Here is a 288358-nt window from a genome sequence, read left to right on the forward strand (position 1 = left end):
GCCAGAGGGAGGTCCACAGTAAACTGTTTAAAAAGACATTAAGATTTGTGCATATCACTGATGAACTGGTGTTAAAAGATAAAGTGAACCCAACGAAGGGAAGCTAACTTTGGAAGGCCACCAGCAACATTGATTGCCAGAAGGGTCCAAGCCCAAACAAGGGTAATCTAAGGGGTAAAGAACCACCATCTGCATATTTGTGAATGCCAGAAGGGTCGGAGCCTGAAAGAGGGAGATCCCAGGGGTGAGCAGCCATCACCTGAAGATTGCGTGCAACAGAAAGGAACTTTTTGAACTTTTGTTTATTATTTTGAACCGGACAGATTCTCGAAAACAGGAGTAGATAACTTTTAGGGATTCTGATATCGTTGAAGAACTTTCCAAGGATCTGTGCCAGAGAGAGTGTCAGATTCAGAGGTCAAAAGGTATCACCTACCCTGTAAGGAGAAAGGAACCTTTTGTTTAGAGATTCAAACTCCATCAGGTCCTCGGAGGCAAGAGGCTTCTTTTGTGGAAAAGAGACTAAACCACTGAGGGCCCTGATTTCTGAGGGCAGAACTGTTGGCTCGTGCTGGAAGGCTTGAGTGTGTGCTGTACTCCACAGTCTCACCTTATTCCGTGCTGAAAACGTGGGGAAGGGAGACCCCAACTACTGCATCCTGACATATTCGTTGTGCACCCTTCTTTCTTTCTTCTGAACATTTTCCCACACTTATTTTGAATTTAGCATAAGGATTGGCAATGGGTTTTTCTTAGTATAGGCCCTTTTATTTTGACAAGACACCAAAAGGACTGCCTTATTATTGGTTGATGGTCAATGCTTGCACCCATCTTAGATTTAGGTTTAGATTAGGCGTTTTTCCAACATAACATTACAGTTTACAAAACACCCTTGAACTGTGATCAATTGTGTCTGTCTTTACTGTTGCCACCATGAGTTCCTTTCATGGGCCAAAGGGGGCCACATAGAGGTTAAAAAGCCAGGGTGAGAGGTTGGAGCCCAGTGGAATACCACATGTGGAGAGAGTGGTGGAGAGAAATGACCCCAGTTGGACCTGAGTGGGACGGTCCAGAAGGAAAGAAGTCAATCAGGCGAGAGCCTGATCCTTGATGTCCAGATTCTCACAGAGACGATTGATCGGGATGGCATGGTTGATCATGTCGAAAGCAGAGGAATGATCAAGGAATATAAGGACAGAAGGAAGGCTAGAATCAAGATTAGTGAGCAGGTCTTCACGGGTGTTCAAGCTAGCAGTTTCTGTGTACTGGCTGCTCTGAGGCCAGACTGATGGTCATGGAGACAACCAACAAATTCATTGTGGAGAGTGAGCAGGGAGATGGTCAGCGTTTCGAAGAGTTTGCGCAAGAAAGGATTGATCGAGATCAGGCAGTAGTTTTCCAGACAGGAAGGATCGGCGGAAAGGTTTCTTCAGGAGGGGATGCACAAGGGAGTGCTTAAGGGAGGAGAGGAAAGTTCCAGTGGCAAAAGAATGATTGCAGAAATCGGCCAAGGCTGGAGCGAGGGTGTCAATATGGCCCTTGATGGTTCTGGAGGAGCAGGGCATCACCTGCTTGGATGACACTTTCATAGATCGGACTTGTCTAGAAAAGTCATCAAGAGTGATCACAGAAAAAGAGGAGAAAGGATGAGGAGCAGGAGAGGTCGATGGAGAGGAAGAGGAAAGAAAGGAAGAGAGAGAGGACAGGATGTACTGGGTTTTAGTAGAGAAGTGAGAGGTCAGAGCCGTGCAGAGGCGTGGGAGGGAACAGGAGAGGTGGAGACTGCAGCAGGATTGGCCAGCGCCTTGCAGATTTTGAAAAGTTCTGCCGTGTTGTTGGAGGCTGCAGAGATGCAGGTTTGGATGTAGTCTCTCTTCTTGGACAGTACAAAGAGTCTGTATTGCCTTTGGAGCAGGTAGCAGGCCAGTTACGCAGAGGATGTGCCAGATGCCCTCCACTTCCTCTCAGCCACCCTACACTTGCGTTTTAGGGTGGCGAGGTTGGAGTCATACCAAGAGTTGCACTTGGAGGTAGGCTTCATGTGGATTCTCATGACAGGGGCAAGGACATTGACAGTGTTAGTGATAGAAAGATGCAGGTTAGAGAGGGCTGTGTCAGAGTGTGAGTCACCCGCAGGAGAAGGAGGAGGAGAGAAAGTAGCAGCAAAGGCCTCCACCGACACATGCTTCATGGACCGGATGACCGAGAAGGTTGGTGACGGTGCTGGGGTATGCTTCACCTGGGGGACAGAGAGTTTCAGGTCGGAGGAGAGCAGAAGGTGGTCAGTCCAAGAGAGAGGACTGGGGAGAGGTTTAGAGAGGGGGATGTCAGAGGAGATGACGACATCCAAGGTGTGCCTGGCGCAGTGTGTCGGACCACAGGGTAGAATAGAGAGGGTGAGAGTGTTGCAGAGATTGTGGAAGAGCCATGAGGAGGGATTGGAAGCATCCAGATGGATGTTGAGGTCTCCAAGAAGGAGACGTTAAGAGGTAAAGGCAAGGAGAGAAGAGGAGAGGTCAGCCCATTCAGAGAAGAAGAGTGCGGCCTTGCCAGGTACCTGAGGGATTCTGGGACATGCAGTCCATTGTAGAAAGTTTCAATTTCTCTACATCCTTTAAAGAATTAAGTAAAGGTGTTTCTCCCTTGATGTTTTTAGAATAGGAGTAAATATGTTGAACCTTTATAGAGACAGATGGGGCAGGAAAGGTCACTGGTTAGCCGCTCCTGTTGGCATACCTTTAACATTGTGGGGGATATGGATTTTTAGACACATAAAATATAGGTTCATTAGGTTCAACACTCGGAAGTACTTCTCTAGATTTTACCTTCGTAGGCAGCTCAGATGTATTAAAATGGTAATACGCCAATTCCTCCTCTAGGTTTGGGATAAACAAATTCTTCCCCCATGTAAAGTACTGTATCTCATCCTGTGGAATCCTCCCACCTCCCTGGGCCTTGTCTGCACACAGGTGATCCTCCTGCAGTACACCACCCCCAGGATTGGGATCAGGAAGCGTCTGCCCTCTCCTGGCCCCCTGGGAGAAAACTTTAGGCAGGGTTGTAGTGGGAGATCTGCAAGATTCTCCACAAAAGGCACAGAGGAACCGCCCCATCTATGGTACTTAAAAGGCATTCCATATAGACCTGTGATGGAGGAATCTGGACACAAAGCGCTCATACTTCTTGTTGTCCCTGTTATCAAACAAATCTACTTGAGGTGCCACCCACCTGTTTAAAATGTAGGATATCTGTTTGTCATAAAGCCCCCACTCGTGTGTAATTGATAGGTGTAGCCCAGGAGTTATTACCCTGGCTTGGAGACACTTGTGCTCCTGTCACCAGGGCAAGTAGGGACCAATACATTCATTGCACCACAGTCCAGCTGCAATGAGAAGTGTGTGCTAGGCAACCTACAAAAGGATATTCGTTAGCATGAAATAACAGTAAACGAGCCACAGTCCTGATTGCCCCAACATGTTATTATTACTTGCTACTATAAATGACACCAGACACCATGCGAGATTTTTAAAGCCCCAATGACAAACTTGTTTTTTAGGAATAATAATTTAACAGTATAAATCTGCAGAACTTGCCGCTGCTGACCCTTATACTATATGCTGCAATGATGCAAGCTTCACGTAGAGTCCTACTCAACCTACCCAACCCTCTAAAAGAGTTCAAAGGAAAACACCTTGGGGAGAGCTGCCATAGAAGTCCCCCTTAACCCTTTCATCTCCCCAACCCAAATTGCATGAGACCTAGGTGGCAGCCCCTTTGAGCGGCTACCCCTCTATCCTTGTAGCCTTTAACAGACCAGCCATCTAAAAGACACCCATGAACACCAAGCTAATCATTCTCCCCATCATTATTGCCCAAGTCTCAGACCCTCACTTAAAGCTTTTAGCCCTAACACTCCCATACCCATAACTATTTACAGGTGCACCTCTGGGAAACGATAACTATACACGTGTGTAAAAATTTAGCATAACTTTCGGGTGAGTTTATCAGAGTGAATTGGAACTGCTCTAAAGAGAATGATTGTACTCAAGCAGCTAAAAACATGAGTAACCAGTTTAAATCTAGGCGTTATTCTAAGAAGGTGATTACTAATGCCTTTAATAAATTCCAATGTTTACAAGAGTGGTGATATGCTCAAGTGTTCCAATAATCATAAAGAAAACTGTTGAGGAACCTATTAGATTTATTACTAAATATAGCACTGAAGCTCCCAACGTTAGAAGGCTTTTACGAAAACATTGGTATGTGCTTAAATCTGATAAAGATATTGCTAATGTCATTGGTTCTCATCCACAGGCTACTTTTTCCAAGGCCCACAGTATGAAAAATATTTTGGCACCAAGCATGATCAGTCCTGTAGCTGGTACTTCGAATTGGCTCACCAGCCCAGGAGGATGAACAGCTTTTTTTAATTGTAGCAAGTGGAAGATATGCAGACTGTCAATTAGTACTTCAATGTTTGAGTAGTCAAATAACATCAAACGGGAGGTGAAAAACAAATCACCTGTTTAAGTAAATTTGTGGTGTATCTAGCTCCAGCCTTGACATACCTCTGCAGTCTTTCTTTCATCGCTGGAGTTTTCCTCAATTCTCTCAAGCATTCTATCTTGTGCACCTTCTGCTCAAAAAATCCTTTGCCGACCCTTCTATTCCAGCAAACAGTCGCCCGATCTCCATTAGTCCTTTGCAAACTCCTGGAGAAGTTGGCTATCTCTCAGTTTACCTTCCACACTGAATATGTTGGTTGTCTCCATGACCATCAGACAATCAATCTGGCTTTAGAGTAACCATAGGCACAGAAACTGCTCTTCTGAACACCCGTGAAGACCTGCTCTCAAATCTTGATTCTAACTCTCCCTCTGTCCTCCTTCTCCTTGTACGTTAAACCACAACATCCTGATCTCCCATCTCCATGATTCCCTGGGCATCACAGATCAGGCCCTGGGTTGGCTAGCATCCTTTCTCTCTGACTGTCCTTCCCAGGTGGAACTTGGGTCCTTTTTCTCTGTATCACTCTCTCTACTTGTGGTGTCCATTTAGGATCTAATCTATCCCCCTATGTTTTTCAATATCTACATGGCCCCTTTGGCTCACAACATCTTTGCCTTCACCTCCAACTTTCAGTGTTATGCAGATGACAAACAGCTCACTTTCAGGCTACCCTAGGCCTCTTCCTCATCCTCGCTCATTCCTGACTGCCTGTCTGAAATTCATTCCTGGTGTGCTGCTAATGATCTCTGGCTTAATGCCAGTAAGTTAGGGATAGTCCTCCTTGGGACCCATGCTCCCGCTTTCCCACTCTTTCTCTTGCTTGCCATCCTTGGTCCTGCGCCCTCAACCACCAGTGAGACAAATAATTTTGGGGGTCATCTTCGATTCTATTCTGTCCTTCTCTGCCCACATCTCGGACATGCCCAAAAAGTCCCACAGAGGTATTGTACCTTTTCTCACCTTCCCTCAGAGGCTCACCGTCTCCAGAGCCCTGGTTCTCTCCAAACTGGACTACTGCAACAGTCTCTTTCTTAATCTTCCCACCTCTACTCTCTGACCTATTCACCTTATCCAGAACAGAAACGCAAGACTTATCCTTGGCTTCAAGCCCAGGGACTGCATCTCTCCAGCACTGAAATCACTCCACTTGCTCCCCGTGGCTGCAAGGATCAAGTTCAAGTCCCTCTGCATAGTCCACAACACTTTCTAGGGTTAGGGCCCTTATTATTTACAACACTCTCTTCCTGAATACTCACCTTCTAGAGCCCTCTGCTTGCCTCTTCCAACTCTCTGAGGGTGAGTTGTTGTTCCAACCAGAGATTCGGGGGTAGATCCTTATCCTCTGCTGGTGCCTTCCTCTGGAACAGCCTCCCTGCCTCTCTCCGTCTTGAGCTGGACCTCCTAAAATTCTGGAAACTCATCAAGACCTTCCTCTTCTCTTCCCCTTTCCCTCTCCCTCTCCCCTGCTAACCTCCTTTCTCTCCTGCTTCCCTCCTTCTTTCTTTTCCCAAACTGCTCAGTTCGCTAACTGGTCACCTGGTGCACCTCCAGAGCCTCTCAGGTCCCAGGCTCCTCCGCCAGTCCTGCACTTGCCTCTGGGCTTCTGCACTCTGCTTGGCACTACTGCAATTGTCATATTTCCCATGAGAGGCGAAACCACTCTGCACTTAACCCAGGCCACTGCTGGACGGGGGACACTTGTTCCCCCTCCCTTGCACTTCCTGTCTGCGCAGTTGCACAACCTAGTACGTTAGTTTATTGTTCTGTATGAACCCCCCTCTCCCCGTCACGCACTTACGCTAGTACATATGCCTCTGAACTACTATGCTAGTTATTGTTGTTAGATCATTCAGAATCTTCAAGGCATAAGAATGACAACTGTATTCCATTGTTCCCTTTCCTACCTTGAAGCGCTTTGAAGCACTTCACTTGTGTATAAGGGCTTTACAAATAAACAATTACAATCACCTCATATTGATTATATATCAATATCAGGTGATTGTATAATATAATTTTGTGTAATTGGTGATTGTAAATATAATTTTCTTTCTTTAATACTGCCATCTCAGCACTTTAACACATCAACTTAACTAATTTCTAAATATTTTTCTGGTGTAACTATAGAAAAAAGTAAACAGTAAGTTCAAGTTTAACATCTCCTAAAATCTCATAAGAGTGTCTGGGATCACAACTCCCATGATCCTCAGGCCTTCAGTAGTCTTGACCTCCGTCTGTCCACCTATTAGCGCCCAGCATGGGGTATAAGCACTCCGACCCCAATGTCCTTTCCTCTTTCTTTGCCATTAGAGTTCTAGTTCTGCACGTGTACAATCATTGAACGCTGAAGCCCATAAGAACTTGGTAACTGCTCCGCTGTTGTAATAAATCTTTGGTCCAACGGGACAACTTGCGACAACTTCTTATTTCTCTCATCTAAATCCTTTCAAGGTGCCTTCTAGTCATCTCTTGCGAGAACAGAAAAGGTACCATGAGGGTGGGGATGAACAAAGACTGTCATACAATACATTACAAGATTTATTTCTTTGTCATTCAGGGCGGGATATAATGCTCGCCTCTTTGTCTTTAATAGAATGAAGACTTCCTGAGCTATCAGCGTGGGCAATCTTTATTCTATGACAAGACAGGAGGCTCGCATTATGCTTGTTCAAAGCTTGCTACCACTCTGTTCCGTATATCTGAGACTGGTTTGAAATAAAATGTCTTAAAGGTCGACTCAGAGGACCAATCTGCTTATTTCATAATGTCTTGAAGTGACACTCCTGCTGCAAAAGCTCTAGAAGCCATCGCCCCTGTAGCAGAATGCGTGCCAAATAAGGATAAGTCTATGCCTGCCCATTGCATCACCTCTCTTACCCATCTTGCTATAGTCGCCATTGCTACTGCATGGTGTGGTTTCCGGCACGCTATAAGCAACTTGGTCACTTCGCGAGGCCTAATCTGTGCTGTCGCTGCCTCGTAATCTTCAATGCATTGTGCTACACATAACTTCTTATTGTCTGTAAAATAAGGGTAAGAAATCACTCTAGAATCGGTCTTTGTTCTTTTGGCGATAGAAAATGCTACTCCTTCCGGATAAAAAAATGTCTGTCTAACTCTAGTGCCTTAACGTCTGACACTCTCCGGCACGCCACTAGGCATAGAAGCACCGCTACTTTTCCTGAGAACTGGGATCGGGATAAGTCTTCATTCGAATGGATTGTGTCCTCCCACGTATTCCTCATTTTAGATATATCCTTACCTTTAGGTTTCGCCTCGGAAAATGTTCTCTCTCCAGCAGAGGGCGCTCCACTCGAGGCAGCGACGTCGATGTCCCTCAGCGACCTCCGTCGAGTGGCAACGTCATCCGTAGTATAACTGGCCCGAGCGCGCCAGTTGGCCTCAGTTCCGTTTTTCCGTTAGCTTCGCTTCGGATCGAAACAAAACGGCGCTTCAGTCACGGCAAATTATGTCGTCTTCTTCGAACCCGTCTACTCCGAAAACGGGATTTAAGAAATGTCTAAGATGCGGAAAAAAAAATTCGCTGATGGACCCTCACCGTAACTGTCTCTGGTGCCTCGGGTCCGAACATCGGATCGACGACTGCGGTTCGTGCCAATCTATGACCCATAAGGCCTTGAAAGAAAGACGAGGTAAACTGGCGGTGGGGGAGGAATCCTCGAAGTTTTCTTCGAGAGGGAAGAAAGACTCGGCTGAGTCTTCGGCAAAACACCATAAAAAAACTAGAAAATCCGACAAGAAATTGTCGAGGGTGTCTTCTAGGGACTCATCCCAGACACCTAAAAAGACAGACCTTAAGAAAAAGACTCTAGACGTTGATACGTCTTTAAAGACCTCGACGAAAACATCTTCGAAGCCTATGTCAAATGCTGTTGAGTATAAAGGGTCGACGACCCAGCAGAAAATAGTCACATCGAGTGCTTTATCGACGACCTCGAAGACTTCTTCGACGGCGTTGAGTGTTTCGAAGGCTCCTTCGACAACGTCGACTGCCTCGAAGATTCCTTCGACAGCATTCGTAGTGCCTTCCAAAACATCGAAGAATACCTCAATAACATCGAAGGTAACGGCCACGACTTCGACGCCATCGACGGTTTCGTCGACACCAATTACAGTGTTGAAAGCTATTCCTGAGAAAGTATTTCACCCAGAAAGCAGACATGATTTTTTCCTAACTATGTTAGCTGTATATGGAGAAATGTCCTCAGAAAATGAGGAGGATGAAGAAGAAGATGAACCTGAAGTTTCATCAGCAGGAATAAAATATGGTACAAGAGAAGTTCCTGGGAAATTAATCAATCCTCAATCAAAAATGCAGGACTTGTATGAATGTTGACAGTCTGCAAGTGGACTAGATACGTCCCCTGAATACGAATTTGAAAGACCAGATCCAGCAGAACATGCTGATTTGGGTTACAGAAAACATATGAATAAAGTAAGAGTTTATGGGATGGGGTAGGAACTCACCTGTATATCAGGATGATGATATGACAGATATTTTGTCAGGAGGTCCTCAACCAGATCCCATACTTCCCTTTCATATTGCCCTGCAAAGGAGAGCAAATGCTGCTTGGGAAAGACCGGAATCTATTCCAGCAGTGAATAAGAAATATGTGGCAAAATACAGACCTTGTAGCTCTGATCCAGAGTATTTGAGTAAGCATCCTTCTCCTGAGAGTCTGGTAGTGCAGGCAGCCACATCAACAAAAAATGCTGAATACCCTAAAATTCCCCCTGATGGGGATGACAAGAAGATAGATACATGGTCGAAAAAGGTCTTTACATCAGGGCCATAGCTCTAAAGTCCACCAATGTATCTTGTACGCTGGCTAGATTCAATTATACTCTGTGGGACTGCATGTCAGCGGCAGCTCAACACATCCCGGAAGGAGAGGAACGTGATGGTTCCCTGTCCATAATTAAGGATCGTAAGGAGGCTTCGGAAGAATGCCTTCAAGCAGGTTTGGACACTGCTGACAGTATCAGCAGGTCCATGGCGTCTAGCGCAGTGCTACGCAGATTTGCATGGCTAAGGAAGTCAGGTTTCGCACCAGATGTTCAATCTAGACTTCTTAATGTGCCATTTGACTGCTCGAGGTTGTTTGGCAGTAAGGCGGATGAAAGTTTGGAGAAGCTGCAGACCTCCAAGGGAGCGGCAAAGTCACTCTGCGCCGCTATAAGACAACCTCAGCAACGCCCCTCCACAGGCTCATCTTCCTGGAGGGGTCGTCCTTTTCGTTATTATTCCTCAATTGGAAAAGGAAGGGGACAGGCCAGTCAAAGAGGGCAAAGGAAATTTCCTCGGGAGCGAGGAAGAGGTGCTAGATCCGCCCCGGCAGCTGCATCTGTCCTTTCAGCCGCTGCTGGAGCTGCCGCAAAACCACTCTGAGGTTTTGACTCACAAGACCCCAGTGGGAGGCAGGATCTCACAGCATCTGAAAGAATGGTGAGGCATTACTTCAGATGCTTGGGCCCTGCAAACAGTATCCCAAGGTTACTGCCTTCCCTTTCTAAAGAAACCTCAGAATCACCCACCAGAATACAACCCTACCAAGAACCCAGACCCGTTCCTGTTGCAGGAAGTTTTGACCCTGCTACAGAAAGGTGCAATAGAACGTGTACCTGTAGTGGAAAGGAACAAGGGTTGGTATTCCCCATACTTCCTCATTCCAAAGAAGGACGGAGGACTGAGACCCATCTTGGACTTGAGAAACTTGAACAAGTTCCTCAGGAAGGACAAGTTCAAGATGGTCACTCTTTCTCAGATCCTTCAGGCTCTCCAACTTCAAGACTGATTGGTATCATTGGACCTTCAGGATGCTTACTTTCATGTGCCAATTCATCTCAAGCACATAAAGTACCTGAGGTTCGCGATTGGCAACTCTCACTATCAGTTTCGAGTTCTGCCATTCGGGTTGACCTCCGCCCCAAGAGTTTTCACCAAGTTGATGGCGGTAGTGGCAGCCAGTCTCAGAAGAGGGGGGATTCACGTCTACCCCTATTTGGACGAGTGGATGATCAGGGCACGTTCTCCAGAACAAGCCCAGAATCATCTATCCACGACTTGCCACTTCCTTCACAAACTAGGGTTTTCTCTGAATATAAAAAAGTCAAACATGATACCATCACAGAAGCTCCAGTTTATAGAAGCAGTCTTGGATACTTGTTCGGGCAAAGCCTCGACTCCCGAAGAGAGAGCTCACCACATTCTGCAAATGGTGACAAAATTCCAGAATGCCCAGTATCTACCGGCCTTCGATTTTCTCAGGTTGCTCGACCTCATGGCATCCTGCATTTTTCTGGTGCCAGAAGCCAGATTGAGGATGAGATCCCTTCAATGGGCCCTCAGGACTCAATGGTCCCAATTTTCAGGGGAAATGACAGATCTTTTACAAGTTCCAACCAGGGTAGCACAGGATCTACAATGGTGGGCTTGCAAGAAACATATCCTCAAGGGAGAATCTTTTTGGCAACCATAGCCGGAGATAACAGTAGTAACGGATGCCTCGCTCACGGGGTGGGGAGCTCACACCAACGAGTTGACAATCAGCGGTCATTGGTCTCCATCGGAGTCCAGACTACACATCAACCTATTAGAGCTGAGGGCGATCAGACTAGCTCCGATGGCCTTCCTGCCCTATGTACGGGGAAAGAATGTCCTGATAATGATGGACAACACAGTGGCCATGTACTACCTCAACAAAAGAGGAGGAGTAGGGTCACTGCCACTGTGCAGAGAGGCAATGCAGCTCTGGTTCTGGGCAATACAAGAAGAGATCTCTCTAGCTGCCATTCACCTAGCAGGAGAGCAAAACACAGCGGCAGATGCTCTGAGCAGGCAGAGCTCAGTCTCCCACGAGTGGGAACTAGCTCAGGAAGTCCTTCAAGAGATCTTCACCCTTTGGGGAACCCCTCAAGTGGATCTGTTCGCGACCATTGTCAACAGGAAGTGCGAACTGTACTGCTCAAAGGAATTTCCCCTGAGAGGAGCTCTAGGAGATGCATTCGTAGTGGAATGGGAGTTTCCTCTTCTATATGGGTTCCCTCCAGTCCCTGTGATCCCTCAGGTAATCAGGAGGTTGAGAAAGTTCAGGAAAACCATGATCCTAATTGCCCTGGATTGGGCCAGGAGAACGTGGTACCCGGACCTTCTCGACATGTCCATATGCCCTCCAATACGTCTTCCAAAAAGAGAGGATCTTCTCTCGCAAGAAGGAGGTCACGTTCTGCATCCAGAGGTCAACACACTCAACCTTCACGCATGGCTTCTGAGAGGTTGAGATACAAGGATTGGGACCTTCCGGATGATGTCATGGAGATGTTGCTTTCGGCCAGAAGGCCAGCAACAAAATCTTTGTACCGGTGTCGTTGGAACAAGTTCAGTAACTGGTGCAGGGATAAGAATGTGGATCCCTTTGAATGTGATATTCCAATGGTATTATCTTTCCTGTTAAATTTAGCTAATCTGGGACTCCAGGTTAAGACAATAAAGGGATACGTAGCAGCGCTATCTATCTTCAAGCGCTCTTCAGAAGAAAAATCTTATTTTAAGATACCTTTAATAATACAATTTCTAAAAGGTTTAAACAATGTTTTTCCACCAATACCTTTTCAAGTTCCCGTGTGGGATTTATATTTGGTACTTAAATTTCTGACATGTGCACCCTTTGAGCCTATACATTCTTGCCCGTCAAGGCTTCTTACATTAAAAACTATACTTCTAATTGCATTGACATCAGCCCGCAGAGTAAGTGAGTTGCAGGCACTTTCGAGTGGTCCTCCTCACACCATCTTTCATAAAGACAAAGTTGTCCTTCGAGTCAAACCCTCTTTTCTACCAAAAATAGTTTCAAACTTTCATCTGTCACAGAAAATAATTATACCGGTGTTATACCCTCCTCCTCACACAAGTAAGGAAGAGGAAAGACTGCATAGGCTAGATCCCAGAAGGGCTCTTAGTTTTTACAAGATTGTCAAAAATATGTCAGTGTGAACAACTATTTGTGGGATACACTGGTCGTAAATTAGGACTAGCTGTAACCAAACAAACATTATCAAGATGGATAATCTTAGCAATAACAGAGTGTTATAGGCTATCTGGAAAAGATCCCCCCTGAGGGTTTAAGAGCTCATTCAGCTAGGGGCATAGCAACTTCAACAGCACTTAAGAGGGGTGTCCCTGTGACAAGACATTTGTGCAGCAGCCACATGGTCATCCATACATACTTTCATCAAACATTATGCTTTGGACTCAACTACCTCTCAGGGAGGTCTATTTGCCAAATCTGTACTACATTCGGTACATGACTAAAACGACACCTGTACTTCCGCCTCCAATAGAAAATTGCTTTGGGAGTCTATCTAAGATGAGGAATACGTGGGAGGACACAATCCATTCGAAGAACAAGTTACTTACCAACTGTAACGTTCTTTGTATTGGATGTTCCTCCCACGTATTCCTCATCGACCCTCCCATCCTACCCCACAGTACCGTTTACGTGGTTTACACTCGAAATTCTTTTAGGGCTTGGGTCAATAAGAGGCACGCCTTAGTTTATAATACATGGGCTCTGATACACGAAAAAACAGAACTGAGGCCAACGGGCGCACTCGAGGCAGTAATACTATGGATGATGTCGTCACTCGACGGAGGCCGCAGAGGGACATCGACGTCGCCGCCTCGAGTGGAGCGCCCTCTGCTGGAGAGAGAAAAAATGTTCTGAGGCGAAACCTAAAGGTAAGGATTTATCTAAGATGAGGAATACGTGGGAGGAACATCCAATCGAAAGAATGTTACAATTGGTAAGTAACTTGTTCTTCTCAGGCCACCTCAAAAACAGATGAAAAACGTCTCTGACGTCCCACAGGACTGCGTATTTAGGGTCTGACGGTCTTCTCAATTTAATCCCTTTGAAAAGCCGCAAGACTGCAGACTCAGAACTATTCTCGGAAAATCCGAAGAAGGTTCCATCGCTACTGGAAATCAGGCCTGCGCTTTCCAACAAGGCAGCACCATCACCAGCTCGGTTTTGTCTCTGCAGACTTTCGCCAGGGCTCTTGTGATCATCACGAACGGCGGGAAGGCATAGTGGACTGCTCCACTCCACGGGTGTAGAAATGCATCTGTACCCACTGTCACTGGATCTATTCTCCAGCTGTAGTACTTTTGCGTCTGTGCATTCAGTCTGGATGCAAACAGATCTATGTCTAGGGGTCCCCATAATACTTGCAAGTGTCTGAATACCTGAGGATGTAGCTTCCAATCGCTGGGGTCTGCAAAATATCGAGAATTACAGTCTGCTATACTGTTCTGACTCCCGGGAAGATATTCCGCCATGACTGCAATCTTGTTCTGTAGGCAATAGTGCCAAAAATCTTTCGCTAGCTACGCTAACATCTTGGACCTCGCCCCCCCTAATTTGTTGATGTAGCGGACCCCTGAGATGTCCATCTTGAGCAACACACAGCATCTTATCTTGTCTTTCGTAAACGCCTGGACTGTGAAGGAGCCTGCTAGATGCTCGAGGAAATTTATGTGCAGGCTTAATTCCTCGTCTGACCACTTCCCTCCTGTCTGAATCTGTTAGCACCTAGCTCCCCAACCTGACCTGCTTGCATCTGATTCTATGACCAGATCTGGAACGTCTCCGAATATAGCTCAGCCGTTCCAGGCCTCCATATTCTCCAGCCACCATTGAAGCTCTGTAATGGCTTTGTGATCCAAGCTCACTATGTGATGGTAAGCTAAACCTCCGCGCAAGTGTCTGATCTTAAGCCTCTGTAACGCTCGGTAATGCAATGGCCCTGGAAATATAGTTTGTATGGAGGCTGCTAGTAGACCCACTACTCTGGCTAGATTCCGAAGTGAAATAGCTCTCTTCATTATCACAGTTCTGAGCTCCTTTTTTATCGCCCTCACTTTGTGACTTGGGAGCTCTAGAATCGCTCTCACTGTATCTACATACAATGATACAATAATATTGATTATATATCAATATAATTATAGAGCGCTTTGGCTTAAAGCGCTCTATAAATTTAACAAATACAAATACAAATATTGTGACCTTGCAAATTGGCTTATATTGGTTCCACTATTTGCAGTTTGAAACTTGGCAACCTACAGCACTATTGTGCTATAAAATATTGTGATGAATCCTATCCTCTTGCCAAACACTTTTCTGAGAAACCTCAAGGGAACCCAGAGTGTTTATCATTTTTAGGCCTAGGCCACGTACCTGAACATGTCAGTAAGTGCAACTCTGAGCTGAAGCTACAACAATTAGAATACAAGCAGAATATTTTGTTTGACACCTTACAACCTTGTGGTCATAATGTTGACAATTAATTACATTTATTTTTCTAAATATGTGTTATATGGTGTGTTTTTATTAAAATAATATTGTTGCACGGTGCACTTTGTTTTCATTCTCCATAATACATTCTTTGGAGATTCAATGCCCACTGAGGCGTTACTTCTTTGATACATATATTATACCTTGGAGGTAGTATTTACTAAGTACCAATTGAAGCGTTATGATTATCTATCTGATAGAGTTGCCATTTTAAAATATGTATTTCATTTATTTTTCTCATGTGTGTGATAGATCTGAACTTTTACTGCTGTGATAATTCAAATGTTTAAGCATTATGCACTTTAAATAATGTTTTGAATATCCTCTTCAATCTCAGGAATACTGTTTTGGAAATTACTTGCACGGTGCACTTTTTCTTGAATGATGATATTTCACTTGACTAACTGATTAGATCACAGCTTTTATGAGAACGGTCTTTGATCATGCACAGTGCACCTTATGGTTAGGATCCTGCCACTACTATGTGCTTGCACTCTTTTTGTTTCAGTACTTTGGTGGTTTTAGTCAGTTTTGTAAAAATGATTGATATTATTAGCACTGTGCACTTTCAAGCGTGATATATTTAATAATGTTTGATGTGGAGAATTGATGACACATTTTTTTTTACTTTCAAAAATGCATTACCTAAGGTCTGTTATGCATTACTAGAACCAAATGTATATATTGTTATTTCAAGATGGCACCTGAATTGTGGAACCTTCAGAGACCATTTTTACTCTTGAATCCGTTTTCTATGTTGTGTGTATTTTACACGATCATGTGATATGATCGAGGTTCCCTCGCTGGTCTTAACTGAAACGCTAGTAATCTTCTTTTCATTATTCCGCCTGACCAAGCTCCGTTGGGGGTGCAACGGGTTGCGTCTTCTCATGCCATTGCCTGAAATACTCTTCCATGTCCGATTTTAAATATTTCATGAAATAAAATCTTTTTTTATTTTGCACCTGACCAGTGGAGTGCCTGAACTTTCTTCATCATTGGTGCTTGTGCGGATTTTCCGTTGCACTGGATGGGATTTGGTGTTCATATATATATACACACACACACTGCAAAAGGTATACTCACCACTAGCCATTGTCGAAAGATATTTCACTCTTGGCGAGTAAGGAATGGTGCGCTGTGAATATGTATGGACTTAAGGTGGCAAGTGATATTTTGTATGGCTGGCAAGCTTGATATTATATATATATATTTTTTTTTTTCACTGAAAAAAACATAGTTACGGTGCAGTTGTATTGTGTAGATTTAATGCAACAAAACTGTTGAAAATCATCGGATGACCCCCATAATTTGCTACCGATGATTTCCCCCATAATGCCATTTTGTATGTCATTGTGGATCCCTTCATATGTGCTTGTGGGCTTTGAAACGGGAACTCGCAGAGTTAAGCTGGTCATGAATTTCAAGGGTTTTGTTGCATTAAATCTGCACAATGTAACTGCACCTTGCCTAAGGTTTTTTCAGTGAATTTCAAGGGTTTTGTTATACCATTATTTTTTTAACATGCTATGCTCCCCACACATGCTTCTCTTGGACCCACTAGGTGGCCAGCCTTTGGCAGTGCCCACTATATCTTTTAAAACACTACCTTTCTTTCCCACTCACTAGCCGTGGCCTTCACTCATGACCACTGGACCCAGACTTCAGCTGTGGCCCCTTTACAAGTTGCCCCAATAGCTATCTTCCAGTACCACTAGCGATGGCCACTGTACATATTGCTCCAATAGGTGGTTTCCTAAACGGGCCCAATAGCCATTGGACTTTGGCTGTGGCCACACCACTAGGTTTCTTTTGGGCACTCTAACAACTGCCTTTCGTTGTGGTCCCTCGAATAGGTTTTGTTGCTGCCCACTAGCCATGGCCTGTGTCCACTTTCCATATTGCACCATTTGGTTTCTTAAAGTAACCCAGTAGCCATAGTCTTGGGCCACATCCATTAACCCCCACCTCACTGTGGCTATAACATTCAACTTTTTTTTGTTATTCATCAAACTTTTGTTAACACTCTTTGGAGAAAAAAAACGTTTTCCCATAACTGCAGTTAGTATAACCCCATCAATAGTAACATACTACAAAAACCCTGCTTATTCATGTGACGCACCTTAATTCCCAATCCTGTTTTCTATTATAACCCTGGTTATGCAAAAATAACCCTGATTATGAGAAAACGTTCAAGCTCTGAACTTGGTCCCCCACTGCCCACAAGCCACCAATTTCACATTGTGTCCTCTTTCCCCCTCTCCGCCTCTAGCCTGATACCATTTAATCCTTTTTCCTCCACCAAATGGCATTATTTAGGGTTATCTCTGGCATCGAAAAAAAAAAAAAAATATGGCAGCTTTTTCATTTCTGAAAAAACCTCTCTGCTGCAAAGCATCATGGGAATTATAGCTATCATTTTGGGAGAAGGGGGCATCTCCTTCTCCGTCAAATATTTTAACAACTACCGTCCAGCGGTTTTTGCTGGGCGCTGTTCACACATTTGGACTTTTTCTCTATGGGAAAATGAATGGGAGCAGGCCAGAAAACAGAGCTTATTTGCTTTCTTTATAACTTCCAGTCCGGTGAGTGGGAGAGAGGGCTCGGGGGTCGTGACAATCCTTCTGTTTGCAAAATGTCAGTCAAATCCGTCATGCAAGTCAAATGTTATTAGCAATTCAATTCGATCTTTGGGTTTCCTATGGATCTTGATACTCAACTATAGTGCGGCGACCACTACACTATATTACCGAGGCCGTGTAGTTATGGTTAAGTTGCTGTTCCATAGGAAGAGCACTTTTTGGGCAGCTTATAACTCCGCTCTCCCTGGACGAATCCTCACCAAACTTTGCAAAATAAGTATACGGGCCACTCTGAATTTATTTGGTGATGTTTGGTCCAGGGGGAGAAAAGTTATAGGGGGGGTCCAAAAAGATCTTTTTTTCCCATAAACTGAATGGGGGAAAAACTTTGCACACGCCTACAGGTCAAACCGTTGGATGGATTTTGACCAAATTTGCGGCAGGGGCTTGGTCCTGAAAGCGTGCTTTTGTAAATTTGGTGCCAATCCATCCAGTAATTTCCTTTAAAACGACCAAAGAATATGTCTCAAAAAATTAGTGATATCTATGTCTGCTCCGCGGTCACACTTCCCTGTTCGCTCCGCGGACAAGATACCGATTGGCCAGGGGGGTGGCGTTGTGCCCGCGGACACGCAACGTCTTCAACAATTGGCTACAGAGAGCCGTGATGTGCGTCAGAATGTGTGGCTGCGCCCGACATGTAGGATCCAAAGACAGCGCAGTCGCCACCAGAGACGAAATGCTGTTGCGGAAATTGGTTTGCTCTCCTACAGTGCTTGGGGAGATTCACAGAGTAAGAGATGGGTTAAATAGTGTTCTTGTTTGGCTGGCAGTTGTTAATGATGTATTTGCCACCTGAAATGCTGGTTCAGAAACTACTTTGATGTCCTACAGTGCTTGGGAAGGTTCAGAGAGTATGAAATGTCTGAAAAAATGTACTTGTTTGGCCGGCAGGTGTCAATGATGTATTGTCTATGCCCGCCTTGTTCGGGATGTTTGTACGTGTAGAAAATTAGTGGACTCATAAGGGTAGTATTTCTGTCTGTGATGTGTAAAGGCCCCTTGAGACTGTACTAAGGACACGCGTGGCAGTAGCGACCATTGCAATTGAGTAAATGTCGTTATTATATTATTTTTGCCTATGGTTGTGCCATTGATGAGGACGCAGCCATGGGTGTGACATGCTGCAGTGGTTGTGGTCAGGGCCTAGAGTCTTGGAAGCATGGCCGTAGAACGTAGGCCGAAGGCCATACTTCCAAGACTGTAGGCCCAGGCCACAACCACCGCAGCATGTCACACCCATGCACACACCTGTTCTATTGATTGTCGATTAGATGATTGTGGGGAGTGTGTACAGTCTTGGGTGCATGGCGGAAGGCCATGCACCCAAGCCCTAAGTTATAAGCACTGGAGGTATCAGCCACTGCACACCCGCATACTGTAATATCTATGACCATACAGCTAGGCGTCTAGCCTCTGGCCAGAACAAGTGTGGCATACCACACCTGTGGATACACCCGTACTTACACATATCACTCAGGTGGTTGTGGGCAGGATGCAGAGTTTTGGATGCATTGCTGCAGGCCGTAGCTCGTACCCCTTACTCGTAAAAGTCTAGGCCCTGCCCAGAATCACCACATCATATTACAGGAATGCATTCACCCATACTATAGTTTAGTATTCTGATGGTTTTGGGGAGGGTGTACAGTCTTGGGTGCATGCCCGAAGGCCATGCACCAAGAAACGACCTTATAAGCAGTGCTGTTATAAACCAATGTACACTGTTACGATGAAATATGTATGGAGAAATATAGAAATCTCTAGGTCCTGCCCACAACCACTGCAGCATATCACACAGGCACGTTAGTGCCTGTGTTGTTATGGTGAAGTTGCTGTTTTCATAGGAGGAGCACTTTTTGGGTGCCTTACAACTGCGCTCCCCTTGGTCGATTCCTCACTAAAGTTTGCAAACAAAAAATTTCAGACCCTTTACATTTCTTTGGAATGTTTGGTGATGTTTAGTTCAGGGGGAGGGGAAATTATAAGGGCGAGGGGTTTCTCAAAACTTCTTTTTTGCCCTTACACTGAATGGGGGAAAAAATGTGTGGCCACGAACATGTGCCACTTTCTGTGATTGGTTGTGCAACAGCGTCAAGTACGTCAGTTTTGTTCGGTCCCCCTGCAATCTTTAAATAATGTTTTGGTGTACGCGGACATCGCCAGAACTACATACAAAACTAGACACCATTGCACTGGTCACACTTATGTAATAATACTTCAGAAGGTCACCTTTGAGGGGGTTGGAATGGGATGTGGGAGCACAAACTGAAATAGTGAAGTTTTCTTGTCTCCAAACTCATACGTTTAATTGCAAGTTTGTGTTCACTGTACTGCTACCAATTAGTGCGCATGGGTTGAAATGTTTTTGGAACAATATTGCTGTCAGACTGGCGTTCTACGTTTTGAAAACTAAGGCCACCATCTGCACTGTTTGCTGCAAACAGCGACTCTGGAGGTGTATGCGAGTAGCGGTTCTCATAATTGAATTCAATATGTTGTTGCAAACTAGGAATTTTTGTGCCTTCTGCATGAAGGTCACATGAGTTGTTTTTTTGATTGGGCGCTCAATACACCCGCGCATCTGAGTGATTGTATAAGGGGCTTTTTTCTTTTTTATCCTTGAGCGAAACTAAAACCTTACAAGAAATTCAAGGAATGAAAGGGTCCAAAATAATAGCACTTGATAAGGTTATGTTTTAAAAAGTTTGTTAGGGACATGCAATATCAGTCCATGAGGATACTCTGATGCAAATACATTGGTGTCTGACTTGCAGTAACAGAATGGAGGCCGTACATATTATGTAAGTTTACTTTTGCTCACTCTGCAGCGGACCACCCTTTATTTTAACATTACCAAAACTATAATTGTGCCAATATAACCGACGTTTTATGTTTCTACGCTGTTACATTTCTCCTCCAATATTGCCAAGTGCACTGGTTTCCCATTTGTAGGGTATGCGTACACTGCTCTTTCTTTAGCATTGCTATTTATTAGTTGCAACGTTATGTTTGTGCACATAGGTTTGTGCATCAGTTTGCACGTTCTTGTGGTTTTGTTTGAAATCACGAGTCGTACTTTTTCTTACACTGTCCACTCATTTTGCTTTCCTAACTACACCATCTTCTTTCTGTGTAGTTGCTATTTTTTTTCTCTTACGGCACATGCAGATTCTCGCCGTTTGCACACTATTTCCATAGTAACATATGGTCATTAGAAACATTTCACTAAAATGCCATGTTGGTACGCTTACATTTCTGTATTACTTTGGCACTTTTTTGTGTCTTTTTGTAACATATTTTTGGTACAGGTTGGTTACTGACATGTAATTTTTGTTACGTTTGCCCCCCAGGTACATATTGCCGTATTGTCTGTGCCATGGCTTTTAGATGTCGAGTGAAGGCTTTTTCGGCCGTCAAATACAACTGCAGGTGAGCGGTTTCCTGTGCATAACAATTATGGGATGATACCCTAAACCAGCTTTGTCCGTACGCTGAACCCGCTACTCGGAGCAACATAACATCATTTATGGTGCTGTAGACTCAAGGTTACGACGCCTTCTTGAAAATCACTGTGGAAACAAAGCGCCTGCTTTATCAAAGAACTCATAATTTTTGTATGCAAAAAAAACAACGTGTTCTTCATCTTTACCTTTTGCAATGCCGCTCTTTCAACCATTGTTATCATTGCATTCACAATGGGATTACTCCAATCATCTCTGACAGTTTGTTGTAAAATAAACCTACTTTACGAACTCTAAAATGTTTATGTTTTCTTTTACAATCCACTCTATTATTTGCAAATGTAAGATATTAGGTTGTACGTCGCTGTATGTTTATTTACAGATTCTGTGTCACGTCACGTATTTGTGTTTTTTGCCGACTACCATGGAAAGGGAAGAGGGACTATGTATAAATAACCGCCTTCACTTTCTATGGTGGCCATCTTGAAAAAGGATTTTGTTTTGTAATCCGACCCCACAAAGCGGCCCCGGATTCTAACAAGTAATCATACTTTTTAGTAGCACTCGTTACTCCATTGCAAATTTACACTATTACTCGCAAAGATTATTGCGTCTATGTATTTTATTGACAAATATGCAGTACTTGGAGTGTATGTCATTTTTTTTAAAATAAATATATTTGCACTGTGAAAGGGCTCTATTAACGCAATGTTTACTTTGTGTACGGGTGGCTTTGCTTTTTGAAACGCCAGATAATAAGGCAATTTGCGAACGGTAATGAACAAAGAGCCAACCAACGGTAATATGGGTCGGTAGATGTTCGGCGACAAATTGTGTGCGTTTCTTATTTGCAAGGCAGCAGCACTGTTTCTTGTGCTTCTTCATTACAGCAGTAACATTCAGTACAACATTTTTTTACTCACAAGATGATATATATAAAATAACGTACTAAAAACCCGTAAAATTCACTCGAAAAAACTTGGTTAAGGGAACGTTATGGTTAAGTTGCCCTACAAAAATCCTGTGCACTTTACTAAAAAAAAATGTCAAACGTGCCATTATGGTTCAAAGTAAAACCGAAAAACCCCTGAAATTCGCCAGTTATGGTAGGCTCAGCAATCATAACTGCCCGCATCATTGTGCACTGCTAACACTAACACCCAGGACATCAAAGATGATATCACAAATGTCATTCATGACATCACTGATGACATCATGTGTGGCCCTTTTGTTTTTGCTCACTGCCACATCTAGGCCAGGCGGTTTTATTTACTGACAGTCGGAAACCTAACTCGCAAAAGGTCCATTTATACGTTTTAAAAGTTTTTTTTAGTAAAGTGCACCGGTTGTTGGTAGGGCAACTTAACCATAACGTTCATATATATATATATATATCACCATTTTCTGCGCCGTGAAACGGCACAGTCTTGAGCCGCACTCCAGGAGTGTCGTGCAGTAAGGTCTCAGAGTTAATTCCAACGTTCTCAGAGAGCCAGCTGTACCATAGTTCGATTAAAAATGTATTCTTTATTGAATACAACATTTTTAAAAATTCCATGTGGAAACCTCCTGCCCTCGCCCAGCAACACAAAGGTAAACTCTGACGATGACGCGTTTCGCTACGACTTGTAGCTTGTTCACATGAATTCGATTTTGCAAGACACAGAATTTAAATCCTTCCCCTTTGGAAAACAGTCATAATAGAGGTAGTACTATACCTTTTCTTTCAATACCAGATGCCTGTTCACACCGTCCACCATTTTGGAGTGGATCACTCACTGCACATAACATTCAGATCAAGGAGTTACACAAATCATTGGTCGGTGATTTCAAAATGTGCACACATTATTATTGTATAAATACAAGTTTTGATATATATCCTCGGAGTGCTAGATTCTTGCACCTATTGGATCGAATTCCGACCATAATTATGTAACCAAAGTTGTGGCTCGTGTGTGTGTTCACATTATGCAATGCAAACCTTTACGCATAACATCGGGTCTGTAACATGGGAAGCATAGTGCCTCATTTCAAAGTATATTCTTGCAAAAGTGATATTAGACAATGCAAGGTATATTAGATATCAGTTTTGACCACGGCATTGTATTACCATAGGTGACCACAAACATAAACCATCAACACATTTTTCCAAAGTGACTACTGCTGGAAGGATAAATGGCGGCCCTTAATCCACCCTGGACTAAATGCAAAAATGTGAAAAACAACTTGTTATGGACAGGCATGAAAAATGACATATAACTGTATATCGGGGTTGGATAATCTGTGTCTATACATGATTAAAAACCCATCTAACCAGTGATCTCCATCTGGTTAGAAATAGAAAATTCTCTGGAATAAGGGAATACTGAGGGAAAGGTTGACAAATCTTCAGTGAATAATCGCTATCCTGATTTAACAATGACATTTGGTAGGCGATACAACAGCCATGTGTTTTATTCACCCAAAAAAGTGTAAAGTTCCTCATCGATATTGTGTCCCAATGGAAACTTGCTCTAGAAATTGATAATGACTCTTGTTTCTTGTTGTCTCAGTAATTTCTCTCTATCTCCTCCCCTGGGTCCGATCTTTACCTGCTGTAACCCAATGAACGAGAGTCACATAGTTTCCCATCATGTTTCTCCCAAAAATGTTTTGCAATGGGGTATGTGTAATCTTGATTTTTGATGGCTCTGATATGTTGCTGTATCCGTATCTTTAATTTGCACTTGGTACTGCCTATGTACCATTTGCTACAGGTGCATTTGAGTGCATACACTATATACTCTGAGTCGCAGGTTATTCTGTCCGTGATGGCAATTGTTCTCTTGAGTATGGGATGTGGGTATGTGCTGCACTCTTCCGCAAATTCACATATCTTGCATTTGCTGCATTTGTAGAAGCCATCCTTCCTACAACTTAACCAAGTAGACTGATGGGAAACAGTGTCCGGTTGCATGAAGCTGCTCAGTAATTTGTCTTTGACTGATGGACAATTCCAAAAGGCAAAATTAGGATATTCACCCAATTATTGCATATGATGCCTTTGATGTGTTTGGCAGATTGCCCATACGTCAAAATCAGACGAGTAGTTGTTTCTTTATCCGTGCTCAGTGTCCTATTAGTGCGGTCCAGTAGTAGTGTAGACCTCTCGCATTGGCGTGCCTTTAAGTAGGCTCTTTGGATCTCTTGTTTTGGGTAACATTGTTTTTCAAAGCCCCAGGCTGTAATTTTGCTCTCTTCGTCATAGGCACTGAGTTCCGAATAAATTTCTTCGGAGACGGATAAACTCGCCATAAGGAATACTCCAAATCAAGTTTTGGCTTTGGGCACTATTAGCATGTAATGGAGCATTTACTCCTGTTGGTTTCCGGAACATTTTGGTCTTTATTTTCCCCTCATCAATTTGGACCGTGACATCCAAAAATACAACTTCCTTGGGACTGTGGGTTTCATTGAATTTAAGATTGAATTCATTGATGTTAAGATGTTCCACAAAATCCATCCAGTCCTTTGGTGTGCCTTTCCAGATGATGAATAAATCATCAATGTAGCGTTGTCACATGACCACCTTATTGGTGAACCTCTCGTTACTTTCCTTCCATACCTCATATTTCTCCCAATACCCCATTGTGAGGTTTGCATATGAAGGGGCAAAGATCGTTCCCATCGTGGTACCTTGCTTCTGTCTATAGTACCTTTGGTTGAATAGGAAAACATTGTTAGTCAAGCACAGATGAATCATGGCCAGAATCATTTCCGAATGTTTGGAAAAGTTCAACGATCTGGTATTCAGATAATGAGTGCAGGCCTTTATACTTTGCTCATGAGTGATGGATGTGTATAAAGAAACCACATCCATCGTGGCTAGTAAAAAATCTGACTCGCAGGGTAATTCATTAATCTTCAACAAGAAATCCTTCGTGTCTCTCAAATATGAGGGTAGTGTGAGTACGAAAGGAAACAAAGATTTGCCAATGTACTTGGACATGTTTTCTAATAATGACCCTGTTAGTGTAACGATGGGTCTCCCCAGAGGCTTGTAAATGTTCTTATGTATTTTAGGAAGGAAGTCAATTGTTGGAGTAGTGGAGTGGGATTTATAGAGAAATCTGATGTAATTATCTTCCACCATTCCTTCTTCAGACCATTTATTAAGGAAAATCTGTACTTTCAGTTCCAGATCCTTCACTGGATTCTCACTTAGTTTTTCATAGCAGGTTTTGTCATTAAGTTGCCTATTGGCCTCTTGTATATATTGGTCTCTGGTCATGAGTACGATGTTGCGGCGCTTGTCTGATGCCTTAATGGTACAATTGGGCAAGAGGTTCAATTCTTTCAGGGCTTTGGTATATTCCTTCCCAATGTTGGGTTTGTGATTTTTCGCCTCCTTATGTCGTATTTTCTTCAGGTCCTCAATTACCAGACTTTAAAATGTTTCTATGGTGCCACCTGTGATCACTGGAGGCATAAACTTGGATTTGATTTTCAATTTGGTGCTTTTGTACCAGTCCATATTGATAACCAATTCGCTCAGGTCAAATTCAGCGGATTCAGAAGCTGAATCTCCACCATCTTGTAGGAACATGAGGGTGGATAGGGTGTCCAAATCTGATTTAGACAGGTCAGTCCGCCCAATTTGGGCAATTCTTTTATTTTCTTTGATGGGATTCGTCATGAGGAATTTCCGTAATTTGATTTTATATATATATTACAAAGCCACACTAGTGGCTGTGTAGTTATGGTTAAGTTGCTAATCCCATAGGAAGCAGACTTTTTGGGTGGCTTATAACTTTGCTCCCAAACTTTGCAAAAAAAGTATATGGCCCACTCTGAATTTTTGCAAAGTTTGGTGAGGTTTGGTCCAGGGGGGAGCAAATTTATAGGGGGGTCCCAAAATTTCTTTTTTTTCCCATAGAGTGAATGGGGAAACATTTTTGTGCACGCCTACAGCCCAAACCTCTGGATGAATTTTCACCAAATTTGCGTCAGGAGCAGCGGCTTGGAAGGAAAGCATGCTTTTGTAAATTTGGTGAAAATCTGTCCAGTAGTTTTTTTTAAAACGATCAAAAAGTAGGTCTAAAAAAATTTGTGATATCTATGTCCGCTCCGCGGACACACTTCCCTGTTCGCTCTGCGGGCGGGACACCGATTGGCTAATTGGCTCGCGTCCTGTCCGCGGACACGCAACGTGTCCGCCGATTGGCTGGAGTGAGGCGTGATGTGCATCAGATTGTTCCAATGTGCCCGCCATCTTGGATCCGCCAACAGCGCATCGGCGAACAGAGGCGAAATGCAGTTTTGGGGAGTGTTTTGGTGTGCAAGAGTGGTTGGGGAGGTTTGGGGAGTAAGAGATGGGTCAAATACTGTATTTGTTAAGGTGGCAGGTGCTACTGATGAATTCGCCTTGCCCGCACTGTCCGGGATGTTCATAATTAGTGAAAATGAGGGGTTTATTCCCATTCGTGCTGTCCGCAGGCAAGTTGAAACTGTTCTTAGGACATGCGCGGTGTCAGCGGATATAAAAATGGACCATATGCCGCGGTTAAAATGTTTGATTCTATGGGTGTGATATGCTGCAGTGGTTGTGGCCAGGGCCTAGAGTCCATGCACCCAAGACCGAAGTTATAAGCACCGAAGTTATAAGTCACCATGGGTTTGATATGCTGCGGTGGTTGTGGGCAGGGCCTACAGTCTTGGGTGCATAGCCAAAGGCCATGCACCCAAGACCGAAGTTTTAAGTACTGAAGTTATAAGCCTCCATGGGTGTGATATGCTGCTGTGGTTGTGGCCGAAGGCCATGCACCCAAAACCGACGTTATAAGCACTGAAGTTATAAGCCACCGTGGGTGTGATATGCTGCGGTGGTTGTGGGTGTGATATGCTGCAGTGGTTGTGATAGAGTCTTCGGCCATGCACCCAAAACTGAAGTTATATGCACTGAAGTTATAAGCCAACATGGGTGGCTTATAACTTCGCTCTCCCTGGATGAATTCTCATGAAACTTTGCAGAAAGTGTGATATGGGTGGGCCCATATATACAGTTAAAATGTTTGATTCTATGGGTGTGATATGCTGCAGTGATTATGGCTAGGGCCTAGTTATAAGCATCAAAGTTATAAGTCACCATGGGTGTGATATGCTGTGGTGGTTGTGGCCAGGACCTAGAGTCTTGGGTGCATGCACCCAAGGCCAAAGTTATAAGTACTGAAGTTATAAGCCACCATGGGTGTGATATGCTGCGGTGGTTGTGGCCAGGACCTAGAGTCTTGGGTGCATGCACCCAAGACTGAAGTTATAAGCACTGAAGTTATAAGCCACCCTGGGTGAGATATGCTGTGGTGGTTGTGGGTGTGATATGTTGCGGTGGTTGTGGCCAGGGCCTAGAGTCTTGGGTGCATGGCCTTTGGCCATGCACCCAAGACTTAAGTTATATGCACTGAAGTTATAAGCCAACATGGGTGGCTTATAACTTCGCTCTCCCTGGATGAACTCTCACCAAGCTTTGCAGAAAGTGTGATATGGGTGGGCCCATATAGACAGTTAAAATGTTTGGTTCTATGGGTGTGATCTATGGGTGTGATATGCTGCAGTGGTTTTAGGCCATACACCCAAGACTCTAGGCCCTGGCCACAACCACCGCAGCATATCACACCGATAGAGCACACCCATAGAATCGAATATCTATCAAATGTTTGCAAATCTACAGTTTGTGTACTGTTTGATTTGTATAGTTTGTATGTGAAGTTTTGGCTACGTCATGTCATTAAGATTGGTAACAAGCACTGTAGTATAACATATCCATGGAAGTGAACATTTTGTATTGTAGTGTATGGTTAGATGTTTGCTTCAATGGTTCTGTTATGCAGCAGTATTTATGCGTTCTATTAGAATATACTTACTATTTGATTTTTTGAGATTGGATATATTTTTTTCATGAGTTGGGTAACTGAAGCACATATTCTTTTTCAATTTCTGTGATAAAAGAAAAGAGCATGTTATTGTATGTATTTTATAAAGACTTATTACATTGCATAATAGACATTTCAGCTTTTTTTCGATCCTCATATTTAGTAGTTTACAAACCAATGTACTGTGCAATTTGCTCAGTTTATGTGTTTGTTTTTCAAATCATTGGGTCTGTGGGAAAAAGAATCCATGTCGGATTAAAAAAACCCTATTTTTGTTATGCTACAGTCTATTTGTTTGTTTTCAGTGTTCACTTGTTGTTTCTGGCTAATGTTCTATCTGTTGGCTTGTTGCAGATTTTTGGAGCAGTTAGACACCTGTTGGCGTATTCTAACTGTCTATTTTTTTAATAATTTAGTCGTATTGATTTATCTGTTTGGTTGTTGCAAAATCTTGGGGCAGTTAAATACCTGTTGGCATATTCTAACTGTTTATTTCTTGTTATAATTTAGTGGTATTCATTTAGCTGTTTGGCTGTTATAGAATCTTGGGCCAGTTAGATACCTGTTGGCGTATTCTAACAGTTTATAGTTTTTAAACTATACTTTAATGACCAATCCCTAGCTCCACTCATTCTCATTTGCATGACCACTAAACTTTACTGACCAATCCCTAGCTCCGCTCATTCTCATTTGCATGCCTCTCCACCCCAGAATCCCTGTATGTAATACACGCTGTCCGCAGACTACTGCCATATCCGCGGATATATCGAAGATCTGAGCGTGTTGAATGTACATTTAAATAGTGTGCCCCATTTCTCCTTTGAGGTGGGCTCCGAAAAGAGCTGTTTTTTTGTTTTTTTTGCAGATGCCTGACAGACACATGTTATTTTGTATTTTTTGGAGGTTTTTTTCTTCTTACTTTACAACTAAAATCTTCCATAACCTTCTCCAAAGCAACCCTTACATTCCAAAACAGCATGGCATTTCCCAAAAAAGATAAAGAAACACCATCTTCTTCAAAATAAATAGCATTACTCGAATCAATATTCTCATTGTTACAGAAAAACATACCATCTCTAAGCATGAAAGCACGCATGCCTCGATTGATTGCACACCTAGCAATGTTTTGCTGAGGACAAAAAACAGAACTTTTGTCCTACATTGTCCTAGGTAGTAATCCTTCGCATTTGGAAGGATGTTCATTACTGCTTGAACCAACTGTTCCAAATCTGCCAACAGAGTAGGGGCACTCACGTAGCCCAAATGGAAAGCACCATGGTGCAAAACTACCAGATGGGGACTGTTCATCCTACGCATATCTTCACAAACTTGGAGAATTGTCTCTACATTGCAATCGGGCACAGTGCTCCACAACACCTCCACTCCTTTAAGATCCAAATTGTTTGCCACATGCATGCATTGAGAATACTGCTGTAAACCATGGACAAACATATCTCCGAGCACCAACACCCTGATTTTCTCCACCTCTGCCATCTTCACTACACACACTCTCTTTCTACACAAATTCACAACGTCAACATCTGATTGGCTGATTCCTACAGTCTCTTTTCCATACTGGATTTGCTGGAAAACCTTGGATGTGGCACGCCCAACCCTTGGACAGCCGCGGTGTATTCGCGAGGCATGTAACTCTTAGCCAGCCCTTCTACCCTTTCCAGATCACTCTTGGTGCCATTCCCTCATTGGATACAGCTAAGCAGTCACACAACCATCCACCAATCACATCCAAGACCTCTACATCTAACTCCATCATCATAGTTCCGCACTTCAAATGTGAGTACAAGTCTCATATCATTGGAAAGCACCTACTACAAAAACTACTGTACAAGTCTCGAAGATTTCTAATTACAGCTCCATGCATATCCACATGCATGATTACAAACTACAGGTATGCATATTTTATTCAGAGTACATGTACAACTCTTATGAATCCACATAAACAGAGTAATGCCACTAAATCTGCATAGCCTATACATACATGCCAACGCTCTCGATTGAATCGCGAAACTCCCGATTTTTCATTGAAAAATCACACTATTTTTTACTGTCTCCCGCATAACCTATACATACATGCCAACCCTCCCGAATTCGGCGCGAGACACCTGATTTTTCATTGAAAAATCACACCATTTTTTACTGTCTCCCACCTAAATTAATGCTAATCCCAATGCAATCCTATGAGAAAAATAAATGTTCCCGATTGCTGTGTTGAAATCTCCCTCTCAGGGGCTCCCGATTGTTGGCATGTCTACCTATAAAATGAACTTATTGAAATGTTTCCCATCTACTATAATCAACTATCCCTTCCAAACCTGTCTGCTATCTACAACACAGCTTTAAAAAAACCAAGTGAATTTCATGCACTTAAAATTCTACTCATTTGCAAAGCATGTTGAACTAACATATTGTAAATAAAATACAAAGGCTGCACATAGTCAAATGAAATGCATGCATACACTATGTTCGAGATATCAAACAAGAAAACTACCAGAAAAACATAAAAATCAACGTCTACATTAATATCAGTGCTATAAACACACAAAATGACTAACTTCTTTCTTGTACAATTCCAGTGAAGACCACTCTCCTGAAAATCAGCAGCATCTAAACTACAAACAACATATCCAAAGAAACCTGCTCATTCCACAAAAAAATAGTAAGTACAATACTACCTTAATATTCTTACTGTTCCTCAAAGACTTTGTGTGGTTCATTCATGTAATTTGCGCACCAAAAAAAAACTGCGATTTCTGAACCATTCTGCCCACAAATCCCCATTTTTGTGGAACACAAATAACATACTCAACCCTTAGAATGTTTGTACTACAAAACAAAGAACTGTTTTAATTGTATACCATTACGTTTACTATTAATGCTTCTCTTCACCACAAGCTCACTTTCTACTCTCATCTGAACCGCAGTTTAGTAACACACAAATAAAAGAATAGCCTTCCCAACTCATTGTAACTGCCCAATGCACAATCACACACCACCACATACATCTTTCCCATCATACTCAGACACTCATGCACACAGCACACATACATTGCAAAACGGCCCAACCCATACCTTCTTTTTTTTCAACAGACCCCAAAGAATGCCTACCAAAAAGCAAGTCCGTAGAAAGCAACGCAGAAATAGAGCAAATGAAAATAAGTGTCCAAAATTAGCATCCATCTCTACCAGAGTTTGTACAAAATGTTCAAACAAAACAGCTAAAACAGTCATTTAGCGAAACAAAACAAGCTTCTAGTACAGAAACTTTGCCTCCTCTATCAAAATGTAAAATGAAACAAAAAATGCTTAACAAGAATTCGGCTACCACTACTGCTAAAACTGTTCCTATAAATATTGATATACTAGCAAGTAACCATACCAAAAAGAAGGTTTTTAGCAAAAATGTACCGCCACAGAGTCCTTCAGAATCTTATAAAAACAGGAGAGAAATCATGCACAACCCTTAAAAGCTACCATAGAATATTAATCCTAGAAGCTCTCGTAGACAGTGCAATCCTTCTCAAAAGGAAGTTATTTATTTTAGTTTTAAACAGGATGAAACCACTAACAAAACTAACTACTAAACTACAAAAAAACTTCTCAATAAACAGAATGTCAACAAAAATAACTTAAATATCTGTGGAGGTGAATGGAGTCACACCACGAGCACAGAACCATATTTTAATGAAGAAGCATATAAACAAAACCAAACAAACACAATTGCCATCCACAGCAGTGGACGAGGTTATGAAAAAATGTATAATACCATAATGAAACAAGAAATACTGTTTACAAAAATATCCCCAGAAAACTCAGAATTACCTCTCCATTCGACTGAACCAGAACGTCCAGTATACAAATGGCCATGCACGTCAGTGTGTAACATTCCCAAAAAATCTTTCAAATCTTTACGCCAGTTCCTCAATCAGTATGTGAAAGGTAAACACAAAATCAAAATGAAAGTGCTGCAAAATTTTGATACCTGTCTAGTGCGCAAATACACAGGACTACAAGGACATTAATTAGCCTGCATTTCCGGACCTATTTGCAAAAGCACCTTCCATGATATCAAAATGATATCAACACATCATTCAACTATAAGAAATCTAGTCTATAAACTGTACTATGCTGAAAGTCCTGCTTTAGAACTAGCCAATTTAAATAACACTCTTCTACATGGTACACCCAAAGACCTACAAGAAGAAACCGACCGTATCCAGAGAAAATATTTTGAAAGTGAAAGCCACTTACAAAATGCAATAGATTTACAACAGACTAGCAACAATTCTACACATGGCAACCTTCTACTACACACATACAAAAAGAAATACTAAAATTTAAAAGTGCATCCGCTGAAGTACCAAACCATGTGTGTGTGTGTTGCCGCAGAACTTTTTACAAAAGTAACACAAAAACTATAGATGTAACATACAAAATAGAAGACAATGAAGATTCCAAATGGTTTGAATTAGCTCTCTAGCTTGTAGCAGAAAACAAATACGAAATAACTGACCCCTTAATACTTTGCAGTTACTGCATTACAAAACTTGACAACAACCAAACTCCTTCACGTGCTATCACAAATAACTTGGAATTATTCCCACTACCAAAACCCCTGCAACAACTCAATTTATATGAGAGCATCATAATTCAAACAGTGCATCCATTTCAAGCTATAATACACCTTCAACCAAAAACAGTAAAATTACCTCCCTCTGAATTGGTGAAAGGCATTCGTGGCAAAGTAGTTTATTTACCATTAGATCTGAAAGTAAATGTGCACACTCTAGGAGTGCAACTTCCAATAGAGCAATCTTTAATTGTCTTAGTAAATGGTGAACCAACAAAAGACAAAATAATTTGGCAACAACTCATGGACTTACATGAAGTTAGACAAGCCTTACAATATCTAAAAGACAATAATGAATACTACAAAGAAATAAATATTGAAGAAAACTTAAGGGAAACAACTGAAATAATTCAAGAGTCACCAGAAACTGGTCAATTTGAACTTCTAGATCCTGCTACAGTATCCAATATTTTAGACCATTATACAATTCATCCATTACAATCTAATGACACCATAGATGATGCACTAGAAACGTACCAAATGCGACAAACCAAAGGATCACCAAAGAGCATATGGGAGAAAAATATAGAAGCGCATGCTTTTCCTCTACTATTTCCTACTGGCAAAGGAGGAAGGTACAATGATAGACCCACTCAGATAACAGCATCAGAATACCGCTCATTACGAATGTATTCTGAAGATCCCAGATTTAGACAAAATGTGGAATACATATTCCACCTACTCTTTGAAAGTGTACTAGCAACTCTATGTTACGGAGTTGCACACATATTGAAATCAGGAACCCACTTTCAAAATATGTCAGCTATGCAATTAATACAAAAAGTGCAAGAAAAAGATGAGGTTTTACAATCAAGCATTACAAATCTGTTTGCAAACATGCGTGGTACGAAAGAGTACTGGTTCCGACGTCACAGAGATGTACGTTGTATGATAAGAAACCTTCACCCACCCACTTGGTTTGTTACATTAAGTTGTGCAGAATATGCATGGGAAGATTTACATGATTTCCTACGCATATCAAACAAAAACAAAACAAACATAGATATACTAACACCTGGAGAACTTTGCTCTCTAGATCCTGTTAATGTTTCAAGATATTTCCACCATCGTTTCATTGCTATGCTACACTTTATTTGTAATAAAACTGTTCCTCCCCTCAGAGAAGTGCAACACTTCTTTAGGAGAAAAGAATACCAAGCCAGAGGAGCACCACATATCCATATGCTTTTATGGATTAAAGATGCTCCTAAATTTGGTCAGGACAGTGATGCCACTGTTTTACAGTTCATCCAAAAATATGTCACTTGTAAAATCCCTTCACAAACGAGACATAGTGACCTTCACGCACAAATTGTACAATTTCAAAGACACAAATGTGGCAAATATTGTCGTCGCAGATACAAAAACGAAGGGAAATACTACACCAAATGCCGCTTTGGTTTCCCTAGACCAGTTACAGAAACAGGTGAAGTGAACAACTTCATGTCTTCAGTTAGACATAGTGTTAAAGGTAAATCACCTAAGAACATGTATTACATAAAAAGAACAGAAAAATCAAAATATATCAATGATTACAATGCAATCATTGCCCTCTTATGGAATGCAAACATAGATGTGCAGTACATTGCAGACAATTCCACTGCAGTTGCACGATATGTTACAGCCTACTTAACAAAAGCAGAAAAAACAGAGCTTCAAGACCTCTGGAATGACCTATCATCAGACAAAACACTATCTCAGAAATTGTACATCGTAGGCATAAAAATGCTCTCTCATAGAGAATGTGGCTCCTATGAAGCTGCAGATCGTTTAACAGGTGCTGCTTTGTATGGAAAATCTCAAAATACAGTATGGCTAAGTCTTGATCCTGCTAAATCTAGAAAAAGAGTTCTCAAATCATATGAGGACATAGAAACAATAGCCAAAAATGATCCCAACAGCCAAGACATTTTACTAGACACATACTACCCGAACAGGATTACCACTTTGGAAACCATGTGTCTATACCACATAGCCCAAAACTTTACATACAATAATATAAAACCTGATGAAAAAAAAAGGTAGACAGAGTGACAGATTGTGAAGGCAGCTTACTGAAACTTACCAAACAAAGCTTAATTAATCATATCAAACTGTCATTAAAAACTCCTCAACAGAAAGAACTATATTACATGTCCCTACTACAACTTTTTAAACCATGAAGAAAAGAAGAAGAGATACTAGATAACTATGACTCCTATGAAGACGCTTTCAAAGCAAATGAAAGCACTATCACTGATGTAAACTTTACGCAGTACAAAACAGTGTTACACAATGAACAGCAACACGAAGAAGAACTCCAGGCCCAACTAGATAAGGACACTCCCGACAGTAGTCAACCTTCTGTAACAGGAAGCCAAGAACCACTGGGACAGCCACTAATAGCAAATGAGGCAGAATTAGCTATGACAGAAGTAGAAAACACCATGTGTCACTATGAAGAAGATACAGAAGACTTAACTGTACTACAATCAAAACTGAACAAAGAGCGGTGCACCATTTGTGAAGAAGTAACAAAAGAAATTGCACATGGTGTACAACATGAAAATAAAGAATGTACCTGCCAAAATTACAAACCTATACTACTATACGTCAGTAGTGAAGCTGGTTCAGGCAAAACATTCTTAATCAAAATCATCAGCAAGTTCCTTCAACAACTGGCAAACAACAAACTGTCAGCTGTTGTAACTGCCCCCACAGGTTTAGCTGCCTACAGCATAGGCGGTGTCACTTTACACCGATTACTACTCCTTCCAGTAGAAACCCAAAACAAATCAGACTATTACAAACTTTCTACAGAAGCTGCAATGGAACTATGCAGAGTGTTAAAACAAGTGAAAATGCTACTAATATAATGTTGGCTTTGATTCACCTCAGATTGCAAGAAGTACTTAAAACAAACTACGAAGAGCTCTTTGGAGGAAAACACATTATTGTTTTCGGAGATCTTCAATACAGAGAATTAACAGAAAATATGCGCCAATCTGCAGACCTTACTTACGGCAACATTTTAAAAAGTATTAGTGTTGGTGTACTATCTCAAGAAGCACAAGCAATATTAAAAACCCAGCACATCCATGCACTTTATACCGATAACTCATGTGCTACTGATGTTATGGAACAATTAGCGCACAAAAATGTCAATTGTATGTCCTTGATGCCAACTCTTGCAAGCTGTTCCAAATTCAATGAAACAAAGTTGAAAAAAGAAATGAAACCAATAATTGAAATTTGCTCCACAGACACACTGGACGTACATGGTATGACACTACTCATGTGTCAACAAGCCACAACAAGACTAAATACCTTAGAAAATTCTATCTCCAACACAGCTGGTTTGGAGAAAATATTAAAATTATCCTTACACTGTAGAGTAATGCTTAAACGTAGCCTTGATGTGGAGCAAGGACTAGTTAATGGAGCACTGGGTACAGTTGTTGGCTTTCAAACATACTGTTACGCTCACCTGGTTCCCACAGGGGCGTCGATCGGACCCGGACAGTTGCGGTCTCCACCAATGTGATGCGTAGTGAAGAGAAGACAGTCTGAACTGGCCCGCCTAATCTTGTCTGCTGGACTCGTAGAAGTATTCTCCTGCAAGTGGAGAAAGGGATTTAGCCACCCATGGACTTTAGTGATGGCCCCCCAACAGTTCTCGTTCTCCCCACGAATCACCTCCGATATTCCCTTTTGGTAACCTCACCTTATGTTTTTAAATGATGAGCTCTCCATCCTGCATGGCATGCTGGGGCGCATAGATACCAGTTACTTCACTGGGTTGAAGGTACTGGAGGAGTTCCGGAGGAATATTGACTCCAGTGTCTATTAAGTTCAAAGAGCTCAATATGTCCGATGTTCACTCTTGTTCCATTCCCTCGTTAGGTTGCAGCTGGATCCAAAAGAATTTTGCCTGGAGGCAGCTGATGGCGTTCAGGTAAGAGTCTTGGGCCTCATCACGACTTGAGCGGTAACGGTAATGCTATTAGCGCGGGCGGTATTAGCCCTACCGCCGAACTTCCCGGCGCTAATAGCGCTGGATCACGAGTTTGGCAGTAATGTAAGTCCCCATTCCCCACTGAGCCCATTCGGCAATGCCCCATTCCCCATTGGGCTCAATGGGGAATCTTCGCGCTAATATTGCCGGCGGATTTCCCGCCGGCGGTAATAGCGCACATTTTTGGTGGATTTCCCCCAGCTCAGAGCTGGGGCGAAATCCGCCGAAGCCCTGATTCGGCGGACCCTTAAATCCGGCGGTAATAGCGCTACCGCCGGATTTAAGGGTTACCGCCAAAGTCGTGATGAGGCCCACTGTCTGGTAAAAGTTGCATGAGTTTAACTTGCTGTTTTCTCTCCTTTTATAGGTGCGGCATAGGAAGATGCAGCGAATTAAAGAATAATACCTCCGGTGGTAAAGCAGGTAAGCCTATGGTGGCAAAGAGATTGTCCTTGTTGGTTTTCTCGGCTCACCTTGTTATTCCTTTTGTTTTCCCCACAGGTGCTGGGTTTCGACGCAGAAAATGATGGAGACAGCGCCGAGTCGAAAGATGCGGTGGACGGGTGAGTATAACGCGGCGCTGCTGCTGGCGAAGCGACGCGTGCTGAAATAATGTCCTTTCCAGGCTCGGAGATGTGCTGGGTCCGGAATCAGGTAAGGAATTAAATAATGTCTGTGATCTAACCTCTTCTCCTTTCTTTGCCTTTTGTCTAGGAGCTCCGGATTCGAGGCGGGCGTGGCAGAAGACTGGAGGCTGACTTGCAGACACGGTGAGCGTCATGCTGCTGGATGCAGAATAACGCAAAGCATGGGCTGCTGTTCGGGCGTGGTTTAAATAGCCTGCAAAGTAGTCCCAGGTAAGAAGTTACCCAGAACCACACCCGAGTGAAAAATAGTCCCTGTAATAAAATAGTCCCATCCAGGCCTCACGTTGGCTTGGACTCATTTGCAGCATGGTCTGCATAAGGTAAGTAAAGTCTATGAGCCTGGCGCCTATGGCACCAGGACTGATTTTTATGATGAGCCTGGCGCCTAAGGCGCCAGGACTGAATCCAAACAGCCCCCAGCCGGGGCTGTTGGGGTTTTAATGAGTATCTGGATGCCTGCTCCCAGGGCGGATGGACTCGATCCGGATGCCCGGGGGTAGGCATCATGACAGATACCCACGTGACAACAATATTCAGTTTGTCAATATTCTCTTTGACAAACTTTCTTAAGTAAAAAGGATAGGGCGCTCAACAGCTCGATTCCTTCTCTTCAAAGACATGTATGTACGCAGAGAACAATTTTCTCTAACTCTAGCATATGCAGTCGCCATTCATAAATCACAAGGTCTTACCCTAGACAAAGCATTGATAGATATTGGTAACACAGTCTTTAAAGAAGGCATGAGCTGCGTTGCACTATCACGCTTACGTACACTTGCCGGTCTATTTCTAATCAACTTTGATGCAGGTAAAGTAAGCACTGATATTCCTTGCATTTTAGAATACAATAGACTACGTTCACTATACACCCCCCATCTAAAAACATATCCTGTTCCACAAAAAGGAAAAAGTTGTAAAAGATAACTAATTCAAACAAAAATGCAACAGGATCTGACTGCAAATCCTCCAAAGAGAGTAAAAGAAGCTAATACTTCATCAATTACCACAACCAAAGAAGAACCTATTACTCAAAGTAACTCAGGTACTTCTTCAAAGAAGCAACACACACTCCGAAAAAATGACTTGGACACAGAAGTATCTGGTCCATTCAAATTTTCAAATATAACTGGTATAAGTTGCTACGCAAATGTAGCAATGAATATTCTATTTCAATTGCCACCAATTGTTGACAACATTTACTTACACATACAGACCAATTGTGTTTGCAAATGTTAGTCCTTCATAGAAACGCAACAAACAATCCTGACAACACATATAGTGTTCATGGAATAAGACAAGGATTGGACTACTGTGCTGGAATGGTGACATTCACTATAAACTCACAAGAAGATCCAAAAGAATTTCTAATGTACTTACTACAAGTACTGGAAAACAAAAACATATCTATAAATGAAATCTTCCAGATTTCATACATGTGGAAACAAACATGCACTCTCTGCAACAATGTGACACAGGAACAAATCCCTAATGAGCGCTTTGTGTATGTATCCATACCTAATTGTGAATCCGTTCCATTTCAGCAACTTATACAAAATGCAAACCATGGTAGATTATGTACTACCTGCAATTCCGATAATCGCTCCACCTTACTAATACAAACACATAGTAACTATGTAATACTAATGCTTCTATGTTACAATGCAGATGGTACCAAAAACAACTGCAAGCTGACTGGATTCACACACGGTCAAGTATCACTTGGTAAGAAAACCTTCACAACAATAGGTATAATCTACCACGCAGGAGCCAGAAACAATGCAGGTCACCACACGGCATATATAAAAAAGAAATGTGGATGGTTTGAATGTAATGATAGTACCATTACTCTAAAGCAGAGATTACCAGCAAATCTTACAAATACTTATTTAATCTTCTTAAAACCAAAATTTAATAACTAATCTGTACTTAAACATTAACAAAAATTCAATTAAAGAACTATAAACTGTTAGAATACGCCAACAGGTATCTAACTGCCTCAAGATTCTATAACAGCCAAACAGATTAATGAATACCACTAAATTATAACAAAAAATAGACACTTAGAATACGCCAACAGCTATCTAACTGCTCCAAAAATCTGCAACAACCCAACAGATAGAACATTAGCCAGATACAACAAGTGAACACTGAAAACAAACAAAGAAATAGACTGTAGAATATCAAAAAATGTTTTTTTTTAATCCGACATGGATTCTTTTTCCCACAGACCCAATCATTTTAAAAACAAACACAGAAACTGAGCAAATTGCAAACTACACTGGTTTGTAAACTAAATATGAGGGTCGAAAAAAATCTGAAATGTCTATTATGCAATGTAATAAGTCTTTATAAAATACATACACTAACATGCTCTTTTCTTTTATCACAGAAATCCAAAAAGAATATGTACTCCAGTTACCAAACTCATGAAAAAATATATCCAATCTCAACAAATCAAACAGTAAGTATATTCTAATAGAACGCATAAATACAGCTGCATATCAGAACCATTGAAGCAAACATCTAACCATACACCACAATACTACAGTGCTTATTACCAAACTCTACAATCTTAATGACATGACGTAGCCAAAACTTCATATACAAACTATACAAATCAAACAGTACAGAAACTGTAGATTTCAAACATTTGATAGATATTCGATTCTATGGGTGTGATATTCTGCGGTGGTTGTGGCCAGGGCCTAGAGTCTTGGGTGCATGGCCTACGGCCTACGGCCTGCGGCCATGCACCCAAGACTCTAGGCTCTGGCCACACACACCGCAGCATATCACACCCACAATCACCGCAGCATATCACACCCATGCTGATTTATAACTTCAGTGCTTATAACTTTGGTCTTGGGTGCATGGCCACAACCACCGCAGCATATCACACCCATGGTTCCTTATAACTTCAGTGCTTATAACTTTGGTCTTGGGTGCATGGCCACAACCACCGCAGCATATCACACCCATGGTTCCTTATAACTTCAGTACTTATAACTTAGGTCTTGGCCACAACCACCGCAGCATATCACACCCACAACCACCGCAGCATATCACACCCATGCTGGCTTATAATTTCAGTGCTTATAACTTAAGCCCTGGCCACAACCACCGCAGCATATCACACCCACAACCACCGCAGCATGCCGAAGGCCATGCACCCAAGACTCTAAACCCTGGCCTTAGGCCATGCACCCAAGACTCTAGGCCCTGCCCACAACCACCTGATAGATATTCGATTCTATGGGTGTGATCTATGGGTGTGATATGCTGCGGTGGTTGTGGCCAGGGCCTAGAGTCTTGGGTGTATGGCCTACGGCCTAAGGCCATGCACCCAAGACTCTAGGTCCTGGCCACAACCACCGCAGCATATCACACCCATGGTGGTTTATAACTCAGTATCACACCCATAGAATCAAACATTTTAACTGCGGCATATGGTCAATTTAAATGTCCGCTGACACCACGCGTGTCCTTAGAACAGTTTCAACTTGCCTGCGCATAGCACGAACGGGAATACTATCCTTAGGACACCCCTCATTTTCACTAATTACGAACATCCCGGACAGCGCGGGCATGGCGAATACATCAGTAGCACCTGCCACCTAAACAAATACAGTATTTCACCCATCTCTTACTCCCCAAACCTCCCTAAGCACTCTTGCACACCAAAACACTCCCCAAAACTGCATTTCGCCTCTGTTCGCCGCCGCGCTGTTGGCGGATCCAAGATGGCGGGTGCATCAGAACAATCCGACGCACATCACGCCTCACTCCAGCCAATCGGCGGACACGTTGCGTGTCCACGGACATGACCCCAGCCAATTAGCCAATCGGTGTCCTGCCCACGGAGCGAACAGGGAAGTGTCTCCACGGAGCAGACATAGATATCACTAATTTTATGAGAGCTACTTTTTTAGCATTTTAAAAAGAACTTTCGGGACCAAGCTGCTGCTCCTGCCGCAAATTTAGTGAAAATCCGTCCAGCGGTTTGGGCTGTAGGCGTGCGCAAAGTTTTTCCCCCATTCAGTCTATGCAAAGTTTGGTGTGCATTTGTCCAGGAAGAGCAAAGTTATAAGCCACCCAAAAAGTGCTCTTCATATGGGAATAACAACTTAACCATAACTGCACAGCCACTACACATAGTAAAAGAACGTTGTTAAAAGGACTTATGGTTACAAGTAAAATCGAAAATCCCCTGGAATTCGCCAGTTATATTTGTGATTTCATCTTTGATTTCCTGGGTGTTCATCTTAGCAGTGCACAGTGGTGGCACGAGTTATGGTTGCTTAGCTTACCATAACTGGCGAATTTCAGGGGGTTTTCGATTTTACTTGAAACCATAACGTGATTTTAAAAACGTTTTTTTACTAAATTTAATCGGTTTTCATTAGTGCAACTTAACCATAACGTCCCTTTAACAAAGATTTTTCATTGAATATATATATATATATATATATATAAGAGGTCAGGGCGCCCCTCTGCAAGAAAGAACATGGCATGATAACCTGTTCTGTGGGAATGTACCCAATTCAGAGTCTGCAGCCACATGTTTTAGCTCACTGTACCTTTCACAAAGGAGGAATATCCATTTGCATATCAGTCTCCCCCCTACTTGAGCAGTCCAGCATCAAAATCCTAGGCTATCCTCCTTAGAACAAGAGTACCAACAGCAACCCCAGACACGTGTTTCGGCCTAGTCAGGCCTCATCAGTCAGGTGGAGCTGTGCCTCTCTGAGCACAGTGAGCAAGGGGTCCATGTCTGGATGACCCTAGGGAAATTAGGGTGACCAACCCCAAGTTCGTTTTAGAATCAAAAAGAGGTCAGGGCGCACCTCTGCAATGGCATGTTAACCTGTTCTGTGGTCATGGAGCCACTCAGAGTCTGCAGCCACATGTTTTAGCTCACTGTACCTTTCACAGTACAGTGGCCGCGGACTCCGCCGTGTTCTTTCTTGCAGAGGGGCGCTGTGACCGCTTTTTGAATATATATCTCTCCAGCATTGGATCTTTCATGGATTCACATGCTTAAAATATTCCCTGTCGTCAGGCTGGGAACCCTCGGTACCTTTATAAAGATGTTTTCCATAGGAAAAATTTCGACACTTCTGTATTCTATTTAGTTTTTGGCCCGCTTACGCATGCCCCAATAGGACATAGCGGTATAAATGCCCCGCCCCCACGGCTCCCAGATTTCAACCGTCTTCCAAAGTAGTGGGAGCACCTCGCGTCATCTACTATTTTTGCTAGGTTGTTTTGTCGTTTTTTTCCTAATGTCTGGAAAAGCTCTTTTTCGTCCGTGTGCTACATGCGGATTAAAGAAAGTGTATGAAGGAGATGGCATATGGACTGTATATATTGTCTCCACCCTCACCATTCGGCAGACAATTGTGACATCTGTAAGGGCTTCTCCCAGAAGACTCTCAAAGACCGGAATCGGCGGTTGGTGGCTTGGTTGAACGACAGAGCGGGCGCGTACCCCCCTTCGGAGGTAGGCTCCACGCATAGCGTGGCCTCGACAACTAAATCTTTAGGGGCCCCCCGCCGTTCAGCATTGGCTGAACCTCCGGTGAAGAAAGCGCGTCTGATGGAGAAAGGCTCATCGGAAAAACATTCCATGAGAGAATCTTCGCTAAAAGCGAAAACCTCGTCGTCGTCCTCCTCGTCTAAGAAGGAGAGGAAAGAACAGTCAAGATCCTCCTCAGGTGATCATCATAGATCATCCCCCAGTCGAGACTCTGCAAAACACAGATCAAGTTCAAAAAAGGTGGGAACGCCTCAAGGATCTGTGCAGCTACCAGCGTCGGTGACGGGAGGGCGATCGTCGACGCCCTCACTGCCAGTGACGCAGATCGTCTCTTCAGGTGTTCCGCCGCAGGTGACGGCGACGACGGCAGCGCAGAATTTAACCTCGTCGACAAAGACTCTACAGGAGGCCTGGCGACCGGAGATATACAACCCGGTTTTACGGAAACCTTGTTGCAGTAGGAGGCGGCCTTGTCCATATCCTCTGTGGACGACGAGGATGACCAGGTGGCTGGACCTGCAGAACTTGGGTTGCAAGGGGTTAGCAAGCTGACTCTTTCGAGCGGGACAAGTATCCCGGTTACAACCCCGTTACTTAACCCTCAAACTGTTTTATCTCTGGAAGTTCTATCTACATTGCAGACCTTGCTGAAGAAATTGGAAGAGAAGTTACAGCTCTGGCGAGACCAGGCGTCGACGAGCCAGGTCCTTCCCATTGACCAACGCCGATGGCGTCAACGGCGGTGCCGGCCCGTGAAGGCCTTCCATGTGCACGCCCGGAGGAAGGAGAGCTGCTGGAATCCGAGTCAGAGAGAGAGTCCATATCGGATATATCGTGCCCAGCCCAGCCGTCACCCCCGGATGACATTGGTCTTTCCATGCGATGAGTAAGGCTTGTACCGAATTTGAACTGGCCCAAGAGGAGGAGAAAAAAGACCGTTTTTTGTTCGATCATATGGGAACGAGAAGGAAGTCAGTGTTTTCGGTCCCCATCTTAGCTCATGTATGGCAAGAAGGACTACAAACGATACGTCATCCCTTCTCGGAGCCGGCAATAAAAGGTAGACTGGAAAAGAAATGTAAGGCTCCCGAGTCCATTCCAAAATGTTTGTCCTCTCAACCGGCCCCAGAGTCGGTGGTATCAGCGGATGCGGCGAAAAAGGCAAGATCTCAGCACAAATGCATGACTCCTGCGGAGAACGAGGCCAGGAGACAAGATGTCTTTGGCAAGAAGGTGTTGTCGGTGGGTGCAACAACAGTGAAGGCGGCTAATTCTCTGGCTATTATGGCCAGGTATGACAGAGAGATGTGGCATCATTTAGCACCCATCCTAGAATATTTCCCAGACGAACACAGAAAGGCGGCGATGTTACTCATCCGAGAGGGGGAAGAGGCCTCTAATAACTCTATAAATATCGCTGTGGACCTGGCAGAATCAGGCTTTAAGCAGGTTAACAACGGCGTGGTTCTGAGGAGACAAGCATGGCTCAAATGCATCAACTTTTGACCTGAAGTGCAATATAAGGTGTTGGATATGCCCTTTGAGGGAGACCTTCTTTTTGGTGAAAAGGTGGACGAGGCCTTGAAAGGCATGAAAGAAGACTCTGACACGGCACGTTCTCTAGGAGCCCTCCAGAGTGGTAGAAGTTTTCGTTTATTTCGCCCCTTTAGAAGAGCGTCAGGAAACTCCTAGTTCTCGTCATCAAGGGACTGTACTTTCAATAGACCGTCGTACTCCTCTCAGGGATACAGGCGGGCTTCTCAGACTGCAAAAAGACATCGGGACTATCAGGCCTCTAGGAAGAGGGGAGGTTACTCCTCGTCGTCGAAAGACAAACAATCAAAAGACCAGCAATGACGGGTTTCAGAACGTCCTGGGAGGCAGGGTGTCTCACTGTGTCGACGAGTGGTAAAAGATAACCTCGGACCGGTGGGTATTGGACACTGTGAAGTTCGGTCATTCATTACAATTCAAAAGCAAGCCGTCGAACATTCCACCAGTGTTTTCGGCTCAACCCCACCTGAATGTTTTAAAACAAGAGGTAGTGCTTATGCTACAAAAAGGGGCTATAGAATTGGTACCTGTGTCGCAGAGGGGTCAAGGAGTGTATTCCTGATACTTCGTGGTGAAGAAGCCCAACGGAAAATGGCGTACCATTCTCGACCTTCGAGACCTTCAACAAAATGTTAAAAAATCTAAAATTCAAAATGCTCACACTTCAGGAAGTGATCCGGTCGATTCAACAGGGGGATTTCCTGGCGTCGTTGGATCTCCAGGATGCGTACTTTCATATACCAATGCGTAGACGACACAGAAAGTTCCTAAGGTTTGTAGTCGGGCGCACCCACTACCAGTTCACAGTGCTCCCCTTTGGACTGAAATCTTCTCCCAGGACATTCACGAAATCCTAGCCCCGGTTGCAGCATGGTTAAGAAAACAGGGGCATCATGTTTACCCGTATCTGGACGACTGGTTAGTGAGGGGATCGTCCCCTATGGCAACTCAAGCAAGTCTAGAGGCCACCATGCAACTTCTGCGACGACTAGATTTGCGGTAAACTTCGAAAAGTCCTCATTGACTCCGTCAAGAAGCTTAGTGTTCTTGGGTGCACAGTTCGAAACTCAGTCAGGATTGGTGAGACCATCCGTGGAGAGGATCCACAGACTCAGTCAGCTGGCAAGGCAATGGAGAGTCAACACCAAAGTGTCGGTAAGGAGATATATGTCGATACTGGGCGCCATGGCTTTGTGCATCCCTTTGATGAACAACTGCCGCCTCTTCATGAGGCCAATTCAAGAATTCCTGGCAGACCGATGGACCCAGAGCCAGGGACTTTGGTCGGACAAACTGACCGTCGAAAACGAGCTCCTGCGAGCACTTCGATGGTGGCAAGTCTTCGAAAACCTATCCAGAGGGGTTCCCCTGCAGGAACCGGAGTTTCACATGACCATAGTGATGGCCGCGTCGCAGACTGGATGGGGGGGCACATCTGGGCGGTCTCCAAACGCAAGGCCGGTGGTCGTCGGAACAGTCGCTCCTTCATATCAATGTGCTGGAGTTGAGGGCAGTGCATTGGGCCCTGAAAGCTTTTCTACCGCACATAAAAGGGTCAGTGGTGAGAATACTGACAGACAATACAACAACAATGTTTTACTTGAGAAAACAAGGAGGTACTCGCTCCAGAACTCTTTCCACCGAGGATCAGGAAGTGTTCTTATCTTGATGGTCGTGCAGATTATCGTACCTCCGTCCCCAAGTACCGCACAGGCAGGACAAATAAACTGCCTGTGCAATCTTTGAGGCCACAGGTGTTGTGAGCCGTCAATCAGGAACCAGGAACACTGGAAGAACCCCAGACCACTGTAAGGCAATGGGTGATTATTTAAACAGGTGCAGTACTAGGGAAATACAATGCAAAAACCAAATGGAATAGGGCTTACCCCAGTGTATGACAGCAGTGCCTTGAATGTAGTGGATATCAGGAGGTCGAGGGCTGGAAGACCAGGCGTTACGCACGGCTTGTAGGAGGATAACACCTGGGTCAGATGTCAAAGACCCGAAAGTACAGTTCCAAGATACAGAATTCAAAGATCCAAAGTTCCAGAGAGATAGATCGGAAGTAATCCAGGGGATGGGCAAAAAATCAGGTCCGTTGAGCAGTCCGAGGTCGTAAAGGACAGAAGTTCCAAATTCCGAGGAGTAGACAAAGATCGAGTCCGTAAGGCAATCCGAGGTCGTACAGGATACAGTTCCAAAATCCAAGGAGAAGGCAAAAATCAGGTCCGTTGAACAATCTGAGGTCGAAGTAAACGTGATTTGAAAGGAAAAACAAGAAACGCCAAATATCCTCACGAGATCAGCTGTGAAGCACTGCTTCCGTGTTTTCGGATGCTTTTGAACTCGTTTGAGGCAGTCACGTGATGTGAATCACGGAAGCGTGCAGCGTGAGGATCAAGATCACGTGATGCAGGATGGTCGAGGTTGCTGTGGGAGTCTCTCTGTGTCGCCAGGATGATCGTGAAGACTGGGGACGTTTCCAGTTGTGGGAAAGTCTCCATGGCAACTGCCAACGAAATGAGGGACGGAAAACACCAGGATTGCATGCTAGTGTACCAACCCTTGTTCCTCTCCGCTACAGGTACTGGTTCCATAGCACCTTTCTCTAGCAGGGTTAATATTTCCTACATAAGGAGCAGAACTGGAACTTTGAAAGAGCTGTTCCCCGATGGATTTTAGAAAGGGAAGGCAGTAACCCTGGGCAACTGTTTCAATGGGGGAATGCCCCCCCACTCTTTCAGTTGCAGTGACAGTCTGCCTCCCACTGGAGTCTTGTGAACTAAGAGGTTTAGAGGCAGCTGGAGCAGTGTCTGATGGTAAAGCAGCCACTGCCTGGATGGCTCTAGTACCTCTTCCCTGTCCACCACGGGGAAATCTTTTCTGACCTCTTTGATTGGACAGTCCTCTCCCCCTTCCAACTGAGGAGTAAAAGCGAAAGGACCTACCCTTCCAAGGTGTGCCGGTGGGGCGGTTCTGTGGCTGTCTAATAGCAACACCAAGCGACTTTGCAGCCGCTTTAGGAGGTCTCTAATTTCTTTAGGCTCTCGTCAGCCTTGCTACCAAATAAATGTGTACCATCAAAGGGCATGTTAAGCAATCTGGACTGCACATCTGGAGCACAACCAGACTTTCTTAACCAGGCAAAACTGCACATAACTGTACTAGCCGCCATGGACCTGCTGATGCTGTCAGCAGTGTTGAAACCTGTCTGGAGGGATTTGCACATTGCATCTTTCCCATCCTTGACTAGATTTAAAAATGTGTCCCTTTTCCTTCCCTTCGGGGATATGATCAGCCACCATTGCTATACATTCCCAAATAGTGTGAGTGAATCTGGCCAACGTGCACGTAGCATTTGCTGACTTTAGAGCCCTACTTCCCGCAGAGAAAACTTTCTTGGCCAAAGCGTCGTAACGCTTCTCATCTCTGTCTGGGGAAATAGTTGGGTATGTGTGCTGTTTAGAGGTTGATGTGACAGCTTGAACCACTATGCGTTCAGGAGTGGGATGCTTTGTCAAGTAACTGGGGTCAGTACTGGATTTAGATGTCCATTTTTTATTCACTGCCAGAATCAATTCTGCCGTGTTCCAATTTGAACTCACTCTCCTTTGCAATGCCACATGAAAGAGAATAATACGGTCCTCCTAGGTTCCCTTATCTAGGATGTCTGTCAGATCATCCTGTTCGTATATTGGTGTTGGTCTTTTCCACCCCATATACTCTACCACCCTGGACATTAACTGTCTATATGACCCTTCAGCATGGTCAGTAGGGTCTGGTCTCCCAAATATAATTCTAGTGGCGTATCTAGTCCACTTGCATTCTGCAGGGACTCCTGTACATTTTTTTGTCTTGATTCCTCAGAGATCAAAGGCTAAGGGACCAAAGTTGTTCCATATTGGAGACCAAAAGGTTGTGAATCATCTGATGAATGTTCTGCTTCCTCATAAATTGAAGAAAGGGTCTCAAAAAAGTCCTTTCTCGGGAAACGTGTATTTATCTTTTCTGTGTTCCTCAATGGCGGCGATGGTGCCGCCGAAATCCTCGACACAGTCGAGGTCTTCGACACAGTCGACGTCGAGGGCTTCGATGTCGAAGACTTTTCTGACGCTTTCGCCAATGAGGACTTGTCTAATGCCTTTGACGTCGAGGACCTGTCACGGTCCGATGAGGAGTCTTTCGGCGCTGATAGCATTGATGACTTCTTTGTCGAGAAAGATTTGTCGCGACTCGAGGGATCCTTCGTCCACTCTTGAGAGATTTTTCTTTGCCTTCCAGGCTCCTATGCGCACAGTGTTTCCCCTTATCTTTTTTTCTTGTTGAGTTTTTTTTTGTCATGGGCATGGCTTTCACGAGTTTTCTAGGGAGTCAAGGCTGCATTCTCAAAAACTTGCATCATCTTTAGCCTGAACTTCTCCCACTCAGCCAGAGAGGGCGATTTAGTCGGGCATATAACCCGTTCAGCGGAAGAACTCAATGTCGAAGACGGCAACCTATAGTGCCTTTTCCTCGATCGTCGTGAAGATGACGAGTGGTGAGAACCACTGCGTGATCTCAACTTCTTTGTCTTTTTACGACGAGGAGAACCTTTTCCCGAATCGTCGGAAGACACTTTTTTTGACGGGGTTGAAAGGGATTTTGACCTACCTGCTGCTAATTTTCCTCTTTGCTCTTTCAGGGCTTTCGCCATCATCGATAGGCAGGCCTTACAGTCCAAGGTAGCGTGAGAGGAACTGAGGCACCACAGCTCACCCAATAGGGATCGTAGGGACATCTTAGCCCCACAATCTTGGCACTTCCTAAACCCTGATCTCAGAGTCAAAGACGCCGATTATGATGCCATTTTGAACAATATATTTGAAGATTCTCGATATGGAACCGAAGCGTACCGTATCCGAAGCGATGCATTTCATGAAAAAACAGAACTGAAGCAAACGGTTGCTGCGCCGGCTTTATAACATCGATGACATCGACATCGAGACGAAGGCCTCCCAGGGACATCGAGTCGACCAACATCAACACCGGCACTCTCTGCTGGGACAATAATTCTGAAGCAGCTGAAGCTGGATATGGAAATACCATAAGGCGAGGAGTACGTGGGAGGACACAATCCATTTGAATAGTTGTTTCATTTGCAGGCTGTTGTTCTAAGTCTGTTTTTAGGTTATTAATGAATCAGTGTGTGGTGGGGATGCGTAATGGGTTGACATAAGAGATGGAGTTTCGAATGTGGGGACAGAAGGTTGAGATGGGAGAATGGTTGGAGAGGATGACAGCTTTGAGGGAGTGTCCCTGTTGCATAGAAAGGTACCAATGTTGATATAGAAATAAAGATGGTTCTACATATGCCAGCTAGTCTCTGATTATTTCTGAAGCAGATTACCACAAAAAGCAGCCTGACATGGTAAATCCTGGTGCCCTTTCTACAAAGCACCATCAGAACCTCCATAGACAAATTCCAATCCTGGCCCTCCATATAAAAAGCTCCATCCAAAACTCTGCAAGCATGGTTCAGTTTCGATGACCCCTATACAGAGCTCCACCCTAATCCCTTCTAATCCCTAATCCCTTCTAACAATGCCCCAAACCTTATGTCCTTTCTGTTGCCCTCTCTGCAAAACACTAAAAAAGTCAAATACTGCCCACCCCCCTCTATAAAGCTCTTCCCTAACCTCCCCCACAAGGTCTCATCTATGCCCCACCCATCCACCCACCTCTACAAAGCACTTTCCAGCTCCCTCTTCACAAATCCACATTATTACAACCTACTCCCTGGCAAAATCCAAAACCACCTCTGCAGTACTTTATTAAAAGTATTCAGACTGCTCTACAAGGATCATCCGATGCTCCTGTACAAACACCATTTGGCCACCTGCCCCCTTTACAAAGCCCTGCATAAACAATCAACATGCACATTTTTAGCCACAAACCTATTCCATGTGGAAGCCGCATGGCACAGGACCCAACCCAAATGAACCTTTATACAAAGGTCTGCGAGCCCATTATATTATTATTATTGTGATGAATCTAGTGAGATCATCACTAGGACCCTGGTATGGGCCTCCTCTCATGTGCTACACAAAAAACAATCAGGGATACTGATTGAGGGTCCAAAGTTCAGCCTTAAGTGTTAGTTAAGGTAACTTATTATCACATACAAAAACACTTTAAGGAACCAACTGTATATACATGGTATTTCAGTTTATTTACACTAAATGTGTTACCTACCAGTCCCTACTAGAAGAATACCCTTTCCCTGTGTGGGGTGTTTGTCCCTTGGTAGGAGGTGACGCACCGCCTATCTAAAAGCAAAAGTCAAAGAGAGCAGTCCCTGAATCTACAATGTTATTCACTAGATATGATTCTTGATAAAAAGCAAAACAGTATCTCAGCTAGTACAGCAACATTTCTAGGAGGAATCTTTTTTCAGGGCGCCTGGGTCCTATATACTTTAATCGACCTTCCAGGAAGTGTGTTGTCAGTACGTTGTAGATCAGTTGCTTGGTTAGTAGAAACCATAAAAACCTTTCCTGATGGTATAGTGGTTAAAAAGAATGAGTATTTAAACAGAAAAGGTGAGGGATTTGATATCCACATGACTTCTATATGCCACTAATGGGTCTTAATTGTTTAGATAGCTTTGTTAGTTGGTGGGAGGCAGAGAAAGGCTGTTCTCCATTACAGTAACATCAGTTCGATCCCGTATCCCACATTCTTTTGGGGTTTTCGTCCGTTCTGGTGGTCGACCGGTTTCGATGATTTTCCAAAGTGTATCATTTTCTTCAGGACCAAGTAATTTTGTTGCGTCTGGATCAGATCAGCATTCCCAACGGATATGGCATTTATTCACCACGTCTACCTAGGGAGAGATATTGAGATCTAGTTTTGGTCTAGGTCCGGTAGGTAACCAACTACTTTAAATATGCATATTAGCATTAGTTGGCATTACTTCGATAGATATGGTAACAACCTATTCTTGATTGATAAGGCCTTTATTATTTTTTTATTTTTTTTTCTCTCTTGAATTTTAATTAAAAAGGTTTTTTTGATTTTTACAAGGGTCTTCGAAGCTTGACGATCCACGAATCCCGTCATGTATAAATGTATCTCATCATGCGGCTTTCCAGGTTCTTAGTGTACAATCGTCTTACACTTCAACTGGAATATGTTGGCCAGAGTTTTGCTCTACCCATACTGGCCCTGTGAGTGGAGATAGGTGGTTTATCATTTTAAAGGCGAGTTCTATTAACTTCACCGTAGTCAGTGTCCATCTCGTTGTTTCGCCCAAAATTAGCCTGTTTCAGACTGCTTCTTCATCCAGCGTTACCGCTCCTTGTAAGCAAGATTGGAGGTATATGTCCCTGTTTTGTTGAGTCTTGTGGCATTGCAGCACTAAATGTTTTAGTGTTTCCACTTGATTTTTGTTTTTACACAGACGACAACTGTTATCCGTCGATGGGGAGCGAATCGCCAGAATTTCAGGAACGTACCTCGCATGCCTTTGTTAGGAAATTTTGTGCAGTAGTTCAGAGGTTTTTTGACTTTGTTGAACATCGGTGGGAGATGAGACAATAGTTTGTTGATGCTGGCTGTGTCAATAGTTGTGATCCAATCCATCAGTTCCATTTTCAGTTTCACTCTGTCTGGGTTGGTTTTCAGATTTTCTTCCGAGCATGCTATTTCCTCAGAATTTCTTGCTGTCTTGACGCCCAGTTATTTGGTGCCTTACGTGTACCGCTCTTGAGCTCATCTGCTATGATGCTATATATATATTAGGCCTTTATCTGCAGCGCCCTGATGCTCGCATGCCACCCAGATGTCCGATTATTCAAGGCAACCCAACCGTAGTTGAGTATTACCTTCAGCCCAGACGGATGGCTTGTGTCTGGATGATCTTCTGTAGAATCCCTGTCTCCAGTTGATGTTGGTGATCCCGGAACTTCCTGTTTCGGGCTTGGGTCCCCTAGGGCAGGAGATGGTGAATGTTAGACATTACCTATCCTTCAGGTCCCTTAGTTCTGATATTACGTTCACTCACAGTCCCTGTATCCTATCATAGTGCTTTTTTAGGTCCACGAGGAAACCAACATGGCAGACCAAGATGGCAAACCTTCTCGCCACGAATCACCCGCAGCTGGGGACAAGGATTCCAGCAGCCAACGTTTCCCTAATCATGAATTTATTGACTCACGTTTTGACAACAGCAGAAATGGGTGTCCTTGGTAAGGGGTCTTTCCTTTGTACCAACAACCTGATACGATCCCTTTCAAACTCGTATCGAGATTACCCAACTACCAAGAGAAATAAGACTAAAAATAGAGCCAGAAAACCCTCAATTTACAGATCTGCGACTTACTTCACAGTTTTTTCCACCCTCTGAAAGTAACACAGCAGAATGTTTTCCTAAAGAGTGGTTTCCTAAAGAGATTTTGACAGACCAGGGATCCACATTTTTGAGTAAACGTATGGCCAAGGCTAAAGGGATCCTCCAGATCAAAACTTTACACACCTCCATTTACCATCCCCAAATTGATGGTTTAGTAAAACGCTTTAATCAAACTTTAAAACACATCTTTAAAAAAGTTAGTAGAAGCAGATGGGAAGAATTGGGATATCATGATACCCTGCTCCCTATTTGCTATTAGGAAAACACTACAGTCTTCTACTGGACTCTCCCCATTGAACTTTTTTATGGAAGAGAACCAAGAGATGTGCTTGATATGTTGCGGGAAACTTGGGAAGAAAGAGAGAAACCTACCCTACCCTTATCTTAAACTGCTCAGCGATTAAAGGAACATATTGTTAGAGCAAGACGTCGCCCGTGGTCTATTTGGGATTGCTGGCGTAAGTAAGCCAACCATTGCTAGTACTCCAGTGCACAATTGCCATCCACAAGATGTCCGCCACGTTTTCAACATTCTGGCATTACGCTCTGGAGGTGGAACCTGCCTAGCCCAGACATCAAAACAGAACCTCTGGTGCACTGCGGTGCGTTGCAACTTTCCTGTTGCTGGTAACGCTCTTCCGGAACTGTTATTCTATTCCATTCTGGCTACTTTCTTGTCCGCTCCTCTTTCCTGGACTTACCTTCCCCTGCTATCATTTTTCTCCATCCTCTTATTGTTTCTGTGCTTCTGCAGTCATCCTTACTTCCTCTCGCTCTGCCCTGGCTTCCCCCACATCAGTGCTGTTTGCTGACTTCCCATCACCCAGTCTCCTGCCTTCATTCTACACTACTCTTTCGGTCCTCCAGATAATCCACTCAAGCAAGTATCTTTTGTATGCTAACATTGGAACTCCCTTTAAGCCTCCAAGCATCCCTACAAACCTTTAAGGTTTTTTCACTCATTTGAAGTTTTTCCTTCGGTCTGGCCTCTCCTTTTGCCCAGTCAATCTGTACCTATCCAGACAACCTTGGCATCAGGAGAGGAAAGGACTTTTCTCTATGAGAGAAGAACCTCTGCCAAGAAACATGTAAAGCTTAAACCTGAAAGCTTACAACGCCCCCCTATTGTGGATACTTTGGCGCAACTCCAGGAATAGGTGGCAGCAGTACAGAACCTCACAATGGAGGTTCAGACTCTAAAGAATGAAAACCTGGTCCTGAAATGGCCACAGGTTTCCCCCCTTCTCACCTGTCTGTGTTGTTTGTTTGTGATTGTCAAACTGGGCTAGCGGACTCACCACTTTATCAGGTAGATCGGTTATGTCTTCCTCATCAGTAGAACTCAACTCGTCCCCCGGTTCCCTTTCCTCCTCACCTGAACTCGAAGAGTAATTTAACTTCTTTCTTCTGACGTGCAAAGCCGGAAGTCTTTTCTTCTTGAAGAGGTAAGGTCGACCTCGAAAAGAAGCCACCGCGGCTCCTCACAGGAGGCACGGTGACCCCCCTCCGCAACGGACTAACAATGGAGTGAGGGGACAAGCCAAAAGGCGTAAAAACCCCTCCGGAGTACTGGAGCAAGTGGAAACCGGAAACAGGACAATTCGGTGAAGCACACTCTGGCGATCCAATGCGAGGTGAGTATGTGAGAGTACAATGAGAGGCAAGCTCCGTAGGCAGAGATGAAGCAAGGCGAAAACAGCAAGGAAAAGGAGAACCGTCCGGTACCCAACAAGGGAAGGAAAAACTGGGACAGCAGGAAGAGAGAGGCGAGCAAGGGATGAAAGAGCCAGGGAAGGGAGAACAAATAAGGACAGAGCGGGCGGAGCACCGCCAAGGAGAAAACTATGGAGGAGCGAGAGCAACAGAGGGAAAATCCGAAGTTGCAACGCGCCGAGCTGCCTAGCGTGGAAACGTAAATACGCATAGGCGGCGACCATGTTGAAAAAGACTAGAACGCTGGTGCAGTCCGGGGAAAAACATGACGGCACAATCTAATGGCAGCCCAGCTTCCACCTCTTCCACAGCCGCCAGTGTCCAGCGGTCGTGACAGTGATCTTCGAAGAAGTCTTCTTCCGCACTGTTTGGGTTTTGTATAACCCTGTGCGTGGATCCTCGGGTTCCAGTGTGCGGTCCGTGACCTGACTCCAGGAAGCGTTCAGATGTCCGGGAAAAAAGTCCAGGAAATGGCGAGGAGTGCACTCGGATAACGAATGCGCTGGCAATCCAGGACATGCAAGGTGAGGAAAAAGGGGAAGGATGAAGGAAGAGGAGATTCAGGGGACCGGGAACCAGGAATCAGAAGTAATCGCTGTACGAACTCCAGCCGCAGACGTCTGACTATTGCAAGCGGTAGCGTTGAGACGCGCAGGGCCGCGGGGGCGTGTCCACTCTGTAGAACCTAGAGCGTACAATGCAGAGACTGGCAAACAGCGTTCCGCGTTCTGTGGCCATGTTGGTAGTACTGCTGAGTTCAGCCCCGTATGGGTCAGGGACCACGAAGTCCAGAAGGGACGCGTACGTTGGTTCATGACAGCATGCCTCCTCCGAAACCCAGTTCCTCCGGGTTTGCCCGGGTGAATAAGGTGGTACCTTCGGAGCAGTCTGGGGGCATTTATGTTTGAGACTGGTTCCCAGGTGCGTTCACTGGTAGGATACCCTTTCCACTCGACCAGATACTGTAGCTGTCCACGTCTGTACCTGGAGTCACATATTCTGGAAACCTTGTATTCTAACTGATCATTGACAATCACTGGGGTAGATCCTGGAGCAGTTCGGGAGGACTGGACGTATGGTTTCAACAGAGAAGTGTGAAAAACTGGGTGGATCCTCTTCCAAGATTCTGGTAATCTGAGTCTGAAGGCCATTAGGTTAATGATTTCCTTTATGGAAAGGGACCATAGTACCGGGGAGCCAATTTATTTGGTCGTAAATGCAGAGGATAGCCAGACCTTATCACCTATTGAATATGAAGGCCCTGGTCTTCTTTTGGAGTCAGCATAGTGCTTGGTGTTTGTTCGGGCCTTTTCGAGGTGCTCTTTTGCTTCTTTGTGTACATTGATGAGGGTTTCAATCCAGGATTCAACTGTAGGAACAGGGGTAGGATGTGGGAGAATGGATGGTAGAACCGAAGGGTGGAATCATTGGCTACAGAAGAAGGGACTGGTTTTGACAGTCGAGTGGTCCGAGTTGTTGTAAGCGAATTCAGCCACAGGTATTAAGAGTGACCAATCGTCCTGGACCTTGGTGGCGAAACAGCGAAGATATTGTTCCAGAGTTTGGTTCACGCTTTCAGTAGCTCCATTGGTTTGCGGATGATAGCCTGAGAATAGGGCACGTTGGATTCCTAGTATGCAACATAATTGTTTCCAGAACTGAGATATGTACTGGGGTCCTCTGTCAGATATGATCTTGGAAGGTAGTCCGTGAAGTCGGAATATGTGTTCCAGAAAGATTCCGGATAGTTCAGAGGAAGATGGTAGTTTATATAAAGGTGTAAAATGAGCCATGTGAGTGAATAAATCAATTGTTACCATGATAGTTGTGTATCCCCTGGAAGGTGGTAGTTCTACAATAAAGTCTGTAGCGATGAATTCCCAAGGGCTTGTTGGCAGCGCTGGTTGGAGCAAGAGACCTGCCGGTTTCTGGTTGTCATGCTTGTTTTGAGTACAGACTGCACAGGATTGGATGTAAAGCAGGACATCATCCTTCATCTTCGGCCACCAAAATTGACTTTGTATTAGACGGAGGGTGTTGGTGATGCCACAGTGTCCTGAATGAAGGGTATCATGACATAGGCTTGTGATCTTTTGTCGTAGTCTCTGAGTGGGGATGACCAGGCAATTGTCCTTGAATAAATATCCGCCCATGTCTTGAGGTTCCATCGATTGTTTTTGTTAAACTCCTTCCAGATTTCAGAGGACTGAGTTTGAATCCGAATGTCTTCTAAGAGACTGATTGCTTGGGCAACAAATATTGTGTAGGGAAACATCTTTGGAAAGGATCGGTCTTCAAGAACTTCGTAGTCAAGACGTCTGAATAAGACGTCGGCTATTATATTATGTGTTCCAGGAACATGATGGATTTGAAACTGGTACTGGGCAAAGAGGAAGGCCCAATGGGCTTGACGACTGTGCCTACATTCCAGGGATTGCAGGACTTGAAGATTCCGATGATCCGTGCGGACCTGAACAGGATGTTTCGCTCCCAGGACTAGATGACGCCAGTCTGTGAAGGCTTGACGGATGGCTGGTAGTTCCTTTTCTAAAACAGAATAGTGGGTTTCGCTAGGGGTCAGGGTGCGAGAAAGGTAGGCTATGGGGTGTTCTAGCTTATCATCAAATTCCTGTTTCAGGACTGCCCCGATGGCTTAGTTAGAGGCATCAGTTTCCACTAGGAAGAGTCGATCAATGTCAGGTTGGGCCAGGATGGGGGCTTGTGTAAACTCTGACTTTAACCATTGAAACGCCTCATCTTGTACTGCTGTCCAGTGAAAGGGTGTATCCTTCTTCAATAATGTAATGATCGGATGTACAATCTCCAAAAAGTAAGGTATGAATTTCCGGTAGAAGTTAGAAAGCCCCAGGAAGGATTACATTTGTTTCACAGCAGTTGGAACAGGCCAGGATAGAATGGAGTCTACTTTCGACTGGTCCATTCCAATTCCCTCTGGGCTGAGGACGAAGCTGAGATAGTGAACAGTAGACATATGGAAAAGGCATTTCTCGGGTTTGGCCAGGAGCTTATGTTCACATAGGCGTTGTAAAACTGCTTTAACATGTTCTTCATGCTTCAGACGGTTGTTGGAGTATATCAGTATGTCGTCCAGGTATACTATGACGAAGAGGGATAGCATATCGGAGAACACCCGGTCCATAAAATGTTGGAAGACCGCTGGGGCATTGGCAAGTCCGAAGGGCATAACCAAGTATTCAAAATGACCAAAGGGTGTTCTAAAGGCTGTTTTCCATTCGTCACCTTCCTTTATACGGATCAGATGGTAGGCACCCCGGAGATCTAATTTCGTGAACACTACAGCTCCTCTTACCGCTTCCAGGATATCTGAGATTAGGGGCAATGGGTGGCGGTCCTTGAGGGTGCATTGATTTAGACCACGATAATCCAGACAAGGCCTAAACTCTTTGGTATCTTTCTTGGGAACAAAAAACAACGAAGTTCCCGCCGGGGATTTGGATGGTCGTATAGTGTCATTTTCCAAGTTGGTATCCAGGTATTCTCGGAGGGCTCTTTTCTCAGGTTCTGATAGAATGAACATCATTTCAAAAGGAATCACTGCTGAGGGTTCAGTATCAATAGCGCAGTCTTCAGGTCTGTGAGGGGGAAGGGCTTGAACTATGGCAGTCGAAAACACATTCGTATAATCCTGGTAGGCCCTGGGAATCTGGATGATATTCGAAACAGTGATTGGACCTTGCTGGTTAGTTTGCGTATCTTCAGAGGATCTTGACGAGGAATCCAGGGACAAACAGTGGGACATACAATGTTCTGAACCAAGAAACAAGGATCCTGCTGCCCAGTTGATGTAGGGGTTGTGTTTCTGTAACCAAGGCATACCCAGAACCACTGGGTAATGGGCAGATCTTATGATGTCGAATTTGATCCTTTCTTGATGGTGGTTTATAGAAAGCAGGATCTCTTTGGTTTGAAGGGTAATGGGTCCTGAAGAGAGAGGGCTTCCATCGATAGCTTCTACAGGTTGCATGATGTCTCTTGTTTCATATGGAATGTTATGGGTAGTGACCCAATCATGATCTATGAATATCCCCATGGCCCCACAATCCACTAATGCCAGAATGGGATATGATTATTTCTTGGAAGGCGATAGAAAGGCCTGCAGAATCACAAGATTGTTTTGTCCAGGAGAGTTCAGGGATGGAATTGATGTGGAGCAAACATCTCTCTCCCGAAGCTGTGCTCCATCTAGGATCGGGAGCTGGCGTTTCTCGAACGCCGTGGAGGGGCAATAGGGCACTCTCTCACAAGATGTTTATCAGAGGCACAATACATGCACAGACCAGTGTGAATTTGTTGCATCCTTTCTTGCGGAGTTATGGGTCCACGGAAGGCTCCTAGTTGCATGGGTTCTGGGTCCGTGGTCGGGGGAGAAGCAGGCTCTGGTCTAGGGGAAGGTTCTGTAGAGGCCTTTTGGTAGGGTATTTTGGTCTTCTTCTTTTCCGCTTTTCTTTCCTGGATACGAAAGTCGATTTGTAAGGAAAGATCCATGAGAGCCTGGAAGGAACCTGGGCGAGCTACCCCGGCTAGCTCGTCTTTTATCACTTCATTCAAACCTCTTCGAAAGAGGGTAAAACAGGCTTCAGAGGACCAGTCTGCTTCCTTGGCAAGCTGTTTAAAACGTATCACATAGGTAAGTATATCCTGGGATCCTTGTTGGAAGTCCAATAAACGTTCCTGGGCACTATAAACCTGTTCTGGGCGATTGAACATGGTCTTTAGCGCCTGCACAAAACCATCATAGTCATCCAGGAGAGCATCACTTGAATTCACTAAAGGGGTTGCCCAAGTTAATGCATTCCCGGAGAGATGTGAAATCATAAAGCCCACCTTTGCCCTGGGGGTGAAGAAGTAGTAGGGTTTAAAGGTGAAGTGCACTGAATCGAGGAAGCCGCAAAGGGTCTTTGAAGAGCCATCATATTTAACCACTCCGCCCAACAAAAAACTTTCCTTGGTTGCGGAGTCACGTGACAGGACCAATTGTTTCAATGCTGCATTTTCAGCTTTAAGATTTTGAACTTCTGTTGTTAACTCCTGCATGCCGCGCATGAGGTCTTGCACTGCAGCCTCCATTTCCGTAACTGTATCGGTTTGTTGGCGTCTCAATCTGTCAAAGATTTCCCCCCTTCTCACCTGTTTGTGTTGTTTGTTTGTGATCTTCGAAGAGGTCTTCTTCCGCACTGTTCGGGTTTTGTATAACCCTGTGCATGGATTCTCGGGTTCCAGCGTGCAGTCTGTGACCCGACTACAGGAAGCGTTCAGATGTCCAGGAAAAAAGTCCAGGAAATGGCAAGGAGCGCACTCGGATAACGAATGCGCTGGGAATCCAGGAAATGCAAGGTGAGGAAAAAGGGGAAGGATGAAGCAAGAGGAGATTCAGGGGACCGGGAACCAGGAATCAGAAGTAATCGTTGTACGAACTCCGGCCGCACACGTCTGACTACTGCAAGCGGTAGCATTGAGATGCGCAGGGCCACAGGACGTGTCCGCTTTGTAGAATGTAGAGCGTACAACGCAGAGACTGGCAAACAGCGTACCGCATTCTGCGGCCATGTTGGTGGTACTGCTGAGTCCAGTCCCCTATGGGTCAGGGACCACGAAGTCCAGAAGGGACGCGTACGGTGGTTCATGACAGAAATAAGCCCTTCAGCTGCGTGACGCAGGGCCTTCAGTATCAGGAGCTGACACTTGTACAGTGCAATTCACCTTTCATCTGTCCACTTTTCAAACAGATAGAGACAAAGTGGGCTTTTTGGTGACTCACTTATCAGGAAGTGCATTGGCCTGGGCTACCAATTTTGTGACAGCTGACAACCCAGTTCTCAACTCACTTGATGCATTTGTACAAGCCTTGACATGTATATTTGATAGACCCGACCTAGTTTATACTGCTCAAGAAGACCTTTTGCATTTCCAACAAGGTTCTATAGACATCCTTACTTATACAAATTCAGACAAATAGCCGCTCAAGCTACTTGGTCCAATGAAGCCAGTCTGACTCTCTATCGCAGAGGACTTTCAGAAAAGCTAAAGGATGTTTCCAGGGTTCCATATATAATTGGTCCTTCAGATTGATTTTCGTTTACAAGAACGCCAAGCAGAAAAGAGAAAGACTAGAGGATTGAGTTCTCGTCCTACTCCTCCTACTCCTCCTCCACCACCTGAACCAAATCTTCTAGGGATCATGCAGAAACGATGCAGATCGGGACTGCTAGAGGTCTTTCGAGTTCTGAAGAAAGAAACCGACGTCGTACACAAGGCTTGTGTATGTATTGTGCTTCAGCTTCTCATCTTTTGTGTAACTGCCCATTAGCCCCACCCCCCTCGGAAGAAGGAAAACTTCACCTCCCAGTCTTAGATGGGACTCGGATCCAGGAGCAATCATCCCATCCCAACTAACCTGACTTCACTTCAATTCATTCGGCTAATCCAGACAAGACCTGGCAGTTAGTCCTGACTGTATCCTTGCAGATGCCTGAGGGGCGTTCACTGGAAGTGCCTGCACTATTGGACTCAGGAGCTGCAGGTTGATTTATGGACGATTCCTGGGCTAGTCAGAATAACATACCTTTGTCGAACAAACCAACCCCTAAACCGGTAGAAGGAGTTAACCGAAGAGAGTTGGTAAGTGGTCTTATAGTGTACAAGACCTGTCCTATTGAAATGTGGATTAACCATCACTCAGAAACAGTCGTCTTTGACATCATACAGGCAGCCCATTTTCCTGAAATACTGGGGATTCTGTGGCTTACCTTGCACAATTGTGCATCGACTGGAGGGCACAAACAGTATTTCTTGGCTCAGAGCAATGCATGTCAAAGTGTATTCAGGAAAAGAGACCTGTGTTGATTATTGCTGATTCTGCAATACATAAGGAAAAGGACTGTAAGCCCATTCTTTCTACCATCCCGCTACATTGCCAAGACTTTGATAGAGTCTTTCGTAAAGACCTGGTGCAATCTTTACCACCCCATTGACCGGAAGATTGCACTATCAACTTTCTTCCAGATTCCTCCGTACCATTCAACAGGATGTTCCATTCGAGGCTCTCAAGGAATATTTACGGCACACCTTCGCAAATGGTTTGACAAGAGAGTTAGTATCCCATGCAGGGGCCTCGCTTTTCTTTATTTCTAAAAAGAAACCACAGAATTACAACCTTGTTTGGATTATTGGCAGTGAAAGACAACTATCTAACTCCCATCGATTACGGGTATACTGTATGCCGTTCAGACTGCCGTTGTATTCGCCAAGTTAGATCTGAGAGGGGCCTATCATTCAATTCAGATTAAAAGCAGTGATGAATGGAAGACTGCCTTTAGAACCCTTTGAATACTTTGACTTTGAATACTCAGTGATGCCTTTTGGACTGGCTAACACCCCTGCTGTGTTTCAGCGTTACATGGAACATCTCTTTGCTGATTTACTTTTTCATACGGCCATTGTATATATCTCAATGACATCTTGGCTTTCTCCAAGACCCTACAGGAACATATTAGTCATGTAAGAACAGTACTTCAGCGACTTCAGGAGAACCAGATCCAAGTAAAACCTCAGAAATGTATCTTCGATTCCTCCAGTCTGCCCTATTTAGGATACATTCTGTCACCGTAGGGCGTTTCCATGGATCCACATAAAGTTGCAGCCATTCTTTGATGGAAAAGTCCAAGGAATATGAAAGAAATACAAAGGTTTCTTTGACTAAAAATGTCTATAGAAAATTCATACCAACTTTTTCTCAGACTGTTCTTCCGATCACCTCTTTACTTAAGAAGAACATCACCTTTGACTGGAGCCACAACGTTGAACTGGCCTTTCAACAGCTCAAACAAGCTTTCACTTCCAAACCCGTACTGATTCAACCAGATCCACAAAAGATGTTCATTGTAGAGACTGATGCTTCAGAGGACACTATTGGTGCAGTGCTCAAACAAACCGCTTCAGATCAAAACGAACATTCTCTGGCTTTTTATTCCAGGACCTTTACTACCTCAAAGAGGATCTATTCATTTCTAGAAAAGGAGCTTCTATCACTCAAGTCGGCATGCAAAGAACGGCGGCATTACCTCGTAGGTGCTGAACAAGGGACGGAATTAAGAACAGATCATCGCAACCTTACACTTTTGCAGTCCTTAAAATGTAGAAACAGTCACCAAGCCGGTTGGGCTTACTTCTTTTCCCAATTTTTGTTTCATCTTACCTTTATCCCAGGAGCCGACAACGTCATTGTGGATGCAGTGTTTCGTATGGATGCACCATTTTGGAAAGATGATACCAACTACGAGAGAATGTTTCCTGACACTTCTTTTATATGCCTGATACAGCCGTTTCTCCAAGTAGGTTTGGGGTGGCTGTGCTGATGTTACAGGACACGCAAGCGCATACAGCAGGAGACTAAACAAGAAGGAAGAATAGACAAGGCAATTCAGAACAACGGAACAGGAAGAAAGGGCAGACCTCAATGGTGAACAAGAAGGGAATGGGAACCGTGTACTGGACAAACAATGAGGAATCCCACTAGGGGTGTATACACAGGTTGGACTAGAGACTACCCACAGATATAAGGGGAGCTCAATGACTCTGTGTAAATTACTTTTACAGGCACCACACCGTCAAAGCCTATGGAAGGGAGCAGCAAGAATGGTGTCTGTGTCAGGACCTTAGGGCACAAACAAAGAGTGCACTTACACGAGACAAGCCAGTATGGGTCCAACCGGAACCTACAGCGGATGCCCTCTGTGGGAACAGAATGCAACACACTGTTATCTTACATTCACTATAGACTACAAGTAAAACGAGACAAAGAAAGAGGCAGAGATTGCCTGCTGGGAAAACCAACAGCCAAACTCTGAACAAAGGAATAACAGAAGCATGAGTGAGGACAAGAACAGTAACAGAAATATGTAGGGAAGAATAGGCAGACCAGAAATGAAAGAGGAACATCAAGTATCTAAGTGCAATGGTACAGGAGACTGGAACTGCAGACTAGAAACTATATACCAGAATTAAGGTACAGCGGTCTGAACTGTAGACCAGGGACAAGGAAAATTCAGGGCTGAAACTCTGGACTAGGAGAACAAGAAATGGGCTGTATCATGTAACAGGAATACAAGGGACTGAAACTCTGGGCTAGAATAACAAGGGTGGGACTGTAGTCAGAGAACAAGGAAACTCAGGACTGGAATCTAGGGAGCTAAAGCCAGTAAACACGGGCTATAGGCACAGAGCAAAGAACAGCAGGCATGGAACAAGAGCAAGGAGCTGGTAGGGATCAAGGGGCTGCAAGCAGGGACGCAGGGCTACAGTGCAGGAATCCCAGAGGTGCAGGGTAGAAGGCAGGGGAGAGTAGGCATAGTAGCTGGGCTGTCAGGCAAGGAGCACTGGGCGCTGGAACTGGAGCATGTTCTGGCAGCTACAGGAAATATCAAAACTCTGAGTATAAAGGCACAAAGGGCTGGGAACAAACTCAATGCTAGAGCCCTGTGTTCCTACAGGCATCCGCTTAAATACTGACCTATCCTGTGTTGAAGCAGGCTCATTAGCAGCACCTGGAGCAGCACACCTGAAGGTAATCTGCCTCCTCCCTCTCTAGGCATGGGAAGTGAAAGTAGTACTGATCTGTAGGGCTTCTGAGGGTTATGCTTCCAAAACGGATGCATAGGAATAACCAGGGAATGAGAACTGCCACAAGGTTCATTATGGGAATTGAAAGTCGATGTTTTTGGATATACAGATTTGTGAAAGGAAATATTAAATAATGATTTAGGGACTACTCTGAAGATGGTTGAAAACACCCTGCAGGTCTGCAGACAGCGCCACCAAGAAGCAGAGATGCAGAAACATGACAGAAGGTCCTACAGACGTTCACAGTTCATAGACAGCATGGCGTTGGTGAAACCAATCCACCCTTCATCTGATCAAGAGACATTTATAGTGTCCTCAGTTGCGTAAACATGTGACTGACTTATGCCAATCTTGTTTAGTATGTGCACAAGTAAAATCACTTTGTCAAAGACCTTCAGGGACGCTCCTTCAACCTACCTTACCTTCTCGTCCCTGTGAAAAGGTAGCCACTGACTTTATCGTGGAGTTACCTCCTTCTATGGACTGTACAGTTATTATGGTAACTGTGTATAACTTTTCTAAAATGGCTTATTTCACAGCTTGCTCTAAGAAATTTGTCACCTCCTCTTTAGAGAGATATTCAAGTTACATGGTCTTCCTAAAGACGTTATTTCTGATTGATGTTATTATAATTATGATAATTGTTATTTTATAACGCGCTTAATACCAGCAAGTGGTTACTAAGCGCGGGATGGGGATTCGGACCTGTCTTGCGCTGCATTGTCTTGCTTCCAAGACAAACGTGTTGCCTCTGAGCTATCCTTCCTCCCCAATATTCATCAGCATTTTAGAAATCTCTGTCAAAAAATCTAGGAAACCAATTCTGTTTGTCTTTGTGGTTTCATCTACAATCTAATGGGATTACAGAACGCACCAACCAGAACCTGGAGCAGTATTTATGCTGTTTCTTCGATGCTACCCAGGATGATTGGGTCAATCTTTTCATACAATAATTGATATGATATGATAAGGCATTTATAACGTGCCTATACACAAGTGTTACAAGGCGCGATGAGGCAAGGGAAGGGGAACAGAAGGAAGACAGAGACAACGATCTTACTAGGCCAGGTGACATTGAGATTGTACAAGTGCAAGGGAGTGGGGAGGGGGAAAAGTGCGGAGGGAAGTGGGCAGTGCAGTGCATAGGATAAGGACAATAAATACAAGTGTGCCAACTGGTGGCATGTGCAAGGGGAAGTGCAGCCATCAGGTGTCAAGTGCTGGTAGGGATACAGAACAGTCCCCGAGTGTAAGGGTTGCCAGGGGGAGCAGTGCAGGTGTGCAACTGGCAGGGAGGGCACCTGGGTCAGAGCTCAGAAGGTAGCCAGGTAACCAGTGCAGTTTCAGCCAGGAGATCAGCAGGGGAGAGTAGGAGAGAAAGCTGAAGCAAAGAGGAAAGTCTTGAGGTGCTTTCGAAACCTGGGATGGTTCTCCTAAAGTTTCAAAGAGGGAGGGAGGATGTTCCAGAGGGAAGCCCCAGCAGAAGAAAGAGATCTACCACCAACTTGTTGCTTGGAGAAGCGACTAACCATGAGGGAGTTGGAGGTGGATGAGCGAAGAGCTTGAGAAGGAAGATATTAAGGAAGAGAGAGTTAAAGGTATTGAGGCCCCAGTCCCCAGAAGGCCTTGTGGACAATGCAGAGGGTTTTGTACTTAATCCTCGCCACCACTGGGAGTCAGTGCAGAGATTTCAGTCCTGGAGAGATACGATCCCTGCGCTTGAGGCCAAGGACAAGTCTTACAGTCCTGTTTTGGATGAGTTGCAGAGGACGGAGAGTAGAGGCAGGCAGATTTCGAAAGAGGCTGTTGCAGTAGTCCAGCATAGAGAGAACCAGAGCACTAGAGACAGTGAGCTTCCTGGGGATGGAGAGGAAAGGAAGAATACCTCTGAGGAGGTGCCGCTGGTAGTGTGACTTCTTAGAGACATCAGAGAAATGAGGAGAGAAGGAGAGTGTGGAGCCGAAGATGACCCCATGGTTTTTAGCCTCACAGGTGGGAGCAGGAAGAGGGCCAAGAGAGGCCAGCCAGAGAGTGACAAGAAAGGAGGGAGCAGGTGTGCCGATGAGGAGAATCTCAGTCTTACTGGCATAATTATCTCTTCGTTCTTCGATTGAAATGGCATTTTTCTTCTGCAACTATGGGTACCACCCAACCTTGATTCCCTCTTTACCTACTCATAGTTCTCTTGTTCCTGCATCAGAAGAAACCCTCTCACAACTACAAGAGATGCAGAAACATGCACTCTTGTCACTGACCAAGGCACGAAAAGATGCGCAGAAGTATGCAGATCGGCACTGCAACCCAGATCCTTCTTATCAAACAGAAGATTGTGTTTTGTTATCAAGTAAATACCTACTCACGCATCGTCATAAAGGAAAATTGGCTCTCAGATTCTATGGACCTTTTAATATCATCAAAAAGATTAATCCAGTCGCCTTCAATTTCCTCCCACCTGGAACAGATGCATCCCGTTTTTCACACTTCATTGTTTAAACCAGTATATCCTGATGACTCGTCTTACCACCAGTCTCATACCCCTCTGCCTGTTCTCCGCAACCAACATCAAGAGTACGAAGTTGCACAGATCTGTGATTCCAGTTTCTATCTTTATAATATTTAATTCACCTTCAGAAAGAACCTGGGAACTGGCTTGCTTTGTCCATGCTCCTGCCTTATTTCATCCATTCCATCGTTTACATCCATGGAAGCCATGTATGTCCAGGCTTGGCAGGGAGCATGATGTTAGAGCATAACGTCGCCCGTGGTCTATCTGGGATCGCTGGCGTAGGTAAGTCAACCATTGCACAATTGCCATCCACAAGATGGCTGTCATGTTTTCAGCGTTAGGCCATTACCCTCAAACCAGAAGCTCTGGTGAACCACAGTGTGTTGCAACTTTCCTGTTCCCAGTAACGCTCTTCCAGAACTGTTATTCTATTGTCAGGAACCCATTGTCTTACACATGGCTCAATCCTTTAAGGTTTACAAAATTGGGTATTTTCCCTAATTTATATTTTAACGGGGGATCCGTTTTTAAACGGGAAAAATTCAAAGCATCAACAAAAACTATTTTTGAAATAACTGGAAGATGAAAAACAAACTGTTAGATTAAACAAATTGTGTAGGACCTATATCCGCAATTTTTTGGGACAGAGAGGGGGTAATCAGTTTTTATTATTATTATTATTATTATTATTATTATTATTATTATTATTATTATTATTATATTTTTGTTGATGCTTTGAATTTTTGTTGTTTGTCAATCCTTTAAGCACATGGAAAGTTATGGTATGTAGGAGACATGTTAAGTTGGCCGCCACAGTGTCAGTAAGAAAACTCTCCAAAATGGCCACAGATGGGGTGGATCCATTGCTTGGCGTTTTATTTGCAAGTCAGGTTACTTGCCGTTTCGCTTACGTGTTTTCAAGAGCCCATGCCTGCAGAATCTTTTGCCAAGAAGCTCACACCTGTGAAAGGAAACCCAGTAAGCCAGATGTGCTAGGAACATTGTTTTTGTAAAGCTCCCTTGGATTTCAAGACTTTTTTTTACAAGTGCACTGGTATAGTCTGCATCAATTACACATTTCAGCTCAGTGCTCTCAGTTTGAGCAATTTCTGCCCAGTCAATTTCATTTTCTCCACTCCAAGGCCGCTCACTAGGTTTATAGACACATAGGGCCTCATTCCGAGTATGGCGTTAAGGGATAGCGGCCACCGCTAACGAGAGCGGTGGCGGTAATCCCTTACCGCCATACTCCGAGTTCCCTTAGCGCCATGGTGCTTTTAACACCTGCTTTTAGCAGGCGTTAAATACCATGGCGCTAAGGGACCTTGATGTTAATTACGCCACCGTAATTTACGGTGGCGTAATTGACGCCTTCCCCACTCCCATTATGCCCTATGGGGCGAGAATGGGAATGGGGAAGGGTAAATGGGGATTGGGGAATTACCGCCCCGCCAACCTTGGAATGGGGCGGTAATTCCGCCAACCACCAAGGCGCTGCCGGTCCGGGTACGGCGTCAACCAAGGCGTTAATAGCGCCATTGGTTAGCGCCGTACTCGGAATGAGGCCCATAGTTGCAATCTTTTCAGGAAGCGGCTCACAAGCTCGTCAGTTTCCGAGCTTGGATGATTTTTTCACAAAACACAACTATACAGCCTTAAGACTATGTACATTTGGATTTTTAACTTGTTTGCCAGATGCTAAATATATGAACATTGGAGATTATATGAAAATTGGAGATTTACTTAACCTTTTTGCCACAGGTTCCTATGCAGCTGAATCAAACCCTCATTTGTTAAATCTGAAAGAGAAAGGGGTGAAGGAAAGGTTATGTTCCATTCCTGCATTTTTGTTTATCATTCAAAGACGATCATATTGAGAAAGGCAAAGACATTATTTTTGTTGTTCAGCAGCAAGAAGTGGAAAATTACTTTCTAAGTTTATTCAGTTCCTCTGAGATGGATGTGTTCAGCCTACCATAACCTGCAAGTGAAAGAAAGTTATTATTGGTCACAGTCTATCTGCACTTCTGGGAACTTCCTACTCATAGAGCACCGGCAGTTACGTCACAGGAGCATTTAGTTTGGTAAGCACACTCATATAATTATGCTCCTTGTATTGTGCAGTAGCCAGAGTAAATGGGAACCTGACCAGTAGTTCCATTAATATCGTTACTCTATTTGTCCCCAAGGGAATCACTCCATTACCATTTACAAGCACACAGAAGAGCACCTGTATTAATTGCACCTCCCATCCCCATGCAAGAATCATCCCATCTCTTTGGGGACAAAAGCAAGTGTGCACCAAGGTTGTGCCACATTTTTTTTCCATCATTAAGAGGTTTGGGTATATCCTCTCAGATTCAAATTGCCTGTTATCCCTCGGGCATCCTTGCAAAAGACCAGGTAATCCCTGAGAGTAGGAAGGAAGTTATTCAAGAAGAATTATAAGCCATTTTAAATGCTGATATCACAGAACTGTCACAAAGTCCTACGTCCTCTTGTGCTGGTCGCTAAACTTGACCAATCATGGAGAATGTGTATTGCAACAGAAAGGTTAATGAAGTGTCACAATTCGATAGCTACCCTATGCCTAGGAAAGACAGTCTTATTGATCGGTTGTGGAATGCAGTATCTTTCCACAATTGATTTGACCAAAGGAAATTGGCAAGTCTCAGTCAACCCTCAAAGACTGCCTTTTCCACTCCTATAGGTTTATTCCAATTTAAGATGTTACCCTTTGGTTTACACAGGGCCCCGGCCACTTTCCAAAGACTGATGGATCAAGTTGTTAGACCTGTGAAGGCATCATGGAGTAAGACATGCGCAAGAAATTGAAATTTAGTTTCGACAAATGTATTTAACTTAAAATGTAGGAGGGAGTAAGGCCTCCCATTCCCTATGTTAAGGTGGGTTTTTCCTACCTAACGAAAACTAAGGATAGTCTGTGTCAGGATGTCCAAATCAAATGTCTGTCTGTGTCCAAAGCCTATACCTGCCCTCACAACTAACTGTATACAAAGTATAGGGATGTCAGCATCAAAAGAATAGTGTTCACAATGAAAGTTCAGAGCTCCTTCCAGCTCTTGGCTTAGGATCAGCTTCCCCTCCCCAAGTTCAACACAGTTCACAAAGTCGGGGTTCCCTTCCCCAAGTTCAATACAATTCACAAAGTCTTGGAGTTCCCTTTCCAGAGAGTTCATCTCTTCCAGCTTTCAAAACAAAAAAATTACAGCTCCTTAGGACACTTCCCAGTTCCTTTAAGATGAGTGTTTTGTACCTGTTCACTTAGAGAGTTCTGTTTCTTAACTTCCCATTTCAGGATATTGCAAAACGAACTTCTTTAAGCATGCTTTCATTGGCTTCTTTCATGTAGGGCACTCGATCTAGGCTCAGTTGTCATACCACATGGACCACCCATTACAGATTATGCAACCGTTACCCCTTCATACTGGTTCTATCAACAATTATGCACTTTATTATATTTGTGTGTATTTCTTTGGCCCTTGCCAACACAGGTTTCTTCTTAGCCTGCAATCCGGTTGCCTCTCTTGGCTTTGGACCACTACTTAGCTTCTCAATTTCATACCCTCCTTGGTATTCTCTTGACTTTGTCAATACTTGTTTCATACATCGCATTCCTTAATTTCTGTCTCATACAATACTTGGCTATCACTCCATTTATGATTATTCACTGGGCCTTGTATTCTGTGTGGCATTCAGAAACGCTTTCAATCAGTTTCAGTTCACTCTGTATCTTAAAAGTACTTATTCCGGCATGCAAAAGTACTTTTAGTTACTTTCAGTTTGTTCGACATTTGCAAAGGACTTTGTTATGTGTACCGGAGCACTCCGGCATGAGTGGGTAACTGCTCTACAGTCACCGGTCGCACACAGCAGCTTCCTTCTCTTCGGCGTCCCTGGCAACGGGCTCCCCCAGGCGTCTTCGGCTTCCCCGGACTCTGCATCTCCTTCGCAGCCTCCGCAGAGAGCACCTTTCGCTCTCCTGGCCTCCCGCGATGGCAGCTGGGGCCAATGGGAGTTCCACAGCTTCCATGAAACAGACCCGCTCCAGAGGGCAACAGGACCTCCGGACCATAACACAGCCTACCACGGCTCCGGCGTCGCCTTCTCCTGCACAGCACCGCTCCCGGGAACCTAGTTCTCCAGTTTCCTTTCCTCCAGCCTGTTTTGCTTCTCCAAAACTGGCGAGTATTTTTATATACATCAGGTGTGCTAACTGACCCCAGGTGTAGGCCCTTGAGTTCCATTGCCTGACTATAGAGAACTCCATTAGGCAGACATGCCTGGTTGTTCCATTGGTATGCCTCCATGCCCTCTTCTTCGTCTCAGTTCTGAGAGTGGTGTTCTGACAGTTCTCAGAGTGGTGTTTGGAAATGTCAGATTTACTAAAAAAGAGCATTCATAATTCTGCTTTGCCTCTGATAGGTGTGAGTATCAGTAACATGAGGATGTGTCCTCCTAGTTGGTCTCTTCCTCGTCCCAGTACTAAAATGCTTCCTCTGTGGGACAGTTTGGACAGAGGAAAAGGGAAAGGATTTAGAATACTCTACAAAGGCTTTAGGAATGGAGGGCTCATTATGAAAACAGAAAGGGGGGTACCATGTCTCACCTAAGGACATCCTCTCCCCAAGCCCCTAGTTCAACCAGGATGATCCTCCCTCGCATATCCACTGCCGGGGTCGCGATCCAAAACCAATGGCCTTTCCCCGGCCACCTGGGAGGAGGATCCCAGGGAAAAAGAAGTGAGGACGTATTTGGGTTCCTCACATACCATATGCTTCTTTTTTCAGAGCTTATATTGATGAAATTATCATTCATAGTAAATCATGGGAAGAACATATGTCCCACTTGTAAATGGTGGCTCGAGCTCTCAGGAAAATTGGACTCACTGCCAATCCAAAGAACTTCCATCGAGCTAGATCTGCAGTGAAATATCTAGGCTTATTTGTACGGAATGAATTGGTTCAGCCTCAAGCTGAAAAAGTTAAAGCTATTAAAGAAACCCAGGCTCCGAAGACCAAGAAAGAACTGAGGGCCTTTTTGGATTTGGTCAGTTATTACAGGCGATTCAAACCCTAACTTTGCATCGATCACGTCCCTTTTAACGAACATGTTTAGATATGCAGAACCTCAGAAACTCAAACGACACCAGGAAAAATACGTATGTTTTGATGAATTAAAGCATTTTCTGTGTAGTGAACCTGTTGTTAAGGTGGCAGACTTCAGCAGAGAGTTTATTCTACAGACTGATGCATCCCATACTGGTTCAGGGGTTGTACTCTCACAATGCCATGAATGTATAGAACATCACATCCTCTATATCAGTAGGAAGCTATTTCCTCGAGAGAAGAACTCTGCTACTCTTGAACTTGAAGCCTTGGTCATTAAGTGGGCTGTGGCCTATTTAAAATGCTATCTAATAGGTAGAAAGTTCGGACTTTTGACAGATCATGCCCCCTTAAAATGGCTGAGACTTCGAAAAGATACCAATGGCAGAGTGATGCGCTGGTTTTTGGATATACAGCACTATTATTTTTCTGTCAAACATCGGAAATGGAAAGAGCAAGGTAATGTAAATTTCCTTTCTAGATTTCCAATAGAGGCTGTGAAAACCAGTGACATTAGGGGAAAGGTATCTAATGAATCTAGTGAGATCATCACTAGGACCCCGGTATTGGCCTCCTCTCATGTGTCACGGGAAAGGCAGTTGCTACCTGATCCTGACCCTGGGGGTTGTATTATTTTGGAAGATCACATGGGAGGGCACTCATACCAGGGGAAATTGGTGATCTCCTCATCTCATGATTCCTCTATACTTCCTAAAATATTGATGGCTTATTGTCAAGTAGAACAAACTAATGTGACATAATCTCCTATGGACTTCAGTGTCTATAATGCTTATGGTACTGGGACGAGGAAGAAGGTCTCAGGGGCAGTGAAGAATCAGAATGTTACTTATTTAAAAGTGCAGTCTAGTAGTTACAGACGAAGGCACCCGAGTGGGACATTTAAATCCCAAGATGAGGCACAGCTGCAAAAAGGAAAAGGAGGTGAAGGAGATGTTGAATGCAGAGCAGAATGCGTAAATGTTGGAGCCTAGTCTGTCCGAGGAGCAGGAGCAGCCACAGAGAGAAAAACGCCAGTGGCAGCCCTCACAAAAGATGAAGGCGAGCTTAAGTGCAAAGTGCGCGCAGCTGGGAGCAGCGTGTCAAGAAGAAGTCCAGCTGACGTGCTCCCATTTCAGCATACGCTGTGTCGGTGAGAGAGAAGATCAATGGAGCTGTCAGAGCTCCAGGAGACCGAAGCGTGACTCACAGAAGATACGCACAAGCAGGAGAGAAAGCGGGCGGGTCACCAGAGGTCCGCTGCAAGAAGGAACTGCCGAAGAGAGCGTGTGAGTTGGCAAAACGAGAACGCTGACCTTAGGGTGCTCTGCATGAGAAACTGTTAAAACCTGACAATTTTGAATACCTAAGAGTTAATGATACAAAGCAGAAATATGACTATTTTCAATACCAAACAGTTAAAGATACAAAGCAAAAACCTTACAATTTTGAACATAATGAAACCGAGCAGAGGGCACAGTTGGTGAAAGCAGATAACCAGCATTACCAACAGCTGTGAGGCTGGAAGAGAAACACAATAAAACAGCAAAGGCATAAATCCCCTTTTAGGAGATATACATTGGGGAAAGCTTATATCCAGCAATGCCAACAGCCAGCAACTGTGAAACTATAGAGGCAACAAGGGCAAAACTCTCCCTTTTTGAGATATCAACTGGGGGAAACGTGTAACCCAAACTGCCAACAGTCAAGAGGCTGTCACAAAATAGTTATGAGACACTTTAAGAATAATTCTTCTATGTCAAGTTCTCAGTTTGGGGGAAACTGGAACACACATTACCAAGTCCAAGAGACTTTAAGCAAAAGCAGTTATTGTGCAGCCCTCCTTCCAAGAGACATTGGTGTGGAGAATCTTGGAACATTGCAGCCAACTTTGATTGTAGCTGTAGGGATTTTCTTCCTGGCAGGCAAGTGTACCAGGAAATGGATCATAGTAGTTAGTCCTGGCAGATGAGTATACCAGGAAGGAAAACTATGGTTTGAAGAAGTATGTCTGTTTCAAAAAGGCGTGTTGGAAAGACCTTTGTTGAATCACAGAACTTATAAACCTTATCTTTTGTTGACAAGTTGTGGCATCACCAAGTGAAGTTGTTGTGCTATCCTGTCAAAAGTAGTTCATTTGAAGAAGGTGTGATATGCCAATAACTGTTGAATTTACTTTTGAAAAGAACAATTGCTTTGGTTTTGGAACTAGTGTTAATAAAGACAGACATTTATCTTTGCAAGAATGGTGAACAAACATTGTGGAATAGTTATTTGCTGTGTCAAGGGGAAGGACACAGCGAATGGAAGAGCCTTTTTGTGTTACCTTGAGTGGAACTTTGTTGAACCAGAACTTTGCTCAAAATATTCCTGAATCGATCCAAGGGAAGGGGGCCCAACCCTGGTCACAAGGAGTACTTTTAAAAAAAATGTTTTATTGTTGAACTTAATCATTAAATTGATTTTTTTACATCTTCAGCATCTTTAGTAGTTTGTTGATTCACTGCAGTAGTTCATATCTGTTGATATGTCCAAAGAAACTGGCAAATCATAGGCGGCCGCCTAGTGTAGTAGGTTTAGTTTCCAATTTTACCCTTATATCTGTAAAAATTTTAAAGTAGCTACTTGCCAAGAGGCTCTATCCCCGCTGATCATCCTTGACCAACAGGTTTCTTCCTCTGCCGGTGACGGATGAATGAGAAAAATGTTCATGTACTGGGACCGGATGCCCTCAGTGCCAGGACAGGACAGTAGTAGATGGCGAATTGTCTCCTTCTCGTTGCTGAAAATTCTGCAGGAGTTGGCCGTTGAGAGTCCTCTGATTTGACGTATTTCATTAGTGTCAAGAAGGTTCCATCTAGCTCTCATTATAGCGTTTTGCGCTAGTCGACTAGGGAACTTTTTAATGTAACCCTGTAGCACATTCAATTTGTTCGTTATTGGAGTGAGATGAGATGTAAGTTTACTTCTACTTGTCACAGATAAAGTAAGTATCCAGTCCAATTCCTTTATTTTTTTAGGACTCTTGTTGGGTTATTCATCAAGTCTTCTTCTGAACACTCAACAGTTCTTAGTAGCGCTAGGTTATCGTCTCTCCATGATTTTAGCATTTTACAGTTTGATTTGCGTGCTTCTCTGGTAACCAAACCGTGAAGGAAAGTACTGTTTGGAATGACGCATTTCCTGTAGAGCATCAGTGTATTGCAATCTAAGGTGCCCTGTAATTATAGCAGACTCAATTTGCGCCTGATCAAAGAGGCTGAGATTGAGGTAGGCAGCCCCAACACCGTTATCCAAATGTAGGTCTCCAATTTTGGCCATATTGTTTTGGGTAGATAAGGTATGGCCTCCGTACCATAGGTCACTGTTGGGACAACCTTCGACTTGTAGAAGTTTAAGACTGGGATAGTGGAAAAGCGACCAAATTTCCTGTCTATCGCCTTTCCTTATGTCACCAAGTTCCTGATTTTCAAATGGAGGGCTTCTTGCATGGCAATTTCTTTTTTGAAGCTGTCCAGAACCACGCCCAGGTATTTAAACTTTTTGACTTAGTCAACGTCCAGGTTGTTCAGAGACCAGTTTAATTTTTCCAGCTTTTCAATGTTTGTTTCTAGGTTATTTTCAAATGTAAATTTATGTAGGTTGGCCAATTGGCGCTGCAGGCCGATAGGGGTCTGATCTAATAATATTAGATCATCAGCGTATAGTAGTCTGCTGATTTTTACTTGGGCTAGTTTTGGCAGAAAAGATCTAATAGCCTCCTCTGTATATTGGTAGTCCCCCATGTAGGCCACAAAAAGGGCCGGCGCCAGAGGGCACCCCTGCTTCACTCCTCTCTGGGTCGCAACGGGTGCTGATAGACTTCCTTGCTGATTCAGACATACTTTTATGTTAGTATCCGTATGCAAGGCTTTGATGGGTTCAAGGATGTCATTTGGACACTCCCAGGCTTCCAGCTTTTCCCAGGGCCTAGCTCGATCGACCCTGTCGAAAGACTGAGAAAGGTCAATGAATGCAGTGAACAGTCTTGGGCCACCCTCCATCACCTTACTTTTTAGAATAGCAAGGAGAAAGATGTTTACAGCTGTTCCTAAGGTCTTTTAAAATCCCGTTTGGAAGTTGTCGCTCCATGGAGCTTGAGTCAGGCATTTTTGGAATTTTTTTCAACAACAGTGATCCGTAGACTTTCCCGATCAGGTCCAACAGTGCAATTGGGCGGTGGTTAGAGGGATCAGTGTTATCGCCTTTCTTGTCGATCGGAACCACGATGGCTGATGACCATGAGGGTGGAAAAGATTGTGAATCTGCACATTTAATGAAGACGGATCTTATGACTTTTGACCATTCTTCCGGGTATGTCTTCAAGTCTAAGTTGGTAATGCCGTCCGGCGCTGGCGCCCTGGATTTTTTCCATTTTTTTGATAGGTCGCAGATCTCCTCTTGCTCATCAAATTTCATCCATCCGTGGGTTTATTTAGTCCCGTTTGGCTCCTCCTGGGGCAGCGAAGGTAGAGATCTCACCAAGGAGTACTTTCAAAAACCTTTAAGTTTGAATTGATAAATGGTCTTGTTGAACTTAAATTAGCTATACATTCCTTGTATAATTTTGTTGTGTGTATTAGTGTGAGGGCCAGAGACATTTTTGGACAGTAGGTAATTTTTCTTTAGTTTTAGTTTGCTAGGTAGGGACCTCATTGTTAGGATAGGGAAAGATAGGCACGTATTCCACCCTTTTTGATTTAATAAATGGCAAACTTTGAGAAAACGTTACCTTTGTGTCTGTCTCACATTTCTGACTCAACCCACCCTCTAGTGAGAAGAAACATAGCCAAACAACCTGTTCTATGAGTAGGTTCCCACTCAAGAGGTTCGACAACCACGTTTAAGCTCACTAAACCTTTCAGACGAGAAATACCCATTTGCATATCAGTCTGGCTCCATTCACAAGGGCGGTCCAGCACCAACATGCTAGGCAATTCTACTCTGAAAGAGAGTACCAACAGCAACCTCAGACATGTGTTTCGGCCTTGTTGGTACTCTTCAGTAAGGTGAAGCTGTTCCTCTCTAAGTACAGTGAGCAAGGGGTCCATGTCTGGATTACCCTGGGTAACTAAGGGTAAAACCCTAAACATTTATACAAAGGTCTGGGAGCCCCTTCACTGAAAACAAACACAGTCAAATAATCTGTTCTATGGGTAGGTTCCCATTCAGGAAGGTCTACAGCCATGTTTAAGCACACTGTACTTTTCACAGAGGAGATATATCCATTTGCATATCAGTCTGGTCCTAGCCAGAAGGGCAGCCCAGCACCGACATGTTAGGCAATTCTCCCCTGAACAAGGAGTACAAACAGCAACCCCAGACACGTGTTTTGACCTCGTTGGGCCTCATCAGTGAGGTAAAGCTGTGCCTCTCTAAGCACAGTGAGCAAGGATCTAATGCCTGAATTAACCTTAATAACTTAGGGTGAAACCCCAAGTCTCCGAACATGAATACAAAGGTCTGCGAGCCCCTCTATAGAGACCACACACAGTCAAATAACCAGTTCTATGGGTAGGTTCCCACTCAGGAGGCTCTACAACTACGTTTAAGCTCACTGTGCATTTTGCAGAGGAGAAATATCTATTTGCATATCAGTCTTGTCCCACCCACAAGGGCAAATTAAAACCTGGTTTACAGCCAATCTTCTACTCGTCACGGGCCTTGAGGATATCTATCCTCTGCATAGGAGATATACTCCCTGTACATGGGAGGAAAATCTTCCCCTTTGTACAGGACAAATGCCAAAACCAAGGGGTGGACTGAAAAAAATGGGGCGCTAGAAATACATTTTAAAGTTTTGTTGGGAAGGGACCAGGGTCCTCCTGAACCCCCAAGTGCTTTAAAGTTAGGGGAGACTTCTACAAGGCACTATAACAGACATGGGGGAGGAGGGGCACTAGGAGGGTTCTCTTCTGCAAGCATAATCACATACACATAGACATAGACAAGCACTGAAGAAGGTAGTTATGGTCTACAGTAAGACATATAGGTGCAATTAACTATTAGTTGGAAAGATTTGTAATGTCAGATATAGATAGGACATGAGAGGCATTTAAAGTTGAATTTAGAAAATGTGCCCTTATAGCATCACTGTGCTAATGTTGATTCGAGAAGGTATTGCCAACATCACTGAGTGTGCTCTAATAGCGTCACTATGTTAAATTAGAACTTAGAAAGTGTGCCCTAATAGCGTCACTGTGTTAAAGTTGAATTTAGAAAATGTGCCCTTATAGCATCACTGTGCTAATATTGATTCAAGAAGGTATTGTCAACATCACCGAGTGTGCCCTAATAGCGTCACTATGTTAAAGTTGAATTTAGAAAGTGTGCCCTAATAGCGTCACTGTGTTAAAGTTGAATTTAGAAAGTTTCCCCTTATAGCGTCACTGTGTTAAAGTTGAATCGAGAAGGTATTCCCAACATCACTGAGTGTGCCGTAATAGCGTCACTATGATAAAAGTTGAATGTAGAAAATGTCCCCTTATAGCGTTACTGTGTTAAAGTTAAATCTAGAAAGTGTGCCCTAATAGCGTCACTGTGCTAATGCTGAATCGGGAAGGTATTCCCAAAATCATTGAGTATGCCCTAATAGCATCACTGTGCTAATTATGAATCTAGACGGTATTGCCAACATCACTGAGTGTGCCCTAATAGCGTCACTGTGTTAAATTTGAACTTAGAAAATGTGCCCTTATAGCGTCACTGTGTTAAAGTTGAATTTAGAAAATGTCCCCTTATAGCGTCACTCTGTTAAAGTTGAATCTAGAAAGTGTGCCCTAATAGCATCACTGTGCTAATGCTGAATCTAGACGGTATTCCCAACATCATTGAGTATACACTATAGCGTCATTGTGTTAAAGTTGAATAAAGAAAGCGTGCCTAAAACATCACTGTGTTAATGTTGAATTTAGAGGATATTCCCAACATCATCACTGAGTGTGCCCTAATAGTGTCTCTGTATTAAAGTTGAACTTAGAAAGCATGCCCTGATGGCATCACTGTGCTAACGTTGAATCTAGACGGTATTCCCAACATCATTGAGCGTGCCCCAATAGCGTCACTGTGCTAAAGTTGAACTTAGAATATACCCTAAAAGCGTCACTGTATTAGAGTTGAATTAAGATGGTATTCCCAACATCAATGAATATGCCTAATAGCGCCCCTGTATTAGAGTTTAAGCTAGAAGGTATTCACAACATCATTGAGTGTGCCTGGTCGCATACACTTTACTGATTACCACAATATCACTCTACTACGCTTACTCTCTCCTATACACCACCATTCAACTAGAACACACCAGTACTATGAGACATTCGGTAAAGCTGTTCTCATACTAACATGACTCATCAAACTTTCCATCATCCTAATAAATCACAGCAAGCTAGCACGCACCGGCTAGCTTAGGCATCTCCTCAGGCCTAACGCAGCCAAAACTCAATATGGATGTCCACCCTCCAGACTGAACACATTCAACTGATCCCCTCAGCACCACACCTACCGCTAAGAAGCAGCTATCATGCAACAACCACACCAGCTGCACACATACCCAGTGCGCCCATGCACTTTACGTCTCCCTCTCTCTCTCAACTGACTTGAGCTGCGGTTCCTGAGGGCGTTCAACCTACCAGCGCCTTGAGTTCATACCAATGGTACATAAGGCGCTATCCAAATGCAAAATAACATAACATAACTATGGCCGAAGCACGAACTGATTCACCATATCCCCACTGACCGTGAAGGGTCCATTGATCACAGGGCAATGGGGAGTTGGTAAAACATGTGTCTAAATAGGGCTTTCCGGTGTTGGGGAGAAAACCTCAGACCCGGATAACATGAGCAGGACGAGTGGAATGTGGATAGAATGGATGAAATATGTTTGTACATGGATAAAAAGGTTTTAGGAGCTTTCCTTGGACTTGGTCTCACGGTTAGTAAAAGTCAGTAGAGCTGCAATGTGTTTTTGCATAGGTAGCAAAATGAGGAACAGCATGACCTGCAATGTGTTTTTGCACAGTTATCAAAATGGAGAACAGCACAAGTGGCAATGTGTTTTTGCATAGCTAGCAAAAAGTAGAACAGAATGCCCTGAAAAAAACGGTGACAACGAAAAAAGAAGACCTTGAAGTAGCCCTATTATGGAAGGAGGACAGATTGGGCTGAAGTCATAATCCAAATCCCCTTATGGGCAGCAGTAGAATTATTTTGGGTCTATCCAATCAGTTGTGCGGGTGTGTGTTGTAAAAGTGAAATCACCATGACAAGCTGGACCTATATAAACTCCCGCCGAAACCACTTTGTAGGAAGGAACGGGAAAAGGGGCAGGAGAAAAACGTTCAGGTAGCAGGGTCCTTTGCTGCCATCCTCATTTGTAAGATTAAACTTGTTATCATTACAAGATCGCCTTTGGCCTTATTTCCCTAGCGGGTTGTATTTATTCTGGTGTGAGCGTTTTTAGGGACACCCTTACAGTAGCATCAGATTGCACCACTACGCAGAGATTGTGGGTTCTCTGGCCAATAAAGTTTGTAAAAATAGGTCCAAATAGTGCATTTTAAAGCACTTTTGTCACTATCTAGGCATTCAAAAGTAGTTAAACCTAACAAAAAAGTAAATAAAACGTGTTCAGATTGAGGAAAATCATATTGTAAGATTTCTAACAAATGCGTTGCTTCTAAGTCATGAGGGGTAAGGGAGCAGGGCTTTAAGTTGGCTTGGGCTGCCGGGGCCGAGTCAGGGTAGTCACCAAATGGTGCGGCTCAGCCAGGGCTCCCGTTCCCACCATGCTGCGGCGTGTCATTATCCTGCCGCTCGCCGCCACGATCAAACATCCCCAACTTCCTCGAGAGACAGCTGTGACTAACAGAAGTGCCAGCCACAGCGTCGCGCAAACTGCAACTTCATCTTGCAACCTCTAGGGCCGTGATAGGAAGTTGCAGTTTGCACCACGCTGCGGCTTGCACTTCTGTCAGCCACAGCTTCAGGAAGTGACGAAACAGCAACTTCCCCTTGCGAGGCTTGGAAACCTCACAAGGGGTCATGAGAAGAAGTTGGAGTCCCAAGCCCAGGCAGCCAGCCCTGATACAAGTGTGCACCATTTTGTTCTGGCCTTAACTGCTGCACCAGTCTCTGGAGCTCCTGTATCCCATTACAAACACCAAGACGAAAGGATCCCACGCCCGACGAGAAGACACAGCTATGGCAAGGTACATGACTTCCAGCATGCCACTGACTTTGGCGGAAGTCTGTTGGAGAAGAGAGTGCGCAACAAATGCCCATGTCTGATGCAGTTGCAACTGGCCGAGTCAAACATGGAGTTAACTTCTCTTTTAAGCGTTCACCTCAACCAGCTGAACCTGCAACAGACATGTACATTTGTTTCACTTTCTCTTTTCCAACAGACTTCTGCCTGTTTCCACACACTTTCTATTCATCTATGTCTCTCGCTGCATGCCTATTAATCCATTTTACTCTCCCCTTCACCTGTGCATCTGTTTACCACCCCAACTCCTGCCCCAGGTTCTGTCTGTCTCTCTCTCTCTCTCTCTCTAAATGTCTTGCTGTCTTCTCTCTGTATCGCGTTGATGCAGGTTTTTCCCATATCACAATAAACATAGACGCCGATTTCCAAGATGGTGAGACGTTCAAGAAAGACATACAAAAAAAGAGAGATAAATGCATAGCAACAGGGATACTGGCAACTGGCCTGTGAGCTGAGAGGCAGGGGCAAGTTACAGTAAGCAGCGAGGGATCAAAGTATCAGAGAGTGCAGCAGTAATGAAAAAGGCAGAGAACTTTGCTAAGCTGCTGAAGTGGAGAGAAACATTGAACGCAGAAAAGACGGAAGCATATAGGTGGCAAAAGGGGAGAACAGGAAGGTGAGCAAGAGTTCAGCATGGATAGTAGTTAGCTCACCCAAAAGACAAAGTCACTGTGTAATGGCATAATGGCCTACAGTGAAATCAAAAGAATTCCTGGCAGGTCATTGTATCGGGAATACTGTAAGAGCTGGGGTAGAGTGAGTCACAAACTGACCTCCTATCCATGCAAACACAGGTGATTCGACAAGAATCTCATGAGGATAGCGGAGGGGCAATAAGCTCGCCTTGGAAGCAAGACGACACAGAGCAACACAGAGTCAATCCCTGGGTCCGCCCTTAGAAACCTCTGGCTATTAAGCATGTTATAAATAAGTAAATAAGGGGCAGGGGTGAGGAGATTAGGATGGAAAGGGGTTTTGTTACTGGCAGAGTGGGTCGAAGCATAATACCAGGGTACCAAGACATCATCACTGTAGGCCAGTCCACCACTGCTAAAACCCATCCCTCAGCACAGGAGAAATAAAACCTCTGCCCCATACTGACAAATCCCCAAATAACCTCACTCTGCCTCGTAAAGGATGAGCCCACCCCACTCTCCCTACAAGACACACGTTCAAACCTCTCCCTCTGCGCATGATTCATTTTAAAATCTGTCCCGCAGCTCAGGCCGTCTGTCAATCTGCTACATAGGCCAGATCAGCAAATACCGTTATCCCCACGCCCTCCGTGCCTTAAGTCCTAAAATGTACACTGGTTTACCGCAAATTGCCCGGGAAACTGCCTGCATCACATTCTTTGCCCGCCGTTGTTCTAAATCTCTCTAAATAAATGCCAGTGTTCTTCTGTGCTCATCTACCACGCGTGCTGAGAGCCTGCTTTCCCGCTCGTGGAGTCACGAGGTCCCGAAGGCTGGAGGCGCGCGCGTAAGCGTGGAACAAAGTCGCACTTGACCCATCGTCACGTGACGTGGAGGAGCGTTACTAGGGTCCGTTTCTCTGAAGGGAAGAGCTGTTACACTAACCCGGGAAAAAGGGGAACTCAAGTCCAGGCGAGTTACTTAAACTGTAGTTGACTTGTGTTCACATAGTTGTCATATGTAGTCCAGATTTCAATGCAGTGCATTCAGCGAGGGCGAAGTGGCTTCTTTCCCTGAAGCGATAATGTGCACGTCCTGCTGAACAGCTTGCTGATAGTTGGGAGGCTAGCTATCAGGCGCTCTAGTTATACAACTGAATAATATTCTATCAAATCACGGGGCACGCCCGATTTCTTTTTCAAAGCATTGTAATCTGGAATTTAAGTCTAATTGCTTCATTTTTAGTGTTTCTGGTCATCAGGTCTGTGGTAAAGAGAAGTCGGGAACCGAGGTAAGTTTAACGTGCTTTAATGTCCTGACCCAGCACTTCTCAGCCATAGTACACACACAGGGATGGTAGGGTCCACAAGACAAAGTACAGAGGAGGAGCACCGGGCTTGCCCCAAACCCACACAACTGCTCTAACTCTAACAAACCAACCGTCTCCCACAGAACACTCAGTCCCTCTCATGCCACACCGACCCTCGACATTACAACACTCCAACCTACATCACTACACTTCTCCCTCCCTAGAGAAACACAACAGAATGCAAAGGGAACCACAACCTTCAAGCTACATCACTACAAACTCCCAGAATGCACTAGAAGGCGGGCGGGGGGTGATTTAGTCAGGAGTAGGAGAGTGAGGGAGGTGGTGTGCTGTTGGCAGCTTCAGCTCAGTATACACTGTGTGCTGCGCTTTGGTGTAAGTATTGGACCAGGGCGAGAACACTTGTGCCGTTGGTGCTGTTCATGTGTGATTAGTTTGTTGTCGATGCAGTGAAGTGCATGCGGTTTGCTGGGCGGGAGTAGGTTGTGTGAATTTTCGAGGGAGTTTGGTATGCAGAGATTTAAAGGTGGGGTTGGTGGGGTGAGAATCCTGGTTCTGGCAAATCTTGTTCGGTTTAAATTATATTACTACCGGTGGGATTAGTTGCTACTATCCTTTCTTGACCGTCTGACTGTTGTGGGTGTTAGCCCGGCGCACTCCCTGTTGTGTTCTAATGAACTATGTATAATGTGATTGGTGTGTCTATTCTCCCCCTTAGGTATCGGAACAGGGGTAGGGTGGCCCCTTTCCCTACTATCTATGTGAAATGGTCTGCTGTAGCTTCAGGTGTGGTACAGGGCCAGGGCGCTATGGATGGGTCATCTAAGTGCTTCAGTCTTGGTCTGTCTCTGTATTCATTCTTCAGTGTCCTCCTCTTGTGGGTATCTCTGTGTGTCGTATGTCATGTCGTGGAGTGCGTTCCTTAGATTCTGTTTATATTCGATTGTTTGGTGGGAACCGGGATCAGTGTCTTCATTCATCATTGTTTTGTCAGTGTGTGTATTCTTGTGGGGGTTCTTCTAGTTACGCAGTGGAGAGACTGGATTTGAGCAGTTTCCTGAATAGTAGGTGGTTTCTTGTGTTGCGTATATCCCTCAGTAAGTCATTCCATGTTGTTGGTGCCTGGTGAGAAAAAGAGGATCCTCCGAGTTTTCTTCTGTTGTAGGGTTTCGGTTCCAGGCGGATGTCGTTGCTCGATCTGAGCGTTCCTGTTGGCTGGTGTAGGCGTAGTTTATCTCTCAGAAATTCTGCGCCTTGGTTGTGTATTGCTCTGTGCGCGATGAACATTGATTTGAATTTTATTAGTTTTATTGGTAGCCATTGTAGTATTTTGAGTGTCGGTGTGATGTGTTCTCTTCGGGGTAGTTTGAGGAGGAGTCTGGCTGCTGCATTTTGTATGCCTTGTATTTTTTCAGAATTTATTTATTGTTTGCTTGGTAGGCTCTTATACAATAAGAATATACTGATTCAAAGTGCCCACAGGGTCGGGAGGGAGAGAGGGGAAAATACATTAAAACACAATATTTAAGAGCAGAAGGGAAAAGAGGGAGCGGGACAAACCACCTATGCCTTGCAAATATTCAGAACGTGCAAGTGCAGAAGAGGGGTAAGTGCTGGGGGAGTCCTAGCCCGTGGGAGAGCCATGGACGAAGTGCTAGGAATGTTGAGTGCTACGTGCTTTGGGCAGCGGGAGGTGTAAGTGCAAGTCTTTAGGGCGGAGGGAGTGCAGATACAAGTGCTATGAAAAGACAGGAGCTGGGAAGAATTGGTGTGGGAGGTCAAGGCCCGAAGATGTATAAGGGCCAAGGATACCGATTTTGCAAATGAGATTAGCAGAGGAGGGAAGGAAGGAGGAGGAAAAGAGGAAGGTATTAAGGAGCTTCCAGAATTTGAGAAGATCCTGCGCATGGGGAGGGGGAGGCTGTTCCAAAGGAGGGAGCCCACAAAGGAAGAGTGATTGACCCTCTGCCCTCTGTTTAGCAAAGCTTTTAACACACAAAGAGTTGGTGCCATAGGAGCGAAGTGGTCTAGAGGGAGAGTATTTAGATAGCGCTGAAGGTAGTTTGGTCCCGGGGCCCAGACAGCCTTGTGGATGATGCAGTGGGATTTGAATTTAATCTGTGGAAGATTTGAATTTAATGCATGCAGCAACCGGGAGACAGCAATGACTTTTTAGTGCAGGAGAGAGGATGTCACTGGGTTTAAGGCCAAGGATATGTCTTGCGGCCCTATTCTGGATAAGCTGCAGGGGTCGCAGAGTGGAAGGAGGATTCAGGAGAACGCTGTTACAGTAGTCGGGTCTAGAGAGAACCAGGGTTTGTCACATTCAGCCACTCACGTTAACTGAGAAAAGGAATTACTTTGAGAAGGAAGAGCTGATAGTTGGACTTCTTGGAAATGTCTTGAGTGTGAGGGTGGAAGGAAAGAGAGGAGTCGAAGATGACACCAGGGTTTCTGGCTTCGGTTGAAGGTGCAGGGGGAGTGCCCAAGTAGGAAGGCCAGAGAGAAGGGAAGAAGGAGGGAGCAGGGGTCCCAATGGGGAGGATCTCAGTTTTACAGGCGTTGAGGCAAAGATCATTGGAGGCGCACCAGGACTGGATGGCAGATAGGCAGTCAGGGATGATGGATGGTGCAAGAGGGTCAGCAGGAAGTCTGAAGAAGAGCTGTATGTCCTCTGCATAACACTGGAAGTTGGAGGAGATGAGGCGTGCAAGGTAGATTTTGAAGAGCCAGGGGGAGAGTATAGCGCCCTGGGGAACCCCACAGTTGGAGATGGAAGTAGGAGAGGAGAAGGGGTCTAGGATGACTTGGGAGGAGAGGTTAGTGAGGAAGGAGGACAGCCAATCCAGTGCCCGTTCCGAGATACCAAGCGTATCATGGAGCCTTTGTACAAGGATGGATTGGTTATCTGTGTGAAATGCGGAGGAGAGATCGAGAAGGATAAGGACAGCTGGGGCGTTGGAGTCCAGAGATGTGAGCAGTTCTTCACAGGTGTTTAGAAGAGCAGTTTCCGTGCCTCTGGATGCTCGGAATCCAGATTGATGGTCGTGGAGGCCACCGACCAGTTCAGTGTGAGAGTTAAGTTGGGGCAAGGCCAGCTTCTCAAGTAGCTTCCCCAGGAAGGGGGCGATAGAGAGAGGGTGATAGTTGGAAGGGCAGTTAGGGTCAGAGGATGTTTTTTTCAGGCATGTGCGCACAAGCGGGGGCTTGAGTGGGGAGGGGAAAGATCCAGTGGGAAAAGATTGATTGCAGAAATTGGTGAGAGCAGGGGCAAGAGAGCCACTGTTATCCTTGATGGCCCTGGATGAGCAAGAGGAGACCTGTTTAGAAGAGACTTTCATGGAGCGGACAGCTCTAATAACGTCTTCACTCGACAATGGTGTCCCAGGTGATATGGAGTCCCTTGAGTCTTGCAGTGGATTGGAAACTAGTTAACATTTCCATTGACCTGTCACAATCATGTGAAAAGAGACTTCTTTGGTATATGACCCTGATTTTACTTATTCATTTATTTTGACTTTAAAACGTATATCTACTCCAGTAAGTTTAGAATACGAATATGTCTGCTTTGAGTTGAAATGTAAAACTCCTTGATTTGACAGGTAGCCATTGTTTATGTACAGCAACAACTGCTTAATCCTTAATGGACATTTACTGTACATTATGTTCCTGGATACAGAGGGCATTATTGGCCATACTGTAATTGCACATGCAGGGACAACCGTACATGACTGTACTTCGTTATCCCAGAAAGTAATCCTTATTTTTGCAAATAAATCTATTTTATGTTATTAAAGGCTCCAATCAAGCAGTCCCACTAAGTCAGTGCCTTGTCTGGGATTGCTCAAGGGAAGCCCTTATTTATATATTTTTATGTCCAGTTCGTGTACTCTGGATGACAATCCTTATACAACACCCCTCTCTTAGAATCCCCCTGACCCCACTGAGCCAAGAAGTAAGTTTGTTTTGGAAATTGAAAAGGTTTATTTGAGAACTAAACAATATAATATAATAAATTAATAATATCACACTTGTGAATATGAGCAGTAATCAGCAATAGGTAATCCTACAATAGCACAGTTCTGGTGACTTATGACCAGGAACAGGAGAATAAGGTATCAGAGAATGTCTTATGGTTTCAGGGAGATGCAAAGATGAATAAAAAAGCAGTACAGAAATAAACTTGATATGATTTCAGCAAAAGATAATGTGATCACTTTTTCTTTGACAATTCACTCGCCCCCTATGCAATGTAAGGAGATGAAAGTAACGCACACAATTCTTAGGAATACACACAAATGCAATACAAAGTTCCAGTTCCCCCCTAGCAAGCTTGGATCAACAGGGATGATTTTAAACACAGGCAAAGTATTTTAAAGGTGGTATGCAAAGAAGGGGAAAATATGATAAAAATCATTTTAATTCCCTCTAGAGGTTCAGGGTGAGTGATAGCTACTTTAAATTAGTTCAGGATCACTTTAGCAATGCTCTATGAATGATTATCAGGTTGCAACGAATTTCAGCAAAGGAAAGCAAGCAGCTGCTATTTTGACAAGTGAAGAAATTGAGCCAATTCGCAAATCGCAGCAATTTTTCCGAGTGCGTCGAGCGCGATTACGGAAAAACTATAAGGAGCTTAGAATCTTAGCTTTAAAATGACAGTTAAAACTCACTTCTAGCACCAACTGTTCAAGAGATATGGACGATTTAGTGGAGGTAGATTTTCAGAATTGAAATTACAGTTTCAGAATGACAGATGCGCTTTGGAAGGTTTTGAATCAACAGGATGGACACGATTTCTGATGATGCAGTTCTAATAGGTTAAAATAGTTTGAATTAGATAATTTTAAACTAAGAGATTAGTTTTGCACAGGCCTCAGGCTACTCACTCATAATTTTGGAAGGACTGGGCCTCGTTACAGATCTGGTCAACAGGTTGGACTGGACTTCTGGCGGGTGGTTCTGAAGTCACAGCGATCTGGGTCAGCTCTGCTCTCTGGGTCTGTCAGGCACCGGTTCTGCTCACAGCGGTCTGGTCTGTGGTTCGGGATTCAGCACTGCTTTCTGGGTCTCTGGTTCTGTTCTGGATACACTGGATTCTTAGCAAGCAGCAAACCACACAGCCCGGCGGTTTTATTCTGAGGTGCCCCTTGGAGATCTGGGGTAATCAGTTGGCAAACATGTAAGGCCAGCTGGGAATAATTTAGCTTGCATTAGGCCTTCTTGGTTCAAAGTTCTGTAGTCTTTCTGGAGTCTGGAGTCTCTGATCTGAAGTCTGGATGTGAAGTTGTCTGTCAAAATGCTCCGCAGAAAGTGGAAAAAAAAAGTTCCCGTCTGGCTTCCAGTGGCTCTTTTTATGCGTTTTGAAAATGGGTGGGTCGGCTAATTCTGCATGCCCAACCCTCTCAAGATTTGATAGGCCAAAGGATTCTTTGGTCCCTGATTTGAGAAAGGATAGTGTGTCAGAGTGATGTCAGCCATTTACGATCTATTGAAGAAACGCCCCTTTGCTTTTACCTTAGAAATAATTCTTCATAACTACACATTTCCCAGATACACAGTTGTTTGACATTACATGTACATATTACAGATTACTTAAGGTACATTCTGGCCCGACTCTGATCTTCCTGGGGGCTTGCATTCAAAAATGACAACTTATTTTCGTTTTTTAGTTGATTTACCAATATCGGACGTTTACCAAAAATGGCACACATGTACACCGCCTTTCTACCCATATTCCAGTAAATGTTCATTTTTCTAGCGTGAACCTCGTGTCTGCAATCTCCATAATTCATGGGGTTTTGCCTCAGAACATCGTACGGAATTGAGTTTGGACTCAAATTGTAGGTACAATTCCATTTTAAGGATCTCCAAATTGTACATTCCTGTCATCTGGTTACAATTAGTTATCAGTGTTTTTATAAAACATATTTGCCTTCAATTCACTTCAGTGTTTGGGTCCGCCCCCAGAAACTTGGGAGTCAGGGATCACATGTCTCTTCTGCCAGGCAGAGCTCTGTTTACAGTCCACACCCAAATTAACATACCCCATTCAATTGCAAGAGTCTATTGTGTCGGCTGAGGTCAGCAGGCCAGGGGGCCACTCTGCATTTGGTTAGCATGTCCATGTGATCTCCTGGCTTCTTGTGTGTAGTTCTGAGGTGAGAAGGTTTCCCAGCCTCTTGCAATGTTAATTGAATCAGCCTGTCTTCAGGAATAGCAGGTGTTTAAAATTTTAATTAACCAAAAAGGCTTTGAAGTTTCCAGCTGTCTCAGGAGGCTGGCAACTCCTGAAGTACAGTTCTACTGTCAGAGTTTAGACCGCTAGCGCCGGCTTGTGTCCAAAGCTGGTACTGCCCCCATTTTTTTATGAGTCGTCTTGAATTTGACAGGAGCATTTTGCTTGACAGCTCTAATCCTTGCTGCCATTGTTTTGATGGGCATCCTTACAGTAGAGTGGTGATGTGGAACCCCCCTCAAGAAGGTTGACTCTTTAGAGTGGCCTTATGCCCCTGACTTTAGCAACTTGTTGACATCAATTAAAAACGGATTTTGAACAAATTGAAATGGACATTTTGAGCTTGCAGTTCAGAGAAACAGCAGTGATTTCAGGGCGCTTTTGATCTAGCAGGCACTGCTATTTTCCCTTTGGCACCACCTTTCACCCCTGGCGCTTCCGGTCCATCATGCTTGCACTGGTGGGTGGCAGGTTAGGCGACCATTTTGGTGTTCGCAAAACTGCGCGGTTCTCCTGGTTCTGGGATAGAATGATGGGCGGCGACAGCTCAATCCCCACATCTACCCACTATTGATTTAGTTTTGTCCTGGGATAGAATTATGGGCGGCGACAGCTCATCCCCACATCTACCCAGTCTATTGATTCAGTTTTTGTTGTCGCCTATAATTCAACATGGGTCAAAACCTTTGACAAGCCCCCCCACCCGACTGCGCTTTGATTTCGAGTTGAGGGGGAGTCGGGTACAAAGGATGTTTTGATCCACGCGCTGGTATGTCCGCATCATCCTCTTCCATTTCTGTAGATGGCACAGTTCAGCATCTTTTCCTCCCTTCAGTTGGATCGATCGGTTCTCCTCGCCGGTCCTGATGGGAATATTGGGAGGTACCCCGGGCCCCTCTGATCTTTGCTCCCGGTCTCCAGGTCGTCTTCCGTGGTCAGTCTCCGGGTTTCATCTTCCTAGGATGATAAAGCAAAAGCGGGAATACCTATTCGTAGACATTTCTCCCCCACTATTGATATAGTGGGGCGGCATATACATTTTATAGTCAAAAACATGCACATATACATTTTTTTAAATCAGGAGGCAAGAACATATTCAAGAATCATAGAATTTTATAGGCTATATGTGGAATATTTTAGGATGAAACTGAATTACTCAGCTGGAGTGCCCCCCTCTGGGATTCCAGAGGATTCCTCTAGTTGCTGCAGAGTGTGCCTGGGATGGCAACACTTTAGCTGATTTATATGGACCCAATTGTCTTCCCCTTCCGCCAGACTACCTTTGGGGATGCGGATCTTATAAGCTACTGGGGAGATCTTGTCTATAATTTCAAACGGTCCCTTCCATGTAGGCAAACATTTTTGCTGTTTGGCCTGGTTCCTTTGGAAATTGTATAGATAGACCCGGTCTCCCACATTATATACTTTCCTGGAAGTTTTCAAATCGTAATGGGTCTTCATGCTATCAGCTGATCTTTCTAGATTCCGCTGAGCATAGGCAAAAGCATGTTGAAGGTGTTTCCTTAAATTCTCCACATACTCATGAGTTGTGGAGGCATTGATCAACGTCTGCTCTTGGGTCCTGTAGAGCAAATGCTGGGGAAGCACCATCTTGCGTCCAGTCATCAGCTCAAATGGTGACGTTTTAGTTGCAGATGAAGGGGTAGATCTGATGGCCATTAGGACCAGAGGTAATCGGATATCCCAACTTGGCCCAGAATCTGCCACAAACTTTTTTAATATGCTCACAATGGTCCGTTTGTAGCGTTCTATTGCCCCAGAAGAAGCTGGCCGGTAAGCAATATGTAGCTTCCTTTTGACCCCCAGTATCTCCCACATCTTTGTCATCACTTCACTAGTGAAGTGGCTACCTCTGTCTGACTCAATCCTTTGAGGTAGACAATACGGGAAAAGATGTGGTTAATCATCAGGGCAGCTGCTGATTCTGCCTTGCAGTTTGGGGCCGGGAGACATTCCACCCACTTGGTAAACAAGCATGTGACGGTGAACATGTACTTGTTTCCTCTAGACGAGCGAATTACAGGGCCTACGAAGTAGATTTGCAAATCTGACCATGGCAGTGTCATCCCCCTCTTTTGGAGAGGCGCACGGTGTGTGAGGGATGATGGCTGAAATTGTGCACACACAAGACACCCCTTCAAGTATTGGCCGAGGTCCTGCCCCATGTGTGGCCAGTAAGCAACCTCTCTTAAGATCTCAAGTGTTGTATGAAACCCCCTATGACCGGTGGTGGCCGCATCATGGGCGTGACTTAACATCGGGCTTCGGAATGAGGTAGGGACCACCCACTGATCATGGCCAGCTTGGGATTTCCTTACCAACAAACCGTCTTGGATTCGGAACATCTTTGGACATTTCATCAACATTCTAAGGTCCTCCTTCCCAAGGTAATCGGTATCCGTTAGGGGAAAGTTCTTAGGGTCCTCAATGTGTTGGTAAAACTTACCAATTATTGGATCCCCCTTTTGAGCCGTAATTAAATCAGCATCAGGGGTCTCCTTACTCCATTGTGCAGTTGAAAGATCATTGTGAGCATTTGTCTGGGACCTAGTGATAGCAGTGACCTGGATTTCCCCCAACAGGGACTCTATTTCTATTAGATCCCCTTGGATGGCCCCGGTTTTGGCCAGCTGATCAGCTAAGTCATTTCCAGTTTTGTCTGGTCCCTCTACTTTGGAATGACCCTTGATCTTCCTATTCGATGTGACCAGATCATCAGTATTTTGGATTAACTTCCCATGTTTCAGGGGTTTGTTATTAGCACATAACATGCCTCTGGTTGTCCAATTAACCAGGTGCTCCACGAACCCATTCCGTACATAATCCGAGTCTGTGATTATGACCAGTCGTGGAGTTGATGTTGGACAGCAGTGAGGATGGCTTGAGGCACAGCCATCAACTCTGCTACCTGACTACTTCAGGGACCAATTTTGTACCCAGCGGAGGGTTCTGGGGACTCATTCACCCATGCATTCCCTATGCCGGCCACCAGTTCTTTTTCCCCGTTGTTGTCAACATGGTAAGAGCATCCATCCACATAGACAGTGGGCATTCCCTCACACTTGTCTTCTTCAAAGACTTTGTGGGGGGAATTAAGGTATGCCTCCATGTTGTCCTTGATATTTAGACTTTCGTTCTCAAGACAGTTTTCTCTGGCACAATGATGCAAGTCAGCCAGACCTTGCGCGAGGGGACTCTTCTTGTTTTGGCCATATCTGACCTCCACCGGAAAGCCTTGCATTGACAGAATACAGGAAGTAATTCGGGATTACTCACATTTCCAGCCCGGATTCTGTCACTTTGGAGGTATTGCAGAGGCTGGTGTGGATTCTCCACTATGATGTGTTCCCCCTGGATGAACGGGCGGTAATTCTTCAATGCCCACACTGTTGCCAGGAGTGCCTTTTCACAATCGTTGAATTTTTCCTCCCCAGAGGATAAAGTTGTGCTCGCATAGGAGATTACTTTATTGACCTTGTCATGCTTTTGGTATAATACTGCCGTCAAACATGTATTAGAGAACCCTGTCTCCAGGAAGAACTCCTTGTTTCTGACAGGGTAAGCTAGGCAAGGCGCTTGTGAGAGGCTTCTTTTGAGTTGTCTTACTGCCTCGGATTGTTCTGGACCCCATTCCCACTTGACCCCCCCCTTCAAAAGATGAATCAGGGGTCTGGTGATCTCTGCGTAGCCCTCAATGAACTTTCTGCTGTAATTAGTCAGTCCAAGGAGGCTCCTTAGTTCCCGCAGAGTTGTGGGATCCTTCAGTTTCTGAAGTGCTTCCACTTTCTTTTCTTGGGGACAGAGACCCTGAGGAGTAATCTTATGCCCCAAGAAATTAACACGGGTTCTACACCACTGTGCTTTCTGAAAGGAAAGTTTTGCTCCGGCGGCCCTCAACTGTGTCAGAATTTAACGGATCTCCGCTATGTGTTCCTCCACAGATGAACTTTTGATGAGGACATCATCTACATAAGCCAGGGTACCCCTCACACCCAGGTCGGGCATGGCCTTGTGTAGGAAAATGTTGAATTCATTGCCAGAGTTGAGGTTTCCGAAGGGAGTCCCGGTCCATGTGTACTGCTGGCCCCCAAAGGTAAAAGCCAGTTTGTATTTGTCCTCCCTACTGACAGGCACGGTCCAGTATCCATTGATCAGATCTATTGCAGTGAATACCTGTGACCCCTGAATCTGGGCCAGCCCTTGGTCAATGTAGTGCAGAGGCCATCGGGAAGTATGGACCCGTTTGTTGAGCTCCCTAAGGTCGGTGCAGAGTCTCCACTGGCCGTTTGGCATCAATATTGCCAGCACCGGATTATTGAAGGTGCTGTGTACTGGACGGATTATTCCCCGGGACTCAAGGTTCTTAATTATTTCAGTAAGGGACTCCATTGATGCGAGAGGCAAGCGATATTGCTTCACAAACACTGGAGTCATGCCAGGATCCATGGGAATTGTTGTGTGGATGTCATTGCGACCACAGTCATATGAGTCTACTGCAAAGAGATCTTGGAAATCCACGAAAACCTATTTCAACTTTTGCTTCTGTTCCAGAGTCACACAGGCATCAGCTAGGTTGACTCTCTCTTCCACCATCTGCCTGAAGCCTGGAAAGACTTCTGGTTTTGCTATCTCAGCGGCCTCCTCCAGCTGGGTGGAGAAATCCCTGGTCAGAGTGCTGATTTGGGCTGGAGGCTTCAGGTGGGAAAGGCAGCCCTCATGGACCTGGAAAATCACCTCATCCCTTCTGAAGTCACAAGTCACGTCTTCCTTACCATAAGGGCAAGAAGTGTACACCAGGAAGTTCCACCCCCATGCCGGGTAAAGATCCTGTCTGGTGTTGTATTGCCATCACTGTCACTGTCAACAGTCCCTGGGGATTGGTGCTAACAGTTCATTTCCTAAATCAATGGAGAAATGTCGGTCATCAACCGCCATTCCTATAATGGTGCCTGCGGCTAGAGTAATACGCTTTAAGTCGCTGTTATCCACCTCTTTTGGAATGGTGTCATGTTCTATGTTGACTAATGGTGTTGGGTTTACCCCTAACCCTTGTTGTTGGAGAGAAGCATTTAGATGAATATAAGCATCAGGGTTTTTCAATTTTTGTCCTCTCTTAACTTTTGCTTCCAGGGAGAATTGTCAGGTCCTTTTTGGGATGGTGACTTCCTCTTTAATCTGAATTTCGACTGCATAAGGTAACAATTGAGCTGACCTAAGTGCTTTTTCTGGATCATCAAAGCCCATGGGATTATCCGCTAATCGGGACCAAGCTTTGAAGTTTATTAGGTCCAAAGTAATGACAAAGTGATTAAGAATGTCACTGCCTAAGTAAAAGGCGGCAGTGACGTCTTGCACGACCCAACAATTATGGACTATGCTCTTATTGCCAATGGAGATTTTGAGCATACACCTGCTTGGCAGGAGATGTTTGGAATTGGGTGCTTCCAGGTCCATTTCCCATTTGTCTATCAGTTTGAATGTGGGAATGGCTGGATCTTTTGGGAGTTGGCGGAACATGGCTTCGCTGATGAAGCTCTTACCGTTGTTCACACACACTCGAGTGAGAACAGAGTCCTTCCCATCATTTAACTGAACAGGGATGAACAACTGCTCTCCAATTTGCTGAACATCAGCCAGGCTCTGAGCTGATTTCACATCTTTCTGGAATATTGGATTGGGAATTTCTGATTGTGAATTGGTAAAGAATTTGAGTGTTTCCTTCCAGTGTGGAATACCACTTTAAACTGGAAGTAAGGTTGGTTTTCAGAAATAGAGAGGACCCCCCCATCACCAGTCTGTTGTCCTACTGCTATTACTGTCACATCTGCAAATTGGTTGTTCTGGAAGTGAAACTCGACTTGGTCAGATTTCTCTTCAACCATGTGGCAGGTGCCGTTTAAACTAACATGGTTGACACTCTGTTTTAATTTTATTGGTCGGCTAGTCTGGGTCCAGAGGACCTTGTTTACGCAATCTATTAGGGATGACAACCTTCTCAGGAGGTCATTCCCTAGTAAACAAGGGGTGCCCTCTGGAGTCACTACTATGACCGGGTGTTACACCTTGTGTCGCCCAATTTTGATGTCCAAATCTGCAGTCCGCGCAGCGGGAATTTCCCTCCTGTCAGAGTTCTGAAGTTGTCCAGGAAGAGAGGTGACAGGAATGCGGTAATTCGGCCCCCCTCCCGCATTTAGTTCATCAAAGGCCCTTTTGGACAGAAGGGTAGCTTGGGATCCAGTGTCCACCAGTGCCAACATTGTACCCTGTCCCTGTACTTGTACCGGGGCATATGTCCCCCCCCCCTTCTCCTCAAGGGGGCACAGATAATGCACATTTTTTGACAACTGGTGGGCTATCTTTCTGGTTTTGGACATTGAGAGAGAAGAGATTTGGGCAGAATTCTGTGGAGAGTAATGGGAATCTGAAAGAAAAAGTTGGCAACTGGAAATGGTTTCGGTTCTGGGCCCCCCCCCCCCCCCCTTTTTTGGAGGCAGTCATCAGGATGGGTTTGACCCATGGGATTTTGGTATTGTTGGTTCTGGGATAGAATCCCAGAACCAATCCCCACATCTACCCAATCTATTGATTTAGCTTTGTTCTGGGATAGAATGATGGGCGGCGACAGCTCATCCCCACATCTACCCAGTCTATTGATTCAGTTTTTGTTGTCGCCTATAATTCAACATGGGTCAAAACCCTTGACAATGTATCAAGTAAAACCTACTGACTCTGTGCATGCAAACATTATCCATTTGGGAGACACCAGTCCAGATCTGGCTGCTACCTTTTTATTCTGGTACTTGTTTGACAGGATTTCCCTATTAGAAACTCGGGACTACAAGTCCAAGAATGCAAAGTTAAAATCAGGACTGGGCTAATGTCTCCTGGATGGATTGGATCATGTTGGCATGTATGGTGTTGGTACACAGATGGTGGCAGCGTGTATGGTTTATGGGTGGATGAATATGATATACTGAGAATATGAGAGGTTGGATGGGTGGCATATGGATGAGCACAGCAATATCCTATTGATGGACGGATGAGTGAGTATGGGCAGTGGCAAGTATGAATATGCTTCAATGAGTGGATGAATATGGGTGGATTAGTGAGTGAATGTCTGTACGGAGGAGTAGGTGTAAATTTCTATTCCATGAGTATTCTTCCTCAACAAAAAGAATCAAAATGGATGAATAAAATGGGTATGTGTCTTAAGCAGTATGGTGAATTTCTTTTTTTGTAAATCAGTAATATTTAATGAAAATTAATGTTGTAAAATTGTACAATTGATTATAGCCAAAACGGATATCTGTTACAAGGGTCACAATCGGGATTTATTTTTGTTATTGTTTACAGATCGGACCTAGCTTGAGAGCAACCAAGTGCTGTACAGTACAGTGGGTAGCCAACGTTTGGACAGGCATCTTTTAACAGTAGCATAGTACTGTGAGTTCTGTGTGTTAGTGTGTGTGTCTATTGGACTTAATCCTTAGTCAGGAGTTGTTGAAAGAGCCATATTTTGAGAGATTTGCGTAATTGGAAAAATGTGGGAGCATTCTGAGCCGATACTGGGATCGACTTGCACGGGGTGGGTGCTTGACAAGAGAAAGATTTTTTGCGGATGAGTTGTAATTTAAGCCAGTTGGCCCATTTGCCTTGCGTGTAGAGTGTGCACCAGATATGTGGAGCTTAGCCACCAAGTACACTGGTGTACCACTTGTGACTGCTTTGTAAATGATGCATGTACTTTTGAACCGTATCCTGGTCTGGAGAGGAAGCCAATGTAGTTCGCGTAGGATGGGGTTTGTTCAGTCCAATGTCCATGCTCCCAAAAAAAGACGTGCTGCATCGTGGTGGACTGCTTTAAGGGATGGCCAAGTGAGTTGCTGGGAGCCCTGCCAGGAAAGCATTTCCCCCATTGATGTGCGAGGCCACAAGGGCCTGAACTACAGTCTGGATGTCCTGCGGCTGGATGAAGGCTTTGATTTTCTGAAGGTAGAGATTCAGACCTACTCTTTGGACCTTCTTGGCTACGTGTTTCTGGAAGTACAGTCTCCTGTCAATGGTGCAGCCTAAGGATTTGCCTGGGTCCGAATCCTTCTAGGCGCAAGTTCAGGATGTTGAACTTGCTGTGTTTTTGTAAACCTGTCATCGATTTTTTCTTTTTAATGATACTCCATGATTATTCCGTTGTGCAATTTTATAAAATTGATTTAAGGTCCACTGCGAGAACATTGCTGAATATGCTCTTTTATTACCCACATTTTGCTACATGTATTGAGTACATATTCAAAAATAACACTCTAAATTTCTCTGCATAATGTAAATACTATCAGTTCTACGATACTGCATTAAAGTATGACTTTAGTGGATACTTACTAATTTATTAAAATTATACTTATTAAAAACATGTGCAATTATTGTAGAAAATGAACTAATACTACTAACGTGGGTGGCATAATACGCAAAATATCAGATCACTGTAAATTTGTATTGCTCGAATATCAGTATCACAAAAAACATGTTGAGTGTGATGCAATGATGATTTCGCATAAGTAACACAATGTTATAAGCAGGGATAACATTTTGCAATAGCTATTGACTTTTAATTGACTCTTGCCGAGTAAAAAATGGTGTACTGTGTTCATGTGAAGAATTGAGGTGGTGAATGACTTTTTGTGGCTGGTGAGAATCTTTCTACTTGAAATGTTTATCACTGCCGTAACTCTCGCTGTAAATATAGACTATTTTGCTTGTTCAACATGTGCATTTTCAGCATGTAAACGAATACGCACTAAACATAGTCACTCTGATTCTGAATTAAGAAGAATAGGTGGCTATTTATACCATTTTCTTCTAGATCTTTTGATCAATATAACACACATACGTCAATTTCTGCATCTGAATTTTACATTTAGAAGGGCTACTGACCTCTTCAATGTAGACCAAATAAAGAGGAATAATCTCAAAAATATTGTATCAAACATAGTTATTTCATTTATAGGACAAAACATTTTAAAATTATTTAATTGAGAAATATTGCAATTTATGAAAATGGCATCTAAAAACATGTTATTTAAGGGCAGGTTTGCAATTAGTAATGCCTTCAATATATCTTTATGAAAACGTGAATGTCAATCGCAATAATTAATTGAAATACTTGATATCCTGGGTTTTGGATTTAAATCCATAATATTCCTCCTGAAGAGCTACTACAGGAAAATAAGAATACTTCAAGACCAGGACAAAACAATAAATAATCTTCAGGATGAAGCATACAAAGATTTAGTTATTGAAACCCAACACAAATGTATATTTATCAAGCCAAACACTAAGTATGTACTTTAAATGAATAGAAGGCAAAACTACCAGGACTAATATGACAACTTAAGAACATTTGAACTTTATTTGCTTTTTAATTTACACAAGTGAATCATTTAATTTACCTAATTTGATGATTTCAATGGAACTACTAACAAGCTATATAAACGCAAGACATTAACTATTACAAAAATGTTTTCATTTTGTTTTGTAAAAAAGAATAGGAATAACCCAACAATTTTTAAATATTCTTTATATCAGAAGCAATCGAAGATTGGAGAGGGAGAGGAAGTGGCCGAGAGCAGCCTGAAAATGAGTTGAGTGTCGTCAGCGTAGCACTGAAAATTTGAGCAGAAAATGGCAATGCAGTGGCCGAAAGTTGCCAGGTATTGGTTGGAAAGCCAGGGTGAGAGGTTAGACCCCTGGGGAACACCACAGGTAGACAGGTAGAGAGGGAGATAGATGATAGAAAGGACCCAAGTTGGACCTGGGAGGGTCGATCAGAGAGAAGAGGTCAGCCAGGCCAGGGCCTGATCAGTGATACCCAGGTTATCACGGAGACGGTTGAGCAGGATGGTATGGTTGACCGTATCCAAGGCAGAAAAGAGATAGAGTAGGATTTGGACAGAGGGAATGTTAGAGCCAAGGTTGGCGAGCAGATTTTTAAGAGAGCAGTTTCCTTGCTTCTGGCAGCTCTGAAGCCAGACTGGTGGTCATGGAGACAGCCAAAAGAATCAGAATGAAGGTTAAGCTGAGAGATGGCCAGCTTTTCCAGGAGTTTGCCCAGAAAGGGTGTAATGGAAATTGGGCGATAGTTAACAGGACAAGAAGGATCAGCTGTGGGTTTCTTGTGAAGGGGACAATAATGCACAAGGGAGTGCTTCAGAGGGGAGGGGAAGGATCCTGAGGCAAAGGAGTGGTTGCAAAAATCAGCAAGGGCTGGTGCGAGGGTGTCGTTGATGGTTTTAGAGGAACTGGGATGAACCTGTTTGACGAGGCTTTCATAGATCGGACTTGTCTAGCGACCTCATCAAGGGAGAATAGAGGAAAGGTCGAGAAGAGGGCGGGGGATGGCTGAAGGAGGGTCATCAAGCACAGACTGAAAGGGGAGGGGAGGGGAGGGGAGGAGAGCAGAGGGTGGGCAGGATGTCCTGGATTTTTGAGCTCAAGTGAGAGGCAAGGGTATTGCAAAGAGCCTGGGAGGCAACGGGTGGGTTAGAGACTGCAGCAGGGTTGGCCAGCTCCTTGCAGAAGAGTTCGGCCGAGTTGTTGGATGCCGCAGAGACACAGGCTTCAATGTGTACTCTCTTCTTGGTGCGGACAGAGAGTCGGTATTGCCTTTGGAGCAGGCAACAGACCAGTTTGTCAGAGGATGAAAGAGAAGCCCTCCATTTCCTCTCGGTTGCCCTACACTTACGTTTAAGTGTAGCTAGGTTGGAGTCATACCATGAATTGCACTATGGGCTTCAAACGGATCCTCATGACTGGGGGAAAGAGCATCAAGCGTATCAGAAATTGAAGAGTAGAGCAGAGAGACAGCAGAGGTGGAAGGGAGGTTGGGGGCAGTTGGCGGCAAAAGCCTCAACTGACACACATTTCATGGGCCGGATGTCCGAGAAGGTAGGTGGCATTGTTGGGGTAGGCTTGGCTTGGGGGGGGGGGGTGGAGAGCGGGAGAGATGAGAGGAGGGAATGAGCGCTCCAGGAGAGAGGACTGGTCAGAGCGATGGGGAGGTCAGAGGAGCTAGACATCCAGTGTGTGCCCTGCAGAGTGAGTCGGGCCAGAGGGGAGGATGGACAGGGAGAGGGATTCGCAGAGTACAGAGGAGGAACAAGGAGAGTCTAAATGGATATCGAGGAGGAGCAGAAATCTATCGGGAATCACACTTCCATTTAGTCCCATGAGATCAATGCACAGTCTCAGACTACCATTTGGCTTTCGTATAGCTACTACCAGACTTATCCATTCAGCTGTACCCGCCTCCTCTATTATCCCTTAATCCAACATGAGCTTCAGTTTCTTATTCCACATCCGCCCGTAAAGCCAGCGTAAAGTGCTCTGAACCGTACCGACACAGCCACGGGCCTTATTGTAATCAAGTGGACAAACCCTCTAAACCACAACACATGTTCTCAGCAAAAACATTAGGAAACCATTTTAGCTCTTTAGACTCCCTTACATAGACAGCCTCCACCTTGCCTGAAGCCTTTTGCATAACTACTACTTGTGAGGGATGATCAGGGCCGAGCCTCAAACCAAGATCAGCTTATGCATCCCAGGATAGTAGATTACCACCCTTCAAATTCACCCTCACCATGTCTTGGGCATTGCTCCCATGATAACTGAATTTAGCCCAAAACTCTCCCACAAAAGAATTACATTTCTCCCTCCACGTTTCCAAGTTCACTAGAGTATAATCTGCTCCACTATCAATTAATAGCTTCACTGGTACCGCATTCACCATTATTTCTGCATGTGGTTTAACTCGTTTGGGTAGAGCGTTACTACACAGATCTCCACATCACTCCCCTCATCCTGCCAAGTGTTAGGCTATCCTGGAACATTTTAACACTTCCAAGTTTATTCCAGTGCTTGCAACAGCAAGACATATGACCCTTTATGCCACAGTCTCTGCATATCACGTGATGCGCAAAACACTGTTTATTGCTGGCAAGATGATCAGGGTTTCTACATCTGTAGCATCTTTTGACAAACGGCTTGACATCTGTCTTTTGTTTTAAAGTCCACTTTTTTCCCATCTGTTTTGTTTCTCCCTTGTGTCCCTGTTGCTTGCACACTTTCACTTGGTCGACAGCATTTGCACTACCGAGAACAGTTTTGTCAGACGCCCTTTCAAGGGGAACATCAGCACCGCTGGCTCCCTTACTCCACAGAGCTTCCCTAATTTTGTAGTCGGCACACCTTATCAGCTGATCCCTAATATGTTCGTCCCTGCAGTGGCTTTAGTCACAGCCAACCCACGAAGAATGGTGACGAATACCTCAATTGATTCACCAGTTTGTTGATCTCTGAGGGCAAAGTGATATCTGGCCAACAATTTATTTTCCTTAACAATTAAATGTTTGCGAGCTTCAACAGACTTTCCTCAAACGTGGACAAACCTGCTTCTTGTACCTGCAAGTCTGGCAATTTCTTGAATACTGTTTGTCCTTCTTGGCCCAGACAATGATAAAGAAAGGAATACTTTCCATCAGATGCAAAGTTACTCCCATAGACTCCATGCAGGTAATGCATAAAACCCTCTTTCCAGCCCGCCCATTTAACTGATTGCTCACGTGGATGAACTAAAAACAAAGCTGGCCCGGGAATATTCATTTTACACAATTGCTGTTTAGCAGAAACCAGCAATGACATCCAAAGCAAATTGTGCCTGCACATGGTCTAATGCAAGTTTTCTGTACTTGATGCTTGAGCTGCGGTCTAGTGTGCTCAGGCGTCACGTTGTATGCTTTCACCCATCCTGTAGCCACAAAACTTGATTCGCCTGACTTCAAAATGGCGGGCCAGCACATTAATCCAACTGAGGCAATGAGTGCAGTTATGCGTTTAAAGTACACCTCTCCTTTGGTAGAGAGTCTTCTCTCCCATTTTAAGATGATAGCAAAAGAGTTAGGCGAGATACTTGCTGAGGCTTTAAATTAATCTTTTCTGTATGGATTTATCCTGGCTACTCCTTAAATCGCCTGCAGCTGTGTATGAAAGGCGGAACATTGAAGAAGAGAGAAGGTAGGTTGCAGAGTGCACAGAGCGGGAAGCGTGACCAGTGGCAGAAGGTATCTGATCTTTCCATTGAAAATTATTCATTGAATTGCCTTTCCATCGAAAAGCATATTCATTGAATAATTTTCGATGGTTGGGGTTGGGGATAAGGTTGGGGGTTTGGGTTAGGGTTAGATTTAGGGTTTGTTTTGGATTAAGGGTTGGGGTCAGATTTAGGGTTAGATTAAGGGTTAGGACTAAGAGGGGTGGACCCCACACCCCTCAATATACAAAAAAATATGAAAATGTTACAAGGAGCTGGCCAGTGGCGAAATTTCAGCACTGGACAACTCCATGTAATGTTTTAATGTAGAAAATAAACTCAAAATGCTATCTTTTACATTTTAAAAGTACATATCCATTTGATGGAAAAGTTTTGATGGATATGTACTTTTAATGTAAAACATAGAATTTCAATGCTTTTATTTTCGATGCATCTTTTTCGATGCATTGTCATTTCGATGCACGTTTTTCGATGCAATGACCATAAACTGTGGCAGAAGATATCCCACAAAGGACGGTGAGAAGCAAAGCCCGCCAGAAGTCAGCTGGCAGCGTGGAGCCCGCAGTAGAGGAGGGAAGAAAGCAGGTGCACCGCATTGCCATTTATGGAGTTGCGGGCATAACCTGCTGTGTTGGTCTTGTCAGCGGAAGCAGGAGGAGCCAACACAGAAACCTAGAAGGACTTTGCCATTCTAGGGAAGCTGGTCCTTCACGAGTACCCATAAATTGCCGTATGAAGATACCAGTGAGTCCGCTTCATATCGAAGGGGGCCAGGGATGTGCAGATGTATTGAAAAGCTCAAAGAAGGTACTTTTGAATACCGACCTGATAGAACTAAATGGAAAAGGCGAATATGGAGCAATTCTTCTGACATGAGAGGTCAGTTGGCGGAAACCTGGGACCAGCATTGCCTAATCCAAAAGACATTGTTAAAAGAACACTGAGAGCAAATGGTGTGCAATTTTCCTGACTTAATAGATCAGCCATTGGGTAGCAGAACCTTTTTGGAAACCGATTCAGGAGAGTAAACCAGGATATCAAGAGTCCTGATGACTTTCCTGGCAGGAGAGTGTACTGCAAAATTCAGTTTGTATTTTGTCAATCAGAAACTTTGAAAAGACTTGTCTTTTGCCATGCTTGAACCTCTGTGGTGAAAGAAATGTGTTCTGCTATCCTGCAAAGTACTAAATACTTTCCTTTGCCTTATTCAAAACAACTCTGTGGAAAAGATACTTTGCTATCTAGACTAGGAGAGGTGTTCTGTTTTGAAAAGGACATTTGTTTTGTCATGTTGGGGAGAGTGGTAGGTGAAAGAGACTCTTAAGAAACTGGTTTTGACACAGAACATTGTATATAGTCTGTGTGATACAATTCAGGGGAAGGGAGTCAACCCTTGGATGCAAGAAGGGTTTTGGTTGACGTTATATGTTTGAATTATTCTATTACGTTTAACTTTTAAATATTTACCTGCACATGTAATTTGAATATATTACTGTGCGGTCATATGAAGGGATACTAGTTGGAATAGGGAAAGTTAGGCCTTTATCCAACCCCATTTTATGTTAATAAAATGACTGAACTTGAGAAAAGTATATTTGTGTCTGCCTCTCAGTGCTGACCCCTCACACCACCCCCGTAGAAGTAGTGAAAAATCCGGGTGAAAAGCTTTTTGCATCTTTCTCTTGACGCTTGGGTGAGCTCCATCTGCAGCACTGGGTTTTTTAAATTGAAACAGCTGAAAAAAAACGTACACTATATTCCCATTCAATTTCATGCTGCGGTTGTTGCTGCCATGATAAATGGCAGTCTCGACTATTGCAACGCTATTCTCTTGGTCATCCAACTTATTTGATGAACAGTCTCCAGGTGTTACAAAATTCTACCATTTGCTTAGACGAAGGTATTCTTTATGACAGGCCAGTTTCCGCTTGACGTCCACTGCACTGGTTACGCACTATTTACCAGTTACTGCTTGCATCAAGTTTAAGTCTATGTGCATTTTACATTGAGTGCGACGAGGCAAAGGTAGTGAAGCCGTATAAGAAAGGGTAATCTCTTCCTGTCCTGGTAGAGCCTTAAGATCCGCCTCTCGCTGCTTGTTTAAACTTTCCGAACATCAGCTCGGAGCGTTGTGGTGGACAAGCTTTTCTGTGGCAGGCCCTAAGCTATGGAGTTCTCTACCATTAGATCTGCGTAAGATCCAAGACTTTCATATTTTTAAAGCAGATCTGAAGACTTAATTATTTGTTTGAATCTTCCCGCTCCTTCCTTCAGTATTAATTAAGCGGCCTAATGCTTATGGTAAAGGTCTTGCGCTATATAAATACTGATTAACTGATTGAATCCATGGAGATATCTGCAAGGGCACGGTATGTGTGTTTTCCGCCTCTGTTTCCTTACCTTTTCTGTATGTTGTACAAGTATCTGGATAAAAGTGGTTACTGGCTGTATGCTGTCAAGGAGCAGGAGTCATCTGGAATTACGCCATTACTGCGCCCCCATCACAGTGACCTCTGAAAATGTTGGTTGTTTATTGTTTAAAAAAATATATATATATATATATTTCGACCCCCCCCCCTTACAATATACGTGTGTGTGTGTATATAATATATATATATATATATATATATATATATATATATATATATATATATATATATATATATATATATATATATATATATCTCTCCGGCGGTATCGGCCGTAGGAATAGCACTTGTTTGGCGGCTTATAACTTTGCTCCCCCTGGACGAATCCTCACCAATCTTTGCAAACAAAGTATATGGGCGGCTCTGAATTATTTCGCCAAGTTGGTCAAGGTTTCGTGTGTGGGGTGGGGGGGGAGTTGCAGGGGAGGTCCCAACATTTTTTTCCCGCCATAGACTGAATGGGGAAAAACTTTACGCATGGCTACAGGTTGAACGGCTGGACGGCTTTTCCCCAAATTTGCATCAGGAGTGGGGGCTTGGTCCAGAAAGCATGTTTTTGTGTGTGTGTTCAGTGGAAATCGGACCAGTACATTTGTTACAAAACACTGAAATGTAAGTCCCAAAAAATGTGTGATATCTGGGTCCGCTCCGCTGACCCATTTCCCTATTCTCTCCGCAGACAGAAGTGTAATTGAATCCCAGTACAGCGTGGTGTCGGAGAAGTTTGGACGCGGCTGGTGGCTGGCTGGAGGGAAGCATGCTGTGTGTCAACATTTTTTTGGGAAAGACGCCATCGTGAATCGGAGGACAGTGCAGCGGCGGAAGGGTCTGGAACATTTACCGTACGCATTATGTCGGTGGCAACAAAGGAAGGAATGGCTGGGGGAGTGAGAAGTGGTTCATGTGACATACGTAGACTAGTATTTTCTGTGATGATTGGAGGCAGCTGTCGTAATGGTCCCTTAGTTTGTGCTGCAACCTGTTTGCGGCAAACTCTTTTTGTGGTGAGTGATGGCGGGCCATTTGCAGATGGGGAGTGAATTGCACATGAGATGGGTTGGGTGCGGGTGGCAGTGCGCGGTGGATGGAATGCGGTAGTTGGCCACATGGAGGCATGCATGGGTGAATGAAGGTGCAGTAGGACTGTGGAAGGATTACACTATTGGGTGCATGCCCGTAGGCTGTAGGGCATGCACTGAGGAGCGTAGGGCTGCAACATACACACCGCAGGAAGTCATGTTTCATTCTGCATCCGGTACAGGATGCTGCTTGCAAAGTGTGCTGTGTGCCGATTGGTTGCAGTAGCGTTGGTGCTGCAAACTGAATGTGGGTAGGGTGGTAGTGTATGGGGTTACTGATGGTACTCTTGTTCAGAGGAGAATTGCCTAGCATTTCGGCGCTGGACTGCCCCTGGGCAGGACAAAGGCTGATATGCGGGGAAATTTCTTCTCTGTGAAAAGGACAGTGAGCTAAAGACTTGGTAGAGTCTCTCCCAGGGGTTATTCACCCAAGAACAGGTCATTGGGCTGTGTTTGTGCTGGTAGAGAGATTCCCAGACCCCTCTTTTTTTTGCATACATTAACTTTGGGTTTCACCCTAAGTTAACAGGGCAATCCAGACGTGGACCCCTTGCTCACTGTTCTTAGAGAGGCAACAGTTTCACCTCACTGATGATGCCCAACAAGGCTGAAACACGTGTATGGGGTTACTGATGGTACTCTTGTTCAGAGGAGAATTGCCTAGCATTTCGGCGCTGGACTTCCCCTGGGCAGGACAAAGGCTGATATGCAGGGAAATTTCTTCTCTGTGAAAAGGACAGTGAGCTAAAGACTTGGTAGAGTCTCTCCCAGGGGTTATTCACCCAAGAACAGGTCATTGGGCTGTGTCTGTGCTGGTAGAGAGATTCCCAGACCCCCCTTTTTTTTGCATACATTAACTTTGGGTTTCACCCTAAGTTAACAGGGCAATCCAGACGTGGACCCCTTGCTCACTGTCCTTAGGGAGGCAACAGTTTCACCTCACTGATGATGCCCAACAAGGCTGAAACACATGTATGGGGTTACTGATGGTACTCTTGTTCAGAGGAGAATTGCCTAGCATTTCGGCGCTGGACTGCCCCTGGGCAGGACAAAGGCTGATATGCGGGGAAATTTCTTCTCTGTGAAAAGGACAGTGAGCTAAAGACTTGGTAGAGTCTCTCCCAGGGGTTATTCACCCAAGAACAGGTCATTGGGCTGTGTTTGTGCTGGTAGAGAGATTCCCAGACCCCCCTTTTTCTTAGGGTGGTAGTGATACAGTACTTTGTGAATGGGAGTGGGTACGCCTATAGTATGTGAATGAAAGTGTATGGGGTGCAGGAGAGAGTGTTTTCTTTCCACATTGTGTTACCTGTTGCAATTTGTTGCTGCATAGCTAAGTGGTGGTGCGCTGGTTGGGTAGGAGTGCTGGTGGCAGTGGTGTGTATGTCGATGGTCGTAGTTGGTGAAATGCATTGCTGTAGGTGTGTTCAAGGCCTATGCTGTGTGCAGAATTGCTGAAGTCGGCCGAATGTTGTGGTTGTAGTGGCACAATACTTTGTGAATGGCTGAGGTGATGGAGGATCTGGTATGTTTGTGCATTCTGGTAACTGCGACCTCTGTTCGTGATTGGGTGTTTTATGGTGTGGGGGAGTTGGGGTGAAGTGCTGCTGCCTACGTGTGGTACGTTTGTGCAAAATGGTAGCTGCCCACATGTGCATAATGTTAACGGTTGCCATTTGCTGCTGCGTAGCGCCATGGCGGTGTACAGTTTGGGTAGGAGTGTTGGTGGCAGTGGTGTTTATGTGGATTGTCGCAGAGGCTGACATGGAGACATGCATGGTGGCATTGCGTTGCTGTGAGTGCGTTCAAGGGGCCTAGACTATTGGATGCATGGCCGAAGGCCGTAGGTCATGCATTCAAGAGCCTAGGCCTTGAGGACACGCACGCCAGTAATGCATTTCTCAATGGGCATGAGTTGGAGGGTGGTGACACGTAAGGAATGGGTGTGGAGCCCATTTCCGCCGTTATAGGCCACAGTTGCAAATAGATTGTTGGTAGGTTGGCAGTGGCACAATACTTTGTGAATGGTAGTGGGTATGCCCATAGTATGCGATTCAAAGTGCACAGGGATGCAGGAGAGTGTCTTGTTTGTACATTATGGTAACTGTTGCAATTTGTTAATGCATACCTCCATGGAGGTGCTCCTGTGGTTGGAGTTGCTGCAGAGAAAAGTTACGCTGTGTGGGCACTGGGTGCAATGCTTGTATACCGTCAGTATGTTACAGGGTATGGTTGAAGGGCAGCTTATGTGTTTGGCTAGTGTGCTGTGTGCACAATGCTTGCAGTATGGGCGGGCAATGTTCTAAACATGTACTTGCATTGCCAGTGAAACAATCCTTTGAGTGGATCTGGATAAGGGAATAGTATGTGAAATCAAAGGGCATAGGGGTGCCGGAGACAGTATAATGTTATACATTATGATAACAGTTATACGCAATGATGTGTATGTCCATTGCAGTGTCGAGGTTGGGTAGGAGTGCTGGTGCCAGTGGTGCATATGTCCATAGTGGTAGTTGGCGATATGCTGACATGTATTGTTCAATTACGGTGGGGTGAATGTGTGCAAGGAGCAGACCCACTGGAGCAATGCAGGTTTGGCAGTGTATGCAGCACAGGGTGGCGATCTTTGGGGAATGTGTGTGGAGCGCATTGTCAAAATGCTACAGCAGGACAAATGAGTTGCAGAGCGTGAATTGTGCATTCTATGGTTGTGGTGATAGTTGGAACATGCAACAGTATTTGGTGTGCGACAGGAGATGGTGCAGTGAGAAGTTGGGTAGTGTGGCCACAGGGTGCAGTGCGTACGTAATGTGAGTATGGAAGTGGGTATGGTTGAAGGGCAGCTTATATGTGGTTGGTTACTGTGATGTGTGCACATTTATTGAAGTAGGGCCAATGTTGTGAAGGTGGTGCAGTGACACAATAGCGTGTGAATGGTGGTGCGTAGGGGTGGTGGAAGCTGTGCTATGGTTGTGGCCTCTGCTAAGTGTGACATGTTTTCGTGAATGGGTGTCTTATAGTTTGGGGGAGATGGGTAGAACTGGCGCTACATATGTAACGTTTGTGCATAATGTTAGGTGCCTACATGGTTGCGTGCTTGGATGTGTAGTGTTGTGGTGGGTGTGAAAAGGGTTGCAATGTTGTGTGCATTCCTAAAGGTGTGCTGGGGCAATGTTAGGATGTTTGTGGATGCTGCAATAGTGCCTTCTTTAGCAGAAATATCTGGTGGAGGGGTTTTGCAAACAAACGGAACGTGTACTGAGAGTCATTGACGGTAAGAAAGGAGTGGTGTATAGAAATGAGTGTGCAATGCAAAGGTTTTGTATGTGATTGGTGCATGCATGTTTTGAAATGTGACGGCACCCAATTTGGGGAGTGCTGCAAAAAGTGACTGTTGAAAGGGAAGTAGTATTGTCACATCTGTATTGGGCCGTGGCCCTCACTGTAGAGGGTAAAGCGCACATCCTCCCATTATGAGCAGGGTGGAAATGGAATTGTGGGAAAAAGACAATTCGGAGTTTAGGGCGTGGTCATAGGAAGGGTCATTACATTTCATCACAATACTGTGTCATGAGGGTGGTCGACATGGAGAGACACACTGTGCTTATTGTCAGTGACATCTTTATGTGCCACCTGCACAGATGTTGCGTGCAAACCGGTGTTGCTGGTCATTTCGGCTTGGAAGGTGTGGATGTTCTCTGGGCCTGTCAGGGTGACTGCATTTTCGGCGGGATAGTTCGCCTTTGCAGATATGTGGCGTCCGTCATGAACGTGGACTGTGTCGTGGTGCACTATGGAAGTGCACATTTGGGTTGCATGTCGTGTGGATGATTAATCAGTCTACTGATGAGGTTGCTGACCGCAGTGATGCATATTTTCCCTACTGCCAAGGTGGTCTTCTCATGCATAACACCAAGAGCAGTGTGGGTCCATGACGGTGTAATTTGTCCCCAGCCAGCGGTCGGAAGGTGTGTTATAAAAAGATTAATGTGTCGGTTTATGCAGACTGCTGGCATGTTCTCCACCCAGTATGCGATCATGAGGCTGCAAAATATGCAGTGGCTCCGTAGAAATGGCATTTATTTGAGCGCCATTGGCAATGCAGTTTTCTTTCACACTGTGCAAAAAGCATTGACCAGAATGTTGTAAAAATGTGAGGACAGGCAAATGGAAACGCATACAAAGAAAATACAAAAGAAATTTGGTCACACGTGTAAAAAAAAAAAAAAAAAACACCTTCATACATATACGCTGGAAGACTGAATCCCCTGCATAGTTCAATATTGTTTACCCATCCCCCACCTTCACTATCACAAAAAGGTAGTGGATTACGCGGTACTTTCAGGATGGCATTGTTAGGCAGAATCCTGTGCAGTGCCCTTAGGGACCACTACACACAATTAAGACTACATTTGGCAATACACGTTTTACCTTTGGCACAAGCCTGTACTACTATGTCAGAGTGGTAGCAGTGGCGGAGCAGCCAGGCTTATCTCAAGCGTATGAGCAGTAGCGGAGATTACACAAAGGGACCACAATTACTGTGACTCAAGCTATCACTATCTCAAGGTTTCAGGTAGAAAAATATAAGTACATTTATTTTTAAAACATTTGTTATAAACACAACACTTCTATCAAACACAAACCACACGTAAAATATACTACAACTAACCAATTCACTTTGTACAGTAAATCTCAAGGTAAGTACCCTGTGTTTGAATGGACCGGTGTTACGAAAAAAACACGTTACCGTGAATACGATTGCGATCACTTTTTGACAGTTTGGTCTACTAAATAAACGCGTATCTGTGACATGAGATGGTACCGGGGCAAAAACACACTTAGCACCTGAGATACCCAGAGGGAGTTGGAGGCAAAAATCACAGGCAATATTTTGGTTAGTCAGACAGAATAGAGAGACACTCGGAGACAGGAGTTCAAATGTCAAAGGGCCGGAGCCAGGGTTAAGTGACACCGGAGACCTGTTGCCGAAGATCACACAGACAGTTCACGATTCAACATAGCCAAGAGTACTTCGATATTGTCAATGTTCGAAAGCAAAAGTTATAAGAAGGAGGGAAGACCAGGGCAAGCCTTGAAGGTGAAGAAAAGGGGTTCACCCAATTTCCTCAAGCAGAACACAGTACCTTATTCCAGTGGTGCAGCTAGTGCCCTGGCAGTTGTTCCTGTTGGTTTCCCGCAGACCCACGGTTCCTGCAGCTTAGTTGTGAAGGAGGACATTTGAAGGGGGTCTGCATCACACAGGGTGCCGGCAGCAGCGACAAGGAATAAAAGGTGCGCTCCTTAAAAACAGGAGAGGCTCTTCAGATGGCTATCCGGCCCACTACAGCAGTGTGCAGCGATTTCGACCAAGGAAGAGGATCCTCTGGCTGTGGAAGATGAGCTGGTTATCCCCACCAGTCTCAAGGGAGGAAGACTCCGGGCTGGATCTTCTCTTAGTTGTCGAAGGGTAGATGGCTCAGGACTGCAGCAGGGCTTCACTGGGACGGGGTAGTTGCAACAGTCATCGTTCTCTCCGCTTCTCTTCGGTTCCTTGTAGTTCTAGTGGCGACTTTCACTTCTAGCCCAAGAGACATGCCTTTTATGCGCAAAACCCCCATTCACACAGCCTGGCTGTCATTCACCCAGCAGGGGGGTTGTCCAGCCTGGACAACCACCTCATTATATACTGAGGGCTTTGGTATGGCCTTGGTGACAAGTAGCAGACTTGGGCATGAGAAATACAAAACCAAAAAGGAGGTAGAACTGCTACTGCCCAGGTTCGTACCCAATTTTTGTCAATAAATGGAACAAAATATATAATTGGAATTGGGGAACCTGTTAAATTGGTACTAATGGATTAAATCCCTAAATTCGTGACCCATGAGATTGTACCTCCTTTTTGGTTTTGGACAACCACCTCAGCCAATCATAGCAAAGTGCGACTTGGTTTCCAAGGATACCCTGTGCAGGGGGTGACTACACCCATCCCTCACATTCAGCCCACCTAGACACCCAGGCGCCTGGTGGAGGGCTTCTGTGCGGAAGCCCGCCAAAAGACGGTGAACAAAGAAGGCAAACCTAGTTTGCCGCGCAAAGTAAAACACAAGAAGGACTTCAACAAAAAGAAATGGCGAATAAACCCAACTGGAGCCAAGAGAAAGACAATTTGGTCAAGCGGGTTTATGTTAGAGGCTAATATAAAAGCCAAGAACAATACTACGTTTATCTAATATAATAGCGGTAGAAAACAATAAACTCCAGAAGTCCAGCAAAGCTGCTGGGGGACTCACTAGATGAGGGGAATTAGCCATAAATGCAAATTCTCCCTAACACTCGCCGCCCCCCTCCCCCAGACTAAGGAACAGGAGGATTTCATCCACTCCTGGATGGACCTCATACCTCTAGTCGGTTACAAACCTCCTAGAGAGGCCATCAGCATTTTGGTGGTGACTTCTTGCTCTGCGCTCAATGGAAAAATCAAATCCTTGCAGGCAGATTGACCATCCGAGTAACTTTGGGGTTTTCCCCTTTCATTTGCATCAGCCATCTCAAGGGTTGGTGATCAGTCTGAATAATGAAGGTAGATCCATACAAGTATGTTCTAAACCTCTTCAGTGACCACACAATAGCAAAGCATTCTCTTTCTATTGTTGCCCACCTTGTCTCAGGATCCTTTAACTTCCTGCTGATGAAACAAATGGGGTGTTCCCTACCTTTCTCCTCCAGTTGACTATGGATTGCATCTACACCTAGATTAGAAGCATCAGTCTGTACAATGAAGGGTTGGTGATAGTCAGGAGCTCTTAGGACTGGAGCTTGACAAAGGGCTTTCTTTAGACCTTCAAAGGCTTGATTGCACTCCTCATTCCACCTTACCTTTTTAGGAAATTTGGGAGAGGAGATGACATTCAAGGGAGAAGCTCTGGTCCCATAGTTCTCTATGAAGTTCCTATCGTACCCAGTGAAACCTAGGAAGGCTCTGACTTGGGTTTGAGTAGTAGGGGTGGCCCAGTTTTGTACAGCCTGTGGCCTTATGTCACCTCCTACTACTTCATGTCCAAGGTAGACCACTGAACTCTGACCAAATTGACATTTGCTTGTCTTTATGGTCAGATGGGCCTGTTCAAGAGCCTGCAATACATAACCTAGGTGTTAAATATGTTCTTACCATGTAGGCCTGAACACTGCAGTGTCATCCAAGTATGCCATGCAGAAGTCCTCCATTCCATTCAGAACTTGATTGACCATCCTCTGAAATGTATCGGGTGCATTCTTTAGTCCAAAAGGCATTGCCTTGAATTGGTAGAGGCCAGCTGGGGTGGAGAATGCAGTTTTCGCCTTGGCATGGTCTGTCAGGGCTATTTACCAATAGCCTAACGTTGGGTCAAATGGGCTGAGGTACTTGACTGCGCCACGTTTGTCCACCAGATCATCTGTCCTGGGCATCAGTTGTTGTGACTGCATTTAGAGCTCTATAGTCCACGCAGAATCTCAACTCTTTGGATCCTGTCTTTGGTACAAGCACAACTGGGCTAGACCATGGGCTAGTAGAGGGCTCTATAACCCCGTGTTCAAGCATCTTGTTGACCTCATTCCTTATGTGGGATCTGACATTGTCTGACATTCTGTACCCCCTGCTTTTGACAGGCAAACAGTCACCAGTGTGTATGTCATGCTGGCCCCAAGGGGTCAAGCCTGGTGAAAGTGAGAACAGGGAGGCAAACTGATTTAACAGCAACTTGCACTCATCCTGCTGGTCAGATGTGATACTGGAAGAGAGATTAACTCCTTCCACTTGCTCATCTAAAGGTAAGCCTCTGAGGAGGTCAGGCAGAGGTTCACTCTCCTCCTCCTGAGCTGAAGCTAGAAGCAGAGCTCCTATGTCAGGTCTAGAGACATAAGCCTTTAAACGGTTGGTGTGAAAGACTCTGGGAGCCTCCTTAGGATTGCCTAAGTCCACCAGATAGTTAACCTCTCCCAAGTTTACCCACAACCTTGAAGGGTCCTATCCATTTGTCCTGCAAGGCCCTCTGCCTTGTTGGGACCATAACGAGAACAAGCTGGTCTTGAGTAAACTCAAACATGTTAGCCTTCTGGTCATGCCAATGTTTGACCAGAGCTTGACCAGCCCTCAAGTTATCACTTGCTTCTGCCATCATGTGTGGCATTCTCCTGCGGAGACCCATCACCTAGTCAGTCACTCTGGCTCGCTTGGGGGAAGGAGCACTCTCCAACCCCTCCTTAATCAGGGCCAATGGACCTCTGACTGGATGGCCATAGAGAAGTTCGAAGGGACTGAATCCTACTCCTTCCTGAGGGACTTTTCTATATGCAAAGAGAAGGCATGGCAGTAGAAGGTCCCACTTTCTTCTAAGGGGTTCTTCTAAAGCACCTATCATGCTCTTCATAGCTCTGTTAAACCTCTCTACCAACCCATTGGTTTGAGGATGGAAGACAGTCGAGAGTGTAGGTGATTCCACAGGTTTTCCACATGGTTTGCATGTAGTGGGACATTAAATTTGATCACCTGTCAGATATCACCTCCTTAGGAAAACCTACCCTGGTAAAAAATACCAAGTAGGGCCTTAGCCACAGCCGGAACCGTAGCAGTCCTCATAGGTATGGCTTCAGGAAATCTAATGGCATGGTCCACTACAGCCAGGATGAACCTGTTGCCTGAAGATGTGGGAGGGTCAAGAGGACCAACAATGTCAATCCCCACCCTCTCAAAAGGAACCCCCACCACTGGGAGAGGCACTAAGGGTGCCACATTCTTGGATCCACTCTTGCCAGAGGTTTGGCAAGTGTGGCAGCTTCTGCAGAATTTGTCTACTTCTGTACCCATCTTAGGCCAGTAGAAGTGCAGAGATAGCCTTTCTTTTGGTCTTTTTAAAATTTAAGTGACCAGCCAAAGGTACCTCATGGGCTAACTGCAGAAACTGGATTCGGTTCACTAGAGGTACTACAAGTCTTTTGTAGTTTCCAGGAGTTGACTCAGTAGTTCACTGTAGAAGAGGTCATCCTACCAGTGTAACCTATACTTCCCAGGCTCAGTCCCATTGAGCTGAGAAGTGGCCTGTTGGCGGAGACCTTCCAAGGTAGGACACTTTTCGTCCGTTACTGAAATCCTCCCTGTTGGGTCCACCTTCTGCTAGTAAAGACTGCAGCTCAGGATGGTCAACAGGGTCAAGATCTCCTACCAAGATAAGATCCTCTTCTAGATCTGATTCCTTAGTATCTAGTTTGACTATACAGGGTTGAACCTCACACTCCGCCTCAGCTGGTGTGGGAGTCACAGGTGTGACTTTGGACAGTCTCGGAGATGTCCTTCTGGGCACTGGAGTGCTTGCTGGTTTCTTGCTGGCAGACTTAGGTTTCCCCTTTGTCTTTTCTTGTCCTGCAATGGCATAAGTAAGTCCTGTGGACTTGGGGTGATGGCTTCCTCAATTATGTCCCCACGAGAGCCTCCTTAAGGTTCTCTCCCTTGCAGACCTTGTGAGCTCCTGCTTCCTTCTGCTGGGAGGCCTGGGGGTACTAGACACAACTCCAAGAGTTTTAAGGTCATTACCCAACAGGACCCTCCCAGGTACGTTAGTTTGCACACTTACAGGTATCCTGGAAGTCATGTCATTACACTGGATGAGAGCTGGTAACTGGGGAACCATTTGCACAGGGCCTCCAGCTAACTTGGTTAGGTGTTTGGGTGCCTTAGCAACATCCTCCACCTTGAAAAAACATTCATCAACCACAGTTATGCTGGCTCCAGTTTCTCTGATGGCAGGGGTTTCCTGACCATTCACAAGAACACTATCTTTGTAATACTCATTAGTATTATCTGGGATTGAGTTATGGACATCTAAGTTCTGTTGTTCCCAAAGACCCAAGGACACTAAATAAACACTAGCTGAGACTCTCATGGGCTCATCAGCTAGTAGCTGAAAGTTTCCACTGGCTATAGGTACTTCATCCACCTGGGAGAAGGCTAAGGAGACAGTGTTGATCCCTGAAGGTTTACCCTTACACTTGGGATCTCCTTTCACATGGCCAGGTAACCCACAAACAAAGCATTTCCCAAATGCTCTCTGCAGTGGGGGTTTGCTCTGACCTCCATCTGGTGTGGAACCAGATGGTACACTAGTCTGATTTGGTTTACCTTGTGGCTTACCCTGGTTGTGTTTGGGGCCCTCTTTTGGATTGGAATGATTGGAATGCTCTTTGTCGTCTTTCTTTGGTTGCTTCCCCTCATCCTTCTTCTGAGTAGCCTCAGAATCCTTGTGAGTAGCCCTGTTGGCAACCCATAAGTCAGCAGCCTTAGCTAGTTTCTTAGGATCTATCTCCTTTGAATCAGCCAAGTGTTGTCTACGCTCACAAGAGCAGACATCAAAAATAGACTCCAACATTACAAGATTCCTCAAACTTTCATAAGTGTTCACTTTGTAACCCTTAACCCAACCATCTAAGTTTTTCAAACATTCACACACCTAGGTAGCCCAAGGGGTACCATCATGCTTTTTGAGGGTTCTAAACCTCTTAAGATTCTGGGAAGGGGTCTTCCCAAATCTAGCTATTAATGCTAGTTTCACACACTCATAATCCTGTTTATGCTCCTCCCCAACTCCATTACAGCATCACTTGCAACAGGGGGGAGCCTAGAGAAAAGCCAAGGAATCAACTGATTCCCTGAGATACCTTGAATCCCATGATTGTTAATCAAACATTGCTAACCAATCCAAAATATCAAGTTTAGTCTCATACATATCGATCATTTCCTTTGGCATATTGTCATGATCTCTGCTTCCAAAAGATCAGGACTTACCCGAATCCCTTGGAAGCAGACCCATAACCCCGGTTCCGAGTGCCAGCCAGTCCCAATTGGGACCTTTTGGACCCTGTCCTGGCGCCAGTGGCACCAGGCTCATAAAGATGCCCAGTCCCAGCGCTGGAAGCGCCGGGCTCATAATGCTTGGGTGGACTTACCTGCAGCAGACCATGCTGCTTACTTGCCTGCCAGTTGAGCCTCTGATCCTCTTCTGTTTGGGACTACTTTTCCTGTTGGGTGGGGCAGGAGCCACTCCCTAGGTTCAGAACACTGGAACTCTTCTGGAAAGCAGGAACTCTTTTCTCACCTAGGCGAGGCTGTGGAAGGAGACACCTAAGCACTACAGGAGGCTATTTAAACCACACCCGATGGATGAATCTTGCTTTGCGTTATTCTGCATTCTCTGCAGCAGAACGCTCATCGTGTCTTCTGCTTCTGATCCTGGGCCTAAGGGAACAAAGGCTTACCATCCTGGAATCCAGTCTTCAGCAGCACCTGTAAAGACAAAGAAAGAACAGGTTAGCACTACGGTCTTCAGTGACAGCGCATCTCTTACCTGGTCCATCGGCTGTCACCAACGCCTCGCGCTGCATTCCGGCATCTGAAAGACAAAGGCTTACCTACTCTTCGCATGCTCCCGAGGTCTTCGCACTGCATTCCGGCAGCTGAAAGACAAAAGCTTACCAGCTCTTCGCACGCTCCGGAGGCCTTCGGCGCTGCATCCCGCATCTGAAAGACAAAAGAAGGTGCGTTTAAAGACATTGGGCAACTTTATTACTCACGTGCCATTACTCCTTCCCACGCCGAATCCAGTGGGTATTCCAGCACCCTTCAGCTTCTCTAAAGCTCCGAACTTGTACCTGCAAGATTAAAGGGACAGTTAGTGCGCATCGTGAAGCAGACTACAAGCGCTTACTTACGTGCTTCCAGGCGCTTCTATTCCTCACGCGGGTTCGATCCTCAACTCTCATCAGCCCGCCATCCGCCATCGCCGGAACCCTGCAAAACAAGAGATATCATTACAAAAGACTTTTAAGACATTTGAAGTGCCCAGAACTTACCGTTCGTGCAGTTACCGACGGACAGCAGTCCTCTGAGGTCAAGAGGCCTGCACCCTTATCCAGTGAAGAAACTGGTTACGGCACCCTGCCCCGAGGCAGATGGAGAGCTCGGCGTTCACTTACCTAAGGTGAGGGCGTTAACCTTTGGGGTTCTACAGGAGAAGAGAAAGGGAGGAGGAGAGAGGCACCCAATAACCCCAGTTCATTAATCCCATATTTTCTATCTGCAGACATCTTACTCTTCGAGTCAGACATACAGTGCACAGAGGTCCAGCCCAAAGAGCCAACCGTGTGTTACACATCACCTTTTGAAGATACGGCATTCACCCAGTCAAGACCGGCGCCTCTGCGGGAATCAGGTGAGCGTTACACATATGGGGTCTCTTAGGGCTGGAAGACCTAGAGGACTCTGGGAGAGAAGCATTTTCTAGAGACAGTTTCTTTATTTCTAGTTCATGGTTGAGCTCCATTTCTCTGAGCCTTACTCTTGATGTTTCATGGCAGTTTTTGCATCAATGCGTTTCAGTTCCAATTCAAGTCTCATTTTCTCAAGTGCAATAAATTCAGGAGTAAGTGTAGGACCTGTGGGGGTCCCTGTGGACAAAGGTTGTGCATTCTGAGCAGGCAAAGGAGTTTTAGGGTTTCCTAACAAGGACTCGTCTACTTCTTCACAATTAACACTCTCAGAATCAGAAACATTAAAATCCACATTGGCTGGTGTGGTAGGCCCCTCTGACCCACTCTCCAGACTTTTTCCCATTAACTTTTCAACCAGTTCAGATTTCTTTCCTTTACCATAGAGCTTCTTATCCCTACACATGGTTGTCAGAACCTCAGCAGTGTAGATTAAAAGACTCTCTTCAGTGTAGTTTTCCATATTTGACATGATTTCTTAGTTAACTAGAATTAGTGGTGTTTAGCCTTATGGTTAGTTGAACCCAAGCAACAGCAGCACTCTAGGTGTAATCACTCTACTTCCAAATCCTCACCGCTGTACACCAGTGTTAGGCAGAATCCTGTGCAGTGCCCTTAGGGACCACTACACACAATTAAGACTACAGGTGGCAATACAAGTTTTACCTTTGGTACAAGCCTGCACTACTATGTCGGAGTGGTAGCAGTGGCGGAGCAGCCAGGCTTATCTCAAGAGTATATGAGTAGCAGCAGAGATTACACAAAGGGACCACAATTACTGGGTCCCATGTAATATCGGCGCAACCTTTCCCGGCGATATTATTTACGGCAACCATATATATGGGGATAATATTACCTGATACCAATTACTGTGACTCAAGCAAACACTGACTCAAGGTTTCAGGTAGAAAAATATAAGTACATTTATTTTTAAACCATTTGTTATAAACACAACACTTCTATCAAACTCAAACACAAACCACACGTAAAATATACTACAACTAATTCACTTTGTACAGTAAATCTCAAGGTAAGTACCCTGTGTTTGAATGGACCGGTGTTGGGAACAAAACACGTTACCGTGAATACGATCATGATCACTTTTTGACAGTTCGGTCTACTAAATAAACGCGTATCCATGACATGAGATGCTACCGGGGCAAAAACACACTTAGCACGTGAGACACCCAGAGGGAGTTGGAGGCAAAAATCACAGGCAATATTTTGGTTAGGCAGACAGAATCGAGAAACACTCAGACAGGAGTTCAAAAGTCAAAGGGCCGGAGTCAAGGTTAAGTGACACCGGAGACCTGTTGCCAAAGATCACACAGTCCGACAGTTCACGATTCAGCGTAGCCAAGTGTACTTCGATATTGTCAATGTTCGGAAGCAAACGTTATAAGAAGGAGGAAAGACCAGGGCAAGCCTTGAAGGTGAAGAAAAGAGGTTCACCCAATTTCCTCAAGCAGAACACATTACCTTATTCCAATGGTGCAGCTAGTGCCCTGGCAGTTGTTCCTGTTGGTTTCCCACAGACCCACGGTTCCTGGAGCTTCGTTGTGAAGGAGGACATCTGAAGGGGGTCTGCACCACACAGGAATGAGGCCGGCAGCAGCGACTAGGAATAAAAGGTGCGCTCCTTAAAAACAGGAGAGGCTCTTCAGATGGCTATCTGGACCACTACAGCAGTGTCCAGTGATTTCGACCAAGGAAGAGGATCCTCTGGCTGTGGAAGATAATCTGGTTATCCCCACCAGGCTCAAGGGAAGAAGACTCTGGGCAGGATCTTCTCTTAGTCGTCGAAGGGTAGATAGCTCATGACTGCAGCAGGGCTTCACCGCGACTGGGTAGTTGCAGCAGTTGTCGTTCTCTCCGCTTCTCTTCGGTTCCTTGTAGTTCCAGTGGCGACTTTGACTTGTAGCCCAAGAGACCTTCCTTGCATGTGCAAAACCCCATTCACACAGCCTGGCTGTCAATCACCCAGCAGGGGGGCTGTCCAGCCTGGACAACCACCTCAGTCAATCATGGCAAAATGCGACTTGGGTTTCCAAGGATTCTCTGTGCAGGGGGTGACTACACCCCTCCCTCACATTCAGTCCACCTAGACACCCAGGCGCCTGGTGGAGGGCTTCTGTGCAGAAGCCCGCCAAAAGACAGTGAACAAAGAAGGCGAACCTAGTTTGCTGCGCAAAGTAAAATACAAGAAGGACTTTAACAAAAAGAAATGGCGAATAAACCCAACCGGAGCCAAGAGAATGACAATTTGGTCAAGCGGGTTTATGTTCGAGGCTAATATAATAGCCAAGAACAATACCACGTTTATCTAATATAATCGCGGTAGAAAAGTTAGGGTAGATACCACTGCCACCAGCCAAGTTTAAATGTTAAAAGAGCAAAGCAATGCTCTAGGAGGTACAGATAAAAGGGATACGAATTAACCCTTTCCAGTACTCCATGGAAGATGGATGGGGTGTACTGGATCTGTGGTAGATTGACTAGGTAAAGTTAATGGTAACTTTACCCTTTTCTGGGGGACTGTAGTCAGCCTCAGAAATGGAGTCGGGGTGGGGGGGGAGTCTCAAAGACAACCCTGTGTCACTGCACTGAAGCTGCTGTTTGACCCACAAAAGAAGGGGGCTACTGAAGTGGTGTACTCCAGAGTCCACAATCTCAAAAACAGAGAAATATACTTGCCAAAACATAGGTAAGAGTAGGGGAAAAGCTCACACTCTTACCAAGTGGAAAAAAATAAACTCCAGAAGCCCAGCAAAGCTGCTGGGGGACTCACTAGGTGAGGGAAATTAGCCATAAATGAGAATTCTTCCTAACAGGTACGTGCCACATCCCGGGTGGCCATGTGGATGAATGCGGATGGAGAAATCAGGCATACTTTCATTGAACTTTGCAGTGGACGTGCTTTGGAATGGCACGACATTTGTACTGTGAATGTGTAACGGTACATTTCAAGTGTTGCACAGTAGTGACAGTGTTCAATGATGGCGGCTTTAATGCGTTTGGTGGATGTGTGTCTGCCGATTTACCACTAACCTAATGAAGTAGAGCTGCAGAGAAGGGAAGGATGACTATTCCAGTTTTACAGGGGTGCGGCCCACGTGCTACTTTGGGAGGCGCATGTGACAAAATCTGCCCTTTACACCACCTTGCCCAATTGCCATGGCAGTGTGGGGATTAGCCAGTCGGGTGGTTAACAGGAAGGGGAGGTGAAACGGTTGCACATTATACTGAGGGTGGCTGACATGACGAAGCGTATTTTGTTGCCTGTAGGTGCTCCCTTTGTAATAGATGTGCACAACTGTGCTCTGCAAAGAAACTCTGATGGCAATTTTGGTTTGGAAGGAGTGGACGCATTGTGGAACGCTGTGCATGAGTGCCATTTCGTCGATATGCATGCACTTTGCAAAGACCTCGCCACGTTTCCAGTAGTGGATGTTATCACGTCGGCATGCATATGGGTTACCTGCCTTGCTTATATTTGTCCCGTAGACTGAGGAGGTTGCTGGGTGTCGTGAGGATGCTTTTTCCCACCGCCAAGGTGCTTCTCATCTACATTACCACAAAGAGTATGGCCTACTGCTCATGGATGTTCCGAGACAGGCGAAGGAAGGTGTCTTATCAACAGAAGCATGTACACTTTTTTTTTTTCCCCTCGTGGAATGTTCTTCTGCAACAATGACCTTATTACTTGTGGACATGCAGAGTGTTTCCAAGAAAATGGCATTCTGTTGTCCTCCATTGGCAAAGCAGTTTCGTTTGCTTGTCTACAGGATGTGGTGAAGTTTACTGAACTAATGTGCGTAGAAGGAAACACAAAAGCTACTGAAAACAGACAACAGACATAAAAGGTGATTTTGAAGAAGGATCTACACCAAACTAACTCCCCCTACCCTGTTTGCAAGTTATTACCCCACGCCTGCACGCAGCACAACCACGTGCAGGGATTTTGTGGGTATCGGCCACGAAAATGGAACTGTGTGGATTGTCCAATAGTTGCTTAGGATGTTCGGCAATAGGAAGAGGGACTCCTGCTACACTGGGGACTGGCCCTCGACGTACTTGGGGACCTGCACGTGCCACATTCAACGCTACTCACCAAGCTGGCCTATGGAAATGGGACGGTAGCGATTGCCCTATCATGTACTGCTCAGGGTGTGCGTCAGAGGAAAGCGTGCCGATAGGAAGAAGGACTCCTACGGCTTTACTGGGGTGTGGCCCTGGCGGTATTGCAGAAAGGCACATGCCACATTCTGCGTTTGTGAGCATGCTGGCCAATTGAAATGGGACTGTTCCCTTTGGCCAACGAGGTGGTCCGGGTGTACGTTACAGAAAATAGCACCAATAGGGAGGAGGAGTCGTCCTGCTTCACTTGGGCGCCTCCCTCACAGTGATTGGGGAAAGGCACGTGCCGCATTTTGCCCTTCTCACCATGTTGGCCACAGGTGCTCTGGCTTTGCGTCACAGGAAAGGGAGGCCTTCACTTTTCCAGAACTTTGTGTACTCCGGCTGGCAAACATGGCAGGGCACACAGTTTTCGTCGTGGGTGATTACTTTGTGGAAGATGTGTGCGTGTATGCCCTCCAAGACGACTTATCTAGCAATTTAGGTTTTGAGGGAGTGGACGTTTTGTGGAGTGGTATGGAATCTTGCTGTGTTGGCGACTGCTTCTAGAATGTCGACGTGTGGCCTCTTCGGCAACTGTACATGTTGTGATTGTGCTCTGTGGAGTCTTCTTTTTGGGTTCCATGCCTTGTTCCCATGTTTTCAGTCCACTGAATATTTTGTTGAAAGCAGTGCAGCCAGTGCTCCAGATAAGATTTTGAGGTCGGAGTATTTTACGCATGATTTTTCAAATTAGATAGTAAATGCAATTTCAAGAGTAAAAATGAGTTTTCTCCTCTGCAAGAGAGTAAAACATATCCAACACATACACCCAATGCATACGTAAAATCAGACCCATAGACCAAAAGCGTTGTAGATCAAAGTTGTCTGGCTTATGCAGAGCCCTTCACTCCACATGCAAACGGCACATCCCGTCTGGGCACACAGTAACGGCACATCACTCCACTTGATAATGGCACATATCCTCCCTGAACATGCTAGCTATGCATCCCCTCTTGACACATACTAACGAGTTTGCCACGTACTCTGTGCACATGGTAAAGGCACATCTCATTTCAGTATTTTCATAGATGTGCTGTTAGCATTTGAAGAGCAAATTTGTGTCATTTGCATGCGTAAATTACACCTTTACACCGTGCGCATGCTAACAGCACATCTCTATGCATATGCTAATCGCAGACATTGTTTTCACGTATTGATAGAACACGTTGTTTAGCAAGCCTGATATTTGCACACATTGACAGGACATATCTCTACCCATGGTGACCTCAAATCTCTTCTCATGCTATTGGCACATCTCTTCTCATCTGCTAATGGTGCGTCTTCTCTGCGCACATACTAGTGGGACAACTCTCTGTACATGCGTGCTAACTGCGCGCATGTGCACAGAGGAGATGTGCATGCTAATGACATGCCTTCTACGCACATGCTAAGGGGACGTATCCTCTCTGCACATGCTAACTGCACATCCCATCCCTGCACGTACTAACTGCACATCCTGTGCAACGACGGGATGTGCAGTTAGCATGTGCAAAATCCACATCCTGTCTATGCACATATTAACGGCACATCTCGGCTCTGCATGCTAACGACACATCTCGGCTCCGCATGCTAATTGCCCTTCTGTTCCATGGCACGTGCAAATGACACATCTTTACTAAGTACGTACTATGGGGACATTTCTTCTCTGAGTGCCAACGTAGCCTCTCCTCTGCCAGTCTTAACGGCAGGGCTCCCTTCTGCACAGGCTAAAAAGTTGCATCCAAAGAAAGGGTGGAAAGCTACTGGGCAGGAGGACGGCCTGCACTTCCCAAGTTCCAATTACGTGACGCAGCATTGATGGGTGTGGCGCAGAGGGAAGACTGCAGAGGAGTCGCTTCTTTCTTACAAGAAATGCAATAATGAAGAATGCCCGTTCACACAAGTTACTATCAGTGCTGGAAATGGACAAAATGTACCCGATTTTCTTTTTTTTTTCCCCCTTTCCTTATTCAGCCTGACTCTAAACATGTCCTCGCCAGCCCCCACCACAATGCCCAACAGTGCTCCCCTGGCATTCTGCTGTGTTTTGCTGTAATAAATCAAGTACCATTCGAAATGGGATAATAAGAACACATACTCCCTTTCGACCTGTTATTGGCATAGCCTCCGTACACATGCAGCAGCACATCTCCTCTCTGCACATGCTAACAGCATCTCTTTTCTGCATGCGCCAGTCGCACATGGCCTCCCTGCATGTTCTATTGGCAAATATATTCAGTTCGGGTAATGGAACCGTTCATCCCTGCATGGGGTAACGGCCCATCCCTCCTGGTATAGCCCAAAAGCAAGCGCACGTCTTACTACAGCCAGGATAACTTTATAAATTATACATTACAGAGCAGGTTTGCAACAGGCAGCAAGTAAAGGAATAATTGCAGATGTTTTGGCTCCCGTCCCTTTATTTGAGCACTTTGAGGGGAGAGGTGGCTTGTGAGAGTAAGCCGACCTACCTGACCTCTCTACCATGCAGGGGCACAACAAAACCTACATTTCGTGGGGCAGGAGGGGGGGAATTAAGTCGTGATGGGAGGGGCCGCTTCAGAAAATAGGCAGGGCAAACTTGGAGGCTCTGCCCCCACTGTTATACCCACCTCCTCCCATGGTCTGGTGTGGGGAACAATGTTAGGGAGAATTCTCTTATAAGGCTAATTTCCCAAACCTAGTGAGTCCCCCAGCAGCTTTGCTGGATTTTTGGGGTTTGTTTTTTTCTCCTGCTAAGAGTGAGACTCTCTTCCTCCCACTCTTAGACATGATTTGAGGTGTACCTTTGACTTTTTGTGTGCTTTTGGGCTATGGGGCCCTTTACTCCATAGGGTATCATCTGTTTTTAGTGTGTGTGTGTTACACAGCACCCTCAGTGCAGTAACACAGGGGTGTCATAGTGACCCCCAAGCATAGACTCCATACCCTGGGACTGACTACTGTCTCCCAGGGCATGTAAAGTCACCATTGACTTTACTAGTCTTAAATTGTGAACAGAACCAGTACAAAGCTAATTCGATTACCCCTGGGTCTGTTTTTGAAGGGGGCACTGTGCAGTCCCCCCTTGTCGAGTTTCTGGCTGGTGGCAGTGGTTGCCACGCGAAATATTCCTTCGGAATATTCTCTGTGGGATTTTCCCATTGGTTTTAAACGCACCACTTTTTGGTGCAATGTTAAAGATACCACAGATTTATTTATTTAATATTAAATCAACGGTGGGGTCTTTTTGCCAGAACTCTGTTCCAAAATGGCGTTTGCGTCCGTCTCTGTGACTCTGACCAAGGTCGAGCCCTTTGTTCCACTATATTGGCGGGCATCTCCACAGAAGCCCTCCAAGTGGTGCCACTCTGTCTGGGTTCCACAGGAATGGTGGAGGGGGGAATTGGCACCCTGGACTGCGTTGCCTTAGCAACCCAAGTCACACTCTACTCTGATTGGCCCAGTGGTGAGTGACAGCTAGGCTGTTGAATGGGTGTTTTTCTGCATAAAATCAGGGCCTTTGGGACTGGAACTTCAGAAGTCGCCACCGGACCTAAGAATCTGAAGAGGGAAGAAGCTGAGCCATTGTGTATACTCTATATACTGCCTAACTCTTCTTGAGAGAAGTCTGACTGCTCAGCCACAGCTGCCAGGTAAATCTGGGTGGTACAGACTGCTACCAATTGGGTTTACTGCTTACTCCTGTAGTCTTAATCTTTTTGCAGTGTTCCCCAAGGGAACTGCGCAGGGTTCTGCCTAACAAACAACTATTGAATAGTATATTTTATAGTGCAATATGCAGAGAGGTGATGGAAGACTTTCTTGAAAGTAACAGCTTTAAAGTTTTACTGCGTTTGTTCAGCTACATTTTTCTGAGCACACACAGTAAAACTTTAACACCGCCAGTTTGGGGGAAAGACTTCCCTCACCTCCCTGCCTATCAAAATGCAAGTGCGCACATCCAGTGGTGCACCTAGGCTAAAATGTAGGCTGGGGCTAACCCTTCAAATGTTGGGAGAGGCACTAACTTCAGAGACACTGGAGGAATGGCAAACGTACTTGTGTAGGGGCATCTAACCTCATTACTAACCTCATTACTCATTGTAATAAGAATATTCTAGTGCATCTTCAATGTTACAATCAGTTAACTGCTCTCTCCTTTGAGTTTGAAACACCCACTTCTTGCAGAACCTGAAGGTCCTAGAAAGTGTGAAAATGGCAGATGGTGTGCAATGAAATACTCAATATCATAGCATAACAGGGCATTGCAGAGTGTGGGGCAGTACTCTGGACTGCCCAAGCACCTTCAGTGGCTGGGAGCAACAGGGGAGAAAATGTGATGTTGGTTCTACCACAGTCTGCTAAACTAGAATCTCTGGTGCACTGACTGACTGACTGGTGACCTATGTCTACCTGTCAAATCCAGTGTTACAAGAATGGGGGAGGGCCAGTGCAGCAATAATGCAATTCTATGCAGCAGTATTGGAGCCACTAGCAGAGGAGCACCAGTATACACCAATGTGTCCCTACACTTCTTAAAACTGTCCTTTTGTAAGGGTGTAAACTTAAAAGCACTCCAATTTTTGCAATTGAAGTCAGGGTGAGATTACATTATTTGCCCAGAATCACACATTTGGGCTAAACAGCGAAGCAGGGATTTTAACTCGCTCATTCAATTTGGGCATGGCCACCTTCTTCTGTGCTCTACTTGGAACAAAACTTTTAGTTTTCGGTGTCAAGACCTACAATAATACTGTCCTATAGAGTTTACTTGCATAGTAATGCATCATAACATGTAAATCCATATAGCAGCATTTTGTGCCAAAATAATATCACTGTACCTTTTTTATTTTCCAAATCCTGCATGGAAAACTAGAAGATGCAAAAGGCAAAACATCCTGGATTTACCCACTTTATTTTCAGCGCTTTAAAAATACCCCAAAAAATAAGTTGTGCCATAAACTCACTTAGGTTTGGAGATTCGGCACACACTTCCAGCGTGGCGTTATGTATGGTTATTAAAGAATATTCAACTAAGGACATCAAAGCAAACTTTACTTTTTAGCATATCAAGCTATTAGACGTTATGGGTATGAACACATTTTAAAATGTTGCATGCTTTGTTTTGCTCGCTTAGCTGTCACAGATTTAGTCTTTCAGATAGAAATTCACCATCATGCATAAGAAAGGCGGTACATCCCTTTTTGGCGCCGCCATTCCGACATGGGCCGGTTTGGCGCGACTGCTTCGGCACGGCCATTTTGACGCACAAGCCTTTGTGGTGCCGTCGTTTTGGCGCGAGTGACGTTTGGACGTGGCTGACATTGCAACCACGTCCAAATGTCCCTCGCGCCAAACTGTGAGTGTGTTTCATTACCTTCTACTGGTGTCGGCACTCGCATGCAGCCTTGAATAATAACCGCAATTAATTTTCGTAAAACTCTTTGTAGAGTCTGGACAGAGCGCCTGCCTGCACAGAACACCTACCCAGGCAGAGTTCCCTCCTGCAGAGAACACTTTCCTGCACAGAAAACTGCCTTCACCGAGCACATTCCTGTACAGAGCCCCTGCACGCACATCGCTGCTGCCTCCACTGAGATCCCCCTTCACAGCGCGCCTGTCTGCACAAAGCATCCCAGCACATCCTTGCATATAACACCTCCCTGCACAGTGCACCTCCCTGCATAACGCATCTGCCTACACCGAGTAGAGCAGCAGCCCGCAGCAGCTGCTTGCACACAGCACAGGCCCCGAGATAACACCGGACTAGCCAGAGCACTTAATCTGCATGCATAGAGGATCAGACTCCCGAAAGCCACCCAGCCGCATAGACTATCTACCTGGATAGCCCACCTCAGGGGCTGACAGACACCTGTATTCCGAGAGCATTTGCCTCCATAGAGGACCCTCCATCCAGCGAATACCAGTTTCATTTGTCATTCCGTGGAACACCTGCCTCCATAAGACACTGTCCTCATAGAGTTCCAGCCTTCTAAAAGCGTATGCCTGCATGGAAAACCTGCGAATGGCACCTGCCCTCACACACCACGCCTGCACTTGGAGCACCTGCCTCCGCAGGGAAACTACCCCAGCAGAGCACCTGACTCCACAGCACGCCTGTCAATACTGAGCACATAGATGCCGCCACACAGTGTGCCTGGATGTCTTGTGCACATTGGGAGCGAGACTGTCCCGTGTAGAGGCTTGATTTCTCCAGCATGGGGTCTGGCATGGATTCACATGCTCATGAATATTCCCCGTCGTCAGGCTGGGAATCCTCGGTAAAGAAAAAACCAGTATCAGTTTCGCTTCTGATCTGTCTTTCGCAGTAACGACCAATCACTGATCTCTGCGTCACACTGACGACAGCCAATGACTGCCCTCTACCTAAGCCCAGCCTCTGGCAGCCATCTTCAGATTTTTACCGCACGTTCATGTGTTGGGATCCTCGTGCTATTGCTCGCGAGCGTTAGTGCTATTTTTTTCACGTTTTTTCTCAAAAACTTCGTTTTTTCGGTCAAAAGAGCCTCAAGCTCCACCGACTCTCCATCCGATCAACGGGGACCCGTATCGGATTCGTCTGCGCCCCTCAAGGGTGAAGATTTCGTCGAGCTACGCTTTTGGAGGACTCCAGAAGTTTCTCAGGCCCGGTCATGGCCCAGGAGAAGGGAAGCTCGACGCCCGGAAAGCTGTTCAGGGTCTGCCCTGGATGCCAGCTGCAGAACGTCTTCAAGGAGGACGAACACTCTTTTTTGTCTTTACTGCCTACATGAGGACAAGACGCACGTGGAGAAGGACTATGCGTTTTGCGGCAACATGTCGGAGCGGACCATGAAGGACCGCCATCAACGTCTCGCCAACTGGCTAGAAGGGAAGAGCCCGTCCGGCGAGAAGAAGAGGAAGAAATCCGAGCGGTCTTCTAAGACCTTTTGAGGACGCCCCGGCAACGGGGGTCCAACATAAGGCCAAGCACCGCGAGTCCGCTGGCACCGGGAGCGCCGAACGGTCGGGCTCTACGGGCGCCAGGCAGGGTGCACCCTCCCCGGCACCATCAACCACGAGCCAACGCTCTGGGTCGGGTAAGAGGAAGGCCGAGCACCCGGCGAAGCTCCTGCAGAGCTCGAAGGCGGAGGGGGAGCGAGGCAGTGTCCCCCCCCTCAAGGATAAGGTGGTGAGCGCACCTAAGGTGGTGAAGGCCTTAATCCATCTGGCCAAGCCCTGGAGATCCTGCAGGAAGGTGAGGTGGCTTCGGACCACGCCATTACCGTTGCGACGGACATCGCCGACACTGGGTTCCGCCAGTTGGGCAACGGCGTTTGCCTTAGGCGGCGTGGATGGCTCAAGGCTACGGACTTCCGTCAAGACGTTCAGACCAGAGTCCTGGACATGCCCTTCGATGGGAACAACCTGTTTGGGAAAACAGTGGACGATTCCCTTCAGGCCATTAAAGCGGACACCGAGACGGCCCGGGCCCTTGGAGTTCTGCAACAACGACTGACGCCCTTTCGGAGCAGCGGAGGCAAGGGCGCCTCCAAAGGTTCCGGCGGCGGTTTCTCCACCTACCGTCAAGCGGCCCGCTCGTCGTCTCAGGAGGCCTACAGAGGACGAGGCAAGTCTGGCGGACCCCACCGTCGTCGCCAAGGAGGTCAAGGCGGCAAAGCCTCGTCGAAGCAGGATTGAACCGACCGTGGGGTCGGGCCCCCACCGAAGCACCCCAGTGGGAGGCCGGCTGGCGAGCTTCGTCAGCGTGTGGGAGTCCATCTCCACCGACCGTTGGGTGCTGGACGCCTTGGCCCGGGGCCACGCGCTCGAGTTTCAAAGAAGGTGTCCGCGCGTCCCCCCCGTGGCCAGGAAAGAACTTCACGTCCCTCAACTTCTCCTGGAGGTAAAGGCGATGCTCAGGAAGGGCGCCATCGAACTCGTCCCAAAGAGGCTTCGGGGCTCCGGAGTTTACTCGAGATACTTCCTCGTGAAGAAGAAGACGGGGGGGATGGCACCCCATCCTGGACCTGCGACGTCTGAACAAGTTCATCAAGGCGCAGAAGTTCCGGATGGTCACCCTCCAGCACGTCCTGGGTCAGCTGGAGGAAGGAGACTTCCTGTCGTCGTTGGATTTGGAGGATGCCTACTTCCATATTCCCATCCTAAAGGGGCACCGAAAATTCCTCAGGTTTGTGGTCCAAGGGCGTCATTACCAGTTCAAAGCCCTCCCCTTCGGACTACCGTCGGCACCCAGGGTATTCACCAAGTGCCTCGTACCGGTGGCGGCGCAGCTGCGCCGCGAGGGGGTCCACGTCTACCCCTACCTGGACGACTGGCTCATCCGAGCCAAGACGAGGGAGCTCGGCGTGGTTCACACGGCAAGGACCGTCCAACTTCTCACGGACCTGGGATTCTCCGTGAACTATGCCAAATCCCACCTGGTACCCGCGCAAGACGCTCTGTTTCTGGGAGCGAGGCTCAACACAGTGTCCCTTCTGGCCTCCCCGTCGGAGGAGAGGACCAGGACCATCCTGGGCAAGGTGCAGCGGATGTTGGTGGCCGACGCGGCCAAGGTGAGGTCCATCAAGTCCCTCCTCGGAATGATGTCTTCCTGCATCTACCTCATTCCCATGTGCAGGCTCCGGATGCGCCCGTTGCAGGAGTTCCTGGACGCGCGCTGGATCCAAACGACGGGCAGCTTCGAGGAAAGGATCACACTCGACGAGAGTTTCCGACGAGCGATCCGGTGGTGGGGCACCCGCGCGCATCTGACGGCGGGCATGGACTTCCAGACCCCAGCCCACCAGGAGACAGTGACCACGGATGCCTCCCTGGAAGGGTGGGGAGCGCACACCGAAAATCTGCACGCAAGAGGCCTTTGGCTCCCGACGGAGAAATCCCTACATATCAACGTCCTGGAGCTCCGTGCAGTGTTTTGGGCCCCCAGGTCCTTCCTTCCGTCCCTCAAGGGCAAGGTGGTGAGGATCTTCACCGACAACACCACCACCATGTTTTACATCAGGAAACAGGGCGGAACCAGGTCCCCAGCACTGTCCAAGGAGGCGCAGGACCTGTGGCATTGGGCCGTCGCCCAAAGGATATTTCTGGTGCCGTTTCATCTGGCAGGGATAAAAAACACCATCGCCGACTCACTCAGCAGGGAGCTGCGCTCGTGCCACGAGTGGGAGCTACGGCAGGATCTAGTGGATCGCCTCTTCCGACGGTGGGGCACACCCCAGATCGACCTGTTCGCGACGGCGACGAACTCCAAGTGCCGAAGGGTTCGCCAGCAGGTTTCCCCAGGCGAGGAGCATGGGCGATGCTTTCTCGTTCCCCTGGGAGGGCCTGTTCCTCTACGCGTTCCCTCCTTTGCCACTGCTAATCCGGCTCGTCAACCAGCTCAAGAGGTCACGGTGCAGGATGATCCTCGTCGCACCTGCGTGGCCGAGGCAGATATGGTTCCCGGACCTTCTGGACTTGTCAGCGTCCCCGCCAATCAAGCTGCCGGTGGACGCGGATCTACTCTCCAGGGAAGGAGGCGCCATCCTCCACCACGACCCGAAATCGCTGAACTTGCAGGCCTGGCTCCTGCAGCGCTAGAGTTTGGAGGATACGACATACCGGCCGACTGCAGAGAGGTTCTTGCAAAGGCCAGGGCGTCCTCGACTCTTAAATGCTACGGACACAAATGGAAGAGGTTCTCTGTATGGTGCCAAACACAGAAGATTAACCCTCTACGGATTACGGCTCCCCAAGTACTGCCGTATCTGCTGACGCTGGCCAAAGCTGGACTGGCACACGCGTCCATCAAGATTCATCTTGCTGCGATCTCCCGATACACCAGAACCACGGGGCGGACGTCCTTGTGGTCTCATCGTCTGGTGAAAGAGTTCATGAAGGGACTGTTCAGATCATTCCCGCCGGTGAAGGCTCCGGCCCCGGCGTGGAAGCTCAACGTGGTGCTGACCAAGCTCATGGGACCTCTGTTCGAGCCTCTGCACTCGGCTCCGTTGAAATTTCTGTCGTGGAAAACAGCGTTTCTTGTGGCCATCACCTCCGCACGACGAGTGGGAGAGATCCAGGCCCTTTCCTGCAAGGCCCCGTACTTGACTGTTCACGACACGAGGGTAGTGTTCAGGACGCACCCCTCCTTCATGCCCAAGGTACCGTCGGACTTCCATCTCAACGAACCCTTGGTGTTGCCTGTGTTCTTCCCGTCGCCTTCGTCGCCGGCTGAGAGGACTTTGCACTCGCTGGATGTGGCTAGAGCGCTGAAGTTCTACGTAGACCGCACAAAGTGTTTTCGGAAGACGTCACAACTCTTTGTGAACTTTGGACCTGTCAATCAGGGGAAGGCTCTCTCGAAGGCTTCCATTTCCAGATGGCTCTCCGGCTGTATCATGTACTGTCACCGGTTGGCAAACCGACCACTGCCTGGCCGTCCGAGAGCCCATTCCACCAGAGCGATCACAGCTACCACGGCGTTCCTATCTGGTGTGCCCCTGCTGGACATATGCAGGGCTGCTACGTGGAGGTCGACGCACACCTTCACGAAATTCTACTGCGTCGACCGGGATTCCAGGGAGGAGTCCAGGGTCGGCCAAGCAGTGCTGCGCAACCTGTTCGCCTGAGGTGAGCCTGGTGAGGAGGTAAGATGCTTAATGTTCAGTTTGATGTAATGCTTAATGTTGAGCCTTTGCCACCTCCTGTGGTTGTGCATGTGTGTACTGCTATGTATTCTTTATTCATGAGCATGTGAATCCATGCCAGACCCCATGCTGGAGAAGGAACAAGTTACTTACCTGTAACTGTTGTTCTCCAGCATGGGTCTGACATGGATTCACATGCGAACCCTCCCGCCTACCCCTCTGCGGCTCTTCACTTGGTCATACTGCCACTTCACGTGCTTCCAAATCTGAAGATGGCTGCCAGAGGCGGGGCTTAGGTAGAGGGCAGTCATTGACTGTGGTCAGTGTGAGGCACAGATCAGTGATTGGTTGTTACTGCGAAAGACAGATCAGAAGCGAAACTGATACTGGTTTTTTCTTTACCGAGGATTCCCAGCCTGACGACGGGGAATATTCATTAGCATGTGAATCCATGCCAGACCCATGCTGGAGAACAACAGTTACAGGTAAGTAACTTGTTCCTTCCTGTCCTCATAACAACCAGCAGTAACGTGCACAGTGATTTCTTTATTGCACCCAGTGTATCTGACAGTCTGTCAATGGTGTTGGAGATGGGGTTCTTTTTGGGCAAGATCACATGATGCCTCATAAAAGGAGGCAAAGGAGAGATTGTTTCACACTGACCACTGCCGCCGAGCTGGGGGGGGTGGAGTGGAGGTGGGGGGGCCGGTTGGCGGTAAGCAGCCGATCTAGCGGCGATCCTGGCGGTCTGCTGAGAAAGGAGGATTTAAGCTGTGGAGGTTTTTAGTGAGCTGCCAGTGGACACAGTTTGCAATGAGGAACACGTTTGGTCTGCTTAGCTGCGAGCGTTTAAAGAAGTGTGCATTGTACATAATAGTGACTGGCGAGGTGCCCTGCATGCACTCCATACACACAACATGCAAAGACGGGAATGGACAGCTACAAAAAAATAATGACATTACGTTTTTGGTGCAGCGCGGCCGAGGGTGTGCTCTCCTGGAGAGAGATGTCCCTTCTCAGAGATATGCTGGCTGACAGTTTCAGTGCCCAGGAGTCCTCCGCGCTGCTGCTCTAAATGGCATGCACATGTGCCATGCCAGAATCTGTCTGAGTACATCAGAGAGCCCCTCCCCTCACGCCAAAACATACCAGCTGCAAAACGTCCTGCTCTGTAAGAAAGGCTATGCTGCTGGCAAAAGTAACGCTACAGTGCCATCTAGTGGTGAAAAGTATGTTTTTTTATGAATAAATCAAAGCGTACATGGTACGCAGTAAAAAATGAAATCATCCGTATTTGCAATAATTAAATGTGTAAATGGGCAAGATACGCTTGTTATCTGGAGGGCTGAGAGCAGCGCATTTTTCCTACTGCTAAGGTGCTTTTCTCATGTATACTGCAGAGAATCGCGTGGCATCATTTCAATGCTTCCTGTCGCCAGCCAGAGGTCGGAAAGGGTCTTATCAACAGAAACAGGTGTGACTTCTTGAGTGCTGCTGGGATGTTCTCCTGTGAGAATGAGAACATTGGTTCCCGATACATACACCTTTTCAAGAGAAATAGCATGTCTGTGTCGGCCAGTGGCAATGATATTTTTCTGCACAATCTACAGACTGCACTGAAAACCCTACTGTAAGAATGTGAGCTGCTGTTCAAAACACACATTCACGTATGAAAACCGCAAAGAAAGTGTTTCTAGGGAAGCACCTCAAACACAAAAAAAAGTTTCTTTTAAGAGCAACCACAACTAACGATGTGCGCTCCCCTGGTACAAAGTTATTCCCCCACTCCCGCGCACGTGCAGCACGTAACGTTCGCAAATATCGCTAAAGTTGCCGGGTGTCACGTGGTACTTAGGCCCCTTTTGAAGATCACACCCATAGAAATGGGCCTGCAGAGGCTACGGGATTGGGCAATCAAGTTTGTGAGTGTGGTGTGTACGGACCGACGGAGCTACACTGTATTCGTTCACAGAAATGCTGAGGGTGCCATTATGGGTGTGTGTTTTACGAGGCCGAGCGTGCGGATTTTTGGGTATACCGACATACATTCAGTGAAATTGAACGCAAAACACTGTGCATTTGCTACTCATTTACCATTCTATGATGTGCGTGTGTAGTGCTATGGACTAGGTACAATGAAGTGCTTGATTTTTGTTTATGTGATACGCAATCATGACAAAATTATTTGTCATTATGCTGGGAAAATTGCACAGCATGTTAACGAGTTTCAGTGCCGTTTGCGATCTCTTGCCTAACTTTCTATCGCAGTATGCAGCTACCAATGTGGCAGCATAATTTTCTATTTGGTCCGTCAATTGAGACAGCGCGGTACATTGCAAAGAAGTGTATTTGTGCGCCAATGGCATACTTCGCCCATGGCATTATGACGTTTCAGAGCACAAATACTTTTCCCTACCTACAACGTTCATCTTACTGTGCCAGCTATGTCGATTTCTGAGCACCCCATCTAAATTGGCTTGGTGCTTTTCTTGCAAGTAGTGATATGTTCTTGTAGTAAGTCTTGCGCTGTGACTGTCTTCAAAACGCTCTGCAACACGTAAAGAAACCTCTTTGTACAGCACACTCCTTTCCAACCGACTGCTCTACAGTGTTCTCCACAATCCCACGCCTCCCACCCTGCATGCTTGCATTGGCAATTCCGTTCTTCACCTCTGAAAGGTGCTTTCTTTGTTTACCTTTTCTCGTTCCCCAGTGCATCTTTATTTATTATCACGTTCTCTCACACACGCCACAGGAGGAAAGCCAGGAAAGGTCCGGTACAGAAGGGGAAGCATCTGCCTAGATACTATAGGGGGCGTACCGGGAGACAGAATTATTGGGTGGCCATCACCTATATAGGCGGCACTCATTGTAACCTGTAATGACCGTTGCAATGCACTTCCAAGTACGTTCCGGGTGCACAGTAGCGCATTGCACTACATGTACAATACAATGCCCTTTGCCGGGTAAGGGTCTGTAGCACAGCATAGGCTTTGGAAAGGTTGCTTTACAGCTCCGCTGCCCTACAGGTGTGCCCCTCTTGTTGGCCTTGTCCTTTAAAAGGCTGTAGCCGGCCCACTACTTTTGTCCTTCCTTTTGAGTTGTCGTCACATGCAGTGCAAACACTTTGTTATGCCATTACTGTTAGCTGTACTATTCACGGATATACTTACATTGTGGAATACAAGACATTTGTGATGTCATCCTTGATGTCATGGGTGTTAGTCCTTCCAGTGCACAGTGGTAGCGTGAGTTATGGTTGCATACCTTACCATAACTGGCAAATTTCTGGGGTTTTTAGGTTTTACCTGTAACCATAACATCCCTGTAGCAACGTTTTTTCCATTGAATTTCATAGGTTTTTTAGTAGTGCAACTTAACCTTAACGGCCCCTTTCAACGTTTTTTGATATATATATATATATATATAATATTTAATCACTATGTGTAATGGTATATAATGTAAGTAAGGGGACTACAGGGGGTCAACCCCCCGCATATATATATGTGGTGTATAGGAGGTTGAAAAGGAAAAAACAGTTGCCAGTTTCAGGCTCGCAATGATGGGGTCGCTGTAGTCGTATAGATCCGAATCATCTGAACAGACAAACTTGGACACAAAAGTATACATTGTTTTATTAAGGAACCTTTACAATGTGGGAGCAAAATAATACATTGGTTAAGATTTTTTTTTAAAACTTGATTAGTCCATTGGCTTTGACTAACTAAAGGTTCAGGATGGATACTGTCCATAGGCTCTGGGTAGTGTCTCGTGAACATAATGGGGAGAATAGGAGAGGGAATAATTGCTCCATCAAACTTTTCTAATTCCAGGGTCCGGTTCCAGCAAGTTCTATTGTGCATTTCTAGGGGTTCTTAAACCCTGACGTTGCGGGCTTTTAGGGATTACCAAATACTTCTGTCAGTCATAACCTCGGGTTTTAGAGTTTCCTGCACCATTTTACATACAGTCTCTAGGCAGGACTGCTCTGTCCACGGCCTGCAGGTTTTTTCGAGCCTCTTTGATGAGAGAGGCCCTGAATTGGAATTTCTGTTCTCAGTGTCCAGCCCCAATATTTTTGTTTCCTGGGGAAGTTGGTAGCCTAACATTGGGCCACTCTAATCGGCATATTTACTTAGTCAGGTCGGTTCTATGTTTTTGACAGTATATACACCACATCTTGTTTGGCTACATTTGGCCGACCTGAATTAGACTTTTATTTTTGTTGTTAGGGGGTTTCCCACCCATACATCTGAGCCTACCCCACACCCCTTCCTTTAACACCCTGGCACCCCACTGCACCCCTATCATCTATCTATCTATATATCTATCTCTATTTATCTTTGTTTTGGGTGGAGGGATGGGAAGGTTGGTCTAATCGACCAAAATGTAGCCTATCAAAAGATAGTGTGTCAAACAACTGCATATTATTGCTAGCAAACTGCAAATGCTCCTGCAGCATGGCCACACTACCACCAATACGCCTCCCCCTCCATGTGTCACTTTGCTCTAGGATTCCCCGTAGCTTAATTGCGAGACCCATGAACTCTATGAAGTGCCCTGGTGCCCTGTGTCTCTTCTGAGGCTCACCGGTTATTGCCAGCGGCTTGGGTGTCCTCCTTAGGTGTTACGCAGCACAGTGGTTCCTGGTTTATGCTTCTCAGTGTTTCAATTACACCTCCGGTTCTCTCACCATTTGGGTCTCTCTCCATCTGGGCCTCTGTCTCTCTGGGACCATGGCTTTCCCGACCTCCAGACTTCCTCTCAGACGCTGCCACGATCGCTTCCTCACCTCTCTGCACACCTGCTGCTCTGCTCCCAATCTGACTCCAAGCCTGGGAGAGTGAAGTCTCTCCTGTTTCTTCCTCTACCACCTCAGATTTAAATAGCCTACTCGGGTGCCATGCCTTCAAACAACTTGACTGCTCATTTTCTTCACTGGCACTTGACTCCTTGTCCTTCTTCCTTGTCCTTCTTCCTTGTCCCAGTACCACAGGAATTATGGATGTTGAAGTCCATAATGGATTTGTCTTTTAGGTCTACTCATTTCTGTTCAATTGTTGAACTAAATGTTAAAATTAGGAGATGTTATATGAGGGATGTATGATTTATCATTTGGGCTAAGATTTCTACCTAAGAGATAATCATGGCCATTAGAGGAAGTCCCATTTAATATAGGAATTCCCAAGTATATAATTTATTCTTCCTAGATAACTCATCACATAAAGTTACCATGACAGCATGCCATTAGATATTTGGCCATTATAGGACTCTCATCCTCACAAGAAGATGAATATTGCATCCCTCCCAAAGGAGTCACCACTTCCCATTGACAGCCATCTCCTCCCATGTGATTTATTTATTTATTCCCCCCTCCCCACCTCCTCATGATACCACCCCCAGGCTTCGGATCAGGTAGTGACTGCCTTCCCCTGGCCACATGGGAGGAGATCTTCGACTCGGGTTCAGTGATGACTCTGCAGGATCTATCGCATATTGGACAGATTGGACCGATAGGCCTCCGCCAGAATATTGCTATTTGTTTCATGTCTGGTGTGAGCAGAGTAATATTTATCCTTCAGTTTGTACTTTGAGTGTTACCATAAGCTTTATTAACCCAAGAAATAAAAGTACCAGGATTACAAATCAAGCATGATTGAGTTTTCCACAGACGGGTCAATGGCGGTTTCTACAATTTTCTATTTCATGTTCATATATGTAGAGTGTGCACTCCACAGAGACACTCAATCCCTTGTGTGACAAAATACTTTCTGTTCTCCAGGAGTACAGGGGTGGGTAGTGGCTAAACCGCCTACTGAGCCCCACATTAGTACTAGGCGAGCAAGGATCCCGGTTGTAAAGGTGAAATGGGCACAGCCCGAAAGGTGTATGTATTTTGCCTTATGTGGTAGCACAGGCCGTGGGCAGGCGATGTGAGCTGATAGCATTAGCAACCCAAACAACTTGCGTACAGTAGTCCAAAATAAAATGATATGCAATTAAGGTTCTATAGAATTTTAATGAAACAATAAAATTAGCACTAATCAGAAAATACTAGCAAAACCACACTAAACACAAACCATGCACACTTTTGTGAAAGGGAACTGTGGCTAGAATAGCAGGGGTATTCCGCCAGTCAGCTATGGCAACAATGTGTTTTGTTTTCTTGAAGAAAAAGCTAGAGAAGGGGGCCTTAAGTCACAAGTAAACTAGGGCACAGTGTCTCTTCACAGTACCTTTAATTCTTTGTCTTGGGTGCTTGGCAGCGCCGAGCAAGGCTTTTATGTACTTTCCTGCAGTTGAGTTGGTGTAGATATTGAATGAGTGACATTGATCCAGCGTTGAGTGGGATTTGAGAACAGCGCTCCGAGTGCAGTGAGTCAGCACACTGGTTGCAGCAGCAGTTCTCTACACAGGTGCGCCATGACGTTGTGGTGGCTTGAAGTTCACAGCATGCCAAAACCAGCACTGCAGGTCCTATGTCGGTTTGAAGGGCATATAGTACGGTCGGCGCAGTCTTGAGGAATTCCAGATGCTCTTGGACTTCGGGTTGCTGGGAGTCCCAATAATAATAATTTGTTTTTTATATTGATCTAAAGCGCTTTACATAGGACACATTTACATACATTACTATTGTTACCCAACCGAAATTGGTACTCCTTTATCGACCTCAGAAGGATGAAAGGCTGAGTTGTCCTTGCCAGGATTTGATCCTGCAACCTGCTGATCAAACACAGATCACAGCAACAAACGTTTAACCCGCTGAGCCATTTTACCGGCATCCAGTGGCTCCAGGACAATGAGTTCTGCACTCGTACACTGGGGAGTTTGCCTGGCACCTACAAAGGGGTCCTTCACCTCCAGTGAACAGGAGCCTGGTTCCAATGCAGCCAATAACGAGTCATTGGTCCAACAACAGTGCACCCCCAAATTTCCCTGGGGATGGTTAGGGGTACATAGCTCTCCTCTGCTTTGGGTGCCTTCTGTCTCTCCGCAGGGGACTGTGGGATAGACTGTATCTGCAACAAAGAGCCACATGAATTCTTGCAGAACTCCAGAAATGAGTCAAAGATCGAGGGTGTGTGACCCTTTCCTTCTAAAGGCAACATGTTTCAGGGGGTTGGTTCAGAGCCAGCCTGCTGTAATGGGTGCAATACATGTTGTTGTAACCAGTGACCTTTGCCTCAAGACCTCACACCCAGACTACCTTGCCTGGAGGAAATGAACGGGACAGGAAAGGGAACAGAGCCCTAGCAGAAACCAAGCTAGTGCGACCCTTCCCTGAGTCCACCTCTCCTCTTTGGCTGCTATATCTCTGCCTCTTTACCATGCCTGCTGACTTCAAAGGTACTCCGTGGTTAGCACGCTGGCTTCAAAGTTGCTTTGTTCTGGGGAAAGTGCCTGTGCCCTGGTTGAAGGTGTTAGATAGCTTTTCTGCAGCAGAATCAAAGAGCCAGCATCGTGGCCACTATGAAAACAGTCTGACCATAATAGTCAGTTATTTTATAGCTGGGCCCTACTTCCAGAGCAGCCACTAATGTGATATCAAATTGCTGTGTGCTCTTAGCAGTTACCATGCCTCAACCAGGCATGGATTATATCTACAGATTTACCTGCCACCAGACTGACCATGGCATAAAATTATTATAATTCAGATCAGTGGAGCAGAAGATTAAAATCCACTTCTGCTTGCTGAAACATTGGGTTCCAGCAGCAGTCAGGATGGCATATGATCTTTGAACTTGCACTGTGCCACTGTAGAGCTAGGGCGGAGGGTGCCTGTATGCTGTCTCAGTAAAGATACATGTTTGCACTATAGTTTTGCCATAGCATACTTATGAAAAGCGGTCTGATAATCGGTGCTCCCTTTCAGAAACTCAAATTACCAACATAATTTTAGTATTTAAAAATCAAAATAGCTTGGTCTATTTTCGCCTCACAAGCTGATATATCATATGGCATTTGTAACCCGCCTATACACAAGTGAGCCAAGGCGCGACAAGGCAAGGAAGGGGCAACAGAGGGAGGACAGAGACAACACTCTTACTAGATCAAGTGACATTGAGATTGTGCAGGGGCGGGGGAGTACCAGGGGAAAGGGGCGGGGGCTGTGCTGTACATGGGATAAAAACAATAACAGTGCGGCCAACAGGTGGCAAGTGCAAAGGTAAGTGCAGACAGCAGTTGTCCAAAAGTGCCGTTAAGGGGACTGTAGGATTACAGATACAGATCCAAGTGCAAGGGTTGCATGAAGGCAGTGCGGGTGTGCAACTGGGTGGGTAGGGACCTGAGCCCGAAATCGGGGTAGCCAGCTGACCAGTGCAGTATCAGAAAGGAAATCGGCAGGGGAGAGGGAGAGAAGGCAGAAGAGGGCATTCTGTCACACCTTGGGAGCAGGGTCACCTGGATTCTGTTAAAATGCTGAGTGGCACAACTGAGTTGTTTTTTTTTTTTTTTTGTTTCCTGATGGTTACCATGTTGGATTGTTTCCGGAGCCCTCTCAAGTCCGTTCCAGGAGCCTGGAACAGATACTTACTTGAGTTACTTCTTTCTTTCTTAAAGTCCAAGGTCTTGCGCAATTCCTAAATCGTTTGTATTGTTACAGGTACATTTACTTTGAAGCAAGCCACCTGCAGACGGATGTAAACATTGCTGCAAGGTAACTTCTTTGCGGGTTGGTCTTCGGCATAAGAGAGGTCTGTGCCTCTTTCCTACGAAAGGTTTCGATTCCGGGCAGATCTGCAGCCAGATGGAGTGCAACGGTGCTCAGGAGCACATGCTCTTTGGTGGTGCCTTCTCTGCTGTTCTTCCCCCAGATTTCCAGGATGTCAGGTAAAGGCCAATGTTTGTAAAATTGTTCATGCTACCAATGATCTGTCAAGGTTTTTAAGAGAGTATGCCATTTTTCTATTTTGAAAGGCACTTTACATACTTTTGAAGTACACACATTAACCTTTGAAGGTCCAAGAGGTCTATTTGTTGGTCAAACACCAAATTTAACAATTTAGCAAAAAGGGACTTGCTTGAGCAGGGAGTTCTCTAAATGGTGCTACACGCATCAAGAGGTTTGGATATATCACTGACCTGCAATTTCTGACTTTGCTGACATCATTTTTGCTGACAACATCTTTGTGTGGAACCGCTCAACTTTATCAAAAATTATTTACAGTGTGTTTGGCTCCATGTTTAGAGCATTGGGAGGCGGTGCTGGTAGCTGGGCTCCATGCTTGTGGGTTCGGGATGTGCCAGTTGTAGGGCCCCTGCTCATAGTGGCACCACCAGCACTATGCTATGCTCAAGCCTTTAAGTGATGGTAGCATTAGCTGGACTTCATGCTTTAGCATTGACGGGAGGCGACCGTTGCTCTGACACAGTTATGTAATGTAAGCACCTTTATCCCATTGGCATGGCCTCAAAGCGCTATAGGTGAACGCCCTCGGGGACGGTAGTCCAAGGTGCGGGAAGTTAATCAAAGGAGTTTTAGAATGAGCATGTGCATTTTGGCCTAAGCGAAGTTGGATAGGGGTGGCCGGGTCCTTAATAGCTACGCATAGCGAGCTGGCATGTGGATGGGTGCTATGAAGTTGATCAGGGTATGCGAGAGTAGTAGAATGTGTTATGTGTCCAGCTAGAGCGACTTTTTGTTATGGGGATAGCTGCATTCTAATGGCACAGGTGTTGTGCATTGTGTCATTTGGAGGTGGTGTATGGTAGCAGGTGTGTGTGTGTGTGTGTGTGTGTGTGTGTCTGTCTGGCCTTGACTTAGGCTATCTTGCATATGCATGGAGTATGATACGTACCTGTGTCCTCTGGCTGGCTTATTGGTTTTGTAGATGTAGCATGGGCCCTCTCCTATGATCTGTTTCACGGTAGTATTGGGAAGTGATTCAGAGAGCAGGTGACATCCTCCCAAATATTTCTGTTTTGCCAAGTGATGTTTAATTTACCTGCCCAATTCACCGAAGCCGTTTCACCGTTTTTGATGAAAGCCCATTTTACAACATTTTTAGGGGCAGTGTGCAGGGTAAGAGGATATTTTTTATTGAAAGTTCATGTTGTGGGGACTGGCAGTGTAGTGGGGGGGGGCATATAACAAGAGTAGAGGGGGCTTAAGTCCATCGGAAAGTGTTACTAAAATTCAGCTTAGTGGGCACCTGTGGTGAGTTTACCAGATCTGACAATCATTATTGGTCATATGGTCGTGAGTGGCAGGAGTGGTGAAATTCTAACTTCTCCATGTTGCCTTATGTTGCGGATTGGAATCATTTGAAAACTTTTTTTGCATATTGATAATGTTTAATTTTCATCTACACCCCTAGATTGTAAATGTACTGTGCTAACATGAACATGGATGTACTTGTTGCATGTTTTAGAACGTTCCAATGGAATAGCCGTCGGTCCTCTCTTGTGGGACATTTCTATTTAGGGGGCAGCACCGTGGTCACTCTGTGTGTAAAGAAAGTCAAGCGTTGACTACGGGCTAGATTGGGCTTCTTTGAAGTGGGAGTTGTTTATGCAGGAAGGATGCCAGATAAAGAGACAGTGTAAGGTAGAGCCATTTTGATATAGAATGATGCAAGGCGATTGATGCAAAAGAGCAGGTGTGTGGTTGGGAAAGAGAGTTTGGAGATCTAGTGGCAGAATCTGAATAATTTGGGCAGGTCTGGGGACATGGGGTTGTTCGGAAAGCCAAGCTGGGGTTTAAAGAAAGCATCCCTGCTCAGTGGAGAGGAGCACCAAGGACTATGAATGGGCCAAGTCATTATCCCATGTGGACCAGCCCTCTAGAGCGTGACCATGCTTTGACAGGAGGCAAGTGTGACTCTGATGATGGTTAAGCATGTGGATTAAGGGCTTTTCCTTTGTGCATTGGAGTGCAGCTGGCCCCTTTTCTGGTCCCCTGATTACTGGTTTGGATTGCAGGTTATCCACCTTTATTGCGGGTTTGAGGGACATTGGGCTGAAGACGGTAGATTAGGTAAACTTCAGGGAGGTCCCGAACCATAGTCTGTTAGCACACTTCAGACCTCATTACAAGTTTGGTGGTATTTCGAAGTTTGGTGATATTTCAGGGGAAAATCCACCGAAATACCACCATCGGATTTACCGTTATTGCCACTTGGTCCGGCAGAATTACTGCCGGATTACAAGTGGTGGTTTGGCAATGCTAATCCCCATTTATGGAGTCTACAGGTCTCTATGGAGATTTCAGCAGAATTACTGCAGATGGAAATTCTGCCAAATTTGCTGGTTTTTTGGTGGTAAGATTACCTCAAGAGTTTTGCTGGAGATTTTTCCTCCACTCCACCAAAACCATAGTTGGGCGGAGCAGTAATGCGGCAGTAACTTTTACTGTTGCATTAATTTTAGCTATGCAGCCCATGCTGTAAAGAGACTGAAATCTGTAGAATCTGCTGGATTCTGTTTGTAGGTATGGCACTTTGAGGAATAGTGCCAAGGAGTATGCCTGTGTAGTTTGAACTATGAAGAGAATTGGAACAAACCCAGACGGTCCTCAACATTTGCACTTGCCATTAGCCATTGGCGAGTGAGGCATGATGTGCTCTGTATCTGTAAATAATTTAGGTCTGCATAGTAGCTTGCAGCCTGAAATTTGCACCCTGAATCCAGACCTTTTAAGACTGGGCGGCAGGGTAGTCTTGAGATAATGGAATAAGATACGTACTGCTTTTTGAATGCGGGAATGAACAATCATTGTTGCCTGGTAGTATCTACTTTATGATTATAAACGTAGCCTGAGTTTTAGATGTTTAGCTGCTAGGAGGCATAGTGCTAGAATTGGACGACTTCTCAAGCAACTGTTTTTAAAATAATTTCTCTCCTTTGTTTCTCATAAATTAAATATCTCTGTAGGTGCATTCTAATTAGCAATAACAATCCACTCTCAATCTTGGACGACCTTAAAAGAACAGCAGACTCTGAAGGCTGCACCGCAATCCTAGCCCTTGACCGCACGGCAGCTTTCGACACAATCAACCACACCACTCTCTCAAACAAGACTGTTCTCCCTATGCACCCTTAGATGGATCTCCTCTTTTCTCACCAACCGCTCCCACATCCCCATCCTCCACCCTTTCCCTTCTGCCCACCAGGCCAGTCTCCGAGTCCCTCAAGGATCTTCTCTCTCCCCCTCCTCTTCAACCTTTACCTATCACCCCTCACCGCTTTTATCTGCTCCCATAATCTCACCTGCACCTGCTACGATTTGCTCCCATAATCTCACCTGCTACAACTACACAGCACATCCCTCATCCCTCCCTGACCTTGCCTCCTGCCTCACAGACATAGAGCGCTGAATGACGAACAAACACCTCCTCAATCCTGTTTAAAAAGGAATCCTAATCGGCGGTAAAAACATTGATCCTTCCCCAACCTACCCTTTGGCCACCATCTTTAAGTCTCCCACCCTCTAAATCATCATCAGTCAAAAACCTGGGATGCACCATTAGCTGAGACCTGACCCTCTCTCGCCACATTAATGCTGTCTCCAGGGTTATTGAGGCAAGTATGCGCAAATGGATGCAAACACGTACGTTTTTAAGCAAAGGAGTAATTGTTAGTACAGTGTTGGAAATTGCGGGGCACTGACTGAGATCTATTTAACTCTGCTTGTAGCCTAGAAGATCCTGGTTAGCTTGACACCAACGAGCCACCAAGAGCTACATTTTGCTCCCAAGACAAACTGATGCCGAACAAACACACCTGTGTGAATTTAACTCTGTGTGAGTGGGGCAATCCATAGATAAGGATTACAATGCCCCTATAAGAACCTTAAAGCATACATATGTGTATGTAATGGACAACATTATATGTTTGCATCTTATAGGGAAGTTAGATTTGCAGAAAGCTATGTACTAGCTCTTAGTTCCCCAGTGGCAGCGCCTGGTCACTGGTGTGAGACAGGTTTGTATAAGAGAAGTTGCAGTCAATGGTCAACCAGATTGGCGAGTCCAGGTTACAGGTTTAGGTATTTTTTTGCAGTTGTCAGCAAAGTGAATGTCCCAACATTCTTTCAAATTATATCACTTAGGGAAGGGTGGTTCATCCAAAATGCGCCAGTGGTCTTCAGTTTTGATTGTAGATTGTATAATCTTTGTAGATATCAGCTTTAATACATGACCTCTATCAACAGCTTGTAGTCGCCATTTAAATAATAACTATTTATCTGTGGCTTAAGTGCAGTCTTTCAGAAACGTTTTCACTAAAGTCTGTATGAGACCAAGTCTTTATGGGGCCTCTAAAACTTCTCAAAGCTTTTACAGTGAAGACTTTATGAAACCTCTACATGTTTCTCCACTGTAGTTTCACTACCTTGTAGAATTTGTCTAAAGAAAAATTGTAGAAAGAAAAAGAATTGCCATAATTTGAAAATATAGTCGGTTTTAGATATTATAGCTCAACATGGCTACTGAATTATGCTCTCAAATGTAGTCTTCTTTTGTGGCTCAGAAGTAAAGAATCAGTCGCCCTTGGAAAATTCCTGTGTATATATGTAGTAGTTGAAACTTGAGTTTGGATGTGGATCAGGGGGTCTTTCAATTTTAGGTTAGCCCTGTAAGTATTATAGATTTCCTTCAATTAACATGAATTGGTACGAAAGAGGATGCATTACAGTATTATCTTGCTCTTTGTATTTCTAGCTACTAGGGAGATTTCTTACCTGTGTGGAGACTTGATAAGGGATTTGATTGTCCCGCTTCGGATCGGCAATTCAAAATGGCCGCACTTATGAGCGTCCACGCAGTGGAGTCCTTGCGTTGTTTTACGCAATGACGTTAATAAAGCTGGACCACAAAACGGCCATCTTGAGTTGGACTAGTAGTTGGCCTCCATCTATGTTTCTTTTAAGAATGTATACTCTTAATCTGCAAGCTTTATCAGGCATGGTTTCAAGAGAGACACCGACTCAAAGAAGCTAATTTCAAAATCTTTCTTTACTAAGGTTCGTGGGTTGGTGTGGCCCTAACTCTAAAGGGATAGTTCCCTTAACTGATGTTTCTAAAGGCCGTTGACGTCTGATAGTCCATGATAGTCCAAAATAAGTCTATCGGTGTCTAAACCTATGCTTGCCCTCACTCTTTACAAAAATGTCAAGTCTTTAAAAAGGAAGAAAACAGAGGTTCATCAGAAAATACGAAACAAAGGTTGGTTTCAGGTGGTCTTCTCACCAGGTGCAGTTGGTTCAATGTCGCAAAAATGAGTTCACTCAAAAAGGGTTGTCGTAAGACCTACTCCAAAGAGCCCTTGCAATATTCTTAAATAGCTGCACCGTCTTTGGTTCCTTGGGGTTCTCTTCCTCAAGCTTCAATCCTTTCATCACTACAAAACCATAAGTCTCCAACTTGTTTAGACCTCTCAGGGTTCTCTTCCCCAAGCACGGACACCTTCCACTTTCCAACACAAATTCAGTTTTGTCAGAATGTACTTTGCTTCTCCTTCAGGATCATAAAATGGGTATTCCACATTGTTGGGCCTCTCGGGGTTCCCTTCCACAAGCTTTGGCCCATTTTGGCTTGTCAGGATGTACCATTTCAGATACAGTTCTTTCTCACACACTTCACTTGTGGGGTACAGTTAGAAACCGCCTGGTTCTTTGCTCCTCCTAGGCGTGACCACTCTGATCTGCAACCCCTCTCTATATCCCTTGCTCCTCCTTTTAAACCTTTCACCTTCAGGTGCTTCTTGCACCCCTTCTTGTTTTCCATTGCTTCTTCTTCGTGCACACTTGCACCTTCCCTTTGCTGTTCCTATTTTCCACTGTGCACTCTTGCACCTTCCTTTGCTTTCTTATCGTGCCTCTTGAGCACCTTGCACACTCTTTCCCTTTAACGTGCACCCTTGCGCTTGTCCATTTCTTTCTCGTGCTTCCTGCACACTTGACACACTGTCCTCTCTTTACCGTGCACTCTTTAAAAGTCTTCCACTTTTCTTTCTTTTCACTGTTCAAGTGCCTTTCTTTCACTTTACGTTTCTTCCGCGGCGCCAGTGCAGCTTCCTTCCTTCTATTTCTTAGTCTGATCATCTCTTAAACTTGTCTGTCCTTTGTACAGTTTATCTCACTTTCCGCTCCTTGCCACTTAAAGACGGTGTCTTTCTTCCGCTGCGCTTCAGTCAAACGCACGCTCTCGAATTTCTCTGTCTCTCACCAGGCAGCGTCACGTTGACAAGCGGTCCCCCTGGATACACAGGGTTGAGTTCAGGGTCTTGCCGCCCCTCGGATACCCTTGGGACCGGCACACGTCCCAAGGGTACAAACATTTTCCCAAAAGCCACCAGCAGGCTACAGGCTGCCTTACTCCGGCTCCTTGTAGGCACGGCTCCTTAGCCATGCTGCAGCCCCTTGCAAACACTGGGCCAGTGTTTTGGCACACCGTTCTTCAGGCTTCCACTCCTGCTGCTCTCTGCTCCTTGGTTTCTCGGGTCCGGACAGCATACCCAGCTCTTTGTGAAAAACCACACCTTTTTATAGTTGAAAAAACAAAAAGTTGAGTCCAGTGTGCATGGCTATTATTAAATGCCTGACCCTGCCAGACTCTATTAGTGAGAAAACTTGAGTTCTTTCTATAGTAGGATTCCCTTACTTTCCTCTATGGGCATTCTGTACTGCTCTTAGTTGCCTCCTCTTCGTCTCAGTATTTGTTGGAAATGGGGAGGGGGATAAAGGGTGAGATTGAAAATACCCCACGAAGGCTGAGGGAGAGTGGGTTGGGGTATTATTGGGAATGTGGGCATACCATGCCTCACCCTTGGGTATCCTCCTCCCAATCCCTCGTGACCTTCCACGCAAGTGATCCTCCCTCGCTTGCCCACCCCCAGTGCTGGGATCCAAAAGCGGTGGCCCTTATCTGGCTACCTGAATGGAAAATCCTGAGGGAGAAGGTGGTAGAATACCGTCCGGTTTCTCACACTGGTTAAAGCTGGATACTGTGAAGGCATCATGAGTTAGACCTAGACAACCGGTTCAAGTTTTCTTAACAAAACCAGTATTCAACTGAAAAGGCAGGTGGATGAATGCTTAACTTTTCCCATGCTAAGGTGGGATTTCCCTACCTAAAGAAAACCAAGGATAGGCTATGTCAGGAAGTCCAAAGTAAAAATGCAGTCCATGTTCAAAACCTATACTTGCCCTCACAACTAACTGCATACAATGTGTAAGGATGTCTGCATCAACACAAAGGAACAATGTTCAAAGTAAAGTTCAGAGCTTCTTGTTGTTCTCTGGCTAGTAATGGCTCCCTTTCCCCAAGTTAGAGGTACTTCACCAAATGCAGGGGTTTTCTACCTAAGTTCAATAAAGTTCATCAAATGCCAGGGTTCTCTGGCCAAAGAGTTCAAATCTTCCAGCTTTCACTTCCAGTATCACAACAGTCTTTGCATAATACAAGCTTCTTTATGGGTGCTTTTAAGGACTTTCCCCATTCAGGGTCACCCGGTCTAGGAGCAGTTGACCACCCGTTACAGATCAGGCAACTGCTATCCTTTTGTATCTGCTTTTCCTTAAGCAACCGTGCACTGCTTCTCTTCAGCAGCAAGATTTTCCTCTGGCACATGTGTCCCACTCTCCTAACTTAAGGCAATTAAGCTTTTCTATTGGGCGTCATTGACGACGGAGCACATTTACATTACACGGGCACTGAGGATGCTCTGCTATTAACATAGCACTTTCGCCCTTTGTATTCAATGAGGTCTGGCTCTTCGTAGTGGTGGTGTTAATTTATGTACCCTAGTTTGATACTCTTGATAATCCTGCACATTTTTTTACTGCCTAAAAAGATCAACGTTAACCATGATGACCTCATGGAAAATTATAGTACTTTTCTAACCAATAATATGTCTTCCTTGAACCAAACACCCCTCTTTATACACTGGATTTAGATCCACCGCATGTGGGATTATGGGGTTAATTTGGTCTATTGTATTTATTCGTGCATTGGGTTAATTCAAACCTTACAAGAGATGAAAAAAGTAGACAAAGAAGCAAGATTAAACAACTAAGGCAAAATTATGATGAACACAATAAAATATTAGCATTCATCTAATCAAAACACAGAGTAGTGTATGAAGGAAGTATTAACACTTCTAGTTATATAACAATATAACAAAATGACATTTATCATGGTAGAACAATCAATGCAATCCTGTATTAAATTTGCGCCTCCACCGCTGCTTACACCTGTAAATTGATAAGAGCAGGCAAGCCCTTCCTATCCAACACTAGTTGTTTGAACTTGGCCAGAGCCTTAATACTTTCCCGACTCGACTATTGCAATGCCCTCTATAGTGGTGCCAACAAAGCCACCACCCAAAGACTCCAAACTCTACAAAACAATGCTCTTAGAGCCGCACTAGGCATAAAGAAGAGGGAACATATCTCCATTATTAGGCGGCAACACAAATGGCTCTCCACTGATAACAAAATCCACCTAAAAATGAACTCCTTGACCCATAAGGCTCTAAATAATGCTGCTCCTAGTTACTTGACGGACAAAATAAAAAGAAAAACATCTAGTAGACCTATGAGACTCACCAACTCTAACTGCCTGATAGTACCCAGATTTAGACTTGCTAAAATCGGTGGTGCCAGCTTCCCTGTGAGAGCTGCCAACTTGTGGAACGCTTTGCCACCTAACCTAAGAATAGACAAACCTTTCCCACACTTCAGAAGGAACTTCATTAAACACATTAACGCTAACAACGACTAGACACCTGCTATGAACCATTCACACGTGCAGCCCCACCCAATGTACTAGATGTTTTAGTGACCCTTATGCATATAACTGTTAACTCTGTATATTGTCAATTGTACATTCTTGTAATTTTCTAACTGCTATTTGTACATTCATGTAATATTGTCATACTGTAAACTTATTCATGTAACATTGTAAGTCTCGCATATGCTTGCTGCTGCGCCCGGCACCTGTGGGTCTGGAGCGCATTATAAATAAACAAACATAACAGCCATTATTTGTTCTTTTTCGTGACCTGAGCGCAAACGATACCAGTAATGATTTTCATTATGCCAATCATCGATATGTACAAATCGCGAGATCAAGGTACTTTGCACAATGTTCAACAATCCACCAGGAGTTAATGTTTCTTTTTTGTAATAAGGGCAAGAGCCTGATGGAGAGATTCCCTTGATCGTAATACTGCAGATTTCATTAGGTAGCATGCCTAAAATACATAAACGATGTTCTCCAGTAAGTGTTGGGAAATACGTGTAAATACTTCAGAAATGTACCCATGTTTTTTCTCCTATTGCACAATTCTTGAAAGGTTTATGATTTCCAGCCTTGTCGCACCAATCTTTTTGTAGAATCTTTTTTTTAACTAGTAATTCATTAGATACTATAACTACAGAAGCAAAGTAGATAAAATAGTTCCACACGAGAGTTTAAGATTTATCAGTATTCCCTTACTATTATCTTGCATTGAATTGCTCTTATTTAGCACACCTCTACCATTTTGGTCTACTCATTTGCCTGTAATAAATGAGGCACGTTTGGATTGCTGGGCCATCCAGGGATGGGATACTGTGTGTGTGCACCTGCAGCAGGTCTTTGCTTTGGATCGCATCTGACCTAGCCTTCCTTTCAGCCTTCGCAGATGAAGTGCCATTGATTAACAGTTTAACTATGCAATACCGAGCCATCGAACATCATCTAACAAAATATTTAACTTCCTTTGGCACTGAAAATGTTTCCTGTATTTGGCTAGTTTTCCTATTGTAACATGCACATGTTTTGTCTGGCCCCTGTTGTACTGACATGCTTTTTTATTCTTATCCTTTTCGATTTTCAGCGACCTGCGCGAGATCCCAGATAACCAAGAGGTCTTTGCTCATCGCTGGACGGACCAGAGCCTGATCATGGAGCTGTTGGAATATCAGAATGAGGTTGCGGATGCCAACGCTGCCAGGTGAGCAGGGGCTAATGAGGCGCTGAGCTTGAGCCATTGCTACCTAGGCTTGTAGAGGAAGATGCAGGCTAAAAGTGAATACAGTGTCATTGTGTCTTTCAAGGCAATTTTATTGTTTGGCTCATATTATTCTTGCTTAGCACTGGAGCAGCTGTTCTACTACAGAGTTGTACATAGAGCCCTTTAGGGTGGGTCTGCTACTTTCTATAACACTTATCGCAATGTTTTGATATAGTGCTTGATGGTATGGCCTGCCTGCTTCTAATTGCTGGAATAACAGTTGTCAATAGTGCCAAATAAAATGGTATTTGATTCATTGAAGGCATAAAGGCAGGACCCTGGACTGGATCGCCACCTTGAACTGCGATACCACCATCACCAAAACTACTCCTCCGCACTGGGCAGACCACTACCTCATTGACTTCACTCTATCACTCAACAAAGAAGTCGGTAAAGAAAAAACCATGGCTCCGCCATTGCCCACTAGAGCAAAAAAAAACATAACTCCTGACAACCTCCTACCACTACTGCTTCCAACCCTTAATGCTCTCCCCGACAACCTAAATCCAGAGGGCCTAGTAGAAAGCTATAACAATGCTATGAAGAAAGGACTAGACGGCATTGCCCCTCTTAAATTGCAAAAAAAGCAAACAACAAACTCACCTGAACGCCTGGTTCACCCCCCATCTGAAAGATCTAAGAATGCAAAAAAGGAAACTAGAAACTCAACAGTGTAATACCCCCACAGAAGAGAACAAACTACAACTTAAACTTTTCGCAAATAACTATAAAAAAGAAATCTTACTCGCTAAAAAGAACCTAGTCAATGAAAGAATCGAAAAATCCAGCTCAAACACCAAGGAAGTATTTACCATCCTAAGGGAATTGGAATCCCCTATGCCCCCACCAGATAACATAACTAAAGAAACAATGGTGCACCAGCGTCCAACTCGCACTAACTAACAAAATCAAAACTCTCCAGACTAAAATCGCCCTAAAAAACTCTCTCTAACCACCAATGAATCACCTCCTAGAAACCATGCCAAAATAGCTAACCCATCAACCCTGAATCTCTTCAAATTCACTAAAATCTCCATTCTAGAAACAGATAGGGTTATCGCCTCACTCAAACCTTCCAACTGCAAAGGTGACAACTGCCCACCCCAGATAATCAAGGACGCGGCCAGGGATTTAGCTCCTTTCATAACCAAACTGATCAACGCATCCTTCTCCTCCGACACCATACCAAGCAATCTCAAAGAATCCTGGGTTCTGCCTCTCCTCAAGAAGCAAACCCTAGACCCCGCTATTCCCACTAATTACAGGCCCATCACCACAGTGCCATTCCTACTAAAGATAATAGACAGAGTAGCATATCTACAAATCCAGCAATATCTATAAACTCGCAAATTCCTGGGTGCCCGCCAATCTGGATTCAGACCGCAGCACGGAGACAGCCTTAATTGATCTTAAAACCCAGATCAGTGAGATCAACGACAAAGGAAACACCGCCATGCTGCTCCTCCTCGATCTATCGGACGGCCTTCGACCTGGTAGATCACACAGTCCTGTGCGAACACCTGGTCTGGGCTCCCCAATTTTCAAAAGAGGCCATAGCCTGGATCCAATCATTTTTGGACAATCAAACTTTGAGAGTCTTCTCATCACTAGCCTCAGCAGACCCCATCAAAATAACCTGTGGTGTACCACAGGGCTGCTGCGTTTCCCCAACCCTCTACAATGTCTTTACCAAGCCTCTATTTGACAAGTTGTACAGACTGGGTGTCACATACACTAACTATGCAGACGACACACAGATCCTCATACCCCTTTCGGGCAACTTCGACTCAGATACGGCCTCATCAACAAAATATGCCTCATTCAGGCATGGATGGCCACACAGGGACTATGCCTGAATGATGAGAAAACTGAAATCCTGCTCCTTGGCTCCAACGCCAACCTAAAAAAACTCGGCTCCGACTACAAGGCATTCAACATTGATGGCAACACCATCACAGTTGCCAAAACAGTGAAACTCTAGGTTTCCACCTTGACTCAGCCTTGCCACTAAAAAAACAAGTAAACTCACTAGCATCCTCTACCGCCTACACATGCACGCTTATCAGGGCAAGCAGAGCATTCCTCACTCGAGCCAGCTGCATCATCATCATCGCCAAGGCCCTAATACTTTCCAGACATGATTATTGTAATGCCATGTACCTAGGAGCCAACAATTACATAATCAACAAACTTCAAACACTGCAAAACAATGCACTTAGAACAGCCCTTAACCTACCTTCCAAGGAACACATCTCTAACAAAAGAATAGAACACAAATGGCTCACAATCTGTGACCACATCTCGCTCAAAACAGCTTCTCGCCTTCAAATGCCTAAACAAAGCCCCCCCCATCTCGCAACCAGAAATGTAAAAATAACCTCCACCCGCCCCACCAGAACCATTAACTCTTACTGCCTACAAGTACCCAAATTCAAACAAAAGAAAACTGGCGGTAGCAGCTTCCCTGTTATGGCAGCACAACATTGGAATGCTCTCCCACTCACCATCAGAACAGACAAATCCTACCACAGCTTCAGACGAAACACACTCACCTGGTTACGATCCAACGACCCCCATGACTGAATCGAGCACTCCCAAACCAACAGACCTTAGCCAACCTGACTGTACATATGTACATTTCCTAAATGACCAGCCAAAATGTAACTTACTGTATGTATATATGCCATTTCACCAGATTCTACGAAATGCAATACTTCTGCCTTATACTCAATTGTGCCTTACCTTGCAACTAAGTTTAGTTTAGTTTATTCATTTGTATTGCGCACCAGACATGAGGGCGCATGAGCAGCAAGGTGATTCAAAGCTTGGTTACAGGATGCTTATACTTAACATTACATAATTATACTTTACATTACATAATTACAGTGTGACGATGAAGGAACATGTGTACAGTTTGGCAGGAGAGAATGCAGTAGATGTATTTAAAGAATTACAAATATATACAAGTTTATTATTACAAATTTACAGATTCTCTTAAAGCAGGCAACGCGGAGAGCAGCCGTGTGGTGTTAGAGGTGTTAGTGGTTCGTGTTCTTTAACCAATGGATGTAGTTGCGTCTAAAAAGTGAGTAAGGTTGGGGAGTTCTGAGCGATGGTGGTAGGGAGTTCCAGTGTTGAGGTGCTTTCACCTGGAAGCTGTTGCCACCCATTTTAGTGCGTTTAAACCTGGGGACGGTGAGCAGATTAGCATTGGAGGTTCTGGTGGGTCTGATGGGGCTGTGTTTGCATATTCTGTCTGCCAGATAGCGTGGGGCAGCATTATTCAGGCATTTGTGGGTGAGCGATGCTACTTTAAGCAGGATTTTGTCTGTTGTGCTGAGCCAGTTATGGGATTTCCTGATATTGGAAATGTGTTCCCTCCTGGGAATATTGAGTGCTGCCCTAAGGGCGTTGTTTTGTAGCGTCTGAATTTTGTTGGTGATTTGTTTGGTGGCTCCTATGTAGAGGGCGTTACAATAGTCCAGTTTGGATAATACCAATGCTCTGGCTAGTGTAGTGCAGCTGTGGGTGGAGAGGAAGGGTTTGGCTGCTCTTATGAGCTTACATGTGTAGGCCGTAGAGGATGCCATCGAGCTAACCTGTTTGTGGAAGGTTAGGGAGGAGTCGAGGTATATTCCTAGGGTTTTTACTTCTTTCGAAACCTTGATTAGGTTCCCATCTATGATGAAGTTGGCATAATTGTGGTCGAGTTTGGTTAGGTTGGACGTAGAACCAAGGATGATGAGTTCAGTTTTGTCATCATTCAGGCATACTGTGCAAAGCCATCCATGCCTGGATGATGAGATACACCCTGTTCACCAAGGCCAAATCCTGGTTGTAATCTCCCGTCAACGGGATGAGGATCTGTGTATCATCGGCGTAGTTAGTGTAGGTGATACCCAGGCCATCTAGATCATCAAACAGGGGCTTTGTGAACACGTTGTACAGAGTGGGGGAGACGCACGAGCCCTGTGGGACTCCACATGTAATGGGGATGGGTTCGGCGGCGGCAGAGGAGGAGAAGACTCGCATGGATCTGTTGTTGAGGAATGACTCAATCCAACTGATGGCTTCTTGTGAAAAGTGGGCAGCTAAGTCTAAATGATTACATAGGATTTTATGGTCAACTAGGTCAAACGCCGCAGAGAGGTCTAGCAGGAGTAGTAATGCAGTTTTCCCGTTATCTCTAAGGACGTCTATTTGGGCTTTCAGATCTATCAGGGCTGTTTCAGTTCCATGTTGGGGTCTGAAGCCGGATTGTCTTATTCCTAGAAGGTGGTTTGTTTCAAGATACTTTTGAATTTGTTGGTATGCTGTCTTGTCTAGTATCTTGAGCAGGAATGGGACGGTGGTAATCGGTCTGTAGTTGGTTGGGATGGACGGGTCAAGGGAGGGTTTTTTGAGGAGAGGGAGGACCCAGGACTCTTTAAGGTTACTGGGGACTGTTCCTGAGGAAAAAGAGGCATTGATGAGTCTGGTGATGAATGGCGAGAGGTCTCGTGCCGCGTCTTTAATGATTTGTGGGGGGCAGAGGTCACCTTTGCAGTTGGAGGGTTTAAGGCCAAGAATTATTTTTTCTACTTCGAGGGAAGAGACTTTGGAAAAGCTGAAGCGAGCAGTGTTAGGTGTGTGGTGTGAGGGTGGAGGGCTCGAGTGGGCGTTGATGGGGTTGGTAAGATTGGTGAGGGAGTCTTTCTGTTTGAAGGCCAGTGACTTTGTTGTTTAGTGCATTTTGGACACTGGTGCACCATTGTTTGTTTTTAACGCAAGTATCTGGGATTGTTACCGGGGTTTCCAATTCTTTCAGGATAGTAAATAATTCTCTGGAGCTGGAGTTGGATTGGGAGATTCTCTGGTTATAGGATTCTTGTTTGGCCGCTATGATTTCTTTTTTATAGTTGGCCGTTATTTTGTTAAGCAATAGTTTGTTGTGGTCAGTCGGAGATTGTCTCCAGACTTGTTCCAGTTTACTCTTTTCCAATCTAAGGGTTTTAAGATGGCTGGAGAACCATTGGTTGAGGTGCTTTTTTGGTTTGGATTTTCTAAGTTTCAATGGTGCAATGGCGTCTAAGGCTATGCGCATGATGGTGTTATAGCCTTCTACGAGGTCATAGGGATTAGAGTCTTGGAGTTGGCTTAGTGTAGGAAGAATGAGTGGGATCAGTTTTTCTACTGTAATATTTTTTTTGCTTCTCGTGTGGATGGCTGGGGCTAGTGCCATGTTGGTTGTAGGGCTTGAGGCCTCAAGTGAGAAGGAGAGGAGGTGGTGGTCGGTCCAGGATTGGGGAGTGTTGTTAGTGATCGATACGGCACAGTTATAGTCTATCCAATCAAGGGTTCTCCCTTTGTTATGGGTGGGGCTGGTTACTTTTTGTGTGAAGCCTAGTTCAGACAGGGTGTTACTGATGAGAGTGGCTTGATTGTCTTTGGGGTCTTTGTAGCCTAAATTGAAGTCTCCTAAGAGAAGGCATTGTGAGGAGTTTTTTAGGTTGTCGGTAAGGATGGCATTGAGGTCTTCCTCGAAAGATCCCGGGGGTCCGGGCGGTCTGTATAGTAAGTGAATGGATATTGTTTGGGAGTTAGCGATGGGTAGTTTGGCTGTAAGTGATTCACATGATGGGAGGTGTGTGGCGGAGTTGAGTCTGATGTTAAGGTGGGTCTTGGCAATGATGGCCAAACCACCGCCTTTAGCTTCAGTTCTGTCCGCTCGGATGATGGTGTAGTCAGTGGGGATGGCTAGCGAAAGGGCTGGACCTGCGGCTGCATGAAGCCAGGACTCTGTTATGGCTAGGAAGTCTAGATCTTCAGCTAAAATGAGATCAGCGATGTCTGTGGCATGGGCAATCATGGAGCGTGCGTTGATGAGGGCACCTTTTATAGGTAGGGTTTTGGCTTTGGCAGGGGTGGGGGTGGTAGCTGTGCTGAGCGCTCTATTGTTGGTTGTAGTGGAGTTGACGGGTTTAGGTTCGGGTTTTTTTAGCGTAAGGTTAGCGCAGGAGCTAATGGATGTTCGGTGTGTGAGTATGGATTGTGTGGAGTCCCTGGCTCTAGGCTCGTGTATTTTGGGAAGTCTGGATCGTAATCTGGTCAGCCTGTCCGAAAGGCATGGGGGAGCGAGTAGGGTAAGCATGATTGTGGTGCTGGGCTCTGTGAGGGTGGGTGATGTGGTGCCTAGGCTGGTCAAGTTAAGGGGTGAGCTGGGCAGGCATGCGGAATTGGTGATGTGGAGAATGGTTGTCAGTAGTATAGAGTAGAGGCCCGGGAGGAACATTGTGTGAGGGGGGGTAAGATGCAGTGTGTGTCCTGTCTAGGGTCGAAATCTAGCAGTGGACAATGCGGCCTGCTTGGAGTAGCCGAATACTACCTAATCCATGTAGTGCAAGGTTGCAGATTGGCATCTGACTCAGGTACAGGTAAGCAAAGTGGTCATAGTAAGCGTTTGTCATTTAGCACAGCATTAGGTTTAGAATTGCGCCAGTTTACCAATTAACATCTTGGATCAGAGTAGCATGTATTCAGAATAGCACCTGGAATGGGAATAGCACCTAGGTTCAGAGTAACACTTAGTTCAAGATAACACCTAGAATCAGAATAACCCCTAACTTCAGAATAGCACTAGAGCAGATTAAGCACAACATTGAGTTTAGTGGCTATAAAAGTATGTTGAGCGGGGACACATTGGGCTGCAGGTCAACAGATCTAGAGGCAATTGGTGAGCAGATCAGCAGAACAGAGCAGATGGTCACAATGCGGTTAAAAATGGCAACTAGAATTGCATAGGGTAGCCGAGCAGCAGTGAGGCACAGTGCAGTTATATGTTACAGGGATGACTAGCGACACAATAGTCTAAGTACAACTGAGCACCTATGTACTGGAAATGGCAGCAACTTTGGGCACAGATACAGCATGCAATAAGGCCTGAGTGCACGAGAGTGGCAATAAGTAGCTTGTGGTAACAAAGCCTTTTCCAGAGTCTAGGCAGTTCAATTTAAAAGCGAAGTGGCGTTTACCGTTGAGGTTGGTCTGGAATCCGGCAGGGGGTCCGGGCGAACGGCTAGGAAGGCTGAGGACAGGTGAAGACAGGTATTGGCCTTATTATCCTGGCCCTTGCTGGGAGTGGGCCGGCTTCGCCTACCGGCTGGCGATAGGCTGCTTAAGGTGGCTCAATGGCCAATCGGATGCGAGGACAGTCGGATGTGCTCAGTTAGGCACTGGGGTTCCTTGAGACATGGCGGGCGGCCATCTTGGAAGTGTAAAAACCTCGTGGTGGCTAATGGTGGCAGGGGCAAACACAGCAGCTGTTGGCATCAAGTTTAAAACATGCAGGCTGTGTAGATATTCTTGCAGGTCGGCGGATCACTGGTGCAATTAGCAGCGAGAAAAAACGAATCTCGCACGGAATAATGATTCTTACCCGAATTCGAGGGCAATTCAGGATGGATCCAGGAAAGGGAGACCACTGCTCCTGCAGGGTCCGGGGGAGCTCCTGCTCCTCTGGTGAAGGAGGGGGTCATTCTTATCTTCCTGTTCTCTGTTGCGTGCTGTTACCGCTGGGTTTTGCGCGCCATACTAAATGAATGAATAAACAAACAAACATTGACTTCAGAAGAATGGAAGGCTAAGTTGGCCCTGCAAAAATTCTATTCTGTGTCTGCAGGCAAAATGATTTCTGAGGCAACTACTTAACTCTCTTAGCTTCAAGACTTTAAAGAGTTCAGAACTCGGCGTCCAGGCTTTTAACAAAATACTGTTAAGTAGGAACATATCATCCCAGCCCTTCATTCTTGGCACTGACTCCCGATATAAAAAATCGTATAACTTTCAAGAGCATGTGCATAGGTTTTAATAGTCTCTTGCATTCAAAAGCAAACTCTCTGTTCCACAAGTTAAGCTCCTAGCTCTTTAACGTCAACAAGATTGAGGCGTGACCAGATAATGAAAATGCCATTTTATAGGAAGGAGAGACTTGGAAGTCGCTCCTTCCTCGGACTTGGGACACCCTAATCCTTGATCCCTATAGGGAATTGAACTTATGACCTTTGCAGAAAAAATGGAGGGCATTCCGTTTTAATCCTTCATCATATGTAGGCCTTTCTTTTTTCTTCCCCGCACTGTATTCGGCATAATACTTCATTCCTATAACGCGGAGATGCCGACACTGGTGATTGCTGTACTCTATAAAAGCCCCACACAACAAATGTAACATAACATAACCGCTATCTTGCCGCATAAAATACAACATTGAGCATGTAACACTGAAGTGGATTTTGAGTGGTCCTTCTCATGCCCTATGAGACTCTTAAGCCAGTGTTGTGGTCTCCCTCTTTCCTTAGAGGCCACAAAGGCAAGTACTTGCTGTGTTCTCTAATTGTCCCTTATGGTCTCTTGTTAGGATTGTCTTCCCCCGCCCCTTAGTCTCATAGAGGCAAGCCCTTGTAGCCTTCCCTGTCTTGCCCTAGGGGATTCTTTCAGTAGGATTGTCATACGCCTTCCCCACTGGGGTCCTTGTAAGACTGCAATAATTATAGCCTTCAGCCAAGGGCAGCCCTGCTGCATGCTAGTCAACTACTGACTCTGGTCAGGTGCTCATAGTCAGTTTGTCTCTTCAGCTCTGGTGACAGTGCAGCTACCACCAAGATCTGGCGTAGGGCCCCAGAAGGCAACTCTTTCTCTGGCTCCTCCCAATTCCTGGGTTAAGGCTCCCTATGGGCTGTATACCCCACCCCAAGTGTGAGCTACCCTTTAGTGTGAACTGTTTGGCTGTCTGGAGGACTCTACCTCTTTTTACAAATAATTTGCATTTGGCCCTCAATGTCCGAATAAGAGTCCTGTTTGGTTGGTGGTTTGCCCCATTAGTTTAGGTTTGTGATTGGTCTGTTCTTAATGGTTCTACCTCCTCCCCATATCTGTGCTCTTTGTTTTCAATCATGTTTGGGTGTTTTGCTTTGAACAATAATCTTATTTGGCCCATGCCCGGCCCACACGGCCCCAGGGCTAAAATAGCCTGCCTGCCATTTTAAAAGTAGGCAACAAGTGTCATGTCGGCCGGTGCGTCCAATGCTCTGGCTGCCAAGCTTGCAAGTTCATTTTTTTAATCGCTATCAATTTTGAGACAAATCTGGAGATTTTGTCCCTTCTTCCCTTGGGGCAGTCAACCCCTTTGAGGCTAGGGAGATGAGCCTACTAAGCAAAACCCTTCCTATGGGTTTGAAAAGTGGGACCTCACTGGGAGTGACTCCCCTCAGTGGGACAAGGACTCCCATTTCCCTGGGGAACTCCCAACAACAAAAGCAGTGTCTGCATATATGGGAATCCAAGAAGATATTTCATTCACCTGTGAAACTCAAAACCATGTTGAAGGTACCTTACTTGTTTGGCTCAAGACACTGCTAGTTCCTCCATGAATTTAACAAACACAAATCAACAACATGCCTACTTTGGATCCTGGAGTGAGAATAATGATGCAATTGCCCTTGATTGCAGGAGGAGAGGGCACGTGTGCAGAGGCGAGCCCCCAATGTGAAGACGTCACTGAGGTGCGGGACCGCACTTCACAGAAAAGTCAGCAGTAGCGCACAATGAGAAAGGAGGAGGAAAGCAAGAAAGAGCACGGAGAACGCTGCCGCTGTTGAGCAGACGCCACCTCACTGGAGAAGACCCGACGGCAAAGAAGGTACCTGGGTTACTCATAGCGGAGGGAGGACACACCAGGGAACGAAAGGAGAAGGAAGAATCTCCTTAAATACACAATAAGGGCATAATAGCCCAAAATTGAGTAATTAAATAAGTAAATGTGAGGAGCATCAAAATCCATTCCTGCCCATCGGCTGAGCACACAACCCAAAAGCATCATACTCGTCCCCATTTGAGTATTACTTGTGCATCACTCTCATTTGCTGCAGATTGTGTGGCACCCATTTGTTTACCCTGAGCTTTACCCTCTTCCCCACCAACATTCATAGACCTTGTATAGCTTTCTCCCACATTTACATTTACAATATCAGCTGGCACGCACATAAGGTGATGAGCACCAGAATGAGCAATGGGACAGTCGCCTTAAAAATGTTCGCCAACCACGTGGGGACCCATGCAAACTAAGAGTTAAACAAACTGTCCGATGATACAGCATGCGTTTAATCAATTTCTCATGGATTGTGCAAATTTCCTCAATTGATTCTGTCAGCGTCCAGTTGGCTGCATTGTTTGCCAGAATTGCATTACAGCAGCTGCTGCCTATTTTGTGGCATACGCCACCCTCCATTGCTGTTAACATATCCAATAAATAGCGATTTTTGAAGTGCCACCAGTCTCACTGCACAAAGCTCTTCACTCGCTGCATGGAGTCCCTTCTCAGTCGAGTTTGCCAGTTCCAGCACTTCATAATGGGTCACTTGCAGCCACTTGGCATTTGTGGCCGCTTGGACACCAGGGAGCAAGAGGGATGCAAAAAAGACGGAAGCCTTTGAGAACAATTGAAAGTGCTATGGGATAGCAGCTAGACTTTGTGATGATGCGGTCAACCAGTAATTACTACTGAACCTCCTTCTGTTCAATGTGTGCATCCGCCCCTCTTGTGCCTTTTCTTCCTCCATCATTTTCCTTTTACGTATTGCCGGCTAGTCATTGAAGGGCATCAAGTCTGCGTGGGGCACTACCAGGGCAGGGCTGTGAAGCATGACAAGGGATCACAATCCCCCCCCAATAAGGAGGCAGCTTGGCATACACCTGGGTCCCACACACCCACCAATGATCCATAACTGTCACTGTCCCACTCTTTAGTGCTTGAAAGCTCATCATTTTGGTGCAGCTGGTGTTCTCTCCTAGGCATGTTGACCCCGGGGACCTGCAGCATAAGGAAAATCATGAAAGAGGCTTTATGTGGACCGGTTGATGTCCCATCTATCCATGTCAAAGTATGTACATATTTGTTCCATACTGCCCTACAACGATCATTTATTTTTGCTAGTACAGCCCCACTAATCCCTCTGCTTGTCACTGTACCATTCGCCATCATGAAACCCTGATCCCTCTATCCTCATCAATGGTTTCATGTGGCACCATGGACTATCATGCCCTGATGAATTTCTGCAGTGCACTCGGTCGTGAACAGCTGCTCTCCTTTCCTTACACTGTCTGTTATGTATTCTAGTATTATGTGCTTGATAGAAATGTTTGGCCACTCTCCCTAGCTGTGTATAGTTCTCTGCATATGACTGTCTAGGTATATGCCTTCTCCCCTTCATCTACCCAGTGAACGGACACGGTCTGTCCCAGAAAAAGACCTCTTGTTTTATACAATGACAAGTGCATTGTGCACCCCCCCCCCCGAACGCCCTCTCCCCCCCCCCCCCCCCTGCACTGTCACTTCCTGGGGCAGACAAAGCATGGGCTTCCCTGTGATGTGTGGGATGAGAGGGCACACGTAACCAGTGTCATTCGCCCTCTCCCACACCACATGCCGCGTATCATCGTACTGCACATTGCCAGATGCCTTGTCATGCTTCTCCCGATGTTGTCATGAAAAACCTCTGCATTAAATATACTCCTTTTTTGTTCTTATATTTTTGTCATCATTTTTGATAGTGCTTCCTAACCCTTTATATAACAGAAATCGGAGAAAAGAAGTAGACAGAACAACACATAGCACATTATTTTTCTACTTTCTAGTCTTACCAACACTACTGATAGGGAAATCGTCCATCTCCTCCACAGGTCTCCTGTAAAACCTAATAGCAGAAACAAGTTAATGAAATCTGTGCTATACTCCCCATCAAATTGTGCTCCTCTTCTATAAGGGAGCCAGCGCAGTTGTCTCTGCAGACGTCAGAAAGGTAGACCATGTTGGTTTTTTTTGTCCGTCACTTTCACTGCTGTGGGCGTTGCGTAGATGAACCTATGGAAGCCGGTAAAGTGAGGCTCTTTCTGGGCCGAGCTATTAGCATTGGAAATTGCACATGCAGAATGAAGGGCGCATGTATACTCCTGCCATTAACAATTTTTGGCGGAGGGGTGTGGCTAACTAGCCATGAGATAAGCTGGGTTTCACTGTAGCTCTCGCCGATCCTGGAAAATCCTAGAATGCGCAGATGAAGGAAGTGCTGTGTACGATATTCAGACAGACCTACAGCTATGTGAAAGGGCACTGCATGCAGCGCACAACTCCGGGTCAGAATTGGAATGTGAAAAGAAAGTTATGCGAAGAAGAAAGGTGACTGGGTCCTGCAGATGTCCTGACAAGATGGCCACCTCCCGAGAACAAAGGAAATGGAACACGCACTCAGAGGTCTTCACCGCGGCGGATCAGGAGCGCTTGCAGCACAAGAGTAGACAGTGGGGGATTTTACACTGTGCCGGGTAACGTTGCGGTGGCTTGCGGATGCTTGAGCAAGGTACGTGCCGGGCCCCTGCAGCGAGCTGCAACGAGGCGGAATATTTTCACAGACAGCCAGGAAGCAGACCCCTAGTGTCCGACGATGTGGATGTCAGTACAGATGACACCAACAAAGAACGCTGAATAGCGAATCGGCATATTCGCAAAGTCAGGAACAGAACGTCGATCGCCCTGTTTTTGAGGCATGACTAGGCCTGCAGGCATATGAGTGCTGGAAGCAGAGCTGGAGAGCCGGCATCGAGGAAGGCTTGAATCAGCACTCCTTAAAGGGAAAAGCTGGGTTAGAGAGGTGAGAGCTGCTGTGAACATAGTTACAGCAACAGAGGCCCGGCGGCGCATAACAAGGTGAGACCTGGTAAGCTGCAACAATAACACATGGGGGAAACGCTGAGCCGGCGCCCAGAGGGTATTGATGGAAGAGCCCGGCATCCTCACTGGGTCATACAGTTGAGAAGGCGCATGGCTGAGGGATATTAAGTTGCCCGGCATTAACGCCGCCAACAAAATCAGAAAAAGCATGCAGTAGTGCGAGACTCGTCCTGAAGGACATATCATTGGCTATTGCAGAAGTAATACGAGACAGAATCCTGCATGTGCAGAATCCATGGATGTAAAAGTTATACTTCAAAGCACAGCAACAAATATGTGAAGCACAACCAGAGCCCCCGAACAACGTGATTGTGTAATTGGAGCGGAGCGCAGGGGAACCTGAAGGGTAATGGGAGCAATACAGGCACAACACGGGCGGACTTGCTGAACAAAGGCGAGGGCCACAGGACAGGAGAGGAGACACGGCACTCGAGCGCTGGTGGAATTACCAGAGTGAAGGGTGAAATTGAGCGCATTGTGCCAAGTTGGGGAGGAACCAGCAACCTATGGGAACCACGTGATCTGGGAGCCTGGTACTTCGATACGCACTGGAAGAAGGGATGCAAGGCGATGGTTCTGATGCTACATAACTCTGGGCTCCAAACGAAATGAAGGGATAGTACCAGATTACATAGGTATTACCCGGAGCGAATCAGCAACTAACAGCTCGAGTGGACCCCATTGCTACACCGGCAGCTCCCGAACAGAACCAAGCACTAGACTAGACGAGCCGAGCCGGGGCTGGCTTAAGCGCCTGAGAGACTAGTTCCAACTACTGTGAACTGATATACTAGGCGGCACCAGGCTGGCGTCCAAGTTGCCCAAAACAAAAGGGGAAACAAACAATGGAGGAATTTACCAAAACACCTCAGTCAACGGAGGGGGCCAGGAATAGGGAAAGGAATTCGCAAACAGACAACGCACCAGTGCGTAACGATCAGCAGATCCTGGACGCAATTGCAGACCTGAAAATTGCATGGGAAACCAAGTTGGAGGCAGCCATGGTCGAACTCCAAACATCATTGGATCTTAAAATTGGAGCGGTGCAAGATGTTGTAAACTTACTGAGACAAGACGCAAAGAAAATAGCGGAATGCACAGGCGTACTGGAGAAGGAAGCAAACTCGAACACAGCTGCTTGCACGTCACATGCCCTGGAGATCTACATACTGCGGCAACAAGTGAGCAACCTGGAAAACAGAGCAGAGGAAGCTGAAGGACGAGCCCGCAGAAACATACCCATTCTGGGGCTCCCGGAAGGAGAAGGACCAAACCCCACGGTCTATATTGACACCATGCTGCTGCAAGAAATTGAGGGAGGGGCACTTACCCAGGTGTCCGCGGTGGAGAGAGCGCACAGTCCCAACGATCAAACCACCGCCAGGAGCCCCCCCCCCAAAGCCGATAATTGCCAAAATCTTGAACTATCGAGACAGGGAGAAGATCCTGGAATTCTTCCGAAAAGGGGGTACAGTACGAAGGGCAGCCGTGTCTATCACGGCGTACCCAGACTATACTCTCCTGGTACAGAGAAGATGACTGAACTATGGAACTATGAAGAAGAGGCTGCGAGATGCAGGCTTTTAAGTACATGCTGATGTACCCAGCGAAACTGAAAGTGTTAAACTGGAACAGGGCCCTCTTTTTTTTTAAGCCCCAGAAGAGGTGACTGAGTGGCTGGATGGACAGAATTGCCTGTCGGGGACAGACACACAGAAGGAGGATGGAACAGGGAAGTGAAACAGCGGTTCCAGAGGTTGAGGTGCTGTATACACTATGGCATTGGGACTGGAATATAAGAGAGAGCAAACTTAAGCTGGGAGACGAGCTAGGTTTAAGTGGAAGAATACTGGCGTGCACAATATAATGAGCATGATTGCGAGAGATGCAGCGGACCCACTCTCACACCCCAATAGTTAGTTTTAGATAGGTTACCGGTAGTGTGGTAACCTCCTGCTGAGTTCCTAGTACCGGCCAGCCGAGATGGGACTAAATGCGGGATCGCTTGAGATCCAGGGATGGAGCTGGGCAACAGTTGGGGATGGGAAGGGCGGAGGGATAAAGGGAGGGGAGTTGGGGGACTTGCAGTGTTATTTGTTAGGGAACGAGCTTACACACATGCGCGCCTGTACCTGAAGCAGATGATGATGATAATGATGGACAGAGGTGGGGAAGGGGTATGGTTGAAATAAGATATTAACCTGGAATGTCAGGGGGCTCAACAGTTACCTGAAGAGGAACAAGATTATGATGTACTTAAGAAGGCAGAAAATAGATTTTGCCCTAATACAGGAAACACCTCTTACGAAAGAGAAACAAGAGGTGATGCAGAGGAAATGGAAGGGGACCATCATAGGTGCAACATACTCGGCTTATGCCAGAGGGGTGATCACTTGGGTAGCACTACATGTCCCTTTCCAGCTGCTACAGACCACAGTGGAGGTGGACGGGAGGATGGTGGCAATACGGGGATTGCTAGAAAATAGAGAAATGCATTATCAATACATATGCCCTGAATCAAGACAGTGGCTTATTTCAAGACCCTTTATAGTAAAATGAGCCTGTACCTGGGGGGTGCAGTTATATGGGGAGGCGACTTTAACTGCATGTTGGACCCAAGGGTAGACAGGTCAGACAGGAAATTAGACAAACCCATCCCTGCTTCCAAAACCCTAAAGACCCTGTTGGGAGACCTCCGGCTAGAGGATATGTGGAGGTTACACCACCCACACGATAGACATCGCATTACTCAGCCTCACAAAACGTGTACACACAGACTACATGTTCGCCTCACAGGAGATGACTGGGGAAATAGTGCGATCAGAATACAAAGCGAGAGTCCTCTCGGATCACTCGCCATTGGTCTTAACATGGCAATAATGTGCCTTCAAGAGCTAGGATCCCAACGTGGCGACTCAGAGCTGAAATATTGAAAGACACATTGTTTAGGGAGGACCTGAGAGAAGAACTTATCGAATACTTCGAAAATAACACTGGGAGTGTTGAATAGGCCGGCACTCTATAGGAAGCATTTATGGTGGTGATGAGAGGATCAGCTATAGCCAAATCCAAAGGGCTGCAGGGAGGCATACTACGGGAACTGCAGAAGGCATAGGCGAAACTAGAGACAGTTTTGGTTAGAGGAAGTACCTCCCGGGAAGATGCTGAAACCATGAACCAATTGCAGCAGGAATGTGCAGGGCACTGGGAGAGATTGTGCAATTTAAACTATAAGAAATACATAGAGAGGCAACACCCTGGGGGAGACAAGCCGGGGAGATTGCTGGCATGGTTGTATAAAAGTGAGACCCCCAGACCAACGATCAGAGCAGTAATGGGGGAGAGTGGACAAATATTGGATACCCAAGAGGGCGTGAACGGAGAGTTCCTTGAATACTATAAACGATTGTACGGGGACGCAGGAGGGGATGAAGGTAGCGAGGTAATGGAAACACTAGAGGATATTGGCCTGCCAAAATTAAGTGCTGAAGAGCAGGAGGACCTAGATTCCCCAATTACATTGGAAGAACTAGAAGCGTGGTTGAGCAATTACCCACCAGTAAGACCCCGGGAGAAGATGGACTCCCCAGTGAGTTCTACAAAATGTATAGGAAAGAAGTGCTCCCCCGCTGCTGGCAATGTTAAATGAAGCATTCGAAACAGGGATATTGCCAGAATGCCTGAGAGGCGATCGTTATCCCACTCCAAAAACATAATAAGCCAAGCGCGGACTGTGGGTCGTACAGACCGTTGTCGATGCTGAACCAGGACAGCAAGATACTCACGGCTGTGTTGGCAAATAGAATGAGACCGGTCATAAGCAGATTAATACACCCCGACCAGACCGGATATGTCCCGTGCAAAAGCATATATGACAACCTCAGACGACTCCACCGGGTCATAGAGCACACAGGAGACTCGAGCGAGATTGCAATTATATCACTAGATGCAGTGAAGGCCTTTGACTCCGTCAAATGGCGTTGGCTGATGGCAGCCCTAAAAGAATATGGGATGCGACCCAGGTACCTTAAGTGGGTGAATTTACTATAGAGTTCACCGCTACCCAGAGTTAAGACGGTAGCGATAATTTCGGAGAGGTGGCAACGCAGTAGGGGCACTAGACAGGGATGCCCTTGGTCCCCGATGCTGTACATCCTTGCATTGGAACCCCTGGGGATATACCTGAGACAACAATACGAAGAAGTGCGGATCTACACAAAAGGGGGACCACACTTAATTTCATTATACGCAGATGACATGTTACTATACTTGAGGTACCCTGAGGAGAATCTTCAATACATTCTAGAAGCAATGGAGCGATTTGCATTGCTCTCTGGCATTGGTTAATCCTAAGAAATCCTAGGATATCGAGCATATTCCCACTGGGGAGGTATATAGGGGTCCCATGGGAACAACTGCCAGTCTTACAAATACCTTGGGAGACCAGCACGTTCAGATACCTGGGGATTGACATTTATCACACGACGGAAGCAGAATATAAACATAACGCTGAGAAAGCGGTAGCGAACATTCAAAATAGCATGAGGTTCTGGACTAAGCTCCCCTTGGTTATGATGGGGAGGGGGGGCACTGTTGAAGATGGTCGTATTGCCTAGGCTACTACATTTTTCTTGGGAACATACCATATATGATACCAAAGCATTTCTTTGTCAAATTCCAGAGCATATGCAGGGGATTCATTTGGCATGGAACTAGGAACAGAATTGCCCTATGGAAGTTACAGAACACGTATGATAAGGGGGGTATAAAGCTGCCTAGGTTTGAGATCTATTATTTGTCCAGTCAACTGCAATACGTGGCCAAATGGTTAACAGAAGACTCGACTTCAGAGTCCAGACTGTTGAGATCAGTGTGTGCCCTGTTTTTTCTGAAGGAATTGATATGGCTGCCTAAACCTGAGCTAAAAGGGCGCCCGGGGATGTTGGAATTGGGATGGAAGATATGGCGCAAGTCTTTCCAGGTCATGGAGAGCCCAACCCTGTGTTCTTCGCAAGTGCCGCTAGTGGCATTGACCGGATGAGACGTGCAACTGACGAAGACGATTCACAGGCATTGGGAACCTGTGGGAATCGCAACAGTGGGAGACATATGACAGGAGGGGGAAGTAAAGGAATTCGGGGTGCTGGTAGCAGAAACGGGTCTACACGTAGGGCAGTATATTACTTATACTAGATTGGTACGGCAGATCAGAGAGACATGGTCTGAAATAATGCTGTAAAATCAATCTGACGTGGCCATAGAAACAATGTATAATGTAGCAGAGGGGAGGGCATGAGGTTTCTCGAATCTATGAACTGCTGATGTCCTGGGTGGGAAGGGAAGTGGCCCAATTAGGACCGGACTGGAAAGAGGAAGCCGGGGAACTCGTGAGTGACTGGTTATGGGAGCGGGCTCAAGAGTATCATAAGTGTCGAGGAACACGAGGCTACAACAAATACAGCCATATGTAACACACAGGGCATGCATGAACCCCCCTTCCCCCCCCCAGAGGATAGCTCGGTTCAAGAACGCTGAACGACAAACATGCCCCAAATGCAGGGAAGAAAACGCAGGGATGATGCACATGTTTTGGGCATGTCCAGAAATTATGAAGTTCTGTGGCGAAATAGCCCACCGACTAAATGAGAAGGGGATCAAGCTAAACGTTGAATCAGTGTGGGCATACATGGTAGGGGGGGATTCCCTAGACTACGTCAAGTGAAACGCGTGAGCAAACTTAAGGACTTAATATACTTGCCAAGTGCAGAATTGCCATGGGATGGAAAGCATGCAACAGACCGAGGGTTGAAGTTTGGCGGCGTGATCTCCAGAAATGGACCAAAGCCGAAAACGGCAGTATGGAATGAAGCGGCCAGTAGGGGAGCGGAGGGGAGAAGGAAGCAGAAACCCTGACGGCCTGGAAACACTTAGTGGCCACACTGTCTGAGTCCACCCAGGACGGCTTAAGCGAACATGAAACTTCTGAGAATACGGAAGGGGAGGTTCCCCCGGAGGAGAGGCTGGCAGAGTGCGAAGTGGAGTAGGCTCAAGTTAGGGGGAGGGTAAGGGGTAGGCAGTAGATATTTAACGATATGGGCATAATGCTAAAGTATTATGACAAGTACTGCTGGGTTTGTTAATGTTGATTGTTGTAAAAACCAATAACAATGGTTTAAAAAAATGTTGCTGGTGTTCCACACTAGGTGAGTTGCATAGTGTAAATAAAGCAAGCAATAAAGCCAGTTTTTGCCAAGCGTTTAAAGCAAGCTGTTTAATCCCTCTACTAAACCATTGGCTTGTAGGTGGTACACTGTGCATAGACGGTGGTTTATCCCCAGGAGGGCTGTAACCTCCTTGAAGAGATCATTGGCAAAGTGTTGCCCATTGTCTGACCTCAATTCATCACATATGCCCCACCTAGGAAATGCTTACCGTACAAAAAATGTGGCAGCCGATTTTGTGTGATTGTCGGCATAGGAAGCCAACGTTAAAAAGGACAAGCTACAACAAGCATGTACCTATAAGCCACTGTGAATTCAGCCACTAATTCATAAAGCTTGGGCACAAACCACCTTCATTTATCTCTGCGGCCACGTATTCCTTTGACACATGAGCTGGATAATGTAGCTTCTCTAGCGCTACATTTAAGTAATTTTCTAGGCATAACTGGTTTTCCCATGCCATCCTGCCTCCACACCAAGTCGGTGGGGGAGAGGGAACACCCACCCTGTATCCATAGCTCCTTTTCCTCCTGGGGTACTTCTCCCTGTAGTTCAATATCTGGATAATGGGCATTGAAGGACTCTGTAGTGTCGGAGCTCTCGGGTCTCTTGGACCCCAGCACCACCATGGGTACTTTTTTCTTTTGTACATGAATAGAACTTTGGCAGGAAGGCTTCTTATTTTGCTGCTCTGTCGGCCATATCGTTGCCTTGGGAAATAAAGTCTAGGCTGGATGTGTGGGCGGCACAATTTATTATCGCTACTTCTACTGGGAGGGTCAGCACCTCAATTGGCCGCAGCAGCCGCTCTGACTGTTGGACCGGTGACCCAATACTCCTCTTGAAACCTCTCCTTTCCCATCGGGCCAAACCGGAGTGCCTTCTGGAGGTGACATAAGCAGAGTCTGAGAAAATGTTGGCCACATATCCCTCTGACACATCCAATGCTCTTTTTATTGCCACTCATTCTGCCACCTGTGCTGAATAATGAGCTCACAATCGCAACTGAGAACAAATGTGAAATTCTCCTTCAGTGTGGCACACCACTGCTGCATCAGTAGGCCTGCATCCTGTGCTGGAATTCTATCGTTGAGGACCCATCAATGAAGAGCATGTCCCCCTCCCCCTCTATTACTTCCTCCTTCACCTGGGGGGGGTTCCCTTCTATTCTGTCCATGTAAGATGTGTAGTCATGAACACATTCTCCTGGGGAAGCTGGCTGTGCTATGAATGTTACAGGGTTTACTACATGACATCTAACAACCTCAATTACTGGATTTGTCAGGATCACCTCGTATCCCGAGGCCCTCTTAATAGCTAACGTGGATTTTGATTAATCAATTATTGCAAAAATGGAGCGCCCACTTATGCAATTACGGGACACCCCATTGTTGTTGTTGCTGTATTCTCTATGGCAAACGTTGCTGCCGAAAGCACTTGTTCACAAGGGAAGTGACCCTGCATCACTGGGTCCAGCAAACTGCTCTAGTATGCCAGAGGCTTGTGCCCCTGTGTTTCTTTTCTGGGTGAGGACAGCCATCATCACTGTGCCATCAGAATGTGAAAACAAGTAGAACCTCTAGTTTGGGGTTGCCAACACTGGGGAATGTACCAGTGCCTCTTTGAGTTCAGCAACATTTTCATACATATTTTAGGTCAATTTAATGTGGCCCTTTAACCTTTGTGCTACTTTGAGTGCTTGGTGGGGGCTTTGTGAAGGCTGAATAATCCAAATACCTATGCCGTGCAGTAATTACACAATCCCAAGAACTGCTGCATCTCTTTTACCGTGCAGGAAGATGGGATCCTGTGTATTACGTCCACTCTTTCTGGCGTTATCCTTCACCACTCTGCATATATTGTCTGCCCTGGATACACCACCTCTGTCATGCAATATTGTAGATGTTCCTTGTCTACCGTGTACCCTTTGCCTGCTAGTAGGGTCAGAAGGAGGATGGAATCTGCCCTGCACTGTTTCTCTGTCACACTGCTCACTAGGAGGTCATCCACATACTGTATTATGTACTTGCAAATTGCTTAGATCCATCTAGATCACCCCGTTGAACACACTGGGGTACTCTCAGTACCCCTGTAGTAACCTTGTGTGCTAAAAGCACACCATGCGATATGCGAGCGCTGTGAGATATCTGGAGTGTGAATGTAATGGGATGGAAAAGAAAGCGTTTTTGAGATCAACCACCATTAAATATTTCCAATTTGCTAGAATGTTACACAATATTGTAGCGGGGGTCAGCACGAGTGGTAACTCGGCCATCGCCACATTTCAAGGGACGGAGATCCTGTATAAATCTCCAGGCCCCTCCCTTTGCCTTTTTAATTGAATATATGGCTGTGTTGCATGGGGATGTTGAGGTTTGTATTCTTACCCTGCTGCCATAACGTCAGGAGTGTGTCATAAATGCCTTCCTCTCTTCATCTGCTAAACGGGAAATTGGGTATTACCTGGGGCAGCAATGCCCCTTCTTTTAATTTAGTGCCGACTGCCCCGCATTACCACATCATGGGGCCCTTTTCTCCATGTTGTTTCTGGGACCTTCTTCAAATCTTCTCTAGTGTAGCTGGTTTTTTTTTTAAAAAAAAATTTATTATTATTTATTTATTTATTTTAAACTATCTGTGTCGATAGCAACACTAGCCTTTCTATCACTCATATGGGGCATGGGATATGTAGTTGGAACACTACTTCTCCCTACTCCTCTTGCCAATCTGCAAAAAAGCTCCCTACTCCTCTTGCCAATCTGCAAAAAAGCTGTTAATCAGTCACGTCTATCAATGTGGGGGGTCAATACAGAGTACTGTACACCATTCAATGCTGTCCTCATCTGTCCCACATCTTCATGTAATCACCTCCTATAAGTACAACAATATTTGCATATCTGCAACAATTTCTCTGTGCCAAGAGGGCCTGAACAGGAATTTTGTGGATAGTCGGAAAGTCTTTCCCTTCTTCCCTGGCACCTATCCCAATAGTACTTGGACCCCATATAGGAAGACCTCAGGGAGCATGGGCTGCCCTCGTAATGTGCTATGGGCATTGTAGGCCTGTATAATGGCTGTCACTGTTGATGGGTATATGTCAGGAGTAGAGTACACCATACTTTTTTCAGTGAAAAAAATTGTTGTCTGGATTGCTTAACAAGTCCCTTCCCAATATGTTTATGGGGGTATCCTTTGAGTATAGTAGAGGAGCTACAAGGTGTTGTGTCCCTATCGTTAGGGGTACATTCTTTGTAACTAGAACCGTGATGATTGCCCCAGAGAAGACCTGTGTGTCCAGCACTTTATTCTATAGTGGGAACCCACCCTCCTTTATGCAAGATTATGTGACACCCTTATAATTCAAGAAGGAGAAATCTTTGTCCTATCTTCACTGCTAACTCTGGTTCCTCTTCAGGGTCTTCAGTTACTGCATGGCCCGCACACACACGCACTTACTGTGGACAGTCCTATTGGGGTGGTATAGTCTATGGGCATGGGCTCCCCCCAGAACTGTTAACTCCTGTGTAATGGGGTACCATGTTCTGCCCCAACAGTGTACAGTGTTCTCTGCCTTTGTGGCATTGTCGGCGGACTCCCGCTCTCTTTCTTGCTTCTGTTTGCAATAGTGTACGATAGTTGATATCTTTGGCCACCCTTTTGCTTCTGCCCCCACTATTTTATCTAGGGAGTTCTGCATGTTTGGGGGAATCCCTCGGCCCAGTATATCGTATAAAATGGGTATGTATTCATCACAGGATTTTCATGTCTCTAGCATCCAAAGCTCCTATATCTGTTCTATATATTCTGCAGGGACCTCGTCTGGCGTCCTCTTGTGTGCCAATACTGCCCCCAGATTCGAGGTATTGGGGTGCATACTTCTTACCACCTTCCACACGTGAGCATAGCAGTTATTAAAGGGTGCTCCTTCATGTACATTCGTACTCTGCTTTACCCCATTGTATCGCGCTTGTTCCCATATTTTGTCCCATTGCTCCCCTGTTATCGCTGCAAACAAGCTCTTCATATCCCCGATTGGCAGGGTGGCCCTGCTGTCTCCTTTTCGAGAGCATATATCCTCTTTCTCGCTCCTGCCATAAGGCAGGGCAAGCTGTATATCAAATTGCCTCTTTCCATCATCTGCAACGGAACATAGTGCATGTCTCCCCTCCCCTTTGGGTAGTTTGTGGCCCGGGCTCCGGCCCACCTCTCGCTACCTTTGCCATCACTATCTATGCATTTCTCTTATGGAAACTTGTCAACCAGTTCCTGCTTGTTTCCCCCTTATTCCCCTTCTTTTGCTTTCGTCCCCTCTCCTTCTCCTTATCTGCCGCCCAGGGATTGTTGTCCCCATGCTCGTTCCTACCTCCTCGTCTGAGAAAACGCAGCCCTCGTCAAACTTGTCCGGCCCTTCCTCCCCCTCGTTATACTCCTCATTGTCCAATTTAAACTTTATCTTCCCTGATGTCCACCCATCTCTGCCCCCGGCAGTCCCCTGCTCCTTCTCCTGTCTCTGCACCTCCTTTTATATCACCCTCTCTGCCTCGTTGAACATAGCGTCCAACTGCCACTGTGTGCTCTTATCTATGTCGGCCAAATACTTTCTATCGCTCTTTTTCTTGTGTTCCTGTGTACCACTCTCCTCGCACTTCTTTCTACCCTTTTCTGATTCCCCCCTACTTGGGGACACGCGCCGTGCATTGGTGTACCCCGTGGCAGGTTTCAACGTTGGGTACAACCCATAGGGAGTTGGTGGAGCACTAGGTGGACCTGTTGCGTCACTGTCCGGCCCAACCCCCCCCTCCCTTCTCGGGATCCTCTTTTTCTCCTCTTAGAGCTTCCAAAGCCCTACAATATTTTGCTGGTTCTAGAGCTTTGATCCTTTTATTGCTTACAATTACGAGAACATATGTTCTCTTATTCCACTATCGAGCTTTCCTTCTGGCCCTTCGTGGAAACACTGTCCTGCAGTGTCCCGAACCCACTGAAAGTGGTTATTTTAATATTTTATCATGATATTGGGGCAACTTATTACATAGAGGCGTGTCCACCCAAAAAGCCATCCCCTCCCCGTATGTATTCCAACTATACTATTGTCTGGAGTTCCCTCCTCGCTATTTACTTTGAACCTCCGCACAATTCAAATGACCCTTATGCCATTCACACCTCCCCCAAATCTCCACGTCTCACTCTTCCCCTTCCACACACCCCCACCTTCTCCTCACACATCCATATTTACCATTCCTTCAGCTCACACCGGATCCACATTTACTGGCCCTATCCACAGGGCCGCCCACTCACACCTATCACTCACCAGCCTTCTCGTCAGGCCCACCCACTCACTCTGTGTTAGTACAATAATGGCCCACCAGGTTCCAACATACTTTGGGTAAGTATGCAAACGCCTGGCCACACCCCTCCTTCGGCCCTGCATCTGCTGCTATTAAGCCAAGTGCAACTATGTACAAGTTATCTCTGGTATCGACCCTTCTACCTTGGCCTCCATATAAACGTATACTCCAACCACTACTAGATCAACACTGCACCAAAAATTGTAACAACATATACTACCCTTCTGCGTGCCCTCCTTCATCGAATCATCAAATCATAAACACCCATCCCCAAAATGGCGCAACTATACAATTGCCTGCACTACGCACAACTTTTATCTAATGGGGTCTGCCACCTTCTACGCACTGTTCTGCTCTTATCCAGACTTGCCCGCCACACACCTGCTCTCTTTTGGAGGGGTGGAACTAAACTCTAAGACTGCTTTGGCCGATCGTCCTCGCCCCCCCCCCCCTGTAGGATGCATCCTAAACTCCATAAAAGATCCACACCCCCTATGTGGGCATTCAACCACAGTATTGCGCGTTCATGCGAGGGTACTCTTGAGTGTCCTATAGGTACAGAAGTCCTCTCTGCACCGAGCCTTTCCTATGGCTTGCCCCTCGATATAAGCGCGGGCGGTGCTCTGGACCAGGCAGACCTTTGCGAACTCAGTCTGCTGGGCCTCCTCTGTTGTGCATGTGAGACTGGTCTGCGCTCATCTGTGCAGGGCCCCACAGGAGGGCGGCGGGAATACCCTCAGGTGGCCGAACATCTTTTGCACCCTAGTGACACAAACTCTCCTGATGATTGGTCTTCACCTGGCTCACCCCCTCGCCCCACAACCCTCTTCCCAGGCCCATATGCCAAGGGGCGATTTGAAACTGCTTACCCCACAGTGATTTTACTGCTATTTGCCTGCATTTATTTGTTGACTCCCTACATTTCCCAGCAAGCACCCAGGTGCCTGTCTCATGGACCTCTAAAGCATCTGCTGGTCCCCTTTCCCAGTGACTACGGTCTCCTGGGAACGGTCAGCTTGCAACATTTCTCCAGCCCACTGCTGTAGCTGAACGCTTCAGATATTCATGTCTTCCCAAGACACAGGGCCTGTTGTTGTAATGAGACAAATGGTTTACTTACCTGCGGCCTTTACTCCAAAATGGCTGTTCTGTAGTTCATAGTATACGGCACTACCACTTCTCATTGTCCCTGCCCCTGATCCCTATTGCCTGCCCCTTTCACTTCCCCATCAGTCCACAACTGGTAGGTGCGCCCCCCCTCTCGCAGCCATGAATCTGCACCTTTATTGCATTGGACTAGGGATACAATGAGTCCACACGGCAACACCAATAATTCTAGTTTTACAGGCAAGTACAAAAATGTACGATGATTTATTAGGCCTTTAAAATAAACCCTAAGAATTGAAACCTCTAAGCAAATCTTGTCATACACTTACTATAAAATACAAATATACATTCATTCTTATGAGTAGGTAGAAAAGGAACTGATTCAAAACCAGTGGAATACAGGTAAGTAGTCTGATACATAAAACACAGTAGAACCACTTTAGAGCAACACCAGAATAATTCCTTAGCACTTTGTTTGCCCAGTCCTGAAATGGATTGGGGTCTAGTGCCCTAAAGTCATCCATTCCAAAGTCATACCCTCTCAATTCCACTTCACTAGGATAGGCCTACGGAAGGGATCCTTGACAAGATCATCACCGATCTAAGTCAGGAAAGAGTGGGATAAGGTCAGGGCTTTAGGCCCATGTAATCGGGGGTGAGGCCCAGGGGCGTTACCCTACCCTGCTTGCTCAGATTTCTCCAGGGACCACTGCTGAGGTTCCAGACTCCGGTGGGTACACAACTGCTTGGCCTGGTCAAGACAAGCCCAGGTGTCGTGTGTGCAGATGTCAATTTCGGACTCGGGATTTAAATTAAGCCATCAATGTGCTTAAATCTGGGATCCAGAATGCTTCCAGCTGAACACCCTTGGGGCGAAAAGAAGACTTTCGTTGAGGAGGTGACCTCAGGACATCTCCAGGAAGTGAAGAAAATGGATTGCAACAGGAGTCACCATGGTCAGGCGGTTATATGCAATCTTCAATGGACGAATAAAGCAGCAGGTCCTGCACGGCTTCCTTTGATGCAAGAAGGCTGAAAATGAATGAGCAGGTGGCTTGAGGTACAAGCTGAAAATCCTCAAGTTCCAAGGATGCACTTGGAACGGCGACAACTGCTGTGAGGTAGCCCAGGAGAGAGTTGATCAGTCCACTGTTTTGTCCAGGGACACTTCGGAAGGCTCAGACCACACATATCCTTGAGAAAGGGTCAAGATTGCTTGTTCCCACCGATCCAGGGGTCGAACCACCAACAAAGTTCTTCTTGAGATCAGTCAGTGGAGATGGGCTTCACCGCAACGCACTGGAGTGATTGGTGGTCAGTTGCAAAAGTTATCCTTGGGTCGTCAGCGACTGCACTTCGTAGGGGTATTGTGTCCAATGATGACCTGAATAAATGACTACAGGAGTCCTTTTTATTCAAGATTTGGACTGGAAGCTCGCCCCTGTCCATCAATGCTAAGGACCTGCACCATTCACATTGGCAGTGGCTATTGAGTCATGGATGGGCACTGGCTGCACAATCTGCACAGCAACGGACTTTCGGGCACCAGGACATGGACTGGGACCAGGCTGTCCCAACCCCCACCTCCAGACAGAGAAAGACACACGCACACCACCCCCCATCCCCCACACCCTTCAATATGAAAGGGCATTCCATATAAGACAATTCTGGCCCTAAGAGGACAGGAAGAAGACCAAAGGACAGGCAAAAATCTCCTGGCATTACCTTCTTAGTATGCTAGCCACTCGTAATTGCAAAAGTGCCTAAGTAAAAAGTTTAAAACACAATAGGAGAATATCTGCTGCTACTAGCCAATCCTGGACACATTGTATTTGTACCCAAAACGTTAGAAAAGAAAGAGTAGTATGGATAGAAATGATCCTAACCGCAGTTCACTTAGGGTGATGCGTGCAGCTGTAAAAATACAAGAAATCTATAAAGAGAGACATAGTCTCTCAGCACTGATAGTCTTATGGACTGATCAGTCTCCCCATAAAACTGAGCACAAAGCAAGGGACACCAACAAAGTCAGATCAGGAGTAAAATCAAAGCAAAAAGAAAGGGTGACGCATAGACCTCTATGGGAGGAAAAGCGTAAAAAGAAAATATTTCCTAACACCCGGCAATATGAGAAGTCCTACAAATCAATCATTAGAACATATGTTGCGAATGGTGACTTTTTGTGGGAGTTTCTCCATGGACATTTATTTCAGTTCATGTTTAGTGGGGGGATGCACTAATACATCACAGCCCATAAAATACAGAAAGTGTGTAGGAGAGGGGGAGAAAATGGTGTGGGTATTGAGGGTCTCCCAATTGTATAAAAACAATGGGGAAATAATGAAACGTTTACAGCGAAAAATACCTGTAACCATTGAGTATAGAATTTATTGAAGTTCTAGTAATAACTTATGAGTTTAAGAGCGATATTTCTAAATTCTGCTATCTAAAGGTAAACTGGGAAAGGATACTGATCTACACATATTCTACAGTTTGCTACACGTTTTAAAACAATTGGCTAAAATGGCTTGATATAAGCTTTTAAGAGCTGGGCTCATAAGTGGTTTTATTCCTCTTTTAATTGTACTGTATCTTTGAGAAATGAAAAGCTGGGGCGGCCCTGCCAGAATGGAAACCCAGGAATGCAGATTTCACAGACCTCTGAAGCCACTGCTTGGCTTTCTGACGCGCTGTCTGTTTTAATGAAAAGAAGCACAGAGTTGATAACATTTTGTGGGATAAGATGCTGTGCGTTCAATACTTAAAGCACTTTTTTGAAAATGGGAGTCATGGATGCTTTACTGATTTGCAGTCATTTTGTTTCTTGAATGGGCTTTCTTTTATATATTTTAAAGTATCAAAAGAACATTTCTTAAGAATGTAACATAAAATGATATAAGAATTATGTTTTCGGTCAGTTTCACAGAATAGGTGGTGAGGCCTTCAAGTAGTTAAGAGAGATGTAAGCACAAAATGGATGTGGTGGGCTTTGTTAATAGGCTTACCATTAGTTATTCACCCCATGATCTGATAAATGCAGAGTCAGACTAGGAATCAAAAGTGCCTTTTGAAAATGGTTTTTGCTACCACAGCCAAATTGTAGCAATGCAACTTGCCTTCCCTTTTGAAATTATTTGGAAAAGCTGGTATACACTGCATTTTGCACCCGTTGTATTCTAAATTAAGCAGCTATATGTTCTCTAGAGAAAGTTTATAAATGGTGGCATACGGCCTTCAGCAGTCTGAGAGCTTTATTCTTCTGAAGCAGTAAATCATTTATAACCCTGCAGCACTCCCTTGCCTCCTTCCCCCACCTGGCCGGGCGTCTGGGACCAATGGCTCCATGTTATTTCAAGGGAGATTTCAGCACAAGCTCTTCACTGATATCACGGCTACTGGTGCTTCCCACCACTTTGCAGGCCTTTCTCTAGTAGGTAACTGGGAATCCCATTGCATAGAAGACTTAAGCCACTTTATTAACTATGAATGATCTCTTTGGTAATTCGTTATTATAAGAACATTATTATCGACCGGAACAAGCATGTGTGTCGATGGTGCATGCTGCGGCAGTGATTACGAATGACCTGTGCATTCCCTTTCCAGGTACCATTTTGAAGACATTGCCTCAGTCAATGATGCCAGTGGCCAGGAACGATCAGAAGTCCTGAGCGTGGAGCCCATCCCCAAAGGGCAATTGGCACTTGGCGAGTGCCAGAGCGCTTGGTTCCTAACTGGGAGGCAGCTGGTGTCAAAGTTCAACGAAGAGGTAGGGGAACCGTGTCATCGATCTAGTGGTTGAGTTGGGGGACATCGGATAATATTTGAGTGAGGTTGTTAGCAGTGATGTGGATTGGCTAGGAAAAGGATTAAGAGGGTGTTTCAAACAAATATGATTAGGGAGTGCATTCATCTTTTTATATTAATTTCAGGCATGTTTGCCCTAGGTGGGCTGCAGGGTCATCGCTTTAAATGATCTCCAGTTTGCTATGTTCTGTGTGCAACTGACGATGGCCTCGCTACAGCACAAGATCTTGCATCCTCATCCTCTCTAATGTAAACAACATAATATTGCTTCTCACCAGCATCTTGTAAAAACAATGAGAGGTAACAATGCAATCCCTCCTGCCATTCCTGGACCTCTGTAAGCCTTCTTTGGAACCTAGGTCATTATCCCCTATTGTCCACAGTGTCGACCGCTGTAGGTGCAGAATATAGTCCAAAATGTATGAAACCTCACCGCTTTTGCTACTGTTTTCTAAGTTTTGCACATGCAGTGGACCCTCTCCATCCAGGATTTCTTCCTAAAAAGATAGATGATACCCATATGACCGTGACGAGGAGGGCAATCCCGACCCAGAGTGAAAATCCATTCATCCTTTAGCTAGTAGCCATTTGCGGCAGATGCTAAGACTTAATCAGCCCCACCGCCAGTCAATCTAAGTATGTATTTTTTTCTTGATCATATTTTCTCAGACTTTATGCATAACCCCATTTTTTTGTCTAGCTTACCACAGCTTGGCTTCTGACCCTCTTTCCTACATTTTAAACTTTACTAAGTTATTATTCAGAACGTATACACTTACCACCACTTATTGCTTTCCTCTAATCATGGTTTTATGCGAAGCCTAGGAGGGTAGGTTACAGAAACTCTGATCTAGGCACACCTCCTTAAGGAAAATCGGCAGAGTTGCTTCTTTTGAGAACAAGAGCCTGCCTTTAAAGTAAATGGAAAATATGTGGCCTACTTAGGGGAAAGAAGCTTGCACTCTCCACCGTGGAATTCATCATTGCCGCAACCCTCGGTTATTCTGACTCTTGTAGAAGCTTCCAGGCAATAAGCAGACTGCTGGTTGGAAACTTGTGATCCTTTACACTATTGTAGCTTGAGTAGAAGCGCAATTAAACATCCTCGCAAAGGGACATTTTGAACAAGCGCTAACAGTACCTGCAGTGCAGGAAGTGTATTGACAAGTTGGTTGAACTAAAAACAGGTTTTCTGGAATAGAAATACTATAGCAAGCTTTAAATACAACCAAAGTGGAAGATTGAACTTCTATGTGTACAATGTGTGGGGATAGTACATGGGGATGCTATAAATAAACCGACAAGACTACACTAATACTTGTGGCAACATAATCAACCACAATGTTGATGTGCCCCTTTTCAAAAGGATGCAAATTCTTAGGGTCACGGCTTGTTTCTATGGCCCACAAACTACTACTTTTGAGCCTGGCAATTAGCAAGAGGCCTATTGGCGGGAAATTATATGACGTGGACACACACAGCCCCACCTTCGCCCCTCAAAGCAGAACGATGTAACACATTCTAGGATCCGGTACTACTCTAACTATTCTCCTTTTGCTCTGTTTGCAGGCCAGAAACACTGTGAATATCTATATGTGCCTCTTGCGCCTGCCACAGTTTGCTACCGAGGTTCTCCTTACATTCAATGATCCAGGAGCAATCGAGTAAGTTCTTGCACCTTCTCTACAATTGAAACCAAACTGAGAACATGTTGGACACCTATAACAAACAGAGATGTGTTGCTTGGTTCCTGGGACGTATACCTGGAGGTCTTTTAAAGCAGTTTCAAAAACTGTCTGATGGTTTCCATGGCATGTTGACGCCGATTGAACAGGTGTTAATTTGGAGTCCCTGATGGGTCAGCCATTCTCTGTGTCTTCTCCTTTTTGTGTGATCAAGCCCGGTCTATGTGCCTTTCTGGTCTATATACATAGAATTTTTAGATTTTGGATCACTATTCTATAGTTTTAGGCCTTCTTTGAATGCTTATTGTTTTGTGTCCTTGCATACCTTTTATGCACCCTTCTCCTTTCTTTACTTCAGAGCAGTGTGTGATTGTGTCTTAAATGCGCTGTACACATGTCTGAAGTACAGAAAGACGCATGTACTGCACTGAAGAACAGAAAAAAAACCAATACACATTACATTGAACTGGAGAAAGCAATGCAGCATGCGCTTGTGTTTTCTGTCTAGTTCGTTGCCGTATGTGCTTGTCTCCTTTCTGTACTTCAATGCGTGTCTCATGTTTATCTCTGTTGGCACTTTGGTTATGTGCTATGATGAAGTCCCATGCTGGAGGCTGGGCAATGGTATAGGAGTGACCCTGGGGACGGGTGCCACCCCCTACTGTGATGTAGTCAACCTACAAAGTTGTGAGGAATTCGACCATCCCCATGGTGGGTGTGCGATCGCCTTGGCTTTTTTGAAATTTTTATTTGTAATTGTATGATGGTCGATCAACCTCCGGAAAATGTGTGGTGCTAATGCGTACACCTTTTCCTATGCTCACTGCACGACAGACGCACAGACCCGTGCGCTCTGGGTGGACACAGCCTATAAGGCGCAGTCCCCCCTGTCCTATTTAGTTGAGATATGACTGCCAGGAGTGCACCATGTAATCTCAGAAGGGTGAGGGCCAAATCTTCACCCCTGTCTTGGTCAGCCTAATTAACACAGGCTCCATGGATCCGCCCTGTCCTTTGGTTTAGCTCTGTAGCTGATGGCAGCATTCACATATTTATCAGAGTTTAATTGAAACAGGTCCACATGCGGGCCTGACTGCAGAGGCTAACAAAAGAGACAGGAAACCCCAACACCCTTTCATGTGCACTGTGTCAACCTGAAGCCAGCCCCCTCCCTTGGTATCGATTGACAGGGAAATGTCCTGTCTGGAACTGCGTGTATTACAGTAGTCAACCCCACAGGGAGACCCCATTCAGAAGGTACGAGTATGTGGAATGGCGGTGCCAGAAAGTTCACTGCAGCTTCAAAGTAGACCTGCCGCTTTAATCAGGAACCACAGAGCGCTCCATTGACTAGAGAGTCCCTTTGATCACAACAGACAGAAAGATGGGTGGGACTTAGTATTACATGTTTTCACCCCTCCTGCTGCGAAGCACGCTGTTGTGACCTCATTCATACAGGAAATCTTTGGTGGGGACCCAGGAATGGTTCATTAAGGTAGGCTTAGCCTACACCAATCACTGTGGTCCATTTGGCTTTAAAAGAGGGCTGAAACCTTATTTTGGGCTGATCATCTGAAGACTTTGTAAGTAACAGTAAAAAGTACTCATCATTGGACCTTGGCTGAAGGTACAGTCAGCCTTAGATCTTCTGCCAGTGAAGGAAGGCCAGGATCTCCAAGACGGAAGCGCGATCCCTCCCCTAAATATCTCCCATGGAACCGAGGGAGATACCGAATCCAGAGGAACCTTCAGCAAGCTCCAGAAACAGTACCCAGCCAGCACACAGCGTGCCCTGCTAGGCTCTGCAGCAAGCTTCCTAGGTAGGAAGTGCCAGAAGGTCGCTGAGCCAAACCAAGGACAAGGCAGCTGCCTGCAACACGCTCCTCTGCTTGGGCCGTCCGCCTTCAAGGATGGCACTAGCCCAGTGAAGGAGCTAGGAGTGCATCGATAAGCATGCATTGATGTCTGCCATAAAGGACATTTCCGAGCCATTGAAGCCCCTCGAGCTGCAACCGACTGCACCGCTGACTGTTGTTACACTGCAGTCACTAAAGCCGTCCAAAACACCTAGACTAGTGCTTCAGAACCTCTGACCAGCACTGAGATACCAATTCCTGACACCGAGTCACTGTGTAGGCCAGCCTGCAGCCGCTCATCCTCCTTCACTCGCCGAACTGGCTGATACGTGATACTCGCAGCAGTCTCCCGTCTTGAACTCTGTCACCGAAGCTACAAAGCGCCCTGAAACCGACTTGACCCTGTTGAGCACCAAGAACTCCTACAGCACAAGGTACATTGTGGTTCTATCCCCCAGTCCTTCTCTCAAGGCTCCTAATGACATTTTATGATCCATTGCTCCCTTTGTGTTGAAAACAAGCATCTTTGACTATTGCGATTAGTTACTATACCGACTAACGCCTGTCGGTATCCAGATTGCATCACTTTTCCTTCTTTGAAACTGTATGTTCGAGGGGATTGGGTCCTCCGACGTATTCCATATCTATGACATGTAATCACCACAGCTGTGCTGCTTCGGAAACTTTTCGGCGTCTGCGTCCTGCGTCGATGTCGAGGACCTCCTCCGACGTCATCCGATGTGATAAGTAGGACGCACGACGCCCATAGCCTCAGTTCCGTTTTTACCGCGAACGTGTTGCTTCGTGTTTCTCGGTTTAAATGCCTCGACTCTTTGGAGTTCTGTTCTTCTCGGTTCTTCGAACCTGTTCGTTTGTGAAAATCCTTCTGAAGATGTCTACTTCGTCTTCGACCCCGCGTCCGGGTTTCAAGAAGTGCGGGGAGTGTGGGTCCAAGATGTCGGTGACGGACTCGCACGACGCCTGCCTCTGGTGCCTCAGGGAGGCCCACGACACGGATGACTGTATCGACTGCCAGTCGCTCACGTCCAAAGCCTTACGCGAACGTAAGAAGAAGTTGTCGGTAGGTCGGGTGTCCAAGCCCCGGAAGTCGAAGTCTGCGGGGCTTTCGACGGATGATTCGAGGGGTGACTCTCTGTGTCATCGTCGGAAGTCTCGTGGGTCTCCTTCTAGGAGTCGGTCTCGCCACTCCTCAGCCTCTTCGAGGCATTCTCGGAAGCGCCGACACCGGTCGTCTTCCAGGTCCTCTTCGGAGGGCTCTGCCCGGCACGTTGCTTACCCCTCCAGCCGTGCGACGCCGGAGGAATGGGCTTCCTTCGGGAAGAAGATGCTGGCGATTCTTGAGTCGCAGGGTACTCAGCCGTCCGCGCCCCCGAGTGGGGTCGGTCGTGTGAGGTCGAGAGACACTGCTCGCAAGAGTGGTCGGCACGAGTCACGGGAGAGGTCCCGTTCGGAAAAGGGGACTCGTTCTCGACGTACCCGTTCCAGGTCCTGGTCCTCGACGCGTTCGAGACCGTGTGCACCTGTGAGGTCTTCGAAGAAGGCATCGACGTCTGTGGCGTCGAGGGCGTCGACAGGCTTTCTCGAGGCTCTGGCTCCGAGGAAGTCGTTGATACCGTCGACGCTCAGGTCGTCGAGGGACACGCTCGGGGCTCCGGCCTCGAGGGCTGTGTCGACGCCGCCGATTCTGGAGGCGCTGCATCTGACGTCGACGCCGATTTCCTCGACGCCAATCCTCTCGGCGCCAATGCCGGTTCTCTCGACGCTGGCACCGATTCGCTCGACGCCTTTCGTGTCGGAGGTACCCCAGGGCACGGGTGGACCCCCTAGGAAGGCTCTGGTTAAGAGCAAGCACTCTCGAGTGCCTTCTTTTCGCCACCTGGACTATATTTCAGAGGCGGATGATGATTCTGATGGCCTGGTTCCTAGTCAGGTTCCGGATGAAATTGTCTCGGGCCATAGTCAGTTTGACGAGTTGAGACAGTCACTGCATGATGCCAGTGGACTGGACACCTCTCCGGAGGTGGAGTTTTGTAGGCCTGAGCCTGGCTCTCATGCCGATTCCTCGTACCGGCGCCTTATGGCTAGGGTTTCTGAGTACTTGGGATGGTCTTCTCCCCCAGGGGAATTTGTGCAGGATGATCTGACAGACATCCTTGATGTTGGTCCCCCAACTGACCCGGTTCTGCCGTTCCATATGGCTTTACAGAGAAGGGTGTTGGCGGCTTGGACTGCTCCGGAGAGTCTCCCGGCGGTGGGCAGATCCTTGTCGCGAAAATACCGTCCAGCCAGTGGCGACCCCTGCTACTTGACCAGGCACCCCACTCCGGAGAGTTTGGTGGTGCAGGCGGCCACGGCCCCGGCGAAGCAGGCGTCGTACCCTACCATCCCTCCTGATAGGGACGACAAACGTTTTGATGGCTGGGCGAAGAAAGTGTTTTCTTCTGGTGGTATGGCGCTTCAGGTGGCCAACTCCATTTGTGCCTTGTCGCGTTTCACGCACACTCTGTGGAACTGTGTTGCGTTAGCGGCTGAACATATTCCCGAAGGGGACGAACGGGATGGTTTCCTTGCTATGGTCCAGGATGGTAAGGATGCCATGTGTGAGTCCGTTCAGTCGGGTTTGGACTTAGCTGAATGCGTCAGTAGGTCCATGGCGGCGAGCACCGTGATACGCAGGTTTGCGTGGTTGCGGAAGTCGGGGTTTGCTCCTGATGTGCAGTCCCGGCTCCTCAACATGCCCTTTGACGGTGAACACCTTTTTGGCAGCAAGGCTGACGAGAGCCTTGAGAGGTTGCAGACCTCAAAAGCTGCAGCGAAGTCGTTGGGCGCTGCAGTTCGCCAACCTCCACCTTTTCGTCCTAGGGGACAGCAGTGGAGGGGTGGTTCCTTTCGCTATTACTCATCCTTCAGTAAAGCGAGAGGAGCTGGCAGTCAGAGGCCAACGCAGGGGTACCAGAGGTGGACGACAGGGTACCCGTGGTGCCAAGGCCGCTCGGGCAGTTGCCTCTTTGCCCTCAGGTAACGCCGCAGCCGCTCCCACTCAGTCGTGAGGCCATGTCCCATGGTTCGCCGGTTGGGGGAAGGCTGGCGCAGCATCTTGTAGAGTGGCAAGCCATTACTTCAGATGTGTGGGTTCTGGAGATCATAACCCACGGCTACTGTCTTCCCTTTCGGCACAGGCCTCGCAACAATCCACTGGGGAACCTCTCTTTGCAGAGTCCGGATCCGCTCCTTGCGCAGGAAATTCAAGCCCTGCTGGAAAAAGGCACCATAGAACTGGTGCCTGTAGCGGAGAGGAACAAGGGATGGTATTCCCCTTATTTTTTGGTTTCGAAGAAAGACGGGGGATTGAGACCCATCATGGACTTGCGCGGTTTGAACAAACTCCTCAGGAAGGACAAGTTCAAGATGGTTACTCTCTCTCAAGTCCTCCAGGCCCTTCAGCTTCAGGACTGGTTGGTGTCACTCGACCTCAAGGATGCTTACTTCCATGTGCCGATCCATCCCAAGCACAAGAAGTACCTGAGGTTCGCGGTTGGCGACTCGCACTATCAGTTTCGGGTCCTGCCGTTCGGATTGACCTCCGCCCCGAGGGTTTTCTCCAAGCTCATGGTGGTGGTGGCAGCGCATCTCAGGCAAGGGGGGATTCACGTCTACCCCTACCTGGACGATTGGTTGATCAGGGGGAGCTCTCCCGAGCAAGTCCTGGATCATCTGTCGGTCACCTGTCGCTCCCTTCACAGGCTGGGCTTCTCCCTCAATTTAAAGAAGTCCCATTTGACGCCAACACAGCGGCTCCAGTACATCGGAGCAGTGCTCGACACTTCCCTGGGGCTGTGTTTTCCTCCCCAGGTGAGGGCTCTTCACATTCAGCAGATGGTGCACAAGTTTCAGCATGCCCAGACGCTCCCAGCGTTCGAGTTCTTGAGGTTGCTCGGCCTCATGGCATCCTGCATTCTTCTGGTGCCAGAGGCTCGCCTGCGGATGAGATCTTTGCAGTGGGCACTCAAGACGCAATGGTCGCAGTCCTCCGGCAGGATGTCGGACTCGATTCAGGTGCCGTCCTCGGTCGCCCGGGACCTTCTGTGGTGGGCCGTCGAAGGCAACTTGATGAAGGGGGCTCCATTTTGGCTTCCCTGGCCGGAGGTGACGATCGTGACGGATGCATCCCTCACGGGATGGGGAGCTCATGCCAACGGGCTGACAGTCAGCGGTCGTTGGTCTCCGTCGGAGTCCAGACTCCATATCAATCTGTTGGAGCTGAGGGCCGTCAGGCTAGCCCTGAAGGCTTTTCTGCCGTCTGTGCGAGGGAAGAATGTCCTGATCCTGACGGACAACACAGTGGCCATGCACTACCTCAACAAAAAGGGGGGGGCAGGGTCACTTCCTCTGTGCAGGGAGGCGATGCAGCTCGAGTTCTGGGCCATCCAGCAGGAAGTTTCGATCTCGGCAGTTCATCTGGCCGGAGCCGAAAACGTGACGGCGGACGCTCTGAGCAGGCAGAGCGCGATCTCTCACGAGTGGGAGTTGGCTCAGGAGATTCTCCTGGAGATCTTCGCCTTTTGGGGGACCCCTCAAGTGGATCTCTTCGCCTCCAGTGTCAACCGGAAGTGCGAAAGGTTTTGCTCGCGGGAATTTCCTCCAAAAGGAGCCTTAGGAGACGCGTTCGTGGTGGAGTGGTCCTTCCCGCTGCTGTACGCGTTTCCTCCAGTCCCCGTCATCCCGCAAGTGCTGCGGAGGTTACGGAAGTTCGGTTCCCGGATGATCCTCATTGCCCCGGCGTGGGCTCGGAGGACATGGTACCCGGACCTTCTCGACTTATCCATCTGCCCTCCACGTCGTCTTCCCTACCGAGACGATCTGCTCTCACGGGAGGGGGGTCAGGTTCTCCATCCAGAGGTCAGATCCCTCAACCTTCACGCTTGGCTTCTGAAAGGTTGAGGTATAAGGATTGGGACCTCCCTGAGGACGTGATGGAGGTGTTGCTTTCAGCCCGAAGGCCAGCAACAAAGTCTCTGTACCGTTGGCGTAAGTTCTGCGACTGGTGCAGAGTTCGGAATGTGGATCCTTTTGCATGTGACATCCCCATGGTTCTGTCCTTTTTACTTTCTTTGGCCCACAGGGGCTTGCAAGTGGGTACCGTTAAGGGTTACCTGGCGGCGCTGTCCATCTTTAAGCGCTCGTCTGAAGAGTGTTCTTACTTTAAAATCCCTTTGATTTCACAGTTCCTGAAAGGGCTCACTAATGTGTTCCCTCCGTCACCTTTCCTGGTGCCCGGTTGGGATTTAAACCTTGTTCTTAAGTTTCTTATGGGTGCTCCGTTTGAGCCTTTACATTCTTGGCCTTTGAGGCTGTTAACTCTGAAAACTGTGTTTTTAGTTGCGGTTACTTCCGCTCGCAGAGTGAGTGAGTTACAGGCACTTTCAGTTAAGCCTCCCTTCACTGTATTTCACAAGGACAGGGTTGTCCTTAGAGTTCGTCCTTCGTTTCTTCCGAAGGTAGTGACGGAATTTCATTTGGCCCAGAAGGTTGTTCTTCCGGCATTCTATCCTCCGCATCCTGGTAAGGAAGAGGAGAGGCTCCATAGGCTTGATCCTAGGAGAGCTTTAAGCTTTTATGTTTCACGCATGTCCCGGGTCAGAGTGGATGATCAACTCTTTATTGGTTACGCTGGAAAGCGTTTGGGGCAAGCTGTGACGAAACAGACTTTGTCTCGCTGGATTATTTTGGCCATCTCGGAGTGCTACCGCTTGGCGGGTAAGGACCCACCGGCTGGCTTGTGGGCCCATTCTACCAGGGGTATGGCTGCGTCTACTGCCCTGCAGAGGGGTGTTCCTATTCGCAACATCTGTGATGCAGCCACCTGGGCTTCAGTACATACATTTGTACGTCACTATTCCCTCGATTCCATCCGAGCACAGGATCTGGCCTTTGGCAAGGCGGTCCTTTCCTCTGCTATTTGATTGGCTATTCTAAATTTTGATTCTAAATTCTTTCCCTCCTCCTTGCTTTGGTACTGCTTTGGGAGTCTGTCATAGATATGGAATACGTCGGAGGACCCAATCCCCTCGAAGAACAAGTTACTTTCTTACCTGGTAACGTTCTTTCGATGGGATGGTCCGACGACGTATTCCATATCGCTCCCGCCCTGCCTTCCCCGCTGCAGAATTTCTTTTGCGATTGCAGCTTACGTTCCGCAAAGCTTTGTGTCTGACTGGCAGTTGACTTATGTCACACGTTCTGGGGGAAAAAAACTACAACTGAGGCTATGGGCGTCGTGCGTCCTACTTATCACATCGGATGACGTCGGAGGAGGTCCTCGACGGCGCATCGACGTCATCGACGCAGACGCCGAAAAGTTTCCGAAGCAGCACAGCTGTGGTGATTACATGTCATAGATATGGAATACGTCGTCGGACCATCCCATCGAAAGAACGTTACCAGGTAAGAAAGTAACTTGTTCTAATCTGCTTTCATTTACAGGGTGGGTTGTATTTTGTAGTGTGCTACAACTGTCTGTTGTGATAATAAAATAGATATTTGTATACAACCTTGACTGGACAGTTCCTTTTATCATTTGGGATTTTTTGCTGTGTTGCAACTAACCAACGATTTCGGCGATAAGCCTGCCATTCCGTCCACATCAATAAAATTGGACAAGGAGGTTTTTGCTTGCATTTCCAATCTGTTAGGATTCCTTCTGGTGTACTAGAGGTGTGGGGCTGATTGATGGTTTAGAAACAGATATTTATCCCTGGACCACTGGTGCCCCGGAAGTTGATTTGTCACAAAAGTACACCTAGGTTCCCCCAGGGACCCCAGTCCATCACAATCCTCAGGCTAGCCTCTAGGGTAAGCACCCCACATGACCATAAGTTTGCCAGCCCCATAACCACACCAACCAATCATCCCCACAATCCAGATTGAGTCGCATATTAGGAAGCCAGGTGGGGGGGGGGAAATATGAAGGTCCTACCTATTAGTTGGCTCATAGGGATGGGGAAACCTATTTTTTTCTTATAACTCTAGAGCGATAGTAGAACTAGTGTCACCAGCTTGGAGCAGTCCTAAATCCATGTGCAATTCCCATCATACTGAAGTTGAGGAGCGGGTTCCCCTTAAATGTGTACAGTACTTGCTTTGCCAGACCAGGACCCTTGGAAATACCTGCTAGTAAACTACAGACCAGGGTAGCGGACTCTGACAATGAAAAAAGTTATTTTTATACTTCGCAGCGGCTCCCAGCCATTGTTCATGGACCACCACTGCAGAACCTTCTGGACTCAAAAACCCAACAAATAGCAGCTGGTCTGAACAGAGATGGTCCACGTACAGTGTGCTTCCCTGCGCAATGGCACTCTACTCCAGTTTGCATGCCAACATGGGAGAAATCCAGGAACCAGCAATGAAACATTGATCTATGGACGTTTACCTGACAAGCAGAGGTAAGAACAGCAGCAAGCCAAGTAGATGCAGTTCCCCGAAAGAGACCTCAAAATGGTGCTCCCCCCAACCCCCCAAATCCATTTTGAAACTGTGGGTTGGGGTGCAGCATTGCCAGAACTGGCACATGGGAATCATTTGGGAGTTCACATGCAGGACCCCGATCACATCACATCACATCACTTGAACAAGGCGGAATCCCAGTCATTCACAAAGAGTGACCCCCTGCAGGAGTATAACAAGTGTGTGGGAGTTGGGAGTCTGGCACAGTGTGAGCTGGAAAGTGGGTTGGTGCAGTGTGGAGATTAGTAGAGCAGAGGAGGCGAAGAAGCAAAAGGTACAGAATAGGTGTAGACTGAGGAAAAGAGGGACAGTGGAAGTGAACACCAAGGAAGTGGTGAAGAGTGTAGAGGAGGTGGTGGACAGGAGGATAGTGAACGCGTAGCAGGAGTGTAGTGACTAGAATGCTAAAAGGGAGGTGAGGAGACCAACCATTTGTATTGACAAAGGCGCTGAAATGGAGGTTTAGAGAAGTACAGTTGGGAGGGTAGAGGACATTGGGCAGGCATTGCGTTTTAGGGAGGGGGAGGGAAAGGAGATCCACTGTGGGGAGGTGGCAGTGGAGAGAGAAGTTGAGGCAGGTGACACAGTTAAGGAGGAGATCCCCAATTTAAAGGGCAGCGTCTATCAGAATAATTACAAACTAAGTGCTGGGAGAGACTGTGGCAGGGTCTGCAACTATCACCAACAAGGCAACTTGGCAAATCGAGATCTTTGCAAAGACCCAACAAAGTCTAATGGTGGTCCCAAGTGCTAATGACTCAACATCAATGGTGGTGGTGGCGACTTCACACCCTGAGAATGATATTCTGAGAAGTGCAAAGAACGATCAGCAATCTACCACAAGAGCCAAGAGAGCTGTTTTGGAACCAATAAAAGACCAAACGACTGTGAGGGACTCTTTGACTGCCAGTTGGCGGTGCCTGTGGTAGAGCAGGATAGAGGACTGACTACAGTCCTCCAATAGAATGTATTTCTACTGATCACTAAATTATGGATCACATTTCAATTAGTAGACCTAAACTGAAGTGAAACTATCAGAAAGAGGAAAGATGATGTCTCTTTAAGATGAGATGTATATTTAACTGAGACGAGTAGAGGGAAGGGAGAGTTTGGTATGCAGGGTAAGCCCCTGACGTGACCGTGCCTTGGAGGTGCAGCATATAGCCAAGCCACAGAGGCTGCATCTTTTGAGTCGATGAGGAAGACCACAATGAGACGCCAACGAGAACGGTAACGCTGCCCGAGAAGAGTGAAGTATCCACGAGCTGGTTGTGGCGTGGCTTGTGATGGATGAGACACCCACTGAATGTCGCAGGGACCATCACAGCTGGGAGCAGAAGAAGCTCCCAGTCGCCTGCGCCCCTACATGGCTGCAGACCAAGGGAAGCCAAGAGTGAGACACCGCTGAAAAGCCAGAACAAGAGAACCTACAATGGAGAAGTATACATGAGCGCATGTCGAGCCCTGTAATCTCTCCCTACACAGATGAATGTACCAGCGATGACGGGAAAAGCGGGAGGCCACTGGGACAAGAATATATAAAGCGTGCAACTCTTCCTAGTCCTAAAGATGAGATACAAGAGATAGTTGTCTGATTGCCTATATGAAAGGCTCATAAAGCAAATAACCCTTTGAGGTGAATAAAGGGAGACTGGAGACCATTACCATGGGAAGAAGAGAAAAGGTTTTTATGAGCAAAAAGACAGACTGGTTAAAGCAAAGCCCCCAAACGGCTACCGAGAAATATGAGGTAAGATTATCAAGAGAACCAGAGGATATAAGGAGTATCAAAGAAAGAACCCAGAAGTGGAGAAATCCGAAAAAGGGGATTAATCCCATACAAAGTAACCACGGATACACTTGGAGACTGTGAAAGAGTCCTAGGTGAAGACCAGTATGAGAGACTATCTCAGAACAAGCTGTAATTAGCATAAGCTTAAGGAGAGCACCAAGCCCAGAAGTGTTTTAGAAGAGCTAAAAGAGCTCATGGAGGAGATATCCAGAGCTTGCAAAAGAAGATTGTATAAAGAAACTCAAGTATAAGGAAGAGACCTGTCCTTACAGATACTATAAGGAGTTATGAGAAGTCCAGGGCAAGAAATACCATCTTTTGACTGAGTTTAAGTTGGTTAAACTAGTGGTAGGGTCAGGTAAAGTTGGGTCTGTGCAGAATTACTTTTAATTTGGAGTCTTCCTGATGATCTTTAGGTAGGCAGGGTGATCCCTTTAGGAATAGGGAAATGTAGGCCTTTTCATATAATTTCATTAGAGTTCATAAAGTCCTTAAGGAGTCGGACTCCTTTTTCCGGCCCACCACAGGAAACACTAGCACATCCAGAGAGACACCTTAGTCAACAGGTGCGGATTCTCAAAAGGAAACACCTAACTTTTGCCCACCCCCCTTCAGCAGTGCGTGTAAAGGAGAAACCTTTTTGGCCGCCAATGCAGCGACAGCATTTAAAGAGGAAAATACTTCCTTCACCCCTCTCCAAAGGAAAAACGATTTTTGCACAGGTGGGAACTTACTACAGGTTTACTTTTCCATTGTGATGGTCCTTTATACATCAGAAACCCTCAAATGGAACTATTGTGCAGGGGTTGTAGCTAGGAGGCAAGCAGGAGCACAGTGTTGACGGACACCAGCTCTGCACTTAGAAGGCTACTGAAAGAAATCCCAGACGGTGGAAAGCCCTTTAAAAGCTTCCTTCCCCTTGCTTCGACTGGAACGATAATCATCCAGTCAGTTCAAAAAACATCCACAGCCAATGGGAGAATGGTGAAGGCTTCAGAACAGCGGCTAAGAAACAGTCCTGTGAGCAGGTTCTTCACTAGTTCAGTTCAATAAAGGATCATTAGATAGTTCCTGGTAACAACCTTTATTAAATTACACAGTACAGCTACTGGGTTCTTCAAGGTTTCAACCGAGTTTACTCTTTCTTTCTTTCTTGTTCTCCTCTTGTCTTGATTTAGTTGTTTGTCCTTTTCATTGAATACGTTTATTCCTTTCTCTTCATTCAGATTTAAGGTTGTTCCCTTATTCAATGTCCACTCTCTAGCTCAACTGGGACGAGTTTGAGCGTTCCAGTATTGATTCTCTCTTCCCAACTGGGGCAGGTAGGAGCATTACAGTAATCTTCGGCCCATCTCCCGGGTCTCTCCCTTTTCCCGTTGCCTGGATTGTTCAGGGATACCATAACCGTGAGTCCTAACCGACTGGGACCCTCTTTCACTTGACAGTTTGACTTCTTGTAAATTCCATGGTCTCCCATACAGTTTCTCCATTCTTTCTTCAGTCAGCCCAGTTCGGATTACATCAGAGGAAGTGTTATCGTCCTTGTTCATGGACCCACTGATCCATCACAATTATTTGCTAGCAGCCACTCCACCACTTATCTTTCGCTCTGGACCAGGACACCTTGCATCCACCTCAGTTTCCCGCGTCTCCGCTTCATTCTAACCGGGGTGTCAGAAGCGCCACTTGGGCTTCTGTTTGGCATCGTACGCAGTGTCTAAGTTTACTCCAGCGTACTTCTGCGAGCAAATTCGAAACTCGCAGGTTCTCTCGCCCCTAATGTCTCCTCCTATAACTTTTATTATGCTAATGTGGGACTTCCCCAGCGCAATGTCGTAGTCCTTCCTCTCCATTTGGTTCATGCTCTTTATTCTTTCAGAGGTTTTCTTCTCGGTACAATATATATATATATATATATTTTTTCATAGGAACAACTGGAGTATGTGGACGGCAATAACATTTTTGTTTGTTCATGTTTTTCTTCACTGGATGTTTTTGAAGGTAGGTTAGTGATATGTCGCAAAGGAAGTTCCTCATAAGAACGGGAGTCCTTATCCCTGTAGGGGAAGTCTCTCCTGGTAGGTCCCGCTTGCCTCTACCCCTAGAGAGGATATTGCAGAGCGGGCTGAACCCACTAGCCTGACAAAGGGCCCCCCTTTGGAGAAGTGCTGCATCCCGCGATTCGTCACAGACCACAATTCAGCAACATTTGTCAGAGCAAATCTGAATGTCCTAATATTATTTGTAAAGTAACTGGTACCAGCATAGATGCGGCGATATTTAATTCAGCTGGAATTCATTGAAATGCTAAGGATCGAGCATGCTACTAGCAGATTAATTGAGGTTCTGCTATGAAGTAAGTCCGTTGTCTTTTGTCCCGAATGCACCATACTAGATCAGCAGTTAAAGAGATGTAATACCCATGTGAACCCTCGTTTCTTTGTACTGGGAGGTTATTGTTGGGAACATTTCCTCCTTGGATAAGGACTGTGGGGGGAGTCAGAAATGCGAGACAGGCACAAAGGTAAGGTTTTCTCAAAGTTTGCCATTTATTCAAAGTAAAAGGGTTCTTGATGAATGCCTAACTTTCCCTAACCTAACAAAGATGTCCCTGCCTAGCAAACTAAAGAAAAAAGACCCAGTGTTCAAAATATATCTGGCCCTAACACTTGTACATACAATCAAATCCTACAAGGAACATATTACTGACCTTTGGTTCAGCATTCTTTTTTTTAAAAAAAAAAAAATTATTTGCATTTTAATATTGCAACATAAACCCACCCCCCTCAACCCCAGCTGGATATCCTCACTTTAACCTTTTGCATGGTACAAAACACAAAATTAGCAAATATCGAGAAACCGCAGGTGTTTGGGACAGTACGGTAGATTAAAGTCAGATTGCAAAAACTCAAGCACCTCTGCCCAGTCATTGGAAAATTTAGATTGTTCACCTTGAATCACTTATGTAGTCCTCTCTAATGCCACAATGTTCTAGATCCGATAAAACCATTCGGTAACCCCCGGAGGATCATTGGACTTCCACTTCTGTGCAATTCCCAATAACGTAGCCAACTGCAATACCACAAATAATATACATTTTTGCTTTGAATTACGACATATTGGGATCAAAAATCTGCAGTAAGTTTGATTTCATGGTACAGGGGTTCGATATTCCAAACAATTTTTGCATACAATTATCAATCTCTGCTCAATAGCCCGCCAGCACCGGACAATACTACCACACATGTCCCCAGTCCCTAATCGCCCCACATTGTCGCCAACATTGTTCCAACAGAAGATTTTATCTTATGCAGGCGGGAGGGTGTGTAATGCCACAGAGTAAGTAACTTATACCAAAACTCTCATAGTTGTATCAAACGAGTGAATTTAGGAATGTCCTTCCAGAGTGCTTCCTATTCAGTGTCTGTAAAGGGTGACACCAGTGTATTCTGCCATCTGGTCTTATAATGCCATGGGCGGATAGAAGACCACCCATTTAAGATTCTATAAATGTTTGATATCGGAGCCTTATTACCTGGGTTAGTAGTGACACATTTTTCAAAAGGAGTAAACTCTCTAATAGCCGCCTGTTTAAAAGGGGGGAGGGCAATATCCACTGGCGTACTTGGTAATATTAAAAATGCTCCCCAACATCTAGGCCAAAATCTAGTTTACACTGTATAAAGGTTTTAAAATCCCTGCCAAAAAACAGATCACAAATTTTCCTGCATCCTGCTTGATTCCATTTAAGAAAGGGCCAAAGGACGCACCCCGGAGGTAATCTGGGGTTAAAAAATATTGGCGTAAACGGCAAAGGGAATGTCGTTACCGCCCCATCCCATATCTCTTCAACTAAATGCGTGATCTTACTCCTATGAATATTAGGGAAGCGGTCATTTTTTTGCATGGTATAAAACGTCCCCATTAATTATTCAACCCCTCCATCCCCCCGCCCCCCAAAGCCCATTCCATTTGTAGCCAACATTTCACTTCATCTGATTCCCACCGTTCTTTAAATATACGCAGCTGTGCTGCCTGGTAAAATTTATCAGGAAGGCCCAACCCTCCTCTCTGTGGGGGCAGTCAGTCAAGACTTCATAGACCACTCTGGGAGGTTTGTTATTCCAAATATAGTCAGGAATTCTTCTACGTAACGTTTAAAAGAATGCCATAGGGATTCGGATTGGAAGTGCCTGGAAGGAGTATAACATTTTGGGAAGAATAGTCATTTTTATAACATTCATTTGTCCAAGCCAGGAGATTGATAACGGACCCCCATTGCAGAAGTTGACTCGTGATTGCTTTCATCGAAGGGGGAAAATTAACTTCATATAGGCCTTCTAAATCTGGAGTTATTGTAATTCCCCAAAGCTTAATTTGACCTTGAGCCCAACCAAATTTTGTCCCGAGTATGTAAAAAGGATTCAGTGGTAGGGGGCAGAAATACATTTAATATTTTTGATTTAGCTAAATATTTTTTTTTACCTGTAACCGAGCCATAGTACTCCAGTTCTCGTTCTATTCCGAGCAATGATCTGGCCGGTTCTGAAATCAATAACACCATATCCTCATCGTAAGCCATGATTTTGTGATCTATTCCCCCCCCCCAAATTGTATTTCCTGAATATCTATTGTTTGATTTTTGCTTAGAAAGGCTCAATCCTATGGCGTACAACAGTGGCGGCATAGGACAACCCTGTTTTGTTTTACGCTGAAGGAAAATCGGGGAAGAAAGTTCTCCATTAATTAGTAACTGTGCCACCGGAAGGTTGTAGTTTACCTTGATTCTTGCCATAAACTTAGGACCGAAACCCCATCTTGGTCATAACTTGAAAAAGGAACGACCACTCGACTCGGGTTGAAAGCCTTTTCGGCATCCAATGATATGAGAATCGCAGGTATCTGTTTATGTGCCACTATTTCCAACACATGACATATGTATGTCGTGTGTCTGTCGTTTTTTAAAATAAAACCGGACTGATCTGGCTGCATAATGGATGGAAGCAAATCCTGCATCCTATTCAGAAAGAATTTTCAAATATAGCTTAGCATCAAGGTTAATAAGGGTGATGGGCCGATACGAACCGCACATACCTGGGTCCTTACCCAGTTTTGGAATAAGTATTATCTTTGCTTCCTCCATCGAGGGAGGGATGCTACCTGAGCTGATGAATGAATTATAAAGGTACATTCATCATGGGACTAATACCTTCTAAAAAATGAAGCAGAGAACCATCAGGTCCTGGAGACTTATATGGGGGGAGTGCTTTAATAATATTGATTTATCTCTTTGGTAGTAATTTCTTTTACCAAAATATCTCGATCTATCCACAAGAGTCGGGGAAGTTCAACTGATCTATCGATTGGACAGTTTGCGAAGCAATCTTCTGGTGTACTTGTCGCTCCAAAAGCAGATCTTCCTCTTTGGCCTTGACATAGTAGGATTGACGCTTGTACAGCATAGATTTCTCTGCCTTTTTCGCTAAGAACAGGTTAGGTTTGGCTTTTGCCACTCTATATGCTTTTAGAATTGGTGAATCCGTACGCAAATCCATTTCCCTCATTACCTGTCGTAATTCTGCTTCCAGTGTCACTTCCAACACTATTCTGTCGCCGTTTATATGCCGCCTCTGCTATTAGGATACCACGGATTGAAGCCTTAAAAGCATCCCATACCATATTGATAGAGGAATTTTGCGATCGAAATAGGACACCTGATATTTCTATTTTTGCCTCTACATTCCCCCTTACCACTGAATCCTGAAACATTGCCGACGGGAATTGCCACATCCATACCCTTTGAATCATCCCTGCTATGTCCATCTGTATAGTCAGTGGAGCATAGTCCGATAACGCTATAGGGTGACAAACCATAGAGGTAAAACTGCCCTGAAAAGGTTTGGAGACCCAAGCATAATCAATGCGGGAGAACGAGCGGTGCATGTGCAAACAAAACGTATACCCTGTAGAATCCCCCCATTAATGCCGGCCAGACATTTACCAAAGCCAAGTTAGCAAAATTTAGTTTTAATAATTTGTAGGGTGTAGAGTACATCGAGGAGGTAACTTTACTCCGGTCCCGTATCGGGTGCCAAGCTATGTTAAAGCCTCCCAGCATTATTATTTCCCCCTCACTAAACATTTCAACTTAGGCGACAACTGATTTCAAACATGTCTCATGTCCTGTGTTAGGAGCGTATATTGATGCCACTGTTACTTTTTTGGGGCCAACTTTCAAAACAGCAAAAACATATTGTCCCTCTTTATGTCTATGTGTTCAATGCTGGGGACCAGGTTTCAATGCTAGAAAGACCCCCGCCACTTTAGAATTAGCAGGTATCGTCAAAGCCGCAGTTTGTGCTCATCTGAAAAACCTATATGCGTCTCTTGGAGCGCCACCAAGTCCGGTTGGTGTCGCCCCAAAAGAGCATCTAAGTTCCTGCGCTTCGCCGGCATATTCAAGCCTCTAATATTCAATGTTAAACATTTAAACTGTCCCATTAGACTGTTGAGTTATTAATGTCACACATTCCATGTGTTTCCCCCAAATTGCAAACCATATCCAAAAGTACTTTGCAAGCCCTCCCCATGGCTTTGAATGCTGGGATGTACGGTCAGTGCCCGAGGCTGTTGCATCTTCACCCTCATTCTCTTCAACCTGCAACAATGCCTCTCGGGACGTAATCCTACGATGTGTTCCGTCGATTGAAAAAAGAATCCCAAAAGGAAAAGTCCATCTATATTTAATCCCCCGGTCACCGACGACCGGCTGCATCTCTCACCTTTTCTGGAGAGTGATCTGAGAAAGATCCTGGTAAAGCTGAGTTTCTGTCCCATTATAGGTAAGTACTTTGTTCTCGAGCTGTTTTCAATATCTGTTCCTTTTGTTGATGAGGTGCAGGCAGTCAAAACGTCACGTGGACAAGCCCCGGTGTCACTCCTTTTTGGGCCAGTCCGGTGAATTTGGTCTATAGAAATTGGAGGATTCGCCTCACCTGGAAGCAAATCTGCAAAGATCAGGGTTACTTCTACTCTTAACTGAGAGTCCAGAACCGTCTCTGGCAAGTTTCTCACTCTAATGTTTGACCAATGGGATCTAAATCTTCATATTGGAGTTGGAGATTCCGTGTCGCACTAGCAAGGTCCACCAGTGCAATATCCGTATGTTTACTGTCCTGTAAGACCCTGAGTAGCCTGTTAATTAGCCTCGACCCGCTCCCCTAAGTTAGCAATGTCCTTGCTAAAGTCTGAGAGTGATTGCTTTATTTCTGACGTAAACGATGTAAACTGTATCTGAAAGGAGACTGAAAACTTTTCCTGTAATGCTTGAAAGGTAGCAGCAAAATCTTCTTTAGCGGCTGCCATTGCCGTTTCCTGGAAGTCTGTATGGTGGGGCTGAGCTGATTTCCTCTCTGCACCTAAAGAAGATGAATCTGACCCTGTTACACCCTAAAGCCTAGCCCCTCAGAATCGAGGCCGACATCCAAAAAGCGCTGTCAAAATGTGCTGCATGTTGTTACATGTTCAAAATGCGAAGCAATTCTGCCCTATGAGGTCCAGAAAATCATAGCTAATATAAGTTATATGCAGCCCGGTAGCCAGCCTTTTCTCCGTTATGGACCACAGATCCCAAAACTGTAAGCCCTACATCCACTTCAGCTGAGTCCAAGTTGTATGGCATCAGGATATCTCGCTCCTCCAGAATCCCCACCGGTTGCTTCCCCCCACCGACTTAAATTGTTAACACTATTCTCACTGCACAAGACAGTCCTGCAAAGTCACCAGCGTACCTCACTTCACCTCTGCCGTTCCATGTCAGGAGCACAGCCCATAACTGTGTTGCAGCTTTCTGCATCAGTACAGTTATAAGCGGCTGCGCTGCAGAGAGAGAACCAGTGTGTCTCTGAGCCGCCAGCACCAAACGCCCCTGCCGCTGTTCCGCTCAGTCAGATGGTAGTATCCACATCCCTCCAACGCCCATACGATCCGGATCCGCTCCCGGCGTTCATTGCCACACCCCACCGAGTGTGCTGTACAGCTCACAGCATATCGCCTTTCCCTCAATCTGCTTTTGAATAGGTGCCGCTTCTAATGATCTGTTGAGAGGGTATCAATATATAGATTATAGCAGCCAAGACATTCTGAAGACACACCGGAATTTCAACTAGCACATGCCACTCCCGTTAGCTGTGGAGGAGTAGAGGCACAGACACGTCCTCAAGCTACAGCAGCCATCTTGGTTCAACATTCTTTGTTTGTGGAAGTACTCCTTGTGACCAGGGTTGTATTCCCTTCCCCTGGACCAATTTGAGAATACTTAAATTACAGTTCTGATTCAACAAATCTCTGTTCAAAGACATAGAAAATTATTTTTCAACCACTGTTTTTCTCCAGGGTATCACAAATGTCCTTGTCATCACAGTTGGTTGATAACTCAAAACAAGTCCGTGTCTTCCACAATATCTTTCTTGAAAGGATGATCAACTTTCTTCTGAAACACAGGTTCAAACCCAAATATAATTATTCTGTTACCAGGTAACACTTTCTTCAAAGAAATGACTTCTTATTAAGATAGCTCTTCAATAGCTCTCAATACTTCTTGATTCAAACACTTTTATCAGGACAACAAAAAGCAACTTGTCTCTGTAGTGCTACTGCTTGTCAAACACATGCTACAGTACATTAATTATCCTAATCCAACAAAGATTATTTTCAAAAATCTTTCTGCCACCAAGATATCAAACCACTATCTTCTTTCCTGGTCCACTCACCCGCCAGGATTAATTACTGTAGGCCCTTTCCTGGTATACGCGCCTGCCAGGAAGAAAAGTCCTACAACTAACTTCAAATTTGGTGACAGTCTTGATTCCAGTCTTCTCTACACCAGTCCTGCATTGAGATCTCACCAACAACTGCTTTTTCTTAGTGTTTTGACTCTTGACATTTTGTATTCCAGTTTTCCCTAAACTGAGAACTAAATGTACAAGAATTATTCTCAATTCATCTTTCTACATCTTCTTGACAGCCTTTTGACTTATTTTGCATTTCTGCAAGTTGAAATCTCAAAAAGGAAGAGTTGGGCCCTTCTCACTTTATTATAGTTTCACAATCAATTGACTGTTGGCAATATGAGATTCAATCTCTGAAAAGGGACTTTGTTTTGGTGGCTTGGTTAAGACATTCTCACAACTTCATAGCTGAGGGTATTGCTGGTTTTCAGCTTCTCTCCAAGGGTTGTCTTGATATAATATGCCCATAGCCTTTGGGCTGCAAGTAGTATTAGTCATGTTTTCCCCACTGGTTGTGTTCCCAAAGTCTTTTGACAGCCTCTTAGCTGTGGAGTAGTATTGGTCATACACTTCCCCTCTTGTTTTTTTCCTGATGTCTTTTGACAGCCTCTAGGCTGTGAGTCCCCTCCTCTCCTGTAGCTACTACTCTTCTCTTGCAACTAAGTAATGACGTCACTGTATGTACAACACGTCATTTTCATATCTGTAACAAGCGCCACGATGCCCTCCGGGCTGCTTGTGCGCTCAACAAATGCGAAATAATAAATAAATTAATAATAAATAAATGAGTAGTACTGGTTATTGTCTTTTCCTTTTTGTAGTTCCCTTTAAGGGAGCTTTCTCCTCTGGTACATAGCTTTGTTTTCTTTAATTGTTCTGCAGTCAATAAGAGTTGTGCTTTGCTTTATCAATTGTTCGGTATTCAAAATTACTTCTTTTTAATAGCTTTTGTATACGCATCGCCCGAGGTTAGCATTCACTCTGCCAACTCACAGGTTCTCTGCAGCAGCTCCCATCTGCTGCTGGGATTCACGATGGTCCTTCAGCATCTGGTCGGCTTTCTTCTCCGTCTCTGAGACTCATGTAAATTGTGTGTCGGTCTTCGGGAGTGTTGACAGCCCAGTTGATCTTCCGTGGCTTTACCGGTTTGCTTCACGTTTTTCCGGGAACACGCTTCCTCAGCTGGACTTCTTAGTGCGCCGCTTTCCGTCGTACATAATCTGCAGTTCAGCTGGGCTTCACCTTTTGTGGTGACTCTTGCTTGCCACACGCCGCTTCGGGAACACCTCTCCTCCTCAGCTGGGCTTCTTCTTAGTACGCTGCTTCCCGCTGCGCGTACTCTGCGGTTCTGCTGGACTTCACCTTTCAAGTTGACTCCTGTTGGCAGGCCTTTCCCCGTGGCTGCTCCTGCACCTCGGATGACTTCAGCTTTCCCAGCTATGCCTACTGCACGGCTATTAACTGCTCCTCTGCCTTCTTCTTCTTCTGCACTTTAGTTCTCTTCTTCCACACCAGCTTCAAACACAATTTTCTTCAGCTGGTCATCATTTTGGGATTTTAATATCCTGCTACAGTGCTTTTGAATGACGGCATCTAGTACGCACCTTTTGAGTTTTCATCATTCTGAATCCCCATTGCCTCTGAGCGCCATTACTTTTAGCATTATGGGAACTAAAGTCCATAGAAGAGTGTATAACATTAAGTTGTTACCTGTTATTTTGAATTGACTGTACTATGAACTGACCGTTATAAGAATAAGGGGAGATTGTGGATAGAGTTTGGTAGTCGCTTCTTGGGGTAAGAAATGTTGTACTGTGTGTATGTGGAGCACTGATGAGCATGTAACTCTTTATGCCTGGCTAGTAATGATCTATATATTTACCCCCCCCCCCCACGACCCTCCCACTGAATTCAGAATACACATGTATTGATGCTACCATGTGTTACTTAGTCTGGATGCAGAGTCCAGTACGACAACTATGTAGACATTTGGGAATCTGGGGTAACTAGTTTACTGTAAAGCTGAGAGTAGGAAAGTAGGAATTAAGCCATTTACTAAAAGGAATTTCTTTTTAGCAGAAATTGGCTGGTCAAAGGATGGGTCTTTACAATCACCTAAAGTAATAGTTGACATCAAGTTGTAGGGTACCCACATCAGCGGCTCATCCATTCCTAGATGTTTCTTTGCACTATGGCCACCATGGACTGCATGATGTGGTCTTAGAAAAGGTCCAATACCATACCAGCAAATTTACAACCAGGATCGGATCCGATTGGGTATTTGCACTCTACCCACAATTACAAAAGTGTTTGCTGATAACTGTTCCTTTTTTTTTCTCCCCTCAGCCCATCGAGCAGCAGTGCTGAAAGTGTGTGCCTGCAACCAACAGCAATTCTAGACCATGTGTCTCCCTGGAGCCAAGAACACTTCAAAGTCCTCATGCAGACCTTGCAACTTCACAACCCTGACATCTTTGTGTAGAAGCTCTCCCCTCTTGGACAGACTGAGTAGCAGTATCTGCTACAGCTCTTTTGATCGTCACAGCGAGATCTTCGGAACTGTGAGCGAGCCCCAAAACAATGCCTGCAGAAAAGGTGCTTCATTAAGAAGAATTCCCACAGTGTATGAGGAGGCCTGCTGGATGTGGCTAGAACACAGCAGAGATTGCACACCAGATCTCTAGATACATGAACAGAGGCTCCAGGGGTGCCTTTGGTTGTCTACTGTATTTCATGCTGCACAGTAAGATCCTAATAAACACAAAAAAAGAGACAGTCTGCATCGAATGCAACCTTGTTATCCTCTATCGCCTTCTGTGCAGTTGTCACACTGCGTTCCAATGGCCTCTGTAGTAGTTCTCAACCTTTGAAAGTTGTAATGATGGTCCATTTGGCATCAATATGTTGGTGCAACTTGAACTTTCCATTGAAATGCATTGTATCAGATGAATAATTTGGAGGTTTATAGCTGGATATGTGTGTATTTTTGTTTTCAACGTCCAATTAGAGGAAGTTGCTGGTCAATACATCCTTTATGATGGCCACTTGAAAGCTGTGGGTCACCCTTTTAAGTGTTAAAGGGCACTGGAAGGCACCATCTCTTGTCATCGCCCATCAATCATTTTAAATCCCTCACTTGAGGAGGGGGTCTGATTTTTCTTTCTGACCCAACCATATTATTACAGGAACATTCGGTCCAACTTTTGGATGTATCTCACAGCACACAGAAAACACTGGGAGATGTTGCACAGCCTTTATTTTATTAGGGCAAAGAATGAGGGGGGTTGGGGGGATTACCTATTGCGAAACTGTCAACTCAAAAAGAAGGTGCTATGGTAACATTGGGAGGAAGGATGGATAAAGTAAGATCAGTTAATACCCTATCCCTAATTTAACACTCAATATCATAGGTATCCTTCTAGGACTGGCTTCCTCAAGTCACTCTCTCACAAGGACCTTAAGCCTCTCGGCACATATCCTTTCCTTGATCTTAATCTGTAGCTTTGCAGTTATCTTGGTCTTGAGCTGTTCCTTTGTCTTTATCTTGCTCTACGTTTTTGCCTTTATCTTTATCCTTGGGGATACTGCAAGTACCTTAAGTCTGGTACTGGGGCAAGCCCTGTAATGTGCCCCTTTTGCCTAGGATTTCTTTAGTTCATTACTGTGGCAAGACCTGTAACTTTCCCTATTGGTATTCTATACATTTGTGGGTAGCAAGTCCACCTTCGGCTCGTCAACTATATCTGGAGATCCAAATCGAGAATAATCATACAGGTGTGTGGGATGCGGACAATAGATTCTACTGGAAAAAGAAACCTCAATCAAGGTATCAGGGACAACATAAAGGGGCAACAAATCGGACATGAACTTGTTATACTGTGCATCAGTATGCTGGATGGCAGTGACTTCAGATGTGCATACTAAGAGCTTTACACGTTACAGCTTTTACATTGTACAAGAACTGTGCTGATAATGGTAATCCTCAAGTGGGGGCAGTATTAGAGATGACCTGGCATGTCTGGTTTTCTCTTCATTGACCAATAGGAGATGACTGTGTAGGTTTCAGCACTTGTCTAAAAAATTCCCAAATGGCCCCTCCATCACCTCTCCAGATCTAGCATCATGTCTCTCAGAATTCAAACACTGGATGACTGCCAACCACTCCTACTGAACCCAGAAAAAACAAACTATGCTCTGTGGGAAGACCCCTTCCCCACAGCACCCAACCCCCAGTCCCTCCTGCCCCAACTTACCCTGTGGACGCTCCGTCTAGGCACACAGACCCAAAACCGCCAAGACGTTAAGAAATGTCAGATGCATTGTGGACACAGACCTGATCCTTACACATCCACTCTGTGACAAAAAGCTGCTCAATACACAGGTGCATTCTCCGCCCCATCTTTTCCTACCTGACCTACCCACACAGAGTCTCTGCGGTCATTGCTATCATCATTTCATGCTTAGGCTATGCAAACACCCTATAGTTGAGGCCCCTGCATCACAACTAAGAAAATTCCAACGGGTACACAACATTGCTGCAAGGCTCCTCCTAGCCATATGCCCTAGAGAACACATCACACCTGCCCTCTGTGTCCTCCAATGGCTTCCGATCGGGCGACGATCCACTTTCAAGGAAATGTGCATCACCCACTGAGCTCTCCACAGCACAGTCCCAGAAGATCTATAGCATAAACGTACACGCTACAGGCCTATCAGAAACCTCAGGTCAGCCGCAGCACTCCTTGTCATTTCGGTGCCAAAATCAACCAGAATAGGGGGCTCCCCTTTCTCAGTCCAAGCACCCACCATCTGGAACTCGATTCCATTTACCATCCACCAGATGAGGATCACCTCGCCTTAGGGAAGCTCTCAAAGCCTGGCTCTTCCCTTCAACATCCTCCAAGACGTAATCCATCTCCTGGGTAACTATTACCCACCCCTAACAGAAATGCAGGGGCACCTGTGATATCAACAAGGTGGGATATAGCCTCCCCACAGAATGCATCTCAGTAGGCCTCATGATAAGCTATGCAAGATCACATCTAACTAGGTGTCAGCCTTGCTTCGCTGGAACAAGCACTCCATCACAATGAAACCTAGCCGTATCCCGCCTGTGGCACTGCCCACCCACCTCCATATAATGAGCAATAGATGCTTGTCGACCACCCAAAATTACTTCACCTCCAATAGAATGCAGTGGAGTCCCACGAGAAAATGTGGTCCAGCTGTTAACATAAACAGTCTCCTTGACCCTCCTACTCCTCCCCTGATAATCTGTCCCAGCACCCATCATTTCATCTGGTATCTATGCACTGCTGTTAGGGACCTAGACACATTCTACCTTTGTGCATGCTAAAAATGCACAAACGCATTTTAGAAATGCTTTACATCTCACATCTACTACAGTCTTCTGATGGGCTTTCATCCTCACAGCGCTTTAAGGCCATACCAATGGCAGTAGGGGCTAAACAAATGCTATATAACGCAACCTAGCATACATTGAGTCTCTGTTGAACTGGAATGTAAAATAGTTCATCTGGTTTTCTATTCAGCATTGTGCAAATTCAATATTGCAAGAGACCTAGCGTAACATCCTGTGAGTGTTTCTTAGAGCGTTGCCCCAGTAATAAGTTGCAAAATGAACATAGTTTACAATGTGATTACCTGCAATTACAAATTCCAGCAAATCCGACAGTAATGGGCAGGAGACAATGGAGCCATGAATTGGAAAATATTTGACTGAACCTTTAACCCAGCCTCCTGGCCCCTCTACTGTCAAACACTCCTCACATCTGCCGTCTTCTGGAGGAACTTGACCTCAATGTCCTCTCTCACCGCGACATGGTTCACGGCAAGCTCTGTCACGAGCTTTGACACTCTCCTCCCTGAAGGCTACAAGATCCTCTCCGCACACGGGTCCAACCGTCCCGGAGGGGGTGTAGTCCTGATCTTCCCCGAGATGATCCCTGCCTCAGTCATTCCTACGCAGACCTACTCCTCTTTCGAATGCCTCGTCTGCAGGCTCGCTCTCCCCCAGACATTCCCTTACAGTGGCTTCTATCTATCAGCCACCTGGTCAGATCTCCTTACTTTATGAGTGGGCAGTCCTCTCCTCTTCCCTCCTGGCCTTGACCACTCAACTTCTCCTTCTTGGAGACTTCAACATCCACCTGGATGCTTCCTGTCCTTTCTCTGGACTCTTTTACGACTCTCACTCGCTATTCTCCTCTCTGGCCCAACTCACTCTGCAGGGTACACTCTGGATGTTCTGATCTCCTCAGGCCTTCCCCTTGCTATCCCTCTCACCACTCCCCTCTCCTGGAATGATCACTTTCTCCTTTCCTCCCATCTCACCCTATCTACCCCCCCCAGGCTAAGCCAACTCCAGCACTGCCACCCACCTTCTCAGTCATCCGACCCATGAAGCGCGTGTCAGTTGAGGCATTCGCCGCCACTTTCTCCCCCTCCCCCTTTGCCTGGCTCACACCTTGACACAGCCCTTTCCATGCTCCACTCTGCTATATCTGATACTCTTGATGTTCTTGCCCCTGTCATGAGGATCCGCCTGAAGCCCAAAGCCAAGTGCAACTCTTGGTACGACTCGGACCTCATCACCCTTAAATGCAAGTGCAGGGTGGGTGAGAGGAAATGGCGTGCTTCTGGTACATCCTCTGACAAACTGGCCTGCCTCCTGCTCCAAAGGCAATACCGGCTCCGCACCAAGAAGAGAGCTTGCATCCAAGCCCACATCTCTGCGGCATCCAACAACTTGGCTGAACTCGTTAAAATCTGCAAGGAACTGGCCAATCCTGCTGCAGTTTCTACCTCTCCTATCCCTTCCCAGGCCCTCTGCACGGCTCTGGCTTCTCATTTCATCTCTAAAACTCAGGACATCCTGTCCTCTCTCTCTCCTCCTCTCCCCTTCCTGCCTCCACTCCCTGTTACTCCTCGGACCCTTCTTCGGCCACCTCTCCTCCCTCCTTCTCTGCCTTTCCCCTGTTCTCCCCAGACCAGGTTTCTAGAACTGTCCGATCTATGAAAGTCTTGTCAAAACAGGTTCACCCCTGCTCCTCCAAAACCATCAAGGACCACATTGTCTCCCTGGCGCCTGCCCTGCCTGACTTCTGCAACCACTCCTTTGCCACTGGTGTCTTCCCTCCCCCCCCCCTGAAGCACTCCCTTGTACATCCTCTTCTTAAGAAACCCTCTGCCGACCCATCTTGCCCAGCCAACTATCGCCCAATCTTCATCACTCCTTTCTTTGGCACACCCCTGGAAAAGCTGGCCATCTCCCAGCTTAATCTTCACACTGATTCTGTTGGTTGCCTCCATGACCATCAGTCTGGCTTCAGAGCTGCCAGAAGCACGGAAACTGCTCTCCTGAACCTCTGAGAAGATCTGCTCTCCAACCTTGACTCAACACCCACTGTGTCCTGATCTTACTTGATCTCTCTTCTGCCTTTGATACGGTCAACCATGCCATCCTGCTCCATCGTCTCCATGATAACCTGGGTATCACTGGTCAGGCCCTGGTGTGGCTGACTTCTTTCCTCTCTGATCAACCCTCCCAGGTTCAACTTCGGTCCTTCCTCTCCTCTATCTCGAACTCTACCTGCTGTGTACCCCAGGGGTCTTTAACCAATACCTTGCACTCCTTGCCCACTGCATAGCTGCACTCTGCCCCAAATTCCAGTGCAACGCGGATGACACTCAGCTCATTTTCAGGCTGCCCTCAGCCACCTCTTCTCCCTCTCTCATCTCTGACTGTCCACCATCCAGGAGTGGTGTGCTGCCAATGATCTCTGCCTTAATGCCAGTAAGACTGAGATTCTCCTCATCGGCACTCCCGCTCCCTCCTTTCCTGTCACTCTCTGGCCGGCCTCTCTTGGCCCTCTTTCTGCGCCCACCTGTGAGGCCAAAAACCTTGGGGTCATCTTCAACTCTACACTTACCTTCTCTCCTCACATCTCTGACGTTTCTAAGAAGTCTCACTACCAGCTGTACCTCCTCAGAGGTATTCTTACTTTACTCTCCTTCCCCCAGAAGCTCACTGTCTCCAGAGCTCTGGTACTCTCTAGGCTGGACTATTGCAATAGCCTCTTTCTAAATCTGCCTGCCTCTACTCTCTGCCTTCTTCAATTTATCCAGAACAGGACTGCAAGACTTGTCCTTGGCCTCAAGCCCAGGGATCGTATTGCTCCAGGACTGAAATCTCTGCATTGGCTCCCAGTGATTGCAAGGATTAAGTTCAAAACCTTCTGCATTGTGCACAAGGCATTCTGGGCCCTCAATACCTTCAACTCTCTCTGCCTAAATATCTTCCTTCTCGAGCTCTTCGCTCAGCCGCCTCCAACTCCCTCAGGATTACTCGCTTCTTCAAGCACTGAGTTGGTAGTAGATCTCTTGTTTCGGCTGGGGCTTCCATCTGGAACAGCCTCCCTGGGGCCTGGGCCCTCAATACCTTCAACTCTCTCTGCCTAAATATCTTCCTTCTCGAGCTCTTCGCTCATCCGCCTCCAACTCCCTCAGGGTCAGTCGCTTCTCCAAGCAATGAGTTGGTTTTAGATCTCTTGCTTCGGCTGGGGATTCCCTCTGGAACAGCCTCCCTGCCTCACTGAAACTTGAGGAGAACCATCTCTGGTTCCGGAAGCACCTCAAAACCTTTCTCTTTGCTTCTGTTTTTTCTCCTCCTCTCCCCTGCTGAATCCCAGGCTTAACTGCACTGGTTACCTGACCACCCTCTGATCCCAGGCCCAGGTCCCCTCCACTGCCAGTCGCACACTAGCACTGCCTTCCTGGCAACCCCCTCAATCAGGACTTTCTCTGTATACCTAAAGTCACACTACCAGCACTTGACACTGGATGTCTGCACTTGCCACCAGCTGGCTGTACCTACTAGTTTAGTTTCTTTATTTATACCATGCACCGAACCCTGGGGTAACTGTTATTCTATTATCCCATGTACTGCACTTTTCCCTCCTCCTCTCCCCTGCACCTTCCCCTTTTCCATGCACTTGCACAATCTGAATGACACTTGGCCTAGTAGGATCGTTGTCTGTATTCCCTCTGTTCCCCCTCCCTTGCCTCGTCGCGCCTTGAAACACTTGTGTATAGGCGCGTTATAAATGCCATATCATATCTTGCCAGCTGAACTCTCCAGCATCCTTTCATTTCCCCAAACAATGTTCTTTGTATTTTTATTTATTGATTTATAAGTTGCTTTTGCCAAGTGCCGAACACAATAGAAAGTCAGTAAAAGGTTAATGCAAAATTATGAACAAACCAAATATAGGGAAAATTAAAGCATGTTTGACAACATGGAATTTTTGAGATGTGTGCAAAAGAGAGTAAGTGGGGCTAGATCTAATATGGACATTGCAAAGCTTAGGGGCGGAGGAGAGTGGATGCAAGATTGTGCACAGGGTGGCCTAGGCACAGTTAGAAGAAACTGAAATTGGGAGTTAGGAGAAACAGGAAGGAACGTATAAGCAAGTGTTCAAAGATTGGGAGGATCAAGCCCATGAAGACATTTAAAGATGATGCAGAGAACGCGGAACTGTAGTCAAGATTCAAAAGATGGCCAGTGAAGAGAGTGAAGGAAGAAGAAATGGAAGCACAAGGAAAGATTTAGCAAAGAATGCAAATATAGCAGACTTAAAAATAGAACTAAGAGGGGCAAAATGGGAGGCAGAAAGACCGACAAGAAGACAGGAACAATAGTCAAGATGCGAAAAAACTAAAGCAGTAATAAGTTGTTTAGTGGCTTCAAATGTGAGAAAGAGATGGTCTTTGCGAATATTGAAAAGTTGAATGCGACGGGAGAAAGCAATATTAGAGATATGTGATGAGATGCATAAAAAAGGACTCCCAAATTTCAGGCAGATGAAGAGAAACGAAGAGCAGCTGTGGGAAAAGCAATAGCGTGTGGTGGGTTAGGAGGTTGAATGCTATAAGTAGTAAAGAACAAGATTTCGGTATTTGAGGCATTGAGATGTAATTCATCCAAGTTGGACTGGAAAGAAGACACTTGGAGATAGTGTGAATGTTATCGGAGAAAGAAGAAAAGGTAACCGAGCGGAGACTCGTAAGTGAGAAATGCAAAGTGAGCCAAAAAGAAGAAATAATAATGAACAGAGGAGAAGTGTACACAGAAAAGAGGACCCAGGATCGAAGCTGGGGGCACACTGTGTGCCAGGGGAAACGTAGGGGACTTTAAGCCACCTCAAGAGATAGAAAGGGAACGATCAGACAAATAGGGCTAAACCAGAAAAGAACAGTACCAGAGAACCATGGGACAGAGAGTAGAGACTAGAGTTGTCAACCATATCAAAAGTGGCTGAAAGTAGAATAAAAATAGAAGAAAGCTTAGAGTAGCGAGCAGACAAAAGGGAGTTCTAGACAAAAAGAAGTGCAGCTTCTGTGGTATGAAATGGACGAAAGCCTGATTGAGTTGGTGGGAGAAGAGTGATGCTCAAGATGAGATTGGACGATAGCTTGACCGTAAGGATGTGTCCAGAGAAGGCTTTGTCAGGAGACACAAGATGACTGTGGTTTTGAATTTATCGGGAAAAGTAGCAGTAGAAAAGGACATATTAATAGGAGGAGTTACATAAAACAGCAGGAGAGCAAAAAGCTTGGTAATGAGAGGGGAGGGAATTGAGTTGCGAGGTGAAGATGTAGGGTGGCACGAGCAAGATGAAAAGTATGAGACTGAGATAAGAGAGGGGGACGAGGAAAGGCAGAACAAGACGAGTTGAGTTGCTATTGGTAGGTGAAGAACAGCGTACCAACGCCACATTAGTAGTTTAAATCACTTCGCATAGCCTACACCAACTATGCTGACACCCAGATTCTACTCCCACTCACAGGTCACTACAAGGACGACTCTGCCACCCTCAACAATATCTACTCCAAAATTCAGTCCTGGATGGCAACCAATACTTGTGCCTTAATGGTGATAAAACTGAAATCCTCCTAGTTGGACACCAGCAGTTTTGAAAAAGCTTAGCAGTAAATACTCTGCCTTCCACATTGACAATAGCACAATCTCAGTTTCATCATCAGTAAAAACCCTATGGGTGCACTTTGACGCCACACTCTCCATGTCCGACAAGTGAACGCCATTGCATCGGCAGCTGCCTATGCCTCCAAAATGCCTAAACGCATCACAACCATTTCTCTCCGAAGACAGCTGCCTAATAATCGCCCGAGCAATCATAGGTTCAAGGATGGAGTACTGCAACGCCCTCTTCGTTGGGATTTCTTCTAAACACTTGCAGAAACTCCCAAGTGATTAAAAATAATGCCCTGCGATCAGCATTGAACATTCCCAAAAAAGAACACCTCTCAGCCGCTAGAAAAGCCACCCACTGTCTGCCCATTCGCTAAGGCATCATGTTCAAGACCCGTTCCATCACCCATAAGTGCCTATCCAACTCTGCTCCCCCTTACCCTGCTCAAGCAATCACTAAACCTCATTTGACTAGACCATCTGGGACGCCTTATGGGCATTGCCTACTCTTACCGAAAATCAGAAGAGCAAAAGCTTAAGATTCTTCCCCTACATCGCAGTCAAACACTGGAATGCCCTCCCACCCTCACTCAGAGCTGAACAATCATACTGGGTGTTCCACAGAGCTCTAATGACCCTGCTCGTCAAGTAATTGTTCCCTGCCTACCTCCAACTACCCCATCATTGGACTTGTACCTGCTACGCCGGCTTTAATTATTTTGTATGTATAATTAGTACCCAGCGAGGGAGAATCAGAATGGAAGAACCATTCTGATTGGCCCTCGCCGGGGCATTACCCTGCCGGGAATCCCTCCGTCGGGATTCCACGGTCTTTGTCCCCGGCAGGGGGGCGTGGCAAGCCCTCAGCCAAAGAGAAGGCTCGAAGCAGGGCCATCCGTGCTCCGAGCCTCCCCAAGGCTGAGCGGCTACCTTTGCCCCCGCCGGGGACAGAGGTAAGGCTTTTTTTTTCCCCTTTCCTCCCACCTCCCTGCCCTCCCCACCCCACTTACCTTCTATGCCTTAGTCCTCGGCAGGGGACGATAAAATCCTCCAGCCGTGTGAAGACTCGGAGCCATCCCCACTCCGAGCCTCCACACGGCTGGAGATTTCCATCGTCCCCTTCCGGGGACCTAGGTATGTTTTCTTTTTTTTTTTTTTTTTTTTCATTTTCCTTTCCCCTCCCTTCCGCCCTCCCAACCCACTTACCTTCTTTTCTTTCGGGAGCGGACGTGCTGGAAACGCTTCTGTTTCCAGCGCGTCTGCTCCCGATGGCCGCCATAGAAAGGTAAAACTGACTCCGTTTTCCCTTTCCATGGCGGCCATTTTCTTTGATGATTTTTTTTTTCCCGAAATGCCGCAGTGCCCCGGTCATGCAGTTTTTGCGGGCCGGGGTACTAATAGCTATATGCACCTCGTGGCGGGGGCATTACCGACTCTGGTAATGCCCCAGGGCCTTTGTTAAGGCCCTCGCTTCGCTTGGGGCCTATAACTATGGGCCCCGGGGCATTACCTGAGTCGGTTATACCCCCGAAGCTCGACGCATATTGCTTAAATGTGTGCCTCTGGGTTGTTTGTGCGCTTTATAAATGAAATAAATCATAGTTTGCCAAAAGGGGAACGAATATAATTAAGTAGTTGAAAGAGGCGGTGAGGATGAGAAGAGTATGAGAGAATAATATTGGAAAAATATTGTGAGACCAGGGCTTGTTTCATAGTTAGTATGAATTGTAGAAAGAGATGAAAGATCAATGGATGAGTTTACTTATTTATTTTTTTACACACACCTTCCTACCTCAGTCATCCAATGAATTTTGAGCCACGTGTTCCTGTACTTCATTCAAGTCGTCAATGCATCTCTCACAAAAGGTCTTCCCTCTCACAATGTGCGTATAACCCTTGCTTAAAAAAAAAAAAGAAGTGAATTTGGTCCCGACGGCGTTACAGTCTACTGTCTGATCACCACCTTCCCTTCCTTAGTCTATGGCCTTACAACTGAACTGAGACAGCAATTGCACAGGTTGTCAACAACCCTCTTGGTATCATGAACATTGGAGATTTTTCAGGAATCTGAGGCCCAGGAATGGAACATCGTGACACTGGTGTGTTATGTGCAGCTGTGGGCCAGAACTACAGTTCCCCGCCCACACGCTCAAGACACGCAAGTCTGTACGTGCACCAAGGGTATCTGTACCCCAAAGGCCTGAAGTTAAAAATCATTGGTGGATGCCCCATGGTCCGAGTCTGATGTCCTTTCGTTGTCTCCTGTTCTCGGTGTTTCCTGGCTACTGCTTCTAGGGCCCACTTTGCCATACACTCCATACTGGAGTATTACTGACCGCTTTCCATGGTAACTGTCAGAAGCCTGTCTTACTGGATCTACTTACTTTCGCAGCTTTATGATTTGGTTGCTTGGGAGTCCCCCAGGTGTTGCCTTGTGAAGCTGCACCTGCTTTGATTACAGTGAAATAAGTAACATCTCTCATGTTGCCTCCTAGACTGACTCTGCAAACAATGAAAATCATATTTTACAATGTTATCTCAGAGTGGCTGGATCTAATGTAATTATCCTAGTTCTGATAATGTTGCAACCCTGCCTCCATTGTTAAAAGGCAGATTCCACCATATAGAATGCTTTGTAAATTGTTTGAATTTTCTGGTTCATGACTTTTTGAAGGAATACCTCCGCGTTGTTACCTTGGTGGGAGTAGTATAGAAAGTATGTGGCCGTTTTTGTTATTCTGTGAAAGCACAAGCAGCATGGGCAAACATTCACACAGGACACAACTTACCATTTCAAAAAATTGTGCAGGATGTGCCAAAAATATTTCAAAGAATATTAGAGCAAAAGAAGGTAGAACTGCATCTTGCAAGTCACCCTCCTCTTAACACTTTCTATCTACCCAGGTGTATTGAGATTGAAGATCCACAAGGGCCTGTTCCAACCTCGCTGTGTTCCATCTTGGATGAGTATGGAACCATCTGAATATTCTGGGGTACATCGGTGTTGCGAGCAAACTAAGGGTACATGATCTGTTACCAGATTAAATTGTCTTTGGGTCAAATATATTAAGATGTGCACCACCCACTCCACTGCCAAACACTCCCATTTATTGATGGTATGATAAAGCCAAGTCCTTCACCTTGTCAGCAGAGGTGTGAAAGCCCTCGTCGTGGGTGGTGCGAGGTACAGGGAGAGATCCGGAGATAGCCCTGTAGATGGGGAGGAACTTGGCAAACAAAACACAAATGTCTGTTCCCTCCAGCATGGACTTGTGCAGAACCATATCTTCAGCCTTGCTTCTTGAAGCATATTCGGGTGAGTGCTATTCCTTGTTTGCAGAAACATCCAGTCTAGTGAAGATGGAACCTGCAAGAAAAGTAATCTCTGCACCACACGCCTCGAGAAGCCTAGCAAACTGACACGGACACAATTGCTGACCCACACTCACCAGAGAGCGAGAGATCACAGTGCCACACTGCTATGGTGCAGGATCATGCTTTGCAGTACCTTTAGTGATCAGCGACAGTCTTGCTCTTGGATGCAGCAACCCACTAGACCACCAAAGACTGAAAGGGAATCAGGAACTGTTCCCTAAACTTACCAAAATGGTCCAGAAAAGCGAGCAACAAAACACAAATCGTAGCCTTGGACTGCTTACGCTGCCATGTCCAGTGCAAAGAGATCCCACAAAGAGAAAGTAAGCAGGGTTTAGCCCCCTATTCAAGACAACTTTCCTGCACATACATGCCCTGAGAGTAGAAGAAATGGGCAGATTGCTTAAAGATAGTGGCCACTCCTCACAGAAAGAGGGATATTTAAACGAGAACAGTGAGATGTGAGAAGTTGGAAGTGTGAGTGTATTGGGAGAGGGCAGAGGTGGAGGGTGACCAAGAGACCAGCAGGAAGGAGAAGAGTGGAGAAGAGTTTTTGATCAGGCTTAGGAGTGACAGCTGTTCTACAAGCAAGGAACTGTTCAATCTGACTTGACACTCTCCACAGTATCTCCCCTGCTGACAAAATCCAACCTTGATTCTAAGGAACTTCAAAACTATCTTTCGGTAGCAGGTCTCCCCATAGCCGGAAAAATCCTGGATAAAATAGTGTCAAATAAATTACAAAAACCTGTGGACACATTTCTCCTTTTGGACACCTTCAAATCAGGTTTTTGCCCGAAACATGGAAAGGAGACTGCATTGGTCATGGTATGGGACGACTTATTGAACTGGTCAGACAAAAGCCAACTTTGCTTTTTGGGAATGTTGGACTTGTCGCCAGCCTTTGATACGGTTGGCCATGGCATCCTACTATTCCGTGGCAGATTGGAGGTAGAGATGCACACCTCTATTAAATTGTAGGCTCTGTCAATTTGTTAAACGACACGTTGCCGAGTCCCGTGGTAACGTGCACGGGACTCAGAGGCAGGTAGACAAGAGCTTAGAGTTTGAATGCCACATCAGGAATACATTCACCTATACTAGATTTGCCTATTGGTAAAATACACATTTCATATGCTTGCAGGACTCTGTCCACTTATTGTGTAAGGAGGATTGAAAGTCACCACAAGTACTTGATCGTCCCCACGTGTATACTATCTACAACTCAGCTGGGGTAAGCACTTTCTACGCTAACATAGGGCATTTGTAGCCAGTCTGAATCCTGACGTTGTGCAGGGGGACCCAGCGCTTTTTATTAGCGCGAGATCCCCCTGCACTGCGCACATTACATCTGAAGTTACACCGTAGCAATCTGTATATATATTTTTCAGTGGCCATCACAAGCTTCAAGAATAGATGCTTCTTGACCAGGCTCCACGACTGATTCAAAGGTTAGTGTGTATAGGCACATTTTTACAATTCAGTACACTATTTAGTGTTCTAACAAAGTAGAGTCCTGACTCAGTTTATTTATTATATTTTTTGCAAGAAATTGGAAAAGAATAAAACCCAATATTCAAACCTGAAGAAGGGCGGGAAGCGCCTGAAACGCATAGTTAGAGATGAGGCACAAGAGACAGTAGTAGTCACAGATACCAAGTGACTCATTCCTATCAAAGTATTGGGATTGTGTAAAAATTGAAATGTGAAGTTATGTATTTATGTAACAGGTATGTTCACAAGAAGAGTGATTCAACCAAAGTAAAACTCTTTGTTAAAAATTGTAATGCTATGATTTGCAAAGACGTGTATGATAATGTGAAAATACACTTGTATGCTCAAAAAAGAATAGGTTTAAAAATAACAACACTTTAATTTAAAGCTTTGATTTTTGTGTGGTTGAATTATCGAATTTGCCTATTTGGCGCCAAAGAAAGATTGCAATTTATTTGCTCATTGCTGTGCCCCAGTTTGTTCATCGTGGTTGTTTGCGGTGAATCTCCCAGTTTTTTGTATCCTACTATTCCGTCTCAAAGAAGTAGGGGGAGTTTCAGAGACTTCCCTTTTGTGGTTCAATTCTTTTCTTTCCAATCGTCGTCAACAAGTGAAATACGGAGGGTATCTTTCAGATACTGTGCCTGTGAAATGTTGTGTCAGGGCTCTTCACGTCACCCCTTTTGTTTAATCTTTATATGAGACCTCTTATGGATATTTTCAGGGAATTGGACTTAACCTGTGTATCGTCAGTGTATGAATGAAAGTTTATCTTGAAAGTCTGCAATTTTGAGGAATTATCTCTGAGAGTGGGTCAGTGCTTAGATGAAATCACTATCTGGATGTCTCAATACTGCCTACCACTTAACACCAGAAAAACTGAGGTGCCACTGTTTGGATCCAAAAATGTAATAACTGATGTGTCAACATGTCACCCCTCCCTCTCTCCTGTGAGTTCAAACTCCAGAACCTTGGATGCATTTGGCAGGCGAACCTCCATAAAAAACGTGTTTTACTCTTTACAGCTGCTATGCCTCGCTCTCCCTTTTGTACCGTCTACTGATCATGCTATGGTAGTGTGAGCCTTAACTCTTGTCTGGATTATGGAAACAGCCTTCTGGCAAGATGCAAACAAAAATAGTTGTTGAGACTCCAAATTGCTGCTGTGAGGTTAATTTTTAAAGTCCCAAAATCAACGCTATTTCGTCACTCCGCAATTGTTTACATTGGCTGCTAGTGAAGGAGAGAATTGATTTTAAAATTCTCTATCTCGTTTTTAGATATTTGCACGGTCTGGCACCACCATACCTGGCCACTCGAAGGCAGAGAAATTAGAGATGTTAATCACTTCAGAGCCCTTCATCACCATCGTTGATGTATCGCAGATGTGAGAAATGTTACTTGCTCAGACATCCATTCAAACCGTACCTGTCTAACAATATGGAGGAAATTGAGTTGTCATTCTTCGAACAAGTCGACTGACTAGAACTTCAAAAGCTGATGACGTCAATATTGACCTCACGATGTACGTGTATTTAGATGTGAAGCAAATAGGCATCCATGTACGAAGCTACACAAACACTTTGTTTATTGCAGATAGACATGAAACAAATGCTTATGACTCATGGTAGTTAGAGGACTGATACACTTACACCAGTAAATCTTAAGCAAGCTACGCGGAAACAGCAAGATGCCAAGAATACATTCAATCAGTTTGCGCATGCTTAACTGCGACTAACATTGACGGCAATAAAAAAAAAGATGGAAGCCATAGGTACATTGAAGTGAATGGGGAAAGCAAGGCGAACTTCAGAATGCAGAAAAGGGAAGGCACTGTGCGCATCCTTACCAAGGATGAGCAGAGACAAACCGGTTCCAGTTCACCAAGATAATAAAGCACCTGCGAGAATACAAGCTAAAATCCTCATAATTGCAGACAGGAGAGCTCCATTTTGTGGTCCCTACACACACAACTTGGAAGAGCAGGACAATGCCCATTCACTTGAGGTAGATGGAGGAAAGCTGTTCGCATCAAACCAGAGGTGGAAAGATACAATTGCTACACAGGTTCAAAGCTGGATGTACGTTCTCAGGGCTTGGGCAATCAGAGATGGCAACATGATGGGAACATATAGCACATTCGTGATTGTTCCCATCACCTTGAATAGGTTCACTCAGCCTGGTGGCTGTCCAAGGTCCCAAGGCTGGGAAGACATGTTCTGTCCATTCCTTAGCTACCTTTCACATTAAGGCACACTATGTTGCAGAGGCCAATACTTTTTCTGCTAACCTGCAACTTTGTATTTGTTACATTTAGAGGTGGTCCTATGGTTACACTTATCCCTATTTATGTGTGTATATATTCACTAAAAATAACTTTGTTAAGGGAACGTTATGGTTAAATTGCCCTACCAAAAACCTGTGCACTTCACTAAATAAACTTTTCAAACGTGCCATTATGGTTCAAAATAAAACTGAAAAACCGTTGAAATTCGCCAGTTATGCTAGACTAAGTGACCATAACTGCCCGTACCACTGTGCTCTGCTAACACTAACACCCAGGACATGAAAGATGGCATCACAAATGTCATTGATGATATCAATGATGACATCACATGTCATTTATGTGCAAACTTGGAGAATTGCCGCAACATTGCGATCAGTCTCAGCGCTCCACACCACTTCCACTCCTCTCACATCGAAATTGTGTGCCACATGCCTACTTTCGGCATAGTGCTGTAAACCATGCACAAAAATATCTCCAAGGACCAAAACCCTGACCCTCTGCACCTCTGCCATCTTCAGTATACGCACCGTCTTTCGACACAAAAGAGCAATGTGAACATCTGATTGGCTGATGCCTACAGTCCTCTTTCCATGCTGGATTTGCTGTAGAAACCCGTATGTGACACGCCCTACCCGCAGACAAGCGTCGTCTACATGTGGCACGTAACCCTTAGCCAGTCCTTCTACCCTTTTCACATAACTCGCGAATCCATTCCCTCATTGGACACAGCTAAGCAGTCACACAACCATCCACCAATCACATTCAACATCTCTACATCTAACTCCGTCATCAGAATTTTCGTACTTCAAATGTACTATTGATCACTCTGAATGCAAGTCGCATATCATTGCAAAGCACCTACTTCAAAAACTACAGTGCAAGTGTTGCAGATTTCTACGTATAGCTCCATGCATGCGCACATGCATGAGTATAAAGTACAGGTATGCATATTTTAATCAGAGGACATGTGCAACCCTTCTGATTTCATTTAAACAAATTAATGCCACTAAATCTGCATAGCCAATACATACCAACGCTCCCCCTTTAAGTGCAAGATGTCCGATTTTTCATTGACAAACCGCACTACTTCTTACTGTCTCCCGCATAACCTATACATACGTTTCAACCCTCCCTATTTAGCGTGAAACTCGATTTTCCATTACAAAATGGCACCATTTTTTACTGTGTACCGCCTACATAAATGCTACTTCCAATGCGATCGTGTGAGAAAAATAAACGCTCCTGATTGCTGTGGTGACATCTCCCTCTGAGGGTCTCCTGATTTTTCAAAATCGTACTTATAATATGAAAGTAGAGAAATGTTTCCCATCTACTACAATGACCTATCGCTTACAAACCTCTCTGCTATAGATAACACAGCTTAATAGAAACAAGGCATTTTCATAACCTAAAAATTATACTCATTTCTGAAGCACGTGCCACTAACATACTGCAAGTAACATACAAAGGCAGCACATAGTGAAGTGAAATGCACACATGCACTGTGTTGAAATATCAAAGGAGAATACTCTGACGAAAGATGCAAAATTAACGTGTACAGTAACATCACTGCTTTAAACACACAAAGTTACTAACTTCTTCTTTTTACAATCGCAGTGAAGACTACTCTCCTGAAAATCAACAGCATCTACACTGCAAACGACATATCCAGAGAAACATGGTCATTCCGCAAAAAAAATTAAGTACAGTACTACCTTTTATATTCTAACTATTCCTCAAAGAGACTGTGTGGGTTATGTATTTAATTTGCGCACCAAAGCAAACAGTGATTTCTGAACCATTCTACCCACAAATCTCCATTTATTAAACAGAATAACAGGCAGATTGGCTCACAAAGCCCTGTGTGTTTGGAACTCAAATAACATACAGAAGCCTTAGAATGTTAGTACTATAAAACAAATAGCTGTTTCAATTTTATGCCATTACATTTACTATTAATGCTTCTCCTCACCACTAGCCCACTTTGTACTCTCATCTGAAGCACATTGTAGTAGTATACAAACAGAAAAATAGCCTTCCGAAATCATTGTAAGAGGCCAATACACATTCACACACCACCACAAAAAGCTTCCCCATCAAACTCATGCACGCATGCAAACAGACCCCAAAGAATGCCTACCAAAAAACAAGTCCGTAGAAAGGAACGCAGAAGTAGAGCAAATAAAAATAAGTGTCCAACCTAAGCATCAATCAGTACCAGAGTTTGTAGAGAACATTGGAACAAAACAGCTAATAGTCATTTAGCGAAACAAAGGAAGCTTCAACTGCCGAAACTTTACATTCTCAACAAAATGTGGCACGATACACTAAACTCTTAACAAAAAACGGCTACCAGCACTTTAACAATGCTCCTATTAATCCTGATATAGTAACAAGAACCTATAGTAAAAAAAAGTATTTTAGCAAAAATGTTTCGCCACGGAGTCCTTCAGAATCTAATAAGAAGAGGACCGAAATCATCCTCAACCCTTAAAACCTACCGTAGAAAATTAATCCTACAAGCTCTCGTGGACAGTGCAATCCTTCTCAAAAGGAAGTTGTTTATTAATGTTAAATAGGATGAAACCACTAACAAAACTAAGTACCAAACTACAAAAGAAACGTATAAATAAACGGAATGTGAACAAAAATAACTTCTTACATATTTGTGGAGGTGAATGGAGTCACACAACAACCACAGAACCATATTTTAATGAAGAAGCATACAAACAAAATCAAACAAACACAATTGCCATCCATAGCAGTGGACGAGGGTATGGAAAAATCAACAATACCATCATGGAACAAGAAACGCTGCTTGGAAAAATATCCCCTGACAACTCAGAATTACCTCTCGATTCGATTGAACCAGACCGTCCAGTATACAAATTGCCGTGCACATCAATGTGTGCCATTCCTAACAAATCTTTCAAATCTTTACGTCAGTTCCTCAATCAGTATGTGAAAGGTAAAGACACAATTTAAATGGAAGTGCTGCAAAATATGGATATCTGTCCAGTGCGCAAATACACAGGACTAAGAGGACATTCATTAGCCTGCATTTCTGGACCTATTTGCAAAAGCACCTTTCATGATATCAAAAGGATATCAATACATCATTCAAATGTAAGAAATCTAGTGTATAAAATATACTATGCTAAAAGTCCAGCTTCAGAATTATCCAATTTAAATAACACTCTTCTGCATGTTACACCCAAATACCTACAAGAAGAAATTGACCGTATCCAGAGAAAATATTTTGGAAGTGAAAGCCACTTACAAAACGCAATAGTTTTATAACAGACTAGCAACAATTCTGCACATAGCAACCTTCTATTACACACATACAAAAAAGAAATACTAAAATTTAAAAGTGCATCGGCTGAAATACCAAACCATGTGTGTGTGTTGCCGCAGAACGTTTTACAAAAGGAACACAAAAAATAGAGGCATAGCATACAAAATAGAAGACCATGAAGATTCCAAATGGTTTGAATTAGCGCTCTACCTTATAGCAGAAAACAAATATCAAATAAGTGAATCCCTAATATGTTGCAGTTACTGCACTACAAAACTAGACAACAACCAAACTCCTTCACGTGCTATCACAAATAATTTGGAATTGTTCCCACTACCAAAAACCCTGCAACAACTCAATTTGTATGAGAGCATCATAATTCAAACAGTTCACCCATTTCAAGCAAGTATACGCCTTCACCCAAAAACAGCAAAATTACCTCCCTCTGAATTGGTGAAAGGCATTCGTAGCAAAGTAGTTTATTTGCCATTAGATCTAACAGAAAATGTACACACTGTAGGAGTGCAATGTTCAATAGAGCATTCTTTAATTGTCTTGGTAAATGGGCGTACCAACAAAAGACAAAAGGATTTGGCATCAACTGGTGGACTTAAATAAAGTTAGACAAGCCTTGCAATATCTAAAAGACAATAACGAATACTACAAGGAAATAAATATTGAAGAAAGCTTAAGGGAAACAACTGAAATAATTGAAGAGTCATCAGAAACTGGACAATTTGAACTTCTAGATCCTGCTGCAGTATCCACTCTTTTGGACCAGTACACAATTCATCCATTGCATTCTAATGAAAGCCTAGATGATGCACTAGAAACTTACCAAATGCGACAAACCAAAGGTTCACCAATGAGCATATGGGAAAAAAGTATAGAAGCACGTGCTTTTCCACTGCTATTTCCTACTGGCAAAGGTGGAAGATACAATGATAGACCCACTCAGATTACGGCATCAGAATACCGCTCATTATGAATGTATTTGCAAGATCCCAGGTTTAGACAAAATGTGGAATACATATTCAACCTACTCTTTGAAAGCGAACTAGCAACCCTATGTTACGGAGTTACACACATTTTGAAATCTGGAACCCACTTTCAAAATATGTCAGCTACGCAATTACAATCAATTATAACAAATTTGTTTGCAAACATGCGTGGTACAAAAGAATACTGGTTCCGACGGCACAGAGACGTATGTTGTCTGATCAGAAACCTTGGACCACCGACCTGGTTTGTTACACTAAGTTGTGCAGAATATGCATGGGAAGATTTACATGAGTTCCTACGCATATCAAACAACAACAAAACCAACATAGATTTATTAACACCTGGAGAACTTTGCTCTCTAGATCCAGTTAATGTGTCAAGATATTTCTATCATCGTTTCTTTGCTATGCTACACTTCATTTGCAATAAAACTGTTCCTCCCCTCGGAGAATTGCAACACTTCTTTTGGGGAAAAGAATACCAAGCGAGAGGAGCACCACATATTCGCATGCTTTTATGGATGAAAGGTGCACCTAAATTTGGTCACGACACTGATGCCACTGTTTTGCAGTTCATCCAAAAATGTCACTTGTGAAATCCCTTAACAACGGACACGTAGTGACCAACATTGGCAGATTTTACAATTTCAAAGACACAAATGTGGCATATATTGTCGCAAATACAAAAACAAAGGGAAATACTGCACCAAATGCTGCTTTGGTTACCCTAGACCAGTTACAGAAACAGGTGAAGTGAACAACTTAATGTCTTCAGTTCGACATGTTAAAGGTAAATCACCTAAAAACACGTATTACATAAAAAGAACAGAAGAATCAAAATATATCAATGATTACAATGCAATCATTTCCCTCTTATGGAATGCAAACGTAGATGTGCAGTACATTGCAGACAATTCCACTGCTGTTGCATGATATGTTACAGCCCACTTAACAAAAGCACAAAAACAGAGCTTCAAGACCTCTGGGATGACCTATCATCAGACAAAACACTATCTCAGAAATTGTACAGCCTAGGCATAAAAATGCTCTCTCTTAGAGAATGTGGTGCATATGAAGCGGCAGATCGTTTAACCGGTACTGCTTTGTACGGAAAATCAAACAACATAGCATGGCTAAGTCTTGGTCCTGCTAAATCTAGAAAAAGAGTTCTGAAATCAAATGAGGACATAGAAACAATTGCCAGAAATGATCCCAACAGCCAAGACTTTTTAAAAACAATTTACTGGACACATACTATCCGAACAGGAGTAGCACTTTGGAAAGCATGTGTCTATACCACATAGCTCAAAACTTTGCATACAAAAATAATATAAAACCCGATGAAAGCAAAGGCAGGTATAGAGTCACAGATTGTGAAGGCAGCTTAGTGAATCTTACCAAACGAAGCTTAATTAATCATGTTAAATTGTCATTAAAAACTCCTCAACAGAAAGAACTACATGTCTCTGCTTCAACTTTTTAAACCATGGAGAAAAGAGGAAGGGATACTAGATAAGTATGACTACTATGAAGATTCTTTCAAAGCAAATGAAAGCACTATCACCGATGTGAACTTTACGCAGTACAAAACAATGTTGCACAATGAACAGCAACACGCAGAAGAACTTCAGGCCCAACTAGATAAGGACTCTTCTGACAGTAGTCAACCTTCTGTAACAGGAAGCCAAGAACCACTAGAGCAGCCACTAATAGCAAATGAGGCAGAATTAGCTATGACAGAAGTGGAAAACACCATGTGTCACTATCAAGTAGATATAGAAGACTTAACTGTACAACAAGCAAAACTTAACAAAGATCAGTGCACCATTTTTGAAGACGTAACAAAACAAATTACACATGGTGTACAACACGAAAATAAAGAATGTACCTGCCAAAATTACAAACCTATACTGCTGTACGTCAGTGGTGAAGCTGGGTCAGGAAAAACATTATTAATCAAAATCATCAGCAAGTTCCTTCAACAATTCACAAACAAACTGTCAGCTGTTGTAACTGCCCCCAGAGGTTTATCTGCCTACAACATAGGCAGTGTCACTTTTTTGATATTACAATGTATGGGTGTGCAGTACCAAACGAAGCTTAATTAATCATGTTAAATTGTCATTAAAAACTCTTCAACAGAAAGAGCTATATTACATGTCTCTGCTGCAACCTTTTAAACCATGGAGAAAATAGGAAGACTGTAAACACTCCCCACAACCATCTAATCGATAATCAATACTACAGGTGTATCCATTGCTGTGACATGCTGCGGTGGTTGTGGCCAGGGCCTACAGTCTTGGAAGTATGTCCTTTGGTCTACGCCCTACGGCCATGCTTCCAAGCCTCTAGGCCCTGGCCACAACCACTGCAGCATGTCACACCCATGGCAGCATACTAATCAATAGCAAATCCGTGCATACAAGAAGGAAATTCTAAAAGCAAAGAGAAGGCACTATGATGACAGAATCACAAAGGCCACCAACATACAAAAAGAAATGTTTCACATCATTAAAGAAATGAGAAACCCACCAGGCTGTGACAACACCCCAACCCCCTCGGAGAAACTCTGCAATGACCTTGCATACCACTTAAATAAAAAAATCAATGACATCTGACAAACCATCCAATAGAGGCCAGCCAACAGCAACATACAACAAAACGAACCTACCTCAGAACTGCAACACAAACTCAATAACTTTCCTGAAATATCAGCAGAGGCATTCGCAATGCTGGTAAAACACAGCAAGAAAGCAGGTTCACTGATGAATCCATGTCCCCCGGACACCTACAAATCAATCCTCGCACAAGGAATGCCAGCAGAATACTACAGAAACCTTCTAAATCTATCACTAGCAACAGGAACCGTACCAAGGATCTTCAAATCAGCTTACATCAAACCACTTCTGAAAAACACAAGCAGCGACGTAGATGACCTCTCCAACTACAGACCAATCTCTAACATCCCCTACCCGGCAAAACTCCTCGATACCTACGTATACAAACTAACGCAAGAATACGTTGAAAAACACCAACTGCTAGACCAAGCTTAAGTCGGCTTCAGACCCACAAGAGGTACAGAAACATGACTACTATCGATCTGGGACAACCTAAAAACAAACGCAGACTCCAACACATCATCAGCCCTTATTCTGCTCGACCTCTCCGCAGCCTTCGACACAGTTAGCCATGACACCCTAACCAAAAGACTAGAAGACATAGGCATAACCGACATAGCGCTTCGCTGGACTAAATCATTCCTAGCAGACAGAACAGAAACCGTTTGGATTAAACCCTTCTAATCCACCCCATGAGTTAACGACTGTGGAGTGCCACAAGGATCCTCACTATCACCACTGTACTTCAACATCTACCAAACCCCAGTTATCAGAATCTTCAGGAAAAACAACATCACATGCTTCAACTACGCAGACGATACTCGAATCATCTACAAAATCAAAGACACCCAAGCCGATCATTCAAACCTAACCGATGGTCTAAGAGAAGTCTACAACTGGATAAATACCAACAACCTGAAAATCAACCCAGGAAAAACAGAAATCATGATCATATCCAAAGACCAAGAGAAGGAAACCACCATCCCGTGGCCAACAGAAATGGGAATCGCACCATCACCATCTAAGGTAGTAAAAACTCTGGGACTCCTGATGGACAACACCATAACCTTAGAACCGCTAATAAATGCAACAGTCAAGAAATGCTTCTTCCTCCTCCACACGGCAAGAAAAATACTACCTTTCCTCTCCTTCACACACAAAACACTCACCATCGTCGGCCTCATCATGTCAAGTATCGACTATGCAAACAGCCTCTACCTAGGAATACCAGAATACCTACTAAAGAAGCTACAACGGATCCAAAACACAGCAGCCAGACTACTCCTCAAACTATCCAGAAGAGACCACATCACCCCTGCCCTAAAACACTACACTGGCTCCCAGTAAAACACTGTACCACCTTCAAAACAATGTACATAATGCACGGGGCAATCTGCGGACAAGGAGCAGAATTCCTTCAAAAGAAAATAACAATCTACAAGCCAACGAGGCCCCTCAGGTCAACCAACGAAATCCACCTGGAACTAAAACCTTACATCAAGAAAAAACTCGGAGGCACCGCCTTCTACCACTTAGCCGCAAAAACCTGGAACAACATCCCAAAAGAAATAAGGAACACCAAAGATCACCTTAAATTCAGAAAATTACTAAAAACCTGGCTCTTCAATACCAGAGACTAAAACCGAAACAACAGTAAGACAAACGACTAAACGCAAAAGGACACTGACAAGCCCCAGAATCGACTGATAAGCACTCAGGGCACCGGGAGGGGTGACGCCAGACAGAGAGGTACACATGAGAGACCCACGGAGGCAACTACGACAGCCTATCCTTACATCCCCTACCGCCCTATAGCTACAACTAGGTACCACTGGGTTGTGGAACTGGCGAGATACCACCAATCACCTCACTAACTAAGATATGGACACTGCACTAGCCATGTGGGTGGGGATGAGGAACGTGCAAGATTGTTGACGGAGCAGGCGGAAGAGGCAGCGAGATGCTCAAGGGGCCTCGAATACAAAACGAGCACGAACCTCCAGAGACACATGCTACCCAAGCACCCCACCAAGCGAGATTACGCGAGCCCAACGGGTCAACCAAGGATAGAGATGCCAACTAACCGATACCGCTAACAATTTCCTCCTTTGCATACACCTCTCATACTCCAAACCAAGCACAACCACAAACCTCCAGCACAACAAACCGCACAAACTTCACCACACTACAACAACAAAACAATAAACGCACGACTCGCACATCAGTACACAACGACTACCGGCCGCATACACCCCAGGCCCAGCCGACGGACCCACCGGGCTGAGGCTGCCAACAGAACATCACTGCTCTCTTGCACTTTTCCAGCCTGCACCCACTAACTCACCCGCCCTCCCTCTTTCAGAGCCGCCAGGTGACCACTCCGGTGGTGATAGTGCGCGGTACAAATATCCTTTAACATTAACACCCATAGGAAAAAATAATGTAATAACGACATGTACTCAATTTCAATGTTCGCTAACACCACGCGTGTCCTTAGAACATTTTCAAGGTGCCTGTGCACAGCACGGACTGAAATACTGCCCTTATTAGACCCCTCACTTTCTGTATGTACAAACATCCCGAGCAAGGCGGGCATAGAGAATACATCATTAACACCTACCGCCTGACCAAATACAGTTTTTCACCCATCTCTTACTGTGTGAACCTCCCCAAGCACTATGACACAGCAAAATAGTTTTCAAAATAGCATGTTTCCGCTGGTCGCCGCTGCGCTGTTGGAGGATCCAAGATGTCGGGCGCATCCAAACAATCTGAAGCAGAACACGTCTCACTGCAGCCAATCGGTAGAGACGCCGCGTGTCCGTGGTCATGACGCCAGCCCCTTAGCCAATCGGTATCTTTTCCGCGGAGCGAACAGGGAAGTGTGACCGCGGAGCGCACATAGATATCACACATTTTCTGAGACCTACTTTTTGGTCATTTTAAATAAAAGTACTGCATGGATTGTCACCGAATTTACAAAACCATGCTTTCAGGACCAAGCCCCTGCCGCAAATTTGGTGAAAATCTGCGGTTTATCCTGGAGCCGTGCGCAAAGTTTTTCCCCCATTCAGTCTATGGGGAAAAAAGACATTTTTGGTCCCCCCTATAACTTTTCCCCCCCTAGGGGAATCCTCACCAAACTTTGCAAAAAAATCCAGAGTGGCCCATATACTTTTTTGCAATGTTTGGTGAGGATTCGTCCAGGGGGAGCGAAGTTATAAGCCGCCTAAAAAGTGCTCTTCCTATGGAAACAGCAACTTAACCATAACTACACAGCCACTAACGTGGCTGTGTAATGTGTGTGTTTTCCTCAGCTGACCAATACCCATCCCTGATAGGTTTTGGGGGATGTCACTTGTGTTTGTGAAGTCATTCACAGTTAAAACGATGTGGCACACGTTTGGAGAATGAGATCCTGTTCTAGTGTGATCTCTGTAATTTTTTGGATAATAAAAACAGTAAACATTTCCCTATGGTTGAGTCTTCCGTCCTTGCAGCAGGGATTTTGTTGGGGCCCCCAAGTACCCTCTTGCTGGTAACCAGGGTAGCTGCTAAGAATGCCCCTGCCGCTCCTTTACAAGTGGCACCAAAGGATGGTTGCTAAGACCTTTCGGCACTAAGCCCGCCTCGTCCTGCCGCATGCCTCAAGGGCTGCGCAGCAACCCGCCAGGATTGGACCCCAAGAACACATATGGAAATAATTGAAGAGGTTATTGGGAGCCGCCTTGGATGAATTCCTCGCGGTTCCCCATGGGATGCCTAGCAGACCGGACGGCAGAGTGGCAGATTGTGGGAGAGTCGTGTCCAAGGGGCTTCAGTGGAACACGGAGTGCAAGTTTAGACTCAACTTTATGACAAATAAAGGGGATAGGAAAGTACCACTTTGTGTTCTGTTTTTGTGTTTTATTTGAAGGTGGTGCACCGTTGAATAATTGCAGAGCATTCATATGGCAAGCTCTAAGGGTACAGTACCCAGACAAATTTGACATTACCGCGATTGTGGCACGCAAAATGCATGAGGACGAAGACCCACTCCAAAACCTTTGTGAACGGAGGATATCGCAGGGGCAATGTGCTGGTCTTGGAAGCAAGACCACGCAGAGCGACAGAGGTTTGATTCCCGGATACGCACTTAGAAACCGAACTCCGGTATTAATCGTGTTATAAAAAAACATATAAATAAAAATTCAGGAGATTCAAGAGTGTTGGCATCTTGAGATTAGGGAACCGTGGGATAAAACCGTGGTTATATTTTACCATATAATATGTCATGGATTGCCAGAGCAGGTACAGAAGCAGCTGAAGAAATTAGTGTGGATGGAGGCTAAACCATGGCCAGAGATGCAACTAACTATAGTGCACTATTGTCGGTTAATGCAAGAGAATGCAAGAAAGATGTGTGAGGAGAGAAAGCAGGAAGACGCAAAGTTAGTGCAGAGAAAACTATTGAAGTACAAAATGGAAGGGATGATGTTGATGAGCGGGAGTAGTTACCCAGAATATGCAAAATCAATTGCAGATAGTAGGTGGAGGCTTCGTAGGCAAGGGCGCCGCTGCCACTGGCCAAGGGGACAGGGAGGGGTGTCCAGAGGAAGAGGGTTTGTATACCTGATGCAAAAGGGTGGAGATGGCTTGAAAGGGTGACAATGGAGAGTCCAATTCAATGCTGGCTATGTGGAAGGATAGGCCACATAGCACGAGTATGCAGAAGCAGGGGCGGAATGCAACAGAATAGGGGAATGGCATACCAGACAGAACAGAGTGACTGTTATGCCCAAGATCACATGTGCGTGCAGACACATGCACCACAACCAGCACAGAGCATGCCAATGCAACCTTGCCATTCCATGAAACATGCACCACAAGTACAGGAACATACACAGCTACCTCAACCAACACAGCAGGAACCGATGCAGCTGAACATTGTAACAATGATACACACAACTCCACAATGCAGACGCCTGTACGCAAATTGGGAGGAGTGACTGAAGTGCGGGTAATCCTTTTACAGGCACAGGAATGTCATTATATCCACAATAGGACAGCCCACAGACCAACCTGATGTGTTCGATCCTATCCGTTACCCAACTCGAACGAGGAACTACATGTATGGGTGACAATATGTGAACAGACTTTCTCCTTTCTCATTGATACGGGGGCGACACGATCCTGTATTAGGGAGGGGCGATACCCAATGTCAGGCATTGACATGAATGCGCAGGGATTCTCTGGAGCTACAGGTTTGGTTTCTTTCACTGACACCAGTAAACATAATGGGTGATGAGCAGACATGACCATTTCATTCACTAACCAGGGGATAGTGCCCTCGACTCCAGGAATTCACTAACTAAACTGGAGGCACATCTGTAAGGAAGACATGGTATCAAGAATAGACAGGCACAAGTGATCACAGTTCAAGGGTGTTTATTAAACGGTATAGGTAGGTTGGAAAAACGCCTAATCTAAACCTAAATCTAAGATGGGAGCATGCTACGACCATCAAATTTTAATAAGGCAGTCCTAGTGACATGTTGTCAAATAAAAAGGCCCATACTAAGAAAAACCTATTGCCAATCCTTATAACTAATACAAAAAAGAGTGTGGAATAGGATTCACAGGAACGAAAGAGGTGTTCACAAATAATAAGTCAGGATGCGGTAGTCAGGGTCTCCCTTCCCCACGTTTTGAGCACAGGACAGGGCATGACTCTGGAGCACAGCGCACGCTCGAGCTTTCCCAGCATGAGACTGTAGTTCTGCTCTCAGGACCTTCAGAAAGTCTCTTGCCTTCGAAGACCTGATGTGTTCCCAAAATAATAAACAAATGTTCCTTTCTGCTTGCACGTTTGGTGATGACTTTCACCCCTGGATCGCCCTCTTCTGGGCTCAGATCCACTAAAAGTTCTTGGCAATGTTGTTAGTCTGTAAAACTAAATCCTAATCACGGTCTAGTAGCCCCCCCCCGGCCACCATACACCGGTCTAGACAATATTAGACAATCTCCTGGGGGGGGGGTTGTGGATCACTATACCCACTCCCCTTGCTTTCGTATCTCAGGCCCTATGTGCACTGTGTTACTCCTAGATTACTTCTACCAACATACCAACATACTCCTATCTTACTACTGTGTACACAAATAACATAAGACACAAAGAAAACAAATGAATCAATTCAATTATAACAATGGAATACATGTATTTATGCACAGCAAAGCATAATGCAGGCAATGCTAAAACTTCTAGCAAATATCGAATTTGCACCTTTTATGCTTCTGGTGCAAATCTACCATGCAATAACTATAAGCCTTTTATGTCTCTAATACAAGCCTGTAATGCAAGCCTGCGATTCTAATGCAGTCTAATGCAAGTGTCTCTCCTTCATGCAAGATCAATCCACACCATACTTCACACTCTCTCTCTAAACAATCCCTGTCTGATTTCCCCTTCACCTTCTTTGTGTGAGTGTCTGTTCTAATCAATCAGTTTAAACCATACTTCCCATTTGACATCTCTCTCTCCTCTCCAGCTCTGTCTTTGTCATTCAGCCAGTCATTCAGAGCCAGGCCTCGGTCTCTCTCTCTCTACCAGATCGGTCTCATCAAGGCCTCATAAGGTTCTGCTGCACCAAGACACCTCTCACTCATCGAACTTCATCAATCACCATCTCCTCAGCAACTAATTCCAGCTAGTCCCCCCTCCCCCTTGGTTATACTCTTCCAATGACGCACTCATCCCCCATGGTTACTCACATTCTCTAAGCTAACAATGTCTCTGTCTGTCAGCGTTTAGAAAATGTCTGCCAGTCTGTGTTATGTTCTTTCGTGTTCTGGTCACTACGTGTGCTGTGTCAATCTGACATAGGACATCATATCTCTGCCTTGGCCATCTGTGTGTGGTGCAAAACACCATCTAATTCCATCTATTCTCCATTCACTCCACTGTTGGCATCTCTGTGCCTCTCTCTGTCAGAGAATAAGCCATCTCTCCCCATGCAAAAAGCACTTCTCCCATCGTCACTCCCTCCATGGCCCCAACCTTTGCTGTCTCTGCGGCACACCAGCAATGCTATGCTGATTAGCTTCCTTCGCTCTCCCCACTCGGACAAGGGTTTGTGTTATCTGCCTGTGCCTGCCAATGTTTAGGAATTCTTGTACACTGTTAACTCAAAACAATCTTCGCACACCGCGGTGCAAACAACTTCTGTGTGTCTCCATCAGCAATGGATTCAAATGCCAGCTAAATGCTTCCTGGCGTTTCTCTATTCTTCTCGCAATGCAAGCGCTAACTACATACAAACTCATTCTAAGTGCACACTCTACATACATACATACATGTCAAACATATCTCTAAATGTGTAACTACAAAGCATAACAATGTGTCATCATACTAAATGGCTCTTCGTGGCATTTTTCAAATATGACAGTGTGTCATTTCCAGGCCTCATTCGTTCTCTCTAGTGCAAACAATACATTTCTCCTCTCAGCCTAAGCGCTACAATGCAAACATAGATGCATAGCAAATCATTCGCTACATGTCATGATGCAAATATACCGTGTCTCTAAAGCACTACATGGCACTTTAAATACGACAGTGCAAGTGTCATTCTATTGCAAATGGCTGATCCATACAAAAGTGGCAGTCTAATAATGTGGATAATATAATGATGCTACTTCTTCATGTACTACTCAGAACTAAACAGGATACAATCATTCCTAAAGGGATAATACTGGGTAACAATGAGTAATGGTTCTCTAATGATGGGTAATAATGGGTAGTAGTTCAGTAACAAAGAGTACTGATTCTGTAATGATAACAATTCCAGGCATCTCATTTTATCAGATTCCACAATTCTCTCCTCTTATCGTTAGATAATCATACTACCTATATTTCATAACATAACATAGCAATGTGGTATGCTAATACCAAGCAAATTGCGAAAGAAAGGGAAAAAAAAAACATATTTCATGATGCAAAAAAAACCTTTTTAAAAATGCAAGCATTTCACTATCAGTGGCAAGCTAAATTATTCAAATGCATAACTACAAATGTGTCAGAAATCAGAATAGTATAGTCAAAAGGTCAAAGGTCAAGCCAAAAGTGTGAAAGTGTCTCTACAAGCAGAAATTGTAAAACAAAAATGCAATGCATAGAATGTTCACAAATCGGATAATGTGTTCACTAAGAGCATACAGTGTTCAGCAAATGTTTTCAAAGTTCGGGTAGCAGAAAAGTGTACAAGCCAATTCAGGCTGGCCTGCTTAATAAATGGCAGCAAGCTTAATGAGATTTTGCACAGAGCTCCAAAAAGACAGGAGCAAGCATCAAGTGTCGGTACCATATGTGCCCCATTTGTCCCCATGGGGTGATCAACACATGCCCTTCACTTTTCAAAGGTAGCACTGGGAATACCGCGTGTCAGATCTTTCAATTGATGCAGATTGATGCATACGCTCTCTTTTCCATAGGCCTTCATTCTCAAATTTGGGGAACAAAGGTGGGTGCAAACAAGCACAGGTGCACTCATTCAGAGTGTATGCAAGACATGGAGGATGCAGATGGTTACTCTCCTCTGGCACAGTGGCCCTTCTCCATAGGCTCAGACTCAAGCTTCAAATTCTCTTCTCTATCACCAGGTCATGCTGTTGCCAGTATTCCAGCTCATGCCAAGCCAGTTCCTGCCATGCCAGTCCCATGCTCTTCAAATGAGGGACTAGCCAGCATTGAATGCAAGTGCAAATTTTCAAAGTACCAACGGTCAATGCTCAATCTCTTTCACTCAAGAGACAAAGCTTCACTGCATTTCAAATGTGGACCAGGAATTCAAATGCTTTCAGAGCGTGTCTTCCTGCTCATTCCCGCATTTTCTCTTTCTTCTCAGGCCCAAACTTGTCTGGTGCTGGTTCACAAAGTAAGGCATTCCAAATGGATTCTCTTCTCACTGCATATTACAAAAGCTGCTCAGAAAGCAATTCTCTCTTCTCTTCTCTCTGCTGCTGAACAATCTTTCACTGCTCTTTCTTCTCACTTGGCACAGGATGCTGCAAGGTGTATTCTCTCTGCACAGTCGGTCACGATCTTCACTTCCCATGGCAATAGGTGTCATGCCAAAAAGTCTCTTTAGCAAGCGGATTTTGTGGGTACATTCTCAGAGCATAGCCATTAGACAAGGCCACACCCTAACGCCTCAAATTGGTCGGTCGGCATTCCCCAAAAGTGCTGCTGCAAAGCATAGCAAAAGGTCAGATGCCAATGTCTCATCATTGCTGCAAACAAACAGCCATGATGCAAAGTCACAAGGTGTCAGCCATCATGGATCTCAAACAGACGGTCATCAAAGTCTGGTCAATCTGGTCTGGTCATTCTGGTTTCAGGCGTCATGCTGCTGCCAATCATGGTATGGTCAATTCATGCGATGCCATCTGGTCTGTCATCAATGTGATCTCGGTCTGGTCAAGGTGTCTCCAGATTTCATGCAAAGAAAACAAAAGTGCAAGTATCTGTGTCATGATCTTTGCTTCCAAAAGGTCAGGACTTACCCAACTCCCTTGGAAGCAGACCCATAACCCAGGTTCCGAGTGCCAACCAGTCCCAATTGGGACCTTTTGGACCCTGTCCTGGCGCCAGTGGCACCAGGCTCATAAATATGCCCAGTCCCAGCGCTGGAAGCGCCGGGCTCATAATGCTTGGGTGGACTTACCTGCAGCAGACCATGCTGCATACTTACCTGCCAGTTGAGCCTCTAATCCTCTTCTGTTTGGGACTACTTTTCCTGTTGGGTGGGGCAGGAGCCACTCCCTAGGTTCAGAACACTGGAACTCTTCTGGAAAGCAGGAACTCTTTTCTTACCTAGGCGAGGCTGTGGAAGGAGACACCTAAGCACTACAGGAGGCTATTTAAACCGCACCCGATGGATGAATCTTGCTTTGCGTTTATTCTGCATCCTCTGCAGCAGAACGCTCATCGTGTCTTCTGCATCTGATCCTGGGCCTAAGGGTAAAAGGCTTACCATCCTGAATCCAGTCTTCAGCAACACCTATAAAGACAAGAAAGAACAGGTTAGCATTACGGTCTTCAGTGACAGCGCTTCTCTTACCTGGTCCATCGGCTGTCACCAACGCCTCGCGCTGCATTCCGGCATCTGAAAGACAAAAGCTTACCAACTCTTCGCACGCTCCGGAGGCCTTCGGCGCTGCATCCCGCATCTGAAAGACAAAAGAAGGTGCGTTTAAAGACATTGGGTAACTTTATTACTCACGTGCCAGTACTCCTTCCCACGCCGAACCCAGTGGGTATTCCGGCACCCTTCAGCAGCTCCGAACTTGTACCTGCAAGACAAAAGGACAGTTAGTGCGCATCGTGAAGCAGGCAACAAGCGCTTACTTACGTGCTTCCAGGCGCTTCTATTCCTCACACGGGTTCCATCCTCAACTCACTACAGCCCGTCATCCGCCATCGCCGGAACCCTGCAAAACAAGAGACATCATTACAAAAGACTTTTAAAGACATTTGAAATACTCGGAACTTACCGTTCGTGCAGTAAACGACGGACAGCAGTCCTCTGAGGTCAAGAGGCCTGCACCCTTATCCAGTGAAGAAACTGGTTACGGCACCCTGCCCCGAGGCAGATGGAGAGCTCGGCGTTCACTTACCTAAGGTGAGAGCGTTAACCTTTGGGGTTCTACAGGAGAAGAGAAGGGGAAGAAGAGAGAGACACCCAATAACCCCAGTTCATTAATCCCATATTTTCTATCTGCAGACATCTTACTCTTCGAGTCAGACATACAGTGCACAGAGGTCCAGCCCAAAGAGCCAATCGTGTGTTACACATCACCTTCGAAGATACGGTATTCACCCAGTCAAGACCGGCGCCTCTGCGGGAATCAGGTGAGCGTTACAGAACGCAAAGCCTACCGCAAAACTCCCGCCCAGGCGCTATGGAAACCTTGAATACCGACCAGCTAGCCCAGTTACTTGGGGAACTAAGAGCAGAAGTGCATGCAGCCCGTCAGGAAACGAATGCTCTAAGAAGGGAACTGATTATTTCCAAGGAGCGAACAGACGATCTCGCTAGACAATTGCTACAGTCACAAGCCGGACAGACCCCATTACCCGCATCAGGGGCAAATCTTCCTCCAACATCCTTTATGAATCCAGTGCAAATCAACCTACCTGGGAATGTACCTCTGGCTCCGCCCGAGCGATTTTTCTGATGACCCAAAGAGGTTTGCAGTATTTATTAATCAGTGCCGGTTGCATTTCTTATACCGGCCAGCAGCCTTTCCAACTGATCAAGCTAAAGTAGCTTTCGTGCTTTCGTACCTTAGTGGCAATGCGGCAGACTGGTCGATCCCTCTAGTTAATCAAGATGATCTGATTCTCCATGATTTTCAAGCTTTTCAGCTCAGTATGGAAAAACTGTTCGCAAGACATTCACAGGGGCAGGCCTTGGACAATGAGCTTCTTTCGTTGCGACAGGGTAATCAAGACCTTTTGGCTTATATTGCGTCTTTCAACAGACTGATAGTGGAAACTCAATGGCCTGAGGACAAAAGGATTACGCTGTTTTATAGAGGTCTACGTGGAGAGCTCAAAGATGTGTTAGCCCAAGTAGTGAATCCCCCGCAAGACTGTTCGGACTATATAGACTTAGTCGTTCAAACAGATCACAGACTGCAGAACAGGAAGGCCGATCGTTCCAAGTTTGATGCTCGAGTATTTTCCAAACCACCAACTCCTTCCAAAGGAGTAGACTCCGGGGAACCCATGCAAATAGGGGGCCTGAAAGGACCACTAACACAAAAGGAGCGGGAAAGGAGAAAACAGTTGCAATTATGCCTCTATTGCGGAAACTCAGGGCACTTTCTTCGAGACTGTCCGGTGAAACCAGCCAAGAAGGCAGTAGGAGCTGCAGTTACCAAGGTCATAAACTCTGAGCAGGGAAACAACCTCGCCCGACAAGAATAGAGGTCCTCTTGCCGAGCGTTAAAACCAGTTCTGTGACCTCGCATTTCGTGATACCTATGGTCCTCATTAACCCTGATCATCCGGATCGATTACATGCGATTGAAGCTTACGTCGACAGCGGTGCCATCGGCAATTATGTGGATCATGAAATGGTTTTGAGGATGAATCTAACTCTTTGTCCCAAGGCTGTAAAGGATGTCATTACTACGGTGGATGGTACGGAGATAGCCTCCGGACCAGTAACGCATACCACTCAAGAAGTGACGCTAGTAAGTCAAGATGGACACCATGAGAAGATCGTGTTCGATGTGATCAAGGCCCCTCAGTTCCAGATTATTCTAGGAATACCTTGGTTAGAGAAACACAATCCTCAGATCGATTGACGAGCAAGAACGGTTCAGTTTCCAGAATGTGTCTCTACTTGTCACCCTCCACCTGGTGTTGCACTGGCAGCAATTTCTTCGGAGACTCCCCAGTTACCTCCCGAATACCTAGAATTCCAAGATGTTTTCCGGAAGGATCAGGCTAACTCTCTACCTCCTCATAGGACTTATGACTGCCAGATAGACCTGATACCTGGATCTACTCCTCCTTGTAGTAGAATTTATGCCCTCACCGAGCCTGAGAACCTTCACCTCCGACAATACCTGGATCAATACCTAGCGAATGGGTTTATTCGTCCTTCCAAGTCCCCTGCTTCTTCAGCTTTGTTCTTCCTTCCAAAAAAAGAAGGGGACCTTAGAACTTGTATAGATTATCGTGCCCTGAACCAGATCACCGTTAAGAATAGATATCCGTTACCTTTGATCCCTGAACTCCTGGACCAAGTCAGAAAAGCCTGCATATATACAAAGCTGGATCTTAGAGGAGCCTACCACTTGGTACGAGTAAAAGAGGGCGATGAATGGAAGACGGCCTTCCCCACCAAGTATGGGCTATTTGAATATCAGGTCATGCCCTTCGGACTTTGCAATGCCCCGGCCGCCTTTCAATATTTTATGAACGATGTCCTCAGAGAGCTCATAGATGTGTGTGTTGTTGTTTACATTGACGACATCCTCGTTTATTCTTCATCGGAATCTGAACATCGGAAACACGTGAAAATGGTCCTCGAGAGATTGCGTCAACACAAACTTTTCGCCAAGTTGGAAAAATGTGTTTTCAACGTGACTGAAGTTGAGTTCTTGGGATTCATATTATCACCTAGCGGAGTGCGTATGGATTCAAAGAAGGTCGATGCAATTCTCAAATGGCCATCACCATCCTCCGTAAAAGGTGTTCAAAGCATGTTAGGCTTCGCTATCTTTTACCGCAGGTTTATCCCCGAATTCTCTCGAATAGTCCAGCCCATCACTGCCTTGTTAAAGAAAAACAAACGTTTTGAATGGTCTACCGAGGCGGAGCAAGCTTTCCAGAATTTGAAGACTAAATTTATCTCTGCACCAATTTTAAAACATCCTCGCCCCGAACTCCCCTACATCGTTGAAACTGATGCTTCGAGCCTTGCCATGGGGGCAGTTCTATCACAAAAGGACCCAGTAACCAATCAGTTGCATCCCGTGGCATTTTGGTCCGGCAAATTCTCGCCTCCTGAAATCAATTACACTATTACTGATAAGGAACTTCTGGCTATCAAGTCCGCCTTTAAGGCTTGGCGGCATTATCTTCTGGGGGCCCGACACACCGTTACTGTGATTACGGATCACCGAAACCTGCAATATTTGAAAACCGCAAAAGCCCAATCCTCTAGACAACTCCGTTGGGCACTATTCTTTGCCGAGTTTGACTTCATAATTACCTATCGACCTGGTACAAAAAACGGTAAAGCTGATGCCCTTTCCCGGATGGGAGTGGAAGAACACTTGATCAACCCTAAACCTGTACCTATCATTCCCGAACAAAGAATTCTGGGTGTAATCGCCACACAATCCATAGAGGAAGTTAAGGATAAAGCCAGGCAACTTGTAACTCCAGCAGACATACAGAATTGGCATCTGCAGGGAAAGGACTTTGCAGTGAAGGACAACTTATTGTATTTCCAAGAACGATTATACCTGCCCAGCACAGATTTACAGAAAAAGGTAATCTCTTGTTATCACGATTCCTTAATGGAAGGACATCCCGGTATGGCCAAAACCTCAGAAAAGATCAAGCGCTACTTCTGGTGGCCGTCTTGGAAAAGAGATATCAGAGACTTTATAATGTCCTGTGGAGTATGCGCCCAAAACAAGAGTCAAAAGGAAAAACCAGCCGGGCTCTTACGCCCTATTGACATCCCACCTCGCCCTTGGCATACGCTTTCTATGGACTTCATCACCGATCTACCTCCATGCTCCGGATACAATACGATCCTAGTAATCGTGGACTTATTCTCCAAGATGGCGCATTTCATTCCACTCAAAGGCTTGCCAACAGCAACAACTCTGGCCCGAGAATTTCTCGAAAACATCGTCCGACTGCACGGTTTTCCTTCAGTTCTAATTTTGGATCGAGGTAGTCAATTCATTTCGCATTTTTGGCGAAGTTGCTGTCGGTCGGCTCAAATTGATGTGAGACTATCGACCAGTCACCACCCTCAAACCGACGGACAAACCGAGAGGACCAATCAAACTCTGGAACAGTATTTACGCTGCATGCTGCAACAAACTGAAAAGACTTGGAAAGATATCCTTTGGATAGCCGAATATGCCTACAATAACTCTGTCCACTCGGGAACTGGGAAAACCCCGTTTTTTCTTCTATACGGCAGTCACCCTCGAACCTCGGAGTTGGATCCACTCCAAGATCTTGGAACACCAGCAGTAGACTACCTGCATTCTACAATCACCCAAGCCTTTAAGGAAGCCGTTTCTCACCTTCAAAGGGCTAAGGAACAATACAAGAATGGAGCAGATCAACATCGGAAGGAAGCCCCCCAATATCAAGTAGGAGATCAAGTCTGGTTATCCACCAAATATCTACCTCTAAAAGGACCACGCACATTCAACCCAAGATACCTTGGTCCCTATTCCATCACTACCATAGTAAACCCAGTAGCGGTCAAGTTGGACTTACCCCCTCACATGAAGATACATCTGGTCTTCCATGTCTCTCTATTAAAACCCGTGCAACCTCAAACCCGACTAACTAAATCTCCAAAACCTATCCTAGTTGATGGAGAACTCGAGTTTGAAGTCAAAAGCATCCTGGACTCCAAGATCTCCAAATCTAAACTATTTTACCTAATTGACTGGAAAGGCTACGGCCCCCAAGAAAGATCCTGGGAACCTTCAGAATATGTCCACGCTCCTCGTCTAATCAAAAGATTCCATCGAACATTTCCTGACAAACCCAAACCCCCGGAGAAGCCCGGTTTGGGAGGGGCCTTGAGGGGGGGTGCTGTCATGATCTCTGCTTCCAAAAGGTCAGGACTTACCCAACTCCCTTGGAAGCAGACCCATAACCCAGGTTCCGAGTGCCAACCAGTCCCAATTGGGACCTTTTGGACCCTGTCCTGGCGCCAGTGGCACCAGGCTCATAAATATGCCCAGTCCCAGCGCTGGAAGCGCCGGGCTCATAATGCTTGGATGGACTTACCTGCAGCAGACCATGCTGCTTACTTACCTGCCAGTTGAGCCTCTAATCCTCTTTTGTTTGGGACTACTTTTCCTGCTGGGTGGGGCAGGAGCCACTCCCTAGGTTCAGAACACTGGAACTCTTCTGGAAAGCAGGAACTCTTTTCTTACCTAGGCGAGGCTGTGGAAGGAGACACCTAAGCACTACAGGAGGCTATTTAAACCACACCCGATGGATGAATCTTGCTTTGCGTTTATTCTGCATCCTCTGTAGCAGAACGCTCATCGCGTCTTCTGCATCTGATCCTGGGCCTAAGGGAAAAAGGCTTACCATCCTGAATCCAGTCTTCAGCAACACCTATAAAGACAAGAAAGAACAGGTTAGCATTACGGTCTTCAGTGACAGCGCTTCTCTTACCTGGTCCAACGGCTGTCACCAACGCCTCGCGCTGCATTCCGGCATCTGAAAGACAAAGGCTTACCTACTCTTCACGTGCTCCGGAGGTCTTCGCACTGCATTCCGGCATCTGAAAGACAAAAGCTTACCAACTCTTCGCACGCTCCGGAGGCCTTCGGCGCTGCATCCCGCATCTGAAAGACAAAAGAAGGTGCGTTTAAAGACATTGGGTAACTTTATTACTCACGTGCCAGTACTCCTTCCCACGCCGAACCCAGTGGGTATTCCGGCACCCTTCAGCAGCTCCGAACTTGTACCTGCAAGACAAAAGGACACTTAGTGCGCATCGTGAAGCAGGCAACAAGCGCTTACTTACGTGCTTCCAGGCGCTTCTATTCCTCACAGGGGTTCCATCCTCAACTCACTTCAGCCCGTCATCCGCCATCGCCGGAACCCTGCAAAACAAGAGACATCATTACAAAAGACTTTTAAAGACATTTGAAATACTCGGAACTTACCGTTCGTGCAGTAAACGACGGAAAGCAGTCCTCTGAGGTCAAGAGGCCTGCACCCTTATCCAGTGAAGAAACTGGTTACGGCACCCTGCAGATGGAGAGCTCGGCGTTCACTTACCTAAGGTGAGAGCGTTAACCTTTGGGGTTTTACAGGAGAAGAGAAGGGGAAGAATAGAGAGACACCCAATAACCCCAGTTCATTAATCCCATATTTTCTATCTGCAGACATCTTACTCTTCGAGTCAGACATACAGTGCACAGTGGTCCAGCCCAAAGAGCCAACCGTGTGTTACACATCACCTTCGAAGATACGGTATTCGCCCAGTCAAGACCGGCGCCTCTGCGGGAATCAGGTGAGCGTTACAATCTGTCTTCAATCAGATTCCGGTGATTTCAAAGCCAAAAAACAAAACAGCATTTCTCATTGTGCATTGCAATGCACATCTAGTTATACACTTTCCCATGTCTCTCAAAATACATCAATGCTATCTCCCTCTGTGTCTGCAGTCAGCTCTATCAATGTGTCAGTGCTTATGTCTACTATGCCTGTCTATCAATGCCGCTCAATGCATGCATGTTTAATGCATGACTCCTGCAGTTCCATCCCTGTCCTTTTCAAAACAAAACAAAACCACCAGTTTCACATACTCGAAACATTTCACATTCAAATGCTGCACATTCAAAAATGTCACAACTGCATCTTGTGTCACTTCCATGTCTTCTAGCACTCTCCCATTTTATCATCATTAAGTATTCACAACATTGAATAACTCCATGTTGAAAAATCAAATCAGTTTCATTCAAACAACATCTCTCATATACAATGCGATTCAGTTTCAAACAACATTCCTGCAATGCACTTCTAACTCCTGCTTCAAATAAACAGTCTGCCAGTTCAGCGCACTCTCTAATGTCAACAAACTTTCTTTACATGCACTCATTTAAACTACAAAAATTCCAGGCATGCAAAGTTTCAAAACATCCAATTTTAGCACGAACAGCGCGATTCACATTCTCCTTCAATGCTATCAAATTATCTATGTCATTAGACAATATTTTTTTTCACTTGAAAACGTAGGCAAAATACTGGTGTTACCACTGCTGCAAAAACTGTCATTATTTCTATTCAAATCAAAGATCCTCACATAACTACCTTCATGCACATAACTTTTTTCATGCAAAGGTGTCTTCAATGATACAGTTTCACAATACCTCAAATCTTCATAGGCAAACCCTCTATGCATTTTCTCCATGTCTATCAGAAATGCACTATATCTCTATATTATTCTGAGGTAACTCTTTCTCCCCATGAACAATATGCATTACTCTAGGAACCATGTTCCTGCCCATCACTGCTGATGAAATGGATTTCAATGGGTCTGATTCTGCTGCTGCTACTGGGACATTTTCCCAGTTTTCAATCACATGTCTGAGACGATATATTACTGAATGCAAATCGCCAATATATGGGCTCCTCTCTGTTATAGCTATGTCACTTTTCACTATCAATACAGTTGGTCCCTGTGACTTGTCCCAGGCCTCAAGCATATTTCTGAGACGATTTCTTATTGCCTTCAGGTCACTAAGAAATGAACTCATTCTGCAGTTTATTTCTCTTCAACCATTCTCACAACACTTCTGTGAGTTACAATAAAACAAGTTGCAAGACTTCTCCCAAACAAGCAGGTTCTAATCTACGGTAATCTTGCCAAAAATGTGTACACAAATTTTCAACCAAAACAAAGTTCAAATTTCACCAAAAATTGTCAGTCTCCGTGGATTTCCAAACAAAGTACCACAAGCGTCTTCAAGAAAAAAAAAAATGTTTCTCTCGCTCGGTCAAGTAAATGTACATTTCAACCAAATTATTGCCAGAGCTACTCTGGATCAATATCAACCAAATTTCCAGATTCAAAGGTCAGTCAGACAATTATGTTCCCCTTCCCACAGCAAACAAAATTGTGGACAAAGCATGTGCTAAATCATTTCATAACATCCCCAAGACAGACAAAACATGAAACATAAAAATCTATATTCCCATGACGAACTAACAGAAAAAACAAAACACAGTTGGACACGATGTTCAAACTTCGACTGCCGCAAAACCGATATGTGTACCAACAAGCCAGCTGCAATCCATGTTATCAGTCAGCATTAGTGAAGATCCGGGTGCCCCTCCATTTGTTAGTCTGAAAACCAAATCCTAATCACGGTCTAGTAGCCTCTCCTGGGCCACCATGCACCGGTCTAGACAATCTTAGACAATCTCCTAGGGGGGATGTGGATCACTATACCCCCCCCTCGTTTTAGTATCTCAGACCCTATGTGCACTGTGTTACTCCTAGATTACTTCTAACAACATACCAACATACTCCTATCTTACTACTGTGGACACAAATAACATAAGACACAAAGAAAACACATGAATCAATTCAATTATAACAATGGAATACATTTATTTATGCACAGCAAAGCATAATGCAGGCATCCTAAAACTCAAGCCAATATCAAATTTGCACTTTTTATGCTTCTGATGCAAATCTACCATGCAATAACTATAAGCCTTTCATGTCTCTAATACAAGCCTGTAATGCAAGCCTGCGATTCTAATGCAGTCTAATGCAAGCGTCTCTCCTTCATGCAGGATCAATCCACACCAATCCACACCATACTTCACACTCTCTCTCTAAACAATCCCTGTCTGATTTCCCCTTCACCCTCTTTGTGTGAGTGACTGTTCTAATCAATCAGTTTAAACCATACTTCCCATTTGACATCTCTCTCTCCTCTCCAGCTCTGTCTTTGTCATTCAGCCAGTCATTCAGAGCCGGGCCTCGGTCTCTCTCTCTGCCAGATCGATCTCATCAAGGCCTCATCAGGTTCTGCTGCACCAAGACACCTCTCCCTCATCGAACTTCATCAATCACCATCTCCTCAGCAACTAACTCCAGCTAGTCCGCTCTCCCCCTTGGTTATACTCTTCCAATGACGTTATACTTTCGTCCCCCATGGTTACTCGCATTCTCTAAGCTAACAATGTCTCTGTCTGTCAGCGTTTAGCAAATGCCTGTCAGTCTGTGTTATGTTCTTTCGTGTTCTAGTCACTACGTGTGCTGTGTCAATCTGACATAGGACATCATATCTCTGATTTGGCCTTGTGTGCGGTGCAAAACACCATCTAATTCCATCTATTCTCCATTCACTCCACTGTTGGCATCTCTCTGCCTCTCTCTGTCAGAGAATAGGCCATCTCTCCTCATGCAAAAATACCTTCTCCCATCTCCCCATGTCGCTCCCTCCAGGGCCCCAACCTTTGCTGCCTCCGCGGCACACCAACAATGCTATGCTGATTAGCTTCCTTCGCTCTCCCCACTCGGACTAGGGTTTGTGTTATCTGTCTGTGCCTGCCAATGTTTACAAATGCTTGTACACTGTTAACTCAAAACAATCTTCACACACCACGGCACAAATAACTTCTGTGTGTCTCCATCAGAAATGGATTCAAATGCTAGCTAAATGCTTCCTAGCGTTTCTCTATTCTTCTCGCAATGCAAGCGCTAACTACATACAAACTCATTCTAAGTGCACACTCTACATACATACATGCGTGTCAAACATAACTCTAAATGTGTAACTACAAAGCATAACAATGTGTCATCATACTAAATGGCTCTTCATGGCATTTTTCAAATATGACAGTTTGTCATTTCCAGGCCTCATTCGTTCTCTCTAGTGCAAACAATACGTTTCTCCTCTCAGCCTAAGCGCTACACTGCAAACATAGATGCATAGCAAATCATTCTCTACATGTCATGATGCAAATATACTGTGTCTCTAAAGCCCTACATGGCACTTCAAATATGACAGTGCAAGTGTCATTCTATTGCAAATGGCTAATGGATAGAAAAGTGGCAGTCTAATAATGTGGATAATATAATGATGGTACTTCTTCATGTACTACTCACAACTAAACATGATACAATAATGGATAACTAAACATGATGCAATCAGTCCTAATGGGATAATACTGGGTAACAATGAGTAATGGTTCTCTAATTATGGGTAATAATGGGTAGTGGTTCTCTAACAAAGAGTACTGATTCTCTAATGATAACAATCCCAGGCATCTCATTTTATCAGATTCCACAATGTCAGGACCTTCAGTAGTGAAGGTTTCTTGCTTCTGAGGGCCTGATCAGCTCAAAATAATAAACAAAGGTTCTTTCCTGATTGTACTTAGGGTTATAATTCTTCACCCTTAGGTCCCACTCTTCCGATCTCAGACTCCTCTCGGATCTCATCCTCCGTCTGTCGGGTTAACCCTGGCTTATATTCAAAAGAGTTCTCTGTTGTACTTCATGTGTTGGTGGGGTGATGGCTTATCACCCCTGGTTCCCCCTCTTTCGGTCTCAGACCCTCCGTGAAGTCTGCCTTCCCTCCGTCGGGTTCACTACAGCCCTTTCCGGTGGATGGAGGCTTTTTACCCCTGGATCCCCCTCTTCCGGGCTCAGATCCGTCTAGAATGTTTGCCTCCCTTCGTCGGGTTCACTATGGCTTTTGTCAATTCAATTTCATGGCCCTTACAAATATTAATGTCTTTTTATACAGTTCACTGTTAACATCCCTCTGCCAGGTTCCCTCTTGTCAACACACTGTTTTTTGGGACTTTAGGCTTTGCCCCCTTTTTATCGACATCCCTCCGTCGGGTTCACTCTTGCCAACATTGCCAATCACATAATTCCTTGAACAAGTTTTTACGATGCAGGATTCACTTCCCTTAGTTTTACAATCATCTACTGGTCAAAGACTTTGACTGTACAGAGGATTTTACTAGATCCCTGTATGACCACTTTGACCCCTTTCTCGCACCTCTTCCAAGGCCTTTGGTAACCGTATTTTCAATAATCTAGTAATCGGCCAGAGTTTCTCGAGTGAACACTCACGTGGTGCCTGACTCTTCTGTAGATGGTTTTCCCCTCTCATATTAACAGTTCTTTGTACTTTCTTCAATTAGCTGTTTGCTACTTTTTTATCAACACAGTTCGCTTTCTTCTCTGTTCTCCCCTCGACTCACCGGCTGTGATGAACCACTTGGCTTTTCTTGTCTCTGGAGTCAAGGCCGATAGCACGGTTGAAAGCGTCTCTCCCCGGCTTGGTTATCGGCAGAGGAAGGCCTGTGTACCGCTGACATCTGCTGCAACAGACGCTGGCTATTGTTCGCGGTCTTAGGATTCCTTCTTTGGTGGTTTCACAGGCCTGGCTCGGAAAGGGCAAGGTCGCTTCTTTCCTTGTCCAACTCTCGGTTTGTGCCGTCTTTCTCCTCATCTTGAACTGCTGTGCTGAGGTAGCTCTCTCGTTGTGTGGTCTGTCTTCCTTGTCTTGTGTGCTTGTGCTCCACCTTTTTATCTTATCCCTGTGGGTAAAGAAAGGGCTGCAGGTGTGTGTGTGTGATTCTGGTAAATTACCTGACTTTTCCTGACCCTTGGGTTGGGACATGTCAGGTAAACAGTTTTCGTACTAGTCCGTTGTGTTTCATTGAATGGGAAAGTGTTTGTGTTGGAAAAGTTGAGTAGTAGAGTTTCCAAGTATCCTACACATTTGTAAGGGAAAACAGTGTTCTATGGAGTTCTAACCCTCATACTAGGGGGTTTGATAAACTCAGAAGGGTGAGATTGATAGGGTTTATTAGACAGACAGGAATGACCAGGATTTATATTGTGAAAGGAACAGGGGGGGTTGTGGGAACGATAGTGTTTAGTCAATTTAGACTGGGTGTTCGGAAAAGAATAATCAAAGTGATGTGGAGAAGAATGAAGAAAACTGGGATTCTGGGAATTGTGGTTTTTGAATGTACCGGGGTTTGGCACCCTAGGGGATTTACCAGATATAGAGAGGGTCTACGGATTTGGAAAACAGAGATTCTTCAGGTGGAAGGGAGGTTGAGTTGGATCAGCCTATAAAAGCTTCAAGAAGCTTGTCTTCCTTGTCGCTTTCTCCGGCATAATACCACGCCTCACCTGGGGCATTATCTCAAGCATAACCCCGGGCTCCCTTACCCAGGTGATCCTCCCTTGCTCGTCCACTCCCAGGGTTGGGATCTGAGAGCACCAGTCTGTCCCTGGCAACCTGAATAAGGGATTCTCAAGGTCTACGTGCAAGAATACTCTCAGGTTTCTCACACTTCATTTAGGCATACCGCGGACAGACTGTACAGAGGGGGATGCCAGCAAACCTTTAACTTTTCCAATATGGAGTGGAAGTGCTGATAGCATGTTTTCCAGGGATACAAGGCAAATTGCTACACATTCCCAACAATTTTTTGTTCAGGCCATAGGTTCCTCTAGATGAGAAGGAAGGACAGGTAATACCAATAGAATTGGAGGTGGTTGTAGTGAGGGACAAAAGAGTATTGCATAGGACTGATGACTTAGGACAAACATGGAGGACAGTAATTGCAGTGGCAGAAGGGCACTGTGAGAAACTAGAAGGTGTCTCACCCACTCGTCCCCGGAGATCTGTCATCCAGGTAGCCAGGTCATGGCCATCGCTTTTGAACCAAGTTCCTTGGTGTGGACCAGTGTGGCAAGATAACCTGGGCGAGGGGTCTTGTGGGAGTGGGATACAGATGGTGAGATGCGGTACCCCTTCCTTATAACACCTTTACTCCATCCTACCAATCCTATTTAGGAACTCTACCCTCCCGCACCCCTTTACAACACAAAAACTTTCTTACGGACAGCCCGCACTGAGAGAAAATGGACTAACACCCGTGCCGTATAGTCGGCGTGTCCCAATACAATGGCCCGGCAAGGTCAGGCAATTACTGACCATCACACACACCTGACTTCCATTAAATTTCCCCACACAGATAAAAGGCGCAGCACGAGAGCACACTCTGAGCGAGGCAAATCACACAAGGAAATAGCAGTTTCAAGATGGCAGCTTAATGAGAGAAGAAAGACGGAAGGGGTTTGCAAGGAGGGAAGTTCCCTTGACCTTTTCGACAAGGAACAGTTGCTTTCATGAGCACTCAAGATCGGAAGGTGTAAGACCAGGAAAACAGGCTGAAGAATCCTGCATTGTGTGTCGGAGATACCTGGGACCCTCTTGTGTCAATTATCAAGGCGGGGAGAATCACCAGCTGCTGTGGTACTGTCCTTGGCTCCACGAACAAAGCAGCATCAGTGAAATAAACACAGCCGGTGAGTTGGGGAGACTGATACCAGACCGGTCTGTGTTGAAGCCAAGGTTTCAAGCAGCAATATTGTTTGGCGAGCACTGGAATGAACATTGTTTGAAATATGTTTTAATAAAAGATTCAATTAAAGTTGAACTGCTGATGAGTGAGTGAACTTTTAAATCAAGATACAATACCTTTGACAGAGCGGTCCACCACCACGTTTGTGCTCAATCGAAGGTCTCTGTAAGGTATCCAACTGAAAATTGAAAGAGTTGTAGAGAATTTTGAATCAAAGTGTTCCTGCGACAGATCCAGTTAAATCCTGCACACAGTCGAAGGTCTTTGATGTTGAAACAGTAAAGAAATGTTGTAGTAAAGTAGATACAATTGGTCCGAACCTGGCAGAGGGAGGTCAATTGATAGCTTTGTGTTAAAGCGAGTATGAGCCCGGAGGAGGGGGACCTGGGGCAAACAAAAAATCACCCGAGAATGGGTACATGTGAAATCCTTAGAAGAAAGAAACTTTGATGTTTGTTGTGTTGCATCAGGCCCTCTGAAAAAGAGACTTTGAATGGCAAAGAGACTTTGGCACAGAAGGCCATGATATTGAAGTTATGAACTGCACCCTTGTGCTAGAGAAGCCATAGACTGTGCTAAACTCGAGTGTGCCGCCTTGCCCGGTGCTGAAAACGTGGGGAAGAGAAGCCAACGGCTTAAATATCCTGACATAACACTTCTTGAACACTGTTCTTTGCATAACATTGTTTCCCACACTATTTGTATTTAGAAGTAAGGATTGGCAATAGGTTTATTAGTATAGGCCCTTTAATTTTGACAAGATATGACTAGGACTGCGTTATTGTTATTTGATGGTCGTAGCTTGCTCCCGTCTTTAGATTTAGGATTAGATAGGCATTTATGAAACCAAGTTGAAGTTCAATAAACACCCTTGAACTGTCATATCTTGTGTCTGTCTTACTGTTTGATACCATGCCTAACTTACAGCACAGACTGACTGACTTGACAGATGAGGAACTGTTTCAAGATGATCGTTCAGACCTCGAGACAGTGTTTTCTATGAGCATTACCTATTTGGTGAGAACATACTACAGAGAAGTGCTGCAGAGCATGGTGCTGCTGAAAAAAGCACCACAAGCATTTCTCGAGGAAGATCTGGTGGGAGTACTCAGTGCACTATGGACTATGACGTTGGTCTGTTAAAAGGAGTAGGAGCTGTCAAAATAAAGCTCATGCAATGGGTTATTCTAACCAGGGCAAGAAAATATCCCCTATCTCGAGAGGCAGACAAAGGCATTTATGAAACGATCCCCACTTTAGTAAAGCAAGGCATTCTAGTTCCTGAAGAGTCTCTGTGTAATACTGCTATGTACCCGATGAAGAAGGCGACTGGAGGATTGTGACGTTTTATCTAAAATGTACATCCCCATAACCAAATTGTTGAGGCAGAATTTCCGTTACTTCCCAATCCTGCAACAATTTTATGTAGCGTTCTGCCGGAAGCTACCCATTTCACAGTAATAGATTTGAAGAACGCCTTCTTTTCTATACCACTCCACGAGGAGTCACATGACTTGCCATTCTTCCTATATAGAAACCGGAGGTGGAAACACACAAAATTACCACAGGGGTACTGTGAATCACCTATCTTTAATAGGGTCCTCCAAATGGACCTCAGAAGCATACAGATGGAGAGTACTGCCATTCAGTACGTAGACAACATTTTGATTTGCAGCAGGTCCGAAGAGCAGTGCCTAAATGACTCTGTACACATATTGACAGTATTAGTAGACAAGGGTCACAAGTTGGACCAGGCGGCACAACAGTATTTCTAGGAGGTGGTGGTGTACATTGGACAGTTGATATTACAGGAAGGCCGAAAAGGTAACTCCAAAAGGGGGGAGGCAATCTTCAGAACGCTGCTGCCACAGATGGTGAGGGAGATGCAGCAATTCTTGTGCCTCTGTTATTATTGCAGAACTTGGGGATTCGATTTCAGCACATAGACAAGACCTCTATTAAGCGGGCTCCATGAGGCACAGATGGGTGGACGGTACCTATCATGGACACACAAAATGTCTGAAACATTCGAGGAGCTGAAGAAAGCAATATGCACAGCTACAGTGTTAGGGATACCCAATTACAATGACAAATTCTATTTGTTCTCACACCCCAACAGAGTAGTGATGGCTGCAGTGCTCACACAAAAGACAACCTTAGGAGACAAGCCCATGGCCTACTAAAGTGGACGTTTAGACCCTGAGATGAGAGGACATTATCCTTGTGAAGAAACGATGGCTGCTGCCGCATTCGCAGTGCAAAGGTCAGCGAGTATCACTTTACGTGGCGCATACCCTCTTTGCAATTCACGAAAATCCCAAAAGCACATTGACTATCTAGACAGCATCTGTATACGAGGTGATTATCTCGAATCCAGCAATAAAGGTAGTGCGATGTAGAAGTGTAAACCCAGAAACATTTATAGCTGGACCAGTGGTGGAGGAAGACTATGTGCATGACTGTACTATGCACATGGACAATATGATTATATCCCTAAATAGGGGGAGAATGTCCATGTGAGGGAGGATGGTGTTTTTTTTGGACGGGTCCTCAACTGTAGACCAGACGACGGGAGAAAGACATACTGGGACATCAGTTGTGAAAATGAAGTCAGATGGGACTGCTGAAATAGTAGCAAATGCAAAATTGCCTTCATGTTTTTCACACAAGGACGAGGAGGTTACAGTGTGTTTCCGATTCAGCATATGGGATGTCTATAGTACACTCTGGACTGTCACAATGGCAGAGTAGGCGCTTCCGACGGCCTGACGGCACACCAGTGCAGCACGTACCCCTATTGGGCAGACTCTTAGATGCGCTACAACTCGCATCAGCCATAGCTGTTGTGAATTGCAAAGCACACATGAAGGGGGAGGACTTCTCCAGGATACTTCATCTAACACACATATACGCGTGCCCAGGGATCTATCATCCAGATGGCCAGGACACAGCCCTCGCTATTGGATCCAGTTCCTGGGAGTGGACCAGTGTGGGAGGATCACCTGGATGAGGGGGTCTTCGGGGAGTGGAAATGGGGCATCGACTCAGGTCTGCCCAGGTGGATCACTTACATATGTTCTGGGGATGTGGCTGCTTTAAAAGATTTTTGGAGCAAAGTCTTGGATACATTTGCCAGGGTGGTAAGTGTTCCACTGGAGCATTCCCCGCTCGGAGTACTGTTTGGAATATGGGCAGATCTGCCGAGCAAGAGAAATCGGGCATTTGTAAATATGCATTGCATGATGGCCAAGAGATGCATTCTGCTCAAATGGAAAGATAAAAGCCTGCCCAAAGTGCAAGAGTGGATGGTGGCTCTAACCTGGACTCAAGATAATGATGAACTATATGTGAGCACATTGCCCCTAACATCCAGGCCCAGGGACATGTGGTCTGAGTTTCATGCCTACTTGGCTGTTGTTACGACCACAGATGAATAGGTTGTGGGGTTGGCCGCAACGAACAACAGACATTGCAATATCATTTGTGCTGGTTACACTGGCTGTGTTACAAAAATACGACGATATGTAATTATCTGTGTATAAATTGCCTAGACCTGTTTCCAAATGTAATCTGCTGTACTCAATCAAATTGCCAATAAAATAACACTACCTCCCCTTTCCTGACACAAACACATTACCATGCCGTGAGCGACATCGGACTGACACCAGAGCCGTTTACCTGACCTGTCCCAACACACAGTGCATGCAAAGTCAGGCAATTGCCAATAACTACACACAAACCTGACTGCCCTTTCACTTTCCCATAGGGATAAAAGATGGAGCACAAGAGCACACTCTGAGCAATGTCGACAGCACGAGGAAGCAGCTATTCCGGGACTGCAGTTCAAACAGAGGAGAAAAATGTTGAAAACTGAAAGGACAACAAGGAAGGAATTGCCCTTGCCCTTTTCAAACCAGACCGCAAAGCCTCTGATAAAGGAAACATAACACCAGGATTCGCAATTGGTGAATGGTGTGACGGATGTCAACGGTACATGGGACCCTCCCGCACTGATAGCCAGACGTGGTGGTCATTGTGGTACCGTCTTTGACTCCAGTGGCAAAACAAATGCCAGTGAGTTCAGCACAGCCGGTAAATCGGAAAAACTGATAGCGGACCAGATTTTGTTAGGCTCAATGTTGCAGTGGCAACATTATATATGAAAGAAGAAGATTAATAGACAGAGGTCTTTTTGTGAACGACTTGGTACCTCAGATAGAGCGCTTATTCGAAGGTCTCTGGCTGGTACCCCTCTCCTGAACAAAAAGACCACAGTGAACGAGGATTGTTGAAACTACAAGTACCAAAAGACCATAGGGGTGGCCAGCATGAGGTGTCGAAGTGGCCATACAAGGGTGAAGCCAAACCCATTGTACAATTCAAAGTCTTTGACACGTTGCAGAAACCATTATCGAGTGTGAAAGTTAGAACCCGACTGAGGGATTTGTGAAACTGGTGTTTGCGCCCGTCTGAGGGGAACACTGTGCGAACTGTGATACTGTAAAGCACACATTTGCCATAGAATAACAGAGTGACCCAGCGAGACATGATCGCCCTTCAGAAGTCTTTGTTTGAATTGGCAAGTGCTTTTGGAGGTTAATGCTGAGAGAAGGAACAGAGCCCTGCTGAGGGGGACCCTAGGGTGAAGAGTAATCGCCTGATAGGGAGATAGTAGAAGGAACTGTTGTTTTGGCATATCAGGCCTACTGAAGCAAGAGACTTTGCATGAGAAGAAACTTGGGCACAGAAGGCCCTGATATTGAGAAAAGGAACTGTAAACTCAATCCAGAGAAGCCCAGGAGTGTGCAGTGATGAAGAGTCCCGCCATGTCCCGTGCTAAAACCATGGGGAAGGGAGACCCTGGGCATCACATCCACACTATCATTTTGTGAAGGATTGGCAATAGGTTTGTTTAGTATAGGCCCTTTCTGTTTGACTAAGACTGTATTATTGTTATTTGATGGTCATAACTTTCTCCCATCTTAGATTTAGATTTAAATTAGGCATTTATCACACCCGTCTTTCAGTTTAAATAAACACCCTTGAACTGTGATCACTTGTTTCTGTCTTTCTTTGTTGCCATGCCTTCCTTACACTAACTGTCATGCAGATAATGGAGTTATAGGGAAAAGCACCAGTGGAGGAAAAGGAATAATTGGTACAGAGGGGTTGTTCGATGTCTCCTACAGACGTGTTATGGTGACTGGAGAGTACAGGCAAGCTAGTGATCCCAATAGCATTGTTGCAAATTGCACTCAAGCAGTTGCATCATCCCACTCACTTAAGTAGGTACGTACTTGCCGCACACATTGGGGGAAGAGTGGTTTTGTCCAAATATGGCTAAGCATATACCAGCATTCATGAAAGATTGTACTATCTGTAAAAATTATAACACAGGTCATACTTTGCATGTAGTGTGAGGAGCAATACCCTGCTCCATTGGGCCTTTCCAACATCTCCATGTAGATTATGTAGACATGATCCAAGTCTGCCATGGCTACCGCTACATGATAGTAGGTCGTATGTCCTTTTTACTGCTTGATCAAAGCTGGTCTGTGTTCATACCCCGATGCTCTCCGAGCCGCACAATTCCTCGTCAGAGCGGTGTTCCCATAATGGGGTGTGTGTAAGGTCATGCGATCTGACAATGGACCCCATTTTGTCAATTAGACCTTTGAGCATATAACAGGTCTACTGGGGATTAAGCACAAGTTTTCCTGTGCATATTACCTGCAGGTGAATGGAATATGCGAGCGTCTCAATGGCCTATTAAAAGAGAAAATAGCCAAAATCAAAGCCACATTGAAAAAGGGATGGCTTCATTGCCTGCCCTTAGCTTTGTTTGCATTGTGCAATTAGCCTGGATCCGATCACCACTTAACCCCTCATGAGGTGGTGACAGGGCGACGCATGCGACTTCCACTTGCTCCACCCACTAGAGAGCTGACCATAGTTCTGTTGTTGTTTTAGGAGATGAGATGCATGATTACTTAGCTCCAATGATAGCTTGTGCCTCTTTTATCTCTCAACAGCTGCAATCCCGGTGGGAAAGGTCAAAGAAGATTGAGGAAGACAACACACTGGATACAAACTCTAAATTATTAAAGCAACAACTACTTTATACTGAGGACTCTGTGTTTCTTGCAAACTTTTGTCCGGCATTGGTTCAAAACTAGGTTTAAGGGGGCCCTATTTTGTAGAGTGTGAGCCGGCAGAGGCAAACTGGAGCGCAGCTCATCACCACATACAGAAGGTGAGGCGCCCTCATCCCACATCACACAACATAGAAGCATCCATATCCAGGCCGATCCTGCACATAGAGTACTCGCTGAGCGGTATTTAACTGCAGCACCCTTACCTGTGCAGCTGATGCACTACGGCTAAGTGACACATCCACTGAGCCAAGCACCTGAGCTCCCAAACCACAATTTCCTTTCCATATAGTGACAGGGAGGGCCCCCTGTCGTGCAGTGCTGGACAGGCCCGCGCTAGGTGGAGTGACAATGTGCTGGCATCCCATTGGAAGGGTGAATACAAAGGCTCCTCTAATTTGCCATCTACTCTTACAAGACACACGGGGAACCCGCTCCACTCCACCCCTGCTGCAGCAATGAAAGCATAATACGTGCACAAACGCACGTGGGGGAGACCTGGATGATAGTGGAACCATAGTGGAATCACAGCACCAGAGGTCACTGGGGCTGCCCTAGCACTGCTCCCCCTACACACTGGATCCACTAGCTCAGAAGGAGAGCACTGATCACAGGGGGAAGCTCTTAAATATCTGCACCACAACCCAGAGACCTTGTGACAAGGGGATGCTATATGGGATGCTATTTGCGGCTCTGCCCCCCCCCCGATACATTCTATGGCTCTACAGCATTGACTTGACCCAGGAGGGGGGAAGCTGGCATCACCCTGTTAGTGCACCGCTGAGCACGTGAAGGTCCACCCCAGCTCTCATGAAGCATCTCTTTCGGCCCTGTGACAGCAGCTTTCATCTGCTAGGGTGGGCCAGGAATTGAGGAACTATAGCTTATGCTCCGACTTGGGTCCTCCGCCATACTACCGACGGGCTTGCTGAATAACGAACTGAGCACTAGTCATGACCAAAGGTGCTGGGGGTGGAAAAAAAGTCTGAGCCATGGATAAATTCACAATGTCTACTCCCAGAACTGAACTGGGGCAGTCAGCCCCAGCCCAATTGGAACCCCCCTTATCCAATCCTGCTCCGCCCTCCACACCTGATCTAACCAGCATGATGGAGGCTATGGCGAAAGATTTTGCGGCCGTACATGAGATACTTGATGATATCACTGCGATTGTGGCATCAATGAGATCCCAATTGGCCCACGAGGGGGCCCGGATTACGTGAACTAACACCAGAATAGGGGCCAACGAAAACAGCTTGCATACCCTCTAAGACACTGTTGCCACCCTGACCAGGGACATGAAGTACATCAAAAATCAGTGCGACGACCTCGAGTTCGGCTCACGAAGAAACAATATTCAGATGGTCGGGGTCCCTGAAGATGCACTTACAAGGAAAATGGAACTGGCCATCTAGAACGTACTCAAAGACCTACTAGGGAGCCCAGACCTCTCCCCCTTCTTTGCAGTGGAAAGAGCCCACTACGCTCTGGTTCCCCGGCCCAAACCAGGAGGCTTCCCTAGGCCTATAATCACAAAGATATTGAATTATCGGGATAGAGATCATCTTCTCTGACTAGCAGGAGAAAAAAATAGAAATGAGGATGGGCTCCCAGACCATCTGGATCTTCCCCGATTTCAACTACCTGAGTGCAGCAGGAACGTCACCAATTATTCGGTGTGAAGAAGATGCTCAGGGAGCGGAACGTCCAATACGCTATGTTATTCCCCGCACGTCTAAAGCTCCACTTTCGGGGCAAACTCTACTTCTTCATGGCCCCGAGTGAGGCTGTGAAATTTATAGAAGCACTGACACCCATGGATAATCCAGATGTTGATCCGACTGAAGGAAACCAACCTGATTGATGGTGCGTGCTTCGTATGTTCTGATCCGTCATAGGCATTATCCAGATACGACCCGGAAGAAGTTTGAGTGCCCGTTGCGCATTTCTTGGTAGCAGAGGGAGAAAACCTCAAAAATATTGGCAATTTAATACTCAGGTGGGTCGACCTCACAATACATAACATACTGGTCTAATACTTCACATTGGGCAAACAAGTAAGAGATGCATTGATTATGGCACAGCAGCAACAAATACAGAGCTGGAATGTCGGGGGCTTTGTAACTTTATTAAGATGCACAAGATAATGTCCTATGTACAGCGACGCAAAGCAAATGTGCTGTTCTTACAATAAACACATGCCAAGGAGGGTGCTTGTCGCAGAATGTCCCCCACCTGAGGTAAAACAGATTTGTCACTTACTTCTTGTCCAAATCCAGAGGTGTCATGACACTTATACATAAGAACCTAAGATTTGTAGAGAGAAAGGTACAATATTGACTCCCCAGAGTTTTTCAACTGTTTTGAGAGGCTGCTATCTACATACGTCGGTATACCTTTGATTTGGGGACCGGTGGTAGACATGAACCTGATACTAGATCGATCGCTCGACAAAACAAATCCTACACCCAGACACTAACCCAGAGCCGCTCATCGCGCTCTCCCTCATACAGACACTGGGCTTATGTGATCCATGGCGTATAACGCACCCCCATACAAGGGACTATACTTTCTACTCTTCTGGGAATGATATGTCATCTCGTATAGAGATGTTCTTGATTACCGGCTCACTGATGGGAAAAGTTATGGACATGATATTAGACCTCGTACACTGTCAGATCACTCCCCGGTGTCCCTGACGCTACTGATCTGGGGCAGGCATAACAGCTGCACTTGGAGGTTCAAATAGGCTGCACTGGTGGACATAGTGTTCCGGGCGGAGATAAAGACTGACATCGATAACTTCTTCGCTTGCAATGAGGCAGGATCAACCTCCCACAGCGGTAGGTGGCAAGCATTTAAGGTCTATATTAGAGGGATGGTGATATCCAGGGAAGCTGGGGTTCTTAAATGCATACAGAGCGACTTAGAGTAATCTGAAATTACCCTCAAGTGGCTCAAAACTGTATATTCCCAGTCCCCTTGCCCCCAAACACTATTGCAAATACGTTATGAACGTGAAGCATTTGAGGTACATGCTATGAGGTAGGTGCGCTACTTCACTCATCCACAGGCGGCCAGAATGTATGTGGAAGGAGACAGACACAGGAAAACATTATCGAGACTGGTGCAGTCAGAAAGAGGGTTCTCCCAGGTAAACTCCATCCTTGATGTAGAGGGCAACGTCAAGTGGACAGATGCTGAATTGGTGGGGGTGTTTCAAGACTTCTACAGCAATCTATACACTGCAGAGCTGCCCGAGGCAACCAGGCCATGCATGCACTATTGGAGGGCATCCCATTGTCACGCCTTAACTCCAAAAACAGGCTGGCGCTCGATAAACCTATCATGCTTGAAGAAATCATGACAGTCATTTCTAACTTCCCCAAGGGGAAGGCTCCTGGACTAGATGGCCTCACTGTGGAATTTTACTGGGAATACGTGGCAGTAATAGCCCCTATTCTCCTTAATGTGTGGGATGAGTCCTTGTGAGATTCGCTGCTCCCAGACTCAATTCGGGAGGCTGTGACCACGTTACTCTTCAAACAAGACAAGCCTAGTAATCAGTGCAGCTCCTACAGGCCTCTATCACTTATGAACTACGATACCAAAAGATTTGCTAAAGTACTGGCTAACCTCCTACTTCCCCTGCCGCCGCACTTGATCCATCCTGACCAAGCTGGGCTCATCCCCGGAAGATCCACATTGCTTAATATTAGGCGACTATTCAATGTCATGACTAGAATGGACCCCTTGGCACAGGCAGTGGCAGTAACCATTGATGCACAAAAAACTTTCGATATGGTGACGTGGGAATTCTTGTGGGTGGCTCTGGAAAAGATGGGGATAGGTCCAAACATGATACGATATATCAAACTTCTGTATACACAACCATTAGCTAAGTGTTCGTTAACTCCTCTGTGTCCAAGCAATTTTAGCTGGGCAGAGGCAACCGCCAGGGCTGCCCTCTATCCTCCATCTTGTTTGCTCTATCCATCGAGCCCATGGCTGACTTTATCAGAGAGCACCACAGACAACGTGGAATCCGCCTGATGGGCCCACCAGAGATAATATCTCTATATGCTGATGACGTGCTGCTCTATGTCCGTGACCCACACATAAATCTTGATCCCATTCTACACGATATTAAACACATTGGTGAATTCTCCAGTTTTACAATTAATCTCTCCAAATCTAAAATATTTTCACTCACGGATAGCACCCAAGAATATCGTGGACCCTACCCTGTGTGGTGGTCATTCGACCACATCAAATACTTGGGGGTGATGATATCCAGGACACGTACCACATTACTGCAAGACAACTACGAAGCTGCCACAGCAGTAGTTGAAAACAAAATAAAGAGATGTCAATCTCTCCCGCTCTCCACTGTCACTAAACTTTCCCTAATCAAAATGACACTATTGTCCAAATTACTTTACATTTTCGCTAATGTTCCAACATGGCCTGGGAAGCAGTACTTCACCAAGTTGCACTCTCTCCTCACTCAATTCTTGTGGCATGCCAGTGCGGTTTGAAAGAAATGGGTGGAACTAACATTCCCATATGAGAAGGGTGGATTCTCGGCGCCTCATCTGGAACTCTATTGTGTGGCCTCCCAGGGGCAATTCAATAGAGGGAGAGACCTCCTTCACATGAGAAAACTGAAAAATAATGGTGCACTGTGTTACTGAGATTCATCTGAGAAACTGCAGAAAAATTGCTGTGCTATGGAACAAACAAACAAACCATGAAAAGAGACACAAAAGAGACACAGAAATCGGTTCAATTCATAACATAATGCACTTTATTCATGCATTGCATGACACTAATCACAGCAAATTACTACATAAGCGAGCAAAATCAGCACTCCTTAAGCATATGTGCAAGCTATGCAACTTCCCCAGCCCTTCCGGCATGTCTCCTTGCAACAAGCTCTCAGACCAGCTGAGCTATGCTACTGTATCTCTAGCATAATAGCAATACCCCTACCGGTTCTCGGCATTTCCTTGTCCACACACAAGCTCCTAATAATGAGACGGCTCCTCTTCCCACTAGCTCTCTCTAACAGCAGTTCTCCCAGCCACAAACATCATGACTCCCACCCATCAGAGACCTCACTCATCCAAGAGACAGAAAGAGACTCCCCTCTGATCTATTGAGTCGTCTGCTGCTCTCTCCTAATGCCGAACTCCTGCTCTCCTGACAGACAGCCAGACAGATGCTAGTCTGAATCTACTCATCAGAGACCCCCACAGTTATACATTGCAATGATGCACTCTCACTGCACAGTAAGCATTTTCATAGGAGACAGCTTGTCTGCCCACGTACACGTCTATACTTCGTGCGTGCAGACATTTGTTATGGCAGGGACTGTACCAGTCACAGTGACATGTCTCTTTCTAACATTCTAGGGACAGGACATCGTATTGTTAATTTTACACAAGACAGCAGTCTTGTCTGCAGAACCAAAACATTAGTTCCCCTATTCAGCGAAGAACATATCCCTCTCGCCTCCAGCTCTGCCAGCCAAGGCCATCTCTATTAGGCCAAGTAGCTACTGGCAAAGACAATTGTTATCATTCCACCCCTCACACTCTACATCAACAAATCTTCACGCACACAGCGAAACCCATTCATAATGCCAGAGACAGAGCAGCTTTTTGTCTAGCTCCTAGAAACACTCTAAGCACTATACTAATATGACCAGTATACATAATTACATATAAATGCAAGGCTGTCAGCAAATTGGAACCATTATAGCTTAACATGGACCTTGTGCTCACATGGCCTATTCTAGGTGAATGCAGAATTAATGCAAAAACGAATGCACTGGAAATGAATGCATAAATGCATGTATAATGGCTTCTTTCATAATAACTCATGATAGACAAAATTCGGTTTTCACAATATGAGAAGGGTGGATTCTCAGCACCTCAGCTGGAACTCTATTGCATGGCCTCCCAGGCGCAATTCACAACATATTGGTATATTACGGAGCGACGACCTCCAGATGTCAAGTTGGAATCACTTGCCGCAGGACGCACTGACATGAAGACACTAGTACTTGACCGGCAGTATAGGGACGACTCTCCAATGCACCCGGTCTCCACTACAATGAGAGCATGGCGCTTAATTTTTACCCTTATAGGGGCGACCTCCCATTCTACCGGTGGCTTCCACTCTGGAACTTCCTTGGACTAAAACCACTGCGGGACAAGGCAATCCATGTAAACTGGGAGGGGTTGGGATACAGGGCACTGGCAGATCTGTTCCCGAGTGGGAAATTCATCGCTCCGGAGACCTGGAGGCCCGGACATGAGGGTACAGGAGGAGAAAGGTTCCAATATTATAGAATCCACTCAGCGTGTCGTCCAGATGGGCGGATTACCCCAGTGAACATGCCAAGACACTCATACCGGCGTACATAGCAAACTCAGGTGAATGTAGACACATTCTATCTACCCTATACAGAATGATATTGGAAAATATGACACTCCCTTGCCCACGAGCACGTGCACATTGGTCCAAAAAAATGGAAGTGGAACTTACTGACACCCAATGGTCGCACATGTGCACTCACACTAGGAGGGTTTCCTCTTAACTTCAGGTTTAAATTCATGCAGTTTAAAATACTACACAGACTATACTATACAACCGCTAGGCTTTCCAAAATGTCAGCACCAACAGAGCAGTACTGCCCCAGATGCCACTGTGCATCAGCAGATCACCTACACATGCTTTGGGGGTGTCCTCAACTGGAAGCTTTCTGGAGTAGAATTCTCAACATCATGTCTGACATGGTGGGAACCCCGATGGAGAAGCACCCACTCGGAGCACTATTTGGTTGGTGGACTAATATTCTGAGCAAAAGTCATAGAGCATTTGTTAACATGGGATGCATGATTGCCAAAAGAACCATACTTCTGAACTGGAAGAATAGAAACACCACAAGAGAGAAAGAATGGCTGCTTGCACTATCCTGGGCACAGGAGAATGAAGAGCAATATGCCCACACCGGTTATAGGTCAAAGGATCGAATCTAAAGGATCGAAATGCAATAGGGTCGAATCAAATGGACCGAAAACAAAAAGGTTTAATATTTTTTTTATTTTTTTGGGCCCCCCCCCCCCAAACCATCGTATTTGGTGTAAAAAACACTTTTTTTCCCTATACGGAAACCCAAAAAAAAATACATTTAAAAAAAGGCATTCAACCCTTTTTTTCGGTCCTATCGACTCGACCCTATTGTATTCAATCCTTTTGTTTTAGATCCTTTGATTGGACACCGCCCACACCATCTCTGCCGCAGCCAGACCCATGACATCTGGGTAGACTACTGCTCTTATCTTGCCCGAAATGTAACTGGCGGTTGAAAGTACAACTGCTGTAACCTACAATTGACTCTTTAATAACAAAGTTTGTTGAATCATATATGTGATGTAAACTGGTATAAGATGTCATTGCGATTCCTATGCATATATACTATCTATGAGACGCTATATACTCTCTGTTGTACTAGTTAAATTGCCAAATCAAATAAAGGTTTAAAAAAAATAAAAAGTATATGGACGAATCGATACAGCTGAGGGAATGGTTGGGGGCAAATCCCATGTGCTCCTAACAGTTCCAGTAGAAGTAGAACAAAAAGATAACGGCAACTGCCTCAAAGAATGGGAAGCAAGTTTAAAACTGCTCACATGGGTATTTATTTATTTATTTATTCGTATTTGTTAAGCGCACAGAAACAGCCCTGAGGCATCGTGGCGCTGGTTACAGAATTAGCGCAATTTAGTTACAACATAAGAAAAACAGCACAGCATTCAGTGTTATACAAAAGCAGCATTTGCAGTATGTGTAAGTTGGCTGTCGGTAGAGGAGGTTTAGTTAAAGAGAGAGGATTTGAGTTTTTTTCTGAACGCCAACAGGGAGCACTCTGCTCTTAGAGCATGGGGGATTTTGTTCCAGAGTCTAGGTGCTATGTAGGGGAAACCCCGCCCACCTGCTGTGGTCTTGTTGATGCGGGGTACAGTGAATTGGTTGGTGTACCACAGTCTCGTCAGTCTGGATGAAGTCGGACTGAGGATGGTGTCTGAGAGGTAAGATGGTGCAGTTTGATGGATACATTTGTAGGTAGTAGTCAGAACCTTGAAGGTGATGCGTTCTTTGACAGGGAGCCAGTGAACGCATTGTCTTGCAAGTGAGATGTATTCCCTTTTGGAGATGCTTAAGGCTGCTCTCAGAGCGTTGTTTTGGGTGACCTGCAGTTTGTTTAGGTTTTTCTCAGAGGTGCCGGCTCGGAGTGCGTCACAATAATCAAGTTTACCGCCTATGGTAGCTCTTGCTATTGAGAGACAGTTTTCTTTGGTGAGGAATGGTTTGATGGCGTTGATGAATTTGGTGCTTAGTACAGATGCGGAGACAATGACACTGACTTGTTTGTCCATGGACAAAGTTGCATCAATGTAGACCTCTAGCGTTTTCACCGGAGATAGGACTGGAATAATGCAGTTGTCGATGTTGAAGTTGGCATAGAGACTATCTAGTTTAGCCAGTGTTTTTTTTGGCCGAGTATCAGGATCTCAGTCTTATCCCCGTTAAGACATAGGCCGTTAGTGGCCATCCAGGCTTGAAAGGTGGCGTATATATGTTTAAGGGCTAGGGCGTCTGAGTGGTATGAGCCAGTTAGAGGGAGGAGCACTTGGGTGTCGTCTGCGTAGTTGGTGTAGGCAATCCCAAGTGCATCCAGCTTATCGAACAAAGGTTTGGTGAATAGGTTGTACAGTGTAGGTGCTGTACAAGAGCCTTGTGGGACACCGCAGTGTATTGTGGAAGGTGTGGCGTTGGGGGTGTTAGAAAAGACTTTCATGGCCCTCCCGTCTAGAAATGATGTTATCCAGGAGGTGGCTTGTCAGAGAAATGTGCATGGTGGGAAAGGTGTGATGTGAGGGTCTTATGGTCCACTAGGTCGAATGCCACTGACAGGTCAAGGAGAAGTAGAAGGGCAGGTTTACCTGTGTCCAGTATCTTAGTTATTTGTTTTTTTAGGTTCAGTAGGGCAGTCTCTGTTACATGACCTTTGCGGAAACCTGACTGTCTGGTGCCTAGGATGGAGTTTGTTTCAAGGTATAGTTGGATTTGGCTGTGTGCACTTTATCTAAAATCTTGAGGAGGAAAGGGACTGTCATTATGGGTCTGTAGTTGTTGGGCATCGTAGGGTCGAGAGTTGGCTTTTTTAGAAGTGGACGCACCCAATCTTCTTTGAGATTGTCTGGGACGGAGAAGGTCAAGAATGAGGAATTAATAAATGCAGTAATGAGTGGGGCAAGTTCTTCAGCGCAGTCCTTGATTAATTTGGGGGGGGGCAAGTATCGCCTTTGCAGGTCGATGGTTTCAGGTGTTTCAGAATGTCCAGGACTTCTTGTTCCGAGACTTTGTTGAAGGCAAATTTAGGGATGTTAAAGGTTTTGCTAGAGGATTGAGGTTGTGAGTGCTGACTCTGTTTCGGCAGGGTATTGTAGTGGTTAAGAATTTTGTTTTGTAAGAGGTCTATTTTGTTAAGCATGGCGGCTTGGATACTGTTGTACCAGGCTTCGTCCTTAATGATCTCGTCATTAGTGGTGGGAGGCAGTGTGAGCTCTTTGAAGATAGAGAAGAGTTCCCTTGAGTGGGACTTGGATTCTGCTATTCGACGGTTGTATGACTCAGATTTGGCATTGAAGATGGCAGTTTTGTATTTTTTTGTGATGTCTTTTGAAGTGGGAAAATGGGAAAACACCCTTCCCCCATTCTCATACAGACCCTGGCCTACAAGATCGTGGCCCAAGCACCCCCCGCGAGAGGTGTTTGACCCGCTCACCTCCTTACCAGACGACAAGGTACCAAGTGTTTGTGGCCCACATGCACGAGGAGCATGCCCACTAACATGCCCTGGTCAAGCCGACACCTGCGACATGGACCAGATCGACTAAAACAACAGCCACGGAGTATCAACATCGTTAGAGATGCCATGACGACATAGCCAACAGACAAGAACACACGTGCCACCATGCACCCTGGTCACTCACACACCAATCTACACGAAGAACATACTCAGTGCTATGACGGAGCAGACTGACACACCCACGGACATGCATCGTTGTTATTTTTCACATAGGCCTCCTACAGCACCGCAGAAACGCAAGATGCCTGAAGAGTTTGTGTATACGCTTGCAGACGCTTCATGCTACCCTGTCCCCATAGAGATGCCATCATAGATATATCCACTGCTACTTGTGACACTCTGTCGCCCTGCGGCACCCATGTTATGGATCATATACCACCTCCCAGAAAACTAGGCCCGAGTAGGCCGCAAACAAGAGTCTTCAGGCAGGAGTCTCTAAGACGAAAACCCTCTCGGGACAAAAAGCAATGCGCTGATCATGCAGAACGAGTCCCAGCGAGAGCCCACAGCCAAGGCCGCAATGTTGCAACCCACATGCCAAGCTCTCAGTGTCAAGGTTACACCTGCCACTGCCAAGCGCCCCTCTGGGCCGAAAACAAATCAAATGCTCATAATTGTACTCCGGCTACGGTCTCTCCACACGTGACCAAGCCAAACTGACAAGATGCCAAGCTCACGAGACAGAAAGTCGCCGGGGTCCCAAGCCTGGGACACAGGTTGCAACAACGAAGCGCCAAGTTGGACACCTACACCGATGGGAAAGGCGTGATCATCAGCCACTGGCAAAGACCTGTCCATTGTCCGCCACTAACACATAGTTGCACAATGTTGCCAACACCAGGTACCTCGCGAGCTGGGAATAGCGATGGTCAGACCGATTATATTAAGTAATTTGATGGTTGATTACCTTGCTCCAGACGAGGCGAGAAGACAGCTGTGGAGTTAATGGGGGATAAGAGTGTGAGAAATAGCGCGCATCTATAAGGTTTTGAAATTTGTACGTACTTACAGTGTATTGTAGAAGCTGGTGACGTCACCCATAGGGTTTTGTATAGGACACTGCGACACGCCCCGCGTCCCATCTCGCGTCCATCCAGGGGTGGCAGGGGACAGAGGGTGTGAACGGGTAGGGGCAAAGGGGGAGAGGAGGCCGTGCACGGAGAACGAAGGTCGCGCTCAGGCGGGGAGGTGCTAAGGGAGGAGCGGCGGCCACGCACAGAGAATGCCGGCTGCGCCCAGACAGGGAGGTGTACAGGGGGGAGAGGCGGGCGTGCGGGGAGAACGCCGGCAGCGCTTGACAAGGGATTGTGAAAATAGAGAGTGTGGTTTGAGGAGAGAGCGGAGAAGGGGAGGAGGAGGAGTTAAGTGGAAGGTGTGACAAGTACAAGAGGCAGAGGAAGTTGGGGCAGCCCAGAGGCACGCCACACAGGACACATCACCGCAGGGTGCTTTGTCTGCGACGGCCAAAGGGGGCCGTAGTTACAAGTAATAATTATGCCATATAAAAGATTGCTTTCCTTTTCAGCGGACAGTCGAAGTCCCCAGGTTACGGGTCCAGGTAAAAGGTTGACGTTGGGAAAAGTAAAATTGTAACATGGCACTGTACTATGGATCGGGGCAGGAACGGGGTGGAGGCACATGGGAAGCGCATTAACCACCCCACTCCAGCACATCTGTACGACATTGACACCACACAGGGAGGGAAATAATAAAATACAGTATCGAGTGGACACAAGGAATGGACAACAAAGTAAGGGTACCGTGGCCGCCCATCGGCAGCTTCGATTCGTATACACAACACAGTCTGTTAACATACATTCACAATACATACAAGGGGGAGAAATTAGCAAGCCACTTAGATATTTTTGACCTCTGGAAGATGTTCCAGGGAACTAGACCTGGAGACACAGATATGTATACCGTACAGTGGGTAAAAGAGGAGAAGGGAATAAGGGAGGAAAAACAGGTAAAGGAAGAGACGATGAAAGGAGGGGCCGGAGATAAGAAACAAAAAAACATGCCCAGCCCTGAAGAAAGTGAGGAGGAGGTGGAGAGATCATTTGCGGTAGCGGAAGAGAAGATTAAGAAAGAAGGGACAGAAGACATGCCGATGGCAAAGGTACTAAAGAAGGAGGAAGGGGGGTTGTATCCAGTAACAGAACTTAGGGAAGCCGCCTGACAGCAACTAACGGCTGCTGAGGGATACTCCAACCCCGCGTACAGCCCCCCGCCATACACACCCCCAGACGATTGTAAAAAAAGGATGTGGGAGGTAGGTACGGTAGATTCCACAACTACACCGGTAGGGAAGGGGAACGACAAGAGGGCCTTGGGGAAGTTTGCAGACATAGGGCCAGAGGAGTGGGTAGCAGCGCAGGTGCTTCTGAAGCTCCGGGAACACTAAAAAAGGAAGAGGAGGAAGCGGTGAAACAGGTAAATAAGGAAGAAAGGGAAAACACACAGACAGGGCTCGAGGTAAGTAAAGAAAGAGAAGGGCGACTGTCACAAGAGGAGGAAGAGATACTAGAGGAAAGGTTGGCAGAAATGAGGAACGTGCGAAGCACCTTGATTGGGCAGTTCGAGGAAGAAACACGGAAGAGGCAGAATGAAAAGAAAACACATAAGGAAGAGATGGCGAGAATTAAGGTGCAGGCGGAAGAACGAAAAAAGGAAGGAGAGCGCATTAGGGCAATAGCAGAAAGAATAGCACGCGCAGAGCAAAGGGAGATGAGAAGGAAGAAGGAGGATAGAGAAGAGAACGATAGGGAAACGGGAATGTGGAAAAAGAAGATTATAGCTGAAAGCGCACGGAAGTATGAATAAGGGAAGGTAATAGAAAGCATACTAAGGAGGGAAGGGGGAATAAAGGGGAGAAAGGAAGATGAGGAAAGGATATTAGCAAAAGTAAGTGCAGAAGTATTGGAAGAACTACACAGAAAACAAGCAAAAATAGGTGGCTAAGTAGTGGAGAAGAAGGAAGAGGAGAGAGGAGATAGAAGGGTGGAACATGGGGCAAGGAAATACACACGCCAGGACAAGGAAAAAGCATCAACATCAACCGAGGTAGCTGAGGATAAAGAAGGTGAGTACACAGATGTAGATTTGATAGATTTAAAGACAGTGACAGTGCGGGGGAAACGCACAGAGTGGGGATTGACATTTGCTGATGGGTTTTGCAACGAAGAAGAGGAGGGTTCCAGAACCAGTGGAAGAGATGGAAATAGGGAGAGTTCAGACAAACTATACATAACATGCACTAATTGCGAGTCACCATAGGCATGCAAGAGACGGGGAGAACGAAGCGCAGGGGAAACAAAGATCAGGGAGACTATAGGAAAAATGCTGCGCTCACTAACACCAACACCAGCACAAACACCACGCCCACTGACACCAACCCCGTGCACACCATATATGTTGGCAGACTTAGGGACCTCCCAGGACGCAGGCAGGAAGAGAGAGCAAACACACCAATGATAGGACCAGAAGGACACAAAAAGGGGAGGAGGGATCTAGGAAGTGAAAGGGTAAACACCTGTAACATTGACAGCATTGAAGAGTTACCAGACATGGAGGAAAATGATGAATATAATGACATAACCACACACAGAAGGATGAAGGGAGAGGAGAGGGGGTACAATTTAATGCCACTACTGGAGAGGGGAGGAACGAGACCACAATACATCCCCTGGAAGCATGCGGACAAGAAAAATATAAAATGCAGACTCCCATCACTGAGTGCAGGAGCTGGGAAGTGGATATATGAGGATGGAAAAACAAACTGCGGGGCAAACATTAGCGGTGGGAGATGTGAAGGGCCTCCTAATTTCCATACTGGGGGATGCTGGTGATGACATATGGAAGAGGGCAGGATTCCCCGGGGTGACAATACATGACGCAGCACATGATGGAGCACCATTCGCCAATTGCAGATAGACATGCGCTTTGGCAAGCATTGAGAGTACAATTTCCAGACACTTCAGACATAGGAGCAATAACATCACACAAGATGCGTGAGAATGAAGATCCTGTTGAATATATCCAGGAGATTCGGGAGAAGTGGCGCTTGGAAACATGGGAACTGTGGGACAAAACACTAGCAATTTTCTACCAACTAATACAAGGGCTCCCGGAGCAAGTACAGATACAGTTAAAGAAGTTAGTGGGGATGGAAGCTAAAAGGTGGCCAGAAATACAACTGACAATAGTACACTATTGCAGGATGTGGCAGGATAAGATGAAACAAAAGGAGGAGGATAGGAAGGCCGAGGAAGCAAAATTGGTGCAGAAGAAGTTATCGAAATATGCCATGGAGGGAGCACTGATAACAGCACCCGCACAACCACAGCCAACGGTGACACAAGACATAACACAACAACAGGTAGCACCATCACAGCAAGCACAAGTAGTGACACAGCAAATGCCCCCACCCCCACCATACACACAACAATGGGAGGAGGTTATAAGCAAATGGGAAATGGATACTCAAACAACTAAAGAGTGGGAGAGGATATGGCCTGCCCACCTACCAGCAAGGGGGAGGGTTCCGGGGTTACAATCAACAGGGAACGCAGGGGTAGCAGGGAAACGTGGGGGGAATCCAATGGCAAGCACAGGAACCACCAACATGTTGGATATGTGGGATGGTGGGGCACATGTCACGCACATGTAGGATGAGACCAGCACAGGCAGCCTGGGGGGAGCAGGGACAGCAAGGGCCTATGGGGGAACAACAGGTTTACCAACAACAGGGGATACAGCAACAACTACCACCACAACAAACACAAATACAACAACAACAGACACAGATGCCACAACAGCAACAACATCCACACATACAAACACATGCACAAACGCAGCAACAGCCAAGTCTATAACACAACCACAGGTCCAAACTGGTCAACAGTTCACACAAATATAGGACAATGCAATAACATCTACTGACACACCAGTAGCCCAAACACATCTTCGAAAGGTGACAATACTGGGCCACAACCCATACACAGGAAACGGACAGTCACTGTACCCACAATAGGACAGCCCACAGATGTCTTTGATGTGCCCCATCCTATCAGTAACACCTAACTCTGCGGAGGAATCACGCATACAGGTGACGATAGGTAACAAAATTGTTTCCTTCTTAGTTGACACAGGGGCCACTAGGTCATGCATAAGAGAGGGAAAGTTTCAACTGTCAGGCGAAGCTATGAACACTCAAGGATTCTTTTGGGCTCGAGGGTTGGTTCCCTTCACAGATAACATCTCCTTATCTGTAGGTGATCATGATATGTCACTACCGCTGCTATACTCAAAAAAGTCACCTGTAAACATACTAGGTAGAGACATAATGAGCAGATTGAATATGACCATCTCCTTTACTGACAAGGGAATCATTTGCTCCACACCAGGCATAAACATGCTCACAGCACGACAAATATTACAGGCCTATTGCGGCAAAACAGTAGCAAGAGCAGAACCGGTAGATGGAGAAATGTTCCAATATGGGACAGACATGGCAATAGCATGGCTACCAGGAATTGAAGGGAAGGTTTGGAGGAGGCCAGCAGCTTACCTTTTCAGACCAGAAACACCAACCAGTGAAAGGGGAGGGACAAGGGTATCCCTGAGCATTGAGAGCATTGTGGCAACACAAGACTACATCGCAGTACATGCCCAAGACAGGGAAGGGAGAGCATGGAGGGCAGTAATAGTGTTACGCTCACCTGGACCCCACAGGGGTGTCGATCGGACCCGGACAGCTGCGGTCTCCTTCAACGTGATGCGTAGTGCAGAGATGACCGTCTGGACTGGCCCGCCTAGTCTTGTCTGCTGGACCCGAAGAAGTATTTTCCTGTAAGTGGAGACAGGGATTAATCACCTGTGGGTTTTAGTGATGGCCTCCCAACTGTTCTCGCTCTCCCCCTCTAATCACCTCCGATATCCCCTTAGTAACCTCACCTTATGTTCGTAAAAGATGAGCTCTCCATCCTGCGTGTCTTGCAGGGGTGCGTAGATACCAGTTACTTCACTGGTTTGAAAATAGTCCCTGTAACAAAATAGTCCCATCCAGGCATCATGTAGGCTTGGACTCTTTTGCAGCATGGTCTGCATCAAGTAAGTAAAGTCTATGAGCCTGGCGCCTATGGCGCCAGGACTGATTTCTATGATGAGCCTGGCGCCTAAGGCGCCAGGACTGAACCCAGACAGCCCCTAACCGGGGCTGCTGAGGTTTAAACAAATGTCTGGATGCCTGCTCCTGGAGCTGAGGGCCTTGGTCCTGATGCCCGGGGGTAGGCATCATGACAGCACTCCCCCCCAAGGCCCCTCCTAAAGTTGTTCTTCCCCCTGGCCCCGGTTTGTCTGGGAAGTTCCGATGGAATCTTTTCACCAACCGAGGTGCATGAACGTGGTCTGTGGTCCGTAGCCCTTCCAATCGATCAAATAAAAAAGTTTTGATTTAATCATCTTGGAGTCCAGGATATTTTTTACCTCGAATTCAGGTTCTCCATCTATCAAGATGGGGTCAGGTGGTTTGGTTAATCTTGTCCCTGGTTGAACTGGTTTTAGAAGTGAAACATGAAAGACAGGATTAATTCGTATATTAGAGGGTAATTCCAATTTGACGGCCACCGGGTTGATAATGGCCTTAATGGTGTAAGGTCTCAAATATCTAGGATTAAAAGTCTGAGTTCCCTTCAGAGGTATATGTTTTGTAGCCAGCCAAACTTGATCCCCAATCTGGTATTGTGGAGTTTCACTTCTATGTTGATCATCATTTTTCTTGTATTTCTCTTTTGCTTCTTTCAAATGTTCTGTGGCTTCCTTAAAGGCCTGTGTAATAGTAGAGTGCAAATGACTAACTGCGGGAATTTCTAAGTGCTGAGGTGAATCGAGTTCTGAGGTTCGAGGGTGATGTCCATATATGGTATAAAAAGGGCTTTGTGCAGTTCCTGAATGTACAGAGTTATTGTATGCGTATTCAGAAATCCATAAAATATCTTTCCAATTGCTTTCTGTCTGGTGCAGCATGCAGCGTAGGTACTGTTCAAGGGTCTGGTTAGTCCTTTCCGTCTGACCATCGGTCTGGGGATGGTCGATTTGTGCCAGTTGACAACATTTCTTCCAAAAATGCAAGATAAATTGACTACCTCAGTCAGAAACCAATACGGAAGGGAATCCGTGTAATCAAACAATGTTTTCGAGGAACTCCTTGGCCAGAATCGAAGCAGAAGGTAACCCCTTTAAAGGAATAAAGTGGGCCTTCTTGGAAAAAAGATCCACAATAACTAGGATGGTGTTAAATCCATTACATAGAGGTAGATCTGTAATAAAGTCTAAAGACAAGGTGTGCCATGGTGTAGGTGGAATATCCAAAGGTTGTAAAAGACCAGCAGGTTTTTTCTTATGGCTTTTGTTTTGGGCGCAAATGCCACAAGACATCACAAATGACTTTACATGTTTTCGCCAAGTGGGCCACCAGAACTGTCTCTTAATTTTCGCTTCAGTTTTTGCGATACCTGGGTGCCCTTCCATCAGGGTGTCATGGTAATTGGAGATGACTAGTTCTTGTATTTCCTTGTGTGGTAGAAATAGTCATCCTTGATAGTAAGGTAGGTCATTGACGACTGAGTAGTCCAGGCCTTTCTTTACCCAGTCCTGCAGGGTTGCTGGATCTAAGAGTTGTTGGATTTTTGAATGAATATATTCTAGTGTCTGTAGAGTAGTTATGCCAAGAATTCTTTGCTCGGGAATTATTGGCACCGGTTCCGGGTTTGCATATGCTTCTCCCATCCCTATTCAGGATAAGGCATCTGCTTTGCCATTTTTGCAGCCTTGTCGATAAGTGATCACGAAATCGAATTCGGCAAAGAACAATGCCCATCGAAGTTGTCCCGATGATTGGGCTTTGGCTGTTTTTAAATACTGCAGGTTCCGGTGATCGGTGATTACGGTAATAATATGCCTGGCACCAAGAAGATAGTGCCGCCAAGCCTTAAAGGCGGATTTGATGGCTAATAGCTCTTTATCGGTAACCGCAAAGTTTAACTCAGGTGCTGAGAACTTTCTGGAACCAAAACGCTACTGGGTGAAGTTGACCGGTTTCAAGATCCTTCTGGGACAGGACAGCTCCCATGGCTAAACTGGATGCATCCGTTTCTACTATGTATGGAAGCTCAGGGCGTGGATGCTTTAAGACAGGTGCTGATGTGAATTTCGCTTTCAGCTCTTGGAAGGCCTTTTCAGCCTCTTCGGTCCACAAGAAGCGTTTGTTTTTTCGCAAAAGTGCTTTGATGGCGTGTACAACATGGGAGAAGTCCGGAATGAATCTGCGGTAGAAATTAGCAAATCCGAGTATGCTTTGTACCCCTTTGACTGAACTGGATGATGGCCACTTGAGAATTGCGTCCACCTTTCGAGAGTCCATTCGGACTCCTTTTGGAGTCAGGATAAATCCAAGAAATTCAACTTCCATAGCATGAAAAACACATTTTTCCAATTTTGCATATAACTTGTGCTGGCGTAGTTTCTCAAGGACTGCACGCACGTGCTTAACATGGTCTGATTCTGAGGAGGAGTACACTAGAATATCATCTATGTATACGACGACACAGACGTCAATGAGTTCATGAAGGACATCGTTCATAAAATACTGGAAGGCTGCTGGTGCATTGCACAACCCGAAGGGCATCTCCTGATATTCGAACAATCCATACTTGGTGCGAAAGGCAGTCTTCCATTTGTCGCCTTTCTTAACACGTACCAGATGATGTGCCCCTCGGAGATCTAACTTGGTGTAGATACAAGCATCCTTTACTTGGTCTAGTAATTCGGGGATGAGAGGCAATGGGTATCGTTTTTTTACCGTAATCTGATTTACTGCGCGGTAATCTATGCACATTCTAAGGTCACCTTCCTTTTTTCGCACGAAGAATAAAGCTGAGGATGCAGGAGACTTGGAAGAACGAATAAAGCCATTAGCAAGGTATTGGTCCAAGTATTGCCGTAGGTGACGATTTTCAGGTTCTGTGAGGGCGTAGATTCTACTGCATGGGGGTTGTGCACTGGGTAGGAGGTCGATTTGACAATCGTATGATCTGCGAGGAGGTAATGTATTGGCCTGTTCTTTTAAAAAAACATCCTGAAATTCTTGGTATTCCTGAGGTAACTGCACGATTGGGTTAACGACTGTAGCCAGGCCTTTGTTCAAAGTTTTCTCCGGGTAACAGGTGTTTGCACAATCCGGGAAGGTTATTCTCTTCTCTCGCCAATCTATACAAGGATTATGTGTTTCCAACCATGGCATCCCCTGTATTATCTGGAACTGTGGGGCTTTGATTAGATCAAACACAATAGTCTCTCGATGCCCATCTTGACTCAACAGTGTCATCTCTGTAGTGGAATGAGTTACAGGCCCAGAGGCAATCTCAGTTCCATCAACATCCAAAGTGGTCTTTTTGCAAAGAGGTAGATTCATCCTTGACACCAATTCGTGGTCCATATAGTTTCCTACGGCCCCGCTATCTATGTATGCCCTTACTGCGTGCATACGTGATGGCTGCCTGGGATCAAGTAGGACCATTGGGATGATCAGATGCGAGGTCTGAGTTTCCTTCTTTAAGCTCGGCAAGCGGACCTCTACGCTTGTTGGGCGTGGTCGTTTCCCGAATAAGGCTCTATGTGGCTTTTATCAGCAACTCCTACCACCTTCTTGGGTGGTGTTGTAGGGCAATCCCGTAGAAAATGTCCTGAGGTTTCACAGTACAGACACAACTGCATCTGTCGTCTTCTTTCTCTTTCCTTTTGAATTAAGGGTCCTTTAACCCCCCCCGATCTGCATAGGTTCAGATGCATCTGTTCCTTTGGGGGCAACGTTGGGTTTAACCAATACCCGGTTTTCGAACTTAGCTCGATCAGTCTTTCGGTTCTGAAGTCGGTGGTCTAGCTGGACCACTAAGTCTATAAATTCTGTGCAATCCTGAGGTGGGTTCACAACTTGAGCTAAGACATCTTTGAGTTCTCCCCGAAGTCCACGATGAAACAATGTAATTCGTTTTTCCTCCGGCCACCCGGTTTCCAGCACCAACCTATTCAAGGTTGCAATATAGGTTAGCAGATCCTGGTTACCTTGTCAGAAGGATAAAAGTTTGTTGTCCAGGGCTTGACCATGTGAGTGTCTGGCGAATAGTTTTTCCATGCTCCTTTGAAAACCCTGAAAATCCCGGAGAAGGGATCATCCTGGTTGACTAATGGAATGGACCAATCCGCTGCGCTGACACTAAGATATGACAATACAAAGGCTACTTTGGCTTGGTCATTTGGAAATGGTCCTGGTCTGCATAAAAAGTGCAATCGGCATTGGGTCATAAACTGGGCAAACCTTTTGGGGTCCCCAGCAAAGCGTTCGGGTGGAGCTAACGGAATATTTCCTGGTAAAACCACTTGCACTGGATTGCTTGATGAAACGGGGGTTGGGTTTCCCCCATATCCAGGTAGGGGCATTTGCCCAGCTTGGTTTTGCAGTAGTTGCCTAGCCAGATCATCCGTGCGCTCCTTTGAGACAATCAGTTCTCTCCTGAGGGCATTAGTCTCTTGGCGAGCAGCATGTACTTCCGCCCTAAGTTCCCCCAATAATTGGGCCAGTTGGTCGGTTTCCGAGGTTTCCATAACACCCGGGTGGGTATTTGTAGAGAGGCTTCGCATTCTGTTACGCTCACCTGGACCCCACAGGGGGGTCGATCGGACCCGGACAGCTGCGGTCTCCTTCAACGTGATGCGTAGTGCAGAGATGACTGTCTGGACTGGCCCGCCTAGTCTTGTCTGCTGGACCCGAAGAAGAATTTTCCTGCAAGTGGAGACAGGGATTAACCACCTGTGGGTTTTAGTGATGGCCTCCCAATTGTTTTCGCTCTACCGCACTAATCTACTTTGATATCTCCTTAGTAACCTCACCTTATGTTCGTAAATGATGAGCTCTCCATCCTGCGTGTCTTGCAGGGGCGCATAGATACCAGTTACTTCACTGGTTTGAAGGCGTTGGGAGAGTTCCGGTAAGTATTGACTCTGAAGTCCCTGGTGGGATTGGTAAGTATCAAGTTCAAAGAGTTCAATGTGTCCGATGTTCACTCTTGTCCCCTTCGTTCCTTAAGTTGCAACTGAGTTTGTGAGAAGAAGGTCTCGTAGCTGCTGCTGGCGTTCAGGAAAGAGTCTGTGTTACCCAACGCTGTCCGGTAACTATTGCATGCGTTAACATGTTGTTTTTCTCCCTCTTTACAGATGCGGCATATGAAAATGTGGCGAGTTATGGAATAATACTGCCGGTGGTAAGAGGTTGTATTTGTTGATTACCTTGGCTCACCTTGTTTTTTCTTGTGTCCCCTAGGTGCCGGATTACGGCGAAGAAATGATGGAGACAGTGCCAGATCGAAAGATGCTGTGAGAACTGGTGAGTATGGCGCCGTGCTGGAGCTGGCGAAGCGACGCGTGCAGGACTGATGTACTTTCCAGGTCCGGAGATGAAATGGTTCCGGAATTAGGTGAGGAATTTGAAATACGTTCGTTTTCTAACCTTGTCCTTTTCTTCTTCTTTATTCTAGGAGCTCCGGATTCGAGGCGGGCGTGGCAGAAGACTGGATGCCGGCTGCAGGCACGCGGGCCTGGCAGAAGACTGGATGCTGGCTGCAGGCACGGTGAGCATCACATTGCTGGATGCAGAATAACGCGAAGCATGTGCTGCTGTTCGCGTGTGGTTTAAATAGCCCCCAAAGTAGTTCCAGGTAAGAAGTTCCCTAGAGCCACGCCCGAGTAAAAAATTGTCCCTGTAACAAAATAGTCCCATCCAGGCCTCATGTAGGCTTGGACTCTTTTGCAGCATGGTCTACATCAGGTAAGTAAAGTCTATGAGCCTGGCGCCAGGACAGATTTCTATGATGAGCCTGGTGCCTAAGGCGCCAGGACTGAACCCAGACAGCACCTAGCCGAGGCTGCTGAGGTTTAAACAAATGTCTGGATGCCTGCTCCCGGAGCTGAGGGCCTTGGTCCTGATGCCCGGGGGTAGGCATCATGACAAATAGCACTAGCAGAGGGGTGCCGACTAACACAGGTATCTGACGAGGAGCTCTTCTCAGACGATAATGGTGAGGGGGAGATGGTGTTTGAAATGAGCGTCCACATCTGGGTGAAAGTGACATACAGAGACATAGCACAAAGGGTGGCACTGGTGCTAGAGGCACCAGCTGCTACAGTTGTGCCGTTTTACGAGGAGGATCTGGTGAAAGTACCTGCATCTCTATGGACCACCAGTCCATATGACGTGGGCTGCATCAAAAGCATTGGAGGGGTGAAAATAAAGTTGAAAAAATGGGCCATACTGCCGAGAGTAAAGCAATACCCACTACCAAAAGAGGCAGATGAAGGAATATATGAAACAATAACAGCACTAATAGACAGAGGTATACTAGTACCATCAGAGTCTCCATGCAACACTGCTGTATACCCTGTGTGCAAAGCTAAGGGAGGGTCTTGGCGTTTCATCCTGGATCTAAGACCCCTCAACCACATTGTAGAGGCAGAATACCCTGTAGCGGCTAACCCAGCCACTATACTATGTGGGATACCAACAGAGGCATCACAATTTACTGTGATTGACCTCAAAAACACATTTTTCTCAATACCTCTACACCCTGAATCAGAAGATTTGACAAGTTTCACATACCGCAACACAAAATGGAAACACACAAGATTGCCTCAAGGTTACTGCGAGTCACCATCCATCTTTAACAGGGTGATACAAATGGACTTGGGAAACATTGAGATTGAAAGCACAGTGCTACAATATGTAGATGACATAATCATCTACAGCACCACAGAAGAGAAGTGCAGGAGAGACTGTCAAAATGCTCACAGTGTTAGCAGAAAAGGGGTACAAGGTAGACAAGGAAAAGCTACAGTACTGGCAAGAACAAGTGCTCTACATAGGCCAGCTCATTTCACAAAATGGTAGGAACATTGCACCACAAAGGGCGCAGGCCATAGCCAACACACCACAGCCATAGACAGTGAGAGAACTACAGCAGTTCTTGGGCCGATGCAATTACTGCAGGGCTTTGGTTTTTGATTACAGCTCATACACGGGGCCACTACTTGAGGCACTAAAAGAAGTACAGAGAGGGGAAAAGAAGCTGAAATGGACCACAGAAATGACAGCGGCATTCCAGGAACTAAAACATGCCATATCCACAGTGCGAGTACTAGCCACCCCAAATTATGAAGCACAATTTTTCATCTTTTCACATTGCAGTTCAGCAGTGATGAGAGCAGTACTAACACAAAAAACTAGCATGGGGCACAAACCAGTAGCTTTCTACAGTGGGCACCTGGACCCTGTAATGTTAGGACACTTCCCGTGCGAACAGAGCTTGGTTGCCGCAGCCTTTGCGGTAGAAAAGTCATCATCAATAACAATGGGCTGCCCGACAACACTGTACGTGGCGCATGCCCTTTTTTGCAATACTGAACAAACCAAAATCAACCCTGACCACTAAAAGGACATCGGGGTATGAAGTTATCTTGTCGAGGCCTGAGTTAACAATTGTAAGGTAGAGAAACGTGAACCCAGCGAGATTTATAGCAGAGGTAGTAGAAGATGACAACCATGCTCATGACTGCACACAAGCTATTGACACATACTCTAGCATAAGAAAGGTTGAGGAAAACGCCCTAGAGGGGGGAGAAATACTGTACATTGATGGGTCCTCAACAATTGACCAGAGTGATGGGATATGCAGAACAGGAGTAGCAGTGGTAAGATTAACAGAGGATTGGACATATGTCCCATTGAGGTGTGTTCATTTACCACAACACTACTCTGCCCAGGCAGCAGAGTTAGTGGCCCTAATTTTAGCACTAAAAGAAAGCAATGACAAAAGAGTAACTATATATTCTGACAGTGCATACGTCACATCAACTGTACATTCTGGATTAATTAAGTGGCAGCGAAGAGGGTTCAGAAGGGCAGACGTTACCCCAGTGCAACATGCCCTACTACTTGCTGAACTGATTGAAGTGATAGAAGATCCCAAAGAAGTAGCATCGGTGAAGTGTCAGGCCCATACAAACAGGGATGATCTAATTTCCAAAGGTAATGAAACAGCAGATGCACATGCTAAACATGCTGCGCATTACGGAGAGATTTGGACCCCCAGAAAAAGAAAAAGATAAGGGGAGGGTGGGGGCAAGACAGATGCTGATGAAGGATGGGTACACTCACATCCCTGAGAATGAAATAATGGAGTTACAGGCAGCAGCACCCCTGGCAGAGAAAGAGCTATGGGTCAAAAGGGGATGCACAATGTCCCCCACAGACGCATTATGGTGACAAAACAATACAGGCAAAATAGTGATGCCCCTGGCCCTATTGAAAACGGCCCTGGCCCAACTACATCATCCCGCACACCCAGGAAAAGAGGTGATTGCAGCACGAATAAAAGAGGGATGGTTCTGTCCGGAGCTAAATTCACACGTTGCAAATTTCATTAGAAATTGTCTCACTTGCCAACAATTTACGGCAGGTCACACGCTGCAAGTGATCAAAGGTATTATACCCCGGCCGGAAGGACCCTTCCTACACCTCCACATTGACTACGTTGACATGATCAACGTATGTCAAGGATACAGATACATGATTGTGGTAGTATGCCCATTTTCAAGGTGGATCGAAGCCGGACCATGCTCCCATGCAGACGCCTTTAGAGTAGCAAAGTTCCTGGTGAGGGAGGTGTTCCCAAGGTGGGGGGTGTGCGAAGTATTGCGGTCAGACAATGGCCTACGCTTTGCCAATGAAATGTTCCAACACATAACTGCTATCCTTGGTATCAAGCACAGGTTTGCATGTGCGTACCACCCACAGGCGAATGACGTGTTTGAACGCCTCAGCGGCCTCCTAAAAGAAGAGATAGCAAAAATTGAGCAATCTACCAAGAAAAGCTGGCTCTACTGTCTCCCTTTAGCTCTATTTGAGTTAAGAAACAGGCCAGGGTCGGATCACCACATCACACCCCACGAGGTGGTGACCGGGAGCCAAATGCACCTCCCACTGACACCACCATCAAGGGCCATAACAGATTGCCACTCAGTTCAAACTGTTTTTGGTGATGAAATGTACGAATATGTATCTTTCTTGATTACTAGTGTCGCCTTTATCTCTCAACAGCTCGACAAGACGCGGAGCGGGTCAAAGAACACCCATCAAGAAGAAAGAAAAATTGAAGAACAGGAACAAGCAGTACAGTGGACAGTAAGAGAGGGGGATCACATCCTCCTCCGGAATTTTAACAGGAAGTGGAATAGCCCAAGGTTTACCGGGCCCCACCAGATCGAGAAAGTAGCTCCTAGAGCAGTAAAGCTCCGGGTTAAACAAGTATGGATTTACCTACATGACATCAAGCCCTACAAAGATCAGACCCCCCCTTGCGTCGACGACAGGGCCAACGCAGAAACAACAGCAATGGAAGAAAAAGGCAACATAGCCCCTGACCCCTCCCAAGCCCTAACCAACTCCAAGGACACAAATGGACAATCGCCCATAGCCCACCCCATGGTCACAAGATCCCAGAGCAAACAAAACACTACCCCGGCAAGCCCCGCTCCTACCACTACCTAAATAAAGGACATTGTCTAACAAACTGTCATATTGCACCACACTTGTATACACATGCATGTTCTCCTCTTTTTGTCTCGCACATGCAGGTACCGCGTACAACTGTTTACATATAAAGAAGAGCAAAGTGACTAATGTTGCGTTTTGCCCAGGGGTAAATGCCGCCCACAGACGACGACACCCCTGAAGCACTGTCACACCAAGTTGTATATGTTATAAAAAGACCAAAATATTTAAAGAAGAGAAAAATACGTGTATACTACAGCACGTTCATTTTGGCCATAGAGCAATCATTCCCACATCTCCACGAGCACTTACCAGCCCTGAGAGATAGGTTGCTAAGATACGCGTGGGAACAGCTTTTCGCTTGGGCATTAAACAATTACTTAATAGGGAGAGCTTGCATAAACAAAACTAACAAAATTAATGCTTATATTTAGAAATGTTCAGGCGGGCATCTATATCACCAAAAATAATAAGCTGCGAGACCGCAGCAAAGGTAAGAGGAAAATGCCAGTGATATTAGCTATTGTAATAAAAATGATAGGTTTGTTGTTTATCACTGGTCTACTTGCTACCACTGTCTGGCAGGCACACTATGCTTCTTATGTTATGGCTGCACCTCCTACTAATGAACCCCCCACCACGGCTGCAACAGGTACGGTGTCAGGTGGTGCAAGAGTAAGTGGCAAGAGGGTTAAACGTAGCACATCTGTTGACAGTAATGGGGCTGACACATATCTTACAGAGTCCGCACACTTCTCAAACAACATGTGGTATCAGCACATGTCCAAAATTGGTAAGGGGACAACAAAGGACAAATGCTATGTGTGCTCATTGATCCCATACGCCAGGAGCGTCTCCAGAACATTTGTGGCTACTGAAGTACCAGCAACATCAGTAGAGTGCCTGATATACTTGGCCCTGTTCCAGACAAAAGGACATTTCCAAGGGAGAATGGCAATAAAGCAGTGGAAGACGAGGGACACATACCTTTATGAAAATAACTTCATCAAGACACTCCCCATGTACAATCACTACTGGCAACTAACACAAGGGCTCCAGTACGTGACGGATGGGCCAGACAAAGGAGAGACGAAGGAAGTAATGTTGAATTACCTACCATGTGAATGGCGCGCAAGTGAAGTTGCTGGAGTAATGGGGTGCTGGGAAAGACCACTGTTGCTAATATATGGGAAAGTATACACAAAGGAAGGATAGACAGATGGGGTTGTGGGGAGCAAGACGGTAACACTGACAAAACCAGATATGGTGAAAATAGACGAAGAAAACAACAAGTGTTACAATGGATGGATAAAGAGTGCTGGACTGGGGACGTGGTTAGATAAGGATGAAGACCCGGTAACAATACTCCCACTCACTGCACCGACACTATGTTATCAACACAACGGAGACGTCCATGTTGGAAGAAACAACAACGGCAAAAGGATAGTAACGATAACTAAGGAGGGTGCGGGTACAGCAGTTTTAATGGACCACTATTGGGCCTGCGGAGATAAGGCATACCACAGCTTGCCGCCATCTTGGAATGGACTATGCACAATGGTACACCGAAATGTACCATCCTTAGTGGTACCACAGAAACATGTCAATTTGGGGAACTTCCCTAAGATGGGCGAAGGGAATAAGAGAAAGAAAAGATCTGTGAATATTGGAGGAGGAAAAGAAAATAATGGCACAGATATGTTGTCAAGAGTGAAAAGACAAGGAGAACCACTGACGGGAAACTACCTCTGGGGAAGATTGGAAACAGCCCTCAGTGACATTCCACCAGGACAAAGACTGTTTAGCAGAGCAGCAATGTTCTTCTCATCAATAATAGATCCTGGACTGCAGGCGTATGCAAATGCAAAATGGCTCCAGATCACAAGATGGGAGCTAATGATGACAATATACTCCACTGTCAATGGATTCAATGCAATAAAAGAAGAATTGAGGGCAGTACGAATGGTAGTACTCCAGAATAGGTATGTGGTGGATCTCCTTACTGCCATGGAAAGAGGAGTTTATGCAAAAATTGGAAAATCATGCTGCACATTCATCTCTGCCAATGACACAGACAACGGTACGCTTACTGAGGCAGTATCACGACTTGCCAAGATGCACGCCAAGTTAGAAGAAGAAGCTAAGGGAGTAAAGAAGGATGGCAGCTGGTTTTCCTATTTGTGGTCGTGGATGCCATCATGGTTGTCAGATGGTCTTAAAATAATAGCTGGATGCATAATATTGGGTATGGCGCCCTTTTAGGATTAAGGTTGTGGAAAGCTTGGAGAGCACGGACAACAAATGAAATGATCGGCATGCACGCCATGATGGCAGCAGAAGACGACAAACACACAGATATAATAATAAAGGAACGGGAGAGATTGCGCAAGCAAATATTGGAAACAGACTTGCATCCACCATCTGTGAAGGTAGAGAACCCAAGGAACCCGAAGACCTATGTTGGAAAGTGGGTCTACTGCAAACCCGGTGGTGGGTGTGTGTATATGTACTGGTCATTTGAAGATCATGTGAACCAGTATGGACACTTAGATGGAATAACAAAAGTATGGAGACTATGCAGAGACAAGAGAGCGGATAATTATGTGGTCGACAAATCGACTAGAGGGGGGACTGAAGTGGGAAAATGGGAAAACACCCTTCCCCCATTCTCATACAGACCCTGGCCTAGAGGATCGTGGCCCAAGCACCCCCGTGAGAGGGGTTTGACCCGCTCACCTCCTTACCAGACGACAAGGTACCATGTGTTTGTGGCCCACATGCATGAGGAGCATGCCCACTACCATGCCCTGGTCAAGCCGACGCCTGCGACATGCCCCAGATCGACTAAAACAACAGCCACGGAGTATCAACATCGTTAGAGATGCCATGACGACATAGCCAACAGACAAAAACACACGTGCCACCATGCACACTGGTCACTCACACACCAACCTACCCGAAGAACATACTCAGTGCTATGACGGAGCGGACTGACACACCCACAGACATGCATCGTTGTTATTTTTCACATAGGCCTCCTACAGCACCGCAGAAACGCAAGATGCCTGAAGAGCTCGTGTAGACGCTTGCAGACGCTTCATGCTACGCTGTCCCCATATAGATGCCATCATATATATACCCACTGCTACTTGTGACACTCTGTCGCCCTGCGACACTGATGTTATGGATCATATACCGCCTCCCAGAAAACTAGGCCCGAGTAGGCCGCAAACAAGAGTCTTCAGGCAGGAGCCTCTAAGACGAAAACCCTCTCGAGACAAAAAGCAATGCGCTGATCATGCAGAGCAAGTCCCAGCGAGAGCCCACAGCCAAGGCCGCAATGTTGCAACCCACATGCCAAGCTCTCAGTGCCAAGGTTACACCTGCCGCCGCCAAGAGCCCCTCTGGGCCGAAAAACAAATCAAATGCTCATAATTGTACTCCAGCTACGGTCTCTACACATGTGACCAAGCCAAACTGACAAGATGACAAGCTCACGAGACAGAAAGTCGCCGGGGTCCCACGCCTGGCACACAGGTTGCAACAACGAAGCGACACGTTGGACACCTACACCGATGGGAAAGGCGTGATCATCAGCCACTAGCAAAGACCTGTCCATTGTCCGCCACTAACACATAGTTGCACAATGTTGCCAACACCAGGTACCTCCCAAGCTGGGAACAGCAATGGCCCCAGGCTTGGGGGCTCACGAGGGAACCAATCAAAGTACGAGGGGCTCCTCACTGATGCCATTTTAGTTAGCCAATCACCAAGTGTCCCCATGTAACCAATTTATTGTAGCAAGTGTTAGGGACATCCCAAGTGTGTCACTTGACCCGTCCTTATCCACTAATATTCCTCCATATAGGCATCTATACTAACCCTACCACTCGCGGAGCCAACCCGAAGTGGCGATAGGTTTTGTGACGATTTTTCCCAGGTGACACGAGTAGCGCATCATACTACGGTAAAAAAGGCCTGCGAGCCCCACTAAGAACGAGAGAACGTCTCCCTGGATGCATACGGGCGGATAACGATCCCTGCCATTACTATAATAACCAGCAGTAATTACTTTGCTCTTGTGTGTGCCTCATACTCCTTTTTGGACGCTGGAGGAGTTGGGGCCTCCCCAGCCCCGCAGGTCCGCAGACGGCTCTACCGGCCCCCGGAAGATCACCCTGACACTTTGAATAAATCTTTGGTAATATCGCATGGGTGGGCCTGCCAATTTTTGAGTGCTTGGCACTTGTTGTTGCGCAGAGCTTGGAGGTTCTCTGTGAACCATGCGTTGGAATGGAAGGACTTTTTTCTTTTTTTTCCTCTAGAGGAGCAATGGAGTTTATAGCATTAGTGAGCGTGTCCTTGAGAATGTCTGCTAGAATGTTAGGATCTTGTGAGAAAGGTGGGGCGAGGCAGGGGTGTTGAGAAGGGGGCGTAAATTGTCTGCAGTTAGTTTTTTTAGAGCTCCTGGATACGGTGGCAGATTTATGTACTAGTGTTTTTTTGGTTGGTATTGTGGGGATAGAGAATTGTATGCAGCTGTGGTCTGTCCAGGGGAGGAATGTATTAGATGTGATGGAGGAGTTGCAGTTATGATAGGCAAGCCAATCTATAGTTTTGCCTTTTGTGTGGGTGGGCGACACCATTTTCTGTGTGAAGTCTAAGTTGGAGAGATCCTTAAGAATTAAGTTTCCTTAAGAAGGAAGTTGCAGTTTTGTCCTTGGGATCGTTAAAGCCTAGATTGAGATCACCTAGGAGTAAGGTTTTGGTGGATGTTTTAAAATGTTCGCTGTGAATATGAGTGATTTGCCCCTGAAAGTCAGCTGGGAGTCCTGGGGCCCAGTAGATAAGGTGTATGTTAATGGTGTTGTTGTGAGAGAGAGGTAGTTTGGCAGAAAGTATATCTGCATTTCCTTCCCATGTGTGGGGTGTGGGTCTGATATGGTGGATGTCTTTATAGATTAAGGCAACCCCCCACCTGATTTTGTTGGTCTGTCTTGCCTAAGAATGGAGTAGCATTCTGGCATGGCTAAAGTAATGGCGGGGCCTGAAGCTTCATGCAACCAGTTCTCGGTGAT

The 288358-nt window shown here is 45.7% G+C and overlaps 1 protein-coding gene across 4 annotated transcripts; it reads left to right on the forward strand.

Annotated features, from left to right (window-relative positions):
* The first annotated feature begins 82382 nt into the window (after positions 1-82382).
* On the forward strand, positions 82383-205546 carry RANGRF (RAN guanine nucleotide release factor). Of its 4 annotated transcripts, none has more exons than XM_069646206.1 (7): positions 82502-82571; positions 105403-105561; positions 141472-141698; positions 151689-151805; positions 180905-181067; positions 182675-182769; positions 205101-205546. In XM_069646206.1, the coding sequence occupies exons 3-7, from the start codon at positions 141616-141618 to the stop codon at positions 205234-205236; spliced, it is 594 nt and encodes a 197-aa protein (XP_069502307.1). In that variant the 5' UTR covers positions 82502-82571; positions 105403-105561; positions 141472-141615; the 3' UTR covers positions 205237-205546. The 4 variants fall into 4 exon arrangements, with proteins under 4 accessions (XP_069502310.1, XP_069502307.1, XP_069502311.1 ...); XM_069646210.1 differs by having other exon boundaries at positions 105403-105545; XM_069646209.1 differs by lacking the exon at positions 105403-105561 and having other exon boundaries at positions 82383-82571.
* Positions 205547-288358: the final 82812 nt, after the last annotated feature.

The sequence above is a fragment of the Ambystoma mexicanum genome, chromosome 1p (genome assembly GCF_040938575.1).
Source record: "Ambystoma mexicanum isolate Mex_15411 chromosome 1p, UKY_AmexF1_1, whole genome shotgun sequence".
In the NCBI taxonomy this organism is placed as follows: Eukaryota; Metazoa; Chordata; class Amphibia; order Caudata; family Ambystomatidae; genus Ambystoma; species Ambystoma mexicanum.

What these genes read in the sequence shown, in the direction of transcription:
- RANGRF (XM_069646209.1), top strand. Translation starts at nt 141,616, where the DNA reads ATGGAGTGCAACGGTGCTCAGGAGCACATGCTCTTTGGTGGTGCCTTC. An exon ending in GCGGATGCCAACGCTGCCAG is followed by an intron (nt 151,806 to 180,904) that starts GTGAGCAGGGGC and finishes TTCCCTTTCCAG; the next exon opens with GTACCATTTTGAAGACATTG. An exon ending in AATGATCCAGGAGCAATCGA is followed by an intron (nt 182,770 to 205,100) that starts GTAAGTTCTTGC and finishes TTCTCCCCTCAG; the next exon opens with CCCATCGAGCAGCAGTGCTG.